Source organism: Artibeus jamaicensis, unplaced genomic scaffold (genome assembly GCF_021234435.1).
Source record: "Artibeus jamaicensis isolate MK-2021 breed Jamaican fruit bat unplaced genomic scaffold, CSHL_Jam_final contig_415, whole genome shotgun sequence".
NCBI classification, from domain to species: Eukaryota; Metazoa; Chordata; class Mammalia; order Chiroptera; family Phyllostomidae; genus Artibeus; species Artibeus jamaicensis.
Genome location: NW_026521823.1, coordinates 34,186,206 through 34,442,456, shown reverse-complemented (window position 1 = coordinate 34,442,456; position 256,251 = coordinate 34,186,206). Strand labels below are relative to the sequence as shown.

General features: G+C 47.7%; 1 protein-coding gene across 1 annotated transcript; it reads left to right on the top strand.

Annotated features, from left to right (window-relative positions):
- The first annotated feature begins 34,362 nt into the window (after nucleotides 1–34,362).
- Nucleotides 34,363–246,534, top strand: ABCC4 (ATP binding cassette subfamily C member 4). The gene is made up of 31 exons (XM_037132441.2): nucleotides 34,363–35,010; nucleotides 64,385–64,495; nucleotides 64,896–65,016; nucleotides 74,938–75,162; nucleotides 90,836–90,925; nucleotides 91,997–92,160; nucleotides 93,289–93,414; nucleotides 93,990–94,239; nucleotides 99,958–100,059; nucleotides 102,915–103,004; nucleotides 104,667–104,858; nucleotides 111,771–111,865; nucleotides 112,079–112,165; nucleotides 118,161–118,257; nucleotides 121,379–121,588; nucleotides 122,925–123,065; nucleotides 123,482–123,519; nucleotides 124,195–124,289; nucleotides 126,068–126,214; nucleotides 162,945–163,024; nucleotides 193,902–194,052; nucleotides 196,295–196,414; nucleotides 197,609–197,719; nucleotides 198,672–198,772; nucleotides 199,778–199,969; nucleotides 209,570–209,725; nucleotides 217,892–217,981; nucleotides 223,324–223,496; nucleotides 223,929–224,034; nucleotides 231,798–231,932; nucleotides 241,820–246,534. The coding sequence occupies exons 1-31, from the start codon at nucleotides 34,934–34,936 to the stop codon at nucleotides 241,925–241,927; spliced, it is 3,981 nt and encodes a 1,326-aa protein (XP_036988336.2). The 5' UTR covers nucleotides 34,363–34,933; the 3' UTR covers nucleotides 241,928–246,534.
- Nucleotides 246,535–256,251: the final 9,717 nt, after the last annotated feature.

The window sequence follows — 256,251 nt, the reverse complement described above, 5'->3', positions numbered from 1 at the left end:
GTGGGGGTGGGGCCCGGGTGGGGGAGGGAGAGTTCCAAGTTTTCAGCCTTTGTGAGGGAGGAGGGTAGAGGAAAATGGTTGAATTCCTATTTCTCACAATCAAACGATAATCTGTCACAGGCCCAGCAGGTTTCCGTTTCTACCCTCACTTCCCCTCATACTACCTACCACCTGTCTGCAAAAAGAAGTTAATTGCTGGAGACAAGTCAGCCGATTGCCCTGAAGAGGGCGGAGCAGGGCGTGATTTGGCCTTGGCGTCCTCTGCACCATTCAGCAGTTGCCAGCAGGGGGCGCACTCCAAGTCACCCTGCCTACAGTCTGCAGGCAGACTTTCCCTGCCCCGAACCACTGCATCCCTGGGGTTCTAGCCTATCGTTCCTTCCGGCTAAGATGTCTGTGTGCTTTTTCTTATCCCTCCCTCCCTCTCTCTTTCTGTCTGTCTCTCTCCTTCCTTCCATCTTTACCCCCTGTTCTCTTCTTGTTTTCGTTTCTGATTTTAGACGCAGGCCGAGTTCACCATGCACTTCAGTTCATGGTGCAACACCCCCTTGCGTTGTGTGAAGCTTCCTCTCGTTTCATTTACTCTTTTCTTACCGCCCGTCTCCATTTCTATTTCCCTCTCTTCCATAAACCAGCTGGTCTCTGGTAGTCACGGTACCCTCTTTTGTTTTCTTAAAAAAAAAAAATGTGCATGTTTGCTTGGTGTGCAGGTTTTATTAATTTATAAAAGTGATGTATCTCCTTACTGCTTTTTCTTGATGCTACCCTGTTCAGACTCCTCCGGGTTGCTCAGGGCACATCTAGTGGCTCTAAGGCGTTGCTTCCAGCAGTCCCGGAGCACCCAGGAAGAGCATCCACGGCGCTGTCCCGCGAGGGACCTGGGTTTGCCTCGCACGCCGCCCCACCCCAGCACATCCCAACGAACACCCGATGTTTGCTGTCATATGGACTTGTGGGCATGCTTGTGGGTGCAGACCCGGGAAAGGACGACGGCGTATCGCAGCGTCTGCATTCCCAGTGCTGCGTTCGCCAAAGTGCCACCACGGTGCTCCCCCACAGGCGGCGCTGGCCTGCACTTCCTGCACGGAGCCCGGGGGTCCTGCGTGACCTTACCTCCTCGGCACCAAGCACTGCCAACTCCCAGATCTTGGTCAGGTCAGACTAGTAAGTGTAGGATAATATCATTGCTTTAATTTGCACTTCAATGAAAACTTGATTTTGAGCATCTCTTTACATGCCTGTTTACCTTTTAGTTCTTCCACTTCTGACTTTGCCCCTCTTTCGTTTGGTATTCCTTACTGATTTTCAGGCATTCTTTCTACATTGTAGACATTAGCCCTCTGTCTGTAGCTGCCATTTCAAGTGTCTTCTCTCAACCTGGCATCTGTTGATTTGTCTGGGGTGTCCCTTGTGAGACAGACATATTTCATTTGAATGCAGTCCAATCCCTCAGCCTCTGTGCTTCTCAAGTTCTGCTTACAAAACCCTCCACTGCTGCAGGACACCGGATGTCTTCCAGTACTTTCCTTTATAGCCCATAACCCCTTGTTCACAGGTCTGAAAACCGGTAATCCTCGAGGTCAAGAAACTCAAGTTCAACATCCCCACAGGGCCTGTTGGTGGCCCACATGTCCCCCGTCCTCTTTTTTAAGAGCTGGTTTTGCGATTCGTGGATCAGAGAGGTGAGTTTGTCTTGAAGAGAAAGAAGCTTGAGCTTCAAAGCCCTATATTTGCACACATCCATGGGGTCCTGAGGACAGCTGGGAGTTGTAGGTGGGGACAGGGAGGCTGGTGGCCGTCGGTCAGCATTGCTAAGTGCGCACGTCCGGTAAACTGCAGGACGAGGCCTCACCAGAGAGGGACCCGAGCCTCTGTTGTGTTGTGATTTCCTTTCTCATTTTAAGCAAATATTCGTTTTCACACCAAATTTTGGATTTCTCCCAGAGAGCCCTCCAAACCTTATAAACCCTGAGTGGACCTTTATTCTCCTACATGCATTTTACAGTAAGTTTCTCAATTCTTTACATCACAGTGCGATACCATGTTTGCATTTTTAGGCATCAATTATCTACAATAATCTAAAGAAAGGACCCTATGCAAATGGAGAGGAAGGACATCTCTAGACATATGCTTTCACTTATAGGCTCTGAATTACCTTTAAAAAGTATTCTATTGATTATACTTGGACTCAGGTAAGGTATCACAGACGTCAGGGACTCCTGAGTAAAGAAGTCAGACTGAGGATTAGTGAGCTGTTGACGCGGACACCTGAGAGGGGGGAAGAGGTATCTCCCACAGTCCCCCATCTCCCTTAGAGAAAACTGTCGTGAACAATACCTGCATGACCTGCTCACGGTCGCCAGGAGGTGTCTGAGGTCAGGAGGTATCGCTATCCTGCATCTGTTTCTCTGACGTCACACTAATGTAAAGCGCAACCATGGTTACAGTTTTACTGCGGGAAATAATGAAGCGCACGGCCCTGCCAAATGTGTTTTCGCTTCGGCACGCTCGTTTTAAAGTGGCTTTCAAAGCAAATATAATGGACTCGTTCTGGGTGGTAGATGGAACAGAGTTCTCCTAACGCAGTTGGTGCCGGGACAAATGAACAAAGCAGCCCAATCCAGGACCGCAGGGTATAAAAAAAAGTGCTGTTGAATTACTTGTTTCTCACTCAATAAATAATATGATGCATGATACTATTCACACAGCAAAAAACAGAACGTTCGGATTTATGGGTTTGAGCTGGATTTTCCAGAAAGACACTGGGTTCCCCAGTTCTTTCTCTCACTGAGGGTGGTCCATTGCCACCACGGGTGGTGAATCGAATGGCTTGATTTGGCACCCAGGATGGAACGACTCACGCCTTCCCACTGCTAAATACACCGACGCAGTCTGGAGCAGTTTCTTTCTTTTTTAAGGCTGAGCACTGTTTTGCTGGATGTTGTTTGTCCGTCCGTCTGTGAATGGGGGGAGGGGAGGGGCAAATAACTGCTGGAACTCGTGCTTCCAACTCCTTTGAGTCTTTACCTAAGAGTGGAATTGCTGGTCCTATGGTAACTCCCTGCTTAATGTTTTGAGAGCGGTTTTAGCTTTTTTATTGAAGCGTATACATACTCTTAGAAAATGAGCCTCAGTGGGCTGCTGGCGGGGTTTTCACAAACCGAGCACCGTGTAGTCGGAAGGCAACAAGCACCTCTAAGCACCACCCGCAGGGTCCTCCGCACCCTTAGTCCCCGCCCTCCCAATGTTTAATGACCCAGAGAGTTTCATTAGCAAAGCTACTTCCACTCTGTAAAGTGGGGATGAAAAGACAAGCTTCTCCGCGTTGCGGAGATGACTCGTGTATCCAGCCAGCAGAGTGCCTACTGGGTACGTGGAGCCAGGACAAGTGTAAAATGCCTCGTGGAGTTGAACTAGTGCCTCCCTTCACACTGGGCCGTATCTGGCTGGCATCTCAGAGACACCGCCTGGGCTACGTGGAGGGGCTTCAGAACCGCTCTCTGGTTGGACCTGAACAGACACTTCCCCAGGAAGACCTGCAAAGAAAGAACAGATACGGGAAAAGAGGTTCAGCTTCACCAGCTGTTAGCAAACGCCCATCAAAACTACCATGAGATACCACCTGACAGTGTTGGAATGGCCGTTATCAACCGGACGGGTAGTAACGGGTGCTGGAGAGGTCATGGAGAAAAGGGAACCCTCGTTCCCTGCTGGTGGGAATGCAGACTGGTCCAGTCACTATGGAAACTAGTATATAGTTTCCTAAAAAAATTAATAATAGAGTTACCATATGATCCAGCAACCCCACTTCTGGGTATCTACCTAAGGAGTTTGAAAGCATTTATTCACCAAGATATACGCATCTCTATGTTCAGTGTAGCATTATTCACGGCGGCCAGGACACGGACACCACCAAAGTGTCCTCTGACAGAGGACTGGATGACGACGCCGTGGCCACATACACAGTGGAATACTACGCAGCCACAAGAAAGCACGGAGCGTTGCCGTTGTGACCACATGGACGGATCTTGAGGATGTCATGCCAAGCGAAATACATGCCAACAGAAAAAGTTCAGGACCATGGGGTTTCACGCATGTGAGGGATAGAAAACGGAAGGCAACAAGTGAACAAACGAACCAAAACCCGCAGACACACACAGCGGTGTGGTGGTTACCAGAGGGAAGGGCGGTGGGGGGAGGCGAGGGCAGAGGGGGTCAAGTACACGGTGATGGAAGGAGATTTGGCTTCGGGTGGTGGGCACACAGTGCCCTGCGCAGAGGACACATCATAGACGTGTACACTGGAAACCTCTGTGATCTCATTAACCAATGTCGCCCTGATACATTTCATTTCTTTTTTCGTTTTTTAAAAGACTTGTTACCTGGGAGACTCCTCCCTCTCTCAAACTCGGCCTAACAGTTGTCGGTCAACAACTGTGTACAACCTTGGGGGGTGGGGGACGCTGTACCTGTTCTAACCACTGACTGGGAGGCCCAGGGCATTTCTCCCTTATCACACGAGGCAGGGGTACAGCAGGACACCCACGAGTCCAGGCCGTGACTGGGGTTGTGGCTGTTGCCTCTGCTGGGTCCCTGACCTAACTGAGACCATCTTCTCCTCACCCTCCCCTCCCTCCTCTTCCTGTGGGTGGTCCCCCCCTTCTCTGCCCACCCTTCGCCCCCAAGCTGCTCTCAGTAAGGGGCTGCTGTCATCTGTGAGCCAGCGTGGACTTGTGGACTCGGGGCTGTGTGTGCACCTCCCGGGGGTGAATGTCTTTCAGCTCAGTGACTAATGTCGCTAGACAGAAAGTGTCCGGATTAGTAAATGCAGCTTCGAGAGAGCTCCTGAGCAACTTTTCAATAGGAAGTTACTTGGATGTGATGTTAGCCTCTACGAGCTATATACTTTGGGAAAGTGCTACTGTTGCGATGCTTCATCCATGCGTGGTTGTTCTGTGTCTTTGACTAATACTGGAAAAGAGGCATCTGTACCTCACGAGTAACAAAATGCTCCTTTCGACCCCCTCTCGTTCCTGCCACCCTCCCCTCTTCTATTGCTACCGGCATGGGTGCTTGTTGTTCCGGCCATGGGTCAGTTAAAATAGAAACGTGAAAAACGATGTTGAAAAACAAAGGAGAAACATGAATTTCTTTAATGTTATTCTGTTTAAACAAAGGCAAACAAGACAAAACAGAGCTCTCTTCTCACCCCTAATAAAGCACCAATGTAGCCTAAGTAGATATAATGTGGATCCCTAGCATTGCCCAGTTTGGCCACGAGATGGAGCCATGCACCAGTAAAACGTGACGGCTGCCGGAGGCGGGCTGTTCTGCAAGTTTGGGTCTCTGGGGAGAAGTGACAGAAACGCCAGGAACGTGACTGGTGGCCCAAGGAAGCGCAGGAAGGCTGAGAACAGGGAGGAAATGTGGAGTAGCATTTAAGAATGTAGACTTTGGGGATCGAATAGCTTGCTTTCCAGTTCCAGTTCTACCACCTTTCCAGCCCCGGGGCCTTAGGCACCTCAAGCTCTTTCTCTTACAGAGGGAGTCCAAGGACTTGCTGGGGTAGGTCTGTGGGTGGGAAATCGAGGCGATGACGCTGTCCAGCCCCAGGCCCACCGCCCCCCACCCCCCAGCACCCACTAAGCACATAGTGCTGGTCTGGGGGCAGAGAGCATGGTAGAAACTCAAGACTATATTATGTTTTTGGTTTTTTTTTTTAATGGGAAACAGCAGTGAGACTTGGTATACATGAAAGATTTTTCAAGTCAGTTATCGCTATTATTTTTCATTTTGTATAAAAGGGAAATGAAAGCCCAATTCGTCAAACGGATTAATCCACAGCCAGTTCTTAAAGCCTCTGGAATGTATCCCCACCCCTGTTCTCTCTCTTCCTCTCTCTCTCACGCCTTCTCTCCCCCCTCCCTCAGGCGGCTACACCACGAGAAAGAGTAGGGCCAAGATGCGGTGTTCACTCCCCAGGAAGAGCCCCAAATTGCCGAAGACTAGGTTTTCCTGCCTTCTCCGCCATGAAACTGCCACACTGGTTAATCTCTTACCAAAGAGAACAAGGAGTTAATTGCTCAAGGGTTGTTTCAGGTTATCAACTTAATGGTTTATTTATTATGAAGAAGAGGGAGGAAAAGAATGAAAAGAAAGTACATGAGTCATACCTCACGTGACTCCACTTTTCTTCCTAATTTCTCTGTCTTTATGTATGTGCCTAAAAGCAAAGAAAAAATTGGCTTCACAACATGGGTCATTTATAGATTCCTTTCCCATATTAAAATCTGTCTTGAAATATTGTTTGTTTACCCTTAGCAACTGAACAGTGTCGTGGGCTCTCAGGATAATCAGAGGGAGAGACTCATAAGCAAAACGAATCGCAGCTGTAATTTGGTTGACATTCTGAGACGTCACTCATTGTGAATGACAGCCCTGGTTTATTTAGGAAGGCACTGCCTTCCTTCAAAAATAAAGAGGTACCGATTTTTATACGTCACGCTACGTAAGGACTTGGTCGTCAGCATGGCAGGGTAAATTGGAGAGCAGGACACTTTCTTTGTCTGGTGGAGAGGGTAGAAAAGTAGTATCAAATTGCAGTGATTTATGTGGGGAGAAAAATAAATCTCTCCCTCCCACACTTCCCCACCACCTCCAGGGGTCCTCTGGGTTTTGTTTGAGAAATACCTGGAGGTCAGGGTACAGGTGGGTGGCAAGCACTCTGGTCTCAGAATCAGAGAAATGGACGTCACCTGGAGGGTTTTCAGTGGGGAGGGGGAGGGAGGACTAGGGCGGGAAAAGGTGCAGGGAATCAGAAGTGTAATTGGTAGGCCTAAAATAGACAGGGAGAGGTTAAGAATAGTATAGGAAGCAGAGAATTCACAGAACTTATATATACAACCCATGGATATGAACTAAGGGTGAGGGATGCTGGAGGGTTGGGGGGTGCAGGGCAGAGGGTGGGTAAAGGGGGGAATTGGGAAAACTGTAATAGTGTAATCAATAAAATATACTTTTAAAAAAGAACTCTGTTCTCTAGTTTGCCCCAAGACCCTTGCTGGGGTGGGGGTGGGCCCCCCAGGTCACCCGGGAAAGCCCAGAGTGACTTCCTGCCTCTTCCAGTCCGGGGAGCTCCCCCTCTTACGAGCCCGTTGGGTGAAAACCACACCCATGATACACAGCTGTGTCTGTATCTCTGCGGGTGTGGGTGTGTCCAAAATATGTGTTAAAGGGGCTTAACCAAGAATTGTCGAATAAAGCACAACTGTATTTAATCTTCCCTTCCTTCCAAAGACAAATTCCAAATAGTGGCATTATTGTAAGCTCTCCAAATTCTGGCCAAAACAAATCTCTTGGGACTCTTAAGACCCTCTCTCAGGGGCAGGTACGCCTTTCATGAGAAGGCTGGTATATATAGTTCTGTAGCCCGGACTGGGCGGTGGCCGCGGAAAGAGAGACAAAGTCAAGGAACTGCGCGACGGTAGGAACTGTTGGACTTGGGCGTGGACCAGAGAAGACGGTAATAATTACGATGCTTTGGGAAGGCTCTCTGGGCTTGTGGCAGTGCGCTGACGGGTAAGAGGAAGGAAGGCGGAATCCACGTTTTGGAGGGGAGGTCGAGGACGCAGATCTGGACGCAAGAGGCCTAAGAGGCCTGTGCTGTGTCCCGACGGACAGGTCCAACGGTCAGCTGGACAGAAACGTGCAGCGTGCAGAGAAGACGCCAGGGCTGCGTTTGAAGGGACCGACCAGAGACGCAAGGGGAACCGGGAGAGGCCGTCGTACAGCAGCATGGACCTGGGCGCGGTTCGGCTGAGCCTGCAGGCTGCGGTGCGGAATGCCGTGCGGAGCCCAGCGTGGGGGGACGAGGACGTGCCTGCTGCATTCAGAAGGGGCGGCTCCCAGTGAGCTCTTCAGGTGTGGGTTTGGGGCCTCGTGGGGGTAGGAGGCAGACTGAGGTGAGCTGGCCCCGGATGACTTAAATTGAAGGAATAGGCCCTGACTGGTGTCACTGTGGGACGGGGGGGGGGGGGGGGGTGTCATCTCGCCAAGCAAACAGATGCCCGTTTGCTTTCTGGTCAGGGCATGTGCCTGGGTCGCAGGTTTGGTCCCCAGTCAGGGCGTGTCTCTCCCTCTCTTTCTCCCACCCTTCCCCTCTCTCTAAAAATAAATAAATAAAATCTGTTTTTTTTTTTTTTTTAAGTTGAAGGAGTACAAAGAGTATGCGTGGCCAATTTTTTGAAGCGCTTTCCTGGGAAAAGCCTTTTCTTTAAGATTCTACATATAAGTGAGATCATGTGGTATTTGCCTTTCTCTGCCTGATTTATTTCACTTAGTATAATGTTCTCAAGGTTCATGTTTTGTTTTTAAGATGGGAAAAACTCCTGTGTGCTGGTGGGCAGGTGGCCGTGATTCAGTGAAAAGGAAGAATTTGATGATGCAGAAGAGAGGTTGGGGAAAGGCATGGAAGGCAGACTTTGAAGAGTCTGGAAGGGGTGGGATTCATGCTGACAGTGTTTGTGGGGCCACAGGCCCTTGTCTGAGAATCTGGGGAAGGGATGTACACAATCGAGGGGGTTTGTGCTAGAGAAAGGTCTCTGTCAAAGAAATCACACAAGGTCAGAGTCAGCCCGATGCCTCCCACCCCTACCCCAAACACACAGAGACACACACGTGCACACACAGCCTCACTACAAAGTTAGAATGAACCAGACTTTGGAGAGAGACATGCAACAGGCAAATGGTTATCCGCAAGGAAGGCCCACCACAATTCATGCAAACCAGTTCTGCAAGCTCAACCCACTCTCGGCTCTCTGATCTTGTAGGTTCGGTAGGTTTATTTTTGCCCACATTTCTTGCAACAGTTCCAGAAGCCTTAGGCTTGGCTATGCGGTTTGCTTTGGCCAATGAAATGTGCCTGGGAATGACGTGTGTTCCCTTCAAGGAGAGGCTCTAAGATCCTTGCCTTGGTTCCCCCATCATTCCTTGCCCTCTACCCTGAGACCAGCATATCCCAGCAGGCAGCCCGCTCTGTGGGAAGAGGAGGATGTACAGCAGGGTCTCACTGGCCTGCAGCCGCTGTGCCAAAGCTCTGGTGGCTGTAAGCCACTGAGATTTGGGGGTTGTTCGTTACCAAAGCACAAGCTAGCGAAGGCTGACGGATACACAGAAATTCCAACCTGCATGGTCCAGCTCTCCAGAGCATTCGTTTTCCCAAGTCAACATTCTGTGACTTCTTTTTGCTCTCAGAAATCTTCCTGAGCCAGGGGCAGGACACAGGAAGCTGTGAGCCCCATTGGTAAGGGGTGCAGTTCTGGGCACCTTTCCTGCACTCATGCAAGGCAGGCAGGTGTGTGTGTGTGTGTGCGCGCGTGTGTGAAGGGAGTGTTTTCCAGCTATTTTAACCGGTCCCCACATCTCAAATACCTTCACTGTCCCTGAGAAGTAGCCCTTTCTGACATCCATTATTCTAATGGAGAGGACAATGGTTTTGCCAATAAAAACCCATTTCTCGGCATGGAATGTATTAATGAGTGAAGGGTCCCTTCCAGACTAAGAGAAGGACAATACAAGTATTTGTTGTGGCTACCCCTGGCGTATGGCCTCTCTAACCCTGGCCACCCTGGAGTGGACTTGCTTGTTTTCTGAGTTCTCTAGCCCCGTGTCAGTAATGAAAATAGAAGGCTTCTGTTGTAAAGCGTGGGTAGTCATTGACGACACTGCAGATTTATACTGTGTTGGTACAGAGCATTTTTAAAATGCAATTTCTCTATAAAAATATATTGTTCACACGTCTCCAAAAATACAATTCAGGATGTGATCAGTTCTTTACAAGTTTCATTTGAAAGACGGTCTGTCACAGCTGAGGCTTTACATGTGCATCATTTTTAAAATCAGAACATTCAGACGCCAGTCTTTCTCCCATGGCGGTAAGCTAGGTAGCATTTTCTAACGAGAAAGAAGGAGGGTGCCTTGAAGAGGAGAACCACAGCATGGTTTGGGGTATTTGGCATTCTCCAGAACCAGGACCGGTGGCTTGTGAGCGCTGGGCGGAACCCCGATCTCAGCTGTGAGGACAGGTGGGTGGCATCCTGGCGGGGTCAGAGCGCTGTGGAGCCTGCTCCAGCCGCACGACCTCCAGACAGTCTCACCAGCATCTGCACCGACGTGCCTGGCGTAAACCGAGAAGCAGAATTCACCCTCATCGCACACTTCTGAAGCTCTGTGGTGACAATGAATACAACTTCAATGGGACACCTTCCGCCAATGACACTGGGTACATTTTTAAGTCACTGTCCAACAACACAGAACCCAATTGTTCCGTACTATCGTTGACCATTTTATCTAGATGTTCAGTGGATCTTTCCCTCTCTCTCTGGGTCTGGTCCTCGTAACTGTGAGGGACATTTGGCCACAGTGGTAGACATCAGAAGGAACCTCGAAGAGAGGATTGGGCTCTCCAGAGAGTTGCTGAAGACTTTTGCCAAAGCCCATTCTTTTGATTCCCATTGAGCTCTACTCAGTACACAAATAATGGCAAATCCATCCTGTGCCTCCCCCATGACTTCAGCTGGATGGGAAAATGCACTTCAACCATGTATTTGCCTTAGTAATGGGTTAAATTTGTGTTCCCCAAAAGACGTGTTGAGGTCCAGATTCCTGTTACCGCAGAATCGGACCTTATTTGAAAATGAGGTCGATGCAGATATTGCAGGTGAGATGAGGTCACACTGGAGCAGGGAGCAGAGGGACCTAATCCGGTATGACCAGTGTCCTTCTCAGGAGAGGGAAATTTGGACACACACAAGCAGAGAGGGAAGACACTGACCATGTGAAGATGAAGACAGGGACTGGAGCGATGCCTCTCTAAGTTAAGGAACACGCGGGGTTACCAGAAACCAGAAGAGGTGAGGCAGGAACCGCCCCTGCCCCGCCCCCTCCAGGCTTCAGCAAGGCCAGGCCTCAAGAACTGTGGGGAAAAAAGGTTCATGGTTTTGAACCATCCAGGTTTTAAGGCGCTGGGAAATCAAGGCATCCCTTGTTTGTCAGCAGAGACCTGGTTCTCTGCCTCCTGTGGTTCTCCCAAACCTTTTGATCACCAGGAGGGAGGGAGAGAGGGAGGGAGAGAGAAGGAGGAGTCTGGTGGATTAAAAAATGTTCCAGGTGATGGAAGCGTCTGTGCCTGCCACGCAAACACAGGCAGCCCAAGGGATGTGGTAATGACCCTGGCAGGGCTTCCAGGCCCCGAGGCTCTACCTGCTTCCAGCAGACCACGCAGTTGTGTATCTTGGCACCTGCACGGGCCCCTCTCTCCACCACACTCCCAGCGAGATCCCCGCACCTACCATTCCCAGGGCTGGGCCCCTTGACCATGAGATGGCATGTTCCTGACTATCCTTAGCATGAAAGCTTTCACTGACAGACACACAAGTAAGAGAACACCAATTATACTGACGTTTTAGAAAGTGGAGTGTAAGCATCATGTCTGGGGAGGCGTGTGTGTGTGTGTGTGTGTGTGTGTGTGTGTGTGTGTTTACATGCTAGCTTGAGAAGAAAAGGCCTGAGAGAGTTATTTTAGGGAGTGGAAGAAAGAACTTCTTTGTGAAGCACGGTACAGTGTCCGGCTCCTTACGATCCATTTAAAGTTTGTGACGGCCTCTCAGAATAGGCTCAGTCTGCCCAGGCGGGTGAATTCCTCCGGGGTGCCCAGCTGCGGGCATGGAGCAGGTAGGGCCGCCTCTGTGTGGGGCTGGGTTTTTCTAGATGATGCAGCTGAGGGAACAGGGGCGCGTGTGGGGTGTTTGCCAGGGAGTGATCATGGTTCCGGGCCGTGGACTCCTGGGTGGATGCCGGGACCAGAGATGATAGGACCCACGGGGAGGGGCTCAGAGAAGCTGCAGAGTTGTTCTCACGGCATCCTGGAACTAATAGGCAGAACAGATTAGAGACTGATTAGGAGACGAAAACTCTGAATTTGGGATTTGGGAGGTGGCACACTGTCCGGGGAGGGCAAGATCGAGGGCTTGGCCCTGGGATCCGGTGGCTGGGATAAATGCAGTGGAGAAAAAGGGTTGTGTATTGGGTTGGTCAAAAGGTTCGCTTAGTTTTTTTTTCTCTAAGAGGGTCCTAGTGGTGCTTAGTTGTCTTTAACTTCATTCAAAATAATTTTGTTGGATTGTATTGTGACAGCTGCCACATCAGCGTACATTTAAAAAATGACTAAAATGGGTAAATTTTTAAGTCTTTTAAAATTTTTTTATTTTAATTGTTGTTCAAATACAGTTTTCTGTCTTTTACTCCCATCCCAGCCCTCCCCCCTCTCCCTCCCATGTCCACCCCCCCTAGTTTTTATTCATGTGTTCTTTATACTTGTTCATGTAAAGTGGGTGAATATTTATGTAGCTATTTTAACATTGATGATGGAAGATGCTCAATGTTTTTGGCATATTATGCTTTATTATTTCAAGAAAGGTAAAAACAAAACTGAAATGCATAAAAAGATTTGTGCAGTACATGGAGTAGGTTCTGTGTCTGATTGAACATGTCAGAAGTGGTTTCTGAAGTTTCTTGGTCCCATTGACATTTTTCTTGGCCAAATAACCCTTTGCTGTGGGGCCGTCTCGTGCATCGGAAGATGCTGAGCAGCACCCCTGGCCTCTACCCACTGGAACCCAATAGCGAGGAAGTAGCTGACATACTCCCAATATCCAGATCAATAACGTTATTGGTGAAAATGAGAAATATTTTCTATTTTATGGAAAAACTAAACAAGCTTTTGTCCATCCCAGGAAATGAGACAGTTAAGGAAAGGAGAGGCCACATGTAAATGCTGGCAATGACTTGAGTGGAAAGACTGAGTCAGGAGTTTCCTCTTAAGTGACTCGGGGAAAGTGAGTAGAAGGTACTTGGTAGCAAAAGTAGTGGGGGGGGTAGTTTGACCATCAGAACAGCTACAATCATTTAGCAACAAGGGCAAGGAGGGAGAAGGCACAGCGGCCAGCATCGGACTGCGAGGCGTGGCGTGTGCGGGAATGGGGAGGACCTCTGCAGGGAGTCGCGGGGGGAGTACCTGTTGGGGAGAGAGGGTGGGCCTCTGCGGGAGAGAAGGTGGGACCGGATGGCCCTTCCCTGGATACAGAGCCGGCGTTCCAGGGCACCACGTGGGTGGGTTCAGAGCCGTGAGAATGAGGAGTGGGGTCTCTTTGGAGGATGTGCTGTGCAGTTGGGGCAGGACATTTGCACGTCTGGCTGTGCCGGAGGGACTCCAGGATGGGAGTCCTGACCTTTCTAGCTCCGTTGTTCAAGTCGTGCTTCTCGATGGCAGAGAGAATACTAAATAGCAGGAAGGAGACAAGTTGTAAGTCCCCATGCTGTTCACTTAAGTTACGCGCGCATCCTGATACTTTTCTGGTGCTGAGTGTATTCAGCATGAGGAAGCCCACGAAGCTGGAGTCCATGCCTACAAAGATACCAGTGTCAACAACAAAACTGTAATAAAGAAACTAGTAAGAGCACTATGGGTTTCTTTTTCTTTTCTTTTTTTTTTTTTTTTGGTCTTTTCAAAGATATCTTTTTTTCTCCCCTTCTCTTTCAGGTCAGGAAAGCTTGCCAAACCACAAAACAAAAAGCAGGTAATTAAGAACCGGCGTTGTTAACAAGCCTCGTCTGTTTTCATTCATAATAAGAGCGCTTCCATTTTCCCATGGAAAAGAGGTCTCGATTTCAATAATAAACCCAGAACACGGAAAGTAATGGAATTAATGGAAGTCCTCCTTGGCCTTTGCCCAAGTTGGCTCTGGAAGAGTTTGCCAAGGTGGAGAGATGTCTCTCGGAGAACTCAGGTTAGACAAGACGCCACTCCGGACGATCCCCTGGGGAAGCAGAGCAAATGAATTAAGTTTCCCTGGAGGCGACTGGGGAACATGTCAAGGACATCGCTGGCTAGTGCGACAACATGCCTTCCAGATCTAGAATGCAGAGCAGAGACTCACCCCACAGATCTGGTCGAGGGCTTCACCTGGAGGAGACGTTGCTGCCCTTGCAGTGTGACCGCGGCTTTCCAAGGGACACAGTGAGGTCTTCACTCACCTCCCCGAGAACGGCCAGGCTGCAGCCAGGAGAAGGCTTGCCCCGTCGCCATAACCAGCCCCCTGATTTCTGAGTGAGCTCAAGACTCAGGCATAAGGAAGAGGATGACGAGAGTCTGAATGAGCTTCCTCCAGCCCCACCGCCTGTCCTGCCCCTGCCGGACCCCCATCATCTGGACCTGTCTAGTCTGGGATGCCCTTGTAACTACCCTTAAACCTTTCCTTTAAATCCACTGACTGTATTTTTTGCACTATAAGATGCACCTAGGTTTAGAGGAGGAAAATAGGGAAAAAACTTTGAAGCAAAAAAAAATGTGGTAAGATATTTAATAACATAAATAACATAATATTTCACCAATGTAAAGGTGAACAGAATTAAACAGCAGCATTAGCGACCATTATTCCTCCCAAATTTGGGGGGGGGGTGTGTGTCTTATAGTCCAAAAAATACAGTAGGTATCCCCAGAGTTCTACCTCAGAGCTAAAATCTTTCTTAAGCTAAGTAAGTTATGTGTTTTTTAAAAGGATATTTGCTAATTGAGTGGCTTTATTCACAGGGCAAGGAGGGGGATGAGGATGGATGGACAGGTGTGAGGGCTGACATATGGAGTTGTTACTTCTCTCAGCCTTTAACCTGGAGTGTGGCACACAGAACACCCAGCAAAGGCGAACTTCATAGCATTTGCACCAGGACCGGTTCCCTGCAACTGTGACGGGCGGGGAAACTTGCCTTTGGTGGCCACACCTCCATTGGGTAGCCCCTCCCACCCCTCCCAGCCCTCGGTGTGTTCACACCTCCCCACACCGATTTTTAATTTCCAGCTTCTATGGTGGCAGAAGCCTATCTGACTAAGCTCTGGCATAATAATGACCAAAAAAAAGAGTGGTATCAAGATAAGACTGAAGCTATTTATCCAATGTTGTGAAGGGAAGAAATAAATCATTCCAGTAGCTGCCATCAGGCAGAATTCTGTCTCCCTTATGTCTGTCCAGATCCCGAGCAAGCCTAAGAAATTACTTAACGTTAGAGAAACAGGTATTGCTGGAAACTATTTTTATTTTATTTTATTTTTAATTTTTTAAAAATAAAGATATTATTTATTTATCTTTAGAGGGAGGGAAGGAGAGAGGGAGAGAAATATCAATGTATGGTTGCCACTTGTGTGTCCCCTGCTGGGAACTGGCCTGCAACCCAGGCATGTGCCCTGACTGGGAATTGAACGGTGGTTGTTTGGTTCTCAGGCCTGTGTTCAATCCACTGAGCTACACCAGCCAGGGCTGTGGAAACTATTTTTAAAAATGTTATCCCGAGGAACCTGTCCCAAGCCAGGCCTTCCAGGCAAGTAGGTGATAATACACATGTACCACTCACATTTTTTACCACAAGGCGGGTCAGTGAGCAGAGGGGGGAATGTTTCCCCCTCCCACTCCCCCCCCCCAGCCCCTGCAGCCTCCCCCAAACTGCAACACTACCTGGGCAGGGATCCTCGATTCAGTTAACTCAGGGGCTGGAATACATTCCAAAGGGGATTTCAAAGTATTTTAAACCCAGAAGTATAGCAGGCGAATAAAGTTTTTGACAACTTTTCTATTCCAGATCCTAAAAGAACCAGGCCCTTCGCAAAAAGGCTTCCTTGAGGGGACTGCCCGGTGCCGACAATGTTCCCTTTGCCATGGGTGTTTTATTGAGGGCCCTCTGCACCCCCCTTCCACATGAACCTCTACCCACCACCCCCAGGAAGCCCATTCTAAGAGCAAAGCTCCCATGAAGGCTGTGTCACCTGAGCCCCACTCTGGTCCCCTCGCCAGTCCTGCAAGTCTGCAGGCCCAGTCGGTCCAGATGGTGGCATGTCCCTTGGGGTGCAGGCTCGTAGGGTAGGGGGGTCGGAAAGAAAAGCAGCTGTTGGCTGTTGGGGCTGCCGTGAGTATGGGTCTCCGGGACGATGAGTTTCTTTGAAGAAGCCCTCCTCTGAGAGGTTTATGGGGTCTGTTTCTTTGTGTCTTTGACCTCGTAGAACAAGTAGGTCAATAAAACTCACCGGGCTTCTACTGGGAGGTGAACTACAAGGTTCCAAGGGAACCCTACAGACTACATTTATATTTAAGAAACAAATAATCTCCTTAACCAACCCAGTGCTTCTCCCTCACCTAGGGCTCTAGGAGTTGCCACACCTGGTTACCGGGCAGAAAAGGGTTTGATTTCTCGCTATTCCACCATGGCGTGGCCTGCTGCAAGATTATGGGGACCCCCTCGGCTTCGAGAACTGTTTCCTGTGTCCCCCTGGAGACAATCTTGATGGAGAGAAAGAGACTGTTTTTTTCTTTATGTCTAAAGGTTCCATACAGGGAAGTTAGTGGTGCAATTTTTTTTTGCTTGTCTTGTTTTGTTGTTCTTTTACCCTTTTGGTAGGAGTTTGATGTTTCTTCTGAAATGAGCAGTAAGGCCTGGTGTCCCTCCGTGAGGAAGAGGATTGGATATTAGTTAAGTGGGAGAGGAAAGGGCCTAGACATTAGGGAACATAGGCAATCGGGTCTGGGCGCCTGGCTGATGGGCAAAGGCAACATCGCCAGCATGAAAACAGCATCTATAAGGTTGTAAAGTGGAGGCTGGAGAGTCCTGACCAGTGTGGCTCAGTAGGTTGCGCTTTGTCCCTCAAAGCAAAAAGTCGCCGGTTTGATTCCCGGTCAGGGCACATGCCTGGGTTACAGGCTAGTTCCTGGTCAGGGCAGAAGTTTCTCTCCCTCTCTTTCTCCCTCCCTTGTCCTCTCTCTAAAAATAAATAACCACATTCTTTTAAAAAGTGGAGAATGAAGACTAGGGATTGTAGATCTAACCTGATTACAGATCAGATGATATAGGTTTAAGAAGAGCTCTTGTTTATCTACCTAGGATTATTCCTTAAAGGTCAGCAACGTTGTGTTTCAGCTCTCCCGGCAAGTGTTTTCAAACTTCCTTGTTTTTAAAATCAACATTGCTATGGGGTTTTAAAGGAAGGGTGTGGCTGGCCCCTCTCCCACCCCAGCTGGACGGCAAAGGCTTCCCCTCGTTCCGCCGCCTTGCAGGTCCCTGTAAGCCTACTCCTCCTCGCGCCTGGATTTTCCAGACCCCAAGTGGGAAACCGGGGCTGTTCTATGTTCCTCATAACACACGCTGATGGCTCAGGGGGCTTCTCCACAGCCGCAGCTCACCCGCTTCTGTAAGCAGGCCAGGCGTTAGCCGTACCTGAGGGAGGTTCTGTCTTACGCGCTCCACCCCCAGCCTGGTCATGGAGGTTTGGGGGTGGTGACAATTGGTGACAGGAGTCTTCCACTCTCTGCCTCTGATTCCCAAACATTTGCTCTCCTCCATCTGGGGTCTTAATCCCTCTCATGTGGAGGAAAACTTGGCAGATTTACGCTTGCTAATTACACTCTATGCCAGCACCAGTGACCTTCAACGCCAAACCGCAAGAATTCCACTCTCTCATTCCTCTTCTGCACTTTATGTGGCCTGCTGTCTCCCCATGCCACGTGGTATGGGAGGAAGGGTGACACAGTGACAAAGGCATTACAGGGGTGCAGAAGCCACATTGTGCTGTGACATAGGGGCGTCTTTCCTTTCAGTAACAGGGAGGTCCTGACATTAGGCCACTCCCACTGATGCTCCAGAAGACAAGAGAGGTTATGCAGATGAGCATGTGGTCCATGGGATCAGACAACAGGCCCTGAGAACTTCAGAGGCTGGTCAAGGGGGCAGCAGATCCCATCAGAAACCGTTGAAGGGGAAGAGGAGTCCCCTGATGCAGCAACACCTACATAATAGGGAGCCAACAAGTTGCCAAACAGGGTGCAGCCCATAAAGGGTCTGTGCTCTCTGTCTCGTCCGTGAATGAGCTTGTACGGATGGCATGGACCTCAGCTGCCACATTCTGCCAGGTGAGGAGCTGAGCGACGCCTTGAAACCAGGCGCTGCCTGGTAAGTTGATTTTTTTCCTGGATTTTCCTATCCCACCTCTGCACAAAAGTGGCAAAGCTCTGGAATTGCCATGGAGACCTGAATTGGCTCCACCAGTGCTGGCCCCTGGCCTGATTGCTGGAGACTGAGTAAACAGAGGTTTTCTTTAGCAGATGAAGTTCCCATATTACTGGGCGAATGAGCCCTGTTCATCCCAAGCAAGAGACTGGTAACTGCAGAGACAGAAATATTTATTGAACGTAATCTAAACAAGACAAGACACCCCAAAGCAACGTGAGTAGCCACTATTTTTAATTTTTGGAGATATCTTTTAAAAATTTAGTTGCAATAATGATTAAAGCTGAGGTGCTCCCTCCCTGGGGGGGCCCATAAACCAGCAGCAATTGCTTCAACTGGGAGAAGCTGGGGAACACGGATCCCAGACCCAACCCAGAACAACTGAACGAGGATCACTATTTTAACAAGGTCCCCAGGTGATGGGTGTGGACTTCGCAAGCTTGGGAGGCATGGACCTATTCCACTTTAAAAGTATTGTAAATAACAAAGGTACTTATTTGTTCACAACGGCAGATTGAATTCTTTGGAACAACGTTATCAATATATTAAAATAATCTCTATTTCCTGTGCGATATGGTTGAACCATGAAAAAATTGTTCTCCTGAAAACCCTGCATGATTTAGACTTTCAAGATAAACATATATATTTTTAGTTTGGAATCACTTATATGTCGGTAAAATTAGCCGAGGCAAGATGCTTCTAATTTTCAAATGTTCACCTGGAAGGAAAAGTACAATGCTGTTTTTCTTCCCCTTTACTTGTGAGTGACACCAAACACTGCGAAGGCCTTGAAAACGAACCCCAACGGTGACTCAAGGACAAAAGGGTGTGACGAAGGTTGTGAACCAGACGTTGAGCTCAGGTGGCAGAGAAAAGGACTCTGGGTAGAAAGATGTTAGGCCCCCTCTGTATGGGAGCAGGGTACGCTCAAACAAAACAAACGCCTAGTGGTCAGGGGCTGCACCCCTCACTTTACATCACTGTCCACAGGAAGATACAGCTGTTACCAAGAGTAAGACTGAGTACAGACCATCCCCACCTTTCAATGGTTCAACTCACATGTTTTCAACTTCACGAAGGTACAAAAGCAGTATGCATTCAGTTGAAGACATACTTTGAATTCTGAGCTTTTGCTATGCTAGCGACGTGTGCCACGGTACTCTCCCGTGAGGCTGGGCGGCAGCAGCGAGCCATGCCTCCCAGTCACACCATGAGGAGGGTGAACATTCGCTGCTCCATGGGGCACTCTGCTGCCCTGTTTTCTGGATGTCGTGTTTTGGGTTTTTGCATCCCTTCATGCCCATAAAATGCCCACCTGTGTCACCTGCTTCTGGTGAGAAGAGGAAGGCAGGTACTCTTAAGATGAAACCCAAGATAATCACCCAGCTGCAGGCTAATGTAAGCGTTCTGAGTACCTTGAAGGTAGGGCAGGTTGAGCCACGATGCTGGTAGGTTAGGTGTGTTCAATACCTTTGCAACTTAGGATGTTTCAAGTTATTGGGATGTAACCCCATTGTAAGTTGAAGAGCATCTGTCCATCACTCAAAGCTCCCAGTGAATCTTTGCCGAGTGCCCATACCCAACAACAATCCTGAACAGTTTATTCAATGGCTGGTCTTGCCTACAGTTTTAGGAAATGTGTTTTTCCACATGGGTCCTCCGGAGCAGAAGGAAAACTGTGACAAGCAGAAGGAACACTGTTATGATCCCCAGGATGGGCCAGCATAGAAAGAGACGGTAGATTTAATGGAGTGGAGCTCCTGCTGGAAGTACCTCCAATGCAAAGCCTGGGTCCCTGCAGCAGGGAAAGGGGCCCGAGCCAAGCAGGAGCTGCGGGAGAGATCTGCAGACTCCTGACTTTGCTCCTGTCCCACGTGCCCTGTAATCCTAGTTCATCTCATCATTATCTCCAGGCGCCTGAGGCTTTCGGATGCCCTCAGCCTTCTAAAGGTCCGTGTGACCATTCCATGTGGGCATTTCTCCGTGGATGTGTAACAGCCTGTACCCTTGTGAAGTTCAGTCAAGATCGCCTGAGAATGCCAAGTCAAGACTGCAGCCCATAGGACTCACAGGTGAGTGCCAATAGTTAGTAGACACCTTTATCCTTCTCTGTTATTAGTACCTTATCTTCAGCATCCATACACTGCGACCTGTTCCTCAGCAGCATCCAAACACTGGCAAATACACTGATGCATCAGATGCCGAGATGCCCCAAGTAACCCATGTTTTAAGGTGATGCAACCAACAGGAACTTGGCTTTATTAGGAAATAGGAAGTCTTTGGCCATTTTGGAGCTTTCATTTCCACGGTGCGCCTTTCCCCCTTTTTCCTTCCAAAGGAGGTCCTTCTGAGGCCACCACAGTGAGAGAGGGTGGGTGGGGGAGAGAGATGGGGTGGGGAGAAGAGAGAGAAGCAGAGAGAGAGGGAGAGAGAGAGAGAGAGAAGCATTACAAACCTTGAGGAAGCAGTTGTTTTGCTCAGTGAACAAGACCACGCCTTCATTTGCAAAAGTTGGAGCAAAACTCCCCTGAAAGAAGAATTGTCCACCCGAAAGTTAAAGGTCCACCTGAGGACTTCCTTCCAATTCCGCTGTAAAGCAGTGTCACTGAAATGAAGCCCCTGCTCACATATCTAATTCTGCATGGTCTTCTCACACACACAGCCATTCAACTGAGCCTTTCAGAGAGGGGCCAATATCCAAGTTCAGAGGTACAAGACACAGAATCGAACCCACTCGCGTGAACAGAGAAAAATCATTAAGAGCATTTGGACAGTTCACAGAATGTCCAGAAGGAGGAATAACTGGGACTGGAGGTACGTCCACAGGAAAATGCGTCTGAAACTGTGCTGCCACACCCACCTTAAGACAGCTTCCTTGCTGCTGCTGCTTCTGCTGGGAAGAGACAGGGACTTTGCCTCTCTCCTGCATCCTGGACCCGGTTGTTAGAAGCATCGCTGTCATACCTCTGGACACTGGCTGTAGTAGTGGCCTGGGCCAGACTAGATTACAGCCAGGATGGCCTCTTTGCATCATTACGTCATCATAAGAGTCAAAATCTTATGGGGGTAAATCCAGCTGGCAGAGCCTGGGCAGGCACTGGGACCAAGTGGACGAGTCAGACAGCGTTGCTGAGCGTCACCTTTGTTCCTGGCTGTCTCGGCCCCGGGTTCGTTCCAGTGTTTCTACCCCACGCGGTCTCATGACTCAGGAGAGGTGGATACAAATACCAAAGGAGAGGAATCCGGGCTTTTCCGGAATTCTCTTCCCCTGCCAGTGATCAGGAACGGACATGTCCCCTCTCAACAGGGGACACTTCTGAGAAACTTTCTTATTGTTTTTTTGAAAAGACACACGTCAAATGCCTGGAGCTTGAGTGGCCTTCTTGTGACCAGTTGTCAAGGTAACTGACATTCCAAGGATTTCAAAGCAGAAAGGATCCGGGTGCCCTGAAATATTATTGAACGACTCCTATAGCGGCTCTACAATGCCATTTGGTTCTACATGCCATTTGGTTTGAGCCAATGAATTGGGTTCAAGTAATTTTCAGCTGATGGCATTATATCTGATGCAGGAAGGCTCATCACCTCCCTTTTGCAGACAGAAAACTGTGGCTGAACTGGGTTAAATAACTTGCTAAAATCACATAAGATGTTGTTATTATACAAAGGAAGCTCCCTCCTCTCAGAGTGATGGGCACAGGCCTTGTTGATGGAGTCTTCTATGAGAGTTGAAGCCCCTGGCCATCATCACCTCCTCTGAGAAACCCCGAGGGTTGGTGGCATCTGCACTGCGGTGCCTGGAATTCGGTTACACTCTGGGTCACATTAGTCTCGGATTATCTGTGTAGTGTTCACCTTTGTGCCTAACTAGAAAGTAAACTCTTTGAAGGCAGGTCCATCGCTTCTCCGGTCAAGTACGGCTTTGGGGTACTCAACAAATGCTTTCTAGACACAAAACTTAATTGACACATGACCAAGTTTGGATAGTTCTAATGTGAATGACCAACTTTTCTGGGGATAATAGAAGTAATTTAAAGGTCTCTTAAGAGTCCTTTTTTCCTTTTTAGGGAAGCTTCCATAAATTCATGATCTATGTGATTAATAAGAATAAAATTATAATAATAACATCAATAAGTTATTACTTAATTTGTGCCTATGGGCTAAAACTTACGTGTGTGCAGATACACATACGTATAGATACACATGCATATGTTTACATGGACAGATACATATCTACTTACATATATATATAAAATTTGTCATCCTTATCACAGTCTTGTGAGGTACATATTAACATCTCCATTTTATAGGTAAGAAAACATTCTCTGAGAGAGCAACCTAGTCATGAAAAACAAATTGAGAGGCCAATTCTACATTTGCAAACATATCCCCTTGGCTCCATGGCCACACCTTTTCTAGTCTCTCAAACTGTTTCCACAGGGGCTGCCTGGGAGGGAGAACAGTGAGTTCCTGTTCAGTGCATGAGTCCCCGAACCAGCCCTGGGAGAGGCGCTCACGGACCCGCCAGTGAGAAGACTATCACGTGAGGGAAGGTGGGCTGCCCACGTGTCTACCTGCTGCTTCATAACATTTCACTGAAGCAGGTTAAATGATTAAAAAAAAAAAGGCTTCAATCCTTTATAACCTTATACCACAGAATCAGGCAAAATTCTTTTCAGCTGGAGCCTTTCCTTGACACCAAAACACCCAGTTCCAACTTTATAAAACAAAACAGATGAAGCAAGGCCATGAACGGCCTCTACACCGAACAGAGCTTTGCAGTCCTGGGTGCTTTTGTCGGTGACCTTCTGTGTGTGTGGGGGGGTGGATATATCAGGGGAGGGCTGGCTTAGTTGGCTCTCCTACAGGGACAACTAGACTGGTCATATGCAGCCTTGAGTGTTTGTTTGTTGAGCAAATAAGGACTTACACCAGTATTTGTGGCCAAAACATCATTTTCAGGATCAAAATATCAAAAAAACCCTGTAACAGTTGTTTAAGTAGAATTGATGCAACGTATCCAGTGGTGATTCCGTTCATTGCCAATATCAGAGTTTACAGAAGTTTTGTCACTGCACGCAGTAGGTCTGCTTTTCTCGCTCTACGGGAATTCCCAAACATGCAGTATTCGTACAGCTATTTATAGATGGTAAAATAAATAGGTTGCCTGCAGCCACATCATTTCACAATCATAATCCTCTCCACAAATGGTTCCAACAGAAAAAAATTGTATTTTAAGTAGGATGTAAGCGCGTACGGATGCCTGCTCTAAGGTGGTAGGGCCCCTTGGAAGTCTGCCGGTGTAAGCATGGCCCTGGGCATAGGGACAGAGCCCCGTGTTCAGAAACCACCCCCGCCCCCGATTGCTTTGATGTCCTGCTTTCATCATTCTGGGGTCTCAATCATTTTTGAACAAGGAGCCCTGGATTTTTATTTTGTAGTGGGTTCTACGAATTAGGCGGCTGGTCCTCTCTCCCTGTTCGTAAGATTCTAGAGTAGCCACGGCCAGGGTGCTCAGTGGGTTGGGTCATTGTCACGTACACCAAAAGTCTGTGGGTTTGATTCCCATCCAGGGCATGTGCCCAGGGTGTAGGTTTGATCCCCAGTTGGGCGCGTACAGGAGGCAGCCGGCTGATGTCTTTCTTTCTCTCTCTCGCCCTCTGTCTCTCAAAAAATCCATTGAAAAACATATTTTCAGGTGAGGAGAAAAAAATTTAATTGAAAAAAGATCTTAGACCTCAGAGCCATGTGTAATTCCCAAACAAGAAAGATGTTGCTTCCCTTTGCTTTGGCTCATTTTTAGGTCCTGCGTTTAATTGACTTGAAACATGGGAGCGATTTTTATATTTCATACAGAGTTGCCTAGATTTTAAAAGCTGAGGTAGCATTATGTCACATGCAAAGACAAACCTCTGATGAGTTGACATCAGCCAAGCCATTTGCAACCCAGGCCAGGGAAGCCATTCCAGAACCAGCCCTGCATGTCTTGTTCCTTGATCTTGTCGAAGATTTGAACTGGCAAATGAGCCTTTGGACTGGGCCAAAGCAATATTGTCTTATAAACAACTGTTTGCAAAGCAAATAAAAAGCAGACATGCTGACCACAGCACGAAGACTCTCTTTGGAGCAGAGACTTGGAAACCAGCCTTGTGCAGCTGAAAAGAATTGCAGCTCATTAGCACCAAGAGAAATTTCTTCTGTTCATGTGATCATTTCCCCTGCTTTGCCCACGAAGACCCCAGCCTCCACCCTTTAATCAGGACACTATTTGGATTTCCACCTGACTCTAAGGCTAAAATAGCCATTCTTTTTGATTCCAAAGAAGCCTTTGTTGCCTCTCATTTTGGCTTTCTAGCTTTAGGTTAACAACTCCCATTAACCAAAAACAAACCAGTGTCAGAAGGCATCCCAAACAATGCCAAGTTTTTACGCAAAACAAAGAGTACTTCAAAATTAAATTCAGACTACGCATTTAAAAAGTATCCGATGCCAAATTGCCTGTAGAACAGGAACATGAGCACCCAAACGTCACCTCCACAAATGACATTTTAAGTGGCTGCAGGACGTTTTCATCCAGGGGTGATAAAGTTTTAAAATGGTTGTGTCCACAATCCATCACCATCCCATGCAGACGAAGGGCTGGTGTTTTCGCGTGGGGAAGCGAGGGGAGGAAAAGCCGGGAGGCCGCATCCTGCTGATATCCTAGGAGACTCAATGGCAGGATAAGGTCCTGAGTGTTTCGGGGTGGGCGCACTCCAGCACTTGACCCTCCCCTTTCCTCCCACGCCCCGAGGAGCTGGGGCTGGCGAGGACACTGCCCGTTGTGGACATAACAGGAAGCTCGGTCCAGCAGTTGGTGAGTGGGCGTAGGCACCCAGACGAGCTCTCTGGGCCGCGTGAAGGGCTGGGCGGCCATTGGGACTGGTGCCGCCCGACCCCATCTCTGAGCTTCGCCGTTGCAGGAAAACTCACTTTCATGGGCGGACCACACTTTTCCTCTAAAAATGATTTCTGCTCGTCACGGAAAATTTAGAACATATAGAAAAAAAATAGAAGAAATCACTCACAATTCTACTTCTTTAAGAAAAGGCATTATATTGTTATGACTTGGAAATAATTTCCTTCTGGTCTCTTTTTCACAATGTTATTCATTTTTACATGGATTGTACATATATAATTTTGTTTCCTTTTCCCTCTTAAGTGTCACAGCATAATCAGGATTTTGAAAAGTGAAAAATAAGATGGCTGGAATAAGTTCAAATACATTAATTATTGCAATGTGTTAAAATTGATTAATTTTAGCAAATAAGGAAAAGAAATTGTCGTGTTGAGTGAATAGCAAGAGTGAACCCTGTATTATTTAAAAGAGCCCTGGCTGGTGTGGCTCAGTGGATTGAGCACGGGCCTGTGAAGCAAAGGGTCACAGGTTCAATTCCCAGTCAGGGCACATGCCTGGGTTGCAGGCCAGGTCCCCAGTAGGGGACACATGAGAGGCAACCACACATTGATGTTTCTCTCCCACTCTTTCTTCTTCCCTTCCCCTCTCTCTAAAAATAAATAAAAAAATATTTTTTTAAAAAGAGACAAAACTAAACCATGAGGACCCATGAAGTTGAAAGTAAAAAACAGTAATTACACACCAGGTAATACTGCCTAAAAAAAAAGCAGTGGCCATAGTCATAGCTACAAAATATATTTTATGACCCAAATAAAATCTGAATAAAAAGAAATATCACATGTCATATCTTGCAGGATGCAGATAAACTGTACTTACCAGGAGTTTATCTGGTATCTGGTTATCTGTATCTATTTTGTAACAAAATAATTATTCTAATTTTTTGTGTGTTCTTGGCATGTGTTTCTCCCCCCACCCCACCTAATCTGTGCCAGCCCTCAAGAACACCCACACGTTTTTGAGAAAGGCATGATCAAAATAATCTTATTTGCATAATTACTACAAAATGGTTACCCCCAAAAAGCATGCTTCCAATGGTTCCTAAATTTAAAAGATTATTCATTAACTTGAGACCTTCTGAGTTCATCAAAGGAAATTACTGAAGGAAAGGTGCATTTCCCACCCATCCTAGACCCCTGGACACCCTCCTTGAGAGGCAGCTGTGTTGTTATGTTCTTTGAGTACAGTTTCTTGGGGGGCGGAGGGGCGGGAGGTTTCTTTGGGTTTTTAATCACCCTGATCCCACAGCACAGAACTAAACCATCCCTTGCTACCATTTCAGAACACTGTCTCCCAGGGTTTTCTGGTTCCATGCCTTCCCTATGTAACTGATATAATCGTTTCACAGCATTATATATATTAAATATTCTATAATACATGTAATATTAGACACAGTATATGTATTATATACATAAAACCAACCGCTTTTGGGTGACTCACACAGCAGTCACCAAAATATATATATGATAAAAGGAAAAACAAAAGACTTAAGTAGCCTGGCGGCTAAAAAATGAGAAAGTACACACACACCCTAGTTGGGGAAAAGCCTAAAACTAGAGGGAGTGGCATCTCTCACTGGACACTAGCAGGCGGTACCACGAACTTGGTACAGATACACAGCACAGGATTAAATGTTTCCTTGCTGACTAGCTCATTTGAAAAGGCGACACATCACGCTTTCCTTCAGCCAAAGTCTGCTGCAATTTCCCACTTGCCTCTTACTCAAAACTACCACCTCATCTTGGTCCCTCCGTCTGGCAGACTGTGGTCAGTAGTAAAATAACATCACTAGGCAGAGTCCAGTGAACCGAGCGCAGGTGGTCAGAAAGGATATCCTTAGTTACAATGTCCTTTTGCTGAGTCCACAGGTGAGGGGCCAGGCACCAAGCGGTTGTCATGAAAGACAAGAAAAAGAAGAGAAGGGGCAGGCAGAGCCTAATGACTCTCTCTGCTAGAATTCCTCACGATTTCTCTGTTGCTTTCTTCACCACACTCCCAAGAACGGACTTTCTTCAAAGGCTGCCACACACTTTATCTGTTCCTCTTGCGCAACTGTCCCTTCACTTCCTTCCTCGATGCTCTTCTTTACGTAGATCTGAGTTTCTGACCTGTATTATTTTCCTTCTCTCTGACAAACATCTTTCACATTTTTTTGCAAGGCAGTATGTATATTTTTTGCAAGGCAGATCTGCTGGCAACAAATGTCCTCCATTTTTGTTTGCTGAGAAAGTCTTCATTTCCCCTTTGCTGTTGAAAGATCACTTCGCTGAGTACAGAATTCTAGGCCTGTGGTTCCTTGGTTTCTTTCTCTCAACACTTTAAATCTTTCACTTCATTCTCTTCTTGCTTGCCTGGTTTCTGAGGAGAACGGGATGTTGTTCTTATCTTTGTTTCTCTAGAAGCAAGGTGATTTTCCTGTGGTTTGATAATGACGTGCCTAAGTGTAGGTTTGATTTTGCTTTATTTTTGCCTTTATTCTGCTTGGTGTTTCCTGAGCGTCCTGAACTTCCCGGGTCTAGGATGTGGTGTTCGCCGTTAATTTGGAGAAATTCTGTCAATATTGTTTCAAATATTTCTTGTCCCTCTCTCTTCTCTTTCTGGTATTCCCATTCCCATCTGTTATACCTTTTGTAGCTGTTTCACAGCCCTTGGGTATTCTCTCTTCTTTTTTTAGTCTTTGTTGTCTAACTTTTGTTTTTTTGAGGAGTCCATTGCTGTACCCTCAAGTTCAGAGATTCCTTCCTGTGTCCAGGCTACTAATGAGCCCATGAATGGCATTTTCATTTATGTTGCAGTGCCTTTTATATCTAGCATTTCTTTCTGGTTCTTTCTCAGGATTTCCATTCCTCTGCTTGGAGTGGATTGCCCATTCATTCTTGCATGTTCTCTATCTATCTATCTATCTATCTATCTATCTATCTATCTATCTATCTATCTATCCAAAAGAGCCATTAGTTTATGAGTCATAGTTGTTTTAACTCCCTGGTCTGCTAACTCCAATATCCCTGCCTGCCATGTTTTGCACTGTCTCTTCAAATTGTGGGTTGTTTTTTTTTTCTTTTGCCTTTTGGTAGGCCTTGTCATTTTTTCTTCTTGATATCCACACATGGGGTACTGCAAAGGAGCTGCTGCAAAGAAGCATCCAGTAATCTGTTGGTGAGGTGTAGGGGAGGTCCCACTCTGTCCGGGAGCCTGCGCCTTTGAACGGTGCATTTCCCAAATGTTTCTCCTTCTTCCTCCTCCCACTTCTGTCTGGGGGACAGAAGGCCTAGAGCCAGCTTTAGCTGGAATGTTCTGTCCCCCAGGTGAGTCCAGCACAGGTATACTCCCACAGGTTAGGCTTTGCTTAACTAGTTTCCCCTGAGGGCAGGCCTGGTTGAAGAACTATTTGGTAAGTCTCCGCTTAACATCTTAGATAGGTTCTGCAACTTGAAGCAAAACGTGTCATACGATGAAACCAATTTTATCACAGGCTAATCGATACAAACAGGAGTTCCACTCCTACAGCGTCTCATGAACGTAATAACGGAATGGCATTACGCAAGGACCCGCAGTATTTCTAAATGGTTTCTCTCCCCCTCCCCCTGCAGGCGGCCGGAGGAACTTTTTCTCTGGCATTTACTATAGGAACCTAACGGAGCTCCTGGAGGTCAATGTCACAATATTGGGGGTTCCCCGCCCCGCCGTGACTGGGTTCCCTCTGTGGAGTTTTTAATTCTGAGACTTGTCTGCACTGCGCTTCCAGCAGATAATCAATTGCAGTTCAAGTTTTGCTCCCCAGCACAGGTTCCCTCGGTGGCCTGTGGTCCAGGAAGCTCAGGCTCCTGTATTTGCCCGCCTTACCCCTGACCTTGGGGCTGCTGCTTTGCCCTGTGTCCTTCCCCCACTTACCAATCCGAGAAAACCCGTGAGGAGCACTTGCTTCCTTTTTTTTGAAATCTACTCTTTCCTCCTTAGGTTGTCTTATCCAATGTCATGGATTTTGTCGCTGGTGGTGGTTTTATTGCTCCCAGATTTGCACAAAGCTGCCTCGTTCTTGGTTTTCATATTCCTACTCAAGACTGTCCTCTGAACAGCAATCCTGACTATCCAACTTAAATCAAGGCTGGCCCTGCACCTCCAAGCACGCTCTCACTTCCGGAGCATTCTCTTAAACCCTCATTAAACCTGAACTTATTTCCTTCATTTGTTTACTTAGATACGGTCTATCTCCTACTATCAGAATGTAAATGCCGTGAGAAGATAAACCTTGTTCACCAGTGCTCGGAAGGGTATGCTGTTCAAAAAGGGCTTGTTTAAAATGAATCATTGACTTATTTAATCATTCTGTTACTGTTGAACTTTCAGTTGTACCTAAATTATGTTACAATAAGCACTACTTTAGTAAACATATTTGTACGTAAATTATTGTTTGTGCCGGCTTTTTCCCTTTCATAATATTGTAAGTGGAATTCCTATAAGCAAAATTATTGACTCGAGGAAGAGAACATTTTTAAGGATCTTGATAAGTATTGCCGAGTTGTTGCATTTTACCGAAAGTATATTACAGTGGCTAACACAACTTGTTTTCATTAGCATAGGGTATTCTGTTCTTTAAAAATCTTTGCTAACTTTATAGGTGGGGATGAATATATTTGTATATTTATATGTATTTTATTATTGTGTTTTTTGCTACGAATTCCGTGTTACCCATTCTTTTTCTGGATTATGAGTCTACAGAAAGCAAGAATTTTGTCTTTTTAGGTGTAACCTTTTCTGAGGATATTTTTATCAAATTTTAGCAGTTTCTGCACAACTCACATCCATAATTTTGGAGGTGATCCCAAGAAAACACTACTAGCGAGTGGAAGAGTAAGACAGAGAAAGGAAGGCAGGCAATGAATGGTGTATGAGCAAGCAAGTGACTGCTTAGGCAGCTGGGCTCCACCCCGCTGGGTAGCACTGGGAGGATTATTTTGACTGACGGGCAAGGGGACTGGGCATTTATCTCCCAACTCCCCAGCCATCATTGGTTGAAGGTTGATTCCAGGGTTGTGGCTTGCCTTGCATATGGGCCCAATGTGCTTCCATGGCCAGAAAAACATCCTTGAGCAGAGGTGCAGACAAGCGGTAAGCTGCCTGAGCCCTGGAGAGGTGCCCAGAGGACGAGTCCTGCTACAGCAGTTCACAGAATCCAAGCAGAGACACCGTGGGCTTCAGGACTCCCAGAGCTCGACCAGTGCTCTCCCCCAACTACTCATCTTGCTCCCTTCTGTGTCCCTAGCTGCTCCTGGCACACATAGGTGTTTAGTAAATAGTTACTAAATGTACTCTCGATTTCCACTGGAGTACATTGAGAATGCCATGTGTTCTACTTGTCTTGGAAGGAAAATGCTTGAGGTCCAGCAGTGTCTTAGCTGAACCATTTAGAACTAACAGCTGGGATATAAATGCCTATCCCAGCTACAGGTGAAACACTTGATGCTTTGACTATTTGAGAGGGATCCTGTAGTCATTCAGTAATTTATATTTTGCAAAGGCACACATTCTTTTTTAAAAAGATTTTATTTATTTTACTTTTAGAGAGAGGGGAAGGGAGGGAGCAAGAGAGGGAGAGAAACATCAATGTGTGGTTGCCTCTTGCATGCCCCCTACTGGGGACCTGGTAGGAAACCCAGGCACATGCCCCGACTAGGAATCGAACCAGTGACCTTTCAGTTCGCAGGCTGGTGCTCAATCCACTGAGCCACACCAGCCAGGGCTAAGGCACAAATTTGTATTGTGTGCCCCTGAGGTTTGTTTGGGAATCAACTGTCAAGTACATCAAGACAGGGTCTCCAAACAATTCTCTAGTTATTCTCACTGGAGCCGATGACCGGTTTCATTCACTCCGAGTATTTTCACTGTACATCTCTGTTACAGCATGCATCAGTATTATTTCTTTTTAGAAAATGTCAAATAACATTCCATTGTATGTAATACCACATCTTATTATCCAGTCATCAGTTGGTGGACACTTAGTTCCCACCCCTTCCCCCACTTGTTGGCTTTTACGGACAGTGCTACTACAACACGTGTGAGTTTTTGTGTGGTTTTCATTTTTCTTGCGTAGACGCCTAGGAATGGAACTGCCGGGTTGTATGGTAACTTTGCTGCTCTCTCATTTCACGTTTCCCCCAGCAATACCGGAGGGTTCCAATTTCTCCACATCCTCTTTGACATTTGTTATTGACTTTTTAGTTCCAGTATTGAACTGTTTAAGATCAGCAAACAAGGGTTGATAGAGCTTGGCAGCTTCTGTGCCTTGCCTGGTGGTCATGCATCCAGAAGACATTCGTTAAATATTTACTGAATGAATGGGAAAAACCCCACACTTTCGTGCTTTGTTGCCTTGGGTTTTACAAGTGCAGTCACAAGCTGCAGGGCTCACCATGACGCTGCAGGAAGTAGGAAGAATGAGGAACTCAGGTTTATGAGAAAGATAAGGGTCAGAAAAATTAGGTGATAGGTGAAACGTCCAGGTCCCTTACGTCCACCCAATGCAGGCTTCTCTCTATAATTCAACACTGGTTCTCTGTAAGTCTTTGAAATGCCCTATTAGTTAATGTACAAGAAAGAATGTTCTTAAGTTTCAGAGCTCTTAGATTTAGAAAACAAGACTCAGCACAAACTGACGGGATTGAATGTTTTTGGCAGTTGGGGTAGCTCGGATTGTGACTCCGAGGATTGGGGGGACCAGAGAGAGGGGTCTGGAGCAGTCTAAGAGAAGTCACTAGACTTTTCTTCTTCTCTAAAGTTTTTTTAATTGTATTTTTCTGTTACCATTTAACATCCTTCTACCCCTCCCTCTGCAATCAGCACAGCGCTGTCCGTGTCCATGAGTCCTTTTCTTCATTTTGCTTGATCCCTCATAGACTCCTAACTTCCGTAAGCAAATTCTTCATCTTTGAAGGAGAAACGGTAGCTGAGCATTTACAGGGTTGGAAAATTTAGGGAGGTTCAAAGACAACTGTGTATCAGGTGAGGGCTGATTATTTAGGTTTATAGATTGTATTATCTGAGCAAGAGCTAACAGGTAAAGACAGGTAATTAAATAACAGAGTTTTCTTACAATGTTTAGTTCTAATCAACTTCCTTTTCGTAACAGAAATTCTCAAACATACATGAAATACCAAGAAAACAGTATAAGCCCCTGTCACTCACCAATTAAAAATTAACAACAATTTGCCATTCTTATACATTTGACTTGTAAAAAATGTTTGAATATAGTCAGGCCTTCTTGAAAAGACATTTTTCCCCCTGCAGCTTTACTGAGCTATAACTTACAAGTAAAAATTGCATGTATTTAAAATGTACAACCTCATGACTCACGATATATATTTTTTAATGAAACATTCACAACCAAGCCAGTCAGCATCTCCATGACTTAACATCATAACCATTTTCCTTTTTTTAATGTTGAGTACACTCCAGATTTACTCTCTTAGCAGGTTTCAAGTTCACAATGCTGTGAACTACAGTCGCATTGCTGTAAACCTGTTCCGTAGAATGTATTCATCTTGCATGACAAAAACCTAAAGCCATTATTAACAACACTGTTTTAGCCAAGGGACCTGGGTAGTTATCAGAATAATTAAGTAACCTTGTTGTACACACCATGAACTTGTATCCTTTGCTCTTTCTTTTTTATGGTTCAAGGGAAGTGAAAGTGCTGAGGACATGAAATAACTGAAGACAGATGAGTGCGGATCTAGGATTTTGTTCCTTCAGGTCTACAGTCATTCAACCAGAACATTCTGGACACTTCTCTTCTTATTTCATTTTATTTTTTAATTACATTTATTGATTATGCTATTACGGTTGTCCTGAATTTTCCTCTATTTCTCCCCTCCACCCAGTACCCCCCCACTCCCTCAGGCAACCCCCCACCACTGTCCATGTGTCATTCATATAAATTCTTTGGCTCCTTCATTTCCTATACTGTACTTTACACGCCCATGGCTATTCTGTAACTATTTGCACTTCTGAATCCCCGCACCTCTTCACCCATGCACCCCCTCCTCCCTCCCATCTGGAAACCTTCTGGTATCGAACTTCTTTGCTCTTGTTTTTAAGAGTCTCTCTTTCTTTTTAACCTTTGGCCTTTTAATAATGATGTGTCTTGGAGTGGGTCTTTTTGCATCCATCATAATTGGGACTCTGTGCTTCCTGGACTTGCATATCTATTTCCTTTACCAAATTAGGGAAGTTTTCTGTCACTATTTTTTTCAGATAGATTTCCAATTTCTTGGTCTTTCTCTTCTCCTTCTGGCACTGCTATGAGGTGAATGTTGGACCTCTTAAAGTTGTCCCAAAGGCTGTTTATACTATCCTCATTTTCTCTATATTTTTTCTTCTCATTGTTCTGCATAGTTATTTTTGCTTATGTTCCAAATCATTGATTTGATTCTTAGCTTCATCCATTCTACCATTATTTCCCTGTAAATTGGTCTTTATTTCAATTGAATCCTTTGTTTATGAATGGGTCTTTTTTATGCTGCTGAGGTCCTCACTGAGTTCCTTGAGGAACCAGTATTTTGAACTCTGCATCTGATAGATTGCTTATCTCTATTTCGTTTAGCTCTTTTTCTGGAGTTTTGATCTGTTTTCATTTGGGCCGTGTCTGTCTCCTCCTTTTTGGCAGCCTCCTGTGTTTATTTCTATGTATTAGATAGAGCTGCGTTGACTCTGTGTCTTGGTAGTGTGGCTAGGACCTTTTCATGCACATTGACCGTCCACCCCTGAGACGGGCCATGCTGGCCTCTGAGTTGAGTCTTGCTCAAGTTTCATCATTTACTGACTCTAAGAAAGTTTTGTATTTGAGCTTCATCTTTCTCATGGGTAAAATAGGGATGATACCTTCTTGACTCAGGCCGTCTATACTTTTAACTGTAAGAAGGGATAATACCTTCTTACAGTTAAAAGTGAGGTAAGGTCCCCAGAAATGCACGTAACCGGTGTTCTGAAACATGTTCCATGTGCCACTCTTACACTGTTAGCTACCTTCTGAGAGCCTGATGAAGGAAATAATAAGGCATAAGGCAGTCTCTCTCTTTCCCCCCACACTAGGAGGGCAGCAACAGGTCAGATGCCAAAAGCCTGCCCCCCCCCCCCCCCCCCCGAGAATGCTCTCCATCTTCCAAATTTTTGAGTTCTTCTAATCACCTGTTAGCTTTCTTTAGGTAATCTGTGCTAAACCCTGTTGCTGTGGAGGTCAAATGCTCGCCCTCAGGTTGGAGGCCTTCCCACCACATCCTTCTTTGGTCCTGAGGAGGGCAGCGAGCCCAGAAGGCGCCAGCGAGGGCCTCCGGCAGCTTTCTCCGGGTCCTCTGAAAGCCGCCGGCCAGGGGGCGTTTTGAGCAGCAAGGGCGGACAAAGCCTCCCCTCTCCACGGCTCGGTGCCTTGGCTCGGAGCTGCAGTTCAGGTCAAGTTTGCGGCTAGATGTGAGCACCTGGGGGCCCGGTGGTTCGCCTACGCAGCTCCATCCATCCAGCAGTGCCCGTGGCCTCGCACTTGCGCGTGGCTTGCGGCAGCGGCCGCCCAGCCTCCCACTCCTCTCTCGGACCTCGGCGCCCGGCGTCTCCCAATTCCCGGCTCCCAGCAGGGGAGGCAGCGGCTGGAGCGGCGGCGGCGGCGCGCAGCGGGAGCCCAGACGCAGTGTGGCCGGGAGGTGGAGGCGGGGACCTGGCGGGCCGCCAGCGCCTGGCTCCCGGAAGCGGGTGGTTCCCCGGCTTCAGCGGAGCGGACCGGCGCGGTCGCCAGAGCTCCAGCATCCGCGTCTGCGCCTCCACGAGCCGCGGGATCTGCACCGCCGCCCGAGCAGCGCCACCCCAGCTCTCGGCTGCCTGGCTGGCAAGATGTTGCCGGAGTACGAGGAGGTGAAGAAGGCCAACCCGCTGCAGCACGCGAACCTCTGCTCGCGCGTGTTTTTCTGGTGAGCGCCCCGGCCCGAGCTGTGACACCCGCCGCGGATCGGCGCGTGCCCGACGCTGCCGGCCTCTTTGGGGGTGGGCGACCCAGGGTCGGGGAGCCGGGGCACTTGCCGCCGGCGCTTCTGGCTGCGGTGGGGGCTGTCCCACACCGGCCGCGTGGTCCGCAACTGCGCCCGGGCGCGCGGAGCGGGTGGGACCTGGTGGTGGGGACGCAGGGGCTCCCCGCCTTGCTGCTCGCGGCCCCGTCAGCCTCCAGGACCTGGGAAGAGAAGGAAAACGGAGGTTGCCTACTGGGAGAACGGGCTGGACCTCCCCCCTGCTCGGCACCTTCAGTCGGATTCTCCCTAACCGCTCAGGGATTCTCAGTTCTGAACAAAAGCCGCACCCTTTTCTTTCTAAGCAAGCAGCTTATGAACAGCTTCCTTTATGTAATTTCAGCCAAAGCCTAATTAGTGCCCAGGCCCCAATAGTTTCCCTGTACCTCTTTCTATATTTTTTATGTGGCACCCGAGTTGCAACTCCACGGGGCTCCGTGTGTGTCCGAGATCCTGTCTCTTGTCTCTCACGCTCCCTCTGACTCTTCATTCCTGTGTTTCTAACTGTGTGTCCTAGTAGCTAGTTGTGGCCAATTTCGTGTGGGTAAAAAACTCTCTTATTATTTATGTAATGAATGGGGGCACTTGAATATGATTTGCTTTTGCTTGGGACACACACATAGCCTTCCTTGACTGGCGTGCGTCGTTGACCAGCCCCTTTCCTGTTGTGAATATTTCCTTCCAACTTTGAGGACTAGCCTGGGGATAGGTCTTGGAGGGATCTCTCTAGCCTTTAGGGAAATGACCCAGGATCTTGATGCGGGGGTCCTGCCCAGGAGTCCTAAGGCCCTAAAACCACTGAAGGGTCCCTGAACTGGGGGGAAACACGGGTGAAAAACGGCCCACAGAGGTGAAGCGGCTAAGTTCTCCATCTAGCTAGCAGCTGGGACTTCAAATCAGGTGGGCCCCATTTTTTGGATTCAATCACATGGGTTGATTGTTTGATCTTTTGTTTCTCAGCCCTAACACTCTTTTCATCTTTCCCACTATTCTAGTATTACCTCCCTCCCCCAAACTTTTTTTTTTTTAAATGGGAAAACCTAAGGGATTCCAAGGAGATGAGTGCTTCTGCACTTGACTGGGGTGTATTCATTAAGTGTGGGAACAGCTATTGGCTCTTTGGTGGCCCTTCTCTTAATGGAAGGTACGAAGAACAAGGAATGTAACTGTGGTTACTGTAAATTATAATGAAGTAGGGAAACATCTCCTTAACTTCAGGCAGGGCAAGGAACTCTGGAAGCACATCCTATTTGTGGATTTTGGAAATGTTTGTACATGGCAATGGCAAGCTGAGGACTTCTCATTAATGACTTGAGTAGGCATCTCTTTATGGTTTTCCCAGCTGCAGGCGAAGGAACCGTCACCTTTGTTTGACCCCTGAAGGCACTGACCCAGAGAGAGGTTGAGTAAGTTGCCTGTGATCATGCAGCTAGAAAGTGATGGGGCAGAGTGGCAAACCAGGCAGTCTGGTACTGAGCTGCTTCTGTGGGGACACTGGCTCTTAAATGCGTGAAGTCTGTCATAAATTCACCTTTGTTTTGTAGGCTGCAATTGTTTAAAGTTCTTGCTGCTGGAGATGGTCCACAGGAAACATCTATTACCATGCTTCAGGGCAAAGTATGGCCCCCACACCTCACCATCCACCAGCTCATCAGGGAGCTGGTTGGAAATGCAAGTTCACTACCACCCATTCCACATTGGTTCTGTGAACGTAGAGACTGGGTGGGGCGGTGGTGGTGGAGTTTAAACCAGGGCTGCAGGTAATTCTGGTGTAAAGTTAAGCCTGGCCGGCAGCTGGAAGCCACTGGAATACATTGTCATTCCGGTATTAGAGTTTTAAAAGAGGGACACGTCTTTGTGAAGTCGGTTGTTGGCCACAATTGCCGTCCTGTGTTTATTTACCTTCTGCAGTTTGAGGAATTTTAAAGTCTGAGACATCTCGGCGATTTTCTCATGTGCCCCTCTGGCAGCGGGTGGGAAAGCTGAAGTGAGCCCAGCCAGGACACAAGGCCCACCGGTAGGGAGTGACCCAGTCTTCACCGTCTCCAATTCCACCTGCTTTCTAAACTCGTAAACTGGTAGCTACTCATCTTGATGCCAGTAACTAGCTCACTAGGGTTTTGCTGTTTTCACAGCACATTTTGAACGTGGGGGTCTAATAAGAGTTGTACATTGTTGGCTCTTGGTGACTACTGAGAATTTTTGAAAAGAATATGTGTTTTTTTTTGTTTGTTTCTGTAAGGAATTTAAAACTACAGAAAAATAAGACAGGAGTAAGGGTGACTTATTTCTACCAGCCAAGTACACCTGCTGACACTGTGCTGGTGCCCGAGTCGTTCCCCTAGGCCTCTTTACGGACACCTGTGTGTACACACACATTTTTTTCTAATAAAACTAATTTAGATTCTGATCCCTTGCTTTCCTGTGGTTGACATTTCTTTATGACACAAAATAATCTTCAAAACATGCTGTGTAGTGAGTGCTGTTTACGCAGTCTTTCACCTCTGCCGGATGGTTTGTTGCTATGTAGTAGGATGTACGGTACATGTCTATACATTTTTGCCATCTTTCCCTTTTCTGTGTTTGTAGAAGTAGAGTGACTGGTGGAAGCCCAAGGGGTTTCACAACAGGATGTGACCAGTTAGCCCTCTTAATAGAAGTTCATGTGCTTAGTTCATTGTCAAGTTTGAGTATCTGAATTAAATTTTTCCAAATAGCAAGTTAAAAATGAGTTTGAATATGCATTTATTTGAGTTATAGTGATGGAACTTTTTTATGTCTATTGACTACTTGTATTTCTTTCAGTTGTTTCTTAATGGATCTTTTTTCCCTATGAGCCACTTACTTTTTTTGAAATAACTTGTAATAGGGCTTATAATATTTTTCCAGATTTTCATTTGTCTCTTCATTGAGTTCAGAGGTTTTAAAATTTGTATATCACAAAGTCCACTGAGTTTTTCTTTTTGGTTTCCCCTGTTGCTTTCGTAGTGCATCTTTTTAAAAATCCCAGCACCATCGAAATCTCCATAAGTATTTTCTTTTGGTTTTCTTGTTGCATTTCTAACAATAAAGGCAGCTGGAATTTCTTTAGCTGTTTGATCTAAGATAGGCCTCACGTTTTTTCCGAGAGGCCGTTTTCCCATCATGGTTTATTGAATAATTCTTCTTCTTCCCCATTATTGGAAATAAGTGGCAAAGCTTGGGAATTGTGTCCAGCTGGGCACTAGATGGCCCATATCCCCCAAGGCTCTTCCCCGCGATGTGCGTGTTCCGCTCCTTGCTCTGTAGTCCTCTGTGCACCCTCAGCCCAGAGGTCAGCAGGTTGGAGGTCAACGGTGAAGGACATGCCTCAGGGATGGGGGTCCAGGAGGATCGGGGCTGGATGCCTTTGTCCCTGCAGACGGGGGGGGGGGGTTCAGCCCTGCCTCCCCGGACTGGCTCAGAAAGGCGGTGCTGTTGTGGAAACTGCTGCTGGTGTCAAGACATGGCCTCTGGAGACTCGGCTCAGAGAGAGCTGCCGCCCTGTTGCGAGGGGGAAATGCGGAGGGCCCAGTACTGGAGTGCCGGGTGGGTGGAGGGCGTGGCTTAGAGATGGTGGCTGCGTTAGTCACTCCAGGTTGTGATTGTGAGTGCATGGAAATGCTTAGTTTTATTTTTTAATGGGCAGTTATTATTTTTCTACAGGTAAGTAACATAGCCAAAAAATCTTTTTTAAAAAAATTTATTTAATTGTTGTTCGAGTACAGTTTTCTGTCTTTTACTCCCATCCCAGCCCACCCCCCAGTGCTCCCCTCCTCCCTCCCATTTTCAACCCCTTTAGTTGTTGTCCATGTGTCCTTTATACTTGTTCATGTAAAATGGGTGAATGTGTATGTAGCTAACATTCTGACCCCTCCAGAGGACTCCCCTCGCCTGTGTATCTCCTAGGAGATGCCTGTTCTGTGGGGCGTGGAGCGCAGGGGCTCCGTGTGCAGCGTGAGTCCTCATCCTGAGCCCCGCCCCTCTTACTGTGGGGCTGCGTCTGTGGGTTTCCCCTGTGGGTGAACTCTGAGCTCCTGCAGTTTTCCGTGTTTCTCTGTCGATGGGTGGCATCCAGGTAGATGCCAGCGGGGGTGGAGGGCGAGTCTGGGCTTTGGGACAGCACGGACTCGGATCCGGTCTTCAGCCCTGCAGACTCTGAGTGGCTACATGCAAGTGATCGCTGAGCTTTAACATTGGGAGGGTGGCGCTGAGAGTGAGTGCAGCTCACCCAGCCCAGAGGCAAGGCCTGCTGTGAGCAGGGGGGCGTCTGAAGGCAAGAGAAGTGTTAGGTCCATTTAGAGACGAATCCTTGTAAGATCCCTGTACAGGTGTACCCTGTTTTATTGCACTTCTTTGTATGTCCTTCACAGATGCTGCAGTTTTAAATTTTTTATTTTTTAAGGATTTACTTTATTTATTTGTAGAGCAAGGGGAAGGGAAGGAGAAAGAGAGGGAGAGGAACACTGATTGGTTGCCTCTTGCACACCCCCTCCCTGGGACCTGGCCTGTAATCAGGCATGTTGAACCAGCAAACTTGTAGTTTGTAGGCTGACGCTCAGTCCACTGAGCCGCACCAGCCAGGGCTATGGATTCAACTTTAAATAAGCCCTTGGAGTCATTCATTTATTCAGCAAAGGCTTTCTGAATGTGTGTGGGATCCACAGGGTGCCTGCCCTCCTGGGGCTCGTGTCCCTCCCCACTTGGCTCCCACCTCAGCTCACACTTGCGGCTTTTCTTCCTTCCACTGGGTCTCACTGCTCCCAGTCTTTCTCTTAAAAGTCCATGCCATCCCCCTCTTTAAAAGCTTCTTGCTGCTCTCCAGAGCAGTTCTTTAGCATGGCATTCAGGATCCTGCAGTATTTGCTTTCCGAGCCTCGCCTTACATCAGTTCTCACACAACCAGACATTCCTGGTGAGGTGAGGCAGGTCTTGGAACCGTCTGCCTTCTCAGGACCATCAGAGCCTGGGGAGCTGACCGATACAAGGCAGCTGCTTCTCAGTGAGCCCTGGGGTGACCAGGGTCATGGGAGTAACTGGGGGAAAGTGGCTGACACCCAAGTCGCTTTCCCAGCTTTGTGGCAGGAGGCACATTTCTGCCACCCTGAGCCCTGATCCGTGCTGGGTGCACTGGAGCCCTGCTCTGCCTGCATAGACGTCTGAGGTCTGCTACTTACCACGGGCAAGTTTCTGCATCTGGAAAATGGGAATAATCATGACACCCACCTTGTAGGGCTGTTGAGAACATTAAAGGAACCCCGTGCTGGTAAGGCATGTAGGAGAGTGTTGGGCAGGCAGTAAGCAGTGAATGGGTACAGAAGGAAAGGCCTGCCACCTTTCCCTTGTTACTTAGCGGTCTCAAGTTAACATTTCCCAGGCTCTGAGTCTCATTCCTTCCCCGTAAGATCATAATCTCTTGGGGCTAGGGTGCGGGGAGGGTGGAGGTAGGAGGTGGCCTCCAGAAATTTGACTTTTTAATCATGCTTCCTGGGTGATTCAGGTGCTGCGGCTTGGGAACCACTTTTCTCGCCCCTCCAAGTCCATTTCTACTTGAGAGCACAATCGGAGGCCAAGGTCACCCTTCTCACCCCTCCGTGGCTTCATAGATTATTCACCGAGTAAACGTTTGTATGCCTTCTTTGTTGCCAGGTTTAAATCCATAAAGATAGCAAAATATCAACCTTCTGGAAGAGCTCACAGTCTGGTAGAGGAGGTGGTTGCTGCCACAGTTCTGTCAGTAATGCTGGCTGCTGAGAAAAAGAGGCCCCAAGTGTTAGTGGCTTTGGTCAAAACAATAGTAACAGCGACACACCTTTAGTCTCGTGTTACAGTCTCTTTGGGGTCGGCTGGGGTGGGGAGCCACACCGCACACTTACCCAGTAGCTGGACTTTCTCTCTGTCATGGCTGGGTTCTTGTGGCCTGTCTGTCCATTGGGTTCTCTTCATTCAGCTGGAAAGGGGTCTGTTGGGCCGGCCAAAGAGTCTGTGTCGTTTTTTCCTTAAATTAAAAGATACACTTTTCATTTTCATCAATAACTTTATTGATTTGGATATTTTGAGTTGGCTGTCTCCTGTGTGGTTTACAACAGCAATTGCTATAACATTGATTGCTCTCAATTAATGTCTCGATTTGATTGCTATCAACTTCAACTGTTCCACCCAATAGGGGAGCATTGTTCAGTGAGAGATCTCCATCCAGCACGACACTTCACAGACCATTTTTGACATGTTTGATCAGACCCAACACCTTCTCTGTACACTGCACAGACATTTCTTTTTGCATTTCAGTAGCATTTTACCTTTGTTGGAAATAATAAAGCATAATGTGCTGATAATGTTACATATTTTCTTCCATCTTCAATATTAATATGGCTATAAGAAATTCACAAATTTCGGTAAGTTTTTCTTAAATGCACGCTGATATGACAGTTGTCACAATACAATGTAACAAAGTTGTTTTGAGTGAGGTTAAAGACACCTAAGCACTACTAGAGCCATTGTACGGAAAAAAACGAACGAAGCTTTTGGCCAACCCAGTACATGTTTCAGGCTTGGAAGTGACACGTGTCATTTATACTCACATCCTGTTGGCCAGCTCTTGGCCACCTGTGGCCATAGTGGGCACTAGAAAATGTGGTTCATGTGTCCAGCGGTCTGCCTGCCGCACAGGTTAGTCACCACACCTCCGGGTGTGTGCGGTAGCAGAGGTATGAGTAAGATGTGTGCCAATGGAGGGTGTGGAGGAGCGGTTGCCCAAGGAGGGCGGGGGGGGGGTCACGCCAGGCACAGAACTGTAGGAAGGGGCTAGCGTGTCCTGGCCGCAGTGAGAAGTGCGGATGCCCCGGTGGTGGTCGCGCCCCTCCCTGGCAGTTTGATACAGTCATTTAAGGTCACACTCCCGCCCCTGTTCACCTAAACCAATCTGCTGACTTTCAGACGTCCCTTCTCCTTGCTCCCCAGACCTGTACTCGATGAACACCTGAAGCCCCTCTGTGGTTCCTGGATTAGCTCCTTACTCTGTCTGCTGCTTCCCAGGCCAGTTCTGTGCCGGCCTCTGTGGGACTAGTGCCTGCGCGCTCTTCCCTCCAGGCCAACTCCTGTCTGCCTTATGTCCAGTGTCTTGGAACCACAGGGTCGGGAGGGAGGGGGCTTCTAGTTCTCACTCAATCCAGGAATCCCTAGACATTGCTTAAGGGAGAAATGTGCTGTTATATTAGGTCATCATACGCAGTTCTCTTTTCTTTTTTAAAAGATTCTATTTATTTATTTTTAGAGAGAGGGGGAGGGAGGGAGAAAGAGGGAGAGAAACATCGATGTGTGAGAGAAACATCAGTCGGTTGCCTCTCTTCACACCCCAGCTAGGGAGCCCGCCTGCAACCCAAGCATGCGCCCTGAGTGGGAATCGAACTGGCATCTTTTGGGTTTGCAGGCCGGCACTCAGTCCACTAAGCCACACCAGCCAGGGTGAGTCACAGTGTTGTTTCCGGGTGTTTTCTACCCATGTATGTCCGTTTTAAAATTTCCGTCACCATACATCAAGCCCCTGGTTCGTATGGGTGGGTTTCTGGTAGTCAAAGACAGGTGTCACGGACCCGTGAAATGCTTCGTCTTTCAGGGCGTTGTCTCCAGTCCCAGGCGGCCTTTACACGGCAGAGCTTCCGACCCCTTCCATCGGGTTGAACTGAATGCTCTTCAGCTGATGATGTTATTATTCTAATGTCTCATGTATTTCAGGTTTGACCTGGCCAGAGGTGGTGCTTCCACTACTGCTGTGACAGTTTTGAGTCAAGCAAGTCTTTCTGAGTGCTTGCTGCCTGCCGGGTGATGGTCTAGCCCTGGAGTCGGCACACTGTGACGCACCAGCCAAGTGCGTCTGTTCTTGTAGATGCAGTGTCATCGGAACACGGCCTCACTCTCCCACTTAGAGATGGTCTCTGGGCCACAGCAGCGGGGCTGAGTAGTTGCAGCAGAGACTCTATGACCTGCAAGCCCTCAGATATTTGTGCTCCAGCTCTTCACAGAACATGTTTGCCCATCCCCGTTCCAGACATTTGGGGTGCAGCAGTGAGCACAATAAATAACAGTCGCTCCCTTCGTGGGACTTAAATTCAAGTGAGAGAACAAACGCTAACCAAGATGAATAAGGGAAGTGGTGCCGGTTAGTTATGAGTGCTAAGGAGGAACAGTAAGGCAGGGAAAGGGGTGAGGAGTGTGTGTGTGGCGAAGGGAGATGGTGGTTTTAGGCAGGGTGGCCAGGGTGCATTTCACAGAGAAGGCGGGGCAGTGGCCAGTGCAAGAGAAGAGATCTTGAGGGCTCTACTGGCCATTGAGGACTTGGGCTCTACTTGGAACGAGGTGGGACCACTGGATAGTTCAGAGAAGAGAGGGGACACGGCCTTCCCAGGGTCGTTCTGCTCGCTGTGTGGGGGGTAGACTGAAGAAAGGCAGGGAGATATGGGGAAACTGGCAGGAGGTGTCACAGCAGTTCAGCCGAGGGATGATGGTGGCTTTGACCAGGATGGTAGGAAGGCCAGTCATGAGTAGTTGGATACAGGGAAGAGTTTATTTGATGGTGGAGCTGAGGGTCTTTGGTGCGAGACAGACTGTGGGACTTGGGAGGGAGAGGGGGTCAAAGTTGCCCCACAGGTTTGATCTGAGTGCCTGGAAGGATGGAGTCACCATTAGATGAGACCCTGAAGCTGTAGGAGACACAGGTTGGGGCACACCAGGAGTTTGGTTTTGACCGTGTTAAGTTTGAGACGCCTGCTGCACTTTCAAGTAGACAGGTTGAGCCGGTTGAGACAGGTTGATTTGGGGGCACAGGGAAGAAGTCTGGAGATAAAATTTGGGCATCAGCAGCAATGCCAACAGTTGAGAAATACTGGAAACACACAGTATTTCAGAGTCAGTGGGTGTATCCCCAAACTACTGTTTTATCCCTATTTAAGTTCATTTTGTTGATGTCAAGGTTTAGCATCTCATGGTTGCCTATTGAAAGTTATTTGAAAGCTTTTGTAGTCTGACCATGAGAAAGGACAGGTCCTGGAACTGCCTGTCGCCCAGGTGTGGCCAGTGTGCCAGTGGACACCGTGGGCAGTAGATGAACTTGGCTACAGATGTTGGCTACAGGGGACATGCCATCTGTCTCAGGGAAGTCCAGAGGTGCCGTATCTACTGGACAGTCATTCAGAAGCCTACGAAGAGCTGAGGTTAGTTTGGTGTGATTTCTTCCTAACCAACACAAGCTGGCTCTCGGGGCTGTCTTTCCTGAATAGACTCGCCAATGGCTTCTTTGAACAATTGATATGTATGATTTCTGTGAGGCTCGCTAGCTCTGGCTTGTCGAAGTTCTAGTTCGTTCACACACAGCGGTTTTCAGCCCTCACTGTGATGGAATCTTACTGGGGCAGCCATAAAATTCCAGCGCCGGGTTCCTCTGTAGACCAGTTCGCATCGTCTCGGGGTGGACCGCAGGCATCGGTATTTTTAAAAGGTTTCCAACAAGGTGGACAATGAAGACTAAGGACCACTGAATAAGGGTCAAACACGTTTCTGTGCACATTTTCATTTTTCTGGCCAGAGTTTTGAATTGCCCTCATCTGCACCCCCTTTTCCGGTCCCTCTAAAAGCAAGAGTACAGCGGGGCTTATTCATCTCTGTTGGGACTCAACAAGTGATCGGGAAGGAATGAGGCTTGTTGCTTGCATCCTGAGCTTGGATGCTTAGGGCATCCTTTTGTGAAAGCTGGTGTGGTCCTTGTATTCCCCAGCTAGGACAGAATGGGGCTCAATTGAGTCCAGTCTGACAAACCCAGAGTGTGAATTGCAGCCTCCCTGCCCCTGTGCTTTATGTCTTCACCCTGGTCACACAAGGAGGCCTGCGTTCACTGAGTTCATCGGGGTAATTGAGTGGAATTCTCCTTCGTCAATCAAAAGCTCCTGACTATAAAATTGTTCACCCCCATAAACTGCTTTTATTTGCTGACTTGTTTTCTTAGTATGTTTTATGGGTCAGGATGTGACGGATGGTATCATAAACCCAATTGGCTACTTCTTTTAATATCGCTTGTTGGAGTCACCTTTCACCGGTACCAGGTAGGCAGCGAGCACCCTTCTCTCTCTCCCTCCTTCTCCCTTCATCTCCCCCTCCCCCGTCAACAGTATGATAGATGTCTGTCCTATTTTAAGTTGGTAAATGGGAGATTTATCAATGGCCTAAAACTTAACTCCAGGGCTGGGGGGATCTTGGTGTCGCTGAATCTGAGTGTGGCATTTGTATGAATTCCGAGTGTTCACTGAGCTGCACAGGACGGTCACCTGTAAAACAGATGATGCTCTTCACAGACGTCACCTTGGGGAGGACCTGTAAACTGACTGCTGTGTATTTGGCCCTCAGTAAATGGATACGGTGGGGATTACGGCAAAACCCACCCTTTCATTATGTCTTTTTTTAAAGTGATCAAGTGTTAATTCATCATTCATGCAACTTTAGAAAAACTAAATTGTTAGCTCTTTGAGGGCAGAAACCAGTGTCTTTCTCATCTTGATCTCTCAGTGCCTGGGGGCGCATCTCACTCTTAATAGGTGCAGTCAGTGGTTTTATGTTGTTACTTTAGTCTTTCCAGGTTCCTCTCAAAGCAGGAGAGCAGCTGGCTCGTGGGGCTTATTCCTCCCTGTGGGGCCTCAGCAAGTGAGTGGGAGGGAGGAGCTGGCAGGGATCTTGAAGATACTTATCCTTGGACCCTTACAGTAACCCCTTTTCTAATTTGGAATTGCTGACACCTGTCCCTTAGATAGGGGAAGCTGGGTATTATGGAGAGAGCGCCAGACTGGAGCCAGAAGAGCCAGGTCCTAGTCCGTGACCTTGCACTTGTTAGCTGTGACCTTGGGCAAGACAGCTAACGATTCTGGGCCTCTGGATCCTCTTCTACAAGTTGGGAAAATGAAACCTGCTCATGGCGTGTTCCAAAAATTATACTTTAAGTGTGGTGAACTAACAAAGTTGTATCCACTTTCCTCCCCCACTCACCATCAAGCAGGGCCCATCAACAGGGGGGCCCTGTGGAAGGACCACAGGGTCTAATACCCACGTTGAATGGAGAAGTGACCTGTTAGTAACTCCCACAGAAATTATGATCTGTTTGAAAAAAAGGAGGCCACCAAGAGAAATGTGACTCATACGGAGAACCAGGTCACTGTCGGTGGAAGCACGTTGGAGACTGTAAGGTGGGTATTAGCGCCTCTGCCAAAGTCCCCTGGAAAAGCAGTGTCGCAGCAGAGCCGTGTGGCCGAAGCTGCTCCACTCGGCTTCTGGCACCTGCCCTCCTTCCACGCACTTCTAGCTTGTAGAGATCTGAGAACAAACCCATGGGTGCAGCGCCCCGGCTGTGGCCCCTGGTTACGGTGGCCTGAGCGGCCATGACACCCTCGTGCCCCACAGACGCCTTCATTGGAGTTGCTGCCACTGCTGTCAGGGTCGACCAGCCTCCTCCTGTTTTAAAAAAATTAAATTTAGGTAGACCCCCTGAAACTCTGGATGTGGAGCCAACCCCCATAAACCCTTCAGAGCGCTTTGCTCAGGGGGAGTGCGGTCTCCCTCCACGGGCAGGCCGGCTGGTCCACGCGTAATCATCGCAGCTGAGAGCAGATCTCGGTTGCTGGCTGGGGTCGCTGTGGGTGGTCCAGCACCAGCTGGGTGGTCTCTGTTCGTCTAGGCTGCTCTGCTCTTTCAGGCTCTGAGGCCACTCACACTCATGCTCTGAACTTTTCTTTTTTTTTTTTTTACAGTCTACATGCAAATTTACCAAATTATTTTGCTTTTGGGAAAACCCCATGGAAGTCCTTAGTGTATCCTGTATTAATAGCCAAAAAAAAAAAAAGGGGTGGCTTTATTGTTTTCTCAGGCAAACTGGAAGTCTTCTTACCCCCCCGCCCCCTTTAGAATATACTGTAGTTCAGATTTTTCCTGAAGATAAACATTTTAAAGAGAAAATTAGTCCCTCTGAGTATGCCAAGTCAGGATCGCACTCCCCCTACCCTGGAGTGGATTTTGGTCATCTCTGCGAAGGGCCATTCGGAAGGTAAACTGAAGTTTTGGAGGGGAAATTCCACAAGGCCGCTGCCTTATCTCCTAGCTCCTTGGGAGGGATTTCTTTCCTGTGAGGGGGGCGCATTTTCTAAGAAACCCTTCCAGGAAGGACGAGGCGCAACGGGAAGGGATCGTGCAGGGCAGCCCACTCGGGACTTAGACAAGGGCAGCTAACGGCCTTTGATTTCTGGGAACTGCGGTTTCTACAGAGCACAGAGCAAAGCGGGCAGAGGCAGCTACTGCTGATGTCTCAGCCTGCGGAAGAGGCAGCAGTGTGTCGGGCGGGCCATTCCCATGCCCCGGCACCGCACACTCATCCTCGTGGGAAAAGTTTTGCTTTGAGGCGTTGGCAACAGGCAGAAAGTGGAGCCCTGGGCCAGTAGGAGTAAGCCAGCCCCGGGCCAACACAGAGGTCCGGTTCCAAGACCTCTGCAGTTTCCTGCTGCTCACATACTTAGACTGAATCACTGGCAAGAAGTTTAAGGAAGGAAGAGCTGAACTTGAACACCGATGCAGCGCCTCATGTGTTGAAGGACTGACCATGCCAAGCATGTGCAGAACTCCGGTTCCAGTGAGGCGAGGGTGTCCTTCCAGTGTGGTGGCCACAGGGCAGCTGGGCCCTGAGGCCCCGAGTTCCCCTGCAGCCCCCAGTCCCCCTGCAGCCCCCAGTTGGCCTGCGGTCCCAGCCCACACTTCCTGCCAGCTCTGTGCTGGTTCACTTCCCCAGGCCTCTTTCTGCCTCCCGCTCTGGAGCCTCCTGTGTTTGCTTGAACTCTCTCTTCTCTCCCCGCTCTCCCCTCTCCTTCCCCACTGCCCCCGCTTCACCCCCAGTGTGGTCCCGTTTACTAGGTTCCACAAAAATCCATGCACAGTGATGTTGGTGGATTTTTGAAGAATTCGGTGGTTCATTACGGGGAGGCCCGGGCCCCACTCCCCCAGCTCCCCTCCCTCTCTGAGGTCTGAGACAGTGTCCCGTCCTCTTGGGCGCAGCCGTTCTGACCACTCCAGGACCTGCTGACACTTTCACGAACAGTTTTCTACCGTATTATGCACATCCCCATAAGCAAGGTAGAGCGAATGCAACCGTATCCATGATTAACATTTATAAATGGTTTGCCAAGTGTGGCCACTCTCATTTCCTCCTGCTGAAGGGACTGAGGTGCAGAGGTTAAATTTCATGTCTGATTCCACCGAGTAAATAGATGGGGGCAGGGCTGACGTTCATATTCTGTAGAGGTCACACACCTCCCTCCAGCCATGGAGCATGGGCAGGAACTGTGGAATGGCCTACGTCCTTATTCACTAAACTTTTCTTGAGAGTCTTGACAAGTGAACACCTGTCACTATCTCCACTTCAGCAGGTGCCCTCGGGAAATAGCCCCTGACCTGCGCTCTGTGTGGGAGTGTGTGGTTCTTGGGGTGGTCCCCAGTAGGCCAGGCAGTGGGAGGCTGGGGTGGCTGGTCCCCTGGGCTGGAGGAACGTTGACAGTTCCTGAGAATGTCTCTCATTTGTGGTCCAGTTCGTGTGGCCGGAGGGACCCTCCCGAAAGGGTTCTCCTGAAAACAGGTGGGCGTCTAGCCAACGAAGGCAGTTGTGAATGAGCAGTGGATTTGGGGGGCATGAAACAGGGAGAGCGAGCTGCACAGAAAGCCAAGGTTGGGGGTACCGTGCGGAGCTTCCCAGGAACCAGGTACGTCCTGGGTGCAGAGGCTGGAAGGGCCCTGAGATGACCCAGACCCTCACTGTGTTAGCTAGCTGAGGCGATTGGTGATGTAGTGCTTTTGGGGCGGGCGGGGAGAAGGGGGTCTGCTGAGCTGGGCAGAGGCCGAGGGAGCCAGCTCCGAGTTGGCTGGGGAACAGTGTGTGATCTCCGTCCAGCTCCAACCCGAGCCGGTTTTTTTATCCGTCCATCGAACACGTTATCATGAACCCTGTGGGGCAGGTAGAAGATGTTAGCCACGCCTGCGGTTTTCCTCCAGGACCTGGAGATCTCTGCGGATCTGGAGGGAAGTCCTTTCCACTCCTGGGTTGTTCTGTAAGTGCATTAGCCTTGTACTCGCTGATGTCTCTGTCTCGAACACGTGGACTCCACTCCTGCTTTCTGAGTCTCGCCAGACCTCCTGCCTGACTCTGCCAGTCTGTAGAAAGGAGCTGTGTGCACTCTCCGCCAGGTCTCCCTGTGTTATTTTCGGTGGTCGCTACCATTGTTTTGAATCTGTCTTTGTAGTTCGCTGGTCTCTCTTCTCTTCCTAAATGCGAGCTCCATTAAAGAGACCCCCATTCTGGGCCTAGAAGAGTGCCGTTACATGCTGGGCTGGTGCTTACGAGTTGGTTTGAATTAGTGAATATTATAGTTTCCGTTGAGTTCTATTTTTTTTTAAATCAATAAGGCGTTAATGACATGCCAAGGTTTGAGGGCTGCTTCGTGGGGGTGGGGAAGACCCAGCTTGGCCCTGGCCTCTTTGGAGGGAGAAAAAGGAGGTGGCGCTGGGGTTACACTGCTGGGTGTTGGGGGTCGCCCTTTGAGGTGTGGGGGGGTGGCATGGTCTGTCTTCCCTCCATCCTCCCCCTTCCTTCTGATGCGGTGACCTCCGTGGAGGGGCGAGGGGCAGGGAGTGCTTTCGGGAGGGTCCGCAGGAGCCCGAGAGTGGCATTCAGGACAGTGGGGTTGGCTTGGGACTGTGCCGAGCCAGGTGGGCACGGAGCCGGGAGTGAGTCTGTAAAGTGCCTCTGTGTACGTAGCATCCTCTTCGCTGTCTGACCGAACGTGTGTGTTTTTTCCCGTTGCTTTCTCGTTTCCACTTCTGCAGGCTTTTGTGGTTACAGGAAGTGTCTTTGAAAGTGAATGGAGGACATACCAAGATTATTACGAAAGCTGTTTTAGTGGGTCCTGAGGTCCCTATGGAGTTTTCCTTCTCTTGATTTACTTTGACCAGACAAACCCTTCAAGGGACTGTGTATAGAGAGGGGCTTTTCAAAGAAGGTTTTTGTTCTTTCTGAACATGCAGCTATTCAAGCTGAGGGCTGTTTCACTCATGATTGACCTCATGAATGAGATGGTTCAGCTGGAATTTTCCTAAATTCTGCCCCATGGACATAGTGTTGCCTGACTAGAAGACTGTCTAACTTAGAATGAGCATTTCCTCCTTAATATTGGATAACAGCAGAAAGGTTACTCCGTTTTAAATTGGTGTTAATCATGTTAGACCGCTGTTCTCAGTATTGTGTATGAAATTGGGTGCCCTGGTCTTATATTCTTAGGTACAAATGGCTTTCGCTCGTCAGAACGTAGCTGACAGCTTCCACATTCCAAGTTCAGGGTCGCTGCTGAGAGCCCTAGCTGGTTGCCTAGGTGAGCGGAGGGAGGGGCAGTCCTAAAGAAGAACTGATGCTGGGGAAGAGGGGTTGCCAGCTCTCCAAGCCGGTGGGGCACTGGGGCTTTTCCCGTTACACCTTCACTTCTGCCTCAGGGCTGCGGGGCCTTGGTTCCTGGAGCTGAAGCAATCCCAGTTAGTGGCTCATGGACATTTACCAGAAAAAGGGACTCAAGTCAGTGCTGGTTAGTGTAGCCCTTTTGCCTTTTCTTCTAAGAATGTAGCATGGTGCCCCGCGTGGCATGGTTCAGGGGGTTGGCTGTTGCCTCACAAAGCGAAAGGTCGCCAGTTCGATTCCCAGTCAGGGCACATGGCTGGGTGGGGTGTGGGTTCTGTCCCCAAGTCGGGTGGGTGCGAGAGGCGGCCGGTCGATGTTTCTCCTTCACATCAATGTTTCTCTCCCTCCCTTCCCCCCTCTCTAAAAATAAATAAGACCTTAAAAAAAAGAGAGAGGACTGTAAGGCAGTGGTGGCATCATTAAAATTAAGTGAAAAACCAGGCTCCCCAGATTAAGTAGTTATTTACTTGAAGTAAAAACCACATGCTGCCAGCCGTTCTTTGCTTCCAAACCTCACACCATTTGTCAAGAAATAACATTGGCGTGGAGGGCAGCCTCGGCCGGGGGCGGGGGTCTCTGTCAGAACGCTCCTGTGGGGCCTCGAATATTGGAAGTTACACTGCCGGTGGAAGACCCTATAAGCGACCCCCTTGCTGTCTGGTGACACAGAGAGACATCTGGTGGCCAGGCCAGAAGAGAGAGGAGCTTGGGCAGAAATGGGAACAGCCGACACAGGCCTGTTGAGGGACACCTGGAAGCCATTTGTAAGAGGCATCGGAGAAAACAAGAGCTTCCATGGCGCTAAACCCCAGTCTTTGGATCCCCAGTGCTCCATGGGCCACAAGGGGGTGAGCCAGTGCTACCTCAGTGGGCGAGTTGCCTTTAATTGTAACTTGCTGTGTGTTCAATGACCTGTCCTTCCAGGGGGTTGAAGGCGCCTCCTGACTATGATAGGAGACAGGAGGAGCCATGGCCCCGAGGGACGGGACCAGGAAGAGAGGAAGCAGTGATGGAGGATGCTGTGCAGGACTTCACACCTGAGCCACGGTGGCCCAGTGGCGAAGAGGCTGGATGGATTCGCACGCTGGAATTCTCGCCGCCTCGCCAGAGACCCTACATTGTCAGAGCTGGAGGAGGCATCGGGGAGAGAAAGCATCTAAGAATTGTAGCCCATGTGCTCTCTGTTTGGAGGCTGGAAATAAAGGCTGGGGAGTTTGGAGGAAATGCCAAATGAGCAGGGACTTGTTCGGAGTAAATTGTTTTTTCAATGAGGAGAATACATTGATTGCGATAGATTCAGTGTCTTGAATTTTTATGGCTAAATACCTGTGTTGTGTTTTGAGGATCAAAATTGGTGTCGTTGCGTATTTGATGATGATTATTATCATGATCATTATTTTAAATCCCCACTCAGGATATGTTTATTGATTTTAGAGAGGAAGCAGGGGGTGGGAGAGAGAGAATGAGAATGAATGAGAGAGAGACATTGATTTGTTGGCTCCCACACTCACCCTGACTGGGGATCGAACCTATGACTTTCTATTTCACAGGATGACACTCCAACCAACTGACCCACCCAGCCAGGGCTTGATGTATTATTTTTGTGCTGAGTAGCAAGTATTTAGGTTTGCCCAGAACATGCATTTTTATTAAACTAGGCCCTCCAGGGAAATAAAATAAGCAGAAACAACCTGTGTCCTCGTGGGGCTTATAATCCACGGAAAGTCGAGGGGAGGGATGTAGATTTCATGTGTGACTCTGAAATTTGTGGTCATTCCAGCAGAGGCTGGGCTGCAAAGTGCTTGTTTTCTCTGCTTTTGAGAAGGTTTTTCATCTCAGGGACTTGAGGTTTATCATCCTGTACCTCCGTGACTACATCCAACAATTCAGATTTTTCATAGATTCGCATTCAAGGGGCTGCTTCTTAGAGTTCACGGGCAGGGGCTTGCAGTCGGAGTTCTTTCTTGGGTGGCCAGGCTACTTCCCAGGCGTTCAACCCGGGGGTGGGGGGACTGAAGCCCAGGGAGTCCAGTTTCTTGCGATCTCAGTGTGTGCTACACTGTGAGCTCTGTCTCTGTTCGGCCTCGTGTCTGTTATGTCAATGGAAAAAGAACACACAATTAAGTAAACTTAAACCCCAAGAAAGTTCCCCTGTAAACCTCAGTGTCTCAATGTGTCCTTGGGGCTTCCTGCCAAGGTCTCGTCTGCTTCCTGCAAATTTGGGACAAATATGGCGCTGTTTGGTAAACCTCGGACTGCCGGGATAGTGAGAGTGGAAGTGACACAAATCTTTGCTGAAGTTTTAGGGATGAATCATCAGTTCATCATACTTGTGGTCTTGGAGAGTAAACAACTTCCGCATGGGCCTCCGTGGAAGAACAGCGTGGCAGGTGGTGGCCTGTGTGAACCCAAGGCCCGGGTGTGACCTCCTCGTCCTCTACTCCTAGGCCAGCGGTCCCCATTTCCGTGCTGTGGCAGTGACCGCCTTTGGCAATACCACTGTTTACAGCGCTGTCTCTGACTCAGGGTGGCAGATACTGTTTCTGATAGAATGCTGCCAGCTTGTATCACGTTGCACGCTCTTAAGTAATCTTTCTGCAGCTGTCTCTGCCTTCATTTGCTAGCTGCACTTTCAAACTGGACTTACTCATAGGTCTAAGTTAAACTTTGTTAGGGGTCCAGTGAGAAAGGCCAGCTGGTGATTTAGGTTTGGGTTGTTTTGCTGTGTCTGCCCCTGCACATCCAGTGACCACCAGCTCGAAGCATCAGAATCGAGAATCTCTTTGGTGGACGGTTCTGCCTAGACTCTTGCGACCCCAGGTGTGGTCTGCAGCCCAGGCACGTGGCCGTGACCTAGTGCACGGGAGCAATGCGGACGCAGGCCCTGCCCCAAATCTAGTGACTCAGAGTTTGTGTTTGACCAAGATCGCCAGGTGCATTGTGGGCAGGGACCTAGGCCAGACCCCTGCTGTGGTCCGCCTGGTGGAAGCTGGGCTCCTTCCTCTTCCAGGTTCTCAGGCTGGGAAGAGGGGAGCGGGGGGCGGGGGGGTGGGGAGCTGTACTGCCTTCCCTGCGAGTGGCAGCCATCCTTGCGCCTCCAGTTCAGCGTGGCCTCCCCTGACCTCAGGGGGGTTAGGTGACAGTCACACCACATGCGAGGAATGAAGGACAAGGAAGGACCAGACTCTCAGGTGGACCAGGGATTGGCTTAGGTGGGCTAAGCTGTGGGTATGGTTCATTACTCAGGATTATGTCTACCTTTCCTTACCCTAGTCCTTTTCCATGTTTAAAAAAAATTTTTTTTTTAAAAGATTTCATTTATTTGTTTGTAGAGAGAGGTGAAGGAAGGCAGGAAGAGAGGGAGAGAAACAGCAATGCGAGCTGATGTTTGCCATTGGTTGCCTCTCCCACGAGCCGCAACCAGGCACTGAACCCTCGGCCCAGGCTTGTGCCCCGACTGGGAATCAAACCAGCGACCTTTCATTTTGTGGGACGATGCCCAGCCCACGGAGCCACACTGGTCAGGGCCGATGTGTTTTTTCTTAATCACTATAAAATTAAAAGATTAAAAAAGTAAAGTATACTCATTGCTGATTAGAGAAAAATTTACCATTAATTTTATTTCTAGTGGTGGATAACACAAATATTAGTAGTTGAGCGACTGTCACTGTTAGAGAAAATACCCGTGTGCGATTTAGATACCAGACATCTGAGACCTACATGTGTGTGGATTCTGCCCCGTCTTCCTCCTCCCCTCCCTTCTCTTTTATGATGGAAAATGACAAGCATGTGCAAATGTACGTATCATGCATTAAAGATAATGAACACCGACCACCCCTATTTACTTCCTGTCCTGGAGATGAGCTCTACTCGATTTTCCAAGGTATGTTCTAGCTCTCACTTCTCACTCTGACTTCTGGCTCTAGCTCCGACCAACTAATCCTTTACCACCTGCCTTTGTGTCTTTTCTAAAACCCTGATTCTGCATGCGGTGCCCGGCCCAGTTCACAAGGAGTACTGATCTACAATGCACCTGCTGGGCGATACCTGGGCCCCGTCACACACTGATGTGTCAGGAGTGTGACGTGTCCTGACTCCAGCAGGACACGACAGAGAAGCTGTGGAATCAAACCCCCCATGGTGGGGTCTGGATTGATTTTTAAGGAACCACTCAGGTGATCTTATTGCTGATTAAAATGTGAGACCTCCAGCCTCCAGTCACAGTGTGTGGCCACCAGGTGAGGGGAGGGAGCTTTCAAGGCAGGCCCCGCCTTTTCCTTTGGTGCTGGCCGTAGTGTTCCTAGGGACAGTGGTGGGCGCCAGGTCTCGGACGAGCCGTATGCCGACCGAGATGAGGATGGGGAGCTGTGGGGGAGAGAGGCAGGCAGCAGGGAGCGAGTAGGTGAGTGGAGGTCAAGGCCAGCAGAAGGTAACGAGGCGGTGCCCTGACACATGAGTGTCCTCTCTTGAGCTGCTGCTGTGCCCCAATACCGACTTCCGGCCCCCCACTACATTGCTGGGAGCCTCACCGGCACTGTCCCCGTGCAAGTGCCCTCCTCCGGACGCTGGCTGCAGGTTCGGGGTTCTCCGCAGGCTACCCTCACTCCAGAAGGCTACAGATTGAGGGGTTCAGGTTTTATAATTCTCTAGACAACACACAACACAATTACCCTTTAATTTTAGCAAAAACATACAGATCCGAAGCTGTCAAAGGGAAAGTCACCCAGGGAGAAGCTTCTCTGTCATGTCCTGCTGGAGTCAGGACACGTCACACTCCTGACACATCAGTGTGTGACGGGGCCCAGGTATCGCCCAGCAGGGCAGCCCCCCCAGGCGCTGCTGTTCCGGGTTTCTATTGGGGTGTCCTCAGGGAGGTGTTATTGATTGATGCATTAGCCATGTGATTGATCTTGGTCTATAGCCACCCTCCACGGAGTGGGGGTTGATATCACATGATTGGTTTTCCTGGTGGGGGACAGCCCCCGCCTGAGTCATCTGTGAGCATAAACTCTCCAGGGGACCCTGTGAGTCACCTTGTCAGCATAAACCATCGGGGCCCATGCTCACTGCGGAAGTTCCTAGAATTTACCAGCCCAAGTGTGTTTAACCCCCAGCCGTACTGAGGTACAGTGGACAGAATTGTAAGATTAATTTAGAGTGTACAGTGTGATGATTTGATAAATGTATACTTAACAAAAGGAATTCCCCCAAGGAGTTGTTAGCACATTTATCACTTCACACATTTACCCCATTTGTTTTTTTAGGGTAAGAACATTTAGGTTTTAGTCTCAGCAGATTTCAAGTATGAAATGCAGTCTTATCCAGGGTAGGCACCCTATAATCCTGTGATACATGAAATCCATACTTACTGTATAGTTGAAAGTGTTTACCCGTTTACCAAACTTCTCTCCCAACTCTGCCAAGTCCCGGCAACTACTTTTGTGCTCTTTCTATGAGTACAATGTTTTTTTCCTTAAAAAAAAAAGTTCTGCATATAACTGATACCAGGCAGTATTTGTCTGGCTTATTTCACATAGTATAATGCCTTCAGGTTCATCCATGTTCCAAATGATGAGATTTCCTTCTTTTTAAAGGCAGAGTAATGTTCTGTGGTGCGTGTGTACATGTGTGTATGTGTGTGTCTCACATTTTCTTCATCCATCTGTTGGTGTGCACATACATGGTGTCCTTACCTTGTTTATTGCTGCAATAAACATGTGAATGCAGGTATCTCTGTGAGGCAGTGACTTCATTGCCTTCTCGTGCCCAGTACTGGCCATGCTTTTCACTTTTCTGAGGAATTTCCACACTGCTTTCTGTCGTGGCTGTGCCTGGTAAATCAGCGTCGATGATCTGGTGTGTGTTGCACACTCGCACGATTCTGGGGGCGTTTTCTACCCTTCTGTTTTGGGGGAAGAGCTTGAGAAGAATTGGTATCAGTTCTTTGAATGTCCGGTGGAGTTTGTCCGTGAAGCCATTTAGTCCGAGACTTGTCTGTTAGCAGCTTTTTGATTTCCGATGGAATATTTTTACTAGTCATTGATCTGTTTAGATTTTCCGATTCTTCATGATTCAGTCCTGGTAGGTTCTCCATTTCTAGAAATGTATCCATTTCTTCTGGTTTGTCCAGTTGGTGGGCATGGTGATCTTTTATGTTTCTTTGTATTTTTGTGGTGAGGGTTGGAATGTTTTCTTTTTAATTTGTAATTTTGTTTGAGTCCTCTAACTTTACTTGTTTTTTCTTGGTCAGTCTAACTAAAGGTTGGTCTCTTTTGTTTGTGTTTTCAAAACACAATATCTTAATTTTATTGATCTTTTCTATTGTCTTTTAAATTTCTGTTTCATTTATTTCTGCTCTGATCTCTGTTATTTCCTTCCTTTTATTAACTTGGGACTTAGGTGGTTCTTTTTCTGATGTGTAGTTCCTTGAGGTGTAAAGTTAGATTCCTTATTTGATATCTTTCAACGTAGGTGTTTATCACTATGAACTTCTATCTTGAAACTGCTTTTGCTGTGTCACATTGATGTTATAATTATGTTTCCATTTTTTGTTTGTCTCAAGATCTTTTTTGATTTTTAAAAAAATGTCTTTTTTGAACTATTGGTTGTTCAGGAGCATGCAGTTTAATCTCCACATATTTGTGAATTTTCTCTTTTTTGTGTTTGTCGTTGATTTCTAGTCTCATACTAGAGCGATTGGGAAAAGTTGCTAGCTCTGGTTTTAAGATGAGCTTTATGAAGACTTATTCTGCGGCCCAACAACAGATGTATCCTGGGGGAGGTCCCCTGTGAGCCTCAGGGGATGGGGCATCGGCTGCTGTTGGATGGAATGTTCTGTATCCAGTTAAGTGCCACCTAACAAGATTTCGGTCAAGGCAGGCCTGTCTGTATGGAAACCAGTGTCTCCATGTTGCCCATCAGAGGCCCAGGCTCAGGTGTTGCGTTTGGTTGTCGTATCTTTTCAGGGTCCTTCCACACGGGACAGCCTTTCATGTCCTTGATAGTTTTGAAGGCTGTGTCGGTCATCACTCTGCAGCGTGTTTTCCAGTTTGGGTTCCTCCGGTGTCTCCTCAGAGCGGGGGTACCGAGAAATAAGCGTTCGGTGCATCACATGCAACGGCGTCCACTTGTCTCATTCCTGGTGATGGTAACACTTCCCAGTTGGCGAGAATGGTGTCTGCCAGCTTTGCCCATCCTAAAATTGATTACTAAATTAAAAAACATAAACTTTCTGACTCTTTGACAGTAGCATCTTAAGTATACACATACCATACTTTGTTGTGCTTCGCTTTGTTGTGCTATACAGGTGTGTTTGGTTCCCAAATTGAAGGCGAAACCCTGCACCAGAAAAAGGCTGCGTACTTCTCACCGTGTCCCGGAGCTGGCTTGGTGGCGGCGGTCGGGGACCCGACCTGCAGGATCTCCGAGGCCTGCCCGTCATTTATCAACCGAAGCCACTGCCGCCCCCGCCCCCTGCATCAGGATATAGGAATGCAGTTGATTTTTTCTATTTATTATCCATCTGATGTATTAGTTTATTGCCTGCCCTTAGGAGTTCCGGGTTGGACTTTCTCATTTTTAAAACACTATATATAAATTTTATTACTTGATCTTAGCTATTTCTCCTCCTTGGCCAGCTGTTTCCATCATGACTAGTCCATTTCTAGTATCTGTGGGAATGAATTTAGTGGGCATTTTGCTGGTAAGCAAATTTGCTCATGAATGTAATTTTCCATATATTTAGTATATAAACTATAGAGTTTTTAATATATATATTCCTGTTATTCTAATTTTAAGAGATTTAAAATGGATTTGATACAGAGTTGCTTGTTTAGTTTATGTTAAATAGGATCTAAAAAATATTTTCTTAAAGGGTGTTTTGAGTTGAGTGTTCTTTTTCTTGTTTTGATTCCCTAGAGTAAATTAGTAATAGGATATTGAATTTTAAACTCTGGTTTCTGGTTCACTTGGTTTCTGTTTATGGTAGAGTGGTGGCGTCTCAGACTTAGGACCAGCACAGGGAGTGAGGTCCCTGTGACTAACAGGTGGTGAGTCCGGGAGAGGGGATCGGATCCAGTTTACATGTGCAAAGGACTGTGGCTAACTGTTCTGGTCACGCTTCCTTACGGGTTTCTTCCTGGTTCGGTTTTTAACTGGTTTCTTTGCCTTCCATAGTTTGCCATGTACAATGTGGCTTAAAAACTTGCACTCTTTCCCCTTCACCTTCCAGATAAAGCCCAAATTCCTAAGTTTAGAAAAGAAGACATTTTGGTTACCCCATTACCACATCAAACCTTGGGCAATTCTGGACTTGCTGTCTCCAGGTGACATGTTGGTCCTGTTTTGGTTGAAAGCTTTTCCCTCTTCCTCTCTGGTCCCCTCAGCATATGCTCAAAAATTCCCCTAGACTTTTCTCAAGCTTCTGTTTTTCCCCAAAACCACTGCCCCACCCCCCGGGCCCTGCCAAGCCCAGGCAGCTGCACAGGTTTTCCTCTCATCAGTACACAGACAGACCTCAGACCTGGCCAATGACTGGAACTGGCTGCGGCTGCAGGTGGGAGCCCAAAAGGCCACCAGCCGGGCTTTCATCTTGCCTTGCTATGACCTAGCCCTTTGGGATGGGGCTCCAGGTCCCTGTCGGTCTTCAAGCCTCCCTGAGCCGAGGTTGGGATTTGATGTTTAGCCAGGGTTGGAGCTGTTGGTGTAAATACCAGGTGGGGCCTGAAAAGCACACTCTGCACGTGGCAGGTCCTCACACTGAGCCTGCACCAGCATCCCCTGGGTGACTGGGTGAGAAGCAGACGGTAGGGCCCCAGTCCCAGAGGTTCTGATGCGCAGGCTGGGTGGGGCCTGAGAATTTGCATTGCTGATAAGGTAGGGGATGCTGATGTGGCTGGTCCGGGACCACACTTAGAGAACCCTTGCCGTACAGTAGATGGGTCATTGGTGAGCTAGAGTATTGATCCTGTATCCTGACAGAGACCTCAAGAAAGCCAAGGAGCAGATCCCGAGCATAGCTCACAACCCCACTTGCCACATGTTGTAATGCTTTGCCTGGATCCCTTGCGCACTGGGCCGTGAGCTCCTGGAGGGCCGTTGAAGCAGAGAACACAGTGATGGGTGTATACCATGGTCCTTGCTTTGGTGCCGAAGGGACCGCTTGCCAGGGCCCCGTGGTTCCTCTCTGGGGCCAACATGTGAAGTAAAGTCCTGGGGCTTTTCCAGCAAGACGAGAAGATCGAGGCAGTGGTTCTGATCCAGGAGATTTTGCCCTCCAGGCGAAGTAAATGTCTGGGGACATTTTAGGTTGTCACTGCTTTGGGTTGGAAGATGGTGCTGGCATCTTCGGGATGAAGTTTGGGGATGCTGCGTACCACCTGCTCTGCACAGAACAGCCCCCACACCAAGGGAGCCTGCAGCCTGTTGTGCTGAGCTTGAGAAATCCCGCTTCAGGGGAAGGAGGGACTTGGGCGCCTCACTGGGTCTGGGTTCTTGGGTTCCCCCCGAAGCTCTGACCTGGAGTGCCCTGTCCTGGTGGAACCTCCAGGGGCCAGGGCTAGCAACGTCTCCAGGGCGACTGGACTGCAGATCGTATTTTGCTGTGCATGATGCACTCCCACGTGTAAACACGCACCCATGTTTTGTGTGCATTATACACGGAATTATTATACCCACAGTATGTTATCATTATACCCATGTATAATGCGCACCTTTATTTTCCCCAACACTCGGGCATAAAAGTGCGTATTGTATATGGCAAAATGTGGTAATATTTCCCCACAGCTAGAAGTGCTTTAAAATACATTGTCCTTTTAAAATAATAAATTGCTCATTGGAGGAGGGCGAGGGCATTTGTCGAAGGATTTACTGACCTTAACTGACCCGCAGATTCCCGTCGCCTGCAGGAGGCAGAGAGGGCTGTGTGCCTGAGTGTCCTCGACCGGGAGAGAGCCCTTCATTTCTTGTCTAGCTGTGTTTGGAGTGCAGTAGGCGGGTCGTTGGCAAGTGCCATGTACCAGGTCCAGCGAACAGCCCAGAAAGACCGGTCCTGTCTTCATGGAACTTTCATTCTGGGGGGGAGGTAGACGCAGTGAAGAGGGGATGGTTTTTTCTCTCACAAAAGAGATTGTAGTAAATAGGGAAAGAAAGGGCCAAGTGGGAAGTAAGGTGTAAAGTCAGGGTCTCAGGGTCTGTTTGGTGCTTTCAGATGAGACCATCCAGGCCGTGACAATTGGATTGAGACCCGAAGCAGAGCCAGTGCAGTTGCGGGAGGAGACAGGCCAGAGGACTTGTTCCTAGAAAGGGAGGAGCGGACAGGAGCTTGGGGCCACCACAGGCCAGTGTGGCCGGAAGGAGGGGCAGGGCATGGGGTGGCGAGTTAGGGGGGACCTGGACACACGTGACACCCTACCAGGAATCTCCGAGGTCTTCTGCTGCATGATGACAGCATGGTCTTGTCATTTTAAGAAATCATTTCGGCTCTTCTGGATAAAGGTGGGAAGGAAACCAAGGAGTGGAAGCAGGCAGGTCAGGTAGTCGGCTGTGGCCACACCAAGAACTGATGGTGTCTTGGGCCCGGTTGGGGAAGGCAGAGACTTAGGGAAGCAGGTGTGGTCATGCTGCATTTTGGAGGTGGCAGCTTGCAGGGTGAGGGGCAGGGAGGCACCCTGAATGACTGCCAGGTTTCTGGTTTTGGCTGTGGGCTCCAAGGGGTGGACGTTTATGGAGAAGGGGAAGAGCAGTTTCAGTGGGGACCTTAAATCCCATTGGCAACAAGGAGATGAAGAGTAGGCACTCAGCCACAGGAGTCTGGATTTGGGAGGCATCGAGATGGTGTTGATGGCAGAGGACAGACATGTGTCCCCTAGGGCTGGTGTGAGGTCCACCTCAGTGGCCTGCAGGGGCCAGACTGGCCCTGCAAGTGTGAGGATGGCAGGTGCCGGGTCATAGTCATTGGGCATTGGTGGGGGTCAGAGAGCCCAGACTTCGTATGCGCAGCAGATGAAGAGGTCCCAGAAGAGATAAGAACAAGAGAGTGAGCAGCTGGGGTTTGGGGTGCCCTTTGTATGGGTGTGCAAGTCACTCACTGTGATGCTGGGGGTTGGGGAGGAGGGGAAGCCTGATCCAGCCCCTGGGTTGCCAAAGAATGATAGGCAGTGACAGAGAATTTTCTGGATGCAGCAGTGAGGAATGGGCTGCGTGGCCCGTGGGGGTGCCAGGGTTGTTTACAGCCGGGAGTGGCACGGTGCTGGAAAATGGAGCCAAGGGAAATGGTAAGGCATCCCTAGGCTGCCGGGAAGGCGGGTCCCCAGGGCCAGCCCAGCCCCTGCTAAGAGCAAGGAGCCGAGGGTGGCCTAATCCAGGGGCTTCATGGACAGTGTCCCCATGGGCCACAGCATGTGGGGCATGTGTGAGGGAGTAATCTCATTGTGGTTTTGATCTTCACACCCTTAATGATTAGTGACCTTGAGCATCTTTTCCTGTGCAAGCAGAGTTTTCACGAGGGCCTTTCAGGGCCGGCCGTCGTTGGGTAAATTCCAGCGCCAGCTGCCCAGGCCTGTTCTGCAGGAAACAACTGTGGAATGAATGGCCCAGTGCGGGGTTAAAGCCTACAGATTTATACTTGTGCTTTGGGAGGAGTCCGAGACCTAGAGATGTCAAGTGACTGGCAGAAGGTCATGGAGGTGCAGTCTGGACCTTGTAGAAGTGAAGGGGGGGTAGGGGGGTGGTTGAGGCCCTGGGTCCTCCTGGGTCCTCAGCACCATTGTGGGTACTGGTATCCAGCCTTCTGATCCCTGGTCCTGGGCTTCTTCAAGGTGCTAGGTGGCAAGAGCTGCACAGCCTGGAGCTCAGTTGCCCTCTCTGCTTCCTGAATGATTCACGGATGTCCATTTTATTCAGCAGATTCCCCCTGCTGTTCTGGGGAGGTAGAGTAAGTGAGACAGAGAGATGCTTTCACGGGTTGTCGTCTGGCTTCAGAGGTTTCCTTATCCTGGCAAGAGCAGTGACATTAAATGTTAATTCTCAGGCTCCTCTGCATGTTAATTATTATCTTTTAAATAATGCATGAGGATAATGTCAACTTAGGTGAATAGGGTTTTTCTCGAGGGTCCTCTGTAAAGTTATTGTCTTTTCCTAATTAAAAAGTAATCCGTAGTGATATGATTTGAGATCATGTGAGTATTTTCTTCCCCTGCAAAGTTGCGCTGGCTGATTTTGACTGCCATTGATCATTCCTAACTCCATGGTTCCTTCAATATGTTTACGTGCATTTGAGAGTCTGAGAGCTTTCCCTTCTCCCCTGTTTACATAGAAGTAAGGATTCGGGCATGGACTCTTGTTATCTAATCGGTTATGACTCATTGCCGTTTATTTACTCTGATGCTCCGTGTACCCTGGATTTGTTTCCCAAGAGCCCTTCAGCCTGTTCCCCTGTCCGTCCTACACATCCTCATGATTCTCTGAGTGCTTCCTTATTTTATGGCGTAAGACGTTTCGGGCCTGTCTCGGACTTTCTCTGCCTGTTTCGTGTCGGTCTCATCCCCGGCAGTGGTGCTGTTGCCCGGGCTGCTTGGGGCACTGCTCACCTGGGCCTCTGCTGGAGGGGAGTCCTCGTGGACGCTCCCCCCGGGAACCAGTGTTGTGGCTGGACCAGCCCTGGTGGTTCTTAAGCTTCCAGCCACACCTCAACAGTGATCACCAGGGGACTCTGAAAAAAGAAAGACAAGGTGTTGACTCACAGGTCCTGGAGGGTACAGGGCATGTCTGGGGTCACATGCAAGGTCCTGAGGTGGCAGGGGGTGGGGACGAGAGCTAGCAAACAAGAGTGAGAGAGAGAGTGAGTTCGAGCAAGACCGTGGGGATCTACCTGTATTGGAGTTGAGGGCGGTGTGCCTAGGGTTTCATGGGTTTATTCTGTATTGATTAATTCGAACCACAGGAATGGGAGTGAAAGTGCAGAAAGGATAAAGCAAGTGGTCAACCAAATAAATGGTTAGTTATCTAGGTCAAGCAGAGTTTTCTGGGAGAGAAAAAAGGGACCTTCATGGGTGGGTGGCCTGGCTTTTTATCTAGTCCCGTAGCTGGCCATGTGTTTGAATTCGATGTCTTTGAAGTGGGTGCTTCAGCAATCCAAAGCTTAACGTCAGGCACTCATATTGCAGTTAAAAAAAGCTAATAATTGTCAGACGCTTGCCTGACACTGTCCTAGCCTTGGAGTTAGTTATTTCCTCAAAGTGTTCCTTGCTGGTTCTTTTGTGGGAGGAAGGGTGTTAAAAAACTGCAATCTGATCCCTGGCTGGTGTGGCTCAGTGGATTGAGCACTGGCCTGTGAAACAAAGGGTCGCCAGTTCAATTCCCAGTCAGGTCACTTGCCTGGGTTGTGGGCCAGGTCCCCAGTGGGGGGGGAGCACATTGATATTTCTCCTCCTCTCTTTTCCCCTCTCTTCCCCTCTCTCTGAAAAGAAATAAATAAAATCTTTAAAAAAACCGTGTTCCAGGTGCCAAGTATTCCTTGACATTGGAGGGTATGCCCTCGTTTCTGGGCTCTCTGGGAAGACAGGCAGGGCTAGGGGCTCTGCGGGTGTGTGCGCACATGTCCAAAGTATCCGATTCCAACCCTCCCCCATGTCGGTATATTTAAGATGTAAACTCTGAAAAAAACCCAAATCCACGAAGTAGGATTCTGATCAGACATGTGTGTGTTTGGATGGATGTCATTCCTTTTCTCTTCATTTTCGACAGTTGGCTGAACCCCCTGTTTAAAATCGGACACAAACGGAGATTAGAAGAAGATGATATGTATTCAGTGCTTCCGGAGGACCGCTCAAAGCATCTTGGGGAACAGTTACAAAGGTAGGCCGCGGGCAGGACAGAGGAGGGGCAGGCAGGAGAACCTCTTAGGTGTGTGGCCAGCGGTGTGCAGCCGGTGCTGCCTGCCTTAGGAAGAGCTAGAGCCTGCTTCCCCCAGTGGGGCACGCTCCCCTTTCGTGGCGGGCCCTCGCTAGGGGCCCAGCCCAGCCCAGCCCAGCCCAGCCCAGCCCAGCCCAGCCCGGGAGGGAGTTGTCTGCCCTTCTGCCTGCCTTCTTGGGCTGCCCCGCGCATCTTGCAGGAGCCCTGCAGACAGCCAGCCTGCATTGTCAGGATGGTCACGAAGCACCCTGTGGCGGACACGTCCCTTCCCCTCTGCTCCCTGCCCCCGTTTGCCTTGTGTCAGGGGTGCTGGTTGTCATCATGCTTTGTTTCTCATCCGCAGGTACTGGGACAAAGAACTTTCGAGAGCCGGGAATGACGCACAGAAGGCTTCTTTAACAAAAGCAATCATCAAGTGTTACTGGAAGTCCTATTTAATTTTGGGACTTTTTACATTTGTTGAGGTAAAAGTTTTCACCCAGAATGAATTGCTTTTTCGTGTGTGTGTGTGTGTGTGTGGGGGGTGGTATTTAGACGGGTGGGACTATGGAGGGGAGAGGCAAGGTCAGGCCTGCGGTTAAAACGTGTCCAGGAAACGTGGTGTCGCTCAGTGGTCATGGTCATCGTTAGACTGGGCAAATGCCTAAGTGACTGGACTTCAGGGCGGTTACTGGTTTTTAACTCATTAGCATAGAGAGTTGTGAAAGCACAGTATTGCACATTTTTACTACATCAGGACATTGTTGGTGCTCCATAAATATCGTCACTGCCAAGTGATCCTTGACCAAGGGCAGATTTTCTACCCCCAAGGAACATGTGCCCTGTGGCTTGGAGGCGGTAAACTTGGACCAGCGTCCAGAATAACAGAAGACGTTCACAGATGCCCAACAAGTAATCGTTCACTTGACCAGGCTGTATCTGATAAATGTTCTTCCAAGCAGGTGTTGTCACCTCTCCTGTTCCAGGGAAGCAGCACCCGGGGGTCCTGTGCCAGAGGCGGAGGCAGCTGGAGCTCCCAGCAGTGGAGGGGGTCGGGCACTGGGAGCCGGAGGCCATTATTTGGAGGTGCTCTGGCTCCCCTGTGGATTCTGGAGAATGTGTGCCCCCCATTCTGGTTCCTTGTTCCTGGTGGTTGGGCTGGACTGCTGATTGGAAGGCGGGGTCTCAGGAGCCATTGTTGAGTGTAGAAAGGGGACGTGTAGTGGAGGTCCCAAGGCAGAAAGCCGTGTGCTCGGTGGCCTCCATTCCCATGAAGGGCCTCGGTGAAGATCCTCTAGGAAGACACTGCTCTGCCTGCGGGCTCAGTGCCAGAAAGCAAGCCTGCCTGTTCTGGGTAGGCGTGCTGACACTCTGCCTGCCTGGCTCATGCTCTGTGGCACCTTAGTACTGCCCTAGGGACATCGGTGGCCCTGCGTGGGCATGAGGTTAGTGGAGAGAGACATTGTAGTTGCTATGAAATAGTTGCTGTAGCTGCAGAAGGGTGGTGAGCTGTCACAGGAGATGCATGGGCCAGACGATTTGGATGTGGGAGGCGTAGCTCTGGTTTAACAGACTCATCGTGGTGAAGGGCCCAGTGGCCAGTGGGTCACTAGGTAGGGGGACTCTGCTCTACACGATGGGAGAAAACCAGAGGATCTGCCAGTTCACAGGTGCCTGTGTGGCCCTGGGAGCTTGGCATTCCTGATGACAGAGGCAGGTTGGCTCGTGCACCAGAGGGTGGAGGCAGGTACGCAGGGCAAAGTGCCTGCTTTGAGAAGGCGCCGCCGCTGCTGGAATGCTGCCTGGGCCCCGTGAAGGGCAGGGTGGAGGCGCAAACCAGTGGGGAGACCCAGGGGTGTTGGAGGGTGCGGGAACCCCTCACGATGTCTAGCCTGGCTTTGGCCTTGCACAGATACATCAGTTTGAAATGAGCAGGGTGGTGAGCCCGTGTCGTTGTGGCCCATGCATGCAGCATTTCCTGAGCAAATGTCACTGCAGACTTCACAGCACACCCCTCAGGAACTCTGCTTGCCAGGATGCTCGGGGCCTCGGGCATGGGCCTGCAGCCTGCACCGTGTCTGGGGGGTCAGTGGGGCATGTGGCCTTGGAGTTCGTGGGGATCGTATCATGGAGCAGCGTCCCTCTGCAGATCTGTGCTCTTGTGTCTTGTTGCTACCAGGACAGGTAGAACCCAAAAGGCAGCCCATGTCACTGGGTTTGGACTGAGCTTCTGGACTTCCTCACTGTCATGGGCTGTCGGCTCCTTGGGTCTCTCGGCCCCACATGGTGACCAGATCCCAGCTCACCGTGAACTTCTGGCGTTTATTGGGCAGAATTCAGGAGAAGTAGTCATGGAGGCGGAGCTGCAGCAGCCAGGGTCCCTCCTGAGAGAGGATCAGCCCCGCAGGGGTGCGGGGCTTATTGCCCCTGGTAAGACCTCACTGTTGGGAGACCCCTGGCACCAGGGTTGGGGCACTGAGTGCAGCTGATAGAGAGCCAGCCTGGCTCCTCTTTTAGGATGATGGGTAGTCGTGGCACGAGACTGGGGGGTGGAGTGCCCGGCCACCGTGGGAGCTCCTCTTCACAGTAGTAGTACGGGTCCTCCTCAGTAGTAAGAAGAGCAGCAGCAGCGGTTCGCGCTGCGGGGAATGGTCGTACCTGCCACAGTTTTGGCAGGGGCTTGCTTGGTGGCGAGCGGCAGTGGCAGCAGCATTGTTAGTATAGTAATAACAAGAAGTGCTTGAAAAACGTGCATCAGAAACTGCTCTGAGCACTTGACATGTCCTGTGACATTTATTCCTTTGGCCGGCTCCGACGAGGTGGAAAGGATGACTGTAACCCCATTTTAGAAAAGTGGACGGGTAGTGCCACCAACTTCCATGTTGTGCCCAGCGGAATACCAGGCCTCAAAGACAGAGCCTGGCCACGCCCGGGGCTGAGAGCTCGTTCAGTGCCTTCAGAGGCTCGGGCGAATGAACGCACCTTGGACTTGGCCTGGCTGTCATAGGGAAGATGCTCAGCACCCTTGGAGCAGGAAGTGAAATGGCAGATTGTAAATGGGGGTCGAGTCCAGGTGGCCACGTCCCCTGGGTGCTGGAGGTGGCTCCGGTGTGGAAGCTAGCAGCAGTGTCATGGACCAAAGGCTTTGTAGAAGCCACCTTCCTGTCACTACCACCCCCACGTGGGTGCAGCTGTGGCTGCCCAGGCAAGTGAAGTTCACAGACATCTGTTCACACTCTCTGGGCTCTGTTCCAGGTCGGCCCCCTGAGATGGACCAACAGGAGGTCATGGTCTTGGGTGGGACTCAGTTTGAGTTTGCTGTGTTGCCCCTGAGCAAGAAGACCTGGTTCCCTGCTGAGCTTGCATCCTGGGGACCCTGGGAGTGGATGTGTGGGTGCTCAACAAGGATGAGGACCCCGGCTCAGTCACTTGTGTGGGGGGCAGGTGTGTCTGTCCCAGAGTCTGACCACACTTCCTCATAATGGGTGGACACACCAGGCCTGGGGTGCTAATGGTGACAGCTGGGCGGAACCAGGCGGTGCTGGCAGCAGGTAAATCAGACGTGAAGGTGCTGGACTTTCTCTTAAGAGGGTGCCTGCTTGTTCTTGCTGTCTGTGTTCAGGCCAGTACCTTGGTGATTACGGTTTAAAGTAGACAGTTGTCCAGAGTCCCTAGATGAGCGTGGTGATAGGCAAATGATGTTCATTCTGATTTTGTGTGTTTGAGGTAACTGGTAGGACACTTCTGATACAGTGACGTTCAGGGATCACTAAGAGTCATTAGAGATGAACTAGAAGTAAACCTCGAATTTTCTTTTTTTTTTTTCCTGGCAGCCAAACGAAGCCTGAAATCCAACACAGCAAATATTCTTGTTTTCTTAGACTGGCCTGCTGCCACACTGGTGTTTTGGAGACGTTACAGAGAAATTACTTCTTAGGGTGAAACTATAGTTTCAAGGGCCGTTTTGGGTTTTCAGTGATGAAACCTAGTTGCCGAGTTAGATGAATGAATGTTAGTTTAATGGTTGACTTCTGGGAGCAGTTTCCCGTTGTGTGGTCTTGTACCTATGCTGCTGGCTGGTCTTTGTGTTTTAGGTAGTGGGAGATCTGAACTCAGCCTGGGATTTTCTAGAAAGCGCAAGGCAGGCAGATTATCCACGATTTACAAGCAGTACACTATTACCACCCAAAGCGTGGGCAGGGCCTTCTCTGTGCACAGCGGCAGCGCTGGTGGGTAGGGGCTGGGTGATGCCAGTCCCGGGCAAGGCTTTTCAGATTGGGGTTTCAAAGCAGAGCAGACCTGTCCTGTGAGAATTGCAGAATGATCGTGATGCTGGAGCTGCAGGCACTGGCTAGTGGTGACCTTGGTGTTCTTCCAGGGTGACGCTAGTCAGCAGGGAACGGCCAGTGAGCTCCCGGCACACCTGGCCCCTGTTACACCTCTGTGGGGACTGCACTGGGAAGGGAGCCAGCCTGCCCACCCAGAGCCTTCAGGGTAGAGAGGAGGAGGCCTTTTCTAGGGCCAAAGGAGGGCAGAGGCCACCTCCCCAGTCCCGGGGCTGTTTCTTTGAGAGGGGAGGTCTCCGCCCACTGATATGTCAGTGGGGTGGCCTCAAAGAGCCTCTGCGGGTTCTCCAGTCCCCTTCTCCTGGGAGGGGAGGTGTGGACAATTCCACTGACCCTTAGAAATGGGCCCAGGCACCTGCTGGCCTTGCCCAGTGACTCGCCTTTGTCTGGGACCCCCGTTGCGGACTGTCTTTGGCCCAGGTGGAGGCCGTAGGAAGTCTGACGTTTGTGTCAGTCTTGGTGCTGGAACTCAGAGCCTGGGCAGAGGACAACAGGTTGAACAAAGCTCTCTGAGCAGAATTAGTGCCTCGTCTTGGAGCTGATTCTTGAGAGCTCTCTGGGCCTTTGTGTGGCTTTCCCAACTCTTTCTTCCAAGTGTCCCTCACCTCTGCTTAACCCAGAAGGCCAAGGAGTGGCTGCCGAAGGAGCTGTGGGCCAGGAGCAACCATGGGGGCTGTGGGGGCTACAGAACTAAGGAGAGAAGGAGGGAAAAGCTCACAGGAGACCTGCAGAGCCCCCCCCCCCGCTCCGCACACCCGGCTGGTCCTAGGAGCACAGCATCCACGTGGCGGTGTCCGTAGTGATGGCCCCGCATCATCAACAACAGGGATGCTTCTCAGCCCATTTTTCCTTTAGAAGCCGGGGAAGTGAGTCCTCTTTACAGGATTGCATTCATAGTGGTTAAAATAAAAAGTCTGCGTAGCAGTGAAACTTCCAGTGACTGTTCGGAATAGACACGTTGGCCTTCGGGAGGGGCTTCCGTTAGGTTTCTCATCTGGCCATGGTCGCCTGTGCACCGCCCTCCGAGCCCTTCCTGAAACCAGCTCCCACCACTTTCCGAAGAAATTTTTTTCTCTTGGCTCACGTGGTTGTCCCAGGATTCCCCCCAGGTAGACAGGGCAGGTATTTCCACAGGTAAGAGCATGGAGGGCAGGGGATAGGCTTAGGGTTCTGTGACTCACAAGTGGTCCATCTGGTTCCTGAAGCAAAGCGTTCTGATTCCTGGGACAGCGCCCTGGACACTTTCTGTCCTGCCACGGCTGCACCCCGGGGCCAGGCAGCCACCAGAGGGGGTGTTTTTCTGACAGCAGCTGGGTGCTCCTTTGTCAGCTGCGTCATGCAGTGTGTTTTTTTTCTTTTAAGTTTTTATGAACATTTCAAAAATACGGAAATAGAATAGGATGGACAGGTAGCAGAACAGGTCACCCCAGGATACGCCCCTTTGGCAAAAATGCCATTTGAGCAGATACTTTTTGAGAAAGAGCAGACATGGGAGAAGCTCTGGAAACAGTTGGGGTGACTCTTCTGTAAGGGCCACTGACATTTTAATAAAGGAAATCACTGTTCCGTCATGGCTCCCTCTTTGTCTGACTCTGGCTTTAAGAGGCTTAAATCTGCACAGCAAACCCAGCTGCACCCTTGCTCACCTTGCTGCTCCTGTTAACCCCTTGTAACTTCTGTTCCTTCTTCTGTCTTTAGCTGAAGATACTGTTTAAGGTGGTAGCTCAGCATTACTCAGTTTTTCAGGGCATCTCCTGTGTGTATGGGAGGTATGCATATTTATAAGCTTCTGTTTGCTTTTCTCTCATGATCCTGTCTTTTATTGTAGGGGGGTCTCATCCAAGAACTCAGAAGTGTGGGGGGGGGATTCCTTCCTCCCCTGCAGGTTGATCAAGCCCTTATGTAACCCTAAGCCGGCTTCAGTACAATGAACTCAGGACCAGTCTTGCTGCATTACTATCCAGACAGTATTCACATTTCTTTGTCTTTTTTTTCTTTTCTCCTTGTCATTTGAAGGCATATCTAAATAAGGTACGTTTGATTGATGTAGGTTATACATCAATTAAATCTCCCTTCTCTCTTTCCCTCTCTGCTGTGTATCTCTATGTATGTATGTCTAGATGGATGTTTTTGTGTGCTTATGGATCTGTCATCTCTCTAGCTGAATTGAAGGAACCAGATGGTTTGTCTTGTAGAAATTCCCAAGGTCTGGATTTATACCATCGACTCCCTTATCCACCACTTACCCCTTATCCACCACTCCAACCACGTGCCCTCTGGCACTTAAGTTGGTGGTTAGATCAGAAGGACAAGTCGCAGGAGTTCTGGTTATATTTGTGTGTGTGTGTGTGTGGGGTGTGTGTGTGTGTGTGGATTATTTGATTTTGTGGGGGGTGTTTAATTTTGATTTTCGTAATGCTGCTTTTTTTTTTTTTTTTTAATGAGTATCAGTGTAAGCTAATGGATTTCAGCATTTCTCAAGTGCTTCAGTCCATTCCAAACCTTCTGGATGCCAGATTTCTCTAATGCCCAATTTTAGTCATCTTTGGCCAGTGGGAGTCCTAAGTCTCTCACACATACTCTGATAATCTTTGCTCGTTTCCTTGCTCTCTGGAGTGAAGAGATGTTTCTGGCTCTTCTTGTATAGGTTTTGTCCTACCCTGGATTCAGCCATTTCTCCAGGTAGCCCTGGTTCCTTTTAGTGGGAAATGGTGTGTAGAGACTATAGTTCGGGTACTAGAGGTGCTCATGGCTGCTAGGTTGCTTACTGATTCTCTACTTTGATTGGACCAAGCTAGAATACACTTTTAAAATGTAAGCATAACCATGAGTGCTTTGGGTATTTACAGCGCAAACCATATTGAGGACATTAGTGTTTTTACTTAATCTCGTTACTCTTTATGTTTTTCTCTCTTATATTTGTATCTCTTTTCTCCCATCATCTATTCTTCTTTCTCTTGTGCCTAATCCCAGTTCTCAATGAAAACATAATTATTCCTTTCTTTTATCTTACACTATCAACACTGTCACCCATAATGGGACTTCTGAAAAAAATTTAAGATTTTTCTTGCAGTTCATATTGCCTTGTATATCACATTTATACTGAAAATACTGAGAATGTATTCTTAGATTATTTTATTGAAAACTACTTGTAGTCATTCTTTTTTGTGTGGTTATGCCACACAAAACCCACCCACACAACTGGGTGGGTTTATATTTAGGTACATTTGCTTCATTTCACTCTGAAATTTTAGGAACTGCTTTTTAAAAATGTAATTGTTCTATAATTCCATGAAATGTTTTCTTGGTTCCAAAGTCAAATGAGCTGAAGAGTTTATTTTTATTTTTTAATAGACTTTATAAAATTTTTATTTATTTATTTTTAGAGGAGAAAGGAGGGAGGCAGTGAGAGAGAAACACGATGTATGAGAGAAACAGCAGCAGGTTGCCTCTCTCATGCCCCTACCTGGGGACCTGGCCTGCAACCCACGCGTGTGCCCTGACTGGGAATCGAACCGGCAACTGTTGGGTTCACAGGCTGATGCTGAATCCACTGAGCCACACCAGGCAGGGCTCATATTGGGTCCTTTTAAAAATGCCTTCATGGTTTCACAGTTGAGCATTCTTGTGAAGGAATAAAGACTGCATTCCCGTTGGTTTGTGGGAAGAATCTTAACTAGGTCAGGGATTAGTTTCAAATATGAAAGGATTGCATGAGTAACTTCTGACCTCATGTCTGCTATCCAGAAAGTTAAAAAATAATCCCCCCCCGATTTTATTGAGAAATAATTAAATGATTATTGCAAACAATATAGATACAATAAAAACAAAGAAAAAAGGGAAAATTGTTTCTACCTGCAATGAGAACTCTTAGGAATTACTCTCTTAGCTTGCCTACATATCGTACAGCAGTGGTAGCTATAGTCATCCAGAAGGTTTTAATTTGGTTACTTTCAAGTTTTATAATGCCTGTGTTCCCAGTTGTCCTGTTTCTTACTTGTTGAGGCTTGAGATCAAGAGTGGACAGATGTGTGGGGAGGTGGGAGCCGTGACCAGGCATTACTCATTAATGAGCTTATTTGCCTGGCCAGATGGTTAAAGACCATCTCAGTAGAAGAGTCAGGAGGCCTAGGTGGTAATGACCCCCTTTATTTTGTGGGGTTTGTTGCCTTTGTCAGTATTCTCTCTAATGGGTGACAACATTCACAACATTCTCTGGTCATTGTACCCACGTCAGGTGCAAAAGGGAGCTGAGTAACAGGTGACACTGACCCCAGAGACAGTTGTAAGTTCTCCGAAAGCTTGGGATGGGCGGTGTCACCTCTGGGCCTCTGCTGGGCAGCCACAGGCTCTGGTGCGGCTGATCTGGGCTGCCCTTGGCTGGCCCTGGGTTGGGGCTGCCTGTGTGTACACTTGGACATTCCTTTCTTTTGTAAGCCTCTGGCTTTTTGCCTCAGTAAACTCTTATTAAAGTCGGTTTTATGATCTGCTGCATGAGGGCTCTTCTGTAAATTATTATTAGTGCCTCTTGGGGTGAATGGAAGGGCATGCTGGATGTGTAACAGTGAGTCTGTGTGTTCCTGAGGTTTCATTATCTTACTCATAATTCTTCAGCTAAACAATGTTCCTTCCCTGTATAAAGTAGATGAAAACTGCTGTGGGCACTCGGAAGGGGAAGCCCATGAGCAGGTGTTCGCATGTGGCCACGCAGGACAGTGGGGTTGGGGATCTGTGTCATGTCCGATTTGGGGATGGGGACCTCTTGCTGTCAATATCCTGATCGGGCACTACCCGTGGTTGCAGAAGAGAATGCGGGTTAGTTTTGTTCCATGTTTAGTTTTCTGACTCTCCCTCCCTTTTGTGCGTGAGTTCCTCACTGTGGACAGGTAGGCACACCTGTCAGTTGAGGGACTGCTTAAAGGACAGTGCTTGTTTCCAAGTCAAGTTCTTGAACGATTTCCAAACTTTGGGCATTTTGTCTTTGGAGAAGTCTGTGGGGGAGATGATGTGGAGGGCCTCTGCGTCTACTTTTGGTGGCTTGGCTTTGTACTGTTTGGTTTTCTTTGATGGGGAGAAGTATACTTTACAAAGGAGGAAGAATTCGTAGTGTGTGGGATGGAGCGGCCGTTTGTCAGGGAGGGGCAGGTGGTGCTGTTTCTCTGCCTTTTGTCTTGGGGAAGAAAAGTCCTTTCCCTCAGTCTGATACAGGAAGTAAGCCCAATGACGGCCAACTCATTGGGGTAGGATTTTAATTTTTGCCTTGGGGAAGTAGATGACTGTTAATATTTTTCAGAACGAGCACCTGTAAAGCATGGCTGAACCATGGATGACATTGTTTTTTAGTTTGGCTTTCACCATGTTTAATTTTTGACTCCAGAGACCAGAGGTTTGGACACATCCCCACTTCTAGAGGCTGGAGGGGTATGAAAGTGACAACCCCCAGGGCTGAGAGCCTGGGAACCTCCCAAGCTTGGTTGCCTTGAATAAAACTTTCTTTTTAATCTTCCATCAGAAGCTGGACTTCCTTCTCTTGATTTACCAACATGTTGCATTTGGGTTGGGAAAGCTTGGAGGGTTCTCTCTTGTGAGCTGTGTGTGTGCCAGTATCTCAGTTGGTGAAGGCTCTCGAAGCAGAAGTGGGGAACGAGTGGGTCTCTGGTAAATGAACCAGCCTTGGTTTCCCTTTGGGCCCGGACATCACGAGGACGGAGGAAGCAGGCTGTCCATACGTCCCCAAATTCTTTATCCTTCTTCAGTCACTTTTTCCGTTATTCATCTTAGGCCACGGCTCAGGTGGCATTTTGCCAATGCATTCTAAAGTACCAGTTTTAATATGTATTGAGCATCTACAGTGTACCAGTGCTTTATTGTCTTTGAACTTCTAATTTTGGCTGAAGGTCAGGACTGCTATCTGCTTGTCATAAAGAAGGAAATCATTTTCTTTCGGATTAGTGATAGGTGTAGCCTTTTTTATATGCTAATAATAAGAGTAGAGCTGCCTTAAGAAAAACTAGTATGGCTTGTGTTTCTAATTAAGGGTCCCCCCTCTTTTCCTTTTAGGAAAGCATCAGACTAGTCCAGCCCATATTTTTGGGGAAGATTATTAATTATTTTGAAAACTACGACCCCACCGATTCTGTGGCCCTGCAAAAAGCCTACATGTACGCCGCCATGCTGGTGTTCTGCACGCTCATTCTGGCCTTGCTGCATCACCTGTACTTTTATCACGTTCAGTGTGCGGGCATGAGGCTAAGAGTTGCCATGTGCCACATGATTTACCGGAAGGTAAGTGTCATTTGGTATGGACACGTGCACCTCACCTTCGGCATCAGAGGCATTTGGGGAAGTTCTGCCTCACCAAGACATTTTGTAAATAGAACCATTTAAACCTTACTTGGAGGAGCTTACTATTTGCATCAGGCTTTTTTTTTTTTTTTAAGGCAAACTTTTCTAATATATGATGTTTCCTACAGAGATCAACTCAGGACTGTCTTTGATAGCATTTGGCCATAGCTGTTGCAAAATACTAAATTTGTAGTGGAATCTAATTTAAAAAAAGTATCAGGTTGATTTAGGCATGAAAAATTTTCACTGTTTTCATGCCTAAATCTCATGGGCATATTTATGGAACTTTTATATGTTGTTCATTAAAACTTTCATTTATGTCAAAGTTGTATTAAAAAATGACCATCAGTGAAGCTGGATCTATAAAATGAAATCTAGGACAAAAGATGTATCGAATATTTGAAAAAGGGAAGGGTCATATTTTAAAAAATGAACCATTTAATTGTGTTCAATATAATTTTGTAAACTCAAGAAAAATATAAATGAAAGCCAAATATAGACTCACTCTCTGTATTCTAGAGTTATGGCTGCTTTTAATAGTATTAAAGAAAAAAATGGATGTTTGGGATAAAATTTTAAAGTTTGTATTGTTTTGGTAATTTTGGAGAGAAACAATGACTTCTTTTATGTTGCTTATTATATACGGTATTTCCCTTCATTTTGCAGGCCAGCAGATGTAGTGATTAAGACCCAATTTGATGTGCTCAGTATTTTTGTATTGAGGCATGCTGTGAAATTCTCCCATAATTTACCCTGATCTTAACTTTTATAAAAGGAGCGAGGGTTTCGGGTGTCTTTACAAAGGAGTTGCCACAGATACACCAGTATCTGGCGATAAAGGACTCTTTATAGACTTGACCCTGGAGATCTCTTTGCCCTGGACTGTTTGCTTTGATGACATAAAACCAAAAACCCAAACCAGATATGTCCCATGTGACAGAGTTGCCTACTGTTTGCTAAGAGAGTAGATCTTAACCGTTCTCCACACCCACCCCACCAACAGAAAACTGTGTAAGGGGATGGCTGTGTTGACTAGCTTCACTATAGTAAACATTTCCCAATGCACGTGTGTATCAGAACAGCATGTTGTATATCTTAAAGATACACAGTTTTTACTGAAAAAATAAAATTCTCATCGACAGAGAAAGCCCAACAATATAAGTGTTGCTTCTTTTAGCTAGTTGCCACTCATCTAGAGCTTCTGTTTGTTGTAACTGCTTTTCTTGCAAACTGTAAGACATCTCCTGCGCACGGTCCTTCAAGCAGAACGGTAATAACCTTGGAACTGTGGGACTCCCGGAGGCCTGGCATCTCATCGTCTGTGGCAGCCCCCAGCACGGGAGCTCGCTGTCTTTCCTCTTCTGTGACATGGAAGTGGTCACAGTGCTGGTACGCTCGAGCCACCGGGCCTTGCTCCATCAAGGGGTCTTCCTTGTCCTTGTCACCATCTTCATCATCTTTGTTCCTTCTCTTGCCCTCCTTTTTGCCATTTAGGAGAATACTTAGACATCTCTATACATTATCTAGATTTTGTATTTCCAGATCATGTGTACCTGCCCAAAGTAAATAGGAAATGTCACCAGCGCCCCACTGTGAAGAAGTCACACACCAAAGCCAGGTGTGTGGTGATGACTCAGACAAAGCCCTGTGCCAGGTGTCGTCATCCACCTGTTTTTCTTCCTCTTCTCACGAACGCTTTGGAGCGCCTCCTCTGGGAAATCTGATCTGACTTAGCACATGCAAACGTCTCCCATGGGTATTAATTTGTTGGCTCGGTTAGCCAAAAGAATTGACCCTTTACAAAGCCAAGAATTGCTTGGGTTAAACCATCGACACAACCTGAAATTCCAGAAACGTGGGAAAGGCAGATTTCCTCGTGCACTGCCTTGTGTCTAGAGTCCCGCTGAGGTGAAGAAATAAGATATTGTCACAGGTGGGCTGGTTCCTAAGGGCCACAGCTGCTGCGAAGGCCCCGCCTCCTCGTCTCTCGCCCGTGGGAGGAAGTCCGGCTGGGTGTTGGAAATGGAATGGCCGATGAGCTCATGGTCGTAGTTTGTCCTCTTGAATGACCCTGGGATGTAGCCTGTATCAAAATGACTTGGCATCTGTTTACCTTTGCAACAGTAAAATTACTTCTGGCTCTTGAACATTTTTTAAAATTTTGGTGAAATGTGCCTAGTGTAAAGTTTACCATTTTAACTGGTTTTACGTGTGCTGTTTGGTGGCACCAAGGACCTTTCCCATTGGAGTTCAGCCATGACCGCTCGTCATCTCCAGAACTTCCTCACCTTCCCAAACTGCAGCTCTGTTCCCCTTAGACACTGGCTCCCTAGCCCCCTCTCGCCACTGGCATTGCCGGTCCACTGCCTACTTCCACGAATTTGTCTACTCTAGGTCCCTGCAGAAATGGAATCATACAGCATTTCTCATTTCATGTCTGGCTTATGCCACGTAGCATAATGTCTTCACGGGTCATCCCTGTTGTAGCGTGTGCTGGAATTTAACTCTTTTTTAAGGCCGAGTAGTAATCTATCTCAGACCTCGTATTCTCGTATTGTTTCTAGTATTCATTCACCCGGCGGCGGTGGCACTGGGGTTATTCGGGGGGTCGTGCATAACGCAGCGTGGCTGTGAATGTGAGTGTCTGAATGCGTGCTTTCCTTTGTTTTGGGTGCACCCCCAGAAGTGGAATTGTCGGATTCTGTTTAATTTTTGGAGGAACCGCCGTACTGTCCTTTATAGTGATTCCATCACTTGATGTTGTCACTTCATTGTTCGATTTTTCCGTTTAAGTTGTGGACTCGGTGAAGCGAAGTTTTGATGATGCACAGCATGCTGTTTGAATCAGCGGTTCCAGCGGGCTGTCTGTCACAACAGCTCGTGGTGGTCTGTCGACTTCCTCCAGTCTCTAGGGCATTTTTCAGAGTATTTTAGCTAATAAAGGGACTGTGCAACACAGGCTGTATTTTTATTTTAGTTTTTTGTAAAGTCACCAGGCCGGCAGGAAGAAAACGCGTCCCTCACACAGTGGTGTTTTAAACATTGTGCTGCTCACTGTAGCCTGTCACCAGCGGTCACTGGTTATCTTGCCAGCATGGCTCGCTGTCACGTCTGCAGTGGGAGCAGCGGCTTATTTCCTGTCTTTGTTCTTTGCTGGACACAGGACAAGGAGGACCTGCCCAGCTTCCCATCTCAAAGGGCTACTTTCCCAGCTCAGAGCCCAGGAGGTGGGGCAGGATGACCATCTCAGTCACCAGGATGCTCTAGTCCTATTTTGCAGAGATTTTTTTTTTTTTTGCATCATAAAATGCATATGGTACAGAGATTCTTCCTTAAGATCTCTAGTCTCATCGGCCCTTAGGTTCCCTGACTTTGTGCCCACATCGGAGAACTGTGGTGGGCACCATACTGGACCCCAGTGACGGGCAGGCTTGCTCTGAATGCTGGGTAAAGCCAGAGCTGTCAATCACTGAGCTCACGGACACCGTTCACTGCTACTGCTCCCCGGGACAGATTTCCTCCCAGAACTGAGTCAGTGTGGCCAGACTTCTCTTTCTGGCTAAACCTTGTCCTCACTCTCTTTAGGGTAGCCTAAAGGGTAGCTTGTGCAAGAGTGTGTGTCCTTTGTTTCAACTTCTAAGGAGCGCCGATTCCCTGCAGACATCCTAGTTTCTCTTTTCCCCTCGGTGTAGATCTGCCGTATGAGAACGTACCTATGGTCAGTCATCATTCATTCCCTGTTGGTGCTGGGCAAGGTGACACCCTGCCTTCCTGTTGCAGCCGTCCTACCGTAAACAGATGTCACTTTCACGGTCTCTTCAGTGACTGTTTTCTGCACCTTTGAGCTTTTTTGGAGGGGTGATTTTGCTGTTTAAAACGGTCCCATGCAGAGCACTCCAGTGCTGTCTGGTGTTGCGAAGCACAGGAAGACCGATGTGGCTTGTGGAGAAAATACCTGTGCTAGCCAAGTTTGGTCCAGGTGTGAGTTTTCTCGTGGGCTTCTGGCCACGGGTCCGGTGTTATGAACCAACAGTAGGTATTAAGTAAGTTGTCTGTGAACAGAAACAAGGTTATGTATGTGTGGATCCGTTGATGAACGTGCTGTTTCCAAAGGCTGGCAGAAACCTGACCCTGCACTTCCCCTCGGGGCAGGTCATGTTCCCAGTGACTTTATAGAACGTGACTACTGATCTCTATCCAATACATCTCAAGGGGGTGGCGTCCGTACATCAGTATCCAATTTAGAGAAATATTTTTACTCACCTTAGGGAAGCGTATTTTTAATTATGTAAGTGATGTCCAGATGGTCCCCAATGTTAATGATGGTTTGATTTAAAAAGTTTTCAGCTTTATGATGGTACGGGAGCCATGTGGGTTCACTAGAAAAAGCACATCATTTTCAGATCAATATTTTGAATATTGATCTTTTCCTGGGCTAGCGACATGCAGTGTGGCACTCTCTGTGACGGTGGGCAGTGGCACTGGGCCCGGCTGCCATTCGGCCACGCCATCCCGACGGTCAGCATCCGGCACTCTGCAGGGCCCCGTGTTGTCAGTGGTTTTGGGAGATTGTGTTTTGCGTTTTCTCATTGTATCCTGTCTACAAAAGGCCCAGCTGTGCCTCCTGCTTCTGGTGGGAAGAGGAAGGCAATCCCTTTGAAGGGGACCGCCACTACTTGTCCATCCAAGTCCATCCATAGGCTAATGTAAGTGTTCTGAGCCCACTGAAGGTAGGCCACCCTCAGCTGTGGTGTGTGGTGGGTTAGGCATATTCAATACATTTTTGAGTTACAGTGTTTTCACGTCAACATTTATGTGTAGCTCAAACTTTAGACTTGTACGTTTTGGAGGAAAAGGCATGTTCCTGGTGCCCATGCCATTTACACTACATTTCACAGTTTTAGATACTCTTCATCTTTCTGGATGAAGGACCTCCCTGTTTTTTGACACCTTTCTCTTAAGACCTGTCTTCTCTTGGTGGGGCTCGCTGACTTCTGCTGAGCGAGGTCTGCAGCCTTTTGCAGGACACGGGGCCTGAGTTTCAAAAGTCTCTGCCCTGGACGGTGTCTCTTATGAGCAGGGAAGCAGTCACCTCCCTCTCCACCTCACCCCCAACCCCTTCATCTCCCTCTGTGTTAATTCTGTGGAGTGCGGAACGGCAACTGACAGAAAGTTTTGTTTGTGTCTTAACCAAATGATTTATGGTGCTAGTTCTTAGCTAGAGCTTGGTTTTGATTTTACTGAAAGTTAATTTTATTGTAGTGATTACAGTGTAGACTCTTGCCTTATAATTTAGGCTGGACAATGTGACATTGTAGATAGTTCAACGGACTCAGGCTTACAAAAACAGCCATTTCATGTGGTTCAATTCAATATTTTGCCTATTAGTCTGGTTATGCTTTCTTTCTGAACATGTCACAGAACCAGCATCCTGAGGATGTGTTCACAGTGAAACTGTGTGCTGTTTATGGACCCAGAGCGTCTGCCTGGTACTCAGGTTGGACTTTCTCTTCTAAGGGTCTTCTTTGGCCTTCTGGGGGAGTTAGGATGGACTAGTATAGCAATGCTTCTTACGCTGTTTAACACTTTAATATCTTTCTTTGAAACACATCCCCCCCTGCATTTTTCTGGTTTACTTCTGATAGGAGCTTGAATCAGACCTGTGCAGGTGGTGCCAAGTTCATGTCCTAAGGGCTAATTTGTTCGTGGTTCTGTGTGTGAGGGGGGAGCCGAGCAGAACCTTTGGGTGCGGGTTCAGTTATTTATGAGGGTATAAAGTAGTATCTCAGTAGGGTTTTGATTTTTTACTCCATTGATGACTAATGACATGGGTGGGGGGGAGTGATGCAAAATCACCCCAGTGAACATCACCGCTGTTGGGAACCTTACACCTGGCTTCTAGCTAAAAACATTGCATTGATTACAGGAACCTGTGCGCTCCACAAAGCCAATCGGCTACAGGCACATGAGGTGTGCATGCGCTCCACAAGCCAATCAGCTACAGGCACACGAGGTGTCCACGAGTACCAGTTGCACCCAAGTAATCAATAAGCGGGCCCTTCTTTGTCTCAAGCTAGCCAATAGCAAGCAACCTAATCTCCTTCCTCTCCCTCCCCCCTATATATATATCCAGTTTGGAAAAATAAAGTTTGCAGCTTGATCAGAATCTTTTGTCTTGCTGCCATTCTTCGCGCCTCTTGTCCCCCCAACTCATTTGTTCTAGGTAGGTGGTCGAGCCCCAGTTGATTGCTCCGCGGGCTGGAGCACACCGCCCTAGAGAATGGTGGTTAATCCCAAGACATGGTCTTTGGGGGGTGTGTCAGCTTTGTGCCAGGCTTCTTAATGATGTAGTAAGGTTTCCTCACTCCGGCTACTCAGGAATGCAGTGTCCCGTCTCTGCTTAACCTTCAGTTACTGTGTTCTGCTTGCAACTCCGGGGCACCACCTGTCCGGTCAGTCTCGGGCGGTCTTGACCTGGGCCTTTGTAGCTCACTCCCCAGCTAAGGCCTTGCAGCAGGCACCCCGAACCCCACCAAGACGCCCTTTCTGTGCTCCTGTCTGATAGCCTTACTTCTAAGCTACCAGCCTCTTCAGCTGACCAAACCTCCGGCCTCTGCCCCCTCCACCCGTGGCCGCCATGCTTTGTGCACCTCAGCTCACTGCTGCAGCTGGAACGTGGTCTCCTGGCAGAGAACCAGGGCCATGGGGGGGGGTCCCTCTGTGAGTGTCCCTTCTCTCAGGGGTCAGTCTTGCACTGCCTGTTATCCAATGCCTAAAACCACAATTTTGTCCAGTGATACCATTGCTTATGACAGAGGTGGTGGCGGGGGCTGGTCCCGTCAGTTTCTCAGCCATGGATCAGAGTGGCAGTCTCATCCTGGGTTTCATCAGGCGGGTGCCCGTGGGCCTTGTGGCAGGCAGCTGGGTGTGTACAGCACAGGGTGCGGCGGTATTAGCTGGGGGACACACCTGGTGCCTTCCTTGCCCAACAGAACAAGGGTGAGGGCATATCGTGGGCTGAGGTTCAATAGCTTTTGTCATGAGTCATCTTCATGCTTATTAAAGACCCAGTTTCTGGGTCTAATCCCGGACCTATCCCTCCAAATCCCTAAGGAAGAGGCTGGGCAACCTGCACATTTCATCTGTTCCCTAGGGGTTCTCCTCACCAGGACAGCTGAGGGAACGTTCTAGAGAATGGGGCGGGGGGCAGTAGGCAGGGGCAGGGAACCGGACCGGGACAGGCTGAGGAGCTGTATTCCTTTCCCTGGGATGTACGCCAAATTCATGGTGACATTTATTTATTTTTTATTGTAATTAGTTTAGTCAAACAATTTTTTCTTTGTCTGAAAATGTTTTTTATTTCTCCTTTGTTCTTTTGAGCTGTTTCTCTAGGTTTAGAATTTTTGGTTGGTAGTTACTTTCCTTGAGGTCTTCCAGGGTAATCATTTCATTTTTTTAAATTGACACATTTTTCTTTTGAATCGTGGTTAAATACACATAATATAGCATTGACCACGCGGACCATTTTCGAGTGTGCAGCTGCGTGGCAGTAGGTACATACGTTCACGTCATTGTGCCGTCCTCACCACTGTCTGTCCAGAACTCTGTTCCTCGTGTGAAACTGAATCCGCCCAGGACACTCCCGACCCCATCCCCCTGCCCTGGCAACCTCCATTCCGCTTGCTGCCTCTGAATTGCCCTCTTGTAGGTGCCTCCGCAACTGCAATCATACAGACTTTGTCTTTGGGCGATGGGCTTATTTCACTTTGCATAATGTCCTGAGGTTAATAGGCATGGCTTAGACATTTACTCAGTGTTCTTTGAAGAAGTCATCTTCCACCCTGCCCCTCAGCTGTGGTGACGACCTTTGTAGTTGGTTGTGGAGGAAGAGGAAGGTGTGGCAAAGACCCCTGCCCTCTCTGGCTCCCTGCTCTGAGCAAGCAGCTGGGTCTGGGTTTTGATTTCCAGTCTTCATCTACAGCCTCTGGGCTCCATCAGCCGACATTTTCTTTTCTTTTTTTCTTCCCCCTTTAACTTCCAGTCTCATTTATTTTTCCTGGAACCTGGATACAATGAACTGTAGCAAGACAGTGCTCAGTACTCTTGAAGCCTCACTTTAGATTCTTTAAGTGGCCTCAGTATTTGAATGCATGAGCTCATTCCAATAAAACTGGAAAACTAAAATTTGACATGTGAACAGATTTACTCAACATTCATGGCACTCCAAAATTTTATAGGCATTCCGTGGCCCTCACTATTGTAGAATTCAAGCTTCATGAGCTAGTTTACATGTAGGCACAGTCACTCTTTCTTCAGTATCTCAGTGTCTTAACCTCTGTTGGGGCCCCACTGCTTTTGCTCTGTTCCGTTGAGCAGGAGAATGTGGGGCTTAGAAAAATGGGATTTGGTAAAGAGGGTCACGTGACGGGAGGTAGTTTTCCTCATTGTTCTGTGCGCATTTCTGCTGATTTCTGTATACGCGCTGATGATGGACGTGAAGGTGTCGTCGCTTTTGGCGAGGTTGGCTGTAAAAAGGGACGCTGTGAATGCATCCATGTTTAGACAGCGGCCTGCATTCTGCCGTGTTCATCTTCTGCACCCACGTCTTCATTCTCTGGAAGCTTCAAAGACGGTGTTTGAAAGGCAGAGAGTCATGCAGCTCCTTACTTGAGGTTTGCTACGTTCCCAGCTGCTCCGGTGTGGTACTTCGATCAACATAAAACCCCAGGGGAGAGGGAAATCACGTTTGTAAAATACACTCATGTTGGCTCATTCTCAGTAAAATTATGTACAATAGGTGAGTTTGTAGGGGGCATATCAGTTCCCTGTTACACTCCTGGTCTGAAGGGAGGCGTATCATAAGCAAAATAATTAGAAACTTCTTTATAGATGAAATAGCTCTAAGCATAGTTGCTGTAAAAAACTAGCATATGGCCCCTTTACCTATAAATTTTAATGGCTAAGCATGTCATTTTTGAGATGATAGATTATAAACACTTTTGTGTGTGTATGTTTTTATAATGTTTTATTTAGAAACAGAAAACAGAAATCGATGATCAAAATATATGTATTTTTAAAAGTCGGTAGAAGTTTGTTTTCCTTCTCCTTCTGTTGGGGTCATGTGTCATCATTTTCTCTCCCTCCCACGGGCTCGCACGTGCTCACGTGGTTCCTTCTTGCCATTGCCCTGCCGGCCCGCCTTTGCCATGGCTGTTCTGAGCTGCCCATTTCTCTGTCCGCCTCTCTCGTTCGTAAACTGGTCAGACAGGGCTTGTCCTTCAAGCAAAGAAAGAAACTGGCCATGGGAGGGTCTGGCTGTGAGGGGTCTTCACTGCCTGGGGGTATGATCGCACTCAGAACACACTAGTCCGGTGGCCTTACCTGTTCTTTGCATAGGTGGTCGTGGACTTTATCGATGACACTGTGGTCATTCTCCTGTAGCAATGTCACATGCTGATTGCCCCCACTCACCGAGGCCCCTATGTTCAGTGCAACACTTAGATTTTCTGAAACGTCCCCAAGAATCTGGGGGCACATCAGGCACCCCCCTCCACAACACACACAGTGGAGAGTAGTATTTGCCAGGCAGCGTGATTGCCAGCAAACTGGGGGACGCTGTGCGGCGGTCTCCACGCTGCGGGCTGATCAGGCGCTGTGCCATCCTGCAGGAGCCGTGGGCCCCAGGGCGTCGGAGAGCCAGCTTCACGGACCGGTGGCTCTCGGAGGTGGTAAGGTCTGAGAATGTGGAGAAACTGTCCCTGAGGAATTCTGGTCCTCAGTCTGACCTCAGAGCAAGTATCATAACCCTTCCCCAGCCCACCAGGTGGTTCTCGGAGTCTACATAATCCTCTCATGTTTGGAGGCTCACCTGTCAATTCTGAGTGCATCTTTCCAGCCTCTAGACCTCAGTAGGTCATTGTGGCTTAAAGGTAGAAGGTGACTAATGGAACTGAAAGGAAGTAACTGGTACGTACCCCCAGGAGGTAAATGCCATGTCCATCAAAACTTGCAGAGCGCTTTCTGCACAGGTGTGCTAGTCCTGGAGAATTAAGGCGGGGTGGGGCGGGGTGGGGCGGGGTGGGGCAGAGCGGAGGGGAACACAGTGGGGCTGTCTGGTGAGAGAGTAGCAGGTGGCTGATTTTGTATGGACTTAGTTTTTTATTTCCTTGAACCTCTTTTCTATGGAATCATAGAAGGGACCTGATTAACTTTAGGGAGTTGCTATCCATTATGTTCTTAGGGACGGAGGATGTTGGGCAGCCCATGGGCCCTTCCCTCGGAAACCGAGATTAATGGCTTTCAATTACTCAGTCATGGCAGTAGGTGTGGCGGCTTCACTAGGCAACTCTGAGCAACAATATTGGAAAAATACAGGCGATTTTCTGCTTCAGGTGAGCTGAACACAGCCCTCGTGGCTGCTGCCGCAGCGTGCCTGGGACCCACAGTGTGCGACAGACGGCTCTGGGTGGGGCCAGGGATCAGGAAGTGTACCAGAACTGCAAGATAAGTGACCCAAATACTTGTTTTCCGTGCTGAAGGTCCTTTAGGTTCTGACTCCGAGCCTCTTTTTTGTGACTTTTCCTAGAATATTACGCAGCATTATCCTAGTGCAGAAATGGAGTAATGACGGTGAGCCAGTCTGAGGACAAGATAATAGTGGGCATCAGCGAGACAGTCTTTTGAAGGGACAGCCCTGAGAGCAAGGGACAACTTGATTGTTTGATGTAGGCGGTGTCCAAGGGCATTGCCACCTGGGTCCCTCTGTGGGAGGAACATCTACACACTGAAGGTCCTTGACATTCACACTGGTGATCAGGGGCCTGCATCATGAAAATGATGAACCGCAGCTTGTGACGTGTGTGTTGAAGGACTTTCAGAGAAGGGTTTGGGAGGCTCTGTTCCAGTGCAGACTGGCTTCTTAAAGGGGTCGTACCTCGGACCAGTCTGGAAGACTTCCTTCTATGGAAAGAACGTTCTTTTTATCCCCTTGTTCTTTCAGTGGTGGTATTTATGTGCCCATACTTGGATTTGGTGTTTCACTTCTACTAATTAAAATAATTCGGACAGGAGAAACAGTTTATTTTTCAGATGAGTGACAATTATTAGTTGCACTTACTTGGAAAAAAATCGTACAAAATGAATGTTTGGCCTAGATCACACAGTTGCCTTAGCACCCCAGAGGGGTTTTCATGCCCACCCACAGGAGGGGATGGACCGTAAGCAGGTCCCTGCTGTGGCGGAGTTTGCACTCCACAGTTCACGGGCTCATTCCCGGTGGCCACGGAGAGGCTGGTGTGACCGATAAGGAGATAGTCCCGGTTTTTGTCTAGTAACACACAGTAGTGCAGTGTGCATGGTTGAAGCTGACGCTTTGCAGACGTCTTTAATTTCTAAGGACAGACATGTTTCCACTGCATGCTTTCCAGTGGATGAGTTGGCTCACATTCTTGCTAAGATTGGATGTTGTATTTTTTTTTAATCTCTGCCAGTTTTACCAATGCCTGGGTGGAAAAATAATGCTTTGTTTTAATCAACATGCATTTGAGGTTTGCCAATTTTGTTAAGCCACTGGTGTCTTGCTTGGTGAATTTTCTGCACCCATTCTTTGCAAGCAGCCCACCCCTCTTTTTAATCGGTAAGTGTTTATAATTTTTTACTGACATTTAGACTGACTATGGAAGGTATTAACTGTGGGTCTGGCATATATGGTGCCAGTATTGATTCCAGTTTGTTTTACTTGCCTTTTGCGGTTGTCAGGGTGGAACTGTTTTTGTTTTCACAAGAAAAACAAATCTAACCAAACAGGATTCATTATAACATGTCAGTTTAAAGGAAATGTGGAACCAAAACATTAGCAGAAAGTTAATGCATTAAATTCACACATTGTTTTTCTCCACACTGCATGTGAACTTTTAAAAAACAAACTATAACATACATACTTAATGGCAACCAAACTTTAATTTTCTGCATTTGTGAGAAACAATGTTAACTTTACTGCATTAAAAAAGACCGAGTGCTTCTTCTGTCAGACATGAAACACTTTCACCTTATTTCTCATCTGCAAAGTGGGAATAGTTTTTACTTTGTAACAGCATCTGGCCTGATTGTAAGCGCTCAAAGGATGGCAGCTGTTTTTACGGTCATGGTGAGGTAAATAAATACGCAGGGATCTGTGCGCTCCATCAACCAGTAGCTCCTAATGGCAACAACTATGTAACTGATAATTCTAGATGTTCTTCTCTCCATTGTTTCTGATAAGTCAGCTATCAGTTTTATTGTTGTTCCTTCCTTTGTAATGTGTCGCTTTCTTTGGCTGCTTCCAAGACTTTCTCTTACTCGTTAGTTGTTAGCAGTTTAAAGTGATGAGCCTTGGCATAGGTCTCTTCATTTTGATCCTTCTTGGGGGTTGGTAAGAGTCCTACATATGCAAATCTATATCTATCTATCTATCTATCTAAAACCATATATATCTATATATATATATATATATATATATATATATATATATATATATATCTCCAAACTTGGGAACATTTCAGCCTTTATTTCTTGGAGTATTTTTTTCTTCCCTTTATGTTGTCTTCTTCCAGATCTCCAGTTACACATGTGTTCCATTGCGTGGTAATTGTCCTATTGAACTTACAGGCTTTATTTCTTCTATCTCTTTTTTATTCTTCTATTTGTTCTTCAGATTGTAAATTATAGACAAAAGGGTTAATGAATCAGAACAGGTCAATGGAAATTTCCTGCTACTAGAGTTACCTGGTGAATTTTTCATTTTGTATCTTTTGGTTCTAGAATTTACATTTGGTTTTTCCTAGATCATGTCCATCTCTTTCCTGAAATTACTCATCTGTTCATTTGTTATGACCATATTTTCCTTTAACTCCTTGGACGTAATTTGTAATACTGCAGGCCCTTGGATCATTTTGTTTCACTCAGTGCATTTCACAGTTGTTTATGTCAACGGTAAAATTGTTTTCATTGTATGGCGTTTTTCTCAAAGTCACGGGACCTGTGGGTGGACACAGCGAGGACTGACTGGTTGTTTTGTGCACCTCACCTAATTCCCGATCCTCTTGGGGTCTGTTTCTATTGTCTGTAAGTTTCCCTCTTGATGATGGGCCACATTTTCTTTGCATGTCTAGTAATCATTCTGCTGTTTCAGATGTTATGGGGATTACATTACGGGAGTCTGTACTGTTTATTCTGAAAGGCAGTTCCTGGCAGAAGTGGGCTTGTTAGGAATGGTTGGTCAGTTCGTTCTTTTTATCTGCCTGCCCGCCTTTCTATCTGTCTATCTATCTGCTCTATCTAGGGTAGATGTTTCAGCTTTGAACTTAGTCTACGCGCACAGCTCTTACTCTGGAGGGAGATCTTTATTACTAAGGCATGGCCTTTGTGGCATCCGAGCTGACTGGCCGAGGTGCCTATGAGGCACCTTTATTCTGGTTGAGCAGAACCAGTGTCTTCTGACACTGCTTGGCCTCATGACCTCTGGAGCTCCTTCCGCTCCCTGCTGCCCCTCCCTGGGCCCCGGTAGTCTTGCCCTGGCCATGGGCAGTGAAGCCCTGCAGAATTAGCTTTGGAAAATCCCCACAGAAACTTTTGGGGCCTCCCCTCTGCTACTCTGGTCCACAAATTCCAGATATTTCTGCAACTTGGAACAGCCACTTCCTCTTCTTCGGCTCAGTGAAATGGCAGTTCTCCTTGGGCAGAGAATTCCTCCAGGGCAGCAGGCCTGGCCAGGCCTGGGCTCCGCTCCTGTGTTTTCCTTCCCTCCAGGTGTGCAGTCCTGGACTGCCTTGGTTCAGTGCCAGGACACAGCTGCTGCTTCTTCGTGTATTTTGTCCTGTTTTACAGTTTTACAAGGAGGGCAAGTCCAGCACCTACTATTCTTTCGCGGTTGGAAGCAGAAGTTGGGTACCCTTTGCTTGTCAGCTGAGTCCTCCTCGATAATGTCAATGACATGCCACTGTGTGTTTGTGTCCCACTTGGCAGGGGACTAGTTTTCTTTGGACAGAACTTTCATTTCTGACAGTTCTCGTCGGATATAGCTGCTTGAGATTTTTTTGAAAATGATTAGTTTAGAGTAAAAGCTCGGTGCACCATTCTGCCTTACTTTGTTAAAATTAGACCTCAAACATCTACTTGTCTAAAATATGTAATGTATTTTTTTGCATGGAGGAGTAACGAATTTATTTTTAAAATTGGCTTTAAGACTATTTTGAAGCTAGCTTTTGGTCATTCAGGCACAGTAAGTTCTGTTTCTTTCCTGCAGGGCTGGCCGGCTGGCCTCCCTCCTTCCCTCCTTCCCTCCCTCCCTCCCTCCGTTCCTTCCTTGATATTTTGTGACTGATTCACTTATATCTGCGTAGCATTTTCAGTTTGCACAGTGTTCCCCTTCTGTCTGGCCATTTCTTTCATTCGCACAGCCCTAGTGCACTGTCTTATTACATCTTGCCTGGAGTAATTCTCCCTTCTTGTAAGAATCTCCTGGCCAATTTACAGTGTAACCTTCCTAAAGTTGAGTTCCTCATGCCCATGTAAAAAAATTTCATGGTTCCTTGTTGCCTTCCAAAGCCCTGAGTGTTTTTCCAACCCAGTTTCCGAGCCAGACTGTGGGTGTTCCTCACTCTGTACCCACCACATGCTGCTTTCCCCCGACTTCTGTGCATGCTGTTCCTTCCGCCTTCTGTGCTCTCCATGTAGTTCCTCCTCGTCACCGTCCAGGGTTCGCCCCCCAGCCCCCCAGTGACACTGCGTCGCAGCCTTTCCCAGCCCCCTGCACTGTGGTGCTCACTGCCCAGGCCACGCTTGGATTCCAGGTTCTGGTACGTGCCACCTCCCCCTGGGACCCTCTACATAGCAGGCAGTGAATATTTGTCATTTCTCTCTTTTTCTTTCCAATCTTTGCTTAAGGACATGCCCATTGATTTTTAGAGAGAGGGGAAAGGAGGGAGAAAGAAGGAGAGAGAATTATTCATGTGAGAGAGAAACATCATTTGGCTGCCTCTTGCATGTCTCCTGACATACAACCCAGGCAGGTACCCTGACCGGGAAATGAACCCACAGTCTTTCAGTTCATGGAACGACACTCCAGCCAACCGGGCCATACCGGTGAGGGTGTCATTATACTCTCGTAGGAAACATGTGATCTAGGCGGGGTGAGGGGTTATTTCCAGCCACAGAACGAGCAAAGCAAGACCTGAAGCGTTGAAATGATGCCACACCCAGAATTACTGAATGATCCAGATTTGCAGTCCGTGTCCTCCATGTTTTTTTCCAAGTTCTCCATTCTCATCCGACCCGACTCAAACTTGCGGTAGTTGGCCTCCAAGTGTAAACTTTAATAAAGATACTGGCATGTCCACATGTATTAAAAAATGAAGAGTGGGGTGCTTTGCGGTTCTCCGGCTGCTCCTTTGCTATCTACTCCGCACAGCAGAGTAGAAGGCCGAGCCTGGGTCCCTGGGTCCCTGCTGTTGTGGGTCATCCTGCCTGTCTGGATGTCACACGAGACCCCATGGAAACGTTCTCCGTTTAGCCGTTAACTTGAGTGTGGCTTGGTGTCAGCGTCGGGGTGTGATTCTCTTTCCCTGTCTCCCTCCAGGCTCTGCGCCTCAGTAACGTGGCCATGGGCAAGACGACCACGGGCCAGATCGTCAACCTGCTGTCCAACGACGTGAACAAGTTCGATCAGGTGAGCTGCTCCCGAGTGGGCCTTCCTCGTTCCCCACCTTCGTCCGTGGTTTACCTTGTTGGAATGTCAGGTGCTAGCCTTTGGTGCAGGCCAGGATTCTGCCGAGGGCATAAACATGTGTGTATGTGTGTGTGTGTGTGTGTGTGTGTGTGTGTGTGTGTGTGTGTGTGTAATTTAACTCGCCTTTCTTCTGTGTGTCACTTTGGTATCCTGCAGGTGAGTCTTTTGTTTTTCTAATGTTGCCCACAATGGAATTCAGTAGTAAATAGGCTGCAGCATCCTTTCCCAGCCTGGGTCAGTGTTCTTAAGAATCTGCCTGGTGTGGCCCTTCTTAGCACCCTGCATTGGGAGTGCTGGCTGAGGGGTCTTCCTCCCCCTCTAGCTGATGACCTCCTGGTGGGCAGGGATTATTCTTCTCCATGTGTCCTGTGCAGTGCCTGCTATGCAGGAAGCCTTCGGTAAATAATGGCAAATGGGTGGTCCCTAGCCAGAAACAGCCTGCTCTCCCAACCCCCCACACTCTCCTTTGCCACTTACCTTGTGAATATATCACCATGCAGGGCATTATTGCTGCTGGTCAGATCTGCAGGCCATTAGATCCCTTCTCTTCCAATCATTCACTTAGCAACAGTGAACTAAGGCTCCTATTCAGTTGCAGGGATCACTAAGACGTTTGCCCTAGGGGAGCCATGGCCAATCGGGAAGATAATCACACACATAATGATTTACATACCGAAATGTAGGCTTTCCTGGGTGGTGGAGAGCCCCGGGGAGGTAGGGCAGGATTTTAAGGCAGAGTTTGGGGAAGCCCGGAGCTCATCTGTGGGGAAGACAAAGTTGAGACATTCCTTCCCACTCTGTGAGAGTCGGGCTCTCCCTGGAAGTGCCGGTGGCCTGCCTAGCGTTGTCCCAGAAGGATAGGTAACTCTGCTTTTGCTAAAAACCCCCCAGATCATTTCCGTCTGGGTTCTCACCTGTCCTGTCGGGTTGGAGCAGATTGTTTCTGTCCTGTCTCTTGCACTGGTTTTGCTTTCAAACAGTCCTCAAAAGGCTTTGTCTTTTTCTTCCCAGGTAACGATATTCTTGCACTTTCTGTGGGTAGGCCCACTGCAGGCCATCGGGGTCACGGTCCTGCTTTGGATGGACATTGGAATATCCTGTCTTGGCGGCATGGCCGTTCTGATCATCCTTCTGCCTTTGCAAAGCGGCTTCGGCAAGCTGTTCTCCTCCCTGCGGTAAGAGCGACGCGCGTAGGTGACGTGTGATGCAGTAATACATGTTAGGTGGCTGCCTGATGCTTTAGTTCCAGAACAAAACAAATGCCCTCTCTGACCTCCTCTCTGCCTGTGCTTGCTGTCTTCAGGCTTGGTGGGTGGGGCTCCAGCCTCAGGCTGAAAGCTAGTCTTGCAGCAGAGAGAAGGTATTTGCTGGCTTCTCCTGGCTAGCTTCTTAGGTGCTACACCTCACTAAGTAGAGTATACTTAAGCGGAATTTATATGCATCAAAGTTATTTTAAAATTATTAAATAGCAATACATTTAGAGGGCTTATGGGCCCAATTCTAGCTGCATATACTTTTATTATGCTTGTGTAAGAGCCATTGGCTGTGCGTGTTACTGTTTTTATAATTCACTCTTTCCATTAAGTTATAAGCTCCCCAAGGGCAACGTTGGTTTTAATTATTTATGTCTTCATAACGTTCACAGTCCCGACAGTGTCTGTGACAGACAAGTGGCTGATGATGGAGAGCCTAATGGTGCTGAATTAGACCTAAGGCAGATCCCAGAGGGTTGGAAGTGGGTCATTGCTAAGGTTGTCAGATGGATGGAGCTGGGCAGTTTGAAGCACGTTGAGGTCCTCCCTTTGTGCCCCTGTACCTGGTATTTTTCTCTCCTTGGAACATCCTTTCTCCTCTTTGCCGTGGAGAGATGTGGTTGATCCTTCAAGGCCTATTCCAGTGTTCCCAGAATTCTGAAACTTCTTTGCTCTTTCCTTTCCCAGTAGAACAAACAGCTATTTCTTTTCTCCTTCATGCCTAATATATGACAGTGCAGTCAGCTGTGTTCTTGTTAGATTTGGGGGCTATTCCTCTCTTCGCTCCCCAATCATGACCTCGAGTGGATGGAATATCATCTTCCTCAGCGGATATCACCAGTTCTCCAAATTACTGCTGGAGCTGGGATGGATCATTGAGGTCCTAATGGAAGGCCTTCCCCACGTGCGTTGTGAGGAGGACCTGCCTGCGTTGTCAGCACAGAAGAGCTGTAGGGAGTCATCGGCTCCTGGCCTCTACCCGTGGCCTCTGAGGAGGGGGGCCGTTGGGGTGTGGGGGCCATGGCTCACCGCTCGCCTCTGTCCCCTCAGGAGCAAGACCGCAGCTTTCACAGACGCCAGGATCAGAACCATGAATGAAGTTATCACCGGCATCAGAATAATAAAAATGTATGCCTGGGAAAAGTCATTTGCGGACCTTATTACCCATTTGAGGAGGTAAGCTTTTGTGTATATCGTACCCTCTGTTCCTATTTTTAAGAAATCGAAAGCTCTGTCCTTCTGGTTCTGCTCTGATCCCGGACTCACTTGAGCTCCGCCTCTCAGGTCCTGTGTGCCTGCACCTCAGCCTCACTCCACTCATCCCCGTTAGATGCCCCTCTGCTGCGGCCCCCGCGGGGCCTGCGCGGGCTGCTTCCGTCTAATAGCCTCATATCTCACGAGTTTTGACTTCCTTATTCCCTTTTCCAACAAGTGCATGTGCTCCTGGAAGGGACAGGATGCATCTGTCGGTCCTCAGTGACCTGGTGCTCAAGAACGAATGCTCAGGCCCAGTCAGACTGACCCCAAATGTCGAAGTGCGACCTTAGCCCTCTTTGAGTTGGATGAGCGAGCTGTCATGGAGCACGCGATCCCTGTGGGGAGCCGGCCCCAGCACTGCGACTTAGGACGGGAGTTCTCCTTGAAGCACGTCCACTCCTTAGAACGAGGCCGCGTGCAGAAGGCCCTCGAACTCATTTCCTGACTTGGACGTCGATGCTCCCCTTTAACACCTACACCCTCCTCTTTTCTAGGAAGGAGATCTCCAAGATTCTGAGAAGTTCCTGCCTTAGGGGATTGAATCTGGCATCGTTTTTCGTTGCGAGCAAGATCATCGTTTTCGTGACCTTCACTGTCTACGTGCTCCTTGGCAACGTGATCACGGCCAGCCGCGTGTTTGTGGCGGTGGCACTCTACAGGGCCGTGCAGTTGACGGTCACGCTCTTCTTCCCCGCAGCCATCGAGAAGGTGTCAGAGTCCATCGTCAGCATCCGAAGAATCAAGGTTTGGTGACATGTAACTTTTTTAAAGCTGTAGGCGGCTCTCAAGAAAAAACCATGCCTCCTTTTACTTAGTGGCACTGTGTCCCAGTGTGGTGACCTGCCGTCATTCCAGGTCATGCCGTCTTGTCCCCAGTTGTTGAGGCAGAGCTCATCACAAGCAATGCCCAGCACGGCGATCGCTTACGGGCAGTGCTGTGAATAGCGGCACAGGGTGTTGGATGTGCAGGTTGTAACTGCAGGGTGATTAAAATGTGTCACAGCAGGGCAGGGAGACCGAGTTTGTCTCCTGTACAGGCTGGAATGACAAGGTAGGGGCTGCACAGTCCTGCAGTGGATGGGGGTCCTCTCTGGGCCGTGGAAGGAGGAACTGCTGGGGGGCCCCTGTTCCCTGGACAGGAGGAGGTTTGCACCTCGCTGAGTTCTCTGTATTTAAGAATGGGCTCTTTCCTCCACGGGTGCGTGTCTTGTGATCTCTCCATCTGCCTCTTGGAGCTCCGCCTTGTTCCTGTCCTCTGCGCCTTTTCTTCCTGCCCTGGCCTCTCTCTAGCAGGCCTCTTCCATTCATTTTTTTTTAACTTCCACTATACCCTCTGTTGCATTTTCCTAACTAGCTGTTCCTAAATTGCTGGGGGCAGATAATTTGCATCACCAGGTTAAGGGCCCGGCACACAGTAGGTGATCAGGAACTTGTGCGTTTGTGAACAGGTCTAAAATGAAGGTGAGTTGTCTGCTGGTGGGGGCCTGGCCCTGACCCGAGGGGCTGGGCTTCACCGGAGAACTAGCCGGTTCCGTTCCTGCTTCTCCATGGTGGTGCGTGCCTGGGAGTAGGTGTTTTCTCACGTTGGGTAGCGTGGTGTGCATTTCTGTGGTGCTGGTGGTGGGTGGGGGCAGGGGGTGTGGCTCTTGTCATAAAAGCGGAATTCTTTTTTTTTTTTTTATGATTAAGTTTGTTCTGGTCCCCCGTGTTTATCATTGTTTTTTTTTTTGCTGATGGGAGTTTCTAGCAGCCTTGGTGAGGGATGGTCCATGCAGGTCAGTAAAATTTTTTGTATGTAGCTTCCTTGTTTGAAAGAAGACATTTAGGAATGCACTTTGGACCACAGGGACAGATTAAACGTGTGCCGCAGCTTTTGCAGGTGACCGCTTTGCTGTCCATGTCGCCGCCGCTGCTGCTGCAAACCTACATGTGAGCTTTATACTGTAGCATCTTCCTTTTTATACGTGCTTTTCAATTTCCTCTTTCATGTGCAGTTAGATGAAGGCTTTCTTAGGAAGTTATAGGCTCAGGCAGTTTTTTTTTTTCCTACCGAGGAAAGAAGATGGATGGTCTTGGCATTGAAAGAGTCCAATAGGATTATAAAAGATCTTGTCTCAACTTCAAAGCACTGAAAGTCTTCAGCGGCTTTTACAACCACTAAAATTTGTCTCTGCTTAGGTTTTTGCCCCCAACTGCTTGGAAGGCAATCTGTTTTGGCTCAGTCCCAGCATCTGACACTTCCCGCATGACCTGTTCTGGGTATGCTCTGTGTGGCTCTAAAGGCAATTGAATTTCGGCTTTTTCCATCAGCCTGAGACCCGGAAGAAAATCCACCCAGGGCTCTGGCACTGTTTCAAGCCAGAAGATTGTGACGTCTCTCTGCACTCAGATGTCTTCATGGACAAATGCTTGATAGATCTACTTCCTCACTTTGTACATCGTTTTTCTTCTTTTAAAAGATTTTATTTACTTATTTTTAGAGAGAGAGGAAGGGAGGCAGGAAGAGAGGGAAACATCAATGTGGGAGAGAACCATCCGCTGGTGGCTTCTCGTACGTGCCCCAGCAGGGGCCTGAACTGGTGTGTGCCCTGACCCGGAATTGATCCGGTGACTTTTCGCTCTGCGGGACAATGCCCAACAAACTGAGCCACACCAGTCAGAGCTTCCTCCTCTCCTTTAAAAAAGTGGGATATTTTTAATGTGCGCACACTGATGGTTGAATTTCACGGGATGGTTGTGTGCCTCAGCTAAAGTCAGAATTTTGTTCTGTTGAGGCGTGATTTATAACATCTATTACCTTTGCATGTGGCATGTTGCCTGCGTGAGGCAGTGGTGATGCGTCCACTGGTGGGACTCTTTTGGGCCAACGCTGTAGTGTGTTCGCTGCTCCAGCAGATCTCTGGGCTCTGCCGACTCCGTGTGAAGCATGGTGTCGGTCGGAGTTGAACCTGTGTTTGTCAGCTGTGTGGTGACACAGTCTCCACCCTTTACAAGACTTAAAATCCCCCTGGGGAACGCCAAGAGAGGGAGGGCAGTGCCAGCTGGGGCCACCCTGATCTGCTTCCTAGTAGGTTAGGCTGTGAGATGGACTCAGAAGGGGGGTAGGATGGGTACTCAGGGTCTCACGACCGAGGCCACTCCGGGAGCGTGGACTGAGCTGCTGATGGGTTGCTAAAAGGTTATTAGCATGTTGGACATTCTCAGAGGTATTTTTTAAAAGATTTTATTTATTTATTTTTAGAGAAAGGGGAAGGGAGGGAGAAAGAGAGGAAGAGAAATATCAATGTGTGGTTGCCTCTCGTGTGCCCCCTACTGGGGACCTGGCCTGCAACTCAGGCCCGTGTCCTGACTGGGAATTGAACAGGTGACCCTCTCTGTTTCACAGGTCCAAGCTCAACCCACTGAACCACACTAGCCGGGGCCCTTCTCAGGTGTTTTGAGGAGGCCAGGAGGGAGTGACTGTTCGGGATAGGTTCATGGGTGTTGGAGTTGGCCAGGGAAGGAACCAGGAAGTGTTCCTTCAAGTGTTCAACAATTGGTGGTGTGGGAGATTCTGAAATCAGTGTTGTTTCTGGAGGACAAGAGAGCTGGAGAGAGGAGAGAATTGGATTGTGGCAGAACAGGCTAGAGTGGATACTGGGTCGGCTGGGAGAGGCGGTGTGCAGGGAGAAATCAAGCTGTGATGGATTGAAAGCCTCAGAGGTGGCCTCAGAGCAGTCTGTCCTGCCGGCCCCCTTGCCTAGCCCTGGGCTCGGGCCGGCGGCAGCAGTGCCCGCTCTCAAGCAGGTTCTCCACGAACCTGGGTGGGTGGGAAGGGGAGCACAGGAACCAAGGAGCAGACCTCGCCTCTCTGTCGCTGGGTCTCTGAGAGAAATGCACAGGCACACAGTCCCCTTTCCTACACAGATGTTTCTGTTTCCAGTTTTTAACGAGTTGTTCTTCAGAAGCAGAGCATGGCCATCAAATGTGTAGCTTTGTGGAGAGAGACACAAGCATGTTAAGGGTTTGTACGGTTTTTGAAATAGCAGCCGACTTGTTTGTGTGCTGTTCTGTCTTTCTCAAATGTTTTCACAAGCTTATTTCAGTTGCCCCCTCTGCTGCTCAGGGTTAGGTTTGCCCGTGGGTTCCGGCACACCCACGCTAAAGCGGCTTACCCCAGGAGCTCTCTTTTTCTCTCGTGCAAAATACCCTTGTCAGGTTCTGCATGGGTTTCCTAAGGATGCGGTAGCAGATTTATCGTTCGGCAGTTCTGGGGGCTACGAGTCTGAGACCACAGTGTCGGCAGAGCCGTGACCCCTCTGAAGTCTGCAGGGAGAACCCTTGCCCTTCCTAGCTCCTGGTGGTTGCTGCAGACCATGGTGGGCCTGGGCTTATGAGCACATGCCTCCGGTCCCCGCCACGTGGCTCTTTCCTGCCTGTGTGTCTGTCCCTCCCTCTCTCTTCTCTTCTTACAAGGATACCAGTCACGTTGGATACAGGGCCCGCCACACGCCAGCGTGACCACCCCTTAATCAATCACTTGTGCAAAGACCCTATTTCCAAACACAGTCACATTTTGAGGTAGCTGAGGTTAGGACTTCAACATAACTTTGCTGGGGGCAGAATTCACTTTGTGATGAGTCCCGGGCTAGTACTATCCTTGATGGCGTCAGGGACGCAGACTCTTTCTTGTTACTCCACTGTGTCCTGGGCTGTGGGGGAGAGGAAGGTTCTGGGACATTGTCATTTTCCACCAGTCTGAATTTTGTCACATGGCTCTGGTTAGCTGCACTGGAGGCTGGGCAGAGAGGTCCTCCTTTAGACCTCCAAGGGCCCGCTAAAAGTTGGGGTTTTGCCACCACGGAAGAAGGAGAGCAGATGTGGGGGACAGTGAACAGCCTGCCACATGTGCACGGGTTTTGGGTGGGGGGCTGCGGTGTTGGGGGGGTCTCGGTTGTTTATTCAGTTTCTGCCCCATTACAGCTTTTCTCAGTCTACCACGTGCAGAGCAGGAGGACATTTCCCTGGATGGCGTTCTCTGTTCGATTGGCGGAGGTTCTCCGGACATTTTCATTCAGTGCCGGCATTTTGACCAGCTCCTAACCAGTAGGGAGAATTAGCAAGACTTGGAATATCCAGGGTCCCTGCTGCCCGGAGGGCATTTGCTAAGGGGAACAGTCAAGGGCTTGTGAAAAGATGTTACAAAAGACCTTTTAAAGATGCTTATAAAATACCTTTTTAAGTGATAGACACATACCAAGCCTGTTTTCTTTTTAGACCAAGGACTTTAAGTGATAGTAAGGACAAGCAGTGATATACGTTGACCCTGTATGGGGAGATAAGTAGGGTATGTGCTTCGGGGCCCAGCTAAAGGTCACAGGAGATAAACAGTGGCTCGGGGGCTTTCCAGGAGTCTCGGCCCCTGGCCCCGTGTCCCAGCCAGGGGGCTCCTGCGCCAGCCGATCCCCTGAGGGTCCGGGAGCGGCCTTGGTCCCGGCCTTCCCAGCATGTCACTTGGTGCTCGGCGCAGTAAATGTTTATGGAATCATTTCCTACCAACTCCCATGATTACCGTTCGTCATGCACTAATAAAACAATAAAAATGCCCGGGTTCTAAATGTATGCATGCTGGGAGCCCTGTTTTCTCTTCAGTGGAACTAGTGCACTTGTTGAGAAAGTTACAAAGGTGGCCTTGTGGCCATGAACTCCAGCAGACGCTGTATATTAGAAGTAATATGTGCTTGTTTGAGTGTGGTTGGTAAGGCGATTATGCGGGTGTAATAATTCATAGTTTTAATTTGAACAGTTCACCTAAAATGCCACATGGTGCACTTGAGTGTGGTATTGTCATGTTACAGAATGACATGCCTTGATTTTGTGATAAGAGGTTTTGTAATAAAACGGGGTGTTATTTATGCCAGACCCTGTATATATGTAACTTATATAATATACATTACATATACTAATATTGAAATAGTTTTGAATGAAGTTAAAGACAGCTAAGCCCTACGAGCGCCATTGTATAGAAAAAAACAAATGAACTTTTTGGCCAACCCGATATGTAACTTAATTACTAATAGCCAGCTGTTGACTGGAAGTCTTACCAAGAACGTAAATAGTCGATTTAATGCACATTTTGTAGGTTATATGTACTGTATGCTGTCTTCTTACAGTAAAATAACATAGAGAAAAGAAAATGTTACTGAGAAAGTCATAAGGATGAGAAAATAAATACCTTCACAGTGCTTCTGGAAAAAATAACCTGTGTGTAAGTGGGCCCGTGCGGTTCTAACCCGCACCGTCCACAGTGAGCTGAACTGTACACTGTGTGGTACGTTCTGATGTGCGCTTACACTTTAAATGCAGTTGGTAAAATGATGCAAACCCTGTGTTTTAAGGCTTATATTGCACGTTCCAGGAAAGCAGTTGTTTGTGATTTTTGTTGCTGCAGTTTAAACAATCCATGTTTTCCTGTTTCCCCAGGACTTTCTGTTGCTCGATGAGATAAAAGAGCCCAGTGTGCTGCTGCCCTCAGACGGTAAAATGGTAGTGCATGTGCAAGATTTTACTGCTTTTTGGGATAAGGTAACAAATCCTCCGTTACACGGGTGTGACCGCTAACAGACAAGTGGTGACTGAGAGTTAGTAGAGAATTAGGAGATTTTACACCTGGTACGAGTGGGACTTGCTTATGTGTACTGAATGCATGTTACAGAAACTCTCAAAAGCAGGAATAAGGTCGCAGTGAATGTAGATTAAGCATAAAATCAGCCTCAGGTATTTGACATGTTTTTTATTTCATTTTGAAGAGCACTTTCAAAGTGTTTCTGAGCACATTTTGAATTTAAAGTATCTTGGTTTGTAATGTTAGAATTTACAGGGTTAGCGTGTACCTTTTTTTATCTTGGTTGTGACCAGGCCGTCTTACTGCATTCTGGATGGAGCCACTGTGTGGATCTTTGCTGGGAGGGCGGCTGGGGCTCCCCTGTGTAAGCTTCTACAAGGTGCTGGCTGCCTGGGCGGCAGCTCAGAGCAGGGAGGTGGCAGCAGGTGGGCATCGGGGGCTCCGGTGAGCCCCCGTCTCAGGGTTTCACTCTGTGGCAAACTCACAGCCAGAACTGGCAAGATTACGTGGCTGTTTCCAACACTTGGTTTATTCGTGACATTTACACAAATAGGGATGGAAAAAGAACCACTCTCAAGAAGTTCTCCCACTTGCACACTCAGGGCAGGCAGCCCCTTCTCTTCACACCTGGTTTGCTTCTTTCCCTGGCTCCCTGGTCCTGGGTGCACAGCCTGCTGTATCCGTAGGGTTAGCCAGGAGAACAGAACACACACCACAGTGGAGGGAGTTTCATGCAGGGAATTAGTCATGTAGGTGGCAGGGGGTGGGAGCAAGAGATTAGCAATGGTAAGAGCTAAACCATGTTCCCCACTGGGGCCGCAGGGTCTCAGGGAGGAGAACCCAGGAGCCGAGGGCCATGCTGTCGGTGCTGGCTCTGCAGAGGCGATGTGACTGTCCCGGGAGGGCAGCTGGAAGCCGTGGGTAGCGGCTCCTCCCTGTCTCAGACGGTGCAGTCCTGCTCTGCTCTCCGAGGGCTGAGCTGGAGCTGTCTGGAAAGTTTGCAGTGCGTGCGTAGCAGCTGGCAGTTCCCATCACAGCCAGGCGAAGTCAGGAACCGGGGCCTGAGTAAACAGGTGCCCAGCCTGCACTCACTCCCACCGCCACCGCCAGTTCTCCCTTTGCCGATGGTCCAGGCGTCCAGACTCTGCAGACCAGCGGTTCCCAGTGTTTTTGGCATCAGGGACCAGTTTCGTGGCTGACAGTTTTCCCGCGGACCAGGTCAGGGATGGGGGATGGTTTCAGGGCAAGTCAAGCCCATCACATTCAAGCTCACCTCCTGTTGTGCATCCTGGTTCCTAGCAGGCCGAGACCAGTGACCAGTACCAGTCCACTGCCTGGAGGCTGGGGGACCCCTGCTGGAGACTGATTTCCTGCCTGTGACTGTTACGTTTTGTGCCACCTTCTAGTACTGGTCACATAGTTTTGTTTTTTAAAATGATTTTATTTATTTAGAGAGAAGGGAAGGGAGAGAAAAAGAAGGAGAAAAACATTGACTTCAGAAACATTGATCATTCTGTTGCCTCCTCCCCGACCTTACATGCCCCAACCTGGGGCTGAACCCACAACCCAGGCATATACCCCAACCAGGAATCGCACCAGTGACCTCTTGCTCTGTGGGGTGATGCCCGACCCACTGAGCCACACCACTCGGGGCCACATAGTTTTAACTCAGGGTCTGCCATCTCCAGCAAAGTAATACCCAGTGTATAAAGCTACCACATTGCCCCTTTTGCACCTGGAAACTTTCCCAGCCTACCCTGCCTTCACGTGTTAGATTTACCCCCTGCTTTGTACTGCTCATCACAATCCATTGTCGAGCATTTATAGAAAGCACATTAAAATTCATTATAAAGATGCACTCTCTTGAATGCAGTGAGTTCCATGAATCACCGAGGTAGCTAACACCCACTCTGTATGACCCCTGACCAAATTTCTTTTTGTAACCAATTACTCAGCATTGTAAAATAAGCTGTTTTGTTGTCCTTCCCAGAATCTTAGCAACATGTTCTCAGCCCTTTCTGCAGCTCGCATTGTGGTACAGATCACCCTGTTCTGTTGTGCGGGCGTTGCCTGTGGATGCATTACGCCCCATGCTAGGGGGTGCTTAGGGGGTGTCAGGTGAGGTAGCAGAGCCCTGGGTGGGGGAGGGGCACGGTCACTGGGCTTTGCAGAGAAGCTGAGTCAAAGCGAAGTGCATGCTGGGTTTTAGTGTGGGAGAAAGGCATAGACCCTCTTACCTGTGCCGCTAGATAGCCGGTCAGGTAGGTGGGGGAAGGTCTCACCGACTGGCCTCTCACTTGTGCAATGAGTGGATGTGGTTTTTATCAAGTGAAAAGGGAGAGAGTTCAAATTGTTTATCAGTGACGTGCAGGCATGCCGCGTACTTTTGCCGCCACCTTGTGGAGATGGGTGAAATAAGAGTAAAACCAATGGTTATGGTTATAAGGGATTAAACCCTCCCAACGCTGAATGTTCTGTTAAGTGTGTCATTATCAATAAGTTAGTGTGTGTCAAGAAGTTTTCATTTTGAGGAGGTGCCTTGTCATTTGCTGAACTTGCACTCTGCGTCTAGAGCTGGTTGCATGTGGAAATAAGTTAAAAGAATTGGCCCTTCCTGAAGGCAGTGGGAGCTGGTTCAAACCCCAAAGAGATGTGATTGGATGAAAAAGCACCTCTGGGCTGCAGAATCTTAAAATAGGACAGAGAGAGATGTGGGTTGTCATATCAGTGACTATCATATCATTTTCTCCACTTTCGGAAGTGGTGTGTGTTGCTTTATTGAAACGGACACTCTTTCGTAAACTTGAATTTGCAGGCGTCAGAAACCCCAACGCTGCAAGGCCTTTCCTTCACCGTCAGACCTGGCGAATTGTTAGCTGTGGTTGGACCTGTGGGAGCCGGAAAGGTAAGGTGTCGGTTCTTTTGGCAGCTTCATGTGACGCCACATGCCCTCTTCAGGTGTCAGGGTTGAGCCCTGACCAGTGTGGCTCAGTGGGTTGAAGCATCTTCCCATACACCGCAAGGTCGCCGGTCAGGGCACAGGTTGCAGGTTCGGTTCCTGGTTGGGGTGCATGGGAGAAGCAACCACTCACCGTGTCTCTCTCACAACGATGTTTCTCCCTCTTGACTCACAAGTATGAGCTGAGTGTATCTAAAATAGCACTTCTCAAAGCATGTTTCCTGGAGCATTCATTTTGCAAGAGGGTTGCAGGGCCCGATAAATCTGGGTGCAGCCCATTCTGTGTTTCTTCTTGGGGCTTCTAGGAAGTCTGGAGGTTGTAAAAAAAGCTCTTCCAGAAAACTTTGAACAGTTCTTCATCTGACACATCCTGGTCACACATGCTTAGTAAGTGCGCTGCCATGCACAGACCGTGGTGCTGGGAGCGGGTGATACAGGCGGGATAGGACCCAGGCAGCTTTGCCCTCCAGATGCAACCCGGTCGTGGGCGAGACAGATGGGTAAACAGATGATTTCAGCCCCGTGGGGTGAGCACTCTGCTCACAGAGGCATGGACGTATCATGTCTGTATGTCGTGACAGATTTGGAGGACGTGTGTCACACCTGGTCTTATGTGTTCTGAAACAATAAAACACAGAAATCTACACGCAGGCTGTGGAAATGACGGGGACTGTTCTTTTAGGATGGATTTTCGCTGTTTGGAAACGTGACTCCCTTCAGAGTTCCTTTAAAGAATCTTTTCCGGTGCACTGGATGTGCAGGGCCCGGCAGGAGTGAGGCCTGCTTGTGTGCGGTTGGTAATGATGCGGGTGTGATCATTTATAGTTTTCATGCGAGTGTTTCACCTGAAATGTCATGTGGTGTGCTGGAGGGTGACGATGTTATGTTAGAAAAGCATATGCTTATGAGTTCCTAAGAAGAGATTTTGTAATGCAGGGGCGTCACTCGTGCTGGACCCTGTATTGTGGACCCATAGCTTTCAGGGAACAGGTACAGGGTACCCGGTCGCTGGGACAAAGGTGTCATATGTCAGGCATGTGAAATACGTATCATTCCAGGTGACTCTGTTGGTTACTAATGGCAGACATCCTCTATTTGTCTTTGTTGAGTGTAGCATGTCACTTGGGGCAAAACTTTTGGGCAGACTGAGCTTGTTGTACTCTATTTTGTTTTATTAATGTTTTTTCTTTTTTTGATTCCAGAGATAGGGGAGGGAAGGGAGAAAAAGAGGGAGAGAAGCATCAGTGTGAGACAGAAACATCGATCGGTTGCCTCTTACACACGCCCTGACTGGGGAGTCAGCCCATAACCCGGGCATGTGCCCCAACTGGTAATCGAACCCCTGACCTTGCACTTTGCCAGAAGATGCCCAACCCACTGAGCCACGCCAGCCAGGGTTCTACTCTTATTACTAGCCCTTATCAACCATTAGTGCACCCTGACCAGTAGTGTTACTGTAGATTTTTTTAGTTGTACCTTCCAGGGCTGCACTTTCTCCCCTTTATGTGGCGGGGCCGTGACGGTGTCCAGACCCCAGGGCTGGGCCGCGTTGCAGCAGCTGCTTCCACGCGCCGCCTGTGACGTGTATTCGTTCGTCATCTCTTTCAGTCATCGCTGTTGAGCGCCGTGCTGGGCGAGCTGCCGCCACACCAGGGACTGGTCACTGTGCACGGAAGGGTCGCCTATGTCTCTCAGCAGCCCTGGGTGTTCTCAGGCACCGTGAGGAGTAATATTTTATTTGGGAAGAAGTATGAGAAGGAACGCTACGAAAGAGTCATAAAGGCTTGCGCTTTGAAAAAGGTGAGTGATGACTTTAGAGCTGCATCTGCTTGCACTTCAGATAATGATAGTTGCATTGGTTTCATCTACAGGGCTTGTTAAAAGTTTTATTTGTCACGTGGAAAGTGTCTGAATGCTGCGTAGTCCTTGCAGCCGGTCTGCGGGGTTAATAACATGTGTACATGCGCTGTAATCCCGATGTGGTACTGATGTCCACAGAATGCCTTTTCCTTTGGGTTTAATTCATGAAGTTTTATTGACTTTTAACCTTTTTCTTTTTTTTTAATTTTTATTTTATGTCATTTTATTTATTTATTTTTAGAAAGAGGGGAAGGGAAGGGGAAAGAGAGAAACATCAGTGTTGGTTGCTTTTCCCACATCCCCTACTGGAGGCCTGACCTGACCCCCAACCCAGGCATGTGTCCTGGCTGGAAACTGAACCAGTGACCCTTTCGTTCTCAGGCCAGCGCTCAATCCACTGAGCCACACCAGCCAGGGTGACTTGTAACCTTTTTAAAATGGACAGTTATGAAATTTTGCAAAACTAGAGAGAGCAGTGTCAGGAACCCCCTGCACGCTTTCCCGGGGTCAGCCCTGGCATTCGGTGGCCAGGCTTGTTCCGTCTCTGCCGTCCTCTGCTCACCTCACCCACAGCCCGAGGTCCCTGGAGCAGGGCCTAGACTCATACTAGTTCCCCCGTAAATGTTTCATGAGTTATCTCTAAAATATAAGAAAGCCTTGGAAAAACACCGTCACATCGTCACACCCGAAAATGACCAAAATTCTCAAATAGCATCAGTGTTCTAGTCAGTGTTTGCGTTTCGTTATCCCAGGAAGGGATGCTGGTGGCTGTTAGTCTGACTCACACTCCGCACAGGGTCCACATTTTGCACTTGGTCAGTTCGTTTCCTGGGTCCCATTTGTTCTGCCAGTTTTTTTCATTCTACTTTGTTTTTGACTTGTAATTTATTCAAAAACAACACAATGATCTGAAATTTCCTTTTCCTGCTGCATCAGTTCACAAGGGGAGAGACTGTGTTCAGAAATGACACTGAGCTTCTCAGAAAAGGGCAGGATGAAATGTTTAATTGCACCTTGAGATCTAAATGCAATTAACGATTGAATGATGAAAACCAAGCTTAACTGGTAGGGGAATATAATTTAGCCACAAGAGAAAGAAAGAAAGAAAGAAAGGAAGGAGGAGGGGAGGAGGAGGAGGAAGGAAGGGGAGGAGGAGGAAGGAGGGAGGGAGGGAGGAGGAAGGAAGGAGGAAGGAAGGAAGGAAGGAAGGAAGGAAGGAAGGAAGGAAGGAAGGAAGGAAGGAAGGAAGGAAGGAAGGAGTGCTGATAAATACCATGTGACTCGCTTCGGGTTATAAAAGTCCGTGAATAGTGGCACTCCTGGCTCTCCGTGGGGCCAGCTTGTCACAGTCTGGACTGCCGGCCGACTGTCCGTTCGTTCCTCTGTGCCGACTGGGTGGACGTCCCAAGGTGTGGAATTGGAGGTCTCACACCAGCTTTGTGAGGAAATAGTGATGTTGCTTGAACAAAGGCTCGGACATCGTAGATCATATCAGCTGAGTAACATTTTATGATGATATGGGTGAAACATAATTGCTTATTTTGATGGGCTTTGGTTTCTCTTTTCCTGGGTTATTGATAAGAGATTAATGTGTTTTGGGAAATGACATCAAGGTAGCATAGCGAGCCATGTTTTTATTTAACAGTATATATGCTGGATAAGAAAAGAGAGAAAATGAATGTAAAGCAGTAATAATAATGGCTCCCATTTATCGATTCCATGTGCTGTTTCTCCCTCTCACGGGTGCACATGAAAGTGTGGGGGCGTTTAATGTTCTGCTCTTGTCTTCAGTGTTTGCAGCCTCATTTTATTGTTGGTAACACTGGGGCTTAGAGAGATGAAACAACTCACCTGAACAGGTGAGCTCAGGTTCAGGTCCGTTTTTGCACAACTAGATTCTGTGCTTTCCCATGGTGCCTTGCTGCCTCTTAATTGAGAAAGAATGTAAAGAAGCACTATTTTTAAAAGCAGGTGGTTGATGCCGGGGGAATGTGGGATGTGGAATAAACAGACATCAGGCATCTTCTCTTTACCTCAGTCAAGTTCGAATAAATCTCTGATGTCCAGGTTAGACTCCCTAGACCTAGGCCAGCACCTGGCTCTTTCTTTCTGGGTCCTTGCCTTCCTGGTTATAGGGCAGCCCCATGTTGGAGCATCTGTAGAGAAAAGCAGTTGTGGGAACAGTGGCTGTCATTCAGCATTTTTCCCAGGACCGCTGACGCCTTTGCCAGTGCCACGTGGGGTGCCTGGGCCAGTAATGGCGGCCGGTCCTGGGGCTCCGCCCACCCTCTGTGGGGGTGGTCTGTGTGACACATGGACTCTGGAGGAGGGAGGCCCCTGCCAGGATGGCCTGCACAGTGATTCTCCTCTACGTCAGTGGACGTGCAAACATGGACTGTCGTCTCGTTCTGCACGACACGGGGACAGGAGTCAGGGCTTCGGTCGGAAGGGAGGCCCGGGGTGGAGGGGAAGGAAAGAGCGGAGTTCTGACCCTGGCTTTGCCCCTTGCCCACTGCCCCTTCGGACCCGCCCTATTACCTGATTGGGCCTCTGATGTTTCTGCTACAAACCTTTCTGAGCCAGAAAGGTTTCTAAGAGGTTTAGCTGCCATCCGGAAATGTCAGCTGCGACTCTGGTTAGCAGGGGGCCACACATTCTTTCAGACACCAGGGAGTCACCTAGTGAGTTGTGAGATCCTTTGCTCACCTCCTTTTGGAACCCCCGTGGCAGTGGGTGGGCATGTGACTGCCACATTTGTTGGGGACATTCTGGAATGCCGTTGGCCTGCAGACCCAGAGACCGCACAGAGCAGTCTCAGGGAGTGGCTCTGGGTTTCTTAGTCTCCTGGATTATTAAATGGGGGAGGTATAGGGTTATTGTCAGGACTACAGAGAATGCCTGTGAAATGCAGACGCACCAGCTTTTTAGTAAATGGTAGCTCTTGTCACTCTTATAGCCCTTTTCTCTGTATACTTCCAACACCATGTAAGTATGATAAAGATTTCTCCTTAGGGTTAACCTCCCAATCCTGGAGGAAAAGTAGCATTTCTTAGATCACATAGTATTAATAACAACTAGATATATGATACTTGATCTAGTTAGAGTAAACTTTTAAATTCATTGAGCTGAAAACATGTCTATAAAAAAATAGGGAGACAGGAAGTAATCACGTGTAGCAATGTTGATGGAGGCTGATGACATGTTCAGTGATATTGTGGTGAGTTACAGAACATCGTTTAGGAAACAACTCAATCACATTAGGGGCCGTGGGGGGTGTGGCTAACCCCTGGGCCCTGGGGCCAGCCAGCTCTGGGGGTGAGTCTCAGTTTCTTTGTGTAGCAGGTGTGTAATTTTGGCTAATTATCCGAATCCTACAAAGCCTCAGTTTCCTCATCTGTGAAGTGGGTCTAATACAATGTCTCTCAGTGTATGTGGGGGATTGGTTCTGGGACCTCCCATCAGATATCAAAATCCCTCATGTCAGATGGTGTGGAACAGTACATATAGTCGGTGCTCTGCCTTCGTGGATTCCCAACTGTGTCTGGAAGATTCTGTTTCCCACCTGAAATCGGTTTAATCTGCAGGTACAAAGCCGTGGGCGTGGAGGCCCGGCTGCATTTACTGTGCAGCATGTTCATGGGAATTAAAGAGAATGAGTGTAAGGCATCCAGAGCCGAGCTCGGCACATAGATCTCACCATGCAGGAGCTGACCTGTGGGGAGAGAAGCCCTGTGCATGCACACAGATCATGAAGCAGAAGAAGACAGGTCCTTCATGAGAAATATGAACAAAAGTCTTAGGAACTGGGGTGGGGCGGGGAGAGAGAGAGATGGCTTTCTCACTGGGGAAACTCAGGGGTGGTTTCTTGGAAAACGATGCTAGAGCTGGTCTTGGAGAGGCAGCCAGGCTCTCACCCACAGGAAGGGCAGTTGCAAACGGAAGAAGGCCCATGAGCAGGGGCTCCGAGGGCGCCTGCTGTCGGACCCTGCCGTCTGCCCTCCATCCCCTGGGCCTCACCTGTGGCCCTCGTGGCTCTTCCAGTGGTCTGCTCAAGGATGGTTCTCTCAGGAGCCTCAGCCATTGCCACGATGCCCTGGATGTGTTTCTGACCCTACAGCAGTGAACCCCACAGCCGTTCCCTGGATTTCCTGAGTTCATGTGTCTGATGTCCCATGAAAGCTGCCGTGGATGAAATAACTGGTTAAATCTAACTTAGAGGTAACCTAAGAATACCTCCCTGTCATTGTAATAGATGCTCAACTCAGGCTTCACCCTCTAATCCAAAGCCAAAGAATTTGGCTTTGAAAGTTTTTGTCTTCATGGCACATGTAGACAAATTACTAAAAGTCTGTGGCACACCAAATTCTTTGTTGTTAATCTGACCCCCCAAAATAGGTATAATTTTGACTCATTCACACCCGAGGGCTATTGTTGCATTGGCTGTGGTCGTTTTTTATTGGACAGTCTAAGGGAAGAGAGGTCAGTGCCCCAGACTAAATAGTCAGTGTTGCATGTTTTTCCAATTCTCGCGGCACCTGGCTGAAAGTCGCTGCTGCAGCCAAATCAGACAACCATGGTTAGGAAGTTAGTCCCAGTCCGGTGTTCCTTCAAATCCTTTGAAGTGTGTTTCCCATCGGAGGCTTGTCTATAAATAGATTTCAGAGTCAACAAACACACTCGAAGTCCTGGTGAAGGAAAGAGTGGCGTTTAAGTGCCCTTACTAGAAAAAGTCTAAGATTGCTGTGCTACGACATGGTTTTATTTTGAGAAGGGAAGCAAAATGATGTGAAATCAAGGCAAGAAAATGAAGGACACTTTTCCAGGACTGTGACAGTGAACCAGGGGCCAAGTACCCTGCCTGTGTGTGTGTGTGTGTGTGTGTGTGTGTGTTCCCGGAAGGCTGGGAACCTAGGTTAAAATGGCTCCGTTTTTTTTTCCCCCTGCAAACCAAAAGCAAGAGATGGTTCTAATGTCTTAGCTCAACAAAGAAATGAAATGAAATAAAAATGAATCTTTATGATGGAGCCATCGCTGTCCCTCATCTGATGTCCTTCACGTTGAGTATGCAGGGACCCTGTGACATTGTGTCTTTGTGGGTGTCAGGGATGGGTCACGATGCTGATGCTCTGTTTCTCTTGCCTGTTACAAGTCACACGGAATCAGAATGTGAATGAGGTCCCACTGTTGGCTCGGTCAGGAAATAATAGCAAAAATTAATTCATGTCCTTTTTCTATTTGTAGAGGCTGTTTATACACTTCCTCTCGATTCTCACAGCATCCTTGAGTCAGGAATTCTTGTTTCTGCAGCATATTCTGTAGGAGAGGAAAGTGAGACTTGGGGAGATCCAATGTGCCATTTGCTTTCTCTCCCACATTGGCCAAAGTAGAGACAAAGAAATGAAAGATGCCCTGGCTGGTGTAGCTCAGTGGATTGAGCGCAGGCCTGTGAACCAAAAGATCGTGGTTTGATTCCCAGTCAGGGCACATGCCTGGGTTGCAGGCCAGTTCCCAGCGGGGGTCGCATGAGAAACAACTATACATTGATATTTCTCTCCATCTCTCCTTCCCTTCCCTTCTAAAGATAAATAAATAAAATCTAAAATAAATAAAAAATTATTTAAAAAAAAGAAATGAAAGCTGCGTTTGCAGACAGGTATTGCTATGTGTTCTAGATCGATGCTTGATTATGTCAGGATCCATTTAGCAATAATTGTCGGTAATCTAATTAAAAATGTCTAATATAGTGATGTGTGATTCAAACCTGATTGTTGTCCCGTCATTTTGGGGGTGTTATTGTCATCTTCTTTCCTGGGTACTGTGATTAGTCCACTTGTTTTTTAAATGCTGGCCACATATAATTCCTGACAGATTCCCAGGCCCTCAAATCAAACCTCATTTTTCTTAGCTTCAAGTCTTTCCTGGCTTGCACAGGACAAGCATCTGCTTTGTCCAGCTGATCTGCACAGTGTTCCTAGAACAGACCTTGGTTTTTCCTGCTCAGACCGCACTTCTTGCTTTTATTTCTTATACAGATCTTGTCTGTCACTCTGTCATTGTGCCCTAAGTGTCACCAAAGACACGGGTTGGGTGTCGTCCCTTCTCCAGAGCTGAGGCTGAGATCAGTGTAATGAGTAGCTAAGAGACACTTCCCTCTCTCTCTCTCTCTTTTTTTTTTTTTTACAAAAAAGACTTTATATATTTTTAGAGAGAGGGGAAGGGAGAGAGAATGAGAGGGAGAGCAACGGGAGACTGAACCCATAACCCAGGCACGTGCCCTGACTTGGAATCGAACCAACAAGCTTTCACTTTGTGGGATGACAAGCAACCCACTGAGCCGCACTGGTCAGGGCCAGGCACACTCATTTCCTGATAAAATTAGTCCTGTGCCTGCACAAGCCAGGTATGTGCCACCAGCTGTCACGCTTGTGTCTCTAGCACAGACCTTCAGACTGGCTCACCCGCCTGCAGTTTGTCGTCACCAGTACTTACTTACGCTTGCCCACAGCCGAAATCTTGACTTTGTCCCCTAACCCTGCGTTCGTCATCTCCTGCAACTCCAAGGCTCTTTTCTGCACTGTGTTGAATTCGTTACACCCACAGCCATGCCTGACGTGTAGTTGTTCAGTAAATATCTGTAAAGTGGTTAACTGCATCAACCCTGTGAAGAACTACAGGATAGAAACAAACAAAATGCCCGAGAATTTATTAGAAAGGGGCGAGCTTACAGTTGAGTCAGTGTGAAATCAGTCCACGGCTGTTGGTCAGATTTGTGCATGAAGAACTGAGGCTAAAAGTTTAGGATGACGGTGGGAGAACGCATTTTAAGGCGTCGATTTTTCCTGTTTCTGTAAGGATTTGGAGCTTTTGGAGGATGGAGATCTAACCGTGATAGGAGATCGGGGAGCCACGCTGAGTGGAGGGCAGAAAGCCCGTGTCAACCTTGCCAGGTAGGTCACATTTTGGTTGACCTCCCGCACATGCCTCTTCTACCGCTTCCAGGGACACTCAGCCCCTGCTCACTGTGTGAAGCACTGGTCTTGGATTCTTTCTTTGGCTCTTGGAATGAGCATCAGCTGCATTGTTGAACGCTGTTGTGATTCCGTGATGAGCCGCAGGGACCGGAAGCATTCTTCCCCATGATACCTCTTTTTGTTTCCTAGAGCGGTGTATCAGGATGCAGACATCTACCTCCTGGACGATCCCCTCAGCGCGGTAGATGCGGAAGTCAGCAAGCACTTGTTCCAGCTGTGAGTCCGCTCATGTTTTACGTCCTTCCTGCTTTCCGAGAACCCTGCGCAGTGAAGCCTCTTACCTCGGAAGACTGAGTGCCCTCTGCTTTGATGTCCCTCTTTCCCCTTCCTTCCCTCCACACAAGATCCACTTTAGAGAAATTTTGCACCAATAGGAGATCAAGGTGTACAAGGACCAGAAGGTGCTTACAGTGCGTGGAGGCGAATGGAGTACATGCTTTAGGAGTTAAGGAATTAAGGGCAAAGTTTGCAAGTCACAACCCCCTGCAACACGCACATACTTGCAGTTGATAGGCAAGGCACTGTTGATGGATGCAGACCCCAAAACAAGAAGGACGATCTACAGATTTTAAGTCTGCAGGGGGGGACTCAGTGACCTGTTACTTGGTTGCCAGTTCTTTTCCTCCACCACTGTTTTTGGTGCGGTAGAAGCCATGTGTCCAGTAGTGACATTGGTCTTCCAGGGAAAGACCTTGTTAGTTTCTGCTGAATCATTCTGTGGGTTGGAAGTTTAAGAACGATTTGTTCCGTAGCAGGGTATTGGCTTTGATCATTTCATGCCCACTCATGTCAGGTTTACTGGACTTTGAACCTAGGACTCTAGACTGTGTCTTAACTCTTGCCTCTCACTTTGTGTTTCTGGAATTTGTGTTCTTTGGCTTTTCTTAGGCCCTGGGCCACTGAACTAGAACACTCGGAATCTCTTTTCTGTGTATATGATATCCTAATGTGCGCCAGTGGACATTTCCTGTGCAGTCTAGGCTGGCCATGAACTTGCTCTTGCTAAAACAGCATCTAGTCTGCCCCACAGATACCTTGCTGCTGTTTACCCTGGTAAAGCCAACGACCCCTTTCAGTTGCCCTTGTTGAAGCCCTATAGTGTTGCACTTGTGGAAGCCCTACTGTGTGCCCTGAGGCTGTCACACATGTGATCGCACAGACATCTTAGTTTATGAAAGGAGGGCAGTGAGATCCACACTGGGCAAGAGAAGGGAGGGCAGGAAGTGTCAGTCTCCTTTTGCTCCCTAAGGAATTTCTCTCTCCTTGGAGTTTGTCAAGACAGATGCACGGCTCACCTCAAGGCCTAAAGGGCTGTGATAAAGGATAACGGATACTAAAAGGAAGGAGAAGGGTGCAGCCCTAGGCATTCAGCTGAGATCGGAAAGCTCCCTGTGGACGGGGCTCGGTGGAAGGTACTTATGACCCGCGGTTGGGGGAGGGTGTGGGGTCAGTGCCATAGACTGGGCGGTTTAAAGGTGACAATTTTAAATTGACTTCAGTTCTGGGGGTTGGGAAGTTGCAGACCAAGGCAGTTCTGGCGTCCGAGGAACCGCGGCCCCTGGCTCCCCTTTTCGCCGTGCGCTCACATGGTACAAAGGGGAAAGCACTTCTCTGTGGCGGTCGCCTCCACTAGGGCACGAATCCCATTCACAGCAGCTCCCCCGCATGACCTAGTCACCCCCCTAAAGGTCCACCTCCAATACCGTCCCAGGAGGGATGAGGTTTCAAGGTATGAATTTTCCGAGGCACCAACATTCAGTCCGAAGCAGGCTGCTGTCACAAAGGATCACAGGCCGGGGGAACTGAACAAGGGAAATGTATTTTCTGGCTGTTCTGGAGGCTGGAAGTCCGAGAGCAAGGTGTCCGCAGGTTTGGTTTCTTCTGAGGCCTCTCTCCTTGGCTGCGGGTGGCCTTCCTCCCGCCCTGCCCTCGCACGGTCACTGCTTATCACCACCCCGCCTCCTTGTTATATTCTGACCTGCCGTTCTAAGGAAACCAGTCAGACTGGATTAGGGCCCACCCCGGTGGCCTCATTTCAACGTCATCACTGCCGCCAGATTCTAAGGTCGAGGGGCTGAAGGCCTCAACATGAGAATTTGAGGGGGGGGGGGCGACACACTGGTTCCTAAGTAGTGAAGTGAAGACATGTGAGCAGAGTCAGCAGTGCCAGCAAGATGTCGTGAGGCAGCACACTAGGCGCTGGGGTTTTCTTTTTTTAAGATTTATGTATTCTTAGAGAGAGGGGAAGGGAGGGAGAAGGAGAGGGCAGAGAAACATCGATGGGAGAGAAACATTGGTTGCCTCTTGCAGGCCCCCTGCTGGGGAGCCAGCGCATAACCCAAGCAGGTGCCCTGACCAGGAATCGAACCCCTGCCCTTTTGCTCTGTGGGATGACCCAACCAGCTGAGCTGCGTTGGCCAGGGCTAGGAGCTGGGATTTGAGGTCATCCACTGAGCATGGGTCACTGGGCGGGTCCCCCCACCTTTCTCCACCAGACTGTGGGTGTATAAAATGGGCATATTTACTGGAGCGATGAATGGTTCTTGAGATGGATGGTGAAAATGGTAAATTTTATTTCACATAAACTTTATCACAATTTTAAAAACACGTAGTACATTGAACTCTTCAGAGTGTGAACAGCAGGGCCAAGTCAGCAGACACTGGGCATGGCCCCTAGCTGTGTGGGCTGACCTCTCTCCTCCACGCTTTCCTGCCTGTGACCCGATGGATTCTCCCATAGGCTGGGACGTGCCTTGTGGCTTGTACTGAGTTCAGTGGCAGGGGTTCCCCTGTCACCTTACTGAGTTCAGCCAACACAGGGATTCCCCACCCGCCCCCACCCTTTGTGGCGTCCACAGTAGCAGCTCATCCTCCCTGCTCCCTGGACTCCACCTTGAACTCCCACATGACTGCCACCCTGACTTGTGTGTCTGCACAAGTTTTCCATCACGTCGGGAACTATTTCTGCTGGCCAGTGTATCATGTCCCCAGGAGAAGAGGGGCAGGGTTTTAATGGCTAAGTATCAGTGTGCTCATCACAAAAGCTCTCCCAAGTTCTTCGATCGCAGGTATTTATAAAGTCCTCTCGCCCCTTTTGGGTTTAATGACGTTGGGTATACACTTGATGGAAGCAAGCTTGTTAAAACTGTTGTTTGCTAATCAGAACCACATTCTTTAGAGAAACTTTGCCTGGGTACACGAATGCAATTTAGAAAACCACTCAGTAGCAACTGGAGAATGTTCTCAATGAGTCAGAAAATTGGATTGAACAATGTGCAATGAAAGATGGCAGTTGTGTCGGAGCTTAGTAATGTGAGTGTTTTGTGTTAAAAGTGAATGAAATAGGCTTTTCCTTGCCATTAACAGTTTACAGCAGTCATGACTATATACCCAAGGTTATTAGGGTTTCTGAGTTCTACAGATTAGTAGATGCTGTAAACATTAAGTGGATTCTATCACATCCAGAAGGTTAGGAACCCCTAGATTAATGATGTTAACCAAGTTTGTTTCTGGCCACAGATCCCTGTGGTATTTTAGAAAGCCCCAATGTCACCAGATGCCCCCACCTTCTGCATCATGAATTCTTCTGGTCTAGTGGGAATTCTTCTGGTCTGATCTGGTGGGAATCAGATCTCCCACCTCACTGCCCCCTCAGTTCCCTGTCCCTGCTCCAGACCTTCACTGACCCCCCTCCAAGGTCAGGATGTAGCTCAATGTCTTGAAACGGCGAGCAAGGTTCTTTGCACTCTCCCCCTGTTCGCCTTCCCGGCATTTCCTCGCATGACTCAGTACACCACACTGGCTTTTGTGTGGTACTGAGAGTGAGGTGGGCCCTTTCTCATATCTGTCTGTCTGTGCAGACGTTGTTGCTTCTGTCCAAGAGCCAGGGCACAGTGTGCCAGGGCAAAGGAGAAAGAGGAAGGACACCAGCACCACCTTTCTTCTGGTCCCTCCTGGCCCTCCAGGGGGGGTTGTGATCCTATATCCCTCGAGGGGCTGGACTTGAACCTCACACCTGCCCACCCCCGGCTGAACTGTGGACCCATGACAGCGCCTTTGTACGGCCTGTTTCTGTCCCAGATCCACGGCACCTGCTGTGCCTTCTTCCACGATGTCTCCCAGGTCCTCTCCTGGCTCACTGTCCCCTCCAACAAAGAGAGCAGCCCCAGCCCTCACTGAGCTTTGTCTCTGTGGCCCCCACCACGGCTCTGCGGTGCATTTTCTGTGTTACTTACCGCCACCCTCTGTTTTCAGAGCATCGTTTGTTTTCTTTACCAGTGGTTGTATCCTCAGCGCTTGGAACGTCTCAACAAATGTGTGTTGATTGAATGAAGGCTCCGACTCTGTCTCATTTTACTTTTTATTTTATTTTATTTTATTTATTTAGTTTTAGACCAAGGGGAAGAGAGGGAGAGAAATATCAGTGTGCGATTGCCTCTCGCATGCCCCCAACCAGGGACCTGGCCCTGGTACCCTGACTGGGAATTGAACCAGTGACCTTTTGGTTTGCAGGACAACACCCAACCCACTGAGCCATACCAGTCAGGGCAGAAATTTTTACTCTTTTTAATAAGAAGCATAATGTAGGAGACATTTAAAGCCATCAATTTACAATAGCATTACGATTATGTTACCTAATCAGTGATGGGCTGGGAGGAAGAAAACATTTTGAAACTTTTGGGTTGACCCATCTCAGACAGAGCAATCGGTCAGATCTGATTAGCACCTGTCTTGAGAGATTAGTGGCAGGTAATTTTGAAATAAGGCGAAATACTTCCACAAAAAGCTTTAGTAGTAAGCCTGACAAGAGCCAAACAGAGCCAGGTCCAGGTCCAAGGGGAAAAGTAATCCCTCTGGACGTAGACCATGAAGTGATAGTGTGTGCACCTGCACCCTGGGCCTCGCCCTGCTCATATGACCAGTCTCCAGATTGTCCCCTTAGGACTTTCCTCTCCTGACGCCAAAGCAGATGGCACCTACGGGTGATAGGAAGAGTGGAGAACGGAGCTAGCGTTTACTAAGCGGGTATTGTTTTTACTTCCCAGAGCATGTCTGTGAGTTGACATTAGCCTTATTTTGAGATGATCAAACTGAGATTCGGGAGGTTTAGTAGCTCGCCCGACGTTGTTGGGTTGGTAAGAGGTACAGCAGGACAGACGCAAACTCCAGTCCAGGTGCCTCCAGAGCTCGTGGTCTGGCCCACCTTCGTGGGGAGCACTGTGGCCCTGTTTCCGAGATTTGCTCAGTGTGTGACTGGTGCAACCAGAGGGTGTGCCCAGAGCCCTGCTCGGATACCCTGGGGTCCGGGACCAGCTACTCTCTTACCTGGGGCGGAGGGTGTCGCAGACTGTTGGAGGTTGCAGCTGGGGATGAGTTCCCAGGGGTGTGCATTTAAATGTTGGAGCATGTTGAGGGGTTACTGTAAAAAAACAAAACCCCACAAAACTTCAAGGTTGGTTGTGGAGGCGGGTGTTCACTAAGAGAATCAGCACTTTGAGTCACTGGGTGAGTCCACTGTGATAAGGGCCATTTGGGTTCGTTCGTGCATCTTTGTATTCGGCAGGTTTTCAGTCCTAACGACAGATGATGTGCTTCCCAGACAGGACTGGGAAAGGTGTTGGGTATGATGGAAGCTGCACTAACATTTACTTTCTGTCTACTATCGTTTAGGAGAAGCATCTAAAAAATGCACTCTGACAAAGGTTCCTGAGAATCTAAGACTTCTTTTTTTTGCTTAATATGTGCACCATAAGTCATAATTAATCAACCAGGAAACTACCTAAGAAAACATGCACACATTTTAATACCATAACTCCCCCTTTCTCCTCTTCCTGCACAGCCATAAAATAAGTGGTCTTTCAGTTTGGTCAGGTTGTAGAATCTTGGTATTGCTCAATCGTTTTTCAACACAAAATATATATAAATTGTCAAGCCGAGTTTTATTGGGGAGAAAAACAGCACTTAGCCGTAGCCACCTCCAGCACTGGACTATGTTTTAGAATTTCTCTACGGAGCTGGATTGAACTTTGCTGCCGGTGAATTCAAGGACCCCGTTGGCTTCCTTGATTTACGTTTGTATTAGCATTAGTGTTTAAACTCCAGATCTTCGGCTGCTACTGTGTTGTCTTTGTCTCCTTCTGTTTTCAGAATGCATGTTTTTCGGAGCGCCCCACTAACGTGTGTTTGCACACTGTCCCCCTTCCCTTTACAGGTGCATTTGTCAGACCTTGCACAAGAAGATCACAATCTTAGTGACCCACCAGCTGCAGTACCTAAAAGCTGCCAGTCAGATTCTGATATTGAAAGATGTGAGTAACCTCTAGCAGTCTGTGCAGCTTCCTAGCTCTCAGGCCTGTTGAAGGCCAGGCCTCCCAGCCAGGTCACTGTCCTTGCGTCCTTCCGCCTTGGGTTTTGTCTTTTTTTTTTTTTTTTCGCACAGCTGCCACCCTGTGCCTTTAAGGATACGTCCAAAGACACGTAGGAACGCCCTCATTCCATGCCGAGCCACCTACCTTAGAGGACAGTACACAAAACCGCTACCCCAGTTTTAAATGACAACTGTTTCAGCGAAATTGTTAAGGATAATGGTGCTTTCTTATTGAGGACGTTTTGTCTTCCTCCTGCATGTTTTAAGTTCAAGTCTGCTGTTTGGGAAGTAGAGATGTGCAGACACGTTTGTGTCCATTTGATTGTTCTATGCAGTTTGTGTAAGGAGTGTCTTCCACTGAAAACGGAGCGTGGGGGCCTCGCTGAGAACCCCCCGGTCAGAGACACCCATGCACCCCATGTACTTGGTTGCTAGTTGATACGTGTGAGACCCTGCGCAGCTGCGAGACACCAAGTCCCTGCTATCGGGGGACTTCCATCCTTCTGGGGGATAGATGGGGTGAAAGCGATAGAGGGTGGGCTGATACCTTGACTTCCTCCCCACAGAGGGGTGGGGCCTGCGCCACCTGGAGTGGGGGGCGGCGACTGAGGCAGGATCCTGCAGAAGAACCTGCCCTGGAAGGAGCCCCAGGAAGGCTGGAGAGGCGGAGGCAGAGTGTGTGGGCAGCTGGGCCCAGAGCAGCGGGCGGGCGGGCAGCAGGCCTTGAAGTGTGTAGGAAGCCACTGACCGTCCAGAGCAGAGGCCTGTGTGGTCTGATGCGTGACTTTAAAAGACCCCTTTGAGGTTTACCAGAGGGGCACCAGCAGAGACAATTAGAAGTCTAAGTCAAGTTCAGAAGGGTGGGCTTAGGCTAGTTTTGCATCAGTTCCTAGAGCTGCCACAGCGAAGTGCCCAAACTGGGTGGCTTAAAACAGACATTTAAAGTCCTCGTTCTGGAGTCCACAGTTCAAAGTCAAGGTGCTGGCAGGGGTATGCTGTCCCTGGAGGCTCTGGGGAAAGTCCTTCCCTGCCTCTTCCCACTTCCGGGCTCCTGGTGGCTTCTGGGGGCTTCTGGATGCAGCACTTTAGTCGCGGCCTCTGTTGTCACATGGTCGTGTCCCTCTGTCTGAGTCTCCTTTCTCTTCTCTTCATAAGGCCATCAGTCATACTGGATTTAGGGGCCCCCCTGCTCAATAACATCTACAAAGGCCCTATTTCCAAATGAGGTGACAGTCACAGGGATCACATCTAGGACTTGAAGATAGCTTTTAGGGGGCCACCGTTCAACCCACAGCAGTGAGCGTGGTGGGTGGGGTGCAGGTGATGAGAATTGTTGAGGCTTCATGGTTGACGTGGCTCTCGTGGGCTCATCGGCCTTTGTGCCTCTGGGCCTCCATCCCTAACCCTAACCCTTGCCTGTCCCGACAGGCTCTGGGAATGTCTGCCCTAAGAAAGATTGTGGAAAGGCGGTTCTGTGTACTGACTCTCCGCCACTGCTCCAGGGATGAGGGGCTCAGATTCCTCAAACTGGAGAACAGTTACGTTCACATGCAGGGGGGTGGGACTAGTATGGTAATATTGTGAGTACAGAATCAGGACAGTAGAACAACCTTGGATGTTTGGGGGATCCCCTGATTGCTTCTTCTGAGGACATCGCCCCCAACATTAATACTATCAAGATATTTGTCCCCTTTGGAGCACCCCTGGGTGAGCTGGATTCATCCTCACTGTTCATTTGGTCTTTCTTCTCACACCGGAGAGGGGTTGGCTGCCCCCTTGTCCCCTCTTGGAGTTGCCAGGGCTTGGCTGCTGAAGAAATTGCTCTCTGTACACCATTAGCTGTTTCCTTGTGCATCTCACAGATACTAAGTAGAAAGCAGTACTTTCATTAAATGAATTGTATGAATTTTGCCTCCCAAGTGGAACAAGACATAGTATATCACGAAGGATAGTGGGATTCTGCAGTATCAAATGGTTCCCGGAAGCTTCATTGGGTTTCTCTCTGTGGGTCTCCTGCGGGGACGGGGTGAGTGGGAGGCCAGAGGGGCCGGGCCATTTTTTTCCTGGCCTGCCTTAACCGGGGCTGCCCTGCTCTGATTTGTTTTGTGTCCCGGGATTTTGCCTAATATTGTGTTTACCACTGAGTAAATCTGCCAAGTCTTGCTCTACCAGGTGAGAAAATAGTGAAAATATCTGCACGTCATTTTCTACAACTTTGTAAGGATAGGGACCTATGGGATGAGATGCCCCATGTAATTAAAAACTATTATTTGATTGGCTGTAACTTAAGCAGTTGCCTGGTTTGGGAAAGCCTAGGTGGCCACTTGTGACTGTCCCCAAGTTTTGTTTTCTTGTGTTTAAGTGCGTTGACTCCAGGTCAGAGCTGGTGTCCTTGCACAGGCTGCTAAGTAGAGCCACCCCCTCTAACGGCCTCCTCGTTGAATTACTTTAACATGTGGAATGTTGAACTTGTAGTTGGTAACTTCCCAAGTTTCCAGGGCAGTTTCAGAATGAAGACCATGAAGATGCTGCTCGTGGATTCTGTATCCAGGGCTTGTTCCACAGGTCTTGTCCTGGTAGGGTACATGATACAATGACAGTGGCCGGCAAAGATTTGATGAGTGACCTTTACCTGTGCAGAAGTGCATGTGCCGACCTGTGTTAACCTTGGTCCCCCTGTCCCCCGCCCTGGAATATCCTCCCCAATTGGTACTGTTCTTTTAAATTCAAATTCTGCTCATTATAGGAGACTCAATCTAAAAAGACTTCAGATACTCCTACCAACATCTATACTGTTGGCTTCTTTAAGGGACCATGGTTGGTAACGTCATGACCTCCATTTGCAGCGCATGGTCACCGATTTTTTTATATCACTGAGCACATGACACAGCATTTATCAGAAAGCAGAATGCTCAGTCCGTTTTAAGTTGAATTGTCGGCCGGAATTTCAGACCGAAGGGTAATTTTCTTCCAGAAATCCTAATTTGAGACCAGTTACCTTTTCTTGATTCGTATTATCAAATGCAAATGTGCGTCTCTCCCATTCTTTATTTTTATTTTAGGGTAAAATGGTGCAAAAGGGGACTTACACCGAGTTTCTGAAATCCAAGCTAGACTTTGGTTCCCTTTTGAAGAAGGAAAATGAGGAGGCCGAGCAAGCGTCCGCCTCAGAGAGTCCCACGCTGAGGCATCGGACCTTCTCGGAGTCTTCCGTTTGGTCTCAGCAGTCTTCCAGACCCTCACTGAAAGATGGTGCCCCGGAGGGCCAGTCTGTGAGTTTCTCATCTTGCAGCCTGCCCTGCTTCTCTCTGCTTTTGGTGGCCCCATGGGTCTTCATTCTGCTGTGCTCCTGACAGCTTCATTTGTCCCAAAGTAGATCCTGTGGTTCCGAGGGCTTCATCCATGGCATTTGTAGAATTAAAACAGAATGAAGGGAGCAAGCCTGACTGGGGCTCTCCTTTGGGTGTGGGATGGAGGACCTTGTGGACATCAGTAGCGAATGCCCTGCTCTAAGTTCCTACGCATGTGTGGCACAGTGATTGACATTAGAGCTCTGGAATTTATCACAGGTAAATCCTACCTGCTCTGATGGCCCCAGGCTTCCCTTTTGCACCCAGAGGCTTCATTTGAAGACCCCCTCAGACCGTATCCTGCCACAGTAAATCAGCTATTTTTCTTATATGTTGGAATGTTTTGGCACCAGAGGTGACTGGTGGTATTATTTTGGGCAGCGGTGAGGTGGTTGGTGATAGGCCAGAATTAGCAAGTACAAAGGACCTGGCACAGGGTAGACACTTTAGAGTGAGTTTCCATCTTCTCTTCTTACCCTTCAAGACTGGGAACCCATCTTTGACTCCCTTGTGGACTGTGCAAACGAGGACATGTTTGGCTCATGCAAGCCTCTGATGCATTCTGAGTCCTCCAGACCTGCACCAGATCCCCCTTACACATACACATGGGTGTTCCACGAATCCGAATCTGACTACGCAAATCCAGGAGCATGGTTGGTTCAGGGATTCAGATGAGTCTCTCACATGTGAAACTCAGGAATCACTCTTTACAATTCAGGAGCCAAATTGATTCGGATCCTGTGTTCTCCCTCGTTATTCAAACTCATTACTCCATGTTGCTATTATAGCCCCGTTGACTGTTTGGCCAGCAGTTTGAGCTCCGACGGTGCTTAATGTTTCCATTATTGAGTGACGCAAACAGTCTAGAGTGCTACACTGGCTTCCTGTCATTTTGTGTGTTATTGTGGGACACGCTTCTCAGGCATATGTGGATCGAGGGTGCTGTGCACGTGTCGGAAATCATGATGTTCTGCTTTAAGCAGAGCCAGGCCACAACATCCTCATGCAAATGACATTTCCTCACACCTAAAGATTCCTGGAAGTGGGGTGGCTGGGCCCAAGGGTTCATGCGTAGGCGAGTGGCTAGATATTCCCACCCCCACCCCCGCCCCTGCAGGAGAGGCACCGTGTCTCACCGCTGCCAGCATGTGGGACGTGCGTGTTCTCCTACCACTTTGCCAGTGGAGTGCACGGCTGACCTTTTGACATTTTAGGGTGACTTCAAGTTTTGTCCCTTACTGCCTTTTTTCCTTCCCAGGTTGAGAACGTGCAGGTTCCAGTCGCCGAGGAGAGCCGTTCCGAAGGAAAAATCGGTCTCAAGGCCTACTGGAACTACTTCACAGCTGGGGCCAACTGGTTTATCCTCATTGTCCTTATTCCGCTTAACGTTGCTGCGCAGGTAAACAGGGGCCTTTGTTTTGTTTTGTGCCCCCAGCTTGATCTTTACGGTAATATTTATGTTTACACTGAATTTATTTATACTCTGACTGTATTTTTGCTGTCCACTTGGGTTTGCGTTGGAATGTGCCGTTCATGGGGATCAAAAGAGACAATGTTTGAGTGGTGTTGTTGCGTGTACATCAGCTTCCAGGGACAAAACCCCACAAAGGATGTCTTGTAAAAATTTAAATAAGTAACAGGCGCTTACTCGACCTGTTGTTATGTGGGATGTTGGGCTTGGCACAACCTTGACCTGAGCTGGAAGGACCGTCTCTGTTTTTTGGAGCCTTCAGATGACCCATTTTAGCGAGGGAGCTTTTTTCAGCTGGTGCGTGATGTTCGTGTGTGACTCGTGCGTGTGTCTCCCTGCTCCAGGTGTTCTACATTCTTCAGGATTGGTGGCTCTCCTACTGGTGAGTTCTTCCTTCCCGGGCTGGCCGCAAGGTGCCGCGAAAACAGCATGGAGCCTCACTGTCTCACAGAGCTGGGGAGCGGTGGGGTTTGCTCAGCCTCCTGCTGGAATCCTCATTTAGTTTCCCTGCAGAAAAATGAAAGTTTTTCTTGCCCGCGGAGTGTGACCCTCCCACAACCTCTACCCATGGCTGATACTCAGCAGCATCTTCACAGACAATTTTAAGAATTCAGAGGCACGGTTCAAATGGCATTTCTTTCATTTCAAAGATTTTATGTATTTATGTTTATAGAGAGGGGAGGGGGAGAGAGACACACCACATGTTGATGCATCAGAGAAGCATTAATTGGTTGCCTCTTGCATGCGCCCCCCCCCCGCCCCCCCTTCCCCCACCTGGGAACCTGGTCTGCAGCCCAGGCATGTGCCCCGACTGGGAATCAAACTGACAACCTTTGGGTTTGTGGTACAATGCCCATCCCACTGGGCTGCACCAGTCAGGGCTCAAACTGAATTTTTATAAGGTAGATGTACACAGGGCCCTGTGAGCTGGGAGTCATCTTCCCGCATTAAACAAATGTGACTCCCAAGTCAAGGGTAAGTGTGGGGTTTTTTGTTTTGTTTTGGTATGTATCTAAATTTCATCTCCAGCTTAATATTTTTCCTTCCCTGTTCATAGGGCAAATAAACAGAGCACCCTGAACACCACTGTAAATGGAAAAGGAAATGTAACTGAGCAGCTGGATCTTAACTGGTACTTAGGAGTTTATTCAGGTAAAGTGTAATCATCGGGTCTATTATACGAGACTCTGAGGTGCCAACAATGGGCCTGTGTGAGTAACTAGGCTTCCAAGAGTAATTCAGTAATGTCTTAACAGATTAAGAGTCTGAGTCGCATTTACTTTGTGAATTAATTAGAATAATTATTTTTAAAATCGACTAGAAGAAAGAGGTTCAATGACGACTTTTAATTTGCTCTGTACTGGATTTTGGAAGTTAAACCAGGATGGAGCATTCAGAAAATCAGCCACTGGAAATATGTGGCTATTGTCTATTCTAATAGGTTGCTTTTGCTAAATCTTATATTATTATATGGCTGGGCGAGGGGATTAGGAACGGATCTCCACCCTCTGGTTCGGATTGTTCCAATTCTGTCTGAATAAACCCTGGCTTTTGTTGAACTTGGATGAAATCCTCTGGCAGCAAGGACCCCCAAAAGAAAAGCGTGATTCCCTCGCAGGGGTGCGAAGCTCCCTTCCCCCGCCCCGCGGCTCATCTCTCGGGGCTTCACTAATTACTGAAGAGGGAAGCTAAGCAGGGAGAAATCCAGTGTCTGGGAATTAGGCTGCCTCCTCTTCCTTACCTTGAGATCACAATGTTATCGCCTTCCCAACTGTGCGGGTAATTTAACATCTGGCTTGCCAGACTGATACTAACACGGCGTTCTGTTTTCACAAGAGCGCTTAGAATGTAGGTAGCAGGACATTCTCTTTCAAAGGAAAGCCTCATCGGAAATGTTAACCATCCCTGCAGGAAACTCTCAGACAGGCTTTCCTGGAAGGCAGAGGGGAGTTATGTTTGTAAGAGACCACGCATGGAAACTTGACATTTGTTTTGTTGGTCACTTGCTAAGAAATCGAAATCCATTAGCTATGTTTACCTTCTGAGTTGGTGGACCATGGGCGACCTAGAGGAAGAAGGAAAAGGGTTCTGTCGTGTGTTCATGGGGGACAGCAGACTCAGGAAAATGCCTGCTGATGGAATTCAGGAATTTGACCAGCTTTCAGAGTTTAGGAAAGAGTGACGTGTCATCCGAGGGGAGGGGGAAGTACTTAATGGATTATTTATTACCGAAGTTATCCCCACTGTAGTTTGCATTATGAGTTCCAGAGATGTTAGGAGAGCTCTTTTAATTTTTATGTGTACTCTAGGTATTCATTTATATCATTAATAAAATACATAATTTAAATGATTACGTTCATTGAAAAATGCTTTGTTAATGTAAAACTGTGAGAGATTTTTTTCTCTTTTAGATTAATTATGTTAAAATATAATTTGTATTTTTTTGCAATTCAATTATTTAAGAAATTTTCTACTTATAGCTTCATGTATTTTCATATTCTTTAAAGCTACTTGGGCAGTTTTTATAAGGAAATGGTCAATTATTTCTCCCCTTCCACATGCTGGTATCAAAACATACCACAATTTTAGAACATGGCACGTGTCTTAAGTAGTAAGATTTGGGATATGGAGAAGGGAAGATCACCTACTTTTTATAATTGTCTTCCCTCTGAGATTTTAATAGAACTCGCGATGGAATTCGGAAACACAACCATGAAATTGTAGTTGACACTTGATATTTTTCCATGTAGTTTCTTTTTTGAGAGAAAAATAAATTATTTTATACTCTTCTTTATAAATGTATCTCGTGAATGCATTACATTCTTAATAGGCTCCAGGTTCTTTGTGGAATTTCTACGCTGCCCGACACTTCCGAGGGCTGTTGCAGAAAACGCAGAACTGCTGGGCTGAGTGACATCTCTTTCTTTCAGGTTTAACTGTAGCTACCGTCATTTTTGGCATCACGAGATGTCTGTTGGTGTTCTACATCCTTGTCAATTCTTCACAAACTTTACACAACAAAATGTTTGAGTCCATTTTGAAAGCTCCGGTCTTGTTCTTCGATAGAAATCCAATAGGTAAGTCCCATACCAAGTGTCTCGGTAAACAGCGTCTTGTTAACACCCTTAGTGAGTGTCGCTTGCCTTTCAGCGTTTGAAAATGGAGGCGATGCTTAGAATCCGCTCACTGTGCGTAGATTCATTTTCTGTGAAAAGCCTCGCCAACAGATGCTTCCCACCAGAGAAACTGCGTGGAAGGCCACACAAGCTGTCCCTCCGATTGGTGTGTGTGGAAAAACAAGTGACTGTTGACTTTGCAGAATGATTTAGGAATCCGTTCTGTGGCCTACAAAACACTGTACGTGCCACGCAGACCTATGTCAAAGTCGTTGACTCACTGCTTGGACGTTGGCTGTATCACACAGTGCTAAGCTGGGCCTCCCTTCAGGACGGGCCTTCTCGCAAGGAATCCCTCCCTCAGACAGGCTGAGTGCTCATGTCTCCTGTTGCCCACCCATTTCTAAACCAGAGCTCTTGGCCCTTGCTTTATGCAGTTTACCTAAGGTGGTCATGAAAAATTAATTAAAACACAAGATGGGTGAAATGCAAATATCCTCTTCAGTAAAAGTTATTAACTCTATAGTTTTAAAGTAGACCTTCGGTTACCAGTTATTAGCGACCTGGTCAGACCTGCCAGGTGGGTTGTCAGTAGGAAGATTTTCAATACATGTGTCCTTGGTGGTTTCCATGTGGTTGATGTCTCTGCCTGGGGGGCTTTGACTTGTCTTGTTTCTGAAAGTGTAGCCGCCGACCTGGGTTCCTCGGAAGAGTTAGGCATTCCACTTGCATCCCCCTCTGTTCTGTTGGTTAGACTTGCAGTGAGGCCCAGGGCAACTGTGTTTTTGCAGCTAATAACTGACAAAATTGTTGGAGGTAGGGAGGTGGGGCGGAGGGAGCCCAGGAGAAGCCTTGGTCTGGCCATGAACTTGCCAGGTGACCCAGAGTCCCTCGACACTGCTGGGCAGGCACATCTCCAAGCAGGATGCTGCCGTGGTTCAAAGTAGGGACTTGATAGCCCGCTGCCTGGCTTCCGTCCCGGTGCTGCTTACTGCGTAGTAGCTGGTTACAGTTACATTGACACTTACGTGCTCGTTACGTAGTTTCTCTGCACTTGGGTTTCTCATCTGTAAAAGGAGGATGCTGTGCACACCTCCTTCTTTGAGATAGTGTGGGAATTACCCAGGTTGATACATTCCCAGCTCTTGGAGCAGCACTCGCTTAGCACACAGCCTGATGCATCTTTGCAGTGACGCATCTCGGCTTCTCGCGTGTGAGACGGACACAATTGCTGCCTCCCTTCCTGTCTCACAAGACCTCTGTGGAGATCAAAGCAGACTCTCCAGAAAGTACTGTTTGGTCCAGACGCTAGGTGAGCACAAGGAAGTGCAAACGGCAGACAAACCTACAGTCTTATTGCAGCTGTAGTCAGAAAGCGATTGGACTCACGTCCCATTACGCCCGAGAAGTTGCTCCATGTTGCCAGCTAATTTGAAAAGCACGCAGTGGACCCGAATTTCCATTTTCGCAGTCAGCCGGACTCTTCCTGTCTGAGACCTGCAGGCTTCTCCCAGTACCGAGTTACTCATTATTCAAAAGTCTGGGACCCAGTCTGAATCTGTGAGGTTGCCAGTCTCAGAGCAGCGTGGGAGCGCTTGCTTATCTTGCTTCTCCCTCCTATCCCTATTGGCAGGACCTGATTCCTTCAAGAAAATAGAAGCCCAAGTAAGAACTCCACGGATCGGCCTAGTTGGCCCAGAGTGGTTAGGGGCCGTGAATGACGTACTCTCTTAGTGGTAGATTCAAAGGTGCTTTCGATTAAAGAACTGTTTTTATATGGTTGATTTTACATTTCCGCTTGGCTAAAATTTTTGTAATTTTTACAGTGGGAAGAGCAAGCCGAGACAATGAGTTTTGTCTCGTAGTTGACATCGTCGATTCTGTGTACTTTAATGGTTATATATTTTTTAAAATCCCCTTCTAGAGTAGAGGGGTAGACATGCTCGGTTTGGGAGTTCTGTTAAGTGTGTACGAGTGCCCAGCACAGCCTCGGGGCCCCAGAGTGACAGAGCGCGTTCTCTGAGCAGCATGGAGATCAGGAGGCACGTGTGCTCTTCTCGACACCGTGACCCAGAGCATGCTCTCGGGGAGACTCAGAGTCAGTTTCCTCTGAGCTCAGGATCCTGACAACCCCCCGTTTTTAGGAAACGGAGAGGACACATGAGCCTTTGGTCAGTGTGCACAGAGGCTCCTCGATTTCACGGGTTGCATCCAATAAACCCACGTAAGCTGAAACCATTGCAAGTCAAGAATGCCTTTACTGACGCTGACTTACCAAACACCCGCGCTTAGCCTGCCCTCCCTTACACGTGCTCAGCACCCTTACGTTGGCCTCCGGTTGGGCAACATCACCCCTCTGCTCAGCACTGTGAGAGAGTACCGTACTGTCCATCACTAGCCTGGGACAAGATCAAAATTCAGACTTCGGAGTACAGTTCCTACTGAACAAGTACAGCTTTTACACCATTCTAAAGCTGAAAAATAGTTAAGTGGAAAAATCACAAGTCCAACCGTTGTGACCCTCTGTAGTTTGCAGCAAGCTGGACTCGGGTGGTGAGTGGTACAGACATCAGAAACTCCAGGCCGAGGCCTGCTGGGTCTCCCCGAACCCTAGCCTAGTTTGGATTTGTGGAGGACTTGGCCAGGGTTCCCTCCCATACCCATCTCCAGGACCCGCTTCTCTGAAATCTTCTCAGTGACCCCGACCAGGGTTGTAGCAATGTCTTCTACACTCATTCACGATGCTCCCACCTCAGGTGAGCTGTCTCCCTTCTAGTATTTTCCCCCAGATCCTCATGCATTTTGCTCATCAGTGGGGGATGGATGCTCTGCACTTAGGCAGAGAACCAGGGCCTTCGGGATAGGGTCCCGAAACCCCAGCTGCCCTGCTGAAGTCCCAAGTTCATTTGGGTTTCAGGACGAGGGCAGAGGCCACCTGGAAAGTGTGTGTTTCTCTTACTAGCAAAGTTTCCCTGCAGTGTAGCCATTCAAGGGAACTGATTGGCAAGAAGGTTTCACTGCGCCGAGCGACCTGACTGTGTCGTTACTCTCCACGTTGAGCCTGTACGTGGTTGTGTAAAGCGTACTTGGTGTAGTCTGTGCGATGCCATAGCTTGTGGTCTACTCATCTCTCACAGCCTGATAAACTGGTTATTTGGGTAAAATGATCAGCCAGTGTGTGTGGTCTTAGAGGGGCAGGGCTGGTTTCCTTTTCCTTTTCCTTTTTGACCTTCCTTGCTCTCACTCATCTCTTTTCCTCCTAAGATGTGTTTTGATAATGGCATCGTGCGTGTCTGTGAAAGAGCCGTGTGGTTTCCAGCTGTCCCCACGCCCCCTGCTCATTTCGATTGCAGTCGGAGTTGGGACGTGTCCTGTGCACACGGTCGGTGGCCGCTGGCCCTCTACTGTGTCTGCCTGTTCCTCGTTGACCACTGCCATCTGTCATTGTGTCCTCATTTCAGCTCTCTCCGACCTTTTTTTAAAAAAGATTTTGTTTTATTTTTAGAGAGAGGGGAAGGGAGGAGAAAGAGAGGTACAGAAACATCAATGTGTGGTTGCCTTTCACAGGCCCCCAAGCAGGGACGCGGCTCACAACCCAGACTTGTGCTCTGACTGGGAATCGAACCGTGACCCTTTGGTTGGAGGGCTGGTGTTCAATCCACTGAACCACACCAGCCAGGGCTCAGTTCTATCAGATCTTCATACACAGGTAATGCAACTCCCAGGTCAGCAGTAAGCCATTCAGAAACTAGGAGAGGAGTTCCATTTTAAATGTAAATCGTGTTCTTGCATGGACAGAATCCGATTTATTTTTTCCCTCTGGCACAAGAGGGCAGCATGATCTGCATTATTTCAGGGATATAGTAAAACGGGTTGACTTTTTTTTTTTTTTAAGAAAGCTTTCTTGGAAATACTATTTTTATAGCTTGGGTCTTTGTAGTTTATACTGTTGATAGGAGATTTGATTTTTTATCTAGTTTTTAAAAAAAGATGTTACTTTATTTTTAGAGAGAGGGGAAAGGAGAGAAACATTGATTGGTTGTCTCTCATATGTGCCCTGTCTGGGGACCAAACCCACAACCCAGGCATGTGCCCTGACTGGGAATAGAACCGGCTACCCTCTGGCTTGGCGGGATGAAGCCCGAGCAACTGAGCTACACCGGTCAGGGTGATAAGGAGGTTCGAAAAGCATTGCCTTGGTTTATAATGTTTGGAACATTAAACTCTTCTGTTTTTATAAAAAATGACTCACCGTGTTGACCCAGAATAGCTAGTATTTCAAACTAGGCTATTTGGATTTCTTCATTGGCACCTTCTCCACCTAGTAACTGGACTAAGTGGCTGCTGGCATCTTAACCGGACGTATTTTCATTCCGAAAGGGTAGAATATGGTCATTGGTATGACCTGAGTCAACACGAGGTCAGGGGAAATGGGACCGAGGTTTCTTCGGTTTTCTTCCACATCATCGGAGGCATCAGGGACATTGCTTTGCTATCAGATGTCTCTAGAATTTCACCCTGTGCTTTAGAGACAAGAGGAGCGGAGAGCTTGCTGTCTTGTTTTCTTCATGCCTCCTTATGGTGACATAACACTTGGCCGAGTGTGTGGATTGTCATGAATTCCAGATAAATAGTTGTTTATTTGCTTTTGATTCGTGGATTTGGCTTTCAGACACCGAGCCGCTGGTGTCAGTGGGTGCTGTGGTTGTTTGTTCCCTCTGGGAAATGCAGCATTAACGTTGGGCTGTGGCCGGTGTTAGTGCGTTCCTTTCTCGGGGCCATGTTTTCCGCCGTGGGGGTGTGTGTGTGCGTGCGTGTATTTATTCCCCCAATGTAAAAAAAAGTGTAAATTTAAGTTATTCTTTCTTTACAGATCAAGTTAAATTAGGGCTAAAACACTATACAGAGAGAAAGAGAAACACGTCGACATCTTTTGCCATTTTTATTCTTCTGGGGAGGGTACCTGCACCCACTGAGGTGTTATAGAAAAGGAATGTTTACATTGGAATTTAAGAGAGACATGTTCCTGTGTCCCTCCCTAATAAAAAATCTAGGTTGCCCTGAGGATTAACATTTTCAGCTCGACGGAGTGGGGAACGAGGCTCTGTAGGTGAGCTCACAAGTCTAAAACACCCTGGATTAGGGTGAGTGGTGTGTAGGACTTGAGGGTGGTGGGGAGTTTGGGTCGGAACCTTTGCCCTGTTTCTTCCACCTGGAAACGGACCTCTTGGCATCTGCTCCGAGTTGCTGAATAAATAACTTGTGGAGAAGTGAACTGGAAGCAACATGGTGAGCTTTTCGTACCACCCGAAAAACCGTACTGCTATGCTGTTTATCAGATCAATCGTCAACATCCCGCTGCCTTGCCAGAAACAAGAGTCATCAGTAGAGAAGAAAGATAATTGTAAGGATGCCTATTTGTCTATTCGGTTCCAATGACCAGTGGCGTGAGGGCTAAATGCATATTTTTAACGAGTATAATATTTCAGCACTGTCAAAATTACCTTGACGATAATAGACCTGTTAAATTATAGCTCTATAAGTTAAGAGCTAAGATGGCTTTGCTTCGCACACATTAATCTATGCCTGTTCACACAAGTGATTCTGCTGAGCGGGTAGCGTGTTCGAACAAGAAATACTGGTCCTAAAGCCTCTGATTTATGGGAGGGGTTGTTTTGACACAGCATCATTCAGACGATTTACAAGGCAAGGCTCCGTGTTAAAATATTTCCCCAGTGTCATCATTCGTCACCGGCATAAATATTCAGCAGTGAGGCTGGAAAATTGGTAATAGGCCCATTCATGCCAAGTCACTCGCTGTGTTTCCTTTCAAGTGAGATCTGTTTGTGGATCTGGTTAAAAGAAACTATGACTTTTCTTCCTTGAGAGCAGCTGAGCTGTAAGAAATTGAGAATAAGAATAACAACTCTCCTGACAGCTTTCATGCACTCCTCTGGCCTCGGTCGCTTTTAATTCTGGCTTAAGTCCTATAGGCTTTTTGGAGTTTTTTTTTTCTTCCTTTTCTTGCTTCATGCACGTTGTAAAGAACATTTTTTTATAAGTACATTAGTTAGTTTAACAGCCTTTTTTGTGTTCAAAGGAAGAAGTTAGTCATCATCAGAACAGCTTTGTTGCAAAACAAAAACACACATTTCCCCTTTCATTTTTCCTGGTTAATAATAACAAATGCAAGTGACTGGAAAGGGAGCAACACAAAAGATGACATCAATCATAATGATTCTCAATAGCCACATAAATATTATTTTTTTTAGGTTTGAATGAAAACAGTTAATAGTTTGAAGTAGGTGTGGTAATTAAATCCTGTCGGCTTGTCACCCATTAAAAATAATGTCGTTTGACATCACAATGGCTGTATGTACTTAAACGCTTATCAGAGTGATAGTAAGTCATATTTTATGGGAGTTGCTCATTTACTGCTAATAGTATCATAAAAGCCTTTGTTACGAGTTTAAATAGTTACATAATTGTGTGTATTTGACCGCTATTGTTATTTTGTCAGCAATCTCTCCAGAGGTGATTATTCCAGCACTTGTCTGTGGCTGGTAAATATCACACCATTTGGGTGTACACGTTTAATCTATTAGAATGTTCTGATTACTCCTTCTTCATGTTTTTTTTCCCCTCCGCAATAACCATACATGGAAATGCTGACGACTTAGTAACAGAAAAAGCACCGTGTTTGTGGTTGTCCAGTAACGTGTTAAAGAGATAAGATTTGGGAAGGTTGTGCCTTGTTCGGAGGTGGTTTTGTAATGGTGTGTTATCTTGGGAAAACGAAATGATGCTATTTTACTTGTGTTTTCTTATTTTCCATTTGTTTATGTATTAGGATACATACAGCCCTCTTATAAGTTTACTCCTTTAACATTTGTGACTCTGATGTCAATGTCCCCAAACTCCCAGGTGTTTATTGTTTGACATCTTAGATTTTAGCACTGGGCTGTCTTCAGGACTTAAGACTTCCCTGGTGAATCCCAGCTCCTGGTGTTAGTATACTTGATAGTTTGGCATGGGATTTGTGATATGTGGTTACTTTATAAATTAAATAATTTTATAATTAAATTACAAGTGTTATACATAATTTATAGTCGTTCAAGTCCTGTCATTTAAAAGTCCCTTTCCACCCCCCCCACTTCAGCAGTTTACCAAATGTATCAGCCTCCTTCTAGTGCATAGCTCATTGCTTTTGTACAGCCATTTCAAGAGAAACTGGAATCATTTTTTGGGCCAGTTTCAACACGAATAATATTGAGAAGTGTATTACTGAGAGCCCAATACGTGGAAAGCATGGTCTTCCAACACTAAGTGGGATCAATGTGGATTTGCTGGATTGAAATGCCGTCCAGGTTTGCTAGAATGCCAAGTGCTTCCCCTGAGAGATTTGATTTTTTTTACTGTTCATGTACTTTGTTTATATACATGTATTGATAAGGTTCTGAAGAGGAACCAAGAAGCAGTTACCTGTGACAGGCACGGGCAGTGACGGCCCCTGGGTGCCTGTCTGATGGGCACCCTCTGGCTTGCCTTTCACCCCATGCGCACTGCCCTGCGGTGTTCTCCTTGGTGGGTGCCTCCTGTCGGCAGCGCTCTTCTGAGAGTCGGCGTCTCAGACAACCGGTCAAATGGATCGCGTTCCCCAATACAGCATTTGCCGTCTTTATTTTAATTTTTGAATTCTCGACCCAGATATTTTCCATTTTCGGGCTCAGAGTTCAGGCTCGAGCCCTTGCGCGATGAACGGCTGTTGGTCGTTTGCATGTGCTACTTTATTTCGTGAATCCTCTTTTGCTTTTCTCTTCGCTTCATTTGTTCACCCGGGTGGTCATCGGAAGATGTGATGGCAACACTCCGTTATGAGACCATGGGGTGAACTTTTGTTTTCATTTTAAAACCGGAATCCCATCTTCTGTTGTCATTTCCTCCCCAAGCCTTGTATTGTAAACATTCGGACCTGTTTTGCCATGAAGAAAATGGGGGGGAAAATCCGGATATTTACCATGTTGAGCCTGACATTTCATTTCACATAGAGTTTAAAGTTTAGTTGTGTTTTTTAATCACATCTCTATAGTACTTGCCACAATTACAAGTTAAATTATAATTTAGGTAATTATGTGTTGACTGACTGTCTCTCCTCTTAGCCCTGGGCTCTTTCTGAGCGTATCTATTGTGTTCCTCCTCCGAAAGCCTCCCAGCCCGCGATTTGGACACATTGTAGCTGATTGCTAAGTATTTGCAGGCTGGAAAGCAGAAGGGATGGCTTCAGGAGTGTATTTGCCTCTCGCCATGCCCCAGCCGTGAAGAACAAGGGAACTTTATAGTGTTGCAATAGAATTAGTCTTCTTGTCTTGGTTTTTATATTAAATTGAGTTTTTCTCTATAATTTGTTTTCACGAGTAGAATTTGTAATAGATTTTTTTATGGTGGACACTTTGTTTCTGTTATATGAAGGCCTGAAGAGAAAAGCCACATCCACTGGTTCTTGGAAGCTGGGGTTCGTGGACTAGTAGTAGGCCAGGGTCCAAGTCGCAAAGTCGCATTGTCTGCCCGTCGAGGCAGTGAAACCACCAGACACCTAACACATTTTCTTGGGGTTCAGTTGTGCACTGAAGACGGATTTGGCAGCCATGTGGGTTAAATATTTGGTATTTTATCATTTTACCTTATCAACTACATGCCCGTAAGAAGTGAACGGGAGACTCGCATCCATTTAAAAATACCAGTGGACTTTTAAACACTTACCGGAGAGAGAGGTGAGATGGAGGGGGAGGTGCCATGGTGTCCCGCTTCTGCTGGCTGTGCTGGCCACTTCGTTTCTGTTGGCTTCCAGTTGCTAACAGGTAAAAACGGGGGCTTTTTCGCCCATGAAACATTCATTGGTTATCTCCTAGTTGTTGGTTATGATCTCAAGCATTCGGGCAGAAAGTCCCTGTCTTCAAGACATTTGCAGACCCAGATAAAGCAGACAGAGGACTGTTTCTTTACCAAAAAAAAAAAAAAAAGGTGTGCCAGTGTTCTTTTTTTTAAAGATTTTATTTATTTATTTTTAGAGAGAGGAAGCAAAGAAGAAAGAGTGGGAGAGAAACATCAATGGGTGGTTCTGTCTCATGTGTCCCCTACTGGGGGACCTGGCCTGCAACCCAGGCAGGTGTCCTGACTGGGAATTAAACCAGCAACCCTTTGGTTCACAGACCAGCACTCAACCCACTGAGCCACACCAGCCAGGGCGCGATGTTCTGGTTCCATACAGAAAAGATACAGGTTTCAAATGTAGTGCAGGTGTTGAGCAGAGCTCTTGACACTAGTATACACACAGGACACACACACGTACAAGCGTAGCCCTATGGCAGATCTCTTGTTCCTTAGTCAGTTGTGTAAGTGGCTGGCCTTGACTTCCTAAAATTTCCGAAAAGTGTTCTGCAACTTCTAGAACAATTGTTTTCCGAGTGAAATCACAGCCATGGCGGTGTGAGAGGAATTTAGGAAACAAAAGTAAGCGATTCTTTATTTAAGATCCCAATCTCTAAGATTACAGCAAACCCAACCTGGCTTCTCATCAATCTCGGGGCTGTGCTCACTTTTTCCAGCAGACTGCCTGGGTGCGAGAGCTCATCTCCGGAAAGTGTCGGGGAAAGGAGAGCGAAGCTGGGGCCTCTCACTGTTGTCCTTTAAGTGTCAACAAGCAATTCTCTTTGTGCTTTTTAGAAGTGTGTTGTTACGAGCGCTTTGATAGTAGGTAAAATGACATCTTCTCCAGAAGTAACATTATCATGAAATCAATTGTGATCTGCCGAGCACCCTTCTCATTTTTGGTAACCAGGATTAATCCTTTAGAAACTCCCTCTTCATTTAGCTAAGAAACTCTTTAATATCTAGGGGGGAAAAAGACAATAAGCTTCAAAGTACACTTTGAGTGGAAGTGTATTAAAATACTGTGGTTACATGGGAAGCTATCATAAAATCAAGCTCTCTGTTCTGGAAATATTTTTCTTTCATTTTTTTTTTGCATTTGCATTTTAATAGATTGTATCACACGGGGAAATGTTTCAACTTCTTGAACACCTGGAAAGTCTATTTTAGACTTGTTATGTGTTTGAGAATCTTCATCCAGACATTCTCCAAGTATGGTCATGCTCTTGGGATAGGAAAACCCCGCCTCCAGCTCGGCTGCTGGTGGAGAGGGCGAAACTGGGCACCATCTTGCTAACAACGTCTGTAAGAAGCCCGTGTTTCTGCCCTGGTTGATTTTTCAGCCTAAGGCCCTGGTTTTGGGATGTTTAAGTCAATAATTAGTTAGTGATTTCTCTCTGAACTTCAAGTGGAAGTTTCTAGAAGTGTTCTTTTGATGCAGTGATTGATCTCATCCTTCACTTTATTTGAGCTACCCACTTCTTTTTGTTCTACACAAATAGAATAGATACCACAGTGTATGTGTATTTGTCCTTAAATCTGTTTCTCTGCATAATATAATTAATTCCCTGCATCTAGATCAGCAGGGCTGCTTTGAGATGCCAGAGTCATGGGTTAATTTTTTCATTACTTTAAATAATCACAAATAAATTAGGAAGGAGATAGTTGCTATCTTGTATGAGTTATCGTTAGAATTTTTCTCCCTCCTCAGCCCGTCCCCTGCTAGCGTCAGAATGGCTTCCACTCATAAAATTTATTTCTTTGGCAGGAACCATAAAATCCTTCTTATTCCCTTTTTGGAGAATAAAACGGGTATTAACATCTTAAAATTATATCTCATGCTTATATAAATTTTCTCTATTTTCCCTTTTCCTTAGCATTAAAATGCTAAAGGAATCATCATGGTTTCATGAATTCGCCAAAAAACGATCGTGTAGACAGCAGTGTTTCTTAAGGACGCCGGCTTTTAAGAGTTCCTCTTACCACAGACCTATAAATGAAAGGAATGTCAACACGCATTTCAAGATGATGAGTAATCCGTATTCCTAGAAAACTGTTGTTCTTGACCTCAGGACTGAATAAACAGTTGTTGACGTAAATAGCCAGAGAAGTAAGCGGGAGTACCTGTGTAATCCGGGCCATCAGCAGTGTGTCGTACAATCAGATAAGCTGCTGTTCAGAAGCAAATTGTCGAGCTGTACACCAGGTGAACAGAGTTAGCTCCTAACGCAAGGGAATTCTAAATACTGAGTGAAGAGGCCTTCATTCCCCGGGACGCCAGTTTTCCAATCTCTCCCCGATTTTTACCCAAACGAAACACTGTAGGAGTTGAAGGTTCAGTTGGCCTCGGGCCTACAGGTATGTCTGCTTCTCTTGGTTCTTGTAATGTATCAAAGTAGATACATTTCCTCAATGAGATTAGGGTTAGAAATGGTAGGTGACGAAATGAGGACCTTTTAAATTCTGGATAAACTGGATATTTTTTAAAACTATAGCTCATCCTTTCTCGTCCCTCAATTCTCATGTTCCATTTTTTATTTGATGTCCACTGAGAGGGAACTTTGGTTGTAGACATTTTAAAGCCATGACTGGGTCCTGGCTGGAGTGGCTCAGTGGACTGAGTGCCGACCTGTGAAGCAAAGGGCCGCCAGTTCGATTCCCAGTCAGGGCACGTGCCTGGGTTGTAGGCCAGGTCCCCAGATGGGGGCACGCAACAGGCAACCACACACTGATGGTTCCCTCCCTCCCTTCCCCTCTCTCTAAAAATAAATAAATAAAAATTAACAAAAAATAACGCTCTGATCAGGCAGGGGCTTGAGAAGGAGGTCACTTAGTCCCAGTTCCACCGGGAACGTGGCTCTGGAATGGCCGTGCTGGTCACCGCAGCGGCGTGGTTGGGATCCTCTTGACGGAAGCATACTTTTCTCCAGCAGTGCCAGTGCGGTGTCAGGGTGGGGAGTGTGTGTGAGCACGAGAGAGGCCTCTTTCTATTAGATTGTCAAAATGAGATTCATTCTGCCGGATTTTTAAAAAAAGGAGATGTCAAATTTATAGTTAGAAAATGAACCAGCCAATGAAGTGACCCTTGACTTTCTCTGCCACCAATCAGAACGGCTGTACTTTATTGACCGGGAGTGGTTTTGAACCATAGGATTTGGGTTCTGTGGGGCCCGTGGTAAACACAACAGACTTTGGAATCAGCCCCGCTGAAGGTGAACGGCAGCCCTGCCACAACAGACAGACCTTCGCTGAGTTACTTAACCTCTCTCTCTGCCTCGATGTGACTCGTGCAGTTGGGTTGAGAGCCTAGGAACAGTCCTGGCCATCTTTATGCCCGTGAGAATTAATATACTGGAAGCATTTAAAACAGCGCCTTGCATATAGCTGACATTGATTTTTAACTAAGTGACATGATAATAATATTTGTTTTTCTTTGTGCCCCCCCCTTTTTTTTTTACAAAATCCAAATGAAGTTGTTCATTTTGATGAAACAGTGCAGAGTTAGGGAAGGGTGTGTGTGTTTTCTCAGGCACACAGAAAAAATAGGTAAATGAGCAAGACTAACACGCCATAACACAAAATTAAACAGCGTGTGTTTTGTTTGCTTGTTTTGTTTTTGTTTTCACTGGGGCTTGGTTTCCTCCCACAGTTCGTTTTAATTTAATTTAGTTTCACAATTAGGGCTCCATTTTGCATATAAGTACCAAACATCTGGTTTTCTTTTTGTTTGAAAATGATACGGCTGAAGTTTATTACAGGTCTATTGTGTAATGAAGGAAGTTTTATAAAGTCAGTTCTCTTTAAATGGAATGTTGGAATTACTCCAGGGAAGTGGATGTACTTCCTAGGAGTAGCAAGAACTTACTTGATTTTTTTTTCCCTAAAATGCTGTCACTGGTCAAATGTAGAACTTCTATGTATTCACCTTTTTCAGAAAGCATGAAAAATTGCAAATTTCACAAGTGAAAGTTAAAGTTGACCTAAGGCAGTTTCAGATTGTCGAGCCTTCAAATTTTATTCATGGGATGTTTTTAGAGACATTCCGTGGCTTGCTCACTCCAGTTAATTCCGGGCAGTCCTTGCGCGTTGCGATCAGATGAACATCCTGACACTTAGGTCCGATGCCGTTCACAGCAGCCTGGGGAGAAAATGAAATTTGGGGTTTAGTTCTTATAAACTCCAGGTTGTATTTTTAAAGCAGTTAAAGAAATACTACACCCAACAAAACAAATGCAACTCTTGTATCCATCATGCGCGATTAGCATTAATAAGCCAACAATTTAAATGCTGTATATCATTGGCTGGGTGCAACAGCATTGTGGTATATGAAGAAATGCACACTGGGAGTTTTGGGTGCAGAGACCTATGTGGAAATGGGGCGCTGACTGGCTTACCACCTGCCATGTAGTTGCAGTAGTTACAGTTAGGCAGGAAGCACCTAACTAGCCCTGAATCAGTATTCACCCTCAGTAATGGCTGTAAGGTTTCTGCTCTGAAATCCATGGGGGCTGCCATCCTGCAGAACTTGCTTAGAAATAATGTGATAGATAGAAACGTAAAAAAACACAAAAATGGTGCTGTTTGTAAAGATGCCAGAGGATTGTTCTGTTAGTTTTCACGCACCCTCGGATGTTCCCGAGATCTGTTGCGTGCTAGAGGTTTCCTCTGATGGCAGTTAGAATTTTGTTCCCCATCAAACTGAAGAGCAGCTCGGAGTGTAATCGATTTGGAATATTTCCTCGTGTCTTGTCATTTTATGGCAGCATCGTAAACTTATCTGAAAGTTTAAACTAGTCAAAATACGGTCATTTCCATTGTCTCATTTCGTCCTCAGTAGCAACAAGATAACAAGAACTCTGGGGCAATGTCTTACATCTCCCGAGTGGGGCACAGCTGGATCATGCCCTTCACCTCCTCCCTGCCCAATCAGCCCTCTTGTTCTTGTCTCATTGGGGGTTTTGGGGGGGGCGAGGGGAGGAGCCACCGTGATAGGGTACCTGTAATCGAAAATGAAAGAACCAGATTGCCCCTCCTCATTAATTAGCATACAGACTTTAACTCAACAATCATTCAGTATCTCCATTTGCCCGTGCGCTGGGATTTTGCAGGAGGTAACCAGATACTGTGTTCTGAATTCAGCAGGGGCGTTTTCTGAAAATATGTCACCCTTTGCTGTGTCTTATAATATTTGACACAATAATGGTGGCTGTTAAGGTAAAGGTTATGTGTAGTATAGTATTTCCTGTGAAATGAATGTGACATCACATTAATCAGAAGTATTTTCAAAAAGTGACAAAATTCACATGACCTGGACAATCCATCACATAGAACACATGTTACAAGGTGTATGTAATGGGGGGATGCAAGTATCTGAGTGTGTGTGTTGCTATGTAAACTTTGAGTTACAAACAACTGAGTAAGAAGTATTTCAGATTCTTTGGTCTTCATCTTCCTCATTCTTGTTACTCAGCTTTTATTGATGCATGAGCTCTCTTGCCTTTATCAATCAGTTTTCCCAGAACAGGTGAAAATCTTTCACTCGTAGGACAGGTTCCTGCTTCTGAAAACTTCTGCCTCTTCTTGTGACGCTACATTATAGAGAGACGTCTTCCCCAGTGCATTGTCATGACTTCTGAAAATAAAATTTTTGTAGTTTTATAACTGATCATATGTTGGGACAATCTTCTCTCTGAAATTCATGGTATTTGGTACTGTAAGGGACGAAGTGGCACCCTTGTATCATAGCGAGCTCTTCTTTGACATTCAGGTCCTGTCCGGGGCTGGAAACAGCTCAGCATTTGGTGTGAACTTGTTAACTTCAAGAGAGAGGGAAAGAGAGAGGAGACTCATATGAGACAGAGACAGACAGACAGACAGACAGACAGACGGAGAGAGATCTCAAATCCTGTCCAGTTAGAAATGCTGTTAATCATTCAAAGGTGCGTTAATCATTTGCATAAAGACAAAGCTACCTTTATGTAGGCTATTTTGGAAATGCAGTTCAGTATTTAATTGGGCTCGTATAGACTTTCAATGGGAGATGAATAAGATCTCAGTAAGTGGAGCGGACAGAATGGAGCTCTGAGAAGGTTCCTGTTGGGAAAACAGTGAAATGACGTTCATATTGCAGGACTCCCGTCTGGCTGTTGTGTCGATCGAAAGAGATGGGGCAGTAGAAGACTGGGCCAGGTCTCCCACTGGCCTAGTTCAGATAAACCTCGTTACCGATGTCTGGTGACTCAGTGCCCAGCTGGTCATGGGCCCAGGGGTGGTGGTCATGGCAGCCAGGCCCACGGGTTTGTTAATCTTGATGACATCCCACTGGAAAACACTGCTTCTTCGTCTTACATTTTTATTTAGGCTTTGGTACATGGTTCACTTTTCAGCTGCTTGCTTTCTTATGTTTGTCCTTTATAGAAGTCAAATAATATTTGGAAACTTTCAGGAAAATAGTGTCTAGGAAACCTAATATCTTTACAAGGCTTTATATATATGCGTGCGTGTGTGTGTGATTGATATATATATATATTTATTTAAAAATTTTTTTTTTCAAATTTATGACATTTTGGTCCATGGGATGATGCTCCAACCAACTGAGCCGCACCGACTAGGGCTGCAAAGCTCAATGTTTTCTAAGAAGACACTCATTTTTGCTGGTTTGCTTTATTACAAACAGTATAAGGATGGGTTCTAATCCCAGTTGTAGCCATCTTTTTGTTCTTCGTTATGTACTTAGGTGTATAATTTAGAGCAGGGGTGTCAGACTCATTTTCACTGGGGGCCACATCAGCCTTGCAGTTGCCTTCAAAGGGCCAAATATAATTTCAGCTCCTTAACAGTTAAGGAGCAGTTACATGTATACAGTCCTAAAAGTACATTCGGCCCTTTGGAGGCAACTGTGAGGCTCACGTGGCCCGTGGTGAACATGAGTTTGTCACCCCCGATTTAGATGTATCACTGTTTCTTTTACTCCTGAAAAAGCCTGTTTCTGGTGTGCTTTATGTTTTGATGGTCTTTTAAAAAAGTCACACACAGGAATAGGTTTCCCGAACAAAGCTTGCTTTTTGCCGTGGGGGGCATGGCTGGCTGCCTGGGTGGTTGAACCCACTTCTTTGTTGGGGTGCACTTACACAGCCTTGTGTTCCTCCCTCCACCCCTCCACCGACCCAGCCTCACTCCTGCAGTCCTTACCAAATACTGGCTAAAACATATTAAGGGTCGTTCATCCGAAATGCCATTTGCTTCTCTCTGCCGTGTACTCTGCAGTTTAGTCAGAGAGATCGTGTATGGAGCTTTATATTCATGGAAGGACCCGTGTTCTCTTTCTTTACATTGCATCGTTGAGGAGTCTTAAATTCCTTGACGTTCTGGAAACCTTTTGTTTTCTTGGCCAACTTGGAGGACACAGGCTAGGCCAAAATGACTGGGTGGGAGAGAATGCACCCAGACAGAAAGTTGGAGAACCACAGGGGGCACCGAGGGGAACCGTGAATGAACCCAATGAGCCCGGTGATACGGCGCATGAGTGTTGGTCTGAGGAAGGGGAAATGCTCCGTTGGACTCCCCCCACACCCACCCCCGTCAGCACTCTGATGGCATCTCAGGGCAGATGGTGTCTCAGGGCATGCGGCCCTGGACTGGCCTGCTGCTTATGAGTCGTAATGTCTTGGTGAATTAAAGCTCTCTCGCTTCTTTCTGAAGAACGTAGTAGCAAGTGCAGAATTGTGACTGCTGGGTGCCTTCAGCTGTAAGGAAACACTTCTGTGATGAGCAGCAGGACTTCTGTCTGAGGCCCGGGGAGCCCGTGACCGCCCCAGGGAGTGGGTCCTGCTGAGCTTCTGTTTCATTACTAGCCCCCCCCCCCCCCGGGTGTCACACAGTGCCACTGCATTTTGAGTGCTGGTGAGGAGCACAGTCCAGGTCATGGTCTGAAAGGCCTTTGATGTCCTGCAGAAGCCGGATTTCCCCCTAATGTGCATGAGCAGCTTGTGTGGTGGAGCCCTTAGAGGTGAATATGTGTTCGTGTAGGTGGCACTACAGACCCTTGGAGCGATGGTGATGCTGGCCAGAATGTGCATTGGGAGGGAAAAGGGCGAAGACCAGCCTGCAAAAATTAGCCATGGAAATCCATAGATACCAGGCCATGAGCATTCCTGCCAACGCGGCAGCTAGCTTTTACCAGGAGTGACGATGGGCAGGTAACGTGTGCAGATCTTTCCGATTGAGGATTCCTGATTGTCTTCAAAGTCCAGCTAAAGGATTTCCTTCTGGATTTCAAACCTTCTCCACACTCCTTAGGGTTTTGAAAGACTGTGTGAACGGCAGTGATTCCAAAGCTGGACCGGTCTAGCCTTTGGCAGCCCGGGCTGCTGAGAAGGTTTGCCGTTTGTTTTGTGCACTTGTGCGAGGGGAGAAGTTTCAGTTCCACATCTGGTTTTGGCACACCTGCGAATTCCTTGGGTCGTCTGCAGCTTGTTATTAGGCTGTTTAAAGTGAAATGTATTGGCGTTCCACTGGTTAATAACATTGTGTAAGTTTCAGGTGTACGCTTTTATGACACATCGCCCTCTGTAGAGTGCCTTGTGTCTCACGCCCAGAGCCTAACCTTCTCTCACCACCTATTGGCCCCCTTCATCCTCCCCTCCCACCCCCTTTCCTTTTGGTAACCACCATACTGTTGTCTGTGCCGAGGTTTTTTTGTTTGTTTGTTGCTTTCTGTTTTATATCCCAGCTATGAGGGGAATCATGTAGTTCTTGTCCCTTTTTGTCCAACTTAGTTCACTTCTCATGACACTCTCGAGATCTGTTCCCATGGTGGCAAATGGCCATAGTTCATCATGGTCTATGCCTGAGGGGTATTCCGCTTCATGTATGTCCCACAACCTCATTATCCAGTCGTCCGTCAGGCAACGCTTAGGTCGTTTCCATGTACTGGTGACTGAACGATGCCACAGTGAACTTCAGGGTGCCTTCTCTTTATGGGTAAGTGTTTTCCAGTGTTTTGGGCGGATACCCAGACGGAGGCTGGCTGGGTCACGTGATCACTCCATTCTTACTTTTTGAGGATCCTCCATACTGCTCTCCGTAGAGGCTGCACCAGTTCACAGTCCCACCAGCCCGGCCCAGGGGCTCCCCTCCTCCGCACGTTCTCCAGCTTGTTGTTTCTTTAGATTATTACCTCTGCTCTTTCTCCTTTAGGGCCTGTGGGAGGGGTGGGGACAACCCCTCCCCACAGCCGAGGACATACAGAGCCGAGTGGGTGGGTCCGTTATGCACGGTCATAGGAGAACCCTGGGCTTGTGATGATGTGTCAGACATTTAGGGCCAATATTAGGGTGAGGAGAGACTTAGGAAGGAGGAGACTCGGGGGCGAAGCTGAGGAAGTGGAATTGTTCAGAGCGGCCTTGGGAGAGGTGGGGTGTGGGGACACGCGAGGCAACCCACGGGATCTCATTTGGGCAGCGGAGCGTAGATCCGAAGGAGCACTGAAGGCCAGGGGTCTGCGGGGAGTCGAGGAGGAGTTTTCCGTCCGAGTCCGGGCCGCCTGGTGCGTCGAGGGATGCTGTCGTGGGTACGGAAGTACGTGCAGGATCGGTGCGGTTCACTGCTCGGATATTCGGCACCAAAACGGAGATGGGGCGTCGTATAGGCATGAACTTCGTGGGGAAGTGTGGTCGGATGCACTCCTGGCACGGGTAAGTGTCCTGAGGCTGCACAGAAGGGACTTAGGGTGAAGAGAAAAAGGAATTCTTCCATTTCTTGAGTTTAAATGATTTCTGTTTTCAATGGTTCTGGCGTGGGCCGTGGGGGCACCCAGGCCGGAGAGGCGCCTGGAGCTGGGGTGTCTTCGCCCACCTCCTACACAGCACGCCCTCATCCTTTTGTTCCAGGGCCAAGTGTCTGGGTTGCAGCTGCCACAGGAATAAGCCAGAATATTCCCTTGTTGTGACTTTGACTAGCGGTTACTTTTCCGCCCACCTTTTACTGACACTGACCTTCGGTAATCTCTCTCAGTGCTCCTCGGGGGTGGTCCGTGCCAACCTGTCTCCTCACTGGCCTCAGTTCTCGGAATGGAGTTCCCAGAATGTCTGTTTCCTAAACTGGCGAAATGCTGAAAACGCCGGCTTCCAAGCACATTCCCCTCGTCTCCTGTCCGTCTGCTGAGATCCACCTATGGAGCCCTTACTGTGAGTCAGGCGTGGCGTCATCCAAGTCTGCTTGGCTTCTGTTGGACACCCCGTTAGTACCCGTAGGAGTGTGGGCGTGGAGGAAGAGGCCCAGGGGACCATGCGTGTTCAAGGTGGCCCGAGCAGGTGTGAGGAGGGGCTGCTGTGAGAGCGTCTCTGGTGGCCCTGACCACAGAATGAGTCAGAGGTATCCAGGAGCGGGGGACCGGTGTTTGGGGGGAGGCTGGGCCTGGAATGCAGGGAAGAGAGGCCTGACGTGAGTGTGAGCAAGAGTGATGGGAAGGGGCCCTCTAGCCAGGTGGGACTGTGCCGGCTGTGGGAGGGACTTTTAACTCTTATTCCCAGAGTGATAGGAAGTCTCCGTGTTTGGTACGATGTCTGAGCACATGCCTGTCTACGGCCGCTGAAGCTTCGGCCCCTTGAAGAACCTCATGGTGCAGTAGAACGGGACCTTTGGGAGGGTTTTCGTTTTACACTCGGAGGCATTGTAACATGACACAGGTTCTGTAACCGAGTGCTGGTTCACTCGGTGTGTGGCCATTTGATTCTCTGGTTTTAACTTGATTGCATCGGGCAGAACTGCGGCAAATTCCTTTTTCTCACCTTTTGTTCCTGTTCAAAGTGCCTTGTAAAGAGGAGAAAAGGAACGTGTTTTCTTATACCTTTAACCCAGAAAATCGTTGCACGTGAGTTAGTATCTGCACGTTTGCACGCTTTAAAAGTACAAAAGAGACCAATTAGTAGATGGCCTTCTATTAATTAATTTTTGTAGCTGTAAGCAATGGCCAATGGTTTTGGCAATAACTACTCGTTGTGTGAAAAGTGAACCACGGCAACATTTCGGCCCTGGAATGACGTCTCAGTGGTGGGAGCAGTGACAGGGGCTCCCCGTGCTGGGAGATGAGCACACTCGCGCTTTCTGAACGTTTCATTACCGTCAGAGGGTGTTCATTGTAAGGAAAGACTGGGACACTTTTCTGTAAAAGTAAAAACGCTGTTCTGTGGTACCCCCCTTTCCCTGAAAAAAAAAAAAAAACAAATAAAACGTTGGTGCCTAATCAGGGTTCCAGATGTCCGTATGTATGTATTTATTTGGATATTTATAGTGCTTTCTGTCAAGCAGTTTGCCTCCCTGGGTGCATTCCAGGAATTTTAAAAACATACATGGGCAAAGCCACAAAGATCAAAGACCCGTGTCTTATGAACTCTTTGCAGCACTTGAGGCCTGTCCCTAAAATGATTTATGGTCCAAGAACTGATGATCTGTGTGACGAGACCCGAGTGAGAGCTCTCTCACTGCCCGCTGTGTGTTTTGAGGAAAGTTCTGGAAGGGCGCCGAAGAGCCTGGCTCAGTTGGTGCTCTTCCTCTGTGCTGGGTGTGGGCATCCGTCTGAAACCCCTCCACTCCAGGGAAAGGATGTGAGCTCCCGGGGCATCTCTGGTCTCTGATATTTCCACGTTTTGCTGTTGGTGGTTTTGTTATTTCTTCCTTGAAAACACAGGAATTATTTATTTCTCCAGGCTCCTTCGAGATCGTTCATTCTCCCACATAGAGCTTTGAAAGACTGCTCATTAAAAGTATGAGTTTCATTTTCTGTGCAGCTTTTAAAATGATGTCATAGCTGTCACCTAAGTGGAAGGCACAAGACTTTGTGTAGGAACTAGTGTGGGCCACTGTGACCGGTGCCGCTGCGAGAGGAGGGGCCTCAGCAGTGGAGGCCTGGCCGGGTGGGCCCCGGGCAGGTACACTGGGGCAGGTAGGTGCCCGAGGAGCACTCTTGTGTTCCCACTGAGGGAGTCTCAGATGCACCTGGCTTTCCTCAACATTCCCACTGGATGTTTTTGGGATCACGGGTTTGGTTCATTGCATCACTGCTACTGGCTCCAGGATGTCTTCTCGTTTCATCTCCTTACTGCAGACCTCCTCTTCTGGCTGGGGGTCAGGTGAGGGCAGTGGGAGGGTGGTCGGGGCAGGCAGGTGTGTGAGTGAGGGCTTTGGAAAAGAGACCCACTCCCCTGCCTTTGTGCCCATCCCAAGTGATACAGGCCTCTCTGCAGAGGGAACCACACGGAGAATAATAATCTTGACCCTGCTTTCCTTTCCCTTCCCTCACTGCCGGTCCACCTCTGGGGTTCACGGGTGCAGAGGTGTGCTTTCCACAGCAACCTGGGGACCTTTGTACAGAAGCAGCACGGATCCCGGTGGCACAGCGTGAACCTGGCAAGGTGTTTGCAGGGCGGGCGTCCAGCAGGCTCGCTGTGGGGCACACCCTGTGACTCATTACATTTTGAGGTGTTTGATTCTCCACCCCTTCTGCCCTCCCCGGCATGTTGACCCCCCTTAGGTGAGAAATTTGAAAGTAGGGGTGCTAAGGGCTATAGCACTCTGTCTACCCCAGGTTAGCATTATTTAAAGAGGAACCTTTTGCCTGCAGTTTGGGGCTGGATCTCCTCTGAGGAGGCCGGCTTTGTAGTCAGTGGCTTTAAGAAGGTCGCTTGGCCTGGGTTTTCTGCTCTGCCCACTCATGTTGGGCAAAGCCTCCTAAATGCTGCTCTGTCCAAGCCGGAGATACCTAACCTAGCCTTTTTGTTTGTGTGGTTTTTGATGTAACATCTTCTTTCTCCATAATAAAAACCTTGCTATCCCTTAAATATTTATAAAATTATCGAATCATTTTTCTATGTAATGAAGTTTGCATTAAACTGTGTCTGAAAAAATCATGCTTTACCAACATTTAAAAAAATCCATTGTGTTTTGCTTTATTTTAAAATACAGGGTGAAATTTAACTAGAGATAGAGGCTGCTCTCATGACCTCATGTTTGAAATTATTTCAGCCCTGGAAACTCGTGGGAGGTTTTTTGCAATATAATTTTTACATTTTGTATCTATGTGATAAGTACTGTGTTCCAGTTGCTATTCCCCATTCCATCTCTGCAGTTACAGACAAGAGAGCAAGTAGTTTTTATGCCTAATAAACAAAAGGCCAAATTGAATATAATTGTCAGAACATTTTCTTTTCCACCTTTGGCATTCAGAATGCTAGCTCCATCTCGAAGTTCTGGGTGAGAATTACAGCTATCATTAGGATTTTACCGGATCCTGTAGGGTTTGGGGAAAGAAACTTCGGGTTGAATTTGTGAAATTTTCGTGTGTTTTTATTCTCTGACACCAGTGTTCCCTTTCACACTGACTCTTTAGCTAAGGGCCCAAATTAAATGCCGTGTGAGCCAACTAGAAATGGTGTAAAATAGTGCAGCATTCAGAAGTCTGTGGCTGCCTCCGGGTGGGCGCTAAGTGGGGAAGGAAATCCATGACAGAATCACCAGCTTCTCGATCTGATCTCTAACTTCCGCTAAGGTATATCCAGATGTTTTTAGACAGTTTCTGCATAAGGGAGAAAATAGCCAATTTGTGTGTGTGTGTGTGTGTGTGTGTGTGTGTGTGTGTTTGGTAAACAACACATTAGCTAATGATTTTACTGATCACCTTTAAAAGCATAAGTTAAAACAGGTGCCATGTGTAATCTTCCATGCAAGGACCTCTGTGAATGAGTCTCCTTATTCTAGACACATCATTTAGGGGTCTACACACTGCGCCCCCGCCAACAAAGTTCAGATGTAACTGGACCAGTCACATATATTCTGAAGGAGGGGCCCCAGGGTCCTGGGGACAATCCCCGCGTGGCGTTGCCTTTGGCATTTGCTGTTGTTTTCCTGCCCCTTGTCTTCTGTCCGCCTGGCCTGTCTCTACCACCCACCCCCCGCCACACCTGCACCTATGCCCCCAGGTTTACTTGAAGGTATATTTCCTCTCCTCTTGCCCACCAGCTATCACGTAAGTGGGCCTCACGATCACACTTCTATCAACACGTGTTTTTATGCATTCTTTTCTAGAATGTTCTGTGGTATTTTCCGTGGTTGAACTCAAACCAGCTCCTCTCCACCTCCCTAGATCCAGTGATACGTTCACTTTTGCTTTTCATCCCAGAGACATGTCCCCTGGAAGTGCAGAGGAAGGTGCCTGCGGACAGTCCTTGACCTAATGGTGGTTTGACTGAGGATTTTCCACTTTTGCGATGGCGTGAGAGTGATCTGCATTCAGTAGAAACCGCACTTCGCATTTTGAATTGTGATCTTCCCTGGGCTAGTGATTTGTGGTACACACTGTGGTTCCCAGGCAGCCACGTGGCTGCGAGGGTGACCTGCCGATGCTCCCCAGTGCACTGTGTCACCGGGGGCCCTGGGGTGTTTTGTCCTGTGTTTGACGCCCTCCCTTGTCTGCACAGTGCCCAGCTGTAGGCTCCCGTAAGTGTTCTGAGCACATCCAGGGTAGGCTAGCCTGAGCTCTGCTGTTCAGCAGGTTAGGTGTGTGAAACACATTTTCAACTTACAATATTTTCCACTTGAGGTGGGCTTATTGGAACACAACCCCATCCTAAGTCCAGGAGGATCTGTACTTCCCCATCTTCAGCCTTTCATACCCACTTTTGCTTTATTTTTGGTGTTTTCTCTTAGCTTCTCAGTCTTAGGTTATCTGCTCACCGAGGGCGGGGGCTGTTAGCGCTCTGAAAGGCTCCTCCTCATGCTTTCGGGTGTCATCTACAGGCCTCTGACGGGGGTGTCCTTGACTTGAAATTGTAGAGAGAATGGGAAGCTTCCAGTGAATCCGAGTTGTGTTGATTTAGCCACGTCACCCTCCAGGACTGAATTCCACTAATAGATGTTCTGCATCTTAACCTGAAAGGTTTTCTGAGGCGTTGGGGGCAGCGGACAAGAGGGTGGTCGAGAGTATTGATTGTGTAAAACGCTTTGGAGGAAGGTAAATTGCTGTCGAGTTTTCTAAAGGTCAGCCAGTGCTTTGCGGACGGAAATGTTACCATTCCACTTGGTCTCCCCTCGCCCGGAGGCAGGTGGCATTTGTGAGTGTCTGCTGGCAGCTGGCGGCCTCGCCCTTTGCAGACTCCGCCCCCAGCAGACTTCTTCATCTTCCGGCTGCTCTGCTCTCCCTGGAGAGAAAGTCCCCCTCTGCAGGGGTGCTGGGCGGGACTCTGGGGCGTCCTGGTCCCCCTAAATGCACGAGTGTCTTGTCTTCCACACCAGAACTGTGACAGAGGTGGCTGCCACACTGGCACCTCCTCTGTGGCTCTGACGCCTGGGTGCTAGGTGCCACTGCGGAGCAGGTGGGTGCCCTGGGAGAACGGGGTTTGAGAGAGGGATAGCTGTAAAGCGTGGCTTTTTTTCTCTGTTAACAATTGTGGTGAAGCATACATAACACGAACTTCAGTGTCTTAACCATTTTTAAGCCGACAGTCAGTGGCATCAAGCACCTGCACATTGTTGTGTGACCGCCAGCACCGTCCGTCTCCAGAATTTTTCAGCTTCCCGAACTGAAACTCTGTCCCCATTAAACACCAGCCCCTGGTGCCCACCCTCCAGCCTTTGGCAACCACCGTGCCGCTTTCTGTCTCCACGAATTTGACTCTTCTGGGCACCTTCTGTAAGTGGAATCATACAGCCTTTGTCCTTCCGTGATTGGGTAACTTCATTTGGCATAATGTCCTCCAGGCTCGTTCGTGCCCCGATGTGTCAGCATTTTCTTTCTAGAGGCTGAATAAGAATCGTGTGTGTGTGTATGTGTGTGTGTGTGCATGTCTATGCCACACTTGGTCTTTCCACTAACTCACCAATGGGCACCTGGGGGTGCCTCTACCTTAGGCGCCCGTGAACGATGTTCTGTGGGTGTGGGCACCCGGTGTTCTTTTTTTTTTCAGCACCTGCCCAGAGCGGGGACCGCTGGGTGGAGTGGTAGCTCTGTGTTTAATTGCCTGCGGAACCGCCACGCGATGCTCCCCGGCGGCCGCAGCATTTTGCACTCCCGCCAGCACTGCACAGGGTCCCTGTTTCCTTACATACTCAGCAGCCCTCGTTGTTTCTGTCTGTCTGTCTGTCTGTCTGTCTCTGATAGGAGCATCCTCACAGGTGCCAGGGGGTCGAATCCCTCATTTTCTTGAGTAGATCGTAAGAGATGGCCTCGGGCTCCAGTTCCTCAGGGGCAGCAAGTGCTGGTCGGCTGGGACCGTCGGACGCCACTTTCCCGAAAGGCTGGGCGTGAGGCCCCGTGCCAGGAGTGTAGGGCTATTCCTCGCTGGGCTCTCCTGTCCCATTTCCGGGCCTACCCTGGAAAATTAGATCAAACATGGTCCGTGTTTAGATTTATTTGCAATTCCTTAACTCCTTTCCTGTTTTCCTTTTGACGGGCTTGGCAGAAGAAGTCTTTTTCAAGTAGTAAATTAATTTAGGTGGCGGGCAGCACCCCGCCTGAATTTTGTTATTGGCTGGCAGGTTAGATAAATGGATACTATGCTCTCAGCACATTTGGGCCCAGTGCTTACTGGGCCGTTTTGCAAGAGTGTCTACAAAGGTGATAATATTCTGTCAGTTTGGGGCCGAGGAGGAGGAGGAGGAAAAAAAAACAGGGCCTATTTTCTTATTTGTATTTATAGGCTGCCTGTGGGGAAGCTGGAATTGCTGTATGGCAGTTTACATGGCTAAATACACATGCAGAAGATAAGCAGCCCAAAGACGTGTCTTTGTACGCAGAGGGGAGAAGAGGGGGACCAGAGCACTCACTGTTAGCTGTGCCGGAGATCTGTTCTCTGGGGCCACCAGAGACTTTTTATTTCCCTGTGAACTCCCCATTTCCTCAAAGAATGCCGTCTCGTCTTAATGACTTGACTGATCTGATGATTGGGTTACAACGCACTTTATTTACCGGGGACCCGTTTCGTTCCTGTCAGCACTTAATGCAAATAAATCCACTTTTTGGCACCGCTTTGATAGACTGTAAAACTGCTTATATTTGCAGGAAAATTTGTTTTGCCATGGTGTGTTTGTGTGCAGATGCAGTGTGACTCCCCGAGTCCGCCGCCCCCGAGGCCTCACGTGTCACAGGGTGCCGAGGGACAGACACGGGCAGGGCTGTCGCCCTGGCGTCTGTGCCGCGTGGGAGCCACATGGAACAGAGCGTGGGTTCGTGTCAGAGGGACCCTCTGAGAGACACCCCGTGCTCGTCCCTCAAGTCAGCTACTCGGCGCTTTATTTTTGGGCCACTGTCTTCAGACTTTGCAGTTTTGGTTCACAGTTTCTCTCTTTTTTGAAATAGCAAGTACAGAGCGGATCGTGCCTTCGCTGGGATGGCCTGCATGCGGTTTTAATGCGTGATGCCCAGTAAAAGTGGGCCTTTATTTCCTCGGGCCCAGTTTACGAGCAAAGTTGAAATGGATGTTGGTAATAAGTTTGTCATGAAGTTTCTTGTTCATGAAAACAGTGTCATATATATTCAGCTTTGGTCGATTATAATAAATTTAATCTGGGGGGGAGTTTGTTTTGTGAAGCATGACTTCCCCTTCGAAAAAAAATCACTCGGGACATATTTTGTTCTTAAGAGACAACAGTGCATTTTATTCATTTACTTTTAAGATTTTATTTTTAAACATATGATTAAGAGTAATGCTGACCCAGCATTTAACAAAGCTGGGCTAGGGCCCCCCTCTAAAGAGAGGCAAATAAAATTGCCGACAGCCTCTGCAGTGTAACACCAAAAAGCCCATTTTCAGCCCAACGGTACGATCTTTAATTCAGATTTGAATCAGCAGTGAAGTGCAAAAATAATGCATTTTAAAAATAGCAACATGAGTAATACGATGGCTGTGCTTACGGAGCTAGTGTAGGCAAAAATCCCCAAACAAACAAACAAACAAACAACCCCCCCCAGCAAATCCAGAGCTGTGATACAGCCTCCACAGGAAGAAATGACCCTGCTGGGAGGTGAAGAGTCCTTCTGAGAAACGTGATGGAAAATCTTTGGGAATTCCTGGCAGCACTTAAAATGGACCCCTGGGTTTTCACGGGGAGTTGTGTTGTAAAGGGACATTTATTTCGAAGGAACCAGATTGGTAAGTTGGTTGCAGGAAACCAAAAATGATGAATGGGGTTTTTTGCTGGACAGACAGTTGTGCGGATCAAGGGTTTTTGTGGCTGGTAACCACACACTGCTAGAGAAAGAGCCAGAGCTTGCCTTTCCTTGGGGTGGAAGGTAGGTTCTCAGTCTGTTCTTTTCCCTGCTCAGAGTGAATAAACACTCAGAGTAGGTGGGGCCTGCTGTCCAGCCCTCTACTCTTTGGGGCCAGGGAGAATGGAGTTGCCTAGCTGTGTTGGGGAGAACGGGGGGGGGGGGGTACCGGCACAGGTCCGCGTGTCTCAGAGCAGCCGAGCACACTCGGAGTCCCGCGGTTGAGCGGTCTGCTGAGTGAGCAAGGAAACAGGATCACGAGGAGGTTTGATGTCTTTTTATGGGAGAACAAGAGTTTCGATTCTTTTGCCCCGAGGTCAGCCTGGCCATTGTGTGGTTTAATGAATCATTGTTTAACTAAGATCCTGCCAAGTGTTTGACCATTAAATAGCCTCCAATCAGTATAGAGTTGTTCCCTCACAGACTCCTATTTGACTGTGATTAATTGGCATTGAATTGGTATGTAATTACCTCTGCAGAAATCTAAGAACAGCTTGTGTTCTGATGAAGTTATTTGATAGAAACACCTGCCTGGCACCGAGGAAGTCGGTTCGGGCTCCGCTACACCTTGCTGCTCACAGCCTGACTGTCCTGGCTGCTCCGAGCTCACGGGGTGGCCCTGAGTAGCAACAACCTGCACTGAGTCTGGGTGTAAATTTTTTATTATATAGAAAATTGCTGTGGGACTCAGACAGCATGAGTCTGTAAAGCTTGTTTTGTTTTTAATGTTGAAATCTTTGTGAAGTTATTTATTGGCCAATTAAACACATTAAGTCAGCTGATTGGCTCCCTGGGCTTACTACGGTCACTCATTTACATGCAGAGCAGATGCTACCAGAGGCAGCGCCGCCCCCCCCCCCCAAAGGCACTGACAGGAGGAGGAAAGGGGGGGCAGGGAAGAGAGGGCTGGCAGGCTCCGGTTTGGGTGTCTGCCCTTAGATGACCGCCAGCAGCATGAGAAGGGACGAGATGACCACTGGGGAGGGAGACAGCTCTGAGAGGCAAAAACCTTGAAATAGGGTGGAGGCCCTTGTGCTTAGGAAACGTATAGGGGAGCAGGAATGACGAGAGTGGGATAGTAAAGGTGAAAAAAAACTAGATCTCAGAAACCAGCTTACACGAACATTTCCAAAAATTGTTATTAGAAGTCTGAGCTGCTGTAGAACAAGTCATGGAGTGAGGGTGGGAGGGAAGGCAGTCTCTGGTTTTAGAGACAAGATGACCGATGTGCCCCGTGGTGTGAGGAAGGCCGAGGTTGGACCGGTGAGGACTGCAGGGCATTTGAACAGGCCAGGATCCCAGGTGAGAAAAAGATGATGGCTTGCCTCAGCGGTAACGTGTCCCCTAGGCTTTTCATAACTGACAAGTAGAATTGTCACACTTGGGGCAATATTCCCAGTTCTTACAACTTTTATATGAATTTTGAAAAGAAATAACACAGGAGGGGAAAATGATTTTTTCCTTCCTTTTTTAATGGTGTTCCCCTCCCTCCCCCAATTCCAGACAAAGGTCCATGCATTTACACTGAACACGGCCGAGCTAGTTTTGTGTAGCATCTATTGGCGGTTCCCAGGTATTAAAGCGATATGCTGTGGATAGAGCGACGATCCGATCTGGGTGTTGGCTGGCCTGTCTCCAGTACACCTTCACTTACTTTGCATGGGGTGGGTCGTGGGAGGGCCCATTGTCTTCAAGCTTAGTCAAGTTCCCACACCAAATGTTTTGCTGTCCTGTTTTTGAGCATTACGTAGGACTCATCTGTGCTCTGGAGGCAGGACAAGTTGATCTCGCACGCCAGATGGGGTTTTCCAACCGAGGTTTGCTCAGTGATGGAGCCCGACAGCCGCCTTTGTGGCCGTGGGAGTTCTTTGCTCCGATGGATGCGTTCACCACAGGCCTGGCCGCCACGATCTCTGAACATGGCCCCAAGGCGAGACTGCCTGATGTTTTAAGCCCCTGGTGCTCATGGTTCTGGAGATGTGAAATAGAGGCCGAGCCCTTAGCCTGGAAGGACAGCTGAGGGGACGATTTTTTTTCTTGCATTCCTGTTGTAGGAGAGGTCAAGGGGTTGGGGGTTTCCTGCTCTCTTAGAATCAGAGGTTCTTGTCTGGGCCTCTGAACTCTGGGGCCGCTCCACTTCCTGTGGTTCAAGTTTTAGGGAATCCCCTGAAATCATCCGCGCACAGTACGCGTGGCCATTTCCCAGTGGAAATGCTCCGTAGTTTCCATCCGTCCCACCGTGTTCACAGCCATCGTTCTAGAGATTGTCCTGCGCTTTGCTGTCCACTGGTCTGCACCCTCCTGGTCATGCATGAGCCTTGAGCCAGACTCCTGTGTGACATCCCAAGGCGTGTGTGTGTGGACTCACGTGTACACCAAACCACAAGTTAGGTCGGACTGAAAATCCAAAGGCAGCAGCCTGGCCCAGCTTCCCAGCTGTTTTCTCTTCAGTGCTTCGGAAATGCCCAGTCACGACCCCTTACTGTCTGTAGCAAAGCGTTTACGGCTGGTGCAGGGCAGTGGCCTCCTGGGGCGGTCTGTGAGGTGGATCTGCTCTTCTTGCAAGGTTACTTCCTTACTATCCTCAGCAGCAGGAGCTGGGCCATAGCACAGGCGAAGGCTCAGGATGCGGCGAAGCTCAAGTCATCGGACCTTTCTGATTGACAGACCATGTGTCCCCATTCGTTCTTCCGTTCTTCTATCTGCTTGTTAATTCATTCATCCAGCCTACAGTAATGTCTCTAATGTAATTTCGAGGTGGAGTTACTTTAAGTGTTTTACTTTAATTATGGTTAGCCAAGAGTGATTCCTGGAACTCCTCTAACCAGAAGTGACAAGAGTGTTTAGCCTCCATTGGAGCAGGCGTCAGCCAATCAGAAGGGGCCTGGCCCAACACAGAGCTGGTTTGACCGTTGCCATTCTTCCCAGCCTAACACCAGCCCTGCCTATAACTCTGTTGGCTCTTGTTATTCATTGATACTTCAATAGAGCTTTCAGATGTGTCCAGAGAAGTGGCTCTAAATGCATGGACATGAACTTTTTGAATCTCTGTAATGCCAGGCGGGAGTCCCTGCTTGGCTATGTCACGGCTGGGTGTCCTTGAGTTAATGTGTTCTCATCTCTAAGCCCCTTGGAAAATGGGAACAGTATCAGGAGTGCTGAGGTGATGTGTATGCTGTGCTGAACACAGTTTCTGGCACACTTGGTGCCGTGGTGGTGGTAGTTGCGGTGGGAACTGTGGAAACTGAGTATGAGTGAACCAAAACCACCATGAGAAAAAATCCCGCCCAGCCCTGCGGTGTGTGTTGCAGGCGTGGCGATGCCGTGGGTCTGTGCCCGTGGAGGCTGAGACGGAACTGCTCCTTCTGCCTTCTGTACAGCTCTCTGACTTACTTCAGTCTAGCCCAGCTGCGTGGATGTCCCTCCGTCCTCTCCCCACCGGGCCACTCCTCGGCACGTCCCCCTTACACCCGTGGCTTTGAAGAGACACTGACGGAAGAGAGAAATTAGACCTCCCTATGACCGCAGGGAATATTCGAAGGAGGCCCCGTTCCGCTCTCATTCCACACCCAAGTTCTCTCCAGTCTTAGCACACTCAGGTTGTGTTCTTTCCATCAGCTAGGCAAATATTTGTCATCCTTTTGTCCTTTCCCACTTCTTCAGTCCTCGCAGTTGTCATCCCTCCCACCTGGACAAACTCTCCGCTCTCCATCGGCCCATGCTCTGCCCCCTTCCGGATTCTCAAGCATCGTTTCCTCCATGAGAACTTGTTAGGCCAACCCTGCCCTACCCTGTAACTTGCACCGTCTGGCGACACCCACCGTGGCTGTGGCTGGCTGTGTCATCGGCACCTGGCTTGTGCACGTCCAGGGCTCCCTAGGTGTGTGCCCCCGGCTTTCTCTGCCACTGTGCGCCACTGTGTGTCCCGTCAGCCTGCCACCAGTGTTAGACTAGGCGGCGCCCCAGCACACACCAAACCACCAAGTCAGGTCGAATTTAAAATCCAAACAACAAGCACTGGCAAGGGGTTACAGGTGTTTTGTCTGACTGGTGGGTGGGAAGAAAAGCGACCACGTAAGAGAATGCGGGACCTAGAGGAAGGAAGACGTGACGCTCGGTAGAGAAGACAGACTCGTGAGCTTGCCCTCCGTCTTGAGAACATTTGGGATTTTACATGTCCTCTTGTCTGGGCAGCCCTCCCTGGTGTCTTCCAGGTGGTGGGGGGGGAATGAGAAAGATCCCATTAGACCAGGAGAGAGTACATGAGTCCTTTTGAAGCTCTTTGCCTGTGATCTGCCATGTTATGTAATGAAACCTTGAAATGACTCTTGGTGATATGTCTTTATCGTGTGAAGAGGCGAGAGGGCACCAGACTCCGACTGTGCCGCGTGTCTGTGCCGCACAGGTGGTCTTTCTCGTGGCTGGAGGAGGACCTGCCGCTGCTTGTTGACTGACTGCTGACCTGATTCTTAACTCCTTTAGGGAGATGCAAAAATCCCACAGTGTTAGGTGCCCGCCTGCCACTGCCCCCATCTGGACCACCCTGCACGTGTGTCCCTGCGGCGAGTCCGCCTGTGGCTCTCGCTGCTCCTTCCCCTTATGGCTCTGCCGCCCGTGTAAGGTGGGGCCGCCAGTGGAAAACCGGCAGCTGCAACAGGCGCATGCCCGTGTTCGCTGTGACAACGAGGGCGGGTCCTTTCAGGGCTGTGTCCAGGGCAGAGTGGGCTTTTTCCCTAGCATGGAGGTGACCTCACCCCCTTAGGCCTAGGTACTAAATTTAGTGCCTTAAGAAAATGGCCTGGATTAGCCCATCTTCTTTGAAAGCTCTCATTTAAATCAAATGCCATCTCTTACCTTATGCATTTGGCCTTTCAGTTCTCAGACGAATTCTCAGCTTTGGAGGGAGTCTATAAACCTAGGCCGTGGCCAGGCAGAGCCGGGCCTCAGCATACCCACAGCATGACTGTCGTGCCTTGCCTTCCCTCCCATCTTTCTCATCCGCCCTGGTTGCCTGCTCCCTAATCCCCATGTGGTTCATCTCTGCTCCGCCCCTGCCCTTTGCTTTCTTCTCTGCCGGCTGCCACCTACCCAGCACCTGGGGACTTCAGTCCCCTCACCCCACTTTCCCCTCTGTTAGATGAGTGCTTGCCTGCCATTGCGCCAGTTTCTGTAAATCGCTGTGCCCTAACTCTGTCGGCTGCTGCAAACTTCAAATGCCCTCTGAAGGCGCACAAATAAATCAGTTCAGCAACAAGGCCAGGAAAGTGACGAGAGCCTGATGAACCAGGCACTGCGTGTTGCGACATGCATTTCCCCGGAAAACGGCCGCATGAAATACCAAGCCCCGGAAGTAGGGACTGGAGTTGGAAAACACACCATTTGTTATGTATGGCAGAAGGGCTTGTTTTATTTATTCATTCAAAGTATGCTCCAGTGCCTTCTATATACTGGGCTTTGGTCCAGGCACTGGGGAAGCAGCAGTGAATGAAAGCGGCAGGACCCCTTGCCTTAATTATGCCTTATTCTTATTTAATTTGGGTGAATAAAATGGGACGCGTGTTCAGCTCTTAGACGCAAAATAAATAAATTAAAAGGGCAGTACACATCTGTAAATGTCACACATTTGTGTCACGTTTGTAAATGTGACAAGGTTATCATATGAGTTCTTAAGACTAAGGGACCGTCATCAGAACTGTCCAGACTCCGCCCTGTTGCTCAGAGGGTTGTCCCTGGACCAGCAGCGTGGGCATCTCCAGGGAGCTGTTAGAAAGAGGCGCAGCATCCCAGGCCCCACCCGGAGCTGCTGAGAATGTACATTTTAATCAGATCCCTGGGAGCGAGTCTTGGGAAGATCCGTCATGGCCGGAATTCACCTTTCCCGTCCTGTCCCCAGAGCTGAGGGACGACGGTCACTGAGTGGGTTCCAGGGTTCCCCATCTCTCTTTAGTAAGAGCTGCTTTTTAAACACTGATGTTGCACATTTGTTTGTCTCCAAGTCAGGGTCCGTCTGTGCCGTTTCCCCTTGTTAAAAATAAAGCGGAAAGCCTGAGTTCATGGTGTTTAGCAGGTTCCGTTTTGAGGGACCCCCCCCCACCCCAGGCACTCTGCACTTTGTTACAGGTTGTACGTGAAATGTGGTTCGTGTTTACAAAGGGTGTGTGATCTACGTGTAAAGTCAAGACAAACAGACATGAAAAGCCGTCAAACCTCGGTGATATATTCTGAGATACAACCAGACCCCAGGGGAAAACTGGAAGCCAGTTGAAACCGCCCCTCATCAAAGTCAGAAAAACAGTGCCTGTAAACACCAAAGTCGCTCCATCTTGGCTGAGCGTAGACTGAGGCCTAGCCAAGGCCCTTGGAGGTCTCCTCAGTCCTTGTCACTGAAGTAGAGCTGGAGGTTCAAGGCCGGTGCGGGGCAGCAGAAAATGGGCTGCCACAAAGCGTGGCAACATAAAAGCCCAGCACTTGGGGGCAGAGGAGTGCACCTTAAGGAACTCAAGGCAACAACACCATGTTTAAGAACAGTTCATCTATGGCTCAAAATATTGGTTCTGGGTTGTCAGAAAAGGAGTTTATGCTCTTTCTTTTGTTTAAGAAGACAAAAGTCTGCAATCCACATGAGGAGGTTTCTGCCAAAATGATTAAAATCAAGAGTTGGTTACTTAAAGGGCTAATGAGTAATTTGGGAATGTTACTTTCTAAAACATTCTCCATCTGATTTTCTTTAGCCGTCTCTCTTTGAACATGTGGCAGTTTGTTCTGATCAAGGCTTCGGGGCTGCTAGGGGCAGCACCTACCTGCGTTAGCTCCAAGACGGGGGCTCAGAAGCCCTGCGCACACCTCCACATGGATGTAAGGGGATCTGCCTGGGAGCGGGCTGGTGGGAGGGGTCGGGCAGTAAAGGAGAAGTGGGGGTTTCCGGAGCCTGGTGAACTTGGCCTCCATTCCCTCTTCCGCCTCACTCTTCAAGGCACCTTTGTAAAATCTCAGATCTTCACCAGACCAAGTTTGGAAAATACTAGCCCTGCCATGTCCCTTAAAGCTCTACCATCCGGGAACAGTAGTGTGACTCACACCTTGCACAGGTGTGCTGCTCTGCATCTTAGAAGGTGCCTACATAAGCATATCTTTTATCCTCAAAATCTTTCATCCTGTGAAGGAGTCAGGCAAATGTTATCACCTCTCTTGTGCAGATAAGGAATTTGCATCCCAGAGGAGGTTGGTTGGGTTGCTTACAGGCCTGTGGCTAAGTCCCGGGGAGGACTCTGGCTTTTCCAGGGATGGTTTCCTAATTCCTGCTGCTCTCTCAATTTCCTGACTTTCTTCAGCAGCCCTGTACTGACGGCCTATTCTGCCTGCAACGGCGGTGGGAATGCTGAGCCCGCAGACCTCTGCAGCCCCCCCCCCTCCTTTTCTCACGTTGGCATGCTCAGAATTAGTTTGTGAAGAATGACGTAAGCAGTCCAGGCTGGCTCAGCTCCCCGCATGGCTCCTTATGTGCACCGAAAGCTCTGTCTAGCGCACCGGTCGGAAATGGGGCCGGGTCCTCTGGTCACAGTGAATCCCTCTTCCCTCTATATCCCTGGAGGGGCCACGTGTGTGCGAAGGGAATTTATCATAAGGATTTCATCTGGAGACCTTTGAGAAAACTTCATGAGTACCGAGGCCATGAACTTGAAATCACAACAGTCTATGGCAAAGCCACATGAACTATTCTGCAAACAGCACTCCTTCTCGTACTTGTTTCTTCAAGTAAGGAAGTAACCACTGAACCTTCTAATCCCACATTGTCGACACCCGCTCGTTGGTGAACGAGAGTTTCGTTTCTGACCGCCTTTGACATGCAGTTCAGTGATGGCGGCAGCCTTGATTAGGAGAAGGCGTTTCTCAGTTGTGTTTTCCTTGCGTGTTACACTCATGGCCAGCTGTGCTGTCTCAGACCCGGAGACGCTCCCATCCCATGTTCATGCTCAAATGCAAGACTGATGGGAAGATAGCCCAACCCCCTGTCCCTGACCAGTGGGAGGGCACCCCCTGGGAGCCTGGTAGAAATGCGGAATCTCAAGCTCCACCCCGAGGCTCCTGAATCGCAATCCACCTTCGGTCGGGCGACCACCTGACGCTGCCTAGTAGACCTCCCCAGGTGACGTGGGGCAGAACCCCTGAGTAATGGCGATTTTCTCACCCCGAGTTTTTGCTTTTGGTTTTGAGCACCTGTTTGGCATGGTGGCTGGTTCTTTCACACGCACGAACCCGTCCCATCCTCAGACTTACCCTCTAAAGAACAGTTGTTACTGGGGCTGCGGAAGGTGTCACCAAAAGACCGTTTCTGGAGCCTGGGACAGGAGACTGGAGGCCCAGCTTGTCAAGGCGTAGCCTGGCCGAGCGTGAAAGCCTGCAGGGGCCCCGGCCCCTGGCTCGGGCACGCCCTGTGCTTCCTGGCCCAGGCGCCTTGTGGGAGGACTGCAGAGGCAGCGTGTCTCGGGCAGTGGAAGCCTCTCGCCACGTGTGGTCCAGGGGGTAGCTTGGTAGGAAGGGCCTCGGGAGGAAGTCACCTCTGACCAACTTTAGGAGGGGCATCCAGCATCTGTCTCACCTCCATCTGGTTTCTCAGAGCATCAGTTACAGAAGTTTAGGGCCTAGAGAGACACATTTCTCGAGAACTGCCACACCAAAATAGGCTGTGTGTGTGTGTGTGTGTGTGTGTGTGTGTGTGTCTTCAATTTTTTTTGGCATTGAATCATTTGAAAGACTAGATATTTATTAGAAATTAGTTCTGAGCTTCTGATTCTGCAGCCTGTAGGATATGCTGTTTTCTTGGATTCTGAGGGAGGAAATAAAATCAGTGCTAAGAAGTGATCTCTGATCATCGGATAATCCTGTTTTTCTGCCTACATTCCTCTGGTCTCCTGGGGTGTTTGTCCTACCTGGTGCACTTCTGAGAACAAAAACCTGTTACCCACACATAGACTCACAATTTGGGAATGGCAGGATTCCAGATCCTCCCGAAATGTGCGGTGCTGTGAGCCATCCTGGGGGGACAAACAAAATAAAGAGTTTATAACCACAATTACTTAAAAAGCACCACTTAGCAAAATCAATTATGATAACGGAGCGAAATTAGTGTCACAATTAGGATCAGTTGTGATTTTCAATGCAGTTGTTTATTTACCTACTTAGCCCTTGGATTGAAGTGTGAGGTGGGATCTAAAAGGGGGGCACCTTCCAAATGCTCTCACAAGACCTTTTCCCCCAGTCTTTTAAAACTCATGACCCAATTTTGGCTCCCCTCCCCGCTGCCATTTGGTGGTGTCTGCGTTCCTCTTTAGGTATCATTCTGTTTTCTTTTCTGTACCACTGATATCAGCTTAATTTCATAGGAATGTGTTATGTATTAAATACGTATGCATTTAAAATACTGTTTGGATCTCGTCTGTGAGTTGTTTCTCTTAAAGGACCTATGTGGGGAAATGAGTAATTTCTCCCGTCCTCTTCTTGCAGGAAGAATTTTAAATCGTTTCTCCAAAGACATCGGACACATGGATGACCTGCTGCCCCTGACTTACCTCGATTTCATCCAGGTAACACAGCAGTGACGTCAGGCTCTCCCCTGGGAAACAGAAGCCCCTCGCTTTGCCAGGGCCCGCCCATGGGGGGCTCAGGGTGGGCCTCGCAGCCTGGCGACGCCTCGTGGTATCTGCACGAAGGGCCGTGTTTGTCCAGGAAAGGTGTGGCAAGGAGTCGGAGGCTGAGTTGACATGAGTAATGCCTCGTGTGTAGGAGTGGCTACGCAGTCCTGTCAAAGTCAGTTCAAAGCAGCTACGGGCCGGGTAAGTGGCCCTCCCTCTGCCTTCCAGGTATCTGGCGCGGAGTTCACTTGGCTGAGCGCACATTTCATAATATAGAAACAATCACCTCTCACGGAAAGATAGCCCAGATTAGCTAAATTATGCATTGTATTACCACAAAGGAAAAATATTTACTGCACCATTTTCTGGGGATAAAACCAGGTGTGGTTACTCACAAAGGAAAGATTAGTTAATAATAAGGTGAAAATAATACTTTGTTAGCAAGGACAATGGAGAGCAGTTATTGTCGATGCAAAGCCTTTAAAGGCAAGCCTGGTGAAGCCAATAATAATTCGAGTACAGGATCAAAGTAACCTCAGAAAACGTCTTTTTTTTTGTTTTTCTAGGCAGCGTTTCTTTCACCTGTAGATTGCTCTAAGTCTTAAGGTGTCTTTTTAAAGGAAAACCAACAATCCCCTAGAAATACCGTCTAGGAGGCGTTTGCTCTGTCTGTGAACTTGAGGTTTCGAAAGAGTACTGTCGGGCCATCTTGCCGCTCAGCCTCTCAGTCAGTGTGGTTGCTCACCTGCGGTGTTTTTTTCTGTTGTTTGATTCTGTCTGCTTTTGGGTGATTCAGGCCGGAGGACTTTCTTCTTCTCCAAGTGTTTATTTTGGAAATGAAACGCACTAACCAAAGGTTGCACGCGCTCGGAAATCGCAACGCAGCTGCTGCTGCTGCTGCTGCTGCTGCCGGGGCCTCATGAACCTTCCCACTTCTCCCATGAGCTCACTGGAAGGCCAGGAGGGAGAAATGCAGCAGCAGCAGCGAGGCTGCGCAGTGCTGTTGGCTGGGGCCTCCTAGTTCCTCTTCCCTCCTTTTTCTCTCTTCTGGAGCCATGGTGATGAAAGGAGCCAGAATTGCCTAATTTGGAGAATTAGCTATGTCAGGAAAAAAAAAACCCAGGAGTAGGCCCGAGATGATGACAGGCCTTCCTGTCAGTCCCACAGAAATGCAGCGTTGAGCATCGGACTGCAAGCAGCCCTGCCCACGGGCAAGGGCGTGTGCTGCTGACCGGCCTGCCGGGAGCTGGGAGTCGAGCACAGTAGGACTCACTGCAGACAGAGACGTCCGGTTTGTGCTCCTCTGCCGCAGCCTCCTTTCTGTAAATGCGTCCTGCTGGGTTTAGCTCTGTGGTTCATCCCCAAGAAGCAGTCTCCCACTAAAACAGCGTCACGTTTTGACATGATTGTTAATTACTCTACAAGATTCTGTGGAAGGTCCCTTCCCTCTGCAGCCATAAGCTAGGCCAGGGTTGAATTTCCAAAGCTGGCTGGCGTGGGCTTAGCACGCAGTTAGCTGAACTATGTGATGCACGCATTTTTTTGTGACAGACGGAGAAATAGGGAGAGGTGCTCCCTCCCTATGTTATCCTTTATGTTAGTATAAAACATTCTCGGCCTGAAGAGAGAAAACTCTAGGCTCACTGTGCTTTTCTTTAACCTGAGAGACAAGGGTTTTTTTTTTTTCCATTTACTCCCTTAATCTCGGTGAATCTCATCATTGTTGAATACCAGTAGTCCCAATTAGCTGATTTCTGGAATCTAACAGCAAAGGTAAATCTCCATGTTATTGTGTCTAAGAAAGGACCTTTGTATAAAGGGTAACTCAGTTATCAATTACGATAAAGATCTGTCGTCACTTGTTTTGTTTGCAGGTGTCTTTAATAAGGCTTCCCCTAATCCCTTCAGGAAGAAATATTTTCTTCTTTTAAAAATAGTATTAGCCCGATATAAAAGCTCTGATCCCTGCCATTGTGGTCGATTCTTTGAGGGACATTTCCCAACATTCATTGTTTAAATGGTTGTCAGGAGGAATCAAGTGAAACTCCGTAAACAATGCAGAAACTGGTTCATCTCACTCTGTGTGGAGGAAGCCTTTCTCCAGAGGATTTGTATTCCGTGAGCGAGGACACGTCTTTGACAGGGGTGTCCCCAGGATCATTCTGAAGTTTTAGGGCCTGTTGCTTTATGAGCAAGCAGAGATTTTTCTGAAAGCCACAGAAACGAATTGAACTTGCCCTCAAAGAAAGGCCAACAAAAATCAAAATGTAAAGTGATTTTTTTAAAAGTCGGCTAGGACTTTGAGGGTGAACACAGCCCGGTGGTCTTCTGGGACTCTTAATGGAATCATGTAAACTCAAAATAAACACTATTATGGTTGGCACATAGAATGAAAACTAATTTTCCAAATCAAATACATTATATTCAATTCATTTTCCCCAATCAACCAAATGTTTAAAACCTGTTAGTTATAACAGCCATCTTCTGGAAATTAATTCAAAGCCTATTAGCTCTGCTAGCTGAGCCGAATGAAGAGGGTTACTTGTTACATTTTTAATAGGCTCCCGAATTAAAGCAAAGCAAGGTCAAAATGGCAGTCAGCTTGGCTCACCTCAGCTGTTGTGCTTAAGAAATTGATCTAGTTTGGAGGGTTTTTTGGGGTCGGGGGAGGATGTTAGTATTTTAAAGGAACTGTGGTCTACTCTGTGTCAATCGCTAATAAATGTTTGAAGTTGAAGTACAGGTCAGGTCCGGAGTGCATGTGTCAAGAGCGTCACCTGTGTGGACCTCAGCTTCCTCTCAAGGGCTTGGCAGTCGAAAGTGGGAGTGGCTTTTGTCAGGCTCCTCAACCCTTCTGGAGAGTTGGGTGAGCCACTTTCAGAGTTGGGAGAGTAGAAAGTTGCCCTTCTGCCTTCACTTTTAATGTCATTAGCAAAACCTACCGCAGACATCAGGAGGTCCCCAGTTTTAATGTTTCTCACCCGAGTGCTGGGAGCTGATCTCGTGACTGGCAGGTCCCCCTGTGCTCCGAGCAGCCCACAGAATGTCCTTCGTCACCACCGAGGGCGTGGAAGCAGTTGAGTTTAGCGGGAACTGGGAATGTCCTTGTGCCTTTATCCTTGGGGCTGTCTTGTGGAGAAAGTGGCCCTTACCAATCTACATATCTAGTATTCTTAAAGCCAGAAAGAGGGTGGCGGGATTTGTAGTAACAAATTGGAAGCAAACCAAAATCCAGAGCTTAGGTGTCATCATGAATAGGGAGGTAAGCTCTCCACTTTTCAGAATTTTCAAACTCCAACTGTCATGTTCAGTGTTTGTTTTTTTCCCCCTTCCTAAAAGTATGCATAGGCTCATGCTTTTTTGGAGACTTGAAATCAAATAGATACAGAACGAATGTAGTGGCATTTATTCATGTGGACTTTTTAATTCAGAGCACGCATGTTTGATTCCGTTTTCTGTAAGACTGATTGGGGTTTTTTTTGGCTTGGTAAGTGAGAACTGTGGACCCCTGGATGAGAGCTTCACTGTATCTGGGCACTTCTGAGGCCGAGAAATGCAGGGGGAGAGACCAGAGACCAGAGAAGGCAACCCTGCAGTTTGCGCCGTGATGGCTAGATTGGCACACTCCGAGGGAGCAAGTCGGAAACCGGGGGCATGTTTTTACTGCTCCTCGGACCAGATGACTGCGAGGGGAAAATTCTCTTTCAAATGCGAGCAAATGTGCTGCCAGGTGAAAGCTGTGGACCTGGCTTTCTCCCTGGGACTTCGACGGGAGATTTGTATTTGTGTAGAGGGACGTGTGGGCGTTTTGTTTTCCCTTTGGAGAGTTTACGGCTCATCCACACCAATACCATATAAAGCAGCACCACGGCCACTTTTGAAAATGTGTGTCAGGTGCTGTCCTACAGCCTTCAGGTGAGGTGGCTGCAGGAGGGTGGGGCTGGCGTGTGGGGTTTTGTGACTGACCTGGCACAGGTGTGCAGCAGTCGTGCAGGTAGAAAGACCAGTTTAAAATAAGAATTTAAAATGTGTTTATTGATTTTGGAGAGAGAGGGAGAGGGGGGAGGAAGAGAGAGATGGAGACAGAGAAACATCAGTGTGACAGAGAAACGTCAGTTGGTTGCCTCTCATTTGCACCGCCACTGGGGATCAAACCCGCAACCTGAGGCTGTGCCCTGACTGGAGATCGAACCCCCACACCTTTTGGTGTGCAGGACGATGCTCCAGCCACCTGAGCCACCCTGGCAAGAACAGAAAGACCAATTTTTGACTGAGAAAGCTTTTGGGAAGGGTAGGCCAGAAGCGAGGGAGGGTTTTGAGTGTGTCACAGAAAATAAATAACATGCACCCCACAAAATATCAACTGTCTGCAGGTTCCCTCAGGGCTGCCCTGGGCTTATCAGATAAGTTAGCCAATGGCTGGCAGTACCTCGCTGGCTTATCAAAGGGCTGTTCAAACACGTTCTGTTTGTTTGCATTTTCAAAAATCGTAACAGCTTTGTGTATCAACAGTTGTTTTAAAACCAAGTCACTTGAGCTAGATCATAGTTCTTCACACGTTAAAATTAAATATCTTTATGAAAATAGGAATTGAAGTACAAATAGTGAGAAGACATTTATCTAGGCCTCAGATAAGAGATATCCTTGACTATGCTTGGGCCTTCCAACACTGTATTTGAGTGAGCAATCAAACAAAAACATTTAGGCACTAATTAAAATGTGCATTTTCTAAGTGCCTTCGTAACAGCATAGCACAATATACAGCAGCATAAATCTAGTTTTTGATTTTTTTCAAACAGTGATTGATTTCATTAACAGAGTTGCCATATACATGTAATATTTGTAACACTTTACATTTAATTGTATTGATTAAAATTAATTTCATGCTGGCGGTGCAGTGGGGGATTGATGTTTCTCTACTCTCTTCTTCCCCTCTAAAGATAAATAAATAAAATCTTAAAAAAAAACACAAAACACCACTTAAAAAAAATTAATTTCATGATGAATAATTTGAACACTATAGCCCAACATGTTTATAATATTTGATGGCCAGATATGTTGTTTTATGAATATATTTGCAATTAGATATATCATGAAAAATCTTGAAGTTTCCCTCAAAAGGAAAGCAATTACTTCTACTATATATCTGTGATAGGTGGATTTGTGATTCTTTCAGTTATTTCTAATTCCTGTGGCATCTTCCTTTTTGTATTTCCCACCAGTCAATCTTTTCGGCTTTTATTATGTGCTAGGAGGCAGGGATGACACAGACGGAGGCCTTTTCTTGTCCATCCGACAAGCATTTATTTTCCTGTGTGCTGGGCGCCATGTTGGGCTGGGGGATGTGGAGTCGAATGAAGGTTAACCCCGATCCTCCACGAGGCACACTGCCCTGGAGGAGACAAAGTCAGCAGTCACAGAAAGTCAGATAAGTTATAACGGGAAGGAGGCTGTATGGGAGAGTGGGGGAGGCTTTAGCATGAGACAGATCTGATGAAGCTCTGCTGCTGGTTACCTGGAGGGCGTTGGGGACCTCCCGGTGGGGGACCCCTGTGGGTGGGTGGAGTTGAGGGTCTGGTGTGGAAGGCAGTGGCCCGGGATGGGAGTGGCATCTGCGTGTTCTTCACTGCGTGGGCGGTCGTTGGATCTGTGAGGGTGGAAGAGAGTGCCCAGAGGGAGGGAGGCGTTTCTAGGGGCCAGGATCAGAGCTCTGTGGATGCCCTGATATTTACCAAGAAAACAGAGTTCAGGGGAAGGGGGGACAAGCAGAGAAAACAAAGAACGAACAGCAAAAACAAGAGGAGGAATCATATTGAGGAAACCGAAGGAGGAGGGGTGTGCTAAAAGCAAAGGAGAAGGTCAGCTGCAAGTTGTCCATGGGATTTGGCAATTAGGAGGTATGTGGGGACCCCCAGGGCAGGTTGGGGACAGAAGGAAGCCACACTGCAAAGGCTGAAAACCGAAGAGGAGTGGAGGGAGCCGAGATGGGGGCAGACCGCTCTTGCAAGGGCCCTGACTTAGAGGCCAGGCCCATTCGGAATGTAGGGCTTGGAGCCGTGTCACTGGGTTGTTGGGTGTTGTAGTTTACATGATGGTGCTGGTGGATGGTGTAGCCCTCCCTGCAGTAAACAAGGACCAGAGTTGAGGCCCTCAGATGCAGTGGTCAGTAAGGCCCGGAGCCCTGGCCTCATGGTGGGGATAGGGGGTAGGGGATTGTCCAGAAGTTAATCCCTGGCTGAGTCTGGCAGGTTAGAGCACCACAGAGGAAGCCCTGGGAGGTCAGCTGAGTGTGGGTGGGCGCTACAGGCAGTCAGGGAGCAGGTCGGGGAGGGTGGTGGAGCTTCCCTAGGAAGCTTCACTAGGAAGTGACCTTGACCTAAGGTGAGAGGAGAAGTTGCAACAGATGCTGCCGGAAGGCACATTTCCACTTGGGAACCACCTTCCCCTCTCTGTCTTCATCTGAGAGTGGGGTAGAAGGGGGAGGGGCTTCCGGGGGGGGGAGTCGTTCAGTTTTGTTTAAAAGCACACACACAGTTAGTGCCAAGTGTGTTGGAACTCATGTTTCATGATTCTGCTTTTTCTTTGCTGTATTTGATAAACCTTAAGAGGCACTTGATCATTTTAAATGTTATTTTAATTCTACTTCTAAAGTGGTTTATTCCATATGCTTTTCCTCGGCTTACTCCTTCCCATTCCCTTCAGTGAGATGTCAGATCACTTATTTACCATTTTATCATTCTAAGAAAGGCCTGCCTTCTGTTAGTTTTTTGTTTCCCCTGCCTTTGCCTTATGAATACCGGGGGGGCACAGACTAACCAGCCCATGATCCTCTGAGATCAGCAGACACCTTTGTGTCTTGCTCTCAGATGCCAGGCCACCTTGCTTATTTTGGAACTTGAGTATATTTTCTTCCCTGAACCAGAGACTCTGATATGTCCTAGATGGGTGAGACCCTTCCAGGGATCATCAGATTCCAACTTCCTCCGAGGCAGGCCGGGGATCAGTCCCCTCACACTGGAGCAGAGACTCACAGCCTTATCTCGCAGTGTGACACTGTCTTAGATGACATGTCTTAGGAGACTTGTTTTGCTTCATTTGCTGGTGGTCTGTGTCACAAAGGAGCCCAGGCCTAGAGAGTGAGATTCTGATTTCCTAGCCCTTTCGTCTTTCTACAGCTTCTGCTAGACTGCCTGTCGACGTGCTCCCATGTGTACGCATGTACACCTTTAGTTCCTCCTCAAATCCATGCTTCATCCTTTAGTGACCAGCAAGTTTCTCTCCTGTTTGCAAAGAATCACTCTGTTCTGCAATAAAACAAGCTCTGTGCCCTATAAAAAAGAAGGGACCCTGTAACAATGGGCCTTGTTGTGTGCTGAGCATATTTCAGCCTCGCTTCCAGCCAGTCACCCAGGCTCAGTATTTGGCGGGCACTTCCTGCGCGCCGGGCACTTTCCAGGATGTGCTGTGTAGAGCCGTGAGCTGGGAGTTGGCCTCTGGGAGTTTGTAGTCCAGGGCAGGAGGCTGGTAGTAAACAGGTGCGTTTCTATCATAGTCCTGGTGGCTGCTGGCACACAGAGAGGCAAGTGTTTTTAGTGACTAGGGGACTGCTTCAGACATGGCGGTCAGGGCACAGGTGACATTTAAGTCTAAGAGAGAGGAAGGAAGCAGCCATGCAAAAGAGATCTGGGGGCAGGTGGGCAGCGGGGAGCATGCTGAGGAGCAGGAACAGACGCAGGGGCTGGAGAGGGGAACAAAGTGGTGTGTCCCCAGGGACAGAGAAGGCCAAGCAGAGAGGAGGAAGAGGGGGCTTGGGACATAGACAGGACCGGATCCCTTAGCTACCCAACACTGAGGTTCAGGGGTTTGGACTCTAGTCTGCGTGCAACGGGCAAACACCACGATGTTTTATACAGGAAAAAGATCATGTTCATGTTTTAGGAAAAAATGTGTAATACTTAGTGGATACTTCTTATGGGATTGTTTAATTTAAAAATGAAGAATTTTTTAATTCCTGCATCAGCAGTATATGCATAATGTCTGGAAGGCAAGACTCTGGGACTTGGGACTATTTCCTGTAGTGTCCCCTCATCCACAGCACAGCTTTGTAAACTGAGGCAGATCAGGACTCAGCCGTTCAGTCACTGAGGCCACGCAGACCTTTCTGAGACAGATGGGGAAGTGGTTCTCTGCAGGCTGTTGAGACACAGGCGGGGAGGTGGTTCTCCACAGTCAGGAGTGAGCGTCTGTGTTGGAAACTGCCCTGCCTGGTTTTGGAAGCTGTAACCCCCCGTGACTAGGGCTGAGTGAGAGACCTCAGGACCCTAAGCCACTAAGGAGACAAAGCGTGTCTGCCTGGCAAGAGCACCACCACCTCTGCGCACTTTACAAAGTGGCATGTTCCCAGGGACAGAGAAGGCCAAGCAGAGAGGAGGAAGAGGGGGCTTGGGATGTAGCCCGACGTAGTGCATGACCAGTTAGCCAATGACAGGAAAGATTCCTCAAGGGAGGGAAGATCTAAGACAGGCATGGTCATGAAGGGGCCCTCAGGGAAAGACTTGGGGGGCTGTGGAGAAAGGGGTGATGCACTCTTACCCCTTGGCTTTGACATAGCCTGAGTCCTCATTCTGTCTGCAAGTTGTCTCCTCATCTCTTGGCTGCCTTACTTTCCCTGCCTGACTTAAGCCTGAAACAATGACAGAGGGTGGTGCAGCCCTGTGCTGGAAAGGGTGGGTTCCCTGGGTGATCAGGCGTAAGAAAGAATGCATAAAATCCTGTGAAACCTGCTTTGCTAATACCTTCAATTTAAATCATAAGGGTCCAAGCATGAAATGAGTTTGTTTCCCCAAAGTTTTGTGACCCTTTAGCTCTCTGACCCTGACTCAAAATAAGCCCTCGTAGTTCTTTGAATGGTATCTATTTGATCCTTACTGCCTGACAATGATTGATGAGCTTTCCATATACGCCCTGTGTTCCTATGCAAATGAAAGCCAATAAAAGCCTGTGCAGGCAAGGCTCTGGGCGCCCTCCTCTTGAGAGGGTGGGTGGTCAAGGTGCTCCCAGGCGCTCTCCCCTTGAGAGCATGGCCCTGCCATCCCTTTTCCTCCGCAGGACTCAGTAGTCTGTGTGCATTTGTCTCGTCTCAGCCAAAATGCCACAGACCCCATGAGCTGGGGTCTGCGTCCCGGCCAAGCCTCCCTTTTCAGGGCAGCGGCTCCCAAAAACCTGGCTGTACTGACGGAGGTAATATGAAAATAAGGACGATGTAGTGTTTTTTTCCTGAAAGCTGCATTGACTCAACTCTTCTCTTTAGATATCTTGCCTTTCTATATACAGTGCAGTTGCTCTAGGAATTCTAAAGTCAGCACATAAAGTCTTCCAGTCCAAATTACCCATCCATAACAGGAACCCTACCTAGCTTTTAAGTGAGAGCTTCCACAATGTCAAGCCTCATGTTTTCTTAAAGATTTTATCTATGTATCTATCTATCTATCTATCTATCTATCTATCTATTTATGTTTTAGAAAGCGGGGAACAGAGGACGAGAGGGAGAGAAACATGGATGTGTGAGAGATGCATCAATTGGTTGCCTCTCACACACCCCCATCTGGGGACCTGGCCCGGAACCCAGGCAGGTGGCCTGACCAGAACTGAACCAGTGACCTTTTAGTTTGCAGACCAGCGCTCAACCCACTGAGCCACACCAGCCGGGCCTTGAGCCTCATTTTTAAGGTCCTTTCTTTGTATGATTTAGTTCATGTTCCTGGCAACCCCTTGAGGTCCATAGTTACTGTGCTGGCTCTACAGACGAGGGAAATGAGGCCCAGAGAAGTGACATAATTTTTCTAGGATCACACAGCTAGTGAGTGATAAACGGGAGATGTTTATTTTTACATTTCTGAGTTTTACTCATTACGTACACTAGGGAGAAGCAAACTGCTCTTTTTTTTTTCTGGTCTTTGATCACAGAATGAGAGCATTCTCTTGAGGGAGGTCCCAGGCAGAATCTCCAGTGATAAATTATCGGTCGTCCGGGATTTATGCCTCTTCCCCAGCATCAGCCGCAGGAGTGCTCCTATGGCGTGACCCCATGGTGTTTGACATAAACGATCTGTTTGAGACTGTGGTGCCAGCCTCTTACTTTTTCTGGCTGTAGAATTCATTGTGTGCCGACCTGCTCTCACTTCTCCAAAAATGCTTTTGGAAATTTTTGCATGTTGCTGAAATTTAGTCTGAGAACTACTCTTTTCAAGAACTTTCTTCTTCGGCTTTGTGATAAGCCTGGTCTCCAACCCCAGTCCCAGAGGAATTGGGATGATTTTGGGGGAGGAGCATCGGGACGCTCAGGAAGTAGCAGCCGGTATTTACATGTAATCCGATGCACATTTGTTTGGGGGGTGATATGCGTGGCTTTGTTGGAATACTGTGTGAACAAGGAAGGAGAATTGACTACGATGAAAGAAAATGTGCATTTCTTGAGGTTTTGCATAACTTCCCATTAAGACTTAGAGCAATAGGTGATTCTACATTGTACTAATACTAGTAATTGGAAATGCACTCTTTATGGAAAATGGCATGACTATGCTAAAGTTAAAAGTTAAATTGTTCTGTACTAGAAATGAGATACAAATTGCGTACAATAAATCTATCATTTTTTATGGAAAAAGTATAACTTTGGGGTTTTTAAAAAGATTTTATTTATTTTTTAGAGAGAGTGGATGAGAAGAAGAAAGAGAGGGATAGAAACATCAATGTGCGGTTGCCTCTCACGTGCCCCTTTACTGGGGACCTAGTATGTGGTTGCCTCTCATGTGCCCCCACTACTGGGGACCTGGCCTGCAACCCAGGCATGTGCCCTAGACCGGGAATTGAACCAGGGACCCTCTGGTTTGCAGGCTCGCACTCAATCCACTGAGCTACGCCAACCAGGGCGTCGTATGGCTTAATTAAACACAATGGCCAAGTAGCAGTTTAAAATTTGAACAACCTGAAAAACTATCAACCGAGAGTCTAAACTCCCAAGTCCAAGATTTTGTATTGTAGGCAATACCCTTCTCTTCTGTGGAGTGAGAATAGGAGTTCCGATATGCTCATCTTTGAACAACAGAGTTCGTTGGAAGAGTTTTACATGTTGTGTGTGTGCACATGTGTAGACAGAGATGCCTGACCTCAAGGAGCCAATTGCGTTGTTGCAGTAACCGTCTCAAATGAAGTAGCTCTGTTCTCATCTTAAATGGTAAAGCACATGGCGGGAACATACGGTTTACGCACGGGGCTCTTGGCGAGTCAGGGTCTACATTTTATATGGTCTTGAAAACTCCTCTAAGGAATTTATAGTTGAACCTACAGACAGCTGGGCCCTTTGAGCCAGGGCCTTTGAGCAGGTAAGTGGCTGCTCACCATGTAGTTTTAAGGGAAAATAAGAATGTGCATTCCTGTCTGTCTTTTCTGAAGATGTTACTACTATTCCCAGCTGGTGGACTTCACTGGAAACCAGCAAGGCCAATAGTGTGGTGGGAGTTGCACGCACGTGGCTCCTCTGCACGGTGCCCATTGTTCCGTCTGGAAAGGACCTCGGTGTGTTTAGATGGGTCTCCCGTTTGCGGTCCCCTGAAAAGGCCTTCGTGGGAGAAGCCGTCCTCCTCTCCCCTTACCGGGTCCAGTCGGCATCTGCACCAGCCTGTCAGGACTGGGCAGCAGGCTGCCTCGTTGCTTGCTGGGCATCACCGTGCCGGGGGCCTCACCAGGGCCCCCAGGTTTCTGGGAAGCCTGACCATGTTTGATGATCTGAGTCATTCTCTGGTGCTTTCTGTTTTCAGGAGAAATTGTGGAATAAGCTAGTGAGACCAGCGATGTCCTGATACCAGGCCTCCATGGCCCATAAAGATCACAGTGTGGGTTGAAACCCCAGGGATTCTAGATTTATTATCCTGAAAGATTTTAAAGGACGCTTTCCCATGTAGACTCACTGAGTCAAAATCAGTTGTTTTCAAACCAGACCACTGAGCACTAAATATTTCTCGTTTCCGTGCACTGTCTGAAATGTGCAGGGTCCCAGGTGACACTGAACAAGGAGCCTTAATTATCCAGGATTCTTGCCATTAAAATCCTCCCTTCCAAGAAGTCTTCCTACTAGCGAAACAAGTGAAGAGGGAGGATAGAATGTGGAAGTTGGATTTAGGCATTCAGAAAAAATTTTTTTCTTTTTTTTAAATCGGGGCCTGCGCTGAGCATGTAGACTTGCACACAGCTGCCCTCAGCAAAATGCGGTGATTTATGGAGGAAAACTGAATTGCAAAACCTTTTCTCCCCTACACACCCTCCTCCAAAAAAAAAAATCAACAGCTTGACTGAGCTTAAATAACTGACTTTTCATATTCTTTCTCGGAGCACAAAGGGCTAATCCTGAGGCCACTTGAGCCACCAATGCAGGCAGTGACGGGGACCACCACGGGACATGTCATTCCCTCCTCACCACACACAAAAAAAACGCATGGACTGCGGCTTTATGAAGTGAAAATGCCCGAGAAAAAGAAAATGGGAAGGCGGTGTCCTCGCTCATTTCTTTCCAGAGGGAGAGGGCCAAAGAAAAAGCCGCCGCATCTGGGTGCTGAGAACAAAGCAGGCCTAAGACGTGGGTACAATAGGTTGGGTCACTTGCTCTCACAGAAGCAAAGGAGTGGAACTGCCTTTACTTGTCTCGGTACCACTGACCCTTGCATTTCTTTGTGCGGAGATGTCAGAGAAAGCGTGTAGAAAGCATTCCAGCCTCTCTCACCAAACAATGACTTTGTCGTTTTGAGATTTCTATGGTGCGCTGACCCCTTTCCCCCACTCCCTCCCGCAAATCCCCCTGGGACAAAAGAGATTGTTGGCTAGGCTGCCTTGCCCTCTGTTTGAAAGATCTCTGTTTTACTGACTCTTTCAAAGTAAACTCATCCATTTTAACTGAATCACAGTGTTTTCACGCTTTTAAAAATCAACAAAAGCATTTTAGTCAGAGCATTTGCAAGGATGGAATATTCCGTGAAAATGCCAGTCCCGGAGATAATGATTCATGCAAACTGCCAAGTTCAAAGTGGGTCTCCTTGTTACTCAGAAAGGGGAATTGATGACATGGGTTACTGGGAATATTTACAAGCACTTGACCCTCAGGTGTCTGAGATCAGGGTGATATGACGCACACATCCTCCCTCCTACAGTTCCCCTGCCTTTTTATTTTTTAATGACAGATGGGGGCTGGTTGTGTTTTTCCAGTGCGCCGGGCAGCACACTCAGGCCGCAGCGCCGTCCGCATCAGCATGGTGACAGTTAGCCACCGGGGACCCTCCCCGGCTGGCAGCCACAGCTCCAATTTGTCCGTCACAGCATGTGTGCTCCAATGATAATGTCTGTAGTTTCACACCAGAGGCTAATTAAGACCTACAAGGAAAAAAATAATAAGCATCTCTTTTTTATCAAGCTTGGTGGTGGTGTGCAGTGTAGACCTTTGCATGGTGGCACTCTTGGATGAGGTCCACTGCCGAACAGTGGTGGCCACTCCTGGGGCACTCTCTCCCCGCCACCTGGCACCTTCAGGAATGAGGAGTGGCCCGCTGTTGCTAGGGAGCAGAAACTGGCTAAACAGAGGGCGGCCAAAAGGAGGTTTACAGTCGTGCGCATGCAGAACCTGGGAGTGGGTTCTTGTATTATTATTACTGATGAATTATTGCGTTGTCTTCCATATGAAGAAACTATAAATCTGTTTTTGCCCCACAATGTGTTTGCTTGCTTTGAGGACCTTGAAGTTTCCAATATGTTATTCTCAATTACATTTGTTCGATCCTATTTACAGAATGGGTTTTTGCGATAAGAGGAACCGGGAAGGGGTGGTCTGGAAGAACTTGGCTTCGGTTTGAGTAGAGTGTGGTGCTTGAGCTATTTTATGTATGGTTGCATTTCTTAGGTCTGATGGGGTTGTGGTTAATTATCATCTCTGCTTTCTTGGTGTCTCCTGCGTGTGACTTTCGTGACTGATTTGGTTCCCGCAGCCTTTCTCTGGGTCGCTTGCTTTCCTGTTCCCTGATTACCATCTGCCTTGGGTCTCCCAGCCGATAGCGCAGCTGGGGCATCATAGCCAGGGCCAGCACCCTGCGGGAGGGCGTCAGACGTGGCTCCGGAGCCGTTTCTTGTTGGAGGCACACACCTGTGCCCCCAACTCCTTCCTACCCACAGTGTACCCAAGCAGACCACCCTGTGACACTGCAGCTGTGTATTTTACACATTGCTGGCACCTGCCAGAGTGTGACCTAAGGAGTGGAATGGTGTCTTTAATTTTTTAACCTGTTGGTATTTTCACCGAGGTATAGTTTATATACAGTAAAATAAACCTCTTGTAGTTTCATGAGCTTTGATGATTGTATACATCCCAGGGACCAGCCCACAAAAGAAAGAGAGCATTTCCCCGTCTCTCTTGCACCTCTGCGGTCAGTTTTCACACCTGTCCCAGACTTCTGTCCACATAGGTGAGTTCTCCTGTTCTTGATACTTAAATGGGGGTGGAATCAACATGGCATGTTTTCCTGTGGCCGCCTTCTGTGGCTCAACATGTGTCCAGCGGGCCACCCCACTGCTGCATAATGTCGCAGCAGTGACGTTGAAGCCACCACCCATTTATTGATCTGTTCTGCGGTTGATGGGCATTTGGGATATTGACATGTCAGCACTTTCTGGCAGTCAACCTTACCGCACCAGAGTTTATGTGGACGCCACCTTGCATGCTTGTTGGGGCGCATACTCAGATGTGGAGTTGCTGGGTGCTAAGGCAGCTGTATGTTAACGTAAAAAAATGGACAAAGTTTGAAGAGAGCTGCCCCCGTTTGCACATCCACCTGCCATATGTGAGAGTTCTGGTTGCTCCCTGCGTTTGGAACATCCGAACATTTGGTATTATCGTTTTGTTCGTTTTAGCCTTTCTCGTGGGTACAACTAGTCTCTTAGTGGTTTTAATTTGCATTGTCTTGATGATTAACGATACTGACATCTTTTACTTGTATGCTAATTGGGTTGCTGATTTTTTTAAACTTCAAAAAATTCTTTATACTGTTGCTCTCTGGGAAACTTTGTCCTCATTCGAGGGTATGTTTATTGATTTTAGAGAGGGAGGAAGGGGGAGAGAGAAAGAGAGAAACATCAGTGTGAGAGAGGAGCGTTGATTAGGTGCCTCCAGTATGTGCCCCAACCAGGGCTTGAACTCACAACCTAGGTATGTGCCCTGACTGGGGATTGAACCCCCAACCTTTTAGTGCATGGGAAGATGCTCCAACCAACTGAGACTCCTAGCCGGGCTGTATATATATTTTAAAATAGTTATACATACACATTTAATACTAGTCCTTTGTAAACATATTCTTCCAGTCTGTGGCTTGCCCCTTTATATTCTTCAAATTTTTTTCATTGAGGTATAATTGACATACAACATTACGTTAGTTTTAGGTGTCCCACATAATGATTTAATATTTCTGTGCACTGCCAAATGATCACTACAGTCTAGTTAACATCTGTCACTTGTTAAGAGTACTAGTAAGATCTACTCCTAGTAACTTCCAAATATGCAGTCAAGTCCTACTAACTCCAGCATCATGCTGTGTATCGCATCCCCATGGCTTACTTATTTGATAACCGGATGTGAGTTTTGATCCCTTCCACCAATTTCTCTGAGCCCACACTCCCCGCCTGTGGCAGCCACCAGTCTGCTCTCTGTGTGTACGAGCATGGTTTCTTTGCGGTGTCGTTTTAGAGTTCCACACACAGGGGCCATACAGGGCTTGTCTGTCTCTCCTTGACTTAGTACTGTGCCCTTGAGGTCTGCCCATGTTGCCACAAATGGCCACATTTCCTTCTTTTTTACGGCCGAATAATATTCCACTGTGTACATGTACCACATTTTCTTTGCGCATTTACCCGCTGATGGGAGATAGGTTGTTTACGTATCTTGGATGTTGTTAATAATGCCACGTTGAACAGGGAGGTGTGCGTATCTTTTCCAGTTAGTGACTGGTTTTCTTCGAATACATCACCTAGAAGTGGAATTGCTGGATCATATCGTAGTTCTACTATTTTTTTGAGGAACCGCTACACACTTTCCTCCAACAGTGTGCAAGGCTTCTTTTTCCTTCCCGTCCTTGCCGATACTTGGTTGTTTTTGTTTGTTTGTTTGTTTCTTATTAGAGGTGTGAGGTGCTGTCTAACAGTCCTAGGGGTGAGGCAATGCCACACTGTGGCTTTGTTGGTGGCATTCATTACACTGAAAAGACTCCCGCTCCAAAGTACCACACTGAGGACAAAGGCTCTTTCACTTGATGCTTTAGTGTGTAAGCATTTAGAGTTTGTTGCCTGTCCCCCAAAACATCTTTTGAGCCCCCGTGAGAAGGGGGCAGAGACGTGACTAGCAGCAGAGAGAACTCTCTGCACACGCAATGCCCGTGGAGCGCTTGCACGCACTGGATGGAATCTCTTTCGGAAGTCCTGGCACAAGAACGAGAGGTAGACCCGCAACAGAAGTGTTGCTGCGTGGGCGCTTGCAGTCTCCGCCTTCTCCCCCATCTCGTGGTGTCCCGGGAAGAGGAGGAAGGAGTGCAGTGTTGTACCGAAGTGGCGAAATGCGTGTATGGCATCCTGTCACTGCCTCCGGGTTCCAGGCTCTGCAGCCTATGTCCGCCTTGCCGCAAGTACTGACTAGTTGAGAGTCAAACGTAGTGCTCCACAAAACAATCAAAATCCTTGCACACTGGAAAGGATAAGGTTGCAGAAAACAGCAGTGGGCCCGGGGCAGCCTTCGCCAAAAGGGAATGTTGTACGAACTGCACAGTCAAGCTCTCTTTTCTGTGTGAGGAGACTGAGGCCCCTAGGGATGAAGGAACTTGCTCAGAAGCTCACCAGGAGCCGGAATCTGGCCCGTGAGTACCCAGGGTTGTGTTCCTCGTCGCCATGGTAGGCTGTGTCCAGCGCAGTTCGCACGGAGAATAACTACACCCCTCTGTTTCCCTTGAATTGTCCTCGTTCACATCTATGCCTGGAGCAGTTTTTAATAGTGCCCCTTTGACTCTCCAAGGCCACCCAGTGGAGATGATAGTTGGGTCCCTCTCCACGGACCACTGCGTCAGAACAGCCCGGGAAGCCTGTTAAAAGCACAGATGCCAAAGCCCCCTCTCCATCTGGATGTTGCTGAGGGTTGGCCCACGGACTCACTTACAGGGATTTTTGCATTGTTTTGTAGATCCCCAGGCGAGTCTCAAGCCCTCTTGAATTGATCAGTCATTTGTCTGCACTATTCTGCTTTCCACAGAGGGCCCACCAGGTCCTGAGACCACTTCAGTGACCCCCCCCCCCAGATCAGAGGGATGTTCCCTGATGAGTCATCTCTCTGGGGTCTTGGAGAATGTGAGTGGGCTCTTGCTGGCCCACCTGCCAGGGCAGACCTTCCCTAGAGGCTCCCCTTCACATTTTACCTCCTAGCCCGTCCAGAGATGTTCATCTCCAATTAGTCCTGACTTTGTCCAAACACGCACCGTGCTCACTCGAGCAACTCGGGAGTGAAAGAAGGAGAGATGGGTCTCAGCCGGGGTTCCCCGCTGTCTAAAATGGCATCCGAGGGGATGTGCCTCCTGGACACATTCGTTCCCTCTGCAACAGCCCCAACAGACAAGTGTCCCCTCCTTGCTTATGGCAGGTCAGCCACAGGGGTCGCCCTCCTGAGGAAGGTCATCTGCTGTTGCTAGGAAGGTTTGGGCCACACAGTTTCATGCCCCAAGTGTGATTTCTCTCTGTGGGCCTGTTAACGCTAAGGGCAGAGTTGCACCAAACCGCCTTTTAAGAACAGCTCCCCGCAGTGTTGCCCGGGCTTTTCCCGGGCTGCTGCCACGACCACATCTCCTCCATCTGTGGGGGTGTCTCTCCCCTTATTTTCCTTTGGGAGGGGAAGAGGAGTGTGTGGATTGGGTCGCCACTTTGTATCATGTCATTCTGTCATGAATGCGCTTTCAATATCTTATTAAAATGGGCCCGTCGTTCCCACTCTGTGAAGTTGTTCAGGACCGCACTTGGCCTTGGAGTAACGAACATCTTTCCCAGCGTCACTGTGAAGTGTGCTGAGCTTGACCTTACATTCCTATCAGCTAGAAATCCAGAGCCCTGACGTGAAGGCCCCCCGCTGAGCAGGATGCCTGTCCACCACCTGGGTGACCTTGGGAGGTCACCGCACCTCTTGCGTTTTTGTTCCTCAGTTCTAAAAACGCGAGTGTTCTGTGAATCGACATTTGAGACAGTTCAAGGTCAAGAAGAGCTTGTCTTTGCTTTTACTCTTCCCAACTGAAATGTCTTCCCTCTCCTCCCCACGGGCCCAACTCTCACTTGTCCTTCAGCCCACCACCCAAGAGCTGTCCTTGATTCCCCAAACCACACAAATCTCTCCCTCTCCAGCCGTCGGAGTATCAGGGGCAGTGCCATAAACCTAGCCTAGGTTAACCTTGCTCCTCACACTAATCTCAGGATGTGGGATTCTCTCGCCTTCCTGTGCCAGGGCTGTGCCAGGCCACAGCTGTGCACCAGAGGGGGTGGCTACTTGACTAGGGCCATGGGTGGGGAGGGCCAGGTCTGAGGACATAGGCCAGATGCCTCTGGGGCTCCAGCCTGCTCCCCACGAAACCTCGAGAGCCTGAAGTCACCGATTCCTTAAGTCACCTCACTGGGTGGTGATGACTTCATGGTCTCCGTGGCAGGGTAACTAGGGAAGCAGGGTGTCCCAGGGGCAACCTTCCCTATCAGTTTTCCCCTGGGCACTGTAAGTTGTCCTCTGCCCCCTGGGAGTGCAGCACAGTGGGTAGGCCCAAGCTGGCGTTGGTGGCGTTGGTGGCCGCACAGCCCCACATGGGTGTCTCGTGTTCCTCTTTAGCGTGTTTCTCACACCTGAGAGCTACCCTGGCTATACTCAATGCCAGTGGCCTGGGCCCCCCTCTGAGGCCCCCTCTGAGGCCCAAGGTGCTCCCACTCACTGTTAGGGACAAGTACAATGCCATGGCTCTATACGTGTCTGGGAAGGTTCTCATCTCTGTTAGTGTAACCTTCCCCTTTGGGCTACACGATACTTTCGTTCCCACCCTTTATTAATTGGCCTCTTAGCCAAAGTCAAGTGCGCTTTGTTGGCAAATGATAAAGGGAGAAGTTTGATGAAGAGTTGTGAACCTCTCTTTCAAAGCCAGTCAGTCACCTTCACTGTCCCGTCATGTAGGTCTCCACAGGGGTCCCCTCAGGCACATCCTGGACTCAGCTGCTGAGTTCCAGGGGGAAGGGGGCTCCATCCATGGGGAGAACAGAAGAACCAAGGGGAGCAATGCAGTGATTCTGAGACTGGAGGGCTGAGGAAGTGGGGTCCCAGGGAGCTGGGTTGGTGAAAGCCTAGACTTGGTACCCAGAACCAGGCTCTGGACCTCCTGGTCACTCCGCCTCACTCTTTGGCCTTTTTCTAATCTAGTGACAGTACCAGGGAGCTAGAGTTCAGTGTGGCTGGAAAAAAGCAGCATGAATGGGACCTAAGAGGAGGTGCCAGTGTGGGAAACAGCTTATATTAGATCGTTTTCCAATCTTCAAGCCCCAGGAATGATGGGCTGTAAGAAGCCTTTTCTCTGTGGCGGGAGAGATGGAGGAGGGGATACCCCACTGCTGCTGCCCGAGGCCCCACAGAATGGCTGTTGCATCCCACACCCCTCTCCAGGGGAGTCTCACATGTGACCATGGGCCGAGGCTGTGTTTTGGGTGTGAAGCAGATTAGGTGGCTTCAGTAAGAACCTGGGAGAGAGACAGGAGCAAGGATATCCTGGCAGGACAGTGTTCAACACAGGGATCAGTTCTGATTTTCCTCCCAGCAGCACTGGTTCCCGCCTTTCCTCCCACACCTGGTCGCTTCCACATCTCCTACCAAAGGTGTGGAGAGACCCAGGTGGGCTGGCATGGGGAGCCATACTGCCTGGTGGGTGACTACCAGCCCTATGGGGATATCCTGTGGCCACCCCAGCAAAAGTGGAAGAAGACAAGCCAGTCCTCAAACTAGCACGCAGGAGACAAAGCCCTGTGAAAGAGTCTGACAAAGACCTCGGCTGCCACAGTCCCAAAATTCAGCGAATGGAACCTGGCGGCAAGAGGCCGGCCCCACAGAAGCTTGCCCGAGCAAAGGAGGAAGCAGAAAAGCCAGTCCCCAGACGAGCACTCGGGAGAAGCTGCCCAGTGGAAGGATCGGACAAAGACCTCGGCTGGTCCGGCCGCAGAAGTTGGTGCCACAGGCACCATGGCCAGAGGCTGGCCCCACAGAAGCTCTCTGAGTAAGACCCAGACAGACTTTGCACCGCCTGTGAGACAGCTGATGCTTCTTCCTGACGTGAGCTCTGCTGCCCACCACTGGCAGTTACAACCTGGGCCATTCTGTCTCCGTCTTCCTCGGCCAGGAGCCTCCCTTTGTACTAAGCAGCTGTGGGCGAAGAGCCTCAGAAACTGAGGTTTGAAACGAAAGGCCACTCTGATCCTCCCAGGGCTGAAGCTGGCCGGGCAGAAAACCCGAGGTTCCTCTGCTTCGTCCTCCCGAGCCCCGTCTTGGGCAGCACAAAGACGAGCCTGTACTCTGCGGGACAAGTAGCATCCAGAGGCAGAGAGGGCGAAAAGTGGCCTCAGCGGGGGCCCCCCAGGCTATCGGAGGGGCTCCTGCCCCGGTCACTGCCAGCGGCACCCACGCAAACTGGGAGGGCCTGGGCTTCTTGAAATGAAAAGAAGCAGGTACGCCAGTGCACGGGGCCTCCCACCTGGGGTCTTAAGTTTGGGGAGTCCTACTTCCTGGGATGTGCCAGAGCGACCCCAAGCCCCCACGGTTCACCTGCTGTCAGATTCCCAGCCTGTCTGTCCTCACTGGGTCCCTATCAATAATTTTCTGCAAAAGCCAGTGTTGGACTTGAAATCCAGTTGTCCAATGCGAGGCCCCACACCTCCCTAGGAAGTACATTCCCATGTCGGGTACTTGGGCCTGGAAGACCCTCTGCCTCCCCAAAGGCCCTTTGGGCGCAGCTTCTGTGTGGCTTCTGCAATGACACCCGTGCACTGTGGGGGCAGGACTCAGGCTGAAACCAGTGAGTACTTCCCCGTGAGGGGTGTGTGTGTGTGTGCGCGCATGCGTGCGTGTGCGTGTAGAGGCAGAACTGAGAAGACGCTGTTTCCTTCCACGACTCCACCCCTCGGTGGATTTACTCGAGTATTTACTGAGCACCCGAGCATGTCGCTCGAGATATTTTGGGGACCGAGGAGACTGAAGCTCCTCCCCTCAGAATAGCCACAAGCAGAAGAATGAGACAAGACAGTCAATGATATCGATGATATCAATGATTCAACTAATGATAATTACTGTAAAGAAAAGTAACACAGGATAAGAGGCTGGCGTGAGGCGGGGCACGGGTGACCCGAGGGGGCCAGGGCAGGCTTCTCTGAGGAGGGGTGTTTTCAGTGGGGAGGTGAGCGGTGGTGGGTCGGCCAGGTGAGGAGCTGGAGGAAGAGCACTCCTGGAGGAGGAGGTGACAAAGGCAAAGACCCCCAGGCAGGAAGGAGGCCCTTTCCAGGACCCGCAGAAGGCCAGGGAGGAGCGGAGGAAAGAGAAAAGAATGAAGAGGTTCTGGGAAGAGTGGTCGCTTATGAGCCAGACTCTCGAGGCCTTGTCACCCATGGTGAGGAGTGTGGCTCTTTTCTCCAGAAGATGAGAAGTCACGGGTGGGTTTGGAGCAGGGGAGTGATCTGACGAGGACGTTGGAGAGACTGCTCTGACCACTGTCTGCGGCAGCTCTGAGGTGCTGGCTGTTAACTTCGGAATGCCTTGGCAGTTAGGGGACAGTTGGTCCTGGGGAGTGGGGGAGGGGACGGCAGATGAGAAAGCGCCCAGGCCCACCTGCCTCAGCAGCTCAGAGCGGAAGTCACCCACCCTGTGGGCCACACACTTGTCCTCAGGGGCCACAGCAACAAGACCATTGCTCCTCCCACCCAACACACACCCTCAAGGCCGGGGAAGGCCCTGATCACATAAGTTGTTTCCCTAACTTGGGTTAGAGGAGGAGGGCGCACACCCTGGGGATCCCCCAAAGTCCCCACTGTGAATCTCAGTTAACCCACAAAAGACAGCGAATGCCTCTTCCTGCAGGGACATGCCCTCCCCTGGCTGCCCACCCCCGGAGACCAGTAACTTCGTGTCTGTCTCTGATACTCGCTGTGACTGAGGCCGACTTGTGGCAACTGGCAGAGTCAGATGGGTTGGCAATTCCCAAACACGAGGCAAACAGACTCAGGCTCACCTGGGACTTTGGGAGAAGTGGAGATTTCCAGCACCCACTCCAGTCCCAGTGAATACATTTTTAGGATGGGGTCTGGGCATCTGCACTTTTAAAGCTTCCCATAGCTACCAGTTTACAGGGAATACAAGGGACAGAGGAACATGTGAAATGACACCATGGGGTGCAGTCAGCAAATTTCAAAACAAAACTAACGGAGAATGGGTGGCTTCCCTCCCACCCCAAATAATTGCAAGGAAGAACTTTTGGTCAAGATGCCAGAGTACGTAAATGCTGTGCTCACCTCCTCACAGTACTACGTGAAAATTACAACTAAACTGTAGAACAACCCCCTTGAGATAGCCTGAAAACTAGCCAAAGAGAAGTCCTGTGTAATGAAGGATATTCAGAACAAGACACGTGGATACTGGCGGGAGGGTGGGAGATGCAAACATTTAGAAATGGGGATAAATCACACTAATTTGTATTAGCAGGCTAAATTAACCATTGGTTCCTGGAAAGCATCCACTGGGTCATGATGCAGGACCTTTTCTTATGTATCACTCTGTTCCATTTAATACTTTGTCAAGAAGTTTTGTATCTCCTTTTCACGAGGGATGTTGGCACACAGTTTGCTTTCTGTGAAGTAGCTGACTTTTGGTATTGGAGTTATGCTGGCTTTTCTGAAAAGACTTGGGGAGCATTTCCTCCATGTCCATGGTCAGTTTTAAGGATCAGCGTGGCCAGGCAACATTCCCCAGTTATTCGATCACAAAGTAAGCCGGGTGTTGCTGTGTAGGTATTTTATAGATGTGATTGAAGTCACTCATCAGTTAATGATCTGGGTGGGCCTGCTTTAGTCCGTGAAAAGGCCTTAAGAGGTAAGGCTTCCCTGAAGAAAAAGAAATGGCCTGTGAATACGAACATTAGCTCCTACCCAAGAGCTACAGCCTGCATATACCCTTTCTAGTAGACTGCCCTGTAGATCCGGGACTTGCCCCGCCAAGTTCAATTGTGAAGTACCCTCCTTTTTTATTGTTAGGTGCAGTTTGTTGCTATGTTCTTTAGTGTTCCTAAGGCGGGTCTGTAATTTTACTTTCTTTTGGTTTGGTGTTTGGTTTTTATATCATGAAAATGCTGGGGTCAGTTTCTCTGGGACAATTTGTTAAGAACCTTTTATGTGCAGTCTGCTTGTGAAGCCATCTTGGCCTCTAAAGTTTTTTTCTGTGAGAAATTTTTAAGTGATGGATTTGGATTCTTACATGGACAGGGAATGATCCCTTTTCTACTTTTCTTTTGCCATGCTTTGTATGTACTCATTCAAGAAATTTGACTTCCCATTAAAACACTTTAACTCATCAGCACAATATTTACTATATGCTCTCTTAAGGCATGTGGTGTCTCTTGTTTCCTTCTTTTTTAGTTGGTAGTGGCAGTTTTTTCCTCTTAATAAATCTCAGTAGGAGTTTATTCATTGATGTTTTCAGAAAAGCAAGCTTTAGGGTTTGTTGATTTTTCTCGTCAGAATTTAGTCTTCTGTTTTATTGATGTCTATTTTTATATGGTCTCCATTCTGCTATATACTTTTAGCTTGATATACTGTTCTTTTTCTATCTTAAGATAGACCCTTGACTTTTAAAGCCTTTTAACAAGACTTTTAAAAAGAGCAGTTTTAGGTTAACAGCAATTAAGGAGGATACAAAGATTTCTCATGTATGACCAGTAGCCTTTCTCTAAATTTTAGGGCTATAAATTTCTAAACACAGCTTTAGTTGCAGTCCTCAGATTTTAATATTAGTAAAATTCATTTTCTCTGAGGTCAAAACACTTTTGACTTGTAATTTCTTTGAACCAGGTGTTCTTTAGAAGCAAAGTGTATTACTGAACTTCTAAACAGTTAGTGACGTTCTAGTTATCTTCTTTTGTTATTGCTATCTCGTCAAATCCACTGAGGTTGAAGTATGTTCTGCACTCTGTCCTTGGCAGTTTGTTGATACTCACTTGCGTAGCAGAGCCCATGCAGTTGAGAAGAATGTGTTGTGATTGCCTCAGTATTTGTATGTTTTAATTAGGTCAAGTCGTTAATCATATTTTCAAATATTTTATGTATCTAGTGTTGTTCATCTGTTCTATTTGTTTTGTCAGTTATTGAGATAAATGGGCTAAACTGTCTTTGCTCCATTTCTCCTGGGTTCTGTATGATTTTGCTTCGTGTATTTTGTTGCTGTGTCATTAGGTTTTTATAAATTTAGAATTTTAAAAATACCCTCTACATAAATTGATCCTTTGTTTCTATGAAATACTTTTCTTCCTCTCTGTGGATGCTTCCTAACTTAAAGCTTCTGTATTTGTGATGGTACAGGTCGATCGACACCCCAAAGCTTACTTTCTGTTAGTGTTTTCACGGGGTACACTTTTCCAGCCTTTGAGTTCCCCCTTTGTGTGCCTCTGTTTTAAGGGTGCCTTTAAAAGTAGCGTGTGGATGGACTCCAGCCTCGAATTTCATCGTAAGCTCTAACACTGAAAAAGGGGAGAAAGGGAGCTATGGATCCGTGAGATGGGCAGATCACAAAGGAAAGAAGGAGTGCAATATATTGCTCTGATGCTATGTATTGTCTTGGTCAGGAAATTGTGAGCCCCGCTCCACCATTCCGCTCTTCAGTGGCGTTTGCAAGGACTCGGGACCAAGCACTTACTGAAGGGTACACGAGTCCCAGAGCTGGTGTGGGTGTGAAAAGATCCCAGGCCCAATGATAGATGAAAGAAATGATGAGTGTGTATCTCAAGGAAAAGGACTAGTTTAGAAAGCTTAATCTTAGAGTTTGTACAGATCTCTTCATAGAGATAAAACACACCCAACTTTCGTAAAGTTGTGAGTTAATGGAGTTAACTGGGTTGGATGAGGTCAGAAGACATAGGTGGTCAATTCTGGTTCTGAGCTCCCTAAAGTACAGGTGGCAAACACAAGGCCTGAGGACTGAATCTGCCCTGCCACCTTGTTTCTATCCAGCAGCAGCGCCGAGCTCCTTGCCCCTCGTTAAGGAGTAGTTACATGTATACAGTCCTAAAATTACATCCGGCCCCTTGAAGGCAACCATGAGGCTGATGTGGCCCCCAGTGAAAATTAGTTTGACACCCCTGCCCTAAGGCCTTTGAACTGCCCATCTACACGAAGCTCACACCTACAGATACACTCGAATCCTAGGTTGGCATCAAGGTTTACGCGCTTCTATTTCTCCTGTAATTGAAGGGTAATGAGTATTATTTGATAGGAATTACATTTTATTTCTGAGTATTTTTAGGGTTTCGTGCAGCCTATACAAAATTTCACTGCCTCTGCAAGACTCTTGTACTAGCCAGTGGCGCAATCTATGTGATAATCGTTTTATTGAACGGTTATTTTTTATCTTATATGGTTCCAGAATAAATAGATAGAAGAATCTCTCCTACACCCACATCAGTAAACAGCTTACTGATCAAAAAGCTAGGCATCATTTTTTTTCTCCCTCTGCAAATCAGAGGAAAATCTTGACGTGTTTTCTTGCCAAGAAGTGAGTCTTGCTTTGTTTATTGCACTTAAGTCCTATCTTTTCCAGAATCAATAATAGTTTAAGGCAATCTGGATGATGGGGATGTATCACAACTTGGAACAGAATTTCTTTTGAGTCTTGACTGACAGCAGATTTAAAGGCTTTGAAATCCCTTTGAGGTGTTAGCAATCTTAATGATCCCGATTTCATGTTTTAATACTGGAAACAAATAATAAAAGCGCTGTCTACTGATTAAGTGGCCTTCTGATTAAATACATATTTTACTTTGTGCCTAATGTAAGCATGCAAATGAGGAAGAGTTCAAATAATAATGGAGCAAGCCAAAAGTATGGATGACATATTTATTTGCATAGAATGAGAAGAATACATTTTCACTGCTGTTTATAGAAAACATGCTCTTTGGCACAAGCTTCACAAAGACTAGCAGGAACAGAATCCCATGGAATTAAGTTTAAAGCCAATGGTGGGTAGGTACCTAGGAACCCTTACAAGACTGGAAGCAGTTTGGCAGTGAAATGCCAAACAGGCAAACAGGTCCCTGTATTTAAAAGTGTACTTGTGAAAGGAATATGTCAAAATCTGTGATATTAGAATGCAGTGCTTATTCTAGAGGCAGAGACTTCCTAGGGAAGTTTTAATGTTTTTTCTCCCATCCCAAATACGGATATTGAGCCTATAAAATCCTCAGACTCATTTTGAGTCCTTGGGTTTAAGTATTTATTAAAATTAAATTTGGATCTTTGTTTTTTCACCACCTTTAGGTCATTTTGCTTTCTGGGCCTAGAACTTATCTCTCTTATGAAACTGATTTTTTTTTTAACTTGAACAGTAATTCTTAAGTCAGCGCCTGTTAGTGTGTTCTACGAGCAGGCGTGTTAAGGATCTTTGGACGGTCCGTTCTGCTGTATGACTGAGCAGGCTGTCTATTATTTCCTAATTAGCTGGGAGTCCAGGACTGATTACCACATGGGAGAGACCGGGCACAACCTCGAGTAACCCAACAAAAGGAGAAAATGCAGAAGAAAGGGGAAAATGATATAAAATAGGAACAAGTCTAGATCTTAATTCTTGTTCAAATATGAATCATGTAAATGGAATATAATACTATGCAGGGAGTTAAAGTACAGGCTTGGGGTAAAAAAATGACTGAATTATCTGACTTTGGGCAAATTACTAAACCTCTCTGAGGGGCAGCTTCCAGCTTTGTAAATGGAGATAAGCCCTCCTACCAAGATTAAGATTTGATGGGAGGCTGAGATTACATACTGCATGTGAAACGCTTAGGAGGATGGACACATGTCAAGCCTCATGACATGTTATCCATCCATAGAATTCAGGAGGGTGGGGTAACCAAAATTTCACTGGTTGTCAATTTGGAGAGAATTGCGGGATTTCTTCACTATTACCAGAAAATTTGCCATTTGGCATCAGCGATAAAACAGTGTCTTATTTTTCAACATTTTTGATTGGGCGTGTTTTTCAACAAAACCACTAACATGTTTCATAAGCCCTTTGCTTTGTTTTGCTTTTGTACACCTTATCAATATGCAGTTAGATGCCAGTGTGGTTGTTCACAGACATCCGCTCAAAAGACAGCAAGAGTTCTGAGACTAAGAGGTAACTGCTAGACAGCCCTCCCATGGGTGGTGACGGGGTTGTCTACCTTAGTCACCCTGACATCGGGTCAGGATGCCTGCTCAGCAAGGAGGCTGACCTGGAGTGGACACAGTTGAAGCTGCCGGAGTTCACTGACTATTGGTATACAAAATCTAGCTCTCTCAGTTCCCTGGGTATCAGCACCAGGTCATGATGCACAAAACAGCAAATGGCAAATTGATCTTCCATTTAGCAAATGCTGAATAACCTGGTAGGCGGGCATTTGGTTTGGTTTTGTCGATTCAGAGATCCACCATCTTTTTTCTTACCTTTGCCTGAGTGCCCAGCAATAGCAAAGCAGGTATGTCTTCGCTGAGAAGAAGGCTTTCTCCTAAGAAGAGACAGGGCATGGAACAAGAAAAGTAACATCACAAAGAGTCTTGAGTTCCCTTCAGTTTCTTGAGATTGTCAAGAATTGGAAGGCCTCGAGTTGGATGGAAAAATATGGAGAGGTCAGAAATTGTAGCATGTGTGAGGTTTATTGTCCATCTTATCTCAGAAGTACACGATCAAACAGAGTAAGCCTTACATACAACAACCAGAGAAAGCCACAGTTACTTTTTGCCCCCTAACAAATAATGATGGCAAACTTAGTGATTTCCCTGAAGACCAGATATCCATTTAGCCTGAAGGACCCCCCCCCCAATGAGCATGAAGGAAGAAACTTGGCTTCCTAATTGGGTGTAGTAGGGTGAGACGCATGAGTCAATCCACTAACCATAAGAAATTGTTGAGCTCTGTGTATAAACAGGAAAGAAGCCGGACAACCCCGTTTTCCTCTACTTATTATTGGAATTTGCGCCTGCAGAAATCCATTCCTCCTGCCTCTGGGTTTTGGAACCACAGTGCAGACGGGGAGAAGCAGGAAAAGCATGGGTTCTGCAGGAAAAGCACGGGTTCTGCGTGAAATAATGCAGGTTGATTCCCAAGCGCCCCTGGCCACAGAGTTTCATTCCTGGAGGTTTCCTCCTTCCCCCGTTCTCCTCCCGGACAGCAAAAGGGCAAGGCTGCCCCAAGTACAGTGCGCTCCTGGTTTTCTCCACAATGCCTAGTAACCTCCAGGGAGAACTTGGGACCAGCACGTAAACTCCCAGCCTCACAGTCCCTTATCTGTAAGTGGGAACAGCAGTTCCTTCTTTGCTCATTCATAAGATGGGTGTGAGGCTCCTTGAGAAAACAGATTCGGAAGAGCTGTGACAGGATAAGCTAAATTTGAGTCAGGGTTACCCTGAGAGCCATTCCCTCGGAGATGGCGCCTTGGGCCCACTGCCCTGGCTGGCATGCCGGGCCGGGCACCGGGCTGGCAGGAAGAAGACGCAGTTGCTGGTACCAAGACGACACCAGAGAACCTGCGTTACCTTTTGCTGCCTGGCTCCTCCTTGGTCAAAAGTTCCATCCACTGCGATTACCACCTGTAGATTATTCATGCTTCTCTTTGTTCAACCCGCCAGTGAAATTTGGTCACAAGTGTCCTCCTAGAACCTTCTACCCAGGGTGCAGTATTCTTTCCCGTGCTTCTGAAGCACCCTGTGCCTTGGGTAGACGGCCATGGAGTTGCATCTGTCACCGACTATAACCCTCAGAGCCCTTGGCCCATGCCTGGTGCATCTGCTTGTCCCCACCATTCCACTCCACTCCATAGCGGGCGGGGTGATGTACAGGGAAGATTAAAGGCAAATTAGGAGGCTCCACTGAGTCAAAAGTTCTTTTCCTGGACAATGAAAAGTTGGCCATTCATTAGGGGCAAGCTTACACGTCTCACAGTGGCTGACAACGTGGGCTGTGGCACAGGCTTTGCCAGTGGGATCAAGCTGCTGCTCCCAGGCCTGTGTCTCAGTGTCTCCCTCTGTAAAATGAGATAATAGTGCTGCTCAGTAGGAATTAAATGAGTCAATAGCTGTGAAATATTTAATGCACAGCCAGATGCACACTCAGCACACAGTTGGTATTAACTGTGGGTAGAAAGCCAAGAACGCAGACCCCCCCATTCCAAAGGTAAATATTTCAATTTTTACCTCCTTTTCTGAGTACTGAATTTGCAGTGAACCACTTCTTTATCTCTGTGTTCGTAGCTGAGTCTTCTGATTCTTTGTCTGTGAGGTCTGCTTGCTGATTTCTCTAGTAATATCTACTGACTCATGATGGTTTGGGATTCAAGTGTTACCCCTTCAAAGTCTCAAATTGTCTGTACTGTTAAATGAGGAAGATAGTAATGCCCACCACCTGGGGCTGCCGAGTGTATCCAAAGAGCTTATAATTCCTAGAAAGTTCTTATCAGCCTGTTGGGCATTCAATAATATATCACCAGGACCACCCCTGTGATTTTGTTATTTCATTGGATGGGAAAGCATTTCCTGCTTTTGCAACAACTCTTTGGAAGCACGGGACTTAATCCTAACAAAACAACTCATTTACTCTATTTTTTAAAACAATTCCTGATACGGAAATGAAAAGGGTCGCGGGACCCATTTCCAACACCAACCAGCAGTTCTCGGATGCCCGCGGGGTGTCTGAGGATTGAGCTCAGTTCTGACACTGTCTACCCAGAGGGAGCATCTGATTCTGCAGGTCAAGGGCGCAGTCCCATGAGACCGCCCCTCACTTCAGACTCGAGGGTTTCGTGCCCAGTTGTCACCTGTGCTTCTGACCGACTGGCTGTCAATCAGAGGTTCCCATGACCCCCTCCTTGGGTTCGATTAATTTGCTAGAACAGCTCATAAAACTTTATAAGGCCTGTTTACTCATGAGATTACTGATTTATTAAAAAGCATATTAAGGATGTGAATCAACAGCCAGATGAAGAGATACATAGGGCCAGGTCCTCAGTGAAGCTCAAGGAGATGCTGTGCCTGTGGAACTCGGGGCTCATCAGAGTGGCAAAGCATTCTGGGTTCCCCTCCTAGAAGCTCTCTGGGAAAAACAAAGGCAGGGAAGGACCTGTATTTGGGGGGCTTTATTGATGGTTCATTACATGGTCACGACGGAGGAAGTCATTGCCATTGGCAGTTGAGTCGACCTCAAGCCCCGCAGTTCTCTCTGGACATCAGGGCAGGGACTGCAAGTGCTGATCCTGGACCCACAGGTGGGCTTCACTGGCAACCAGCTGGGATCCCTGGGTACTTTCCCAAAGTTACTTCATTAACATAACAAAAGACACCTCCATAATGCTCCGGGCCCAGGAAATTTGAACAATCAGTGTGGGGAGCTTTGTGCCAGAAATGGGGACGAAGACCAAGTATTTATTATAAACCACAGTATCACAGGAGACCTCTGTCTCTATTTTCACTGTTTCAGGCATTCCTGCAAATGCTTAGTGTGGTGAGCGTGGCGGTGGCTATGATTCCTTGGGTTGCAATACCTCTGGTGGTCCTTGGCATCATTTTCTTCTTCCTTCGGAGCTATTTCCTACAGACGTCAAGAGACATCAAACGCCTGGAATCTACAAGTGAGTACCCAGGCGGGCTGGGGTGGCAAAGCAGGCTGGCTTCCTTCCCTGCCACACTGAAGGGCACTCCTGAAATTCTGCAGACTGCATTCCAGCCTGTCTCACCCAGTGAGCGTTCAGTAACTGAATAGTAAAACCACCGGTAGTCAGTGTGGCCTTTAAGGCAGGTAGGTTAGTGTCCCCCTAGGTGCTGCTTTTAGGGGAGCACACGAGGAAGGGACGGGGGATGCACGTAACATCATAATCACAGGACTGTGAGTACCATGAGGACAGGGACCATGTCCGTCCCTATCTCGACAGGCTTCCCAGTGCAGAGCAGGAAGGCAGTAAATGCTTTTTTCAGACAGTGAAATATTTCACCATACTTGAACTGATAGATGGGCATTCCACCCCCCTGAATGTACTGGAAACAACTGAGGAAAGGGAAGGACGAGGGAGAGGAACCCAGGCATCAGGAAGCACACGCAGATGTCAGAAGTGAGGCCTGGGGAAAATACGTTACTTCCACATACTCCAGACACGGCCAAGAAGTTGTGGTTGTTAAACATTTTGAAAAGATACGCTCTGTCTTTTTCAGTTTTGCTCTTTATTGTCACCAGCATTTGGTGTAGTGCCGCACTGGGGTGTTCTTTCCTCCTGGGCTGTTCGTGTAAACGGATGCCGAAAATAATCCCCATCGGAGGCTCCGGGAGAGGGGTCGGTTCTGTCTTGTACTCTCATCAGCTTCCTAGTTTTAGAATAATGGGGAAAGGAAAGCATTTTTTTTTTCCCAAAGGTCCCTAATCAGGGAAGAGCCCCAAAGGCCGAGTAGGTAGGTGGTCAGGTAGCCTGCAGCCCAGCCCCCCAGTGTCACAAGTCACACATGGACTCCTCCTCCTTCCTCGCTTGGAGAGCCGTGGTTACTAAGTAGGCATAGCAAACCGCCCCACCCCCAAGCACCCACTCACGTGCACTGCCCATGTGCACGTCAGTACTGAGCAGCCCAACACACAGACAGACACTTGGATGCCGGGCTAAGGAACCAGGCGCTGAAGTTAAGTTTGAGTTTTTTCCCGATTCTTCTTCCCTGCAGCCTACTGTAAGATACGCGATCTCACTTCCTCCACACACCCAGGTTTTACTGACAGGTCTGCCCTAGGAGATGCCAAGGACACAAATGGCTGCAGGAGCACTTGCCGTTGATGAGACACAAGTTACTGGTCACCCCAGACAGAGGGCCCAGGCCCACAGCCTCCCCTGCAGCAGGCAGCCCACCAGCTTCCCAGCACAGGGGCCAGACCTTGGCACCCACCCACAAGCTGCCCTCAGAGGAGACAGCAAGGAAACAAATGGTCGGTCATGGGGCATCAGGATATAAACCCAACATGACATGACTCAAAAGAGAATGGCCACCAAAACCACGGCCAGATTCTGAAAGGGTGATGTCGTTGCCACATGATGTTGTGACCTCCAAATGCAGGGCAAGTGTCCAGCAGGGCAGTTACAAAAACATCGACAGACTCCCTTAGCTGGAACTAAGAGTATTCAAAGACATTTCAGCTGCGCAGGTGCTGTGGGCACAAGGGGAGCGTGATATCCAGGTGTGCAGTGACCCATACAGGGACTGGTGTGCACTAGCAGGCACTGGTACAGTTACGAGCATTCAGAGACACAGCAGATGGGACACCCATCTCATCTACCATGCATCTGGCCTGTGCCGGCCACTACACCAGTTTTGGGGATGTATTGGCTGCTTTTCTCCCAGCCCTGAAGTTCCCAATCTAAGGTGGTGACAGACACGTAGAGAGCTAACCATAATTCCGTGTGGTGAGGACTCTAACAGAGAATTCAGTTTAAAAAACACAACTGACTCAAAAAAGGGTGAACAGTAATTCCCACCTGGAGGGATGTTGGCAAAGAATATGAAGGGAAGCCCTGTTGGAGGGGACTCTGGATGAATGGGCTAGGAAAGGGAGAATTTAGTGATCCAAAGTGAGCTGCGATTACAATGGTTGAAGATAGACTCAAAGAGCAGCTTTTGTTTTCAGGCTGGTAAAGGGAAGCGTGGTGTGGCCAGGGGGTTGAGGGTTGACATGGAGGGTCTTCTCCAGAAGGGGTGGAGTCCTTCTCTTCCTCAGCCTGCTGGGATGCTCTGGCGGTGCTGTTTGTTGGGACCCATGACCCCAGGGCACAGGGGCAGCGGGCTTCCCTGCCGTCGGTCTTGCTGACTTGCTCTGTCCTTGGCCTTTCTTTGTCTCCCCAGCACGGAGCCCGGTGTTTTCGCACTTATCGTCCTCTCTCCAGGGGCTCTGGACCATCCGGGCCTGCAAAACTGAAGAGCGCTTTCAGGAGCTGTTTGATGCCCACCAGGATTTGCATTCAGGTCCGTCCGCCTCTGGAAATGGTTTCAAAGCAGGGGACATGCTGCTTCCTGAGGCTCGACCTTTCTCTCAGGCAGCCTTGTGGGCTAGCCCTTCCCTCTGCCTCCCCCTCAGGCCAGCCCCTCTTCCTGTCTCTGCACCTCCTCGCCTCCCCTGGCCCCTGGCATGACTCCTGCCTGCCCCCCTCTTCATGCCCCTCCTCCCCAATCACACCACTGCCTTCCTCCCCCTTACCGCTTGCATTGTCCTTCCACCAGGCCCTGTGACTTTCTGTCCCCTTGGGGCAGGAGTAAGCAAAATTTGTGTGTGTGTGAAGAGCCAGATAGTAAATATTCTAGACTTTGTGGGCCATATCCGCACTGTTGCAGCTACCCAGCTTTGCCACTGTAGCTCAAATGTACACAAAGATAAATACATCAGCAAATGGCTATGGCTGTGTTCCAATAAAACTTTATTTACAAAAGCAGGTGGCAGACCGTTCTTGGCCCACAGGCCATAGTTTGCCAACTCTTTCTGCAGAGCCTGTAGGGTGGCAGCAGTGACCGAGAAAATTCGTTCCGTAATTATCAGATTTGCCATTGACATCTATTATTATCTGTATCAGTGAAGCTTTTTTCTATGCAGAAGTTTTAGAATTCCCTCAAAGTCCTTAAAATCCTGGCTCATCTTTCCAATCTGTGTCCTATTTTGAAGAGGAAATGGCCCTTGGACAGCCACGTGCAAATGCCTTTGGTGAGATGGTCATTTAGAGACAGGCTTTGAAGAGACGGACAGTGTGTGCAGAGCCCTGCTGTGAGTGTGGAGGGTGCTGGAGACAGACCAGGGGCTGCGCTCTCTGCTGTCGGAGAACCGGGAACAGGCAGCCAAGGGCAAGGCTGAGCTTCCCCTGGAGGCCCAGCCGGAGATGCACTGCCGGGCCCTCTTTTCATGTCCTAGAGTGGGATCACATTTCCATTTGTAACCTGAGGGGGGAAATTTCTCAGTTGCACACTCCCCATGCAGCCGCTCTACTGATTCCTCAGTACATTGCACTTAGCTTTCTGGAACCTTCTGTTTCCATGGGTGTGCCACTTTGCAGTCCTCCTTTGTGTACGCATCTCCTGCAGCTCGACGGAGCAAATCGTTTCCCCTTATGTGACGAAGTTAACATGCTCTTTGTATTCTTTCGTTGTGCCCACTGTGGTTCACACCTCCAGAGGCTTGGTTCTTGTTTTTGACCACGTCCCGATGGTTTGCTGTGCGTCTGGATGCCATCTGTACCATCTTTGTCATTGTTATTGCCTTTGGGTCCCTGGTTCTGGCAAAAAGTAAGTACGGATGGAAGTAACTAGTTGTGGTGTGATTGCAGCGTGGATTTACAAGCGTTAAATTCTCTTGCCACCTTGTCTAATGTCCTGTGTACTGTTGGACCCTCGTGAATTTGCATGGAAGCGTTTGCTGGGGGTCAGGTTAGGTCAGTCTGGCCCACGTGGAGAATCATTTGGGTCTGGGTGGGTTTCTGTGATCTTTCCATTTGAACTGGACAAGACCTATGCAATGTAGTGGGCTGCCCCTCCGAGCATCCGGGAGTGGCTGGTAGTTGTGAGGCGAGAACCGAGTTTACTGTTTGGGATCTCATCCCGCTGAGGGCTTTAGGTTTCAGCTTTCGGACTACTCGGGTCTCTGGGTTGGCGGTGCCCGGAGCCCTGGGGGGCGGGAAGCACGTCACCGTCGTGGCCACATGGGTGCCCGAGCGCAGGCGGTGGCATGCCTGGCTTGAGTTCTCCACCCAGACTCTCCCATCTCACACGACCACGTGATCACAGTGTTTAATGCTGAAACAACGAAGGCCAAGTTTAGATGTGAGAGCCCTGGCTCTTTGTGCCCATGGCTTTGTTTTGGGGGGTTTCCAACTGCCATGGCCTTGGACCTCGTAAGTGAAATGACATAGTGGCCCCCAAAACCTCATGAGCAAAGTCTTAAATCGTGACTTACCATGTTACCCTACCACGTGTCCCTCAGTCCTGTTGGGATTCGTAAACCCATTGAATAGCCTTTGTGAATTCACGGGGGGGGGGGGGTTGTTTTGTGTTTTATGGGAGTTTTTTTGTATCATGATCTCAATCAACAGATAATAAGAGTATAGCCCTTACTATTATTATATGCAAAGTGTTTCGATATTTTCAAGGGGTTCTTCTTGGACAAGTGACAGGAGGAGCCAGACTGCAGGTTAACAATGGGACTGACTTTACCCACCCCCCCTTCCTTTGCCTCGTTTAGCTTTGGATGCCGGGCAGGTGGGCCTCACGCTGTCCTACGCCCTCTCACTGATGGGGATGTTCCAGTGGTGCGTCAGGCAGAGCACCGAAGTCGAGAATATGGTAACGTTTATCATAACGTCCTCAGCCTTTTCAAGTCCCCTCGCCATTCAATAGCATAAAAGCACTTCTTATGTAAAATATTAGAACTGTTATTTTTGCATCGTAGCTAACCGAGTTTTTTAGATCCTCCTTCCATCTGTTTAAAGTTAATGTAAAATAAAATATATGCATCTTTTGCTCAGCCTTGTGTGTGCTATGTCAGCAGGTTTTATATTCATCACAAGCTGTCTTCAGATGTCATAAATGTCTCTGTGGGGGAGAGGCTCTGAAATTCTGGAGAGGATGCAAGCTCATTTCTTAGAAGCCTGTTTATTTTTGTTTCTTAATGGGTTATTCCTGGTAAAAGAAAAATTTGGTATCTCCTGCCCCGTTTGGGCATTTATTCTTGTCTCATTGAACCCCTGAATTTGCTGGTGTCCCATTTCTCTGGTGCTCTATCTCAGAATCGTTAAGTCAAAGGTGTGGCGTCACGTTTGTTCAGGGCCACTTAGTCCGTATGTGAGTGATCTCCTCTGGGGGACTTTTGCAGTGTCTCCTAAAAAAGAGGAGACAGTAAAACTAAAATATTTTCATTTCGTTTTTCTAATCAGGCAGAGAGTGACTACTGAAATGAGGTTTGATGACCATTCAGTTTAATTCATACAAAACAGGTGGTGCTTTTGTAGCACAAATCACACATTGGTGGCTGGAAGTATTCTTTTCTTTGAATGTTGTTTGTTTTTTATTCAGGTGTGAAAAGTGGATGAATGACATCGTAGCATTCATGTCTGTAGTTCTTTTAGTTTTAACATAATGTTGAGGGAAGTAGAAGTGTCAAAAGAGGATGAACAAGTTTGGAAATCATCCAAGCCTTCATCAAACTCCTATTTCTGTCCTTAGGGATGTCAAGACCTGAGATATCCTTAGCCAACTAGGTCTGAAAACAGAACAGTTCCTTTGTGGTCTCAGAGCATCCGTTAACAAGACCCTCCGTCCCTCACCTGTGTGATGCCATGTGTCTTTCAGATGATTTCGGTGGAGAGGGTGATGGAATATACAGACCTGGAGAAGGAAGCACCTTGGGAATCCCTGAAACGCCCACCGCTGACCTGGCCCCACGAAGGAGTGATTGTCTTTGACAACGTCAACTTCATGTACAGTTTTGACGGGCCTGTGGTCCTGAAGCACCTGACGGCACTGATTAAAGCAAGAGAAAAGGTTTGTTCAAACTATCTTACCTCTTTAAAATGTCAACCAAAGATTGAGCAGTGCACCTGCTTCTTGGCTTCCTCGTATGCCAATTACATTGGCGACTATAGGTAAATCTTTCCTGGAAACTGACCGTGAATGTGAACACCAACATTTCTTTCCACGTGGTGTGCACTGCCTCGTGCTGGGTGCTGAGCCCTGGGCCCCAAGGTTGGACCTTCACCTGACCCAGGATATTTGATCCAACATCTAATCATTCATTCCTGAGGTCTTGCAGTGAACGAAGGGCCTGGAAGTCAACCCTGGCCCTCCAATATCTAGTTCCTATTGATTCTGAGTTCTTTGTATTTTTCGGATCCTTCTCCTCTTTCCTCCCCAGGGTGGCCTTCAGTTCCAGCCCTCCTCTGTCCCTCGGCCCATTCCGTAGACCTGGACTCCTTTAACCCCCCTCGATCCCTTGCTGTCGTTCCCCTGCCCTCCCCCCAGCAGACTGCTTCTCTCTAAGACACCCATCTGGATGATCCTTATGGGCCCCCTGCCAGCTCCTGGCCTGGGGGAGCCACTGCTGGAACCGCAGCAAGGCCCCCAGGTCCTCTCCAGCGGGGGCTGTATGGTCAGCATGCAGCACCAGGGAAGAGTTTGGAATCCGTGACCCAGTCAGGACTCAGGAACCAGAGCCCCCCACTGGAGGCAGTAAAGGCCCAGAGTCTCACTCAGTGTGCACGAAAGGAAACCCAAGGGCACCAGGGATGATTTCATGTGGGGGACTGGCAGGAGGTGTGTGACCTGGCCCTGCCAGTGTCTGAGCCACAGGCGTGGCTTCTCTTAAAGAAGTGGCTAAAGCAGAACAGACGGGGCTGCAGAAAGCTCTCTCCCACCTACCCCTTGGGCCTCAATTCGTAATGAACGTTCACACCCTGAGCTCGAGTAGCGTATAGGTTCTCCTGAAGCATCCAGTCCCCCTGGCTCCTGGACCTCAGCAACCCTCTCCTTCCAGTATCAGGCTGGTGAACGCCCCTGTTTTCAGAGTCAACTCTAACGCATCTGCTTCTGAGAGACCCTCAGCTCCACCACAGCACATTGTATATTCTTTTAAGATAACATTTATAGTACACACGTGTTCATAGAGGGATTTGTCACAGTAGCCAAAAGTCGGAAGCAACCTAAGTGTCTATCAAGGCTTTAAATGGATACACAAAATGTGGTAGATCCATAGAATGGAATACTATTCAGCCTTCAAAATGAAGGAAATTTTTACCTGTGGAAGAGCCTTGAGGACATTATGCTAAATGAAATAAGCCAGGCACAAAAGAACAAATGCTGTATGATTCTGCTTTTATCAGCTTAGGAGAATAGTCAGATTCATAGAGACAGAAAGCAGACTGGTAATAGCCAGGAGCTGGGAGGAGAGGTGAGTGGGGAGTTAGTGTTTAATGGGTGCAGAGCGCTTTTTTTGTTTGTTTTTTGGGGGGTTTTTTTTGCAAGGCAAAAAGAATTCTGGAGATTGGTTGTACAACAATGTAAGTATACTTAACACTACGGAACTGTACCCTTAAAAAAATGGTTACGTTGAGCCCTGGTGTGGCTCAAAGGATTGAGTGCCAGCCTGCAAAACAAAGGGTCACCAGTTCGATTCCCAGGCACATGCCTGGGTTGCAGACCAGGTCCCCAGTAGGGGTGTGCAAGAGGAAACCATAATGATGTTTCTCTCTCTCTCTCTCTCTCTCTTTCTCCCTCCCTTCCCCTATTTAAAAATAAATAAATGAAGTCTTTAAAAAAGTTTATGTCAGTAAACTTTATGTTCTGTGCGTTTTACCACAGTTGAGACATAAAAGATAGCACTTATGCCATGCTCTGTCATTTGGGGTCTGGGCTCCCAGGACACCGAGGCTTCTGGAGGTCAGGGAGCATCTTATCCTCATCTGTGTCCCCCAGGAAATGGCATTCCGTGGGGCACACGGTGGGTGCTGAGGGACCGCTGGCTGGGAGGGTGAGTGATGCACAGGTGTGGGGCGACCCGCAGCCAAACAGACGCTCGAGCCGGCTCCTGTAAACAACGCATTACCTGGATGTGTTAAACGCTCTAAGAACTGCTCTTTCAAGCTCTCCCTCCACCACAGACCCATTTAGTGGACTATAGCCATAATTTAATGAATGATACCCCTGTGACATGAAAGAATCAGCGTTCAACTTAATGCCCTAATGATACCCAGGGAGCAGCGTTAGCGAGTCACGTGGTGCAAGCTGGCTCCTCATTATTCCCAGGTTTATTGTAGGTGGGGAAGAGGGGAGGGTGCTGTGTCGGGAAAACGGTAGCTGCGGCTGGGACCCTGTCGCTCCAAGCTGCGTCAGGGAGGTTTGCCTGCTGGCAGACGACGGGCCCGTCAAGTTTCCCCGGGCCAGACATAATTCCGTTAATTTGCCCATGTCTTAAATTTCCCCCAGAACCCGACACTATGAATTATCTGAGAAGCTCAGCGGTAGGACTCAGAGACTTAACAGGTTTGAATTCTTCCATCTGAAAAACAACCCCCAAGGCATAGGATTATCTGAGATTCTAAAATGCTCAGGGGAAAATGGAACCTGGAGACTGAGTTAGAGTAACCCCAAGAACTTGACTTTGATTGGTGTCGAGGGCCAACTCACTGCATCACCTTTGGCCCCATTTGTGTATTTGGAGATTGTACCCAGCGGGTGTAGCCATGGCGTGATCTCACTCTGCCCGTGAAAACCCCAGGTTTCATCCCCCCCACGCCTGTGCCAGCCCCGTTATTCCAGATCTCCCCTTCTGTCAGGCATTTGACTGCGAGAGGCTATTGCAGGGGACATGGGAATGTGTCAACACAGCAGAATGGGGCTTCATTAAACTCTTTCACTTATTTCCTCTGCTGTCCAGATCCCTGGAAGTTGTAGTAAACAAGACAATCTAATAAGCACTAAGCGGGATTCTAATTCATAGAAGAAATAGCAAGGGAAATAAAGAACCCAAATGAGGCAAATTGCACCTTAGGCCTTCCTGGTTAGATTCTGAACACTGGCTGCATTTTTCATTTAGATGATTTTGTGGTTGATTTGATCATTTTAGAGAGTACTGAGCCATTTCAAAGCATTTTCCAGCTCTAGAGGTAGATTGATTTTGGTTTATTACTATTTTTTTCTTGCTCAGAGCTATTACTTGGGTAATACATTTTACAGATGTGTACTAGACCTTGCTATAATGTGCAAAAATATGAGTTTCCTACATTTGCTCCTTTTTTACATAATACTTCCTCAAAAACCCGTCCCCTCACTCCCAGATGGTCCCACTTCCCATGCTGCCTTCTTCTTCCTTACGGCTCAGACTCGGCGCCAGAGCCCGCAGCCCCTCCACCCCCTGGGGCTTCTTAGAAATGCAGAATCACAGAGCCACCCCAAGCTTACAGCTCAAAGTCCCATTTGAAAGACCCTCCTGCCCCGCTAAAGTTATAGCCCATGATTTCTATGAAATGTCCTTTGGCAGTTTGAAGTTAAGCTCCTGGATTACCCCAACCCCTATTGACTGAGCACGATGCTCTAGAAAGGTCTATGTCACTTAACCACCCTACTGATTGATTTACTTGTATAGTCTGCACATTGGGGGTTTACGTTATAATCTGATTCTGTGTGGTTCCGAGTTGATGCATTTATTTGCATCCTTTCAGTAGGGTCTGTCTTCGGCTCAGGCAGTTTTGTATCCTGCTGTCGGGCCTTCCCCGAACCAGCCTCCTGCCGAGACCAGAGGTATTCCATGGTGGGCCGGGCCCCGCCTGGGCCCGAGGCACAGACAGCCAGGCGGAGCAGTATCACTTGAGGCTCTTTCAAAAGTTAGCCTCCCTGCCTCAAGCGGGCACTGTGTGGAACACAGGGTGCTATTTCCTGGCTGCCGTGTGCACGAGTCGCTGCAGTTCTCTCTCCCAGCCCCGGACATGGGTGCCTGTTCTCCCTGCTGACAGGCAGCCCACCCAACCTCGGGTACCCTGTCTGCTCGGAGATGTCTGTTCTTTTGTCCCACCCACCACATTTCACTCACCCATGTCTACCTCATGCTTTCACTCTCTGGCCATAGGATCCATATGGCGGGCCATTTCCTTTAACCCGCACCTCTCCCTCACTTTATCTCTTCTATCTAAACAGAAGGGCACAAGGCGCCAGGCCATGCAGTGACAAGGAGGCCGTGAGCAAGTGGACAAGAGGCAGACAGCCCTGGATTTGCTTCCTGCCGCTTCTAAGCTCTGTTATCTCAGGCCGGTTAATCAATCTTCCTAAGCCCCTATCTTCTCTCTTGCAAAATGGAAGTGATAGGACCTGGCCTCCGGGGCTGTTGTTCCACTTCAACAAAATAAGGCCCATCAGGCACCTGCCGGCAGTGAGGGCAGCGCAGAGTAAACTCTTGGACAGACAGAGCTGCCCTTATCACAGCGTGAACTGGGCGTCACCTCCTCCACTGACTGCCCCCGACAAGGAGGGGTTGGCCCTTTGCAGTTGCACTTGTGGTGACGGGATCCATCTGCCGTGGGAGTCTTTTCTGTTCTGCATAGTGTGTACTTAGACACTATGGTAGCAGGTTTTCCATGAATCTCTCCAGCTGGAGGTAGACTCCTTCACCCTCAGTGAAATGCCTCATTTGGGCAGGATACCACGAGTAATACCTGTCCCGCAAAGGGGACCCAATACGGGTCCTGCTGTCACACATCCCATCCAGCAGAGGGAACAAGGCAGTGCAAAAATGGCTACTGTGGCCCTGGCTGGTGTGGCTCAGTGGATTGAGTGCCGGCCTGCGAACCAGAATGGGCGTCGGTTTGAGTCCCAGTCAGGGCCTGGGTCTGGGTTGCAGGCAGGTCACCAGCTGGGGGCGTGTGAGAGGCAGCTAATCTATGTTTCTCCTCACACATTGATGTTTCTCTCCCTCTCTTTCTGCCTCCCTTTCCCTATCTCTGAAAATAAATTAAAAAATCACAAAAAAATAAATAGTCCCTACTCTTGAGTTTTAAAAAAGTTGTTACAATGTAAGGTAGAAGGAGGTCACAGTTTTTGTTGAAGTTTGGAAGGAGATGACATCCATTAGGGGACAGGCAGAATGTTTCCAAGAAATTGGGCCTTTGAGATGGAATTTGTGCCATGTGCTCAGGATTTCAGGGGCTGGAAATACACGTGAAAGCCATTCCAGGGGGTGGGACCAGCATGTGCAAAGGCCTTGGTGCCCTGGTTCGGTGAAAGGACTGGGCACCTGCAGTCTTCGGGGAGATGGCCTGCCAGGTATGTAACACCCAGTTCCCCTTTTAATCCTCGCCACCGCCTGGTAATCCCAAGGCAGCTGACTAAGGATGGAGTGGTTAGTTGGGACAGTTTTGTAGAAAAGATGTCGCCGTGGCACAGACAAGCACAGAAGGGCCCCTGGGTAGTTTAGCCCAAGAAGCCAGGGTACATGGGCCATAGTCGGGAGATGCGAGAGGCAGGAAGCTGTTATCTGTTGTGCACTCCTAGCAGGATGCAAGGGGAAAGGTGATTCCACTCTTCAAAATGAAGCTAATGGTGATTAAAACAAAACTGTAACACGCAGGTTTGTGAACACGCGGGGAAATGGGTAGGAGTGGAAATGGATGTCCTATTTCTGGAAGGTAGTTTGGCAGTACTTAATGGCCTCCTTTGAAAATGTTCACACCTGTTTTTCAGCAATTCCACATCTAAGAATGTATCTTAAGGAAATAATGAAGGTTGTTTGCCAAGATTTAACCTAAGGATACTTAACACAGTTATTCATAATAATAAAGTATCTACAAGTAGGGGATTTGATGACTAAATGATCACATACTGTACTATTATATAGCCATTAAAATAAGTGTTATGAAATGGTAAACAAAAGCAGGTTAAAATAGTATATTCCTATTAATCCCATTTTATTTAACTATGTGAGCTAGTATCCTAAAGAACTCACACACACAAGTCCAGAAAGAAAATACATCAACATCTTAAGAATGGCTTTATCAGAGTGCCGCGGTTACTGCTAGCATTCATTTCCTTTCCAATTTACTTGAAGTGAATATGATTAAGAAAAGGGATGGTTTTATTTTGTTAGTTTTTCTATTAATGGTCATGCAGCCTTGCACACAGGCAATGACCAGGCGTTATAATGAGGGAATTGGGGTCATGAAACACTGCAGAAGTAGAATCTTCAGGGTCATGCCGGAGTGGGAAAAAGCTAGAAATGGGGTGACTGTTTGGAGCCCATGAGCCTGGAAAAGAAGCCAGGAGATTAAGGTGGGGAAGTGTGGAGAAGGGCCTGTAGTTGTGAGTGGGGCTTTGGGTGTCGGTCACGTTGAATTAGACACATGAAGGGAGACTCAGCGGCAAACATCCACCTCACAGGTGTGGTCATCAGAGACCAGCCTTGGCCCAACTGGGAAAACACAGAGAGGCAGTTGCCTAGCAGCTAAAATAAGACTCTCTCCCAGGTATCTCTTTGGTGTTCATGAATGAAGACTTACTGATGTCACTGACGTTCTCCATGGGCATTTGACAAAACCCACTGGGGACCTGTGACAGACTCAGGCTTAGTTTTGGTGACCGAACAGCAGAGAGAAATAGAGGCAGGCTTTCTTTTTTCTCACTGTCCCCACCTGAGTTTGGTGCTCAGGGTCCTGTGGTCGTGAGCAGCGCGGAGTGCTCCCTGCCAGGTCTTGGCCGGTCACCACGAAACTACAGATGTTGCAGTTTGAACCCATGGGTCAGCTCCGGGTGCACTGACAGGTAGCGCAGGGGCCCGGGCACATTCTTGGGGGCGTGGTCCCTTGCCTGCAAGCTGCTTTACATACGAGAACAGCAGGAGTATTGGGTCGGCCCAAAGGTTCGTTTGTTTTTTTTCTGTAAGGTGGCTCCAGTAGCGCTCCGTAGTCTTTTAACTTCATTCGAAACAGTTTTGTTAGATTGTATTGTGACAGCCGTCATATCAGCGTGCATTAAAAAAAACGCTTATCAAAACTGGTGAATTTTTATGCAGCCATTTTAATATTGGAAAGGGAAGAGAGTACACAATATTTTGGGCATATTGTGCTTTATTATTTCAAGGAAGGTAAAAATGCAACTGAAATGCAAAAAAAAAAAACAAACCCATATTTGTACAGTGTATGGAAAGGTGCCATGAGTGATCAAGTGGGTCAAAGGTGGTTTGTGAAGTTTCATTCTAGAAAATTCTCATTGGACGATGCTCCACGGTCTGGTAGATCAGTTGAAATTGATAGCAATCAAATCAACACATTAACTGAGAACAATCAACATCATACCATGCAGGAGATAGCCAACATACTCAAAATATCCAAATCAATAAAGTTATTGGTGAAAATGAAAAATGTGCCTTCTATTTTATGGAAGAAACTAAATGGACTTTTTGACCCACTCAATGCCCCGGAAAGCACCCGACCCTTGCACGAAGAGAGTGCTTCGTGAACTTCCTTCTCAGAGTCAGCTTCTCGGGGGACCACCCAGGGACAGGAAGTGGGAACTCGGCTGAGGAGACATACATAAGTTTGGGAAAGAAGGGTGATGTCGTACCTTGGATGTTCTATTCAGCACAGCCCGAGGCAGGTCCATTTCCTCCGAGTGAGGGAGGCGTGCTGACCTTCGCAGTGCGGTAGCGTTAGAGGAGAATCAAAAAGAGCTTACCTACTGTTCCAGCAGCAGGTAAAGGGCTGAGTCAGTTCTGACGTATCCTTTGGACAGAAAACCTGATCAAGAAAAGGATGCATCGACATAGGAAAACTGTGGTTTAGTGAGAGTGAGGAAACTCAAGTCTATGGAAGAGGTTTGAACGTGGCCTAGAAAAGCCACCCTGGAGACAGGGAGCTTCCTGGGGTCTTCCTAGCCTGACGGCCCCAGTCAGCTAGTCATGTGACTAGCCAGTAATGTTGACATGGAAGCAGTGGTGAAGAAGAAAAAGCAAAATGAATGCAGTCACAAAAGCAGTATCATCAAGGGAGAGAGTCTGGTTACAGTGGTTCAGGGCCTAGGTGCCAGAATCAGGGTCTTGGGTTCAAATGCTGGCGACACCATTCAAGAATTGCAGGCGGGCTGACTTTTCTCAGGTGTGCAAAAAAGTGCCATGCAAGGAGTTCTGCTCTCTGAAAGGTCCCAGTTGAAAGCCCTGCTGATGCTATCTTGAAACTGTTAATAATTTCGTCTTTGAACATGTGTTTTGTGAAGGTTGATGGGACAATGGAACGTGCGTGGGAGCAGAGAGAACAGGCAGATGTGCGTGTCCCTCACTGCTTGCTGCCCCACTTGCATAGAGAGAAAGATAAATTCTGTTCTGAAATGCTATTACTGATTTTGCAGATTAAGCTTTACATCTTTGGAGGTATTCGAATGAGAAAATATATATAGTTCCCACCATGTCATCAGTGCTCAGAAAGGCTTAGTTCTTCTGTGTTGGAAGCGCTGAGTTTTGGAAATCTACTGAATTAATTCCCCGATGAGTGAAAGCAGGTCTTATGCCCCCTTACTGATTCTAGATTCCTAATAGAGATCTCATCTCTTGGGGAATCTCCCACCAGGGAATTTTCAGTTGGGCAAGCTCATTGGTTAAAAAAAAGCCCATTTCTGCATACAGGTGTAAATGCACACCGCAAAAAACCTGGTTTTACGGTGCTGTTCCATTCCCGACCAGCATCTTACATGCATTCTATTGATGCTTTGATCTTATTGTCAGCACATGTAATTTCTCTCTGCTTTAGTTTTAACAACGAGACTGATACTTGACACGTTTCTTTCCCAAGGAGAAACTTACAACTATTCATTGGTTTGTGAAATGCCCTTTGAACGGCTCAGATGAAAGGCCTCATACAAATAGCAAGCGTTATTTACATTGTTGTTGTTGATTCCATTATGTGTATTTTGGCTACTCACTGTCTTCTAAGACACAGAGACCTACATTTTAGAAGTTTAAGATGAATCCTTTCAAGGCAGAATATAACCAGACTTTTAACATCCAGGAATGATTTAGTTTCTTTATCAGACAACAATTCCTCTGAAAAAGCTCAAACTCTGGGAAAATGAATACTTGTTTATGTATAACACTTCTGACTTGACCTGTGGACATATCAATAAAATTACCCAAGAAATGTCAAGGTTCACAATTTCCAGACACAGGAATGAAGCTAATTTAAAAGCCGACTTCTCACTGACCACATACAAGACTGCTGGCTCCTCACTGCCAGGAGATTGATTCTCTTGTTTTTAAGTTTTCTTTAGACAGAGGGAATTTTAACCAGGGGCAGTTCCCCTCACCCCCCTCACTCTCCACCCCCACCCCAGGGACATTTGTCAGCATCTGACACTTCTAGTTATCACAGTTCGGGGGTGCTGTTGGCACCTAGGAGATAGAACCCTGGGAGACTGGCAAACACTGTACGGTGCAGAGAACGGCCCCTACAGACACACAACAAGCAGTTATCTGGCCCAAAATAGCAACAGCGTCAAAGCTGAGAAACTCTGACTGCACTGAGCAAAGAATGTCTTTCATTCCTCCTCGACAGCCGAGGCGGCTCCTAGGTCTGTGGGGTATTGTGTTTTCTTAGTCTCTCCTGGGTCTCTTTACAGGTTGGCATCGTGGGAAGAACAGGAGCTGGAAAGAGCTCCCTCATCTCAGCCCTTTTTAGACTGTCAGAACCCGAAGGTAAAATTTGGATCGATAAGATCTTGACAACCGAAATTGGACTTCACGATTTAAGGAAGAAAATGTCAATCATACCTCAGGTATGCAAGTCAGAGCATTCTCCCCTGTTCTTTTTATAAGGGCACCTGAGTTTGATTGCTTTTAATTTTATTGCTTTTTAAGACCAAATTAAAGAGGCGAGCCATGCCTCCCAGCAGAGCGGATTTTGAACCACAGGTATTCTCAACAGAGACTTTGGTCAGATGCCAGGTGTCGTTGGTGTCTTCGTTCATTTGTTGTTGGGTTGTGTGTGTGTGTGTGTGTGTGTGTGTGCGCGCGCAAGAGAAGAGAAGCAGATTTAATAACCTACGTACATAGATTTCTGGACTCAAACTTCCCCAAGTACCCAGGTTTATCCACTGATAAACACAGAATTCTGAGAGCAAAATGGTAAATGGTTTGTGTAGCACTTGAGAGATTTCTATAGGAAAACATGGTTTTTAAGCGACTTAACGATGGAATTTCGGACTTTCGGAACTCTCACCATGAGTAAGGGACACAGACCAGGGAGGTAGCACAGAACAGTGAGGCAGGGTACGAGACAAGGAATCCCATCTCTCCAATACAAGGTCGCTAGCAACACCAACACCAAGAGCTGTTATTGGGGCAAAATAGGTAAGTGCGTGCGGACTACCGCACGTGCCGTGACGGTGCGGGCTGAAGTGACCATCTGTTCCAGGGCCCTGATTTTATTTTATTTTCTTCTGCTGCTTATAGAAGTATGACTTCCAGGGAGTGTTCTGGAGACTGGGTGAGAGGCCCAAGAAGGTTCGTGCACTCAACATAAATTCAGAAAACATGGCCCCGGCCAGGTGGTTCAGTTGGTTGGAGTGTTGTCCTGTCGAACCAGAAAAGGTTGCGGGTTCAATCCCTGGTCAGGGCACACATATATAGAAGGCAACCAATCAGTGTTTCCCTCTCTCTCCCTCTTTCTCTTTCTAAAAATCAATTAAAATGTCCTGGAGTGAGGATTTAAAAAAATTCAGAAAATATTTGTGGAGCAATTACCATCCTCCAGGCTACAGAGCCAAGGGCAATAGAGGCCCTCTGCCCCCTGGCCCGAGCCCTCACCTCGTCCAGCCCGCTCTCTGCTTTGACACTCACACACATTCAGCTCCACACTTGCTCATTTTTAAAAAAAAATTTAGGGTTTTTTTTTTTGTTTTGTCTTATGCTCTATCATCATCTGGCCATCAAGGGAAGCTGAGAAAAAACACACACCCTCTGGAGACAAGAAACCCAGAGAGAAGATGAGGCAAGTGTGGCTATGATGAGGCCTTAAACGCCCGTTGATGTGTAAGCACACGGGACAGACATGGTGTCCAAAGACGAGGAGGACGGAGACGTGTATCTCAGGACAGAATATAGCGACTGCTCCCTACCGCTGACTCTAAATTGGTTGGAATCACTCTTGGTAATTTTGAAATTGTCGTATTCCTTCCAGAAGAGCAGTCAGATGCCAACTCACAGCCATGAGGTTGACTAGTATAAACAAACAAACAAACAGATAGAAAATAACAAGTGTTGGAAATGCTGTAGACAAATTGGAAGCCTTGTGCATGGCTGGTGGGAATGTAAAGTGGTCCAGCCACTGCGGAAAGCCAGATGGATGCTCCTCAAACAATTAAAAATAGACTTACCATATGATCTGGCAATTCCGCTTCTGCGTATAAACCCCAAAGGATTGAGAGCAGGGTCTCGAAGAGATAGCTGAACATCCACACTTTGTGATAGCAAAAACCGGCAGCTTTCCGCCTGCTCACGGATGGATGAATGGATAGACAAGATGTGGGCCATCCATCCATGCCATGGGGTGTGATTCACCTTTGAGAAGGAGGGAAATTTGGGCACAAGCTACACTATGGATGGGCCTCGAGGACATTATGATAAGTGCCGGTCACCAAGGAGTAGCACCGTATGAGTCCACTTCTCTGAGAGACGTAGAGTGGTCCAATTCAAGAGACAGGGAGGACTGTGGTGGCCAGGGGCTCGGAGAAGGGGGGCTGTTTGAGGTTACAGTGTTGGTTGTGCTGGTGGGAGGGGCTCGGTGCCTGAGGGTGGTGACGGCTGTACAGCAGAGTGAGTGCGTTTAACCCTTCCAAACTGTCCACTTCAAGTGGTGAAGTTGAGTGCATTTTATGTGTATTTTGGCAGAGTTTTTAGAAATTGTTTTAAAGATGTCCCTTTCGGGAAAAACGGAAAGAAATCTTCGCACATAAAATTCTTCTATTGAAAGAGTCCCCCTGCTCTCAGATTCATGGCTTAGTGATTTCAGAGTGAGATATGAATTTGAATTCCCATGTTTTATACTTTGGTTGTACCTGTCCCTGAAGTGGGCCAAAGAGCTTGACTTAGCAGAACAATGGGCGTGTCCAGAAAGTGCTTTCATACCCTTGGATGAAAGGATTTAGCAACGTGTCCTGTGTTCCTTTTAATGCTTCTTCATAAGAAATGGTGTTAGGCTTGTACACATAAAAGAACTATGTAAATAAAGAAATAATGTTCGATGACTCTTGGCTCTTCCAGTGATGTTTTGGAAGCACATCTGAGCAACAACTAAATATCACCCAGGTTTGGTTCCGTTCCATCGGTTCCCACCCTACTTTTGAGCGTCCTCTCTCCACGTTCTCCAGAGCCTGGGCTTTCGAAACACTGTGGAGCTTTGTATCCATGCAGATAACGATCGCCAGCCATTGTAAACACAGAACCTTTTTTTTTCCTTTTCACTTTATATGCCTTTGCCTCCAGGGCTTGGTGTTTGTTGATTAAAGAGAGAGAGAGAGTCAGGAGAGACTGCAGTGTGTACAGGGTCCCAGAATATCACCCAGGAGACAGCCAGGGGTAGAAACTTCTAGAGCAGAGACTGAGTGTCGACACTGTCCGTCTCTGCTTTTTTAGGAGCGCGTGGCCTCAATAAAGCCACATGGCCTCCGAGGTTCACCAGCCCTGGTAATTACCGCCGACGGAGTTGTCGTGAAGAGTGAACTGGATGAGAAAATGATAGGGGCCTTGCATGCGACTCTTAGGGATGGATGCTCAGGAAAGAGTACCTGTGGTTACTAAGGTCTGGGGGCACTGGCCTTTCGTGGCTCTGTAAGTAAAAACAGTAAAACATTCCGGATGGACTTTGCTCTTTAATTTCTACTTATGTTTTTGTGGTCCTGGGTGATTTTTTCATTGATTATCTCTAGCATAAATCAAGTTGTTTATATAAATTTAAAGAGTGAAGCCTAAATAAACAATAAATAAACGAGGGAGAGAGAAGGGAGAGAGGGAGGAAAAGGCATTCTAGGATAAGGAGAAATCTCCAACATCTGCCCCACAGGGAATAACAGATCTGCCACTTGTTTTTGCCTTGTTTTCTGGCAGCCCTCCCACCCTTTCCTGACCACTGCTCCGAAGCCCCTGCCCGTCCTCCGCAGTCCCCCATGGGACCCCTGACATTTTCCCTTCGCTCTCCCTATACCCCCAGCTGTTCCCTGCCTCTCCCTCAGGACGGGCTGGGTCTCTCAGTTTCTTTGCTGTGAGTCTCTGTGCAGTCCCTGGCAAGTCACACAGGTATGAACGATAATTCCCAACACCTGTGGAACCTTGAACACGTTTTAGCCTCCTTCCTAATCTCCGAGACTGGAAAACTGAGGCACAGGGGCCTTAGCCCCCTTTCCAGCTCAGCCGTGGAGCCAGGATTCAAATTTCACGCCGGGAGATTCCCAGCTCCTGCACCTGCCACTCTGCCGGGGACTTAGGGCCCCTGCTGCCTGCGGTCCACAGTGGGACTGCACGGCATCATTCTGTGCGCGTGCACACCCGCACACGGAAACTGAAGTTTCCCGAGATGATACTACCGTGTGCTCTGTACTCCCTTTTCTGTTGTTTTCATTCAAGCTCGTTTATATAAGAGACAGAGTGATGATCACGAGGCACAAAATTGATTTCATGATCAGTTGGCTGCACACGCAGTTTGATAAAGACCGTCCCTCGCTGTCCCTCCATTTGGTTGGGCTCCAGTTTCACTTATGTTCTGGATTCTCACAGCTACCCTGCCAGGGTAGCCCCGTTTTCAGTAAGAGGCTGAGGCTTGGGGAGACGAATCACTTACCCCGACTCGGACACCTAATAAGCAGCAGAGCCCGAACTCGGGACTGTGCAGCTCCCAGTCACCCTGTCTCTACATTTTACCTGACGCTTGTTGAACTGAACGATGCTCTCACCAGACATTTTACCCATTTTTCCTACCACCCTACTCACCAAGAATTCCCCTAAACCAAAACCGAAATGGATATAGAACAGTATTGAAAGCTGTTTCTCCTGGTGCTATGTCCCTCATTTGGACAGTTTGGTGGTTTTGAAAAACTGAATCATTTACTTTGCCCGTAAAACTCAAGTTGCACTCACCACTGAAACAAAGTCAGTTTGGAAATGGGCTTACCCACCACTGCGCCATGGGCTAGCTAGGAAGTGTCAGGAGAAGACACTCAAAATCTTGCCTTGCCAGAGCTAGGAGCCCTCTCCCTTGGCAGTGGCTGACTGGCTGCAGGATGAATAGGAAGCAGTGATGCTTGTGTCTCAAGACCCCTAAGAAGTTCCAAGCAGACTGCGCAAAGGTGGAATGCGGTGTGTTTTCTTGCCTGCAGATTTGGTGAGCTGGGCCCACGTAGTCGTCCCCGGTCCGAGGGCCGGCTGTGGTCTGCGGTCCCGGGCCCGGTGGCGAGCCTTTGTGGTGGTGTCTCTCTTCCAGGCTCATCCCTGTCACTCCTGACTCTACCGTGAACAAGTCAGATCGGGGAGAGGTGGGACAGCAGCAGAGACCCCTGTAGGCAAAGGAGCAGTGCTATGCAGGCAGTGGGGCAAGTCCTGGATGGGACTTTTGAAAACAAACACGGTCCCTAGATGGTTTTTTAAAACAGAACAGGTGGCTGAAATGTAAATGACCCGAAATAGTTAAAATAGCGCTTCCTAAAGAGAACTCCAAGGAGAGCTTATATTCAGGGAGTAGCTTGCTTATCTGAAAGATCTGGAACACATATTTCAAAACTTCTTTGGGTGGGTTCTCCATACCCCGAGCCCCTATCCTATGGGCATGAAGAAAACATTTTCAACTGCAGAGGGATTCCATGGAAATGCAGTATTTTTTACTGTACCCCAAGGGTTGGCACAGATCAGCTGCTAACATCTTTATGTGATTAAACAGATTGATTTCTTTTAAAATATTCATTAAACTTTTGAAATCAAAGCAGAAGCGAGGTGTTTTGAACAGCCCACCGTGCTCTTGTGGTCTCTCCCTTGCCTGGGCTGTCTTCAGCCAACTGAAAAAGGTTAGCCAGAGCTGTCCCTTTAAGACTTCTTCTTTAATACCCGGTCTTCTCTCCCTCTTTTTTTTTTTTTTTTCCTTGTCGGGAACAAAACTCAAAGAGGGAAGAGGTGGGTATGCTGTTACCAGTAAAGAAATACAACTGGATTCCAGCCTAATGCAGTGGGCCCTTTGTTCCTGACACTGAAGTCTTCATTAAACCCCGTGGAGCTGCTCCCGCAGCCCCTGACCTTTCTGTACCGAAAGAGGACTTTACACGACTTAAATTCTTTTTCCTTTGTTGGCGAACAATGTTCTTTTCTTCTGAATATGGGTGATGATCGGTTCATTCAGAGGCTACAGGATTTAAGAAAAAAAAAAAAAGGAACCCAAGATTCCGTTCTCGAAACTGGGAGATGAGCTGCGCTTAATGAAGGTCCTTGGACTAGAAATGGAAAGGTACCCCAAGGACCGGGAGAAACAGGGCCGGGGCCACTCTGGAGGCCGTACTTCAATAGAGGGCAGTTCCCTGGTTAGGGACCGAGAGGATGGGGGTAAAGTGCTGAGCGTTATCTGCCTCGTTTGTAACCACTTGTCCGTGTTTTTGTCTCGGTCCCGGGTGGTTTTAAGTATCTGAAGGTGAGTGGGTAGGGTTTCTTCTTGGGATAATGAAAGACTTGTCTTCCAGTCGAACGTACAAAAGGTCGAGTAAGACTGTCGTTTTCAGTCATGCAGTTGGGTTGAGGGATTATCAGTTTACTACACTAAATGCTTTGATTCAGAGTGGCCATTTTGGGGTCACACACCTAATAGGAACTTGTGTTGGTAACAAAGGAAAAAATTACTACTTATTATGGTACAAAGGATAAAAAGAAAAAGAACTGCACTTTAAACCAAGATGAAAAACAGGCTCGATACAAGTGGTCCATTTAAAATATTTCACTGAACAGGAGTATTTGTTTCTCTAACTGTACTGTGCCAGCTAATTCCTGTTAAATGAAGTTTAATTGTGTACCTTCAGAAAAAAAAATACAGTACTTTGGCTAATAAATTTAGTGTATCTTTTCATGAAGGTTGTGGGTCCTCCCATAAATGTCTACACTAAACTATACATCCTGCAAACATTTTTACAACATTTATTTATAAGGTTCGTTTATTAACTTCATTGCTTGGAGGTGGGAACTTTAAATAATATCTGTCTATCAGAAATGATCATTAATTTGACCCTTATCTGTGCTTGCAGTGGTGTCTACTGTGAGTGTTTTTATTTCCTTTGGAAGATAATATAATAATTTCTTATTTGGCAAGCGGGTGGAAGTAGAATTGGTAGGAACCAGAACGAACACTGTGTGTAAAACGCGTCGTAAGCAGACTTTGTTAACAAATTGCCTGTTGGTGTTAAAGAAAAGTAGAGCTTTAATCAGTGTTGTGATAGACCATTCTTCTTATGTAACAAATTTGGATTGAAACTTCACTCATTTGGAAATATATATATATATGTGGCATGTCTTAGTAAGGAGAAATATTCTTATTTACTGAACTATTTTCTCCTTTGGGGCTTTGGGGGCATATTGACCACTTTATCAATTTTGTGCAAATCAGATGCCCTCTGTAAGGTCTCTTTTACTTTGGGATTTTGCTTAGGGATACATGCTTTTTGCTGGCGCTCCATCGGTCTTCTGCCTTTGTTTTCCCCTCCTCGGTCTTGGAGCAGAGACCACAGGGAAAGGAGAGGGTGTCGGGGCTCTCTGAGTGGCATTTCTTCTTCACAGCTAGAGAAGAGTCTACCTTCTCAGTTCTTCAGGCTTTTGAGATGTGACAGGACCAGTCCAGCGCCGAGGCCAGGCCAGGGTCTGCGGCCAGCCGTCCCCCTGGGTCCGGCACTGGTGGGAAAGAGCCGTCTCCTCTTGTTCGCATAGCTCGGCATCTCGCCCTTCTACCACCTTCAGGGAAGGCAGCCAGCCGGGCTCTGTTTCCTGCCCGTGTTCTCACAGTTTGCGTCACTACAGCCTCCTGGAAGGAACGTAAGCAGCCTTCCTGAGCTCCAGGGCAGGATTCTCTCCGGAAATCCAGAAGGAGGCCTGTATTTCAGGAGTAATTGAGCCGAGGTTTCTCCCAAAGCAGATGAATGGGGAGAGCATTGGAAACGAAAACAATTTCCGTGGGACGTGCGGCACACTGGGTTTCGGGTTTTCCAGCTCTTGCAGTCAGTAACGAGGTTCTGAGAGTCTCGTAACCCTGATGCCCAGACAAGGTGACACGGGGATTAGCGGGTGCAACTCAGAGGCAATCCCCTCGCGAATAGAGCTGCCAGTGGCCCCATTAATTGATGTGCTCTTTGGATGAAAAACAGGTTGTCCTATTCGAATATGTGAAGAGATTCCCAATTCCAGAAGATGATGGAACCAATGGAGAAAATGCCCTAGTTTATTCTTCAGGGCAAAGATGCACACTTTTAACAGTTTCGCTTTGAGGCACAAATTTCGATTAGTCATGCTCTTGGTATTTTTTCAGTATCACACCAGGACTGATGATTAATTTTTATAGTTCTCTTGCTATGAACGTCCTCAAATAATTATACCTTTGTTTTTTTCCCCTGTTTGAACAAATATCACTACCAGAAAGGCATTATTGAAAATCAGACTTCCATTTTTCCTTTTCTTCTTAAGAGGACACACTTCAGCGGTTTCTTTTGTTGGTGCTCAGTGGTCCAGATGATATTTTGGGGCTGTGCTCTCTACAGTGGGAAATGATCGGTAATAGAGAGAGTGTTCTGTAAATAAGCATTCGCAACCTTGTAACTTGTGATTATAGTGACTCTTGGTCTTCTGAATTTTCATTTGGTTCTGAAAGTTAGCATTGGCGTCGATGGGAGAGAGCCTGCAGTAATTAAGTTCCCTGTTTTTGCTGTGTTTAGGAGCCTGTTTTATTCACTGGAACAATGAGGAAAAATCTGGATCCTTTTAATGAGCACACGGATGAGGAGCTGTGGAATGCCTTAAAAGAGGTAATTTGTAAAATGTGATTAACTCGTTAGTGCCAGTATACATGAAATCACCAGCATTTGCAGGTAACGGGGGGGGGGGGTTGGTTTAATTGACTTTGTTCACCACCGAGGAGAACATCGGCAACACGGATGCACATATAACGTGTGTAGCGATGATGAAGAAAACCAGAGCTACAGCAGCTCATGTTTTCATTTTAACTATTTTCCTGGAACCCAAAACAACTAGAAACGTTATCTCGCCCACTGCAGAGCGCTAAACTAGAAGTCACAGTTATGGGTTCAGCTTCTACCAGTGACCTGGTGGCTGCCATTCTAGTTTTTCATTATTGACTAAGAGATAAACGAGGCCATGCCAACAAAATACCTGGGAGTTTTATCAGAAAGTGTGTACAAAGGGAAATTATTCAGTTAGCATGTGGCAATAATTATTTGTTAGCAAACATGTTTTCATGCTGCAGAGCAAGTGCGGATAACAGAACCTGGAGCTTTCGCTGTTTTCATACCAGTGATATTCGTGTCCAGAGTGTCTGCTTTTATTAGGACAGTTGTCCTTTGGACCACTTCTCTGAATTTCCTTTCCCTGCAGACAATGATTTTGACTGTTATGGTGGTGTTGGTATGTAGTTTTTTGTTGTTGTTTTTGTTTGTTTGTTTGGTTTTTTGCTCAGAGGATTTTTACTTACATTGCGATATATTTTCAAAGCCACATTAGGTCATTTCAAATACTTATATACAACTTTCATCAGCATCTTTATTCAGCTTATTAAATTTTTCTTGATGATAGCCGATTAAACATTTGACACGTTTAAATGCACTTCACTTTTTTTGTTGTTTTTTGTAATTCTGCTGGTTACATATCAGGTATAAGTGAGAACTTCTTTGGAAGTTTTATGGGAAGTGGATGATGCTGAGTGGCATTTAATAGAACCCAAAGCAAGATCATTAAAACATTGAAAAATCGTTTAGTCCTGTTTCCACTGGGCTGTTGTGTTGTATCCTTTAATACTAATTACTCTGCGTATTCGCCCCAGTTCTCCCAGCAGTGGATTCCAAGTTCTGGGCGGCAGAAGCCACATCCAGGCTTCCGACCCACAGACAGACCCCTCCTCCCTCAGGGCACCCAGTCAGTCTTTGCTTTTAAAAGGTGAACACTTGATAAACACCTACTGAGTGTTCGTTAACATTCTCTTCGCTTCAGAGAAGTGGGGCTCATTTCTTTAAAAAAGCAAAACACAACAAAGACACCCAAGGCCCAGCCGTCAGTTGCTCGCATGGTGGTGGTTTTGAACCTGCGTGTTTGCCCTCTGGTGCCCGCCTCCCGGGGATGGCTCTGAAACCTTTACTTTAAAGATGAGGTTTGACTGTGAGCAAGTCTATCTGGACGCCCGACAATTTCCTGCCAGTAATTCTGGTTTCTGAAGGCAAGTCGGCACTCAGTCTTCCCGCACCCACCCTGCTCTCTGGCACCGGTCGGGATCTTCCTTTCCTAAGTCGGGCTGACCTGACCCCTTTGCTTTCTCCTGCGGGAACCGCAGGGCACCTGTGGCTCTGCGGAAGGTGGTGAGTGTTCGTTCCTACAGTGAAACTGTAGAAGAAAAGAGGCAGGGAAAGCAGTCACCCGTCACACAGGAAGACAGGTAGGGCGATCACCGCTCTCGCCCTCTCGGGGCCCATTTCATGGTGACATTGTGATATACCTTTAAAAAAAACCAGGGATGACTGGTACATTATTTTTCTCTTTATCTCAGAGCTCAGAATCTCAGATAGTGAAATCATTCTAGAAACACATTGTTCGATAGACAGTGAGGAAATGCTCATTGGCAGACGGATCCTGTCAAAAACTCTCTGAGAGCTTGGCTGTAACTTACTTCCTCTGTAGGAGCCAAATTTAAAACAAAACGTAGTAGCCTCTCAGAACTCCAAAAATGATGAGCTGGTGGAAGTTGTGGGTAGTCCTCAGGCCTGCCTTTGTGGAAGCTACGTTTGGAGTTTTCTGTGAATAGAAGTAAATGCGAGTTCGGTTCACAATTTGAAGCCAGCGGTTGCCGTGTCCTCTAGAATTGACGGTGCGGTGGCAGTGAGACCTGGGAGTGTGAGAGGTCACTCCAGCTCGGTGTTTCTCTGGTGCGTGTTTGTCTGTGGGAGCGTTGGTGTCCTGACTGTTAGAAAATGCACCAAATCTCTCACCAGAAAACATAGAAAGCAGTGAAGTCAGGTTTTAGGGGAACGGAAAACCTCGTCAGCTGGATTGTCAGTGATGCCCAACTGGAGGCCAGAACCTGCACTCATGAGGTTGTCTGCGAGTCAGTAAGAGGGCGCTACCCTTTTCCTCTTTACAAAGTTTAAATAAAAGGAAAAGATGCTTTTTTTCTTTTTAAGTCCTCTGTGTTCTGCCTCCTCCTTCTCCCTTGGTGGAGGTGGACATTCAGAAGGGCGAGAGTTCGACCGATCTTGCCCATCTCACTTGGTTATTTTAATAACTATGCAGAAAATACATTCTCCATTTGGTACTGAAAATTGCCATCTGTAAACTGAAGAAAGTCCCTTAGAAATTAGTGCTGATTGGGGCACCTAAAATGAAATGGCAGCTCTATACATACAGCGTAAGTAGTGGCTAAAGACGAAGCCGCTTATTGGCGAAAGGCCCCAGCATGCAGACATACATATGCAGATAGTCTCAGTGCTGATACAGGCAAAGGAGGAGAATGTAGCAGGCTACAGAGAGGGAGCACACCGCATTACTGACAATAGGCAGTATCTGTTGATCTCTTGCTCTGCATCAAGCACTGTTGTAAACTCAACACGTGCTAATTTTATAGTCTAACATTGTTAGGAAGGTAGCCACCTTTGTTATTATAATATTACAGTATTATTTATAGGTTAGGGAGCTAAAGTAGACAAAGCTCAGGAACGTGCCCAGTTGGCAGAGCCAGGCGAGGCTTGCCCCCAGGCTGTCTGGCCTTCAAGGTCCCAGGGTCTCGTTTTAAAATTTCCAGATCATGGGCAAGTCGAAGGAGTGGGCTAATGAACTCACCTAGGCCCTTCACCTCATTTCACTCGTTGTTAACATTTTGCTACGTTTGCTTTTTTCCTTCTGTATCTATATTTTGCAGAACCATTTGAAAGTAAGTTGTGGAAGTTTTTATTAAATGCCGCAATTCACCCTTTTCTATGCTCACCCCTAAATATATGCCTCATCAGAACAAGGACATTCTCTTACATATACAGTCATCTCTTAGTAAATATTACTTTCTTAGTAATATTACACTATTATCTAATGGTCTCAGATCCTCCAGTTACAACTCCCAGTTACTCAGTTCACTCAGTGTCACTCAGTTCTCTTCTGCTGGTTCCTGAGACGTAAGGATAACCCGAACGTGGGACAACACTAACAAGAGATCCTCACACTGGTGTTAAATGAAAGCAGAGTCTCAGAAAAGTGCTTTCTGGGTCACGTGGCTATTCTTCCTCCCTTAAGAGGCCTCCCTCCGAATCAGGCAGATACGGAGGGCCTGAGAGATGGTCCAGAACCCGGCTAGTGATGAGATGCGATCGGCGTCAGGCAAGGGCGGGATTATTTCTTCATGACCCTGGGGTGCCTTACGAAAGACCAGTTTGCATACGTAAATGCTCCCAGAGTCAGCCCAGCAGGAGGAGCTCGCAAAGGCCTTGCCACTGTCGTGCTTTTGATCAGTTCTTTCACCTGGGGTGCGGGTCTATGAGTATGTGTCATAAAGGGAATACTCGGTAAGTACTCTTCCTTGTAATGGAGGGGGGTCGACGGAGCTGACGTCTTCGTTTTACAGTTCTCGGTAGAAGTCATTGCACCACAATTCACATGTAACAGTTTAGATTTTTGTGCACCCTTCATGCTGATGCCCAATGCCAACACCACATTCAATCCTAACTCAGGGTTTCCATTTGCTGAGACTGGACTTCCATCCTGAACGCAGTGCCAGATCACGGTCCCCAGAAGGGCTTCGGCGTTCGGGATGCTGTGAAAATGTTGCCCACTCACCCTTGCTGTTGGTTGTGTGACATCATCATTCGGTGCCCCTGCCTATTGGCTTTTGCTCAGCAGCCCGCTAATCTCTTAATTTGAAGACCGTTTGCTTTTCTTCATTAACTCTGAAGAATAGCCTGAGTTTGGTGCTTGCTCCGTAAAATTTCCCCCGAACAAATATTCATTGAACTGAGCTGTACTGCCTGGAATAGTTTCACGTTCTCGTCAGTGATTAAGAGGTTTTTTTCCTTTAATTTATAATTACAATTTTTTGGAGCTGGTTTAATATGAATGCCATCTATCCCCATAGTCTGGGGGAAATAAGATGTTATGCTGTGCCCTGTATTTCATTCACTGCCAAACACTTATGAAGTTGAAGTGAGTGCACGTGACTGGTCTAAATAGACGAGACTAAATTTGGGTAAATTCACCAAACAGACTCCATCTTTACTAGTATGTGAAATGCAGTTTGCCAAAGTGTGAATTTGTATTCTTTAAACTTTGAAATCCTCCCAAAGAGCCAGGCACTGGTAAGATTGTATCTTTAGAGAGCCATGATTTAAAATAATTATTTTCCCTTCCGTGTACTTACTAACTCCTATATGCAAAATGTATTTTGGGAAACTTGACTCAATCACAAGATCTCTGCTCAGACCACATTGAGAGAAACGCCTTCATTTCTTGAGAGACTTCCTTGATGAAAGCCCAGGAAGGGTTCCCAGTGGGTGTCGGGTCAGGGGGTGGAGGCGCGGAGGGGATCGTGCCATCTTTATCGATGGAGGAATGGTTCCCGTACCAGAACATTCCTGCCTTGTACGCGTGACTCGGGATCCTGGTAAATGTATAGTTCTGTACCCATCACAGCCATCCTGTTTCAGAGCATTCTTCTCACCCCCAAAGTTCCCTGTGTCCATGTACAGTTAGCCCTCCTCAGGCAAGTGCTGGTCTATGTTTTTTTTCTCTATAAATGCCTGAAGTTAAATGTTGGCAAAAACTGAAAAAGGGACATTTAAAAACGTTCTGTCCTTTCCCTTAGGAAGAGTTTTATTTAGCCTACTGTGTTCCTCTTAATGAAAGTGACAGGACGTGAACAGATGGTGCCTAATCATGGCGGCCAAGAAGCATCTTGACTCCCATTCAGTTTGTGCTCTTGAGTCAATATTTCGGTCCTGAGTCGATGCAACCACCTTTCTCCATGAGCACTAATTGGAAGTGATTGTCCCTGTCACCCGGCCACAGGCGCAAGGTGCAGAGGAAGTTCCAAGGATTTCAAAGCGCTGATGTCTACTTCACTAGTAGTTGGCGTAGGAAAATAACCGTCTTCACTCTGTATCTGCAGGTGCAGCTTAAAGAAACCATCCAAGAGCTTCCCCGCAAAATGGATACAGAACTAGCGGAATCGGGATCGAACTTCAGTGTGGGACAGAGGCAGCTGGTGTGCCTGGCCAGAGCCATTCTCAGGAAGAATCGGATATTGATCATTGACGAAGCGACTGCAAACGTGGACCTGAGGTACGGAGCTGAGTTCCCTGTAATGCGGAATCCACATTTCCAATGTGGTAAAATGAGACACGTTTCATAATGGCCAGGCGTTTTTCGAAGCTCTCTCTTTGCCCCGGGGAATCCCCCTTGATAACGTGAATCCTGGTGAGCAGAGGAGGGAATCGAAACGTGTCCTTCGGTGTTGATGCCATTATTAAGCACCCTGAGAATGCTAGACTCCTAAATTCAGCTCCTCCTAGTTTTAAGCCCTTTGAAGGAATGAACATCTTTCATTTTTTTAGTGGAACATAGTAAATTTCTAAATAGACTTTCTGCTTAGATTTTAAAGAACAAGCTCTTACTTCAGGCACTGGTTTTTAAAACCATTATAAAAATATCATATGATCTCTTTAAGGCTTAAGTCTGTCTTTGCTGAACTAAATTCAACTTCTTTGATTCCAGAACTGATGAGTTAATACAAAAAACAATCCGTGAGAAATTTGCTCACTGCACCGTGCTGACCATCGCGCACAGGTTGAACACCATTATCGACAGTGACAAGATCATGGTGAGACCTCAATCCTGGTTGTGTCTGTTTACGTTCATTTTCTCAACTTATCTCCTCTTGTTAAACTGCATAGAAATCTACAGTAAGTTCATTTTCTGTTATTTTTTTCCTCCCATTGTTGACAATAACTCACATACTTAACTACACATTCAGAATATGCTATTAAATAATATACCCACGGATTCCACATTTTCATACTGAAAGCTTATTCATATTGTCATTTTGGTTTAAGGTGGCCAACCGTGAAAATATTCCAAATCCAAGATACAGCTTCATATGACATGGTGACAAAGCATGGTCATTCAGGCTGTGTCACCGTTGCTTCTGCATTTTGGATTCCCATAACCAAAAATTTAACTTTCCATCGGGGCTGCCAGAGGGTCATTGCGTACGGCTGCAGGATCGCTCAGCTGTTGGGATGTTCACAGGCTGTGTCCTCAAAGGGGAGTCTTTGGGAAGAAAGGGCCTGGTCAGAGAAGCAACGTATTCCAACAGAAAGGACTTCATATAGGAAATTTGAGCTGTAGTGTTGGAGGGCTGGAAGAGGGGGAGCACATACCAGGGTGATAATTCTAGAAAGCAGCTGCTGTGCCCCAGGATGGACCTCCAGACCGAGGAGCTGAGAGGAGAGCCCCCTAAAGGGCCGGGGTCATGGCTGCTGGTCACAGGTGTGGGGCAAGGAGCCCTGGAGGCTGGTTCTCAGTAAACGGATGGAAGGTGGAGGCTGGGGCCAGGTCCCGCAGCTGTGGGGATGCTGGCCCGAGTGGCAGAAAATAGGCCGACCATGTATTCTCTGCCCCGCCTTTGGTCCCCTTCTCAAACCCCTACTGGCAGAACCTAGCAGAGGGCCAGCTGAAGTGTGGTTTGCAGAGACCCAGCCCCACTATCACAGACGCGGGCAGATCCAGGGCTGAGCGAGTGCAGACCAACAGCCAGCCAGGCCTTTCCATGGTAGATACCAGCACTGCCCTGTGGCAGGCTCCGGGCTTCGTGTCCGGGTGTGTTTACTGTCTTCTTCCCGGTGTGACTGGCTCTTTCCTCCTTAGTAATTCAGGCTTTCCTTTCCTTACTCGTCTTTCCTTCGTTCCTCCCTTCCTTTTCTCTCTCCCTCTCTCCCTTCATTTTCCTCCTTTCTCTTTCTTTGTTCCCCTGTTTCTTGCTCATTTTCAGTAGATCTCAGAATGTGGCTTTATAAAATGAGCAGGAAATCATCCCCCAAAGGAAAAGCCTTTGGCTGCAAACAAGCCCAGAGAATGTAAGCTATTTTCAGGCTAACCCCAGCCTGTGGCAGCACACAGATTTTCATCTATGTGTTGTCACTAGATACCAGTGCCCAGGGATGCTCTGGTTAGTAGTGAAGAAGTAAATGAAAGAAAAGTACCAGGCCATCCCTGGGCACGAGGCCTTCAGTGATGTTACAGGTTGTGTGTATGGGGGGGGGGGGAGGGCGGGTCCCACCAGGAGATGTCAGTGTGGCCACTGATTTGCACTTTGCTCAGAGCTGGCTTCTGTGGCTGACTCCTTTATAGAGGATGGCTGGATTAGACCTCGGGGGACTCAAGACATCCTTTCCCTAGCTTCAGAGTTGAGGGGTTGTTCCTTGCGCCCCAGTCACCCCAGGTGTAAACCCTCCGCTTCAATCTAGAACTGTGAGTACCGACTGGCTCTCAGGAGGGCCAAACACCATGAATAATGTTCTTTCTGGAACCTCTGGTTTTTGAAGCAATTTGTTTTACTTGTTTTCTTTAGAAATACCCATTTCCTTTCCAGGAAACAAGTGATCTGTCTTTTCTGTTATTTTGAAAGGCTTATTAAGGACGTAAAGACAAGTCAATTGGCTACAAAACCTAATGCTTCAGAGGGCGGGTGGCCAGCCCGCCCGGGAGTGGCTGGGGAAGTGACAGATGCTAATGAAGGGCACAACCAACAGTGTTGTCATCATGAAGTCGTGTAATTGCAAGTGCTTAAGGTGTCATAATTACACTTTGTTGCCCTCGTGAATACTTTGGCACAAAGAGGGATGGATAGGGTTTTGTTTACTGTCAGTAAATCAAACAAAAGCTGTGTTGGGAAACAACTGTGACCTAATTAATAGCTTTGTTTATGTGTTGGCTCTCCAAAGGGATTTACCCAGTTTTGGTTCATTATGTGTCATTAGTGTATTAGGCTTAGAATCCTATTTTACAAAGATGTTCTCTCAACTTTAACTTTATTCAACATGATGTAGTTGTAATGATAGCTAATTGAATCTCCCTCGTTTGCTCAGTTGCCACAAAACGGTGGAGCAAGATAGACACATTAGAAGTCCTCTCTCTCATGCTCAGCGCTCTCTCTGCATGAAGGACGGCCTCTTTGCTGTGGTTTTTAGGATTCCCTGGTTGTGTGTGACCTGCTTCCAGCCAAGAGCACAGCTCTTCTCTCCAACCCCCATACACCCCATATAATCCCCCGGGGTTCTCCCCGTAGCATGAGCCAAAGAAGCCGTGCAAACCTGTAGCTGCTTTTCCAATGGTGTTGCCAATGGTGAACATTTTCACTGTCGGTAGTCAGAGGATTCTCTGGGAACGAGTTCCAGAGAACCAAAACCGGGGCTGAGAGACTCAGATTCCACCTCTCCTGCTTTTGTAGGCCATCTTACGGTTTGATAATCTTTACGTCTCTCCCCAGACGCAAACCTCTTTTGTAGTCATTTTCCCCATGGAAATCAAAACTAGAAAGTGCTTGACATACCCACCTGGAAAAGCACAAAAACAACTCAGAGCCAGTTAGAGTTTTACTGACATTCTAATTTTCATCTTCCTGGTACTTTAATAAGCTTGACATGGCCACAGTAGGAACGTGGCAGAAGAGAAAAGCCCCTTCAAAAATAGGCCAGGAGATTTTACTCACGTTTTCAGAGAGAGCAAACTAACTAACGTGAATACAGAATCACAATCTGGGAGAAAAACTACTATATGGGAGAGGGGCTGGCAGGGGCATTAGGGGAGCCGCTGCGTGGGGGGTCACTGTGACCCCGTCTGCATCTTCCTCAGGTGAGAAGAGTGACTTCCATGTCCAGACCTAAGAAAGTATGTCGAGTAAAACTTGCCAGACTATCTTGCCACTGGGAAAATCACAGGCACCTCTTTTACCAGCGAAGGGACTCAGCTTGCAAGTAGCCACCCCAGTTGCCCTTTGTCCCCTGGCAGCCAGAAGCGGGCCTCGGGAGCCCAGATCCCCCCCACCCCACTCTGCCTGGTGCCCAGAGGGATCTGCCTCGATCGCGGGTCCCGTGTGGAAGGCTGTTCCGGGTGCCTCTTTCCCATCATCGAGCGCTTCCTCCACCCTGCTCTGCCCTCCGCCTCTCCCTAGAGCCGCCCCACTATCGTCGCTGAGGGCATCCTGCCAATTAAAAGGGATTAAACTGTTTTGCAATGGGTCCATTTAATTTCTATATCTAGGGCAGCTGCTTGGAATATTTGCAGATACACAGGCCTGATAAACACATCTTCATTTAGCTTATGTAACTCACTGACTCATCCACCATAATGTGTTTTTCCTTAACCTGCTGGACAGCGGCAAGCAGCCTGGGGTTGGCGTTCCTGGAGAGACCCCGGGGCGAGGGATCGCTGCCACGCCAACGTGAGTGTGCGGCTTAGTCTAGTTTCACTCGGGTTACAGGAAGACTGGAGACACAGCAGATTTCGGGAGCCTTTTCTTATAGGCAGAGAGGAGGTAAAAATAAAAACTCAGTCATACCTCTTTATCTGTACAAAAAGGAAATAGATCGTTGCATTATGCTTGCTTGTTCTGCAAGGTCTAGAATCCTTGCTCAAAGCGGCAGATGCGAAGCCGAAGTGGGTAGAGGGCGGTTGCTGGCCTCGTTTCGGCCCCGCCCAGGGCAGCGTCCTCAGCTCCTGCAGTTGGCCTCCACAGCGCCGACTTCGCTCCTTTCTCTCTCCCGATGACTTGGTATGAAGGAGGCTCCGTCTCCATCCTCCACCCTCATCTGCCTCTCCCTCCCTTTTCCTTGCCCACTGCCATCAACCTGAGGCGTGTGGTCCTCTGAGTCTGCGTCCCTCCCCCTGTAATCCCCGTATTGTGCTGCTGTAGACAACCACACTACTTCCGTCCTTGCCCTTGCCCTGTGTCCTTGCCAAGCTACACCACTGGGCAGTCTCCCTGTCATGCCCCGAATTTAGCTTGCTTTGTGTGTAACTCGCAGCCAGCACACATTGGCTGCCTGTTACTCGTCACGTACAATGCCAGCCAGGGCCCAGCGATGCCACCGGGCACAAGGGAAACCATAAAACCCTGCCCTTACCGAGTTGACTGGTCACCTCCAGCCCTCTTGGCCCACGTGGTTCCCTGTGTCTGGAACGGCCACCATCCACCCACCTGGCTTTCCCTGTCTTCACGTCTCCCTGTTCTTCACGGCCAAGCTTACTGCTCTCCTTCCTGATGCTCATCCTCAGAACCTCTGGCCAGAAGTCGTTTCTTCTGCGGCTTGCCCTCTTCTTGTTGTGCTTTTTTTTTTCTTGCATTATAGACACTTGAGGATTTTTTTTCTCTCTCCCCAAAGGCAGGGGCTGTGACTTACCCCTCCCTGCCCCTTCCACAGCAAGCTAGCTTAATGACACGCATACAGCTAAGTATGCAGTAAATGTTTGCCAAATAAATTCAGGAATTAATGAGAGTTTACTTAAATTTTCCTTAAATGTGTTTGGCCATGTGTTATTTGCTCTCGATGAACCCTGATAGTTTAATAAAATTAGTTTTCTTTTTCTGTGAGTCTATACCAGGCACACAGTAAATCATCTGAGCCCTGAAATATAATAAAATTTCAGTGGAAAGCAGATAGGGGAAGTGCTCATGTTCATAGGCATATTTTCTTAAATTATGCAAAGTTAACATAAGATAGTATCCACATGGAAAGGTATCTGAGAAAATTGAATGTTAAAATTCTCATCTCCCTTATTGTGCTTCTGATACTAAAAATAAATACATATTTTACTTTTGATAATAAACAGTGTCTTTCTCTGGGTACTCACATGGAAAGGAAAGAAAACAGATTCAGACTTGTTCAAATCCCAGTTCCACCATCTGCTGATTCTGCAGCCTTGGCCGGTGATTTAACTCAGTGGCACCCGGGCCTTCATCTCGGGCTGTGAGCTTTTTTCCTGCTCATCTTTGAGTCTTCCATTCCTAAAACAGTGCCCTGGCATTACGGACTCGCTTAATACTTACCGGAAGGGTGGAAGGGAGTGGGGAGAGAGGGAAGGGGGAAGGAGGGAAGAAGGAAAGGAAGGGAGGGATGGAGAAAGGACATTTTGTGTTGTTCGTCCACTGTATTCTGAGAATTAACAGTGGTGACCGTAAAGCAGGTGACGCAGTGCGTGCTAAACCCGTATCTGTTGTTATTTTCCTTTTCACATTCGCTGCGTTACGCTGCGTGTACATGCCAGGGCTTCTCATCCCCCAGGTCTGGTGAACTCCTCCGCTCCAGGTACAGCAGCATTTTGTTTTAACGCACATCCACAGGGCATTGGAGAGGCCTACTTGCTTTACATTTTTTAAAGCATTTCTTAGGTAAGTTAAAATTTAATCACCAAGCTTATAACCAATCTCCACCATTCTGTGTCCTGCTGCAAGATTGACAGCTCCCCTCATGAAATATAATACACGGCCATTAAATTGCTGACACGTATAAGGCTCCAAAGATTTTGACCAAAATGATCTTCCTGTCATTTATATGGTTCCTCTTACTGCTTTGTGAGTGTGTTTGTCTTCCTCTGGTTCTGCTGTTTTGCATCCTGGCTGGTTCTTAGGAGGCCTGTCTCAGAAGCATCCCTGTGTTTTCAGACAATATGCAAGAAAATGGAAAGATTCACTATTCACTCAAATTTGATTACATAGGAAGTCGCACAAGGGGGAAATATCAGTCATACCTCTGTTAGACATTATGTGAAGTCTTTACAGCCAGAGAACTGATTTTCCACCAACGGCGTGTGTGTGTGTGAAGTGCTGATGTTTTTTTTTTTAAGCTCACTTGTTGCTTTTGCAGAATGTAAAGTTTTTCATTATATGAAGTAATTTGATTCACCTATTTACTCAGCCTTGAGCATGAGAGAGATGTGTATTTTAAAACTGCGTTTTTTTCCTTCCACATCAGGAGGAGTGGTTATTCTCTATAATGCTGTGCTTAAGTAAATTACACATTCAGGGCATCTAAACTGTCAGGCCAAATTATAGGACATCTTAATTATCATGTGGATGTGACAGATTCAATTATTCCTGAACTCTTTTGACAAAGCTGCCCTTAGCAGTGATTCCCAGTAGTAAACAAAAGAGCAACAGGAAAATGCCCTTTATAAAAGACTTAATAAATGTTTCCCATGAAATACCACAGGACAGCCCCGACTGGTATGGCTCAGTTGGTTGAGCATCATCCCACAAAACAAAGGTCTCAGGTTCGATTCCTGGTCAGGGCACGTGCCTAGGCTACGGGCTTGGTCCCAGGTCAGGCCACAGGGCACCTACCAGAGACAGTCAGTTGATGTTCCTTTCCCTCTCTCCCTCCCTTCCCCTCTCTCTAAAAATACATACATACATAAGCAAATAAATAAATAAATAATTTTTAAAGAAAAAATACCACGGGACAGAATTAACTAATTCCTCAATGTGGAAAAACAGTGTATTCTGCTTAGATATTCAGCGTATCCTGTTAAGATCAATCCACCCTACCTGCGGCCTACATAAGAACTAAGTGCCACTTCATTCACATCAGAAGCGCTTTTCTAGGTAGCTCATTGGAGCCACTTGTCTCAAACCCCTTCTTCCCCTTCCTGAAGCCCTTAACCAAGGCCCAAATAAGTGGAGATGCAGCCAGGAGACCCCCTTCTCTCCCTTTCAATTTCCGGTGGGCACAGTGACGAGCGGCAGAACGGCTGGAAGGCGGCAGCTGCCCAGAGGGGGGCAGAGAAGCAGGGAGAGGGGGCCGTGGAAACAGGTCCTTGGCGGGACGTTCAGGCGGGGCTGCCCCCGTGTGCTACGTGGGCCATGGTCCCTGGAATTTGGAACTCAGTTTCTCCATTGCCTCTTTAGTCTTATCCAGAGAGAAAGTTGGATTTCTAGAGAGTTCTCCTGTGCAGAGCCGCTTGGGTAGCAGCTCTCTGGCCGGCCTTTCACTCTCAGAATAACCAACTGCAGCCAGAGCGACCTGGAAGATACACCTTCATCTTGGTGACAAGGGACTCCGGAGGGGGCTTGCTTCCTCTCCACATACTGTTCAGGTTCTGTCAGGCCGGCTTGGCAGTTAGTTCGCTCTCAGGTCACTGCCATCTGGTTTGTAGGACATCATCTGACTTTTCAGATAAATTTTGAGTTTGATTTTCTTGAATCGAGAAACTTCCCAACTCTGAGTGTATGAAGAAATAGCCCTCAAAGCTCAGAGTCTGAGAGCTGAACACGCTAACCAATGGAAAGAACCCAAAATGCCACTGGCAGAGAATAAAAATGCCACGGGTCTGCTGAGTGCCCGTAATCATAGTCTAAAACTCTCAGTTTCTCCCTTTCCTCTAACATTATAATAATAAAGGACCGGGTTAGGCCTTTGTCTGCCTAGTAAACCAGGGTAATCAAACCATTTAAACCCCCGCCAGGTCTACCACCCAAATAGACCCTCTCTATTCTCTCTCTGCTGCTGCTTCCCAAAATATTGTCTGAGTTATGATACGTTACTGCGAAACATTGTGTGCTGATGGGTTCTTTCTGCTGATGAACAGGTTTTGGATTCGGGAAGACTGAAAGAATATGATGAGCCCTATGTTTTGCTGCAGAATAAAGAGAGCCTATTTTACAAGATGGTGCAGCAACTGGGCAAAGCAGAAGCTGCTGCCCTCACCGAAATAGCCAAGCAGGTGAGCGCGCCGCGGGGGGGCTGTAATTACAGTGCGTCTCCGGGGACGCCTCCTCACAACCTGGCACCACGGGCCACGGTAACGAGCACTCTGTGCCCTTTTCAATTATAAGCCTCTGGAGACACAGCTTCGTGTCTTAACAACACGTCCCAGGTTGAAGTCAGGTCTGCTGAGAATCGGCAGACGTGATGGGGCCGGGGTGTGGGGTGTGTGCGTGCTCACGTGTGCCTGGGACGGATCTCGGGTCGCGCTTTTCATCTGTTTAGACGTTTCTGGTTCGGAGTCTTGCACAGCACAGAACGCTCCCATTTCACAGGCTCGTTGCTTTTCATTTGAATTGGTGCGTGGCGCATTTGAGATGAAAATGCTGCCGCGGTACATCTGGGAAGTTGCAGAGTTTCGGAGACAAAAATGCGGACCGTTGTTTGTTAGATTTAGAAAGATCTACCAGGGAAATGGTAGGCATGCTGTAAACACTGACAGTACTAACCAGAAATGGAGAAGAGCAGAGATACGCAGTGTCCACGCTGAGTGACCACTACAGTGAGGAAAGGGTGCCAGGCCCTGCCACTTGAGTGCCACACACTGGGCTGCAGGTCTTGCTGTCCTTGTGCCCGTTTGAGAGGCTGGGGCTTGGGAGAAGGGAAGGAACTCGCCCTGGGCTTTGTAGCTCCCTGAATCGTTGGCAGAACTGGAGTGAAGCCCTAAGTTTAGGAATGACGAAGTCGGTGCTCTGAGCTTTTCCTGAGTACATACATGGTGCGGGGATCTAGGGAAGCTACCCGTGGACGACTGTTTTGAGTTCCTGACATCCACACAGAGCTTTCATTTACTCCATCGTCTCCCAGCCGAAGGTTCCCTTCTAAGACCTGATGGATCCTTCGGGGTCCCCTGAATAATCTAGTTGCAAAAACAGCCAGAAATCTCACAAACCCTTTTGTTCTTTGACCTCAGGCATTTTACATCAAAGAGGTGTGTCCCTTCCTAAGCATCAGAGGCTCCATTTAAAAAATTTGTTACATGGTATCAAGGTGTTGAGTAATGAGAAAAGATCACAGAATTTTAGGTAGGCCCAGATAATAATAGTTCAGCATTCTTATTTTGCAGATGAGAAAGCTAAGGCCTCTGAGAAGGAAATTGGCACCATATACATAGAGAGAGAGATATAGCTAGTGCTACACTAGTTTGTAATAAACACAGAATTACCAATAGAAATTGTTCTTTCGGTAAATGTTTTCATTCAAGTGTAACAGACATACAGAAAAGCACATAGGTCATGGCATTAGGAGTCTCGTGATTCCTGGTCCAGTAATCTTTGACCTAAATGGACAGTGCGAATGGTAAATTACATGTGTTGTTCTTGACAGTCTATTTCCCGTGGTTCTCACACGTGCGATTTTACTTCTCCTATTTTCTTATCCCACTTCATGGGTGAGGAGATTGGGTCACAGCGCCGGTTGGTGGAAAGTGGCAGGGAGTGGTTGGCTGCCACCCCGGCTCCGCGTGCCATGTCCAGTTTGAAAAGGCTGTTCCTTGTCTCTTGTGGTGTCCAAGGTGGGGCCAGTCCCTCAAGTTTTCGTGGGGGCAGATCACGACTCTTGGATTTTAGTCCTACACTGGCTCAGGTCACCCCCCACAAAAAGACATGAGGAAAGACATGTCTCGATTCTCATTCCCTTTGCACACCTTCTTGGCGTTCTTCCTGCACATGCTCAGTCCCCTGGGGAGACACACCACCAGACTGCCAACCAGACGTGCAAGCAACAGCTAGCAATGCATCATCCAAACTAACACCAAGAGGGTCGTTAACTAAATCAGCAAGCTTTTCACTCTGGCGGATTAGAATTCATTCATTTGAAAAGAAAACTCAACACCCGGGAAAAGTTACTTTGAAATTATGTTTTCTGGACCACATAGGTGCTCCTGTGAAAATGTTGGTGTGGGGGCTGAATCACTCATGATCATGACATTGTAGAGAAAGTGCTTTTTGGAGACATGACGTGGAAGGGCACGTTAGTTCGCCAGGGCTTCAATAGTGAAGTGGCCCCGGATAGGTCGGTTAAACAACAGAAATTTGTTTCCTCACCGTCCTGGAAGCCAGGGGCCACTGTCCCTGGCTTGTTAATGGCTGGCTCTCTTCCTGTCTCCACATGCTTTTCCCCCTCCATGTGTCTGTGTCCTCACCTCCTTCTCTTGTAAGGACACCTGGCATATTAGATTAGGGCCCACTGGTGGGACCTTGTTTTAACCCAATGGACCCCTATCTCCACGTCCAGTTACATTTGAGGGTCAGGACGTCCTCATGTGTTTTGAGGGCACACAGTTCAGCCCGTAACGCAGGGTGAAGGCCTGTCATTCCCTCTCTCACCTGATGGAGCAGACCTGCACTGAGGTTTCTGAAGACCCTCTGTTCCCAGCATGTGGCAGAGGTGCTGTGTTATCTCTTCGTGACATCACCAGATGCAAATCCCAAAGTCACAAAATGCCCAGGCCCTGGATTCTAGGCGCCTGGACCAGTTGGAATGGTGAAAGGGGCTCTCACTCAGGAGCCACATGGGCTGATGAGTCGCCCAGCGTCTCTGCCCTCAGCGGCCCCGCTTCTTCACCCTGCTCCACCAGGATCCGACAAGAAGAGCCACGCTCCGGCGCTTTGGGGAAGACGGAGCTTTTCCCAAATGTGAAAGGAGGCTGCCTGTCCATGAGAAAAGTTGGGTCATTTTTTCCAAGGCTGAGCATTGAACTCTTTTGCCTCTGGAACCACAAAAGCACAAAAGACAAATCCAAAGTTCTTCTAAGTCGCTTTAGAGACTCTCAGTGATTGATATTTGTGTATGACGATTAGCTTTTTTAACAAATAGTACATTGAACGTTAAAAATCCAAAATCTCTACTTTTTAGTTAGTTTTTAAAAAGAAGTCACCCCGCCACTGCCATCGTCATGGCGCCTGCCCAGAACAGAGCCCCGGCACCAGGGACTGCCATCAGTGTTTCTCTGCCATGCGTGGACACTCCGGCTTTGAAGTACAAATGATACTCGGTTCTCTATTTTTAAATGTAATATTAGATGTCAGGTTATACCCAGGCATATAGTTATCTCATTCTTTTCCATGGCTACTTAGTACTGTACGTTGCAGGGTATAATGTACTCCCACATTTTTGGCCCAAACTTTCAGGAAAAAGATGTCCCATTTTAATTTTGATTCAATTTTGTATGTATTTATCTGTATTTAGATACTTGTTTTTTGCACTGTAAAGGAATTTTAGCATTTATTTTATTTTTTAAAAGATTTTATGTATGTATCTTTAGAGGGGAAGGGAAGGAGAGAGGGAGAGAAGTATCAGTGTATGGTTGCCTCTCGTGTGTCCCCTGCTGGGAACTGGCCTGCAACCCAGTCATGAGCCCTGACTGGGGATTGAACCTCAATCCTTTGGTTCGCAGGCCTGCGCTCAATCCACTGAGCTATACCAGCCAGGGCTAACATTTATTTTTGAACATATTATGGTACAAGAAAATGTATGTAACAAATAATTACAAAACACAAGGATACAGTATTTCAGGTATTACCCATATATAATGCACATCCTCATTTTTCATTCAAAAATTTGGGCAGAAAAAGTGCACACCATACATGGCAAAATGTGGTATTTATGCTGTCTCCTTCCCTACTCCTTATTTTTCCTTCTGATTAACTGTTAAGGGTTTTATATTTTTTCCCTAAAGAAGGAGCTCTCAAATTTACTTGATTTCAAATGCTGTCTTACAATTTATCAATTCTGTCTGTGTCTATCTTTATTCATTCCTTCTTTCTGTGGTTTATTTTATTGTCATTTACTTCTTGAATGCATGTGCTTTTATTTTTTCTTGTTTATTAGTATAAATATTTCAAGGCTATAAACTGTTCTTTGAATATTGTTCCAGTTATATCTTATAGGTTCTGGTATATGGTGCTTTTCTCATAGTCTAAGTTTTTATATAGAGATCCTGAAAGTAGGTTTTGATTTCCCTTTGGTCTGAGAGTTATTTGAGAAGGAGGTCTTTAAAATTCTCTGGTGAATAGGGGCTTTTATGTTTGTTTTCTGTCATCATCAGTGTTGACTTTCATTGCCTTGTGAGCAAAAAAATGCTGTCTGTACTATTTCCATTCAGAAACAGTATGTATAATATTAATAGTTTTTGTGTCCTCATATATAAGCAATTTTCGTGAATATTCTTCTGACATGTGAAAAGAGGAACTATTGTCTGTTTAGGGGAGATAGTTTAATAACTTTAATTAGATCTACTTAATGTGTGGTTGCCTCTCACGCACCCTCCACTGGGGACCTGGCCCACAACCCAGGCATGTGTGCTAGACTGGAGATTGAACCAGCAACTCCTTGCTTCGCAGGCTAGCACTCAATCCATTGAGCCACACCAGCCAGGGCTCACTATGAATTCTATTTTCTACTTAAAAAAATTTTTTTTCTACTATTTTAAAGTTCCTGTCTTTGATTCATTTAATGCTCCTGGCCCTGAATCCAAGTTGGTTTAAAACTAAAACTGAGTCCCCTGCTGTCACTTTCTTTCATTTTCCAGGAATGTCTATAAAGATGTCAAACTGTAGATGTACCTTCGGTGAATGGCATGCAATTAGGCTTAGTTCTGAGATTTAATCTTAGCCTTTTTTTAAACAGATGAGTTTAGTCCATTTACGTTTATTGAGATTATAGGTATGTTCTTTGTTCTGTCACATTTGTTATACTTTCAGTTTTTATTGTTTTTTTTTAAGCTTTTAATTTGTGGTATGTAATTTTGGGTTTTTTGCATATTGCTTTATGTATGTTTTTATTTCTTTTAGGAAGACTTTATTTCTTTAGTATTATTTGACTCCCCTGACAAACAATGACAACATATCATCCCTCTCTTTGTTTTGCCACCAAGTTTTGGTTGTTTAGCTTTCTTCTATTCACCTTCTAATCTTAAAAAAAAACACTTGAATCACTACTATGTTACTTGTTTTAAATATGGACTTCTCCATCTCTGAGTTGGCTAAACTTTGGGCTTTGATCCATCAGTGGAGCTGTGAGATCCATTGAGTCGGTTGCGACCAGGGTGTTTTAGGAAATGAAATAGGAAAGAATGGAACAGAGAAAAATAACAATGAATCCTTCATAGTCATAGTAACTAGTTTGGGAGACTCCTGTCAATACAAATAAGTACAGGTGTGGGTAGAGAATTTGTACAGAGTCTCGTTGTAAAGTGGGATGTAGTTAGCATTGTGGTGGCAGTAAAAAGGAAAGGTTGAAAATCAACGTACTTTTCCATCTTAAAGGAGGGTTCATTGGAGCTGGAACCCTCGGCTTAACATGTATGTATGGGATATGTGTCTGCTACCTTTCTATTTAAATTCTCCAGCTGTAAAAATTCTGGGTCATCTTTGCTCCAGGGTCTTCGGGTCTTGTTTATTCATGTAGAGAAGTCTGCAGCCCAGTCAAACATAATTTGATCTTTCCTAGGATATCAGCACACTTTTGGTCTCTAATTTCAAGTCTTCTTTTATTTCTGGAAGTTTACTTGAATTACATCTTCGAATTTTTTATTTGATTCTCTTCTGTATCATGTGTATGTTATCCTTTGTCTTTTATTAATTTCCAGTTACTTTGCTCGCTTTCTCGATCCTTTCCTCCACGTTTCATTCTGTTCTTCCCACTCCACCAGCAGTGGCTGAACTCCTTAGTGTTGCCTTCAGTGGAACTTCTGCTGCTTGGATGTTCTCATTTTTCTCTTCCATTTCACCTTTGGGCTCTGCCAACTCATACATCATTATCTTCCATTCCGGCACCGTGCTTCCCTGGACTGCCAGATCTCAATTGTTCACAGGCTGGTTCTTCTACTATATTTTCTTTGACCGTGTTACATACATTTGTCATAATTTTGACTTGTTCAGAGAGTAAGTATTCATCCGTCATGTGCTTGTCTTGTTCCTTTTCCTCACATTTTATTCTGTATTTTGTAGATCCTGTACTATTACTTTTGCAGTATTATTATGAAAGGTCCTACTACTGACCTTTGAATTAAGTGAGTTTTTCCTAGACCATCTATTTGCAGAATAGTTGTGGCCAGGGCATTATTTTAGGCTAAGGAGCATTCTCTCTACTCAGCAAGGAAGCTCCTTGTGGTTCAAAAGAACAGGGGAGTGTGTGTGCAGGTGAGCGAGAGAAAAATTGAGAATGTGTATCCATGTAGCCGGCCCTCCTCCCCAGCTGCAAAGATGGGCAGTTATGATGCCCATTGCAGTTTAGGGTCTCTCTTCACCTAGGGCCTGACCAGTGTGCATGCTTCAGGGAGAGATGGCGGTTCTCTGTGGTTCCTCATGGACACACCTTTCTTGGAATTTGCCAGTTAGTTGGAGAGCTGTGCTCTCCCATGGTTGCCGAGGTCTGCTCCCGCCGCTGCCCTCTCTCTGTCTGGTCCCAGCCCCGTTGGATTCAGCTGTGTACGGCAGCTCTTCTAAATATTTTGCCATTTGGGATTTCAGGTGACTCCTGATTTTTTCAAAGATGGGCTTTAAAAAACTCATATTTTAGCTGTTTAGGGTGGTTTCTGAGAGGGTATAGAGAGAGCAAATTCATTTTCATTATCTTAAAAGTGAAAGTCCTCTCTAACTCGCCAGTATTCTTTAACTTGATAATGCGCAGGCTGACATGTACACCAAAGTCAGCCTGTTTTAAAGGTTAGCTTGAGAGTTACTGCCACTGAGCTTGGGCCGCACAGTTCAGGGAGAATGAACTGACAGAGCTCTGAGCCAGAATTCAACGTACCGAGTAATGCACCACACCTTGTGAATACAGTGTTACCAAAAATGCTCCCCATTATCGGTGCAGGGGAACTTCATAGCCCTGTCATGTTTAATACGCTCTAACTCCATGATGGTGGCTTTATTGACAATTTACACCTTAAACACTCCATACAGGTTCAGCCTATATTAGAGAAATTATAATGAACCAAACCCAAGAGAAGGAGGAGAAGAGAGACAAGAAACCGGACACTCACTGGTCTAACATCCTTCTGGCCCTGAACTTGAACGCGTACGGCATTGTCTCCTTGAATCTCCACAGACCATTCTGTGTTGGCATTATCCCTTCTTGACAAATGGCAGAAGAGCCCCAGTGACTGCTCAGAGTCACCAGTTGGTGCTCCACTACTTCCGTAACCTCTCCACTGCCCTCCTGCCTCCTGGGTTTTCCCATCGGATTAGACGTGTCCCCGTACAGCTCTGGGGCTCTGTAGAGACAATATCAAAAGATCCACGAAAGGGCTTCCCAGATGCTTTGTTCTCACCATCCAAGGGAGGCGATGCTGCTGCGTTCTGTGGGCTGAGGGGCCACTTCTCCGAGCAGCACCATAACCACACCCAGCACTTAACTCCGCAGGTTTTCAGCATGCAGTTTGTAGCCATTAATTAGTTCCTATGAGGTAAGTCATTGTCTCATTTCCCAAATGAGGCAGCCAGGATGGAGAGAGGTGAAGCGACTTTTCTGGGATCAGCAGTGAGTCCCAGAACAGGGAGCTGAGACTGGCCCCCTCCGTGGGCTTAGCCTGCGCACCAGGACCCCTCGGGCAAGCGCCCAGTCACGGCATCTCCCTGCACCGCCGCGCTGTGAGCCTGCCGCCATCTGCACCTCTGCTGGCGGGCAGAGGGTGCTGTGAAACGTGGCCACAGATGAGAACAGGGAAGGTCAAATAAAGGGTGTATACCCAGGAAGGCCGTTTCCCCTGTTCAGTTTCTAGCACTTCGGCCGTGAAGCTAAGACCATTTTAGTGGACAGTTGCTAACAACGACACACCCTTCACTGAATACATGACACTGAGAGGGTCACGGGGAAAGGAATTAATGGGCTTATTTGAGGAGGACAGTCAGGCAGTAGAAAATGAAATGACTTTCCGTTTGTCCTTTGGGCAGTTTTGGTTTACTTTTATTTATTTGTTTTTTTAAACCGAGCTCTGGCCAGTCTTACTAAAGAACAATGCTGCAGGATGTCCTCCCGACCCGGCTGTCCTGGTGTGCTGCTAATTGTGGCAGGGTCACCTGGCTTGATGACAACAGTGCACACTCTGCAGTGTTACTGCCCACTCACTGCCCAGTGCGGTGGTGACAGACCCCAGGCCTGGCCAGCGCAGCCTGGCACTCTGCCCCCAATGCCCTCAAGGCGGGACAGTGGTTGGTGAGGGTGACCAGTCCCGCTCTGTCTCGTCTCATCACCTTCGGGGTCAGCCTGCGCCTCAGCACACACTTTCCACTTTTCCTAACCAGTCGGAGCCTCCTCCAGTTGATCAACACCAGTGACTCTTTTGTCTTCTTTGCAGCCACCAACTTCCTGCGTTGGGTCCCCCACCAAGAGCAGCTGCCAAGGTAGCCTGGGAGCGAGACAGGCCTTCTGGCTGTTTGTAATTTCACCAAGAAATGTGGTTTCTTTGTATTTTTTGGAGTACATAAGCTCCAACAACACAAAATATGGCTCTCTTTAAAACCTGGAGGAGGGGGATAATGTAAAGGAGCCCCCAATAGAAACTTTATTTTTAAAGACATGCTTTTTCATGGGAAGAGCCTCAGGGTCCACCCAGTAGGGGCCCAGCCTTATGGAAGGATTTCCTGTTTTTCTCCGAAAGTGACAGCGTATAGTATTTCCCACACAGGGATGTTTTGGGAACAGCAAGTATGTCAGCAACAAGAGAAAGGGAGGGGACACTTCACGGGAAGGCGGCTGTCTCTGTGTTTTTCATTTTTGTACGTGGAGGCCATTCTCTCCATGATGACTGGGTTGACAGCACCCACGCATGGATTTGCAGCCGGGTTTTCTAAAAGAGATCCGGAATCGTGTGCCGAAGGGACCCAGCTCATGACACTTGTCAGCCTCAGATAGATGGCACATTTTCTGTTTTAAAGACGCACACAAAACTTTTCACATTCGTCTTTGGAGAAAAAAAATTACATTTGAAGGCCTTTTTCACCCAAACACATTTTGAGATAAGAGCTCCCAAGTCATGACATTATTTCATTTTGTTATGCGTATCTGTCAAGGAACCGAGATACGATACAGCCGCTAAAAACTGATGATTGCGGAACAGAGGAACTTGACAGCATTTCATTTCCTTTATGTCCTGATTATACATTTATCAGGAAGCCTGTATCTCTTCCTAGTGCAGCTAGAAATTGGTAGAATGCAGGAACTCAAAGGCCCGGCAAAGAACCGTCCTATTATTTGGTATCATCTCCCATTTTTAGAGAGGTTGCTTGGTTGAGTCATTGTTCAGGCTTTTGCTTCTCTTTTCATTACTGTGCCCACTGTCCCCAGATCACATTTCTATAGGCCGCATAACTGCGCTGCCGCACAAATTAAACGCCGGGATATTTCATCCATATACGCCGGCGTTTCAATACTTGTCCATCAGAGTTGGTAAAATACAGGGATTACAACCAGATATTAACATCCAAATCTATTGTGTTCGTTTTGTGTGTGAAAATGAGAAACCCTTGTGCAGACGCTCGATTTCCCGTCCTCTTTGTCACCCTGTTTTTAATTTATCTCCAGGTTTTGAGTCAGTAAAATGACTCTGCTTATCAATGTAATGTAGCGATAAGACCTATCTGCCAATCAGAGCGATCAGAACTAAAGTGGATCTACAGGTTGTCTGGCAATGAGCCGGGCCTCGGTGAGGGTTTTTAATAGGGCGACTTCCTTTACAGAATAAATGTATCCCTGTATTTCTTTTTTAATTGTGCTCCTATGAGTGATAGGAGTTGGCTTCACAGGAAGCCGTGGGCATAGAAATGCATTGCCCTAGGGAGAAGGACTTTAAAACTTTAAACGCATTCTTTTTATGCCTGTCTTTTCCTTGTTTTATTACAGGCGTACTTCAGAAGGCATTATCCGGACATTACCCAGAATGGCCCTGTGGTTATGAGCACGTCTAATGAACAGCCCTCAGCCTTCACTATTTTTGAGACAGCCCTGTGATTCTACCACGATGTCCAGCCTACTCTGAAGACATTTTTTCCAATATTTTTGCACTGTCTGAACCACACTAAACTTTTTTTTTACACTAGAACCAAATAGTTAACACATATAAGACGTTAGTTTGTTTCGATTTGGACTCCAACTTCATCCAATGATCTCAGGCTCTATCAAAGTTACTTATTATTTATATTTATATTTATATGTTATAGTATTTTTTCCTTATCTACACGAGAAGTACAGGTCACCAACAAAAGCTTTCTACCAGGTTTTGTGCCTTAAGAGACTCAGAGCCAAGGCTCATTTTGTGAGGTGCGAGACAATGTCGGAAGAGATACTTCCCTCCCCCCACAAATTACATATTACTTCCCGGTTCTATCAGGGATTCTGTTTACTTGAAAACTGTGTGACGTCACCTCACCGTGTTGTCTTACCACTTTCTTCAACATACTTAGGATCCATTAGTTTCCCCCCCACAGGCTTCCGGCTCAAATAGCACAGATAAAACTAATAGGAAAAACAAAAAATATGCTTCAGTGTAAGTGGCGTTAGAGTAGGGAAAGTATATTCTCCCCCCACCAAAAAAATGGATATCATTAAAATATAGAGAGGCAGTATTTAATTATATGTTCCAAAAGAAAAGGAAGAGAAAAATAATGCTTTCTCAAAATAGAAGCACTTGTAGGCGACATAGTAATGAAGGACCCAAGTGTGGTCATTGACCATCTTTAAATATGCATGACTTTGCCATGGTCGCTGGTGCAGTTTTAGACGCAGTGTGCTGATGTTGTCGGGAAAAGGCAAACCGCTCCCGCTAATTCCTGAATAGGTAATGCTCCTCTCATTTGGGTTTCTGCCGGCCGACCTTCCTCTGACCATAAACCTTTGGTGTAGCCTTTATTGAACGTCCTTCTAAACTGCCCACGTGGACTGTGTTGCGTTGGTGAGGAAGAAAACGAAGATCACTGCAGACACTGACTGCACTCACACAGTGTATCCTCAGGATGCATCCAGAAGGCTCCCGTGTGTAGGCCAACCCCAGTTACGGAAGTTTCCCATCCACCACGAGAGCAGTTTGTTTAGGCCTTTCTGACTAGCAAATGGACAGATCACGCTGCATCCCAGGGCCTTCTGTGCTCTCCTTGAACTGTGGGTCTTTAGTTTTTCTCGATGGTGATGGCTATAGTATCTTGGGGTCAAGTGACTGAAGATTTGACTGTCCTGGTTTTAAGTGGACTCTCGTAACCTCTCAGAATAAGGTATAACCACCCTCAACTCGAATATAATAATACCTCTATGCCTTCACAGAGCAGGTTTTCGGAGTCTTCAACAGAAACAAATGTTTTATAGCATCAAGCCTTAAACACACACACACGCACACATACACAGAGCTACCAAAATGACGTGAGTGCAGTAGCTGTTGAACATTTTCTGTCTAAAAATATTATGGTCAACGTCTAGTCCAGTGAAACAATCAGCTGTTTGATAGTCAAGGTTAGTATTTCAGGAGACTGGGACAACAGCGAGGGTAACCATGAGGGTTGTTGAAGCAGTGGAAATATTGGAAACGTGTGTGTGTTTAGTTTGTCTTTAGAGGTCAAAGGCAGTTTAAAACTGTTTCTATGTGATTTTTACTTGCATCATAGAGTTTTTAATGAAACAAAATCTAGTTGAAATAAACGACAGTTTTCATCTCTGTGTAGAGTTCCGTGCTGTTGTTCTTAGAGGGATTGCTGGCGCGCGCCCTTGCTGGGTTGAAAGTCGCTGAGTTTTCCTGAGATACCTCCCATGACTGGCAGGTTCTCTTGACCTTTTCATGGGGTGGACCGAACATTCTCAGCAGATAGGTGGTTTTCAGGGCAGGTTAACATAGTTGCTACTGAAGCAAACCCAGTTGTCCCACTTGCAGGAACAAGGAGAGAGTATTAGCTTATGCCCTGGGCTTGAACAAGTATTAGATTGTTGAGGTTTTTGTTTTTTGAAAGGTTGCTTTGTCCTAGACTAACAAGAATCATCTGTTGGTGGTCCATTTAAAACACTGCAGAACGGGGTTCTCAAAGTATAGTCCCTGGACCAGCAGCCTGAGCATCACCTGGGAACTTGTTAGAAGTGCAAATTCTTGTTTCTCACCCCGTATCTACCCAGTCATAACCTCTGGGGGTGGGGGCCAGGAATCTGTCTTCATAACCCCAAAAAGGGTGATTCTGATGCAGACTGAAGTCTGGGAACCAGTACTTAGAACCTAAGGAACTCCTGGCATTCATTAACCCACAGAAAGCCTGGTTAGATAAATAGACACAGAGATTGAATAGACATTTCACAAAAGAGAATACCCAAATAGCCAATAACTGGAAAAGTGCTCACTCTCGTTAGTTACCAGGAAAATATAAACTAAAACCACAATGAGATACCACTAGACAGCCATTAGAATGGCCAAGCATGCCAGTCAGGTGCCAACGGAGCAGGTGGAACTCTCGTGCACTACTGTTCTAGAAGTGGTCAAGGTCAGGCAGATTCACACAGGACTTGAGCAGATGGAAAGAAAATTTTTGGAGCCATCAGGATATCTGACATGCCTTTATTCCAGGGTGGGGCAATACACACGCTGCAAGCCACAAGCCACACCCCAGGAAGTCCCGACTCCCTTATGTACTAAATGCATACAAAGCCGGCAGGATGCCAAGACATTATATAACAGAGTTTGATTTTGCGCATAGGGGCCCATGCTCAAGGTTACATGAATACTGCTAAGTCACAGCCTCTCAGAAGTCAGGATGAAGGAGCCTGACTGACTCCATTTCCTTGCAACTACTGTGTGTATTAAAATGTGTATTTTGAGAAAATGACTTTGAAAACCAGTCGGACATCATTGACTCAAGCCACACACTCTGTGATCCATTCATTCTACTCCAAACACACACACTTGTGCTCCAAGAGATGTTGTGTTCAAGGATGTTCCTAGAAACATGATTTCTAATAGCCCCAAACTGGAAATAACCCAAATGCTCATCAACAACAAAAAGAAAACAAACTCTCATATATTAGAAACTCCAAAGCAATGAAAGTCATTCAATTACATCAGTGACACAGGTGAATTTCAGAAATTTAAGCCGGACCTGGAAGAATGTTTATATTCCATTTATACAAAGTTCAAACACAGTCACAATTAAACTATAGTGTTCAAAGTGAAATAAAAGGGGAACTTTCAGGGTGTGTAAAATACTCTGGTGGAGCTAGGTGGTGGTTAGAACAGTATTGGGCTCTTCATTTATTTGCTACACTTTTCTGTTGCAGGCTGTACTTCACAATTGAGTTAACTAAGAACAGAGTTCTCTGCCTGCTTTTCTTTTAGAATCACTCAAATTCAGAGGCTTGATCATGTAAAATGGACTAATCCACATCTGGGAAACAATTTTCTGCTTAAACTGTGAGTCTGTTTGAGTTGTCCTGTGATCCACAGAGAGTGGCCTGTCTTGAAGGTCTTGGCACATGAGGGTCAGGGTCTCTGTTTTCTCTGATTAATGAAATGAATCACACTACCTCTCTCCAATTCCAGGATAAGTACCAAAGCGATGAGTAGTAAGTATTTTCTAAGTTCTGGTTTTTAAAGCCACTTTATTGAGGTATGATTGACATACAAAGACTGTACATATTTAATATCTACAAATTCATGAGGTTGGAGGTAAGTGTATACCATGTAACCACCACGATCTATCTAATCAACATATCCATCACCTCCAAAAGTTTCCTCTTACACTCTTCTGTCATTTCCATTTGTATGAGTGAGATACAAACAAAATCGAATGCTAAATGCTTTTGATAACACCGTAAATGGTAGGTGTCTTACGAAGAAGCAGTCCAAACCAATTCACGGAGGCAGTGAGCTAGATTCACTAAGTGTGGTGATGATGGATGAGTTAACTGTTAACGTAGCAACAGGCTAACACGTCCCTATGTGACCTGATGAGATCTGTATTTTCCTTTCTGACAGTTTGGAGATACTGGAAGCTCCTTTCCTCAAACCTCAATATTTGTTCCATATCGAATTCTGAAAAGTCGGTGATGTTCAGAATCTGTTGCCGTGAAGTATTTGAGACTTAGCATCTGGATATGTCAGTCACTTCACATAACCAGTTCTGTTTTGGATGGTTTTTAACATTCACCTTTACCTAGAAAACTGTATGACATTCTGGACCCCACATCTCAAGAGAAAACCTTCCTTGTCATTCTGCAGTGGTAGTTCAGGAACCAACATGCTTATATTTGAGTAAGTGGAATGATGGAGAAGGAATCTTTTCACTTAAAAGGAAGAAAATGGAGAACATTCAAATTAAAACAAGAAAAATGTTCTAAAAGCCATGTTTATAGTCAGTGAAGTTTCATTAACAAATGACCTAAAACTGAACATGTGTCCAAAAAAATTCTATTCCCAAAGTACCAGAGTTATGAACTACAATATCCCACAAGGAGACAGACTAAAACATAGTTACTGGTTTCCTCGAGAAATGCAATCAATTCGTGGATTAATTTCCACCAAATGTGATGTATGTGTTTGCATGGTGGATGTTGAGCTTTATCAAATTGAGGATTTAAATCAAGAGATAACCATATTCACACACACACACACAGTCTTTCCACCATTTTATATTCCATTTGTGGATTTAGAAATAAAGGATATGTGTAAACAATAATTTTTGAGTAAAAATACTCTGTAATTACTGGACTCTCGACACCATTGCAGTTTGGTTCTCTGGTATGCAGACTGAGATGGAGATTAGTGTGCAGGATGTTCATTAGGGGTACCTTTGGGACCAACACTTTTGAGACCGAGAGGGAAGGAGCTGGGTAGGGCTGAGGGAGAAATCGAGTAGAATGGCTGGCCAGACAACCTTAGCTGATACCACTGTGAGCTCCGGAGCTAAGGTGGCCCTGGAGGGTTGTCCTGCCAGCAGCCAGGCCTTCATTCAATACCTCCCCCTTGATCAGCTGTTGCCTGCAGGCTGTCCCCCAAATGCTGGTGGCTGAAGGCTGCCTACTGGGCAATACTTCCAGCAGCTGGGGCAACAGGTCCTTGAAGGGAGACCTGGGCAGCTCATCTCTGCCCACCACAGCATGTCACAGATCCGGAGGGAGAGAATCAGGTGGTGTGGTGGCAGAACATCCTTGGTGATAATGTTTAGGTCAAAGTGACCGATTAAGTGGTTCTCCACAATACCCTGTAGTCTAAAAAACAGAGAAGAAAGTCCATGGAGGGGCGACACCTTCATGCCAAGGCTCAGCCCAGTTTTCATGTCCTTTAGAAAGCCATCTTCAAGTCGGTCTGCATCCCAGGTAATTCCTATGCATCTCTGTGATACCCCGACTGCCCTCCATTCATTAAACACAACTACACTTCGTTTAGTTTCCTTTTGTCACCATCTTGAAATTGTTCACTTTTAAACAAAGGGCCTGCTTTTCGCACCTGGCACTGGGCCCTGCAAATTCCACAGGCTGCCCTGACTACGAGCATTCAGGGGTCATCTGTTCCCTCACTAAATGATGTGCTTCTAAAGACTTGAACTGTGCCCTGTGCATTTTTAAATTAAATCTTCCAGCACCGTGTCTGTCACATAGTGGGTGCTCGATAAGGGTGTGCTAAATGAATGAATAATGACTAGGAAAATAATCTTCTAGACTTTATCATTTTGAAATGTAGAGAGGAAGCCTAGGATAATAGAAAGCCCTGGGTTTGGAGTCCGTCACACAGATCAGCATGCGAATTCTGTCTCTGCCACTGGCCAGCAATGGGAACATACTGTCCAAAGTGGAATGCCGGAGGATGAAAGGAAGGCACTAACCAGCCAAACATGCCAGGGTAATAAACTGACACCTTCCCTCACAAGATGGAACAGGGTCGCCCTGTGGACACATTGCCTTAGTTGCATGCTTGGGTGAGTGTCTCAGCCTCTCAGAAACCTCAGCTGCTTCGTCTGTAAGATGCCTACAGTTCCTGCCCTTGCAGAGTTGCTTCGGCTGGGATGGCCAATGGGCCAAGAGCATCCAAAGAGACAGGATGGAATCATAACACTTGGACAAGGGAGCGTTTCCTCTTCCACCAAGATAGTCGGAGGAAGGTAGGCTTATAGACTCTGAGGAGGTCCTCGTCTGATGGCCTAAATCACATTGTTCTTCACAAATAGTTAAAATGAAACCAGCGGATGGGGAGGAGCACGAGCTTCGGAGTTGGTCTTTCGGGTTCATATACTGGCTCTTCTGAGTATCGGCTCCCTGGGTTTAAACTCTCGTTTTTCTACCTGCTGAGTGTGGGCTCTTCAGGTTGGAAAGCACACCATGCCTCCTCTCCTCTGCAAGGTTGAGATAGAGGTAGTAATTTTCTTAGAGGGCTATCGCAAAGATTACATAAGACAGTGACGCAGTGTGTGGCCTGTCTGCTACTGTTGGTCCACAAGCTGTTTGTAAGTAGGAATCAGGGAAACGAGAAAGTGTTTAGCCCCTTCATGCGGCCATTACATCCAAACTCAGGATTGGTGGGATCTTGTTGAACAGGCTGGAGGCCAGTTTGAGCATTGAACTTGCCCACTGAGGTGCGTGAGCCTGGAGCTGCACGCTAGCCTCGTGCAGGAGAATCATTTATTAGTTTGCAACGGGTCAGACATTATAAATAATTGAATAAGTCCTACCCTTCTTCCCAGGCAGTAGAGAAGCACTGCTTTACAACAATGCCGAATATGTAGTTAGCTCTCAATAAACATCAGCCTCTTTATAAGCTGTTAGCATATCAGGCAAAAATTATGCCATGATATTTATGTATAAAATGAGACCACATAAACTGTCAAGAGGCTCTACTATAAATGAGCAATATTAAATAGATTTAATAAATGTAATAATATTTAAGTAGTAAATATTTATTAATATTTAATAAAAATTAAAAAGAAATTTCTATTCAAGATTAGAAGCATTTCCCCCCTTAAGTCTAAGCAGGTGTTTAAAGGACAACACAATATTATGCAATGTTTATACCCACTATGTTCTTGAGTCTACCACACAGTCCTCTCGGGAAGGTACCTGGGAACACGTCAGGTCACTTAACAAAACCTTCAGAAGCATGAGGTTTTATGTGTAAGCTATTGATTTTCCTTTAAAAAACAGAAAGAGTATAGATTAACTGAGCATTTGCTTTTTAAATCTAATGTTCTAAGGAGCAGTAACCTTATTTCCTTCCAAAAACTAAAACAGCAGAACAGCAGTGTGTGTTGAAAGGCCAAGAGAAACATGTTTATTTGCATTTAGAAGTTGAAAATGACAGTAAAAGAAATAACATGCCCCAGCCCTATAGGGCTTCCTTCTGTACACCGGGCCCATCTAACTTGCCTTGGGGGTCAACACTGGGATCGCATGGTTTTGTCAAGGAGAACCAAGATCAAGACTCAGATATGCTCACACTGTTTAACAGAAAGCTTCCATTGGACAGTTCTAAACAATTTCAGTCCTTCACTCAGCATCCATGCTCATAAAACTAGCCAACTCACAATTATCCATCCCAATACAGGGAGCTTTGGGTATTCCAAAACAGCGCTTGATCCAGAAGTTAATCGCATTTAATTTTGGAGGGCATGACGTGCAAAACTGCTAAAATTAAATTTTGCAGACTACCTAGACAAGGTAAACGGAGTCTCTGTGAGACAGCTTAAACCATGTTGGGAGCACTGTGTAGAAGGACGGAAGAACCAAAAGGGAATTGAAGATTTGAGAACTTCCCATTTTATAACAAGGAATCTTTAAAAATCTTCGAGTCCACATCAAATCCAATAAGATAAATGAGAAATAAAGGGAAAAGCTCTTTTTTTTTTTTTTTTTTGCTTTACAATGCCAACTAATAAACATAAAAGGATGGACCAAGAACAGCACTTCATGTCCACCATTGTCAGGAATCAAACAAAATCCACCATTGGCTACTAGATAGATATAGCGGCTGGGGAGGGGAGACAGCATATTCATAGACTGACAGTACCTTCCCAGCTTAATTAGTTTATAAGGTGGAAGATCATATCTTTAAACTGGGAAAATCCAGCAGGCACCACCCTAACCAGGCAACCAGGGTTGACAGCACCAGTGATGGACCAACTGACATTCTGGCTGCCCAGTGTGCAGGCAGTGACAGTGGGGACAGGCAGCCATCTGTGTGGGGTCCCTGCCTCCCCCGCCGAAGGGAAAAAGCACGGTCTCCATCACATCAACAGTCCAGTGCAAACAGAGGGCATTCTACACAACGACAAAGGGGGAGGGAGTATTTCAGATTTAGTGCATGCTGAGCAGAGAAGACAGTTGAATATACTGTATGATCCTGGAGGTAAAAAAAAAAAAATTAATAAAGGACAGTGCTGAGATCATTGGTAAACTTTGGATGAGAAGTGTATAAATGGTAATTAATACGATTGTATCAATATTACATGTCCTGACTTTACTCATTATACTATGCTTATGTAAGAGAATGTTTTTAGGAAACATACACTATGTATTTAGTGATGAAAGGTTATGATATCTGCAACTTACTTTCAAATGGTTCTGCAAAAATGATAACGTATTATGTATGGTTTATATAGCCCATAACATTTTTGTGATATACATGATCCTGGATTGAAAACCTTATGTGTCTGTCTGTCTGTTTGTGAAGAGGGAAAGCACATGTTGGGAAAATGAGGGCATGAACCTGGAAGGAAGATACACAGCATTTCCTTGTACTATTACTGCAACTTTTCTGTAAATTTAAACTGTTTTTCCAAAATAAAAAGTTTAAAAAAAAAAAACTTTCCCACAGCTCATCCACAGAGAAAAAAGTCCACATGGTGATAAGCAAGAGATGACTCTATGTGTTCTATAAAAATCATCAGACAAGCTCGAGATTGTGGGTACAGTTCACACAGCTCCCTCCAAGTTTCACGGAGGCAGTCTAGCCTGGGGGAAAGCACACCTTCTCCCAGGAGGAGAGTGCAGAGCCAAGGCGCCGCCTGCTAACAAAATTACTTCTCGCACAGGCAAGACACAGCATTCTGTGATCTTTTAAGGATATGATAATGCCAGATGTAGAATCACAGATGGGCCAAATTTCCAGAACGGTATCATTCATGCCACTGTTCACAAAATAGATGAAGTTGTGGTCCCTCCTTTGGTGAGGATAAACTAGTGGGTTCACATTTTATTTGTAAATAATGTCTTCTCTGTGCACACAGGAGTTCCCAGCCTCCATATCTTTACATCGGATCCCCCTTGAGCTGTGCGGTTCTTCAGAAGAGCTGTGTGTCACAGCCTGCATATCTTTCCAGTGTACCTGTTCTCCAGCGTTATCTGGCCGGTTTGGAAATTTCAGTGTATTCCCACGTAAAACTCAGGCCATGTGAATACTCAACTTGATAGGGCTCTGTGTTCAGAAACAATTTTTGAACGACACATTCAGGTCAGACAAATAATCATTCATTTATAAAAAATGTTTTATAAATATGTAAATATAATTGTCAGAGAGTTAAAAAGAAATTCAAGTTAACAGTGGAGTACAACCTACTCATTCAATGCAACTACCCAACAGCCACAATAATGGTCTTGTCTCTATAGCAGACCTAGTTTTTATGGGGACTTTTTTGGGGGGCTTCTAAATTACACATTGGCTCTAGATTTGCTGCCATGTATTTTTCTTTGGGAGCCCCCTAAAATCAGTTATTGGGCCAAGTAATTTTTAGGCAAGTTTCCCTGAGAGACCTAATATTTGCCCTGTATTGTAACAATGGCAGAGCTTCTGATTTACCTGGGCAGGGCCAGAAATGCAGATGACAGCTAGGAACCTGAGACATCGCCTTTTTCAGTGGAATTTGGACTTTCAAGTCTTTCTCCAGCAGACGAGCTCCAACGGGGAGGTAGGCAGATGGGTAGACAGCCTCAGTAAGCCAGCCCAGTGTCATGTCCATGGCCAAGCATCCGCACATGGAGGAGGAACAAGTTAGCTGTCTGTAGGTAGCTTTTGGTCCTGTTTCCTTGCTTTTACACCTTCAGTCCCTCTCCTCCGAAGCAGAACATGACTCCAGCTTCTAAGATTTCCTGACTGTAAGTTGTTGGGAAGCAGAGAGTAGGTAGCCTTTTTGAGAACAAGTTCTATATTGGAGTCAGCAATATTCAACCCTCCCTGATAAAGATGTGACTCGTGTTTTCAGCAGTGCCAGGAGCCCCTCTTCAAGGCGAGGTTTTTCAGTCGGTAGACCAGATAGCCATTCATGTATAGAGATTTAAAGAGCCCTGGGAAAAATCTTCTGTATAATATATGTTCCTCAGCAATGGGGAACATCATGGATGATCCACTCCTGTGGACACCTGGTGCTCTTGGCTTGAGGCCCTTTCCAAACCAAGCTACTGTTTTTGTGTAAAGGAGTAAAACATTGAGTCACTCACACTTTAACACCGCTGAGTTCACCACATTGCTTCCTCTAAGAAAAGAAGCAAGGGATACCCCACATGATGTGGGGGTGAGAGTGTTTGTGACCCATCTGGAAGAACTCATCCTTGGTGAGCATGACAGAAACTTTACCAGTAAAGACATGTCAACAGCCAGGTTGCACACTGATATCAAATCGCCACAAGGAAGTCGCCAGGACCCTGATAGCACACAGGTGATTGAATCTGGCTTCTCTCTGGGCAGCCAGATACACAGATTGGAGCCCCACCCACTCACCAGTCTTGCCTATTAAGCCAAATTATCACTCAAATCTACTCTGAGTCCGAGTTGGTTGAAGGATCTCGTAGGACTGGACTTGGCGTTCATCATTTTGGGGAGAACAAACTTGAAGAACCAGGTCTGCTTTAGTAAAGAGACGTTTCCCCTGCTGAAGGAACCAGGGGATGTTTTTGAGGGCAACCAGCTCTCTTTGATCAGGGTCTGGCTAAACATGGCATCCGAACCGTAGCCCAGTAATCGGTGCCCAGTTGAAAGAACGAATGGCTTTCATACTGCGTGTTAGTTGAACAAGTTGATCCTTGTTTCAGGTAAACAAATGTCACCTTCATCTCAACATCAAAAAAATCAGATGTAGTTTGAACTTTAAGGCAACTGGCTGGAGACGACGTGTTTATGTGTGAACCGTGCTATGCGATACCAATTATTTCTCTCTTTTTTTCCTCTCTGCTTTGATGTAGGAAGTAACTACTCCCTGCAGAGCCCACCACCGATACGTCCCGGCCCACAACAAGGGCACAGAGGGAGGCCCATGTATCTAAGTCGGTAAAGCTATTCATCAAGCGAACAAAGTGTTCAATAAAACGTGCCACCCTCCCACCTCAATGACCTTTCAGAGCCACCAGGAGGGCCTGCTTCCAGTCCCGAATGTATGGTTTCCCAGAGCTCTGTGGTGGGAGGCGGAGGTGCCGGGAGAGTTGGCCCACGCCCATAGCCCACACCTGAGGAGCCTCCTGTGCACAAGTAAGGGCACCCCAGATGGCACAGGCACATCCTGTCACCCCTCCCTACCCTCACTCACGGGCCCTCCCAGGCCAAGTACTCCTCACACTGGCGATGTCTCCTGTTACAGCTGCCCTTAGGACGATGGACAGGCCCCTGTGGGTTCCTGAAGTGGGCTGTAGCCATTTGGACACGCCAGTACTGGATCCTGGGTACCCTCAGTGGTCTGATCAGTGCTTCTGGATCTTTAATATGCAGAGAAGCCCCCTGGCGATCTTGTTAAAAGGCAGACTCCTGTTTACACGCAGTGGGTCAGAGAGCTGGGCTGAGAGCCTGCATATGTCTGATGTGCCTCTGGGTGATGCTGATGCTGTTTGCTTTATGGACTGCACTTTGCAGAGCGAGCACCTGAAAGGTGGGCTCTGGGTAGGTGTGCACTCTTGGCTTCCGGATGCTTCACCCCCGGAGGTGTGGCCACATCAGCAGAGTGCTGGAGTGGGCTCTTCTAAAGTAGGAGGCTCAGGGCAGAGACAGGTCTCTTGCCTCAGTCTAAGGGCAGTTCCGGCTCCTTCTTGTCACGTCCCCTCTGCAGCAATGGGCTCTGTTCCCACACTGCGGGGCCCTGATCCTCCCTAGCCAGCGCCGCCTCGGCAGCCTTTGATGTCCCACCCACTCTCCCCACTAGTGGAGTTTCTCTTGGCTCCTCTCTCTGCAGCCATTCCCCTCCTGCCTCCGCTGCTCCCTTACACCACCCAACAAATGTAAAATTAACATTTCAAAAATGCTGAAAATTTATGCTGACGAAATCGTGTTTTTGTTTTCTTGGGATATAAAAGCACCTAGTAACATCAATCCTGGATAAAGTCTCTTCGGTGCCTAGCTGTTGTCTGTGAACAGAATCGTATCTCCTCACCCATTTTCATGACCTGGAATCAGGAGTTCTAAACATAAATGCTTGCTAGATTACAGCAGGCTGGATTTTTTTTCTCCCGTATTTTCATTTGGACAGGGCCGTAAAAGCTGCTATCTCACCATCTAATGGAATCGCAGGCTGCTAAAAATAACTCCTGCAAGTTGGGGTCAGACCCGGGAAACACCTCTCCCCCCCGCCCGTAGTTGAGATGAAACTTAATTCTTGTGTGCACTGGCTTTGGGTTCTTTTCTTCTCTCCAAGGCTGTTTTTCACTATTTGCCTGAGTTATTTGAACAGGTGGCTTTGCACAACCTATGCTAATGTGAGGCTTTTGTCTGCTTTGAGATTGCTCAGGGAGTCATTTAAGGAAGAAATGTTTCTTTCTTGCTAAACTATTCACACCTGTTCTGATAACCACCCTGTGCGGAACTAAAATACCAAGCCAGTGGGGGCTGCTCTTCATTGGACGCAAGCTCAGCAAGGCTTCTCCTCTTTCCTCCTTTTCCTCTCCTTGAGCACCTGACAAGCAGCCCAAGGGGCTCGTCCTGTGGCTTAGGCCGGGTGTCCCCCCGGCTCTGTCCGGAAGCGAGAGGACATTCGGATCGCCCCAAGGGGGAAGCTTCACTGGACTTTGTCAATGGCGCGGTGCAGGTGGAAGCAAAGGCCGCCGGCCTGAGTCGAGTTTCCTGACCCATTTGTCCCGGCCACCGCCAGCGGGGGATTGGGCCGCGGGCTCCGAGCGGCGCTTGGCGCGCGATCACAGGCGGGCGCCCCGGGACGCTCGGCGCGCGCGCTCCCTGGCCCCAGATCACAGGCGCCCGCCCTCCGCCCGGCCGGCCGGGAGCCCGCCTGCTCCCTGGAACGCGATCACAGGCCGCGCCTCCGGGCCCCGCGGGCGGGGAGGGGTGCCGCCCGGGCCCCAGGGGAGAGCCGTCGCCGGTGCGTTCCCACGGGGAGGTCCAGGGCTGAGCAGAGGCTTCTCCCAGCTGTCCCCCGCGGTGTCCTCCGCTGCCGGGAAGGCCGCGCAGGCGGAAGGGAGGCCACTGCGAAGCGGCCCCTGGAGGGGCGGTAGAGATACACCACCGTCGGGGCACGTGGTAGCCTACAAGCTAGGATTTCTAACGAGGGCGCGCCGAGGGTGGGCTTTCCAGAACTTCTATTTTGCTTTTCTTTTTCTTTTTTTTTTTTTGATTGAGAACTCTGTACTCTCTTATTCCCTGGCCACAAGAAAAGAAAAAATGAAGTGCACGTGGAGTAGGCAAGGCTTGCTTGGATGTAGTTTAAAGGCATCGGATTCCGCCCACAGACGTGGGCGTGATGGTGCCTCCGTCGTGTTTGCCTGGCCCGCCCCTCCTCCCCTGCGTGCAGCAGGGCGGCCTGGGAGCTGCCTTACTGCGGAGTTAAGGTGCAGGCACTCAGACACCACTCGTGCAAGCCCGCACACTTATAGGGAATCTTTTGAGACACTGGGCCCTACAGGGAAGCCAGAGTGTCTAACACTCTTGGGTGCTGTAGATGGTTCATACACCTGCCACCACCGTCAGGTGCCACATGGCCTCTCCCGGAGGCCTAGGAGAGCCCACATCTGGTATGCAAATACAGGGGTTCCCATCCAGTGGACAAAGGCCAAGGCGAACTGTTGGGAGGCAACCCCTGGGTGCATGTGCTCACCAAGCTTACTCTCTCCAGCAAAGCTGTCATTCAGAATGGAAGGGCGGGTAAAGTTCCTCCTAGATAAGGTCAAGTTAAAGGAGTTCATCCTCACCAGGCCCTTATTATATGAAGTGTTAAAGGGACTTATCTCAGAAAAAGAAGATAAAAAATATGAACAGTAAAATGGCAACAAACTTGCATAAAATGGCATCACAACTATCAACAATTGAACCTAAAAAACAAAACCAAACCACACAACTAGTACAGGAACAGAATCACAGAAATGGAAGTCACATGGAGGGTTTGTCAGCATGGAAGGGG

Bases quoted from the DNA above. Each gene is read 5' to 3' on its own strand.
- ABCC4 (XM_037132441.2), top strand. From the start codon at position 34,934: ATGTTGCCGGAGTACGAGGAGGTGAAGAAGGCCAACCCGCTGCAGCAC. The intron at 92,161-93,288 runs GTAAGAGCGACG...CTGTCCCCTCAG, and splicing joins AAGCTGTTCTCCTCCCTGCG to GAGCAAGACCGCAGCTTTCA. The intron at 197,720-198,671 runs GTAAGTACGGAT...TGCCTCGTTTAG, and splicing joins GTCCCTGGTTCTGGCAAAAA to CTTTGGATGCCGGGCAGGTG.